The sequence below is a fragment of the Lepisosteus platostomus genome, chromosome 16 (assembly GCF_059453375.1).
Source record: "Lepisosteus platostomus isolate fLepPlt1 chromosome 16, fLepPlt1.hap1, whole genome shotgun sequence".
NCBI lineage: Eukaryota > Metazoa > Chordata > Actinopteri > Semionotiformes > Lepisosteidae > Lepisosteus > Lepisosteus platostomus.
Window position 1 is genome coordinate 1664774 of NC_142626.1, and position 227340 is coordinate 1892113.

Consider the following 227340-nt stretch of genomic DNA (forward strand, 5'->3'; position numbering starts at 1 on the left):
CGGGGTCCCAGTCCAAGATGAGCCCCTACAGCTAAGGAACCCCACTTCAGGGTCCCAGACCAAGATGAGCCCCTACAGCCCAGAGACCCCAGTTCAAGGTCCCAGTCTGGGACGACCCCTGACACCCAGGAGACCCCAGTTCAGGGTCCCAGTCCAGAGATTATTGCTAGTATACGGCAAGACACTATTAATGTCCATCTGCTAGGCTTGTAAAATGCCCACCGTGAAATGGTTTACTTGTGTTTTTTTTTTTTTATCTCCACAGAGTGTCCAGGAGAACAAATCGCCAGGGGGGCAGTACCGGCGAGACCGGACAACAACCACGTCCACAAGGTGAAAGGCAGGCGGGACGGGCACAACACCGAGCTACAAAGAGGAGGAGACACGAACACCACAGAGTTCCGTTTTTCTGCCCGAGCTTGGCGGGGAGAGAGAATAAGGAGGGGGGGGGGGATCTTGTGTGCCTCATACAGGGGAAGAGGGAATTCATTTTTATTTTTTTGGGGGGGAAGTGGGAGTTTTTAGGGCGTGCTCCTACCAGCGCGGCGACGAAAGCAGGAACTAGATATAACTCACGGCCACTCGCCGGTTAAAAATGGCAGCCCGGCGCCCGAGGGGTTAAGACGGCTTGTCCGGGGAGCCGGACGACATTCCAGGCTGGGAGCGCCGAGTAATCCCGTGTAATTTGCCGGGAAGGGGGAGAGGGAGATGGGGGGGTCTGTGCGGGTTGCCGATGACAATTCCCCGCTGCTCCTTTAAGACGTGCCCGACTTTTAATCTTCCCAGCGTTTATTATTTAAGTACTCGAGAGAAAGACCCGCCTCCGGAGGACTGAGGGGAGGGAGGGAGAGGAAAAAAAAAATACCCAACATCTTGGGCTTGAACTGCGATTGACAGCGATAATTGAACAACTTCTTCAGCAGAGGCGAAGGAAGCTCCCTCCCTCCCTCCGCCTGTCCACACTCACTCACTCACTCACTCTCTCTCTCTCTCCAGAAACATGAGCGACAGAAGCCGAAGCGTTTCAAAGAAGGAGGAAAAACACTGAAAAAAAAAACGGAGTTGAGGAGAGCCGGAGACGGAGAGGAAGCAGAAAGTTTTCCAGGCGCGTCGGGGTGGCGGTTCGGCGCTCGTCCGGAGCTCCGGGAAAGGAACGCGGAAAGAAACGCAAAAGCAAAACGGAGGAGAGAGAGAAAGCGGAGCAGCAGGAGCAGCAGCAGCCCCGAACCGGGTCCCCGTCCCTTCCCTGACCCCGACGCGGAGCTGTAGCGGCGGGGAGACCGAGCGGCACCCCCACACCGCCCGCGGCGCGGCGAGATGGCCGGGGCGCGACCGGGAGTTCACGCTCTGCAGCTCAAGCCGGTCTCGGTGCACGAAACTCTGAGGAAAGGGAGCAAGTTCATCAAGTGGGAAGAGGTAAGAAGACCCACCACCACTACCACCACCACCACCACCACCCTGGGCCCTGGCAAAGACGCGCGTCGGTTTATTTCTGGCTGATTATGATTATTGTCTTTGCGAGCGCAGCTCGTGTTTACGTCCAGGTTGGCCGCGCTCAGGCGGTAGACCTGCAGGGCTGGTGTCGGCGGAGGGGTAGGAAAGCGAGAGGAGTCCCCCGCTCCCCGCTTCTCCTAGTGTTTTAATTAATCTGGCGGGGGGGGGGTGTCTGTGGAGAATTTTTTTGTCCCAGGGAGACGAGGGACGCGAGAAATATGGGGTTGGGGTGGGGAGGAGGTCGGTCGGTCGGTCGGTCGGCGCTGCGATTCGAGAAGCGAAAGTGTGCCGTGAGTTTTGGTTGTTAGCCCGTGGGTGGGAAGGAGTGGAAAACAAACAAAAAAAGTCCTAACTGGGCCCTTCGTTCAAGACCAATGTCACCGCGTCGACGAGGGGTTGATGGGCGCTTCGCCCGTGGGGGGGGGGTGTGTATACATGTCCTTAGTGGCAAAGTTGTCAGGTTGTTTCGTGTTGCGTGGTTGCCCGGCTGTCTTCCGCGAACACCCCTCGGCAGAGTGAAAACAAACTCGCCTTGCGAAGGTGTGTCGACATTGTGTGTGTGTGTGGGAGGGGGGGCCCAGCTTTGTCAGGGCTGCTGTAGTGACTGAACCGAGGGGGGTAACGGACGGGGTTTTCGGGGCCTCGCCCGGCTTTGTGATGGTCGGGTTCAGGGGGACGCCGGGAGGGCGCGCAGGGGTTCCCGGGTGGGACACGAACCGCTGGCGGGGCTCGGGACTTCCCTTCCGCTGCTGCTGCCGCCGCCGCCGCCACGGACGTGCTGAAGGTGGCCTGCACGAGCCAGGAGGAGAGAGTCTCCCACTACATGGCGGTCCGGTCCGGTCCACTCCAGGTGTGACAGTGCTGTCAGTCAGACTCCCAGTGCGCAGCAGTCTGATCCGCTCCAGGTGTGACAGTGCTGTCAGACTCCCAGTGCGCAGCAGTCTGATCCGCTCCAGGTGTGACAGTGCTGTCAGTCAGACTCCCAGTGCGCAGCAGTCTGATCCGCTCCAGGTGTGACAGTGCTGTCAGACTCCCAGTGCCCAGCAGTCTGATCCGCTCCAGGTGTGACAGTGCTGTCAGTCAGACTCCCAGTGTGCAGCAGTCTGATCCGCTCCAGGTGTGACAGTGCTGTCAGTCAGACTCCCAGTGTGCAGCAGTCTGATCCGCTCCAGGTGTGACAGTGCTGTCAGTCAGACTCCCAGTGTGCAGCAGTCTGATCCGCTCCAGGTGTGACAGTGCTGTCAGACTCCCAGTGCGCAGCAGTCTGATCCGCTCCAGGTGTGACAGTGCTGTCAGTCAGACTCCCAGTGCGCAGCAGTCTGATCCGCTCCAGGTGTGACAGTGCTGTCAGTCAGACTCCCAGTGTGCAGCAGTCTGATCCTCTCCAGGTGTGACAGTGCTGTCAGTCAGACTCCCGGTGCGCAGCAGTCTGATCCGCTCCAGGTGTGACAGTGCTGTCAGACTCCCAGTGCGCAGCAGTCTGATCCGCTCCAGGTGTGACAGTGCTGTCAGTCAGACTCCCGGTGCGCAGCAGTCTGATCCGCTCCAGGTGTGACAGTGCTGTCAGTCAGACTCCCAGTGCGCAGCAGTCTGATCCGCTCCAGGTGTGACAGTGCTGTCAGACTCCCGGTGCGCAGCAGTCTGATCCGCTCCAGGTGTGACAGTGCTGTCAGACTCCCAGTGCACAGCAGTCTGATCCACTCCAGGTGTGACAGTGCTGTCGGTCAGACTCCCAGTGCGCAGCAGTCTGATCCGCTCCAGGTGTGACAGTGCTGTCAGTCAGACTCCAGGTGCGCAGCAGTCTGATCCGCTCCAGGTGTGACAGTGCAGTCAGTCAGACTCCAGGTGCGCAGCAGTCTGATCTGCTCTAGGTGTGACAGTGCAGTCAGTCAGACTCCCAGTGTGCAGCAGTCTGATCTGCTCCAGGTGTGACAGTGCAGTCAGTCAGACTCCAGGTGCGCAGCAGTCTGAGCTGCTCAGGACTGACAGGGCTGTTGGTTGAAGTCTGACTGCGAGCCAGCAGGGTTTCTCCACTTGTTTTGTCATCCTTCGGACCAGAATGGCCTGGTGGTCCGTACAGTACAGCGCTGGTTTCTTTAGGCTCTTCCCGGTCAGCCGTGTGGACAGAGTGCATCTCCGGCGACGTGCGAACGAGCCTCGTCACCGTCAGTGTGATTTCACTGCCTCTCACCTGGCCTGGTGTGTATCCAGGGAAAACGCGCAGCACATAGTGGCCTGTCCCTTATATGGGTTTTCTTTCTGGTGTGTCTGAATCGTCCCTCTCTGCGTTTGTTTACCCTGTGAGGGACTGGCGTCCTGACTGGGGGTGTGTGTGTGTCTCCTGTGATGGACAGGTGTCCTGACAGGGAGTGTGTGTCCTGTGTCCTGTGATGGACAGGTGTCCTGACAGGGAGTGTGTGTCCTGTGTCCTGACAGGGAGTGTGTGTCCTGTGTCCTGACAGGGAGTGTGTGTCCTGTGTCCTGTGATGGACAGGTGTCCTGACAGGGGTGTGTGTGTGTGTGTGTCCTGTGATGGACAGGTGTCCTGACGGGGGGGGTGGGGTGTGTGTGTGTGTGTGTGTGTGTGTGTGTGTGTGTGTGTGTGTGTGTGTGTGTGTGTGTGTCCTGTGATGGACAGGTGTCCTGACGGGGGGGGTGTGTGTGTGTGTGTGTGTCCTGTGATGGACAGGTGTCCTGACGGGGGTGTGTGTGTGTGTGTGTGTGTGTGTGTGTGTGTGTGTGTGTGTGTGTGTGTGTGTGTGTGTGTGTGTGTCCTGTGATGGACAGGTGTCCTGACAGGGGGGGGTGTGTGTCCTGTGTCCTGTGATGGACAGGTGTCCTGACGGGGAGTGTGTGTCCAGTGTCCTGTGATGGACAGGTGTCCTGAGCAGAGTGTTGTCATACCTGTTGCGTGTGTAGGATGGGCTCCAGGCTGCTGTGTCCAGGGAATGTGCGGGATGCAGGATGGATGAGGGCTTGTCTCTGGAGTTGCTGTATGGGCTGTAGCTCCTCTCTCGGCTGAAGGCCGCACGGCGGACGCGTCTTGTCTGGCGCGGGCTCTGTCCCGGCAGCGGCGGCGATTCCCGCGTCTGTCCCGCCCCTGAATCCTGTGGTTCGCGGACGACGCTGGAAAGAGCGAGCAGGATTCCCGGGAATCCCGCTGGGGGCCGTGGAGATCGGCCCCGGGGGGGGGGAAGGAGCCAGCTCTGTCTGCCCGGCCGTCCTGCGTCTCTCTCCGCTCCTCGGCACGATTCCCGGGAATGGAGCTTCCCGGGGAGCCGGCTGGGAGGCGGGGAGGCAGGGAGTGTGCGGAAACTGCAGGAGCCAGCTTGTTCTGTTGTGTCCGTTGTGGTTTTTTCTCTTTTTTTTTTTTTTTTTTCCCCCCGAGAAGGACAGACGACAGGGAGGGAGAGACTGAGGGGGAGCTTTCGAGAGGGAGCGAACGCGCACGAGAGGGAGGGACGGAGGGGGCGTGCCCGTGCACGAGAGGCAGGGAGTGAGGGAGGGAGGGGGCGTGTCTGTGCACGAGAGGGAGGGAGGGGGCGTGTCTGTGCACGAGAGGGAGGGAGGGGGCGTGTCTGTGCACGAGAGGGAGGGAGGGGGTGTGCCTGTGCACGAGAGGGAGGGAGGGGGCGTGTCTGTGCACGAGAGGGAGGGAGGGGGCGTGTCTGTGCACGAGAGGGAGGGAGGGGGCGTGTCTGTGCACGAGAGGGAGGGAGGGGGGCGTGTCTGTGCACGAGAGGGAGGGAGGGGGCGTGTCTGTGCACGAGAGGGAGGGAGGGGGGCGTGTCTGTGCACGAGAGGCAGGGAGTGAGGGAGGGAGGGGGCGTGTCTGTGCACAAGAGGGAGGGAGGGGGCGTGTCTGTGCACAAGAGGGAGGGAGGGGGCGTGTCTGCACGAGAGGGGGGAAGTGGGCGTGTCTGTGCATGAGAGGCAGGGAGGGGGTGTGTCTGTGGTCTGTGCACGAGAGGCAGGGAGTAAACGAGGGAGGGGGCGTGCCTGTACATGAGAGGAATGGAGGGGGCGTGTCTGTGCACGAGAGGAAGGGAGCCAGGGAGGGGGCATGTCTGTGCACGAGAGGCAGGGAGGGGGCGTGTCTGTGCATGAGAGGACTGGAGGGGGCGTGTCTGTGCACGAGATGGAGGGAGCGAGCGTGCTCGTGCACGAGGGAGAAACACTGAGAACTGAGAACTGCTGTTGCATCAGAGGGCCGAATAAGGAAACATCTAGAAACCTCCACTTGTGCCTTACAAGTTTCCCTGCGGAAATTAAAGAGCACATTCCGCCTCTCCAGGGCAGCGTGGGAGTGCGGTGCTTTCTAAATATTTATGGGGGCTGTTTTGATTAGTTGTTACCGTTGGAGTGTAAGTCTGTTAGTAAAGAGCGTTGCTTTTATTCAGTTTTCGCCACAGGACACAGACTTTCTGTGTTCAGAAAGAGTGAAAATAACACAAAAATGCAGAACTGTGTCTTGGACGCGGATGCCATTGAAGGGCACAGAGAGAACTTGGCAGCACAGGGTCATAGTTACCCCAGGCCAGCTGGCATGGGACCAGTGCAGTCCTGTTAGACCAGGAGGACAGCTTGTCCGGTCTTGTTAGACTGGGAGGACAGCTGGTCTGGTGGTCCGGGTCCGGACCTGTTAGACCGGGAGGACAGCTGGTCTGGTCTTGTTAGACTGGGAGGACAGCTGGTCTGGTGGTCCGGGTCCGGACCTGTCACACCAAGAGGACAGCTGGTCTGGTTGTCCAGGTCCAGTCCTGTTAGACCAGGAGGACAGCTGGTCTGGTCTTGTTAGACTGGGAGGACAGCTGGTCTGGTGGTCCGGGTCCGGACCTGTCACACCAGGAGGACAGCTGGTCTGGTGGTCCGGGTCTGGACCTGTCACACCAGAAGGACAGCTGGTCTGGTTGTCCAGGTCCGGTCTTGTTAGACCAGGAGGACAGCTGGTCCGGTCTTGTTAGACTGGGAGGACAGCTGGTCTGGTTGTCCAGGTCCGGTCTTGTTAGACCAGGAGGACAGCTGGTCCGGTCTTGTTAGACTGGGAGGACAGCTGGTCTGGTGGCCTGGGTCCGGTCCTGTCACACCAAGAGGACAGCTGGTCTGGTTGTCCAGGTCCGGTCTTGTTAGACCAGGAGGACAGCTGGTCCGGTCTTGTTAGACTGGGAGGACAGCTGGTCTGGTGGCCTGGGTCCGGTCCTGTCACACCAAGAGGACAGCTGGTCTGGTTGTCCAGGTCCGGTCTTGTTAGACCAGGAGGACAGCTGGTCCGGTCTTGTTAGACTGGGAGGACAGCTGGTCTGGTGGCCTGGGTCCGGTCCTGTCACACCAAGAGGACAGCTGGTCTGGTTGTCCAGGTCCGGTCTTGTTAGACCAGGAGGACAGCTGGTCCGGTCTTGTCAGACCAGGAGGACAGCTGGTCTGGTGGTCCGGGTCCGGACCTGTCACACCAAGAGGACAGCTGGTCTGTTGGTCCAGGTCCGGTCTTGTTAGACCAGGAGGACAGCTGGTCCGGTCTTGTTAGACTGGGAGGACAGCTGGTCTGGTGGCCTGGGTCCGGTCCTGTCACACCAAGAGGACAGCTGGTCTGGTTGTCCAGGTCCAGTCCTGTTAGACCAGGAGGACAGCTGGTCCGGACCTGTTAGACTGGGAGGACAGCTGGTCTGGTGGTCCAGGTCCGGTCTTGTTAGACCAGGAGGACAGCTGGTCCGGTCTTGTTAGACTGGGAGGACAGCTGGTCTGGTGGCCTGGGTCCGGTCCTGTCACACCAAGAGGACAGCTGGTCTGGTTGTCCAGGTCCGGTCTTGTTAGACCAGGAGGACAGCTGGTCCGGACCTGTTAGACCAGGAGGACAGCTGGTCCGGTGGTCCGGGTCCGGTCTGGTAGTTGAGGGTAAGTGGCTACATGAGGTGGCGGGTGGCTCTCTCTCTCTCTCTCGGTCCCGGGCCGGGCAGGAGACTGGCTCCGTGCGTGTGGGATACTGTGAGAGAGAGAGAGACGGAGCGCTCTGGAATGTGGGCGTGGGAGCCCGGCAACCTGCCCCAGCTTGCCTGCCCCCCGGCTCGAGCTGGGCCAGGCCTCGCGCGGGCGGAGCGGCGCGGCCCCCCCGGGGGGCGTCAGCCCTGTGGCGGGGTGACCCCGATGCGAATGTGGGTAAGTAAGTCTGGGACCGGCGTCCTCAGGGTCTGCTCCGCGCACGGGTGAATTCCTCTCCTCCCTATTTTAGGGCCGTCCCCTCCCGAGACTTAACCCATAATCTCCTGGAAGATTAATTGATTCTTCGTGATGGAAATAAGCCTCCTGTCATCTGCTCCTTGGGGTCTTGTTTTTTTTTTTTCTTCCTGTTTTATCAGTTTCTGCATCACCCAGTCCAGTCTGGGTTGCAGAAAGGAATCCTGGACTGGACCGTGTTGCGGTGCACTGGGAGCCCGTTTGACAGCGGAGTAAAACCCGGAGCGGATCAGACTGCTGCGCACTGGGAGTCTGACTGACAGCACTGTCACACCTGGAGCGGATCAGACTGCTGCACACTGGGAGTCTGACTGACAGCACTGTCACACCTGGAGCGGATCAGACTGCTGCGCACTGGGAGTCAGACTGACTGCACTGTCACACCTGGAGCGGATCAGACTGCTGCGCACTGGGAGTCTGACTGACAGCACTGTCACACCTGGAGCGGATCAGACTGCTGCATACTGGGAGCCCCTTTGACAGCGGAGTGAAACCCGGAGCGGATCAGACTGCTGCGCACTGGGAGTCTGACTGACAGCACTGTCACACCTGGAGCGGATCAGACTGCTGCGCACTGGGAGTCTGACTGACAGCACTGTCACACCTGGAGCGGGTCAGACTGCTGCGCACTGGGAGTCTGACTGACAGCACTGTCACACCTGGAGCGGATCAGACTGCTGCGCACTGGGAGTCTGACAGCACTGTCCCACCTGGAGCGGATCAGACTGCTGCGCACTGGGAGTCTGACTGACAGCACTGTCACACCTGGAGCGGGTCAGACTGCTGCGCACTGGGAGTCTGACTGACAGCACTGTCACACCTGGAGCGGGTCAGACTGCTGCGCACTGGGAGTCTGACAGCACTGTCACACCTGGAGCGGATCAGACTGCTGCACACTGGGAGCCCCTTTGACAGCGGAGTGAAACCCGGAGCGGATCAGACCGCAGTAAATCGCAGTGCTGTGCCTGCCACGTGCCTGTCTGTCAGCGCTCTCTCTCTCGCTCGCGGGTTTGACTTGCCCAGCTGGCCGTCTGGGTGTCAAACATGCGGTCTCAGTTCGCAGGCTGTTGAGAACGAGCTCCAGGCAGCTCGGCGCCGAGGTCGCGCGAACGTGTGAAGAACCAGCACCACCGCCTCCACCTCCTCTCCCCTCCCGCCTCTCGAGCTGTCTGCGCCTGCCAGAGGAGGCTGGGGTTCGAGAGGGGGGTGCCGGGGTCACTCCCTGAGGGGCGCTAGGAGGTCGGCCCCCCCCTTCTGTTGCCAAGTCCGTCTCCCACCTGACCCTTCCCCTCTGGAGCTACCCTGGATCAATTAAGCAATTAGAGCCTTGTGTGGATCAACGTCTTGAGGTGGTGTTGGTGGGGTGCTTGGGGTGCCCTCTGGTGGCGGAAGAGGAAACGCTTGTCTGGGTTCCGGTTCTGACCAAATGGGTCTGGCCAGTGGGGAGAGGCATCGTCAGCGGGCCAAGCAATTTGTTCCTGTCCCGTTCTGGTGGAAGCTCGGCTGCGTCTCTCTCTCTCTCTCTCGGCCTGGTGATTGCGCCACGCCACCCTGCGGGTGGACACATGATCAGGACAGGCCCCCACCCCCACCCCCGCCGCGACATTGCGACAGCGCAGGGCTCCAGGAAGCTCCGCGCAGATAAAGCCCCAGCGCCGCGCCGCGAGAATTAACCCCTTTGTAGGCCGGGACCCGGCTGTTCTGTGGCCGGAGCCAACCGTCTGCTGGTGACGCTCAAGGTGATGAGCGAGAGGCGGCCATCTGGCGCTGAGCCGGGTGGGATTCTGGGATCTCCTGTTGCTTCGACAAAACTGCCGGCTAGCTTGTTCCACGCTCCCACCACTCTCTCTGCGCAGAAGGGCGTCCTGTTCTGACTGGGGGGGGGTCTCATCCAGCGGTGTCACGATTGAAGCTTCAACCACAGGGCTGGGCAGCTTGTTCCCCGCTCCCGCCGCCCTTTGTGTAAAGCAGCCCCTCTGGGGCTCATTTTTAAACGCAGCTCTGTTGTTTTCCATTTGTGTCCTTGGGGGGGGGCTGCTGTTGGTCTCGACGAAACCCAGTGAGGTGCCTTTGTGAAATCGGAAAGGCTGCAAGTGTTGTGGGAGGGGGGGGGGGTTGTGTCCTTTCCTGTTGGCATTCTGAGCTCACCGGCTCCCCCTGCAGGTCGCGAGGGTCACTGCACCGCCGTCCTGAGGTCAACGTGCGCGTGGCCGGCCCGGTCCGAGCCGGGACGCCGACTGGCTCGGCCTCACGGCGCCTCTCCCGCGCGCGGCGAGCGTCTCTTTCCTCACCCCGCCGCTGGCAGAGCCGCGGGATAAATATAGTCCCCCTGTGCCAAGCGCCAAGTGCCTCTCCGATATTTCCTCCGGCACCTCTCCACAGCCACTTGCAGGAACAGACAGGTGTTTATTCAACCCACAAGTGGCATCGGCGCAGTTTAGCAAACAGTCATCCGCTCCAGAGATGGGCGGCCTGCGCTTGTGTCTGTGAGCGCGCGAGACGCTCCGTGAGATTAATCGAGCGAGCACAGATGCTGGGGAGGGCGGGGGGGGACGTCTTTACGCTAAGGGAGGTGGGTGACTGGAACGAGGGGGTCACCCCTGCTGTTGCTGCGCTGTGGGATCTGAAAGGGCTTCATCAGCAGGTGGTTAGTCATGTGAAGCTATCGTCTTCATAATTCTTGTGTCCTTCTGTGTGTCCTCTGCAGCCTGTCTCTCTCCTCTGTGTGTGTGTGTGTGTGTGTGTGTGTGTGTGTGTGTCCTCTACAGCCTGTCTCTCTCCTGTGTGTGTGAGTGAGTGTCCTCTGCAGCCTGTCTCTCTCCTGTGTGTGTGTGTGTGAGTGAGTGAGTGTCCTCTACAGCCTGTCTCTCTCCTGTGTGTGTGTGTGTCCTCTACAGCCTGTCTCTCTCCTGTGTGTGTGTGTGTCCTCTACAGCCTGTCTCTCTCCTGTGTGTGTGTGTGTGTGTGTGTGTGTGTGTCCCCTCTACAGTCTCTCTCTCTCCTGTGTGTGTGTGTGTGTGTCCTCTACAGCCTGTCTCTGACCTGTCTGTCGGTGTGTTTGTCCTCCACAGGAACCTCCCAGCAGAATCCTGATCACCCTGAAGGTTGACCCCGATGGCTTCTTCCTGTACTGGACGGGTCCCAACATGGTGAGTCGGGCCTGCCTGGGCCTGTCTGAACACCCGCCTCCTCCCTGTGCCCCCTCTCCCGCTCCGGCCCTCCCCCGTCTCTCCCGCTGTGTCTATTCCTGGACTGGGAGCTGCAGGGCGCTCATGAGGGCAGCTGTCCGGCCGGCCTTTTTTTTCCCATGTCCTTGGCCTCAGTTTCCGAATCTTTCTCCCTTCTGTGGGGAAGACTCACGGGGCAGTTTTGCTGCTGCTGGGGTGGGATGAAACTGCACACAGTGTAACGTCCTGGACTGATACCCCCCCGGTTCCCCTCTGCGCCCCCACTGGGATTCAGCCATCCCAGTCTCTGCAGGACTGGGACACTGCTGGGCCCCTGGATTGGATCGAGGATATCTGGGATTAATTCAGGGATTTTCTGCTCCTGGGGGGAGCCTCTCTGATCTCCCGGATCTGATCCATGCCTAAGCGCGTCGCCAGAGCTGGGTTTTTACATCGGTGGCGCCGAGGCATCAGGGTTTCGGGGCCGCTGATGTTGGGGTGCTGGGGTCCCGAGATGTAGGGGATCAGCGGCGTTGGTGTCGGACTCAGTGGTGTTGGGGTGTTGAGACTTCAAGTTCAGTGGTGTCAGGGTCAGTGGTATTGGGGTGTAGGGGGTCAGTGGTGGTGAGGTGTTGGGGTGGCAGGGCTGGGTCTCTCTCCAGTATTCCTTCGCCACAGTGGGGACCACCAGGGGGCGCCTGCGGGCTCGCGATGACGTCAGGAGTGAGGCGGCCCAGCTCCTCCAATCGGAGCTCGCCCTCCAGGTCACATGACCCCAGCTCCATCAGGTGGGCGTGTCAGAGGAGGCTGTGAATGGGCAGCCATACCCCCGATAACAATTAGGAATTAAAACAAGTAGAATGTCCTACAAATTACGGCCTGATTCCTTCCATCCATCCATCCATCCATCCAGTACAGGGTCGCGGGGAGTCGGAACCGATCCCAGTCCATCACGGGAGACCCACAGACACGTTCACACCAGGGCCAGTTTTCCCAGAAGCCAGTTCACCCGCTCATGTCTCTGGACTGTGGGAGGAAACCCATGCAAACGCAGGGAGAACGCGCGAGCTCCCCACAGACAGCACCCAGGTCCCCCACACTGCTGACCCCTGCGTCGCAGTGAAAGGACGCCTGGCTGTAGGCAGCGTGGGGGAGTCTCTCGGATGCCCCCGGTGTGATCTCAAACCGTGTAGTACTGTACCAGCGTTGTGCGGCAGGGCAGGGCTGAGCTGGGATTTATTTCCCCCCTTAATAATCTCCGGAAGAGCTCTCAATCTCCGTCCCGGAGGGGAAGCTGTATCGGGACAGTAGGGCGTTCGTCGCCGGAGGCAGGGATATAAAAACGGAATACTCCGCAGCCCTGTGGGAGCTGCTGTCACTAAGCAGGCCAGCTCTCTTGCATCCGCAGAGTCTCTCCTGTGAAAAGAACTGCACTCGGGGACACTTCCGAGAAGGTTTTTTTTTTTGCGTGCTCGTGATTGACGGTCCTGGGGCAGGTCTGGATTTTCTTCCTCCTGTCGGGTCCTGAGGCGTGTGTGACCGGGAGCTTCTCGTGCCAGCAGATCATGGGGGGTACAGCCTCTGCCTGGGGGCTCCCGTCTCTGGGACAAAAGACTCCCGCGTTCTCTCTCTCTCTGCCTTTCTTCCGTCTCTCCTCTCTTTTCCTTTTTTCCTCCTTCCTCTCTTGATTCTCCCACCCCTACTCTCCTTTTTCTCTCCTCCTCCTCTTTCCTCCTCCTTTCCTTCCTCTCTCTCTCCCCTCCCTATACTATCTCCTCTCCCTCTCCTCTCCTCTGTCTCCCTCTGTCTCCTCTCCCCTCCCTATACTGCCTTCTTGCTCTCTCTCCTCTCTTCCCTCTCCTCTTCCCCCTCTCTCTGCATGTCAGACAGTCCCAGCTGGGAATCCTCCAGTGAGCTTGTGTGTAAACAGAGGGAGTGCTTTTCCTCTCGGGGGTCTCGAGAGGCTCTCACTCCCCTGCCTGGTGCAATTAGGGCCGGGGACATTAACTGCGCGACTGTAGCTTCCTAAGAACTGCGCCATCTTTCTCACTGAGGAAAAATGTCTTTTTGATATTGTTGTCACTTTTTTTTTGGTGGGGGGGGGGGTTCTGCTCTCCCCCAGCTGTTCTTCAGTGGGATTGCTGAAGGGTTCTCTGCAGCCAGCCACAGGGGCGGCGCTGTTGCACGGTTTACCCCACCCAGCCAGTGCTGTTAGGTTCACTTATTCTGCTCCACTTGGGGAGTCCCATCGAGGGGGAGCTAGTGAGTTATCCCTAGAATGGACCCAACAAGGTCAGAACAGCAGAGCTCAGTCTGTTTTTTGAGCAGTGCCCGGCCTGGTCTCTACCCTGCCTTTGACGGGGTTAAAGGTACTTGCCCCGGTCTCAAGCCCTGTCTTTAATGAGCAACAGGCCTCAGTGCCCCCGGGCAGTAGAGTTGCACTGTGTTCCCAGCTGACCCCTGTCTCCCCCTGGGCCACAGGGGTCAGGTGAGGCTGGGGATCGGTAGGCCCCGCTTTCCTTTCTCCCCTCTGGGCTCCTCCCTCCTCTCCCCCTCTCTCCTTGTGCTCACACTGCCCCCTCTCTCCTCTCCCCCTGTCTGGTTCCACTTTTCCTGGCCAGAACTGATGGCATCTAATTAATTTACTAACGAGTGGGCAGCCTGCCTGCGGCCTGCCCACAGGGAAAACAAAGCCCTCTGTCTCCTGCTTTCTCAGCGTCTTCTCTCCCTCTCTGAGGTCTGCCTCCGGCTGTCTCTCCACGCCATTTTTCCGTCTCTCTGCCTTCGTCCTCTCTTTCTCCTTGTTCCTCCTCCTCCTCCTCCCTTGCTTTCTCCCTCCTCTCCTCCCTCTCTCTCTCTCCCTGTCTGACAGTGTGGGAAAAGGACACAGGAAGTCAAGCAGACATTCCCCAGTATAGGAGTGCCTGCTGGAGGCCATCGCCGTTTCCCAGAGAATCTGTCCTCAGGGCTGGGGACGGCAGGGACTCCCTCTCCTCCTTCCCGACTCTCCCCGTCTCTCCCTCTGCGTACAGCCAGCACGCGGACATATATACCGTAACCGCTGTGCACCTGCTGGAGATGTGGCGTGTCAACAGAGAGCCTGCTGTCTATACACTCCGCACCTGGTGTTTATGACCCTCCTCCATGCTGGTAGGAGCCCACAGCGCCCAGCGCTCTGATCCGCCCAAGGTCAGGCCCGCGTTGGCAAGCGGACTCCCGCTGCCCGGCGGTCGGATCCGCTCCGGGTTTTCCGCGGCGCCTTCATTCGGACGTGCGCTCACTGCAAAGGCACAGAAAAGGGGGATTTATTTGTCACGGACACACACCCACCCGCCAGAGGGGAAGCAGAGGACTTTTATTCTAGGAAGTCATTGCCTGACCAGCACCAAGAGGGGAGAGCTCGTTAACGCCGCGCTCGTTTTCAAAACCAGTTCCTCTTAATTCTTCCTGAGCAGCGCGAGCGCGAGAGTGAGAGTGAGAGAGAGAGAGAGCAGCAGAACAAAGATTGAGTCTCATGTTCTGAAAGTAAAACTCGAAGAGCGAGGAATATGACTGTAGGCTCTTTCATCTCTTGCCAAGCTCCCTATGCATGGCGCTGTTAAAACCCTTTAGTGACGGCGCCCGTTTCGCATGATGTCTACGTGTGGTTTCAAATGCAAGTGATGACCCGCCGCACACACCTTCAGAACCCCCCACCCTCCCTCTGTCTACATAAGACTGCCGTCACAATTGAGAGTATTATAACGGATAGCACTGCAAAACCCGGAGCGGATCAGACTGCTGTGCAATAGGAGTCTGATTCACAGCACTGCAAAACCCGGAGCGGATCAGACTGCTGTGCAATAGGAGTCCGATTCACAGCACTGCAAAACCCGGAGCGGATCAGACTGCTGTGCAGTAGGAGTCTGATTCACAGCACTGTAGAACCCGGAGCGGATCAGACTGCTGTGCAATAGGAGCTGAAATGACAGCGCTGTAGAACCCAGAGCGGATCAGACTGCTGTGCAATAGGAGTCTGATTCACAGCACTGCAAAACCCGGAGCAGATCAGACTGCTGTGCAATAGGAGTCCGATTCACAGCACTGCAAAACCCGGAGCGGTTCAGACTGCTGTGCAATAGGAGTCTGATTCACAGCACTGTAGAACCTGGAGCGGATCAGACTGCTGTGCAATAGGAGTCTGAAATGACAGCGCTGTAGAACCCAAAACATATCAGACTGCTGTGCAATAGGAGTCTGATTCACAGCACTGTAGAACCCAGAGCGGATCAGACTGCTGTGCAATAGGAGTCTGATTCACAGCACTGTAGAACCCGGAGCGGATCAGACTGCTGTGCAATAGGAGTCTGATTCACAGCACTGTAGAACCCGGAGCGGATCAGACTGAGCTGGTGTGAGGGTGGCGCCCTCTTGAAAAGCAGGCCAGGTGGGCTCCCTCCTGTGTTTGTCCATCATGACTGACGTTCAGTGGGATACAAAGCCCCCACCCCCCCCCCCTTCTCTCCTGCTTGCAGGCAGCCCCCACAGTCACGAGCTGCACGACGCCGTCGGCCATGAATGGTCAATTCATCGTCAAGCCGAAACTAATCTGATCGGTATTCGGGATCCTCAGTTCTCTTCTCCTGAAAAAAGCAGGCATGCAGCAGGAGGAATTTCTTCCTGATGCTCGTTAGATTCCCTCTTGCCGCCTGAGAACTCCGAAAATGTGTGACAGGGTCCCCGTCCCCTGAGTTTCAGGTTGTCGGGGGAGGAAGTGAGCTGTTGGGGTCGATACTGTAACTGTGGCTTCCTGTTTCTGACACAGGCTGTTTCTCCTTTGCGAGAGCCACTGACACAGTTGCGTGTGGTGGGTTTGAATGCAGGGCTCTGCTGTGGAAGTTGAGTGCACAGTCCTATACAGCACTGCACAGTCACTGGGCTGGGTAACAATCTGACCCAGGCTGGACCGGTGGGCTCTGGACTGTAGGGGTACGGTGTGACCCAGACTGGACCTGCGGGCTCTGGACTGTAGGGGCACAGTGTGACCCAGACCGGACCGGCGGGCTCTGGACTGTAGGGGTACAGTGTGACCCAGACCGGACCGGCGGGCTCTGGACTGTAGGACCCAGACCGGACCGGCGGGCTCTGGACTGTAGGGGCACATCGTGACCCAGACTGGACCAGTGATCTCTGGCCTGTAGGGGTACGGCGTGACCCACACTGGACCGGCGGCCTCTGGACTGTAGGGGTACAGTGTGACCTGGACGTGTGAACTGTTTTTCTGTTACTGCGGAAGAACGGGCCGATCTCGACGTTGTGCAGTGTTTGCTCAACGCTGTCCCTCACAATCTCACGTTAATGTTTGCATAACAAAGCAGCAAGGTGATAAGGAAAATGATATGTGTTTTTCTAATCGGTTCTGTTTTCATAATGCCGTTGAGTCTTGACAGAGGTCTGTCTGAAGAGATCACCCCTATATGGCTTTGTTTTACATTAGAGAACAGTGGCTGCTGTCAGGGCTGTTTCGTAGCAGTCAGATCCGCTCCAGGTTTGACAACATCGTCTGCTTCCTAGTGCACAGCAGCGTGGTCCCCTCCAGGTTTTTACAGCGTCATCCGATTCCCAGCACACGGCAGTCTGACCCGCAGGTCCCACAGTGCTGGACTGCGGCTGTGATGAATTACAGCACTCCCTAGACGGGGGAGAAACTGGGAGGTCGCTGGAAGTGACCAAGACAAGGGTGGGGTTTATCCAAAAATCCCCCTCTTTTTATATTGAGACAGCAGAGGCAATTCCTAAAAAACTCTAAACACCCCCGAATCTGTTTGTTTCATCTGCTCATATTGCACGAGAACCTTAGTGCTTTCTGGATCAGCCCGCTGTGCAATGGGATTCATACTGGCGGTACAGGAAAATGTGCAGTGGATCAGCCCGCTGTGCAATGGGATTCAAACTCTGAAGTAGAATCTGGAGTGGGTCAGGTTGACGGTGCAGTAAACTCTGGGGTGGATCGGCCTGCTCTGCAGTGGAATGGGATTCAGGTTGACAGTGCAGTAAACTCTGGGGTGGATCGGCCTGCTCTGCAGTGGAATGGGATTCAGGTTGACGGTGCAGTAAACTCTGGGGTGGATCGGCCTGCTCTGCAGTGGGAGCGTTTCGTGCTGCGAGGTCATGTGGGGCTGGGGGAGTGTGGGGGCAGGCTTGGCGACACTTGATATCCCTGTGAACAGGCAGCTGGCTCTGTGGGCGCGGCCTCGTGTGAACTCCAAGCTCTGGTCCCTCTCTCCAGCTCCACCATTCCTCCCTCCGTCTCTCTCTCGCCCTCTTGACCTCTCTCCCTGTCTGTCACTGTTTCCCTCTCTCATTCCCCCTCTCTCTCGCCGTGTTCCTTCTCCCCCTGTCTGTCTCTCATTCTCTCTGCTTCACGCTGTCTCTCTCTCTCTGTCCCCTCTGTCTTTATTACCACGACGGTGTCGGTTGTTTTGCCCGAGCACTTGAACGGCCGAACGGCAGCAAGGGCTCGCTGACACCAGCGCTCCTCTCCTCCTTCTAAGAACGGAAGACAGGTGACAAAACGAGACGAGGCCTTTCGGCTCAGTCTGGCCCATTTGATCGTTAGCAGTTAATTGCTCCTCTGTGATGCCACAGTATCGGCAGCTCGTTCCCCCCTCCCGCCACCCTCTGTGTGCAGAGGAGCCTCCTGTCCCGACTGGAGGAGCTCACCCAGCCGGAACCCGAAAGAAACCGGGGTCTCGGCTGCGACACCGCAGCTGAGCAGCTTGTCCCACGCCCCCGCCACCCTTTGTGTAAAGAAGTGTCCAAACCCCGGCTCTCTGTTTTAATGCTCTTCCGAGTTGACCGTGTCGGATGCCTCTGGGGCTTTGTAACACTTGTGGGGGGTGTGGGGGTTCCTCGTGCCCTTTCCCGCCACCAGCAACGGGAGCCCCTCTCTGTCCGCGCGGGCGGGAGAGGGAGCGTGGCGGGGTGCGCTCTGAGGAAATCCGCGCCAGGCTCGGCGCAGGCGGTCTCGTCCTGCAGGGGGGGGGTCGGCCGGGGGGGATTAAGATGAGGAAGGGAATGTGTCCGGACAGGGGAAGGCAGGCCAGCCCGAGAAGGGGATTAGGCCAGCGGAGCGTGCGGGAGACGGATCGGCGCCGACAGCCTGTGTCAAACCCGTTTAGCGCGGACCAGACGCGGAGCTCCGGAAAAGCCGCTTCAACGCGACCGTGCTGCGCGAGCCGCGACCGTGCGGAAGATCGAACCCGGAGCCCGGATCAGTGCTGCTCACTGGGAGGCTGACAACACTGTAAAACCTGGAGCGGATCAGACTGCTGCGCACTGGGAGGCTGACAACACTGTAAAACCTGGAGCGGATCAGACTGCTGCGCACTGGGAGGCTGACAACACTGTAAGACCTGGAGTGGATCAGTGCTGTGCACTGGGGTGGCTGACAACACTGTAAAACCCGGAGCGGATCAGTGCTGCGCACTGGGGAGGCTGACAACACTGTAAAACCCGGAGCGGATCAGTGCTGCTCACTGGGGTGGATGACAACACTGTAAAACCCGGAGCAGATCAGTGCTGCGCACTGGGGAGGCTGACAACACTGTAAGACCTGGAGCGGATCAGACTGCTGCGCACTGGGAGGCTGACAACACTGTAAGACCTGGAGTGGATCAGTGCTGTGCACTGGGGTGGCTGACAACACTGTAAAACCTGGAGCGGATCAGACTGCTGCGCACTGGGAGGCTGACAACACTGTAAAACCCGGAGCGGATCAGTGCTGCGCACTGGGGAGGCTGACAACACTGTAAAACCCGGAGCGGATCAGTGCTGCTCACTGGGGTGGATGACAACACTGTAAAACCCGGAGCAGATCAGTGCTGCGCACTGGGGAGGCTGACAACACTGTAAAACCCGGAGCCCGGATCAGACTGCTGTGCACTGGGGTGGCTGACAACACTGTAAAACCTGGAGCGGATCAGTGCTGTGCACTGGGGTGGCTGACAACACTGTAAAACCTGGAGCGGATCAGTGCTGCTCACTGGGGTGGCTGACAACACTGTAAAACCTGGAGCCCGGATCAGACTGCTGCAGAGCCCGGAGTCCACAGGGATCTTGTGTTGTCCTAGTAGCTCTCTTGTCTCCTCCCTCTCCCTGTCCACCACTTACACAGCCCCACTATCAGTCTATAAATATCCTCCCAGTTCCAGCCCCTGGCGCAGACAGGCCCCTGGAATGTGCACTCTTGAGCCAGTAGGAGGTCTGGCGAGACACCAGCCTACAGCAGCTGTTTCCTCCTGCTCAGTCCCAGTGGCCACTGCACCCCAGTTCTCCCCCTGTGGCCCTCCCCCCTTTTCAAAGTTCGTGCGGCCTATCGTAGCTTAGTCTGATGCAGCACGGACCCGGCAAGATCAGGGTACAAGCATGGTAGAAAGTGGTAAAGCTTGGTGAGATCAGGGTAAAATCACAATGAAGCCCAGTGAGATCAGGGTAGAAGCACATCACAGGGCAGTAAAGCCCAGTGAGATCAGGGTAAAGGCACATCACAGGGCAGTAAAGCCCAGTGAGATCAGGGTAAAGGCACATCACAGGGCAGTAAAGCCCAGTGAGATCAGGGTAAAGGCACATCACAGGGCAGTAAAGCCCAGTGAGATCAGGGTAAAAGCACAGTCCGGTGCAGGAAGGCCCAGTGAGATCAGGGTAAAAGCACAGTCCAGTGCAGTAAGGCCCAGCGAGATCAGGGTAAAAGCACAGTCCAGTGCAGTAAAGCCCAGTGAGATCAGGGTAAAAGCACAGTCCGGTGCAGTAAAGCCCAGTGAGATCACAGGAGAGAGCGTTCTTAGTATTTATACAGCAGTTTCCACTGGGGCGGGTGTCAGAATGCCTCTCTCTTTGGACACTCTCTCCTTGAATGTCAACAGTTCCCGTGTCCACTGGGGCTCTGGCACATCCTGAAAACGCCACGTCTCTCTTGCAGGAGGTGGAGGTGCTGGACATCTGCCAGATCAGGGACACCAGGACGGGGAAATACGCGAAAGTCCCCAAGGTAAGGTCAGAGGTCATGGGTCCAGGTCAGGGGTCGGGTAAGCCTCCAGACATCTAACCCTAACAGTCTCCCTGCACTTAACCAGAGACACAGAGCCGTTACCCCCTGTGGGTCCAAAGATCATTTCACCCTCTCCTCCCGTTCTCTTGACCCCCTGCTCCTGTCCCCCTCCTCTCCCTCCCTGTCCCAGGACCCGAAGGTACGAGAGCACCTGGGCTGGAAGACGGAGGACCAGATCGAGAACAAGCTGCTGACTGTCGTGCACGGGACGGACCTGGTCAACATCAGCTTCCTGAACTTCGAGGCCGTGCAGGAGGACACTGCCAAGGTAGCGCCACCTGCTGGTGCCTCCGGGCAGTGCGCCACCGGCAGCGGGTAGCCTCTGTAGCCGTTGGCGCTGTTGCTCTGAAGATCACTGTTGCTGTGTTACGCAGGTGTGGACCGAGGAGCTGTTCAAGCTGGCCACGAACATCTTGGCGCACAATACCTCCCGCAATAAGTTCCTCTACAAAGCGTGAGTCTGTGTGTCTGTCCCTGTATGTGTGTGCAGGCATCTGTGTGTCCGTGTCTCTGTCCCCGTGCGTGTGTGTGCGCGTGTATATCTGTGACTCTCTCCCTGGTCCGTGTGTGTGCGTGTCTCTGTCCCCGGTGCGTGTGTGTGCGTGTATCCATGTCTCTGTCCCCGGTGCGTGTGTGTGTGTTTCCGTCTCTGTCCCGGTACGTGTGTGTGCATGTATCCATGTCTCTGTCCCCTGTGCGTGTGTGTGTGTGTGTATCCATGTCTCTGTCCCCTGTGCGTGTGTGTGTGTGTGTGTATCCATGTCTCTGTCCCCGGTGCGTGTGTGTGTGTGTGTATCCATGTCTCTGTCCCCGGTGCGTGTGTGTGCGTGTATCCATGTCTCTGTCCCCTGTGCGTGTGTGTGTGTGTGTATCCATGTCTCTGTCCCCGGTGCGTGTGTGTGTGTGTGTGTGTGTGTATCCATGTCTCTGTCCCCGGTGCGTGTGTGTGCGTGTATCCATGTCTCTGTCCCCTGTGCGTGTGTGTGCGTGTATCCATGTCTCTGTCCCCGGTGCGTGTGTGTGCGTGTATCCATGTCTCTGTCCCCGGTGCGTGTATCCATGTCTCTGTCCCCTGTGCATGTGTGTGCGTGTATCCATGTCTCTGTCCCCGGTGTGTGTGTGTGTGCGTGTATCCATGTCTCTGTCCCCGGTGTGTATGTGTGTGCGTGTATCCATGTCTCTGTCCCCAGTGCGTGTGTGTTCCCGTCTCTGTCCCCGGTGCGTGTGTGTGAGGAACTCGAGGGCTGTCAGGGCCTGCGGGGTCTCTCTCAGTTCAGTTCAAGGTGCTTTATCATCTTTATCCCAGTCTCTCTCCCTCTCCACACAGGTATGTCAAGTTAAAGCTGCAGGTCAGCCCGGACAGCCGGATCCCAGTGAAGAAGTAAGTGTGCTGTGGCCCTTCGCGCCCGGGCCAGCGACCGTCCAGCGCGGCTGAGCGCCTGTCCCTCTCTCTCCGTCTCTCTGCAGTTTCCTCAAGATGTTCTCCGACAAGAAGCGGGTGGAGACAGCTCTGGAGCTGTGCGGCCTCCTGACCAATCGGGTACGCTGGACTGCACGTCTCTCCCGATCCCCCCCCCCCCCTTTAGGGTGCTCTTATTTCCCTTGAGGGCCTGCATCGGTGTCGGTCTCCGTATCGGATATCCCGGGGATCTGCCGGGAAGGGGGCTGGGGGAGGTCCCGGGATCAGCTGGCAGACCTCGTGGTGTCTGTCCCAGGCTGTCCGCGCTCTCGGTCAGGCGGTCATCGGCCTGTCCCTGCCTGTCTCCCTCCCTCCTTCCTGACCTGGGCAGAGCGGCTTGGTGGCTTTGGGGGGTTTGTCGCCACCTGCTGGACAGTGACCGATCCTGCTGAAGCCTTTGTATTTTTAATTTTTCCAATAATCCTTACGCTCATATGAGCGCTTTTCTGGACACTCCGCGGAAAGCTCTTCACGGGTCATGGGGATCCCCTCCACCCCCACTCCCACCAGTGTGTACCCCCACCTGGAGGAGGTGCCAGTCCGCTCCCCACACCCCAGCTCTCAGTGGGGAGGAGAGCAGAGTGATGGAGCCAGTTCAGAGAGGGGGGTTATTAGGAGGCCATGATGGGTAAAGGCCAGGGGAGAAATTTGGCCAGGACACCGGGGTGACACCCCTACTCTTCTTGAGAAACCCCCTGGGGTTTTTAATGACCACAGAGAGTCAGGACCTCGGTTTTACATCTCATCCGAAGGACGGCGCCTGTTTACAGTCTAGTGTCCCCCGTCACTATACTGGGGCATCAGGACCCACACAGTCCGCAGGGTGAGCGCCCCCTCCTGGCCTCACTAACACCTCTTCCAGCAGCAGCCTCAGTCTCCCCTCCAGGTACTGGCCCGGCTCACGCCTGCGGTCACAAGCTCTGAGGTGTCTCTTTCCCTGGTTTTACAGTAGGGGTACGGGAGGGGGGGGGGTACGGGGGTGCCCCAAGCCCTTCTCCGCCAGCTTGCTTCCTGGCAAACGGGAGGTGTAGGCAATGTGCCTGTGGGAAGTCAGGATCTCCCCTGGGACAAGACCTACGTGCAGGACTGTCCCCTTCCAAGCGGTACCGCGGAGATGAAGAGCACGGGGGGTCTGTCCGAAGTGCCCCAGAGCGATCCGCCTCTCTCTCTGCCCCCCTCTCTCAGGCTGAGGGCATCAAGCCGGACGAGTTCAGCTGGGAGGTGTTCCAGTCCTTCCTGAGCAACATGTGCAAGCAGCCCGAGATCGAGAAGATCTTCGTGGACCTGTGAGTCCCTCTCCGGGCGGAGGGAGGGGTTCGGGGATAGGAGCCTGGAGAGAGAGGAGGAGCGAGGGAGGGGTTCTGGGATAGGAGACAGGAGAGAGGGAGATGGAAAGGGGCTGGGATAGGAGCCAGGAGAGAAAGGAGGAAGGGAGGGGTTCTGGGATGGGAGCCAGGAGAGAGAGGAGGAGCAAGGGAGATGGAAGGGGGCTGGGATTGGAGCTGGGAGAGAGAGGAGCGAGGGACATGGAAGGGGGCTGGGGTAGGAGCCGGGAGAGAGAGGAGGAGCGAGGGAGGGGTTCTGGGATAGGAGACAGGAGAGAGAGGAGGAGCAAGGGAGATGGAAGAGGGCTGGGATAGGAGCCAGGAGAGAAAGGAGGGAGGGTTTCTGGGATGGGAGACAGGAGAGAGAGGAGGGAGGGAGGGGTTCTGGGATGGGAGACGAGTGAAAGGAGGGAGGGGGGGCTGGGATAGGAGACAGGAGTGAAAGGAGAAAAAAGAGGGAGGGAGAGGGTTCTGGGATAGGAGAGGGGAGTGAAAGGAGGAACGAGACTGGGAGGGCCAGAGGGCAAAGGGCGCGGAAGAGGGAGGGAGAGGAGGTGGGACGGGAGTAACTCCGTGGGCTGCGGCGCTCCTCTCGGCAGGGGTTCGAAGGGCAAGCCGTTCCTGTCCCTGGACCAGGTGGTGGAGGTCATCAACAAGAAGCAGCGAGACTCGCGGCTCAACGAGGTGCTGTACCCCCCGCTGAAGAAGGAGCAGGTGCGCCAGATGATGGAGAAGTACGACATCAACACCGGCCAGCTGGAGCGGGGTGCGTGCGTGCGTGCGTGTGTGCGTGTGTGTGCGTGACCGCGGGCCGTGCCCTGCCGGGCCCTGCTGTGCCGTGCCACCCGGACGTGACCTCGCCTGTCTGTCTGCCCCGCCCACAGACCAGGTGTCCCTGACGGCGTTCAGCCACTACCTGGGCGGAGAGGAGAACAGCATCGTGCCCCCGGAGAGGCTGGACATCATCGACGACATGAGCGCGCCCCTGAGCCACTACTTCATCAACTCCTCTCACAACACCTACCTCACAGGTACGCCACACCTGTCTGACACCTGCCCCCGCAGGTACGCCACACCTGTCTGACACCAGTCCCCGCAGGTACGCCACACCTGTCTGACACCAGTCCCCGCAGGTACGCCACACCAGTCCCCGCAGGTACGCCACACCTGTCTGACACCAGTCCCCGCAGGTACGCCACACCTGCCCCCGCAGGTACGCCACACCTGTCTGACACCTGCCCCCGCAGGTACGACACATCTGCCCCCGCAGGTACGACACACCTGTCTGACACCAGTCCCCGCAGGTACGACACACCAGTCCCCGCAGGTACGCCACACCTGTCTGACACCAGTCCCCACAGGTACGCCACACCTGTCTGACACCAGTCCCCGCAGGTACGCCACACCAGTCCCCGCAGGTACACCACACCTGTCTGACACCAGTCCCCGCAGGTACGCCACACCTGTCTGACACCAGTCCCCGCAGGTACGCCACACCTGTCTGACACCAGTCCCCGCAGGTACGCCACACCAGTCCCCGCAGGTACGCCACACCTGTCTGACACCAGTCCCCGCAGGTACGCCACACCTGTCTGACACCAGTCCCCGCAGGTACGCCACACCTGCCCCCGCAGGTACGCCACACCTGTCTGACACCTGCCCCCGCAGGTACGACACATCTGCCCCCGCAGGTACGACACACCTGTCTGACACCAGTCCCCGCAGGTACGACACACCAGTCCCCGCAGGTACGCCACACCTGTCTGACACCAGTCCCCGCAGGTACGCCACACCTGTCTGACACCAGTCCCCGCAGGTACACCACACCTGTCTGACACCAGTCCCCGCAGGTACACCACACCTGTCTGACACCAGTCCCCGCAGGTACGCCACACCTGTCTGACACCAGTCCCCGCAGGTACGCCACACCAGTCCCCGCAGGTACGCCACACCTGTCTGACACCAGTCCCCGCAGGTACGCCACACCTGTCTGACACCAGTCCCCGCAGGTACGCCACACCAGTCCCCGCAGGTACACCACACCTGTCTGACACCAGTCCCCGCAGGTACGCCACACCTGTCTGACACCAGTCCCCGCAGGTACGCCACACCAGTCCCCGCAGGTACACCACACCTGTCTGACACCAGTCCCCGCAGGTACGCCACACCAGTCCCCGCAGGTACACCACACCTGTCTGACACCAGTCCCCGCAGGTACGCCACACCTGTCTGACACCAGTCCCCGCAGGTACGCCAGGTGCGTTAACCCCTCCTCTCCCTTGCCCTGCCCAGCGGGTCAGCTGACCGGCCTGTCCTCGGTGGAGATGTACCGGCAGGTCTTGCTCACCGGGTGTCGCTGCATCGAGCTGGACTGCTGGAAGGGCCGCCTCAACGACGAGGAGCCCTTCATCACCCACGGCTTCACCATGACCACCGAGATCCCCTTCAAGGTAGGGTCCCTCCCCCCCCGCTCCGGAGCCCCGGTTTTCCCGCCTGGGGAACGGCGAGGCGGAAACGTTCTCTCTCTCTCTCCCCCTCCCTCTGCGTGTCGGCAGGAGGTGATCGAGGCCATCGCGGAGAGCGCGTTCAAGACCTCGCCCTACCCCGTCATCCTGTCCTTCGAGAACCACGTGGACTCGTGAGTGCGGCCTGGGCGGGCCGGGGGGGGTGGGGGTGTGTCCCGGGACGTCCCGCGGGCTGACTCCCCGTCTCTCTCGCTCTCTCCCGCAGGTCCAGACAGCAGGCCAAGATGGCGGAGTATTGCCGCACCATTTTCGGGGACGCGCTGCTCATCGACCCGCTGGAGAAGTACCCGGTGAGTTGGGGGGGCCGGGCGGGGGGGGGGTTGCACGCTTGGCGGATGCTGTCCAGACCTCTCCTCGGGCACGCGCAGGGTTTTCTGGCCGCACGAGTTTTTCAATGTCCACTCTGTCGAAACTCGAACACGGGAATCTCTCTCTGAGCCCCCGGGAATCTCTCTCCGAGCCCCCCGGGAATCTCTCTCCGAGCCCCCCGGGAATCTCTCTCCGAGCCCCCGGGAATCTGTCTCCGAGCCCCCGGGAATCTGTCTCCGAGCCCCCGGGAATCTGTCTCCGAGCCCCCGGGAATCTGTCTCCGAGCCCCCGGGAATCTGTCTCCGAGCCCCCGGGAATCTGTCTCCGAGCCCCCGGGAATCTGTCTCCGAGCCGCGGGAATCTCTGTCATCCAGAGTTTCTCTTAACTGCCTAACCGGACCCGGAGCCTTTCGGACCCGGAGCCAGAAACCGCACCCCTCGCCCGGCGCCGCGCCTGACCCCTCTCCTGTCCTCCCTACCCAGCTGGTGCCCGGCCAGCCCCTGCCCAGCCCCCAGGACCTGCTGGGCAAGATCCTCATCAAGAACAAGAAGCACCACCGCCGGCACGCGGCCAGCGCCGAGGGCAGCGTCCGCAGGCGGGCGGGCGAGCCCAGCGACCCGGGCGGCGCCGCCGACCAGCCCTCGCCGCACGCTGGTAGGGAACGCGGGCGTGTGCGTGTCGACGTGGATTCTGAATTTTGCAGGGGGGGGTGGTAAGGAGAGTTTGCATGTTCTCCCTGTCTCCCTGTCTGGGTCTCCTCCCACCTTCCTGTGACCTGCTGGCTGGGTTAGAACATGTTTCTAAATTGTCACTCTGTCCACGCACCTGGGTCAGTCTGGGACAGATTGTTTGGACCGGCACCCCCATTTTGTCTCAACCCCCCCCCATGCAAAGCTGTTATTCTGAACTTCGTCATCAGTGAGAAGTCCTTCCCGGTACAGGACTGCAAAAGGGGTTCGCGCAGGTGAGCTCATGTTGGTCACGTGACTTTCCGCAGGGAGCCCATTGCAGGAGAACATGGAGGCGGGGCATCTGATGTCCAATGGGGAGGAGAAGCTGGCAGAGAGGCTGGTCAAGGAAGGCGGGCCGAGGAAGTCTATTGGTGAGGATGGGATCGGGGGGTTGGGGGGGGCAGGGCCCTACAACACCTGATCAGACCAGGGTCGGGGAAGCAGAAATGCGTCGGCTGATTAATTGAGTCGCCGATGGGTCCCCCCGTTCTGTGTGTTGCAGATCGTGAAATAGAAAGTGAGGAGGAAGAGGAGGAGGAGCAGGTGGACCTCAAGAAACCCACGACAGATGAGGTACCCATCCACCCCAGTCCCGTCTTCATTAGAGGTCCCGTGTCCACTTCCTGACAAAATAACCGAAATGGGAGTCTCATACTTATCAGCTTATCTTCAAGGAGTTTTGTGCCTTCAGGACGAGGGCATGTGGGAAACGGCAGTAATACAGGCCTCTCTCTCTCTGGGCAGTGGACGCGGTAGTGTCCACCGGCGCCCCCTGACCCCGCTGGCTCTCCCCGCAGGGCACGGCGAGCAGCGAGGTCAACGCCACGGAGGAGATGTCCACGCTCGTGAACTACATCGAGCCGGTCAAGTTCAAGAGCTTCAAGGGGGCCAGCAGTGAGTGTCCGTCCGTCCTTGGGGCTGACCGCCCGGTGATGTAAGGGGGTTGCCAGACTGCGGGGGCTGACCAGGAGACTGGAGGAGTGGGGGGGGGGGTACTACGGTAAGAGCCATGCCTGCAGAACAAGCCGAGATTCAGGTGTTGGCTGTGGCCCCCTCACAGAGCTGAGGATACGTGACTCGTCCTGTAGGGGGCGCTACAGATTGTCAATTAAGCCCCAGCCACCTCCCCCCGCCCAGCAATGTTTCTCCACACTGACACAGCCTTGCAGATGTGGAGCAACCCAGGTAAAAGGGCAGTGTCCTCCCATCTTCTCGAACCCGTGACCCCTGTGGTGCTGCGTCCACTGGGGGTCACCTCTCCACGTTCAAGCTGACGCTGACCTTCTCTTGCAGAGAGGAACAGGTACTACGAGATGTCGTCCTTCGTGGAGACCAAGGGCATGGAGACGCTGAAGGGCTCTCCCACGGAGTTCGTGGAGTATCCTTTCAGCCACGGGGGGGGGCGCTGTCATCCCGTTTGGCGTGTGGCGCCGCTGCCTGGATGGCTTTTCTTGAGCAGAGTTTCCCTCGCGAATCTGCGTTTGGGCTGTCGTCTCTTTTCCTGAGCTCCTCCTGCAGGTATAACAAGAAGCAGCTGAGTCGGATTTACCCCAAGGGCACCAGGGTCGACTCCTCGAACTACATGCCCCAAATTTTCTGGAACGTGGGCTGTCAGATGGTGGCGCTCAACTTCCAGACACTGGGTCAGTCGCCCCGAAGCCCCTCCTTTCTCCCTGTATCTGTCCAGCAGCAGCATTTGTGTGGGCTGTCAGGGGGTGTGGCTTTAGGCCATCAAGGGGTAAGACAGGTTGTCAGGGGGTGTGGCTTTAGGCCATCAGGGGGTAAGACAGGCTGTCAGGGGGTGTGGCTTTAGGCTGTCAGGGGGTAAGACAGGCTGTCAGGGGGTGGGGCTTTAGGCCATCAGGGGGTAAGACAGGCTGTCAGGGGGTGTGGCTTTAGGCTTGTCAGGGGGTAAGACAGGCTGTCAGGGGGTGTGCCTTTAGGCTGTCAGGGGGTAAGACAGACTGGCAGGGGGTGTGGCTTTAGGCTTGTCAGGGGGTGAGACAGGCTGTCAGGGGGTGTGGCTTTAGGCTTGTCAGGGGGTAAGACAGGCTGTCAGGGGGTGTGGCTTTAGGCTGTCAGGGGGTAAGACAGGCTGTCAGGGGGTGGGGCTTTAGGCCATCAGGGGGTAAGACAGGCTGTCAGGGGGTGTGGCTTTAGGCTTGTCAGGGGGTAAGACAGGCTGTCAGGGGGTGTGCCTTTAGGCTGTCAGGGGGTAAGACAGACTGGCAGGGGGTGTGGCTTTAGGCTTGTCAGGGGGTGAGACAGGCTGTCAGGGGGTGAGACAGGCTGTCAGGGGGTGTGGCTTTAGGCTGTCAGGGGGTAAGACAGGCTGTCAGGGGGTGTGGCTTTAGGCTGTCAGGGGGTAAGACAGGCTGTCAGGGGGTGTGGCTTTAGGCCATCAAGGGGTAAGACAGGCTGTCAGGGGGTGTGGCTTTAGGCTTGTCAGGGGGTAAGACAGGCTGTCAGGGGGTGTGGCTTTAGGCTTGTCAGGGGGTAAGACAGGCTGTCAGGGGGTGTGGCTTTAGGCCATCAAGGGGTAAGACAGGCTGTCAGGGGGTGTGGCTTTAGGCTTGTCAGGGGGTAAGACAGGCTGTCAGGGGGTGTGGCTTTAGGCTTGTCAGGGGGTAAGACAGGCTGTCAGGGGGTGTGGCTTTAGGCCGTCAGGGGGTAAGACAGGCTGTCAGGGGGTGTGGCTTTAGGCTGTCAGGGTGTAAGACAGGCTGTCAGGGGGTGTGGCTTTAGGCTTGTCAGGGGGTAAGACAGGCTGTCAGGGGGTGTGGCTTTAGGCCGTCAGGGGGTAAGACAGGCTGTCAGGGGGTGTGGCTTTACGTTGTCAGGGGGTAAGACAGGCTGTCAGGGGGTATGGCTTTAGGCTTGTCAGGGGGTAAGACAGGCTGTCAGGGGGTGTGGCTTTAGGCCATCAGGGGGTAAGACAGGCTGTCAGGGGGTGTGGCTTTAGGCTGTCAGGTGGTAAGAGGCTGTCAGGGCGTGTGGCTTTAGGCCATCAGGGGGTAAGACAGGCTGTCAGGGGGTGTGGCTTTAGGCTTGTCAGGGGGTAAGACAGGCTGTCAGGGGGTGTGGCTTTAGGCCGTCAGGGGGTAAGACAGGCTGTCAGGGGGTGTGGCTTTAGGCTTGTCAGGGGGTAAGACAGGCTGTCAGGGGGTGTGGCTTTAGGCTTGTCAGGGGGTAAGACAGGCTGTCAGGGGGTGTGGCTTTAGGCTTGTCAGGGGGTAAGACAGGCTGTCAGGGGGTGTGGCTTTAGGCTTGTCAGGGGGTAAGACAGGCTGTCATTGGGTGTGGCTTTAGGCTTGTCAGGGGGTAAGACAGGCTGTCAGGGGGTGTGGCTTTAGGCCGTCAGGGGGTAAGACAGGCTGTCAGGGGGTGTGGCTTTAGGCCGTCAGGGGGTAAGACAGGCTGTCAGGGGGTGTGGCTTTACGTTGTCAGGGGGTAAGACAGGCTGTCAGGGGGTGTGGCTTTAGGCCGTCAGGGGGTAAGACAGGCTGTCAGGGGGTGTGGCTTTACGTTGTCAGGGGGTAAGACAGGCTGTCAGGGGGTGTGGCTTTAGGCTTGTCAGGGGGTAAGACAGGCTGTCAGGGGGTGTGGCTTTAGGCCATCAGGGGGTAAGACAGGCTGTCAGGGGGTGTGGCTTTAGGCTGTCAGGGGGTAAGAGGCTGTCAGGGCGTGTGGCTTTAGGCCATCAGGGGGTAAGACAGGCTGTCAGGGGGTGTGGCTTTAGGCTTGTCAGGGGGTAAGACAGGCTGTCAGGGGGTGTGGCAAGGTGGTAGTTGATGTGGTAGGGGGTGTCCCAGGATGGTAGAGGGCGTGGCATGTAGGCTGACAGGGGGTGTCACAGTCAGTCAGTCAGAGAGACAGTCTGTCAGCGTGTCTCCCTCAGTCACAAAGTACTGCAGCACTGCACAGCCACATCGATCCAGGCTGTTAACGACACCTCCTCTCCCTAACCCTCCCAACGCCAGACCTCCCCATGCAGCTGAACCTGGGCATATTCGAGTACAACGGCCGCAGCGGCTACCTGCTCAAGCCCGAGTTCATGCGCAGGATGGACAAGCACTTTGACCCCTTCACCGTGGAAATCATGGACGGCGTCGTGGCCAACACCGTCAAGATCAGGGTACGGGACGTCCCACGCTGTCGGGGGGGGGGGAGAGAGAGGGCCCTCTGTGTGTCCAGTTAGATCGGAACGTCAGCCGTCCGTTTCGAACCCCTGTGCGGCGGGAGGCGCTGGAGAGCGCGTATCCACGGACACCCGACGCAGCCTCCTGCATCCTGAACGGGTGACTCTTGAGTTGACGTGGCGCCCTCTGGTGGCCCACTCTTCGAACTGCTTGGGGCTCTGGACGTGTGGAGACGTGCGAATTGAGCGGTCCGGTGGCAGCCTCTGCCCCCCCCCCCCCCCCCAGGGGGCGCTGCGGAGCACGCGTGCTGCCGCCCCTCCCACAAACGTGAGCGGGGGATCCCGTGGGCTCCTCCGCCCGCCCCCGCCTCTGCTGCCCTTCCAGCCTGGGTATTAACGGAGCCCCCCGTCCCGACAGATCATCTCGGGGCAGTTCCTCAGCGACAAGAAGGTGGGGGTGTACGTGGAGGTGGACATGTTCGGCCTGCCGGTGGACACCCGGAGGAAGTACCGCACCAAGACGTCCAACAACAACTCTCTGGACCCGGTCTGGAACGAGGAGACCTGGATGTTCGCCAAGGTGCTACTCAGGCGTTTGGTTGTCAGGGTGGTGTGGCAGGTGGGGTGGGGCAGACAGGGCGGTGGGGGTGTGGCAGGTGGTGGGTGTGGTGGACAGGGCGGTAGTGGGTGTGGCAGGTGGTAGGGGGTGTGGCAGACAGGGTGGTAGGGGGTGGGGCAGACAGGGCGGTAGTGGGTGTGGCAAACAGGGTGATGTGGGTGTGGCAGGTTGCTAGTGGGTGTGGCAGGTTGCTAGTGGGTGTGGCAGACAGTGTGATGTGGGTGTGGCAGGGTGGTAGTGGGTGTGGCAGACAGGGTGATGTGGGTGTGGCAGGGTGGTAGTGGGTGTGGCAGACAGGGTGATGTGGGTGTGGCAGGGTGGTAGTGGGTGTGGCAGACAGGGTGATGTGGGTGTGGCAGGCAGGGTGGTAGTGGGTGTGGCAGACAGGGTGATGTGGGTGTGGCAGACAGGGTGGTAGTGGGTGTGGCAGACAGGGTGATGTGGGTGTGGCAGGCAGGGTGGTAGTGGGTGTGGCAGACAGGGTGATGTGGGTGTGGCAGGCAGGGTGGTAGTGGGTATGACGGACAGGTTGCTAGTGGGTGTGGCAGACAGGGTGATAAGGGGTGTGACAGGCACTCAGACAGTCAGAGAGACTGGGCTTCCTCTTAGGTGCCAGTCACCTTCCTTCCTGTTCCTGTCGGGCTCCCTCGGCTCACGGCCCGTCCGCGCGGTGTTCCCGCAGGTGGTGCTGCCCACGCTGGCGTCTCTCCGGGTGGCGGTGTACGAGGAGAACGGCAAATTCATCGGGCACCGGGTGCTGCCGGTCTGTGCCATCCGGTCAGGTGAGCACCTTCGCGGCTTGTGGAGGCGGCGGCCGCGGCGTTGATCTCGGCTCGGCCCGCCTCCTGTGGTGCTGAGGGTGGTGTCTGTTTCCAGGGTACCACTACATCAACCTGAGGAACGATCTGAACCAGCCTCTCATGCTGTCCTCCCTGCTGGTGTACACCGAGGCCATGGACTACATCCCCCATGGGCACTTTGGTGAGATTCAGTCAACTAAAAGTGTATACCTAGACTATGGACTACATCCCCCATGAGCACCATGGTGAGACTGTCTAATATCGCTGTACACCAAGGCCATGGACTACATCCCCCATGAGCACCATGGTGAGATTGTCTAATATCACTGTACACCGAGACTATGGACTACATCCCCCATGAGCACCATGGTGAGATTGTCTACTATCACTGTACACCGAGACTATGGACTACATCCCCCATGAGCACCATGGTGAGACTGTCTAATATCGCTGTACACCGAGACTATGGACTACATCCCCCATGAGCACCATGGTGAGACTGTCTAATATCGCTGTACACCGAGACTGTGGACTACATCCCCCATGAGCACCATGGTGAGATTGTCTACTATCACTGTACACCGAGACTATGGACTACATCCCCCATGAGCACCATGGTGAGATTGTCTACTATCACTGTACACCGAGACTATGGACTACATCCCCCATGAGCACCACGGTGAGGTTCAGTCTAATAGATAGATACTTTATTGATCCCGTGAGAGAAATTGCAGAACAATTTCCCTCACGGGATAACGCTGTGCTGTTGTCCTGCAGAGTGCGTAGAGGCCCTGACCAACCCCATCAAGCACTTCAGCCTGGACCAGAGGGAGGGGCAGCTCGCCCCGCTCATTGATGACGAGGTCAGCACCGCCGGGCCACGGGTCTCCGCCGGGCCGCGTTCAGCTGCGGCGGGGTTGTGCTGTTGAGCTGCCCGTGCTGCAGAGCCGTGTGGTTGAGTAACTGCAGTCCTGCTGCTGTTCAGAAAGTGGAGTTGTGTTGCAGTGCAGGACAAGGCGCTCAGCGTGTGGTGTGTGGTTCTGTAACCGCAGCGGTAGAGTTGTGTTGCGGTGCGCGGTTGTGTAACTGCAGTTGTGCTGTTCCCAGCGAGTGCAGGTGAATGTGGAGAAGAAACTGGAGCAGGTGGAAGTGGAGACCTGCGCCGTGGACAGCCAGGGCAGCGTCCTGCTCCACCCCTCGCCGCTGCCCCCCACTGTCAGCCTGGGGAACGACACTTCTGTCACCAGCACAGGTACCGATCTGTGGCGATTAATCGTGTCTGGCCGCTCAGGTAGGCGGGAGGAAGACTGCCGAGTCGCTGCAGTCACAGGGCGGGTCAGTTGTCTCATGGACCAGGCGGACCAGCTGTCCTCCCGGTCTCACAGGACTGGACCCGAATCGCCGGACCAGCTGTCCTCCCGGTCTGACAGGACCGGACCCGAATCGCCGGACCAGCTGTCCTCCCGGTCTGACAGGACCGGACCCGAATCGCTGGACCAGCTGTCCTCCCGGTCTCACAGGACCGGACCCGAATCGCTGGACCAGCTGTCCTCCCGGTCTCACAGGACCGGACCAGCCGTCCCCCGTCCCCTCCCTTTCCACCGGTCCCCCGGTGCGTGGCGCGGTGTCGGTGTGTAAATGCTCCGTTGCCGCGGCGACTGAAAGCCCGTTTCCCGTCTCCACACAGGGCAGAAGGAGGGCCTGATCGCCACCGTGCTGACGGGTAAGTGCTCTCCGGGCCCCCCCGCCGCCGCCTGCCCCCCTCCCTTCCCTCTCCGCCCCCCCAGCCCCCGCCTCTGCCCTCTCTCCCCGCGCAGATCTGGGGGCCCAGTCCCTGGAGGAACTGCGGCAGCAGAAGTCCTTCCTGAAGGTGCAGAAGAAGCACTGCAAGGAGCTGAAGGAGCTGCGCAGGAAGCACCTGAAGAAGGTGCTGCAGCTGAGCAAGGAGCAGCGGTCCAAGAACAGCCAGCTGCGCAGCGACAGCCTGCGCAGGCGCAGCGAGATCGAGAAGAGCCTGAAGCGCAGCAAGAAGAGGAGGTGAGGCGCCGGGGGGGGGCAGGAGATCGGGGGGCACGGGAGAGGAGGGGGGCAGAAGAGGTGGTGAGGTGTCGGGGGAGAACAGGAGACGAGGTTGGGCAGAAGAGAAGCAGTGATGGGGTGTCAGGAGCAGTGATGGGGTGTCAGGAACAGTGATGGGGTGTCGGGGTGTCAGGAGCAGTGATGGGGTGTCAGGAGCAGTGATGGGGGGTGTCGGGGTGTCGGGAGCAGTGATGGGGTGTCAGGAGCAGTGATGGGGTGTCGGGGTGTCAGGAGCAGTGATGGGGTGTCGGGGTGTCAGGAGCAGTGTCGGGGTGTCAGGAGCAGTGTCGGGGTGTCAGGAGCAGTGATGGGGGGTGTCGGGGTGTCAGGAGCAGTGATGGGGTGTCGGGGTGTCAGGAGCAGTGATGGGGTGTCGGGGTGTCAGGAGCAGTGATGGGGTGTCAGGAACAGTGATGGGGTGTCGGGGTGTCAGGAGCAGTGATGGGGTGTCAGGAGCAGTGATGGGGGGTGTCGGGGTGTCGGGAGCAGTGATGGGGTGTCAGGAGCAGTGATGGGGTGTCGGGGTGTCAGGAGCAGTGATGGGGTGTCGGGGTGTCAGGAGCAGTGTCGGGGTGTCAGGAGCAGTGTCGGGGTGTCAGGAGCAGTGATGGGGGGTGTCGGGGTGTCAGGAGCAGTGATGGGGTGTCGGGGTGTCAGGAGCAGTGTTGGGGTGTCAGGAGCAGTGTCGGGGTGTCGGGGTGTCAGGAGCACTGTTGGGGTGTCGGGGTGTCAGGAGCAGTGTCGGGGTGTCAGGAGCAGTGATGGGGTGTCGGGGTGTCAGGAGCAGTGTTGGGGTGTCAGGAGCAGTGATGGGGGGTGTCGGGGTGTCAGGAGCAGTGATGGGGTGTCAGGAGCAGTGATGGGGGGTGTCGGGGTGTCAGGAGCAGTGATGGGGTGTCAGGAGCAGTGATGGGGTGTCGGGGTGTCAGGAGCAGTGTTGGGGTGTCAGGAGCAGTGTCGGGGTGTCGGGGTGTCAGGAGCACTGTTGGGGTGTCGGGGTGTCAGGAGCAGTGTCGGGGTGTCAGGAGCAGTGATGGGGTGTCAGGAACAGTGATGGGGTGTCGGGGTGTCAGGAGCAGTGTTGGGGTGTCAGGAGCAGTGATGGGGGGTGTCGGGGTGTCAGGAGCAGTGATGGGGTGTCAGGAGCAGTGATGGGGGGTGTCGGGGTGTCAGGAGCAGTGATGGGGTGTCGGGGTGTCAGGAGCAGTGTTGGGGTGTCAGGGGATGGACAGAGATGGGGCCTGGAGGAGTGTTGACAGTGCGTGTGTGTGTGCGTGTGTGCGCGTGTGTCAGCACCGACTCCCCGGACGCTGTGCAGAAGCTGCGTGCTCTGGACTCGGAGGTGGAGCAGCTCATGAAGCTGCAGGACTGGCAGATGAAGGAGCTGCTGGAGCTGAGGCAGGGGCAGCACTGCCTGGAGAGGGAGAAGAAGAAGGAGCAGCTGAGAGAGGTGAGAGAGGAGAGGACATGGCAGACAGGCCCCTGAGCCTGTGTCCAGTGTGTGTGTCCAGGCTGTGGTCCCTAATCCTGTCGTCTCTGCCTGTGTCCAGGCTGTGGTCCCTGAGCCTGTCCTCTCTGCCTGTGTCCAGACTGTGGTCCCTGAGCCTGTCCTCTCTGCCTGTGTCCAGGCTGTGGTCCCTGAGCCTGTCTTCTCTGTCTGTGTCCAGTGTGTGTGTCCAGGCTGTGGTCCCTGAGCCTGTCCTCTCTGCCTGTGCCCAGGCTGTGGTCCCTGAGCCTGTCCCCTCTGTCTGTGTCCAGTGTGTGTGCCCAGGCTGTGGTCCCTGAGCCTGTCCTCTCTGCCTGTGTCCAGTGTGTGTGTCCAGGCTGTGGTCCCTGAGCCTGTCCTCTCTGCCTGTGCCCAGGCTGTGGTCCCTGAGCCTGTCCCCTCTGTCTGTGTCCAGTGTGTGTGCCCAGGCTGTGGTCCCTGAGCCTGTCCTCTCTGCCTGTGTCCAGTGTGTGTGCCCAGGCTGTGGTCCCTGAGCCTGTCCTCTCTGCCTGTGCCCAGGCTGTGGTCCCTGAGCCTGTCCTCTCTGCCTGTGCCCAGGCTGTGGTCCCTGAGCCTGTCTTCTCTGTCTGTGTCCAGTGTGTGTGTCCAGGCTGTGGTCCCTGAGCCTGTCCTCTCTGCCTGTGTCCAGGCTGTGGTCCCTGAGCCTGTCCTCTCTGTCTGTGTCCAGTGTGATTGCCCAGGCTGTGGTCACTGAACCTCTCCTCTCTGGGCAGCCAGGTCTGCCTGTGTCCAGTGTGTGTGTGTCCAGGCTGTGGTCTCTGACCCTGTCCTCTCTGCCTGTGTCCAGTGTGTGTGTCCAGGCTGTGGTCCCTGAGCCTGTCCTCTCTGCCTGTGTCCAGTGTGTGTGTCCAGGCTGTGGTCCCTGAGCCTGTCCTCTCTGCCTGTGCCCAGGCTGTGGTCCCTGAGCCTGTCTTCTCTGTCTGTGTCCAGTGTGTGTGTCCAGGCTGTGGTCCCTGAGCCTGTCCTCTCTGCCTGTGTCCAGGCTGTGGTCCCTGAGCCTGTCCTCTCTGCCTGTGTCCAGTGTGTGTGCCCAGGCTGTGGTCCCTGAGCCTGTCCTCTCTGTCTGTGTCCAGTGTGTGTGTCCAGGCTGTGGTCCCTGAGCCTGTGCTTTATCGCAGTCTGTGCCTGCTGTCTCTCGTCCGGGTTCCATGCCCGTCTCTGCCTGTGTTCCAGGCCTATCAGAAGCTCAAGGAGACGGCGAGGGACTGTCAGGCCTCCCAGCTGAAGAAGCTGAAGGACGTCTGTGAGAAGTAAGACCAATACTGGGGTGTCCAGCGTGGGGGTGATTGATCCAGAGTGGGCCCTCTTCCCCTACAGACAGTTCCCACATCTAAGTATCTGCGGCAGCCCCTGTGTGATGTACGAGGCCATGCCAGGTCTGAGCCTCCTCAGTAATGTGCTTGGTGTTCTGTCAGGTTTTGCCCTGCCTCCATAGAGTGCTGATATTTGTGAGGGTCACCCCCCTGTGAGTTCAGAGCGTGTGATACCGCACAGTCCCGCCGGCGTCTTGCAGCCCGGCCTGCTACCGTGACGCACAGAAACAGGGTCTCTAAACGCCCGCGGCTTGTTCCTGCCGCCCAGGGAGAAGAAGGAGCTGCAGAAGATCATGGATCGCAAGAGGCTGGACAGCATCACCGAGGCCAAGACCAAGGGCCGCGAGAAGGCCGAAGTGTGAGTGACCGTGCCCGCTCTCCCAGGGGTCTGCTCCGTCGGCGCCGCCGGTCGGATTCCCGTTGAGCAGCGGTCTGATCCGCTCCAGGTTTTACTGTGCTTTAATCGGAACGCAGCCCGAGGGCAGCGTTATTTGAACATGGTTGGCTTCTTGTGCGACTGTACTCGTGTGGGTGCTAGGCTTGACGCACAGAATGACACCCAGGCCAACTGGGAAAACCCGCAGTGGATCAGGCAGCTGTGTGGTGGGGTGCTGAGCCGTTGACTTGTGCATTTCCGTGTCTCCTGGGCAGGGAGCTGAATGAGATCAACCGCAGGCACATCATGGAGACGGTGGCACATATCCGCAAGGTGAGTCGGCAGTCGCCCGGATGAGAGAGGGGGGGAGTCCAGTCCCATCCAGTCCCATCCAGTCCAGGTTTTACCAGCTGCTGTCATGCCTGGGGTTTGTCCCAGAACACGACTGCGGGCTGTTTCGTGCGTGTTGGACCCGAGCGAAGGTCACACGCAGTTGCACACGTGCTGTCACGGTAACATTTCTGTAGGGGTGCGGGAGGTGATAAGACCTGGAGTGGATTAGGCTGCTGTGCAGTAGGAGTATCAAGTCCATCCATCCCTTATTTAACTGCTTTTCCCAGTTCCAGCGGGCAGAAGGCGGGTTACACCCTGGACGAGACACCAGTCCATCACAGGACACACGCTCTCACACACACACACACACACACACACACACACACACACACACACACCCACCCACCCTGGACGGGACACCAGTCCATCACAGGACACACACACACGCTGACACACACCCTGGACGGGACACCAGTCCATCACAGGACACACACACACGCACGCACACTCAGACCAGGCCCAGTTTTCCAAGAAGCCCATTCACCCCCCAGCATGTCTCTGGACTGTGGGAGGAAACTGGAGCACCTGAGGACAACCCACACAAACCCAGGGAGAACATGCAGACTCCGCGCAGATAGGTCTGGAATCGAACCCGGGGCCCCAGCGATGTGCGGCGGCAGTACTCACCACTGTGCCAAGAAAATGAATTGTGCAGGTGGCAACAGTGCAGGATACAAAGACAATGCTGGAAACTCTGGTGAGGGCGATGATGATGATGGTGATGATGGGTCTCTCGGCCTCTGTTCCAGCTGGAAGAAGCCCAGAAGAGGAGGCAGGAGGCTCTGCTCCGACAGCACCAGGAGATCCTGCAGCAGATCGACGAGGAGCTGCCCCAGGTGAGTCCAACCTGCCTGCGATGAGCCCCAACCCGAGCTTGGGCTGCGCAGCTCGGTCCTGCTTCCCGCTGCCCAGAGGGGGGCGCTGCAGTTCAGCAGAGGTTCAGCCTAGTCTTAAAAACAGCTGCAAATTTGGCGGCCCTGGAGGCAGAAAATGAAGACCTGGTATGGATTCGTTTTGCCTCCTCCTGCCCGTCCAAAGAGCTGTTGTGATTCTCTGTCTGTTCCGGCTCTCAAACGCTGCGGTACAATCCGGTACCCAAGCCTTGAGCGGCCCGGGTGAACGTGCCCGGCGGCGTGATCCGCGGTGGTCTGGAAGGCTGTGGTCCTCTCCCGCAGAGGCAGTCGGACCTGGAGCAGGAGCTGGCGCTGGAGCTGCAGGGCCTGCCCGAGGAGATCTGCCGGCACCTGCAGGAGCAGCAGGAGGCCAGGGGCGCCCGCCAGGAGGGCCCCCTCAGCCGGACGTCCAGCGACAGCCCGGGCTCCGGCCCGCCGTCCAATCACAGCACGCCGCCCGTCACGCCCAACCGGAGCTGGGCAGGGGGGCGGAGCCTGGACAATAGCACCGCCTCCTTGGCCTCCTCCTCCTCCGGGACCCCCGTGATGTCGGAGGCGGAGCTGACGGCCTCATAGCCTCTCCCGAACCCCCGCCTGCAGATCCAGATTCTCCCGCAGCCCCCCACCTTCACATAGGAAAGGAACGTTTTTATTCGCCTTTTCCCCCCTCCCCCGAATTGGATCTTTTGGCCTGGAGAGGACTGGCCGGGCAGGTGGAGACGATCGTCCACCTGCAGGCAGTGTTTTTAATAGGCAGAGCTATTTTCCCTTTTTAGTTTTTCGTGCGGTTTAGTGTATTTGAACTCCCCACCCCACCCCCGCGCAGACGGGCTTTTTATTTTTAAACCTCTCTCGTCCTTTTTAGTTTTCGTTTTGTCTCTTTGCGTCTCCTCGATCCGGACAAGCTGCGGCACCTCCTGAAGCTCAACCTGAAACGTCTGCAGGCAGGATGTCCTCGTAAACCTTCATGTAGTACAGGCGCTGGCTGTCCGGTTCGCCCCCCCCCCCCCCCCGCTGACTGGACACTCAGCCCAGGGGAGCAGCGATATCGGGGGTCCCCCCCACACAAACACACAGGACCCTGGGGGGTCCACTGGTACCGCAGTCTTGCTGCTCCTCAGGGCCCGCGACCCCAGATGTGAATCTGTCGCTGGTAGAGACCGCACCCCACGGGCTGAGCCCTCCAACTCCCGTTCGATCTTCTGCGTCAGGCCCTGCGGCGAGTTCATGCGGAAGGCGGGGACAGGGCGGTACGATTTGTGGTGGGGGGGGGGCGCTGCACTCTCTCGGGGGGCTTTTTTCAGGGTGGGACCAGCTGACCAGAACCATCCAGCGTCCTATTTTGGGGGGGGGGCGCAGGAGATCCGGACTAAGTCCTGCTGCACAGGCCTCTCCAGGCTAACCTGGGTGCGAACCGCTGTCGAGTCTCGACGATACTGCGCGCGCGGTGCAGCGGGTTAAGACCCGGAATGGATCACACAGCTGTGCAGTGGGAGTCTGAGCGTGCCGTCCCTGCCTGTGCGCCATCTGGGAAGGTTCCTGCACTGCGGCTGCTAACTGGAGGCAGTAGGAGGGGCTGGGGGTGGGAATCTGTTGCTGAGTGTAGTAACTCCGCTTGGCCACCAGAGGTCGCCCACGTATCTGAAGAAGCACACCTGGCGTGAAAGGAATATCTGCCCTCAGTCAGGCTCTCATCGAGGCTTAAGACAAGCCCCGGACTCGGAGGGCCCGGGTTTTTCGGCTGCCGGGAGGGACGTGGGACCCGGGGCTGGGGGGGTGTGGGGGCCTGCGAGAGGCGCCTGAGTCGAAGTCCGGCTCGAATCCGGGCAGGAGGGATCCATCCGAGGAGCGGCCCGGCTGGGGCCTCTCAGGTAAGGACGGGCTGTTCTGGGCTGCGCCGGGAGATTCCCTCTCGCGGGGAGATTCCCGTCTTCCGGTCCGCCGGAGCGACCCCTCCTTTCTCTCCTTCCTTTTCGAAGGCACGAAGAGGAGACGGAGGTGCACGGGTGTGAGCCCCGGTTTCTCTTCTCTTCCGCCCCCGAAGCTGGGCGCGAAGCAGCCGGGGGGAGAGACCCGGAAATGCAGAGGCGGGAGCAGCGCTGGGGGGACAAATTCTGGATCGGTTCCTCGCGATCCCTGCTCCCGGAAGCCCGGGGTGGATCAGGCTGCAGTTCGCCGGGAGTCCGGCTGGCGACACTGTAAAACCTGGAGTGGATCAGACTGCTGCGCGGCGGGGAATCTGGCCACTTGACCTTGAATGCTGTAAAGGGGAGGGTAAACCGAGGGCGTCGGACCCGGATCCCGGAGGGTCCCGGTCTCTCCTGGGTTTTGATCCAGCCGAGCTCTGGTACGTGGCGGGCCTGGTTAATGAGCTGCTTGATTGCGATGCTTCAGACAAGGCCGGGCTGATGCCTGAGCAACAGTAGTTAATGAAGAGGGGGGTGTGCCCATCAGCTGTAAAAGACCTCGAGGAAGATGCTAGAAGCGTCCAATTAGGACAGTAACGAGCTTAATTGGGTAACCGACGACTCGGCAAAACCCGGAAGGGACCAGGCCGCCGGGGGGGGTGGGGGCGCGGGTCCGAGCGCCCCGCTGTAAACGGTACGGCGCCCCCTGTCTGTGCTCTGCTGTGCGAGCTGGGGTCCCACGGACCGGCCTGAGGGACGCTGGCGGCCCATGAGATGGGGAGGCCCGTGGGATGAGATTCCGGTCCGGTCCGGTCCGGGGGAGCTCCAGCTTCTGGACTGCGTTGTAAATGTTGAACACCTGACATGTTGTATATTTTTTTGATGATGGGATGCTTTCCTTGGGTTTATCGTCCTGATTTGTGTTTTTAAAAAGAAATTCTGCTACTGAGTTGGGGGAGGGGAGGGAGGCTTTGCGGTGGTTGGTGTTCGGACCCGGTACGCTCGGGTTTCGTTTTTACTTTAGGGAAATCGGTGTAATGGTGAGAATGTATTTTAATTTTTTTTTTTTTAAAGTAGACGTAACTCTTTTTTTTAAAAGGAAAAAGAAAACGGACTAAAGGGAAGAGTCTCCTGCTGTACGGAAATAAGTCTCCGTCTGAATCCGGACCCTTTCTGGCCCGCGTCTCCCAGTATATCGGAAGCGGATCTTGTAACTTATTGCACTTTTGACTCCTCGCTCGGTCCCTCCGCCTCTCCTCGTGTCCGTGCCGGGGCACGGCTCCTGACGTTCAGCTCCGGATTTGCAGTGGGATGAGTTTCTGGGCATCTCCTCCTGTAGGGCACTGCTAGGGTGGGTGGGGAGGGTGGGAGGGGATTCCCAGAATCCCAGAATCCTGTCTCTGTGGGCTTCCCACAGTGCGCTTGGCTTTTTATTCTGTGATAGGTACAGACAGGCACAGAAAGCCACTCCAGGTGGCTGCAACCGGTACAGACAGGCACAGAAAGCCACTCCAGGTGGCTGCGACCGGTACAGTCAGGCACAGAAAGCCACTCCAGGTGGCTGCGACCGGTACAGACAGGCACAGAAAGCCACTCCAGTGTTGTGGCAACAGGGCATACTCATGAGCTGAAACCACTAACACCAACCACTAATTGACCCTGTTTATCCAGCAGCTCGTTTGCGTGTTGTCCGGCTCTGACCAAGATGGAGGCTGGAGCTCGTGCTACAGCCCTCCCTTGAGTTTATCTTGGAGCTTCTCTCCCAACTCCTGTTGCGAAGTCCGGAATCAATTAAAACAATTAGGTGTAACGAGGGATAGAGGAGACTGTGATTCCAGAGTAATCCCGGGAAGGGCGTTCCGCTCCCGAGTCACCTCCACGCTGCAGGCCTGGGGTTGAACGCCAGCGAGACTGGGAATCCTCCTTCCGCGATCCGGCGGACGATTCCGTATCCCCGGATGCCAGGGAGCCCCGAGTCGAAAGGGAATTGTTCTGGATGTACCTAATCTTGTTTTTCCCTCTTGTTGAACAATATGACTTTGTAAATGCAATAAAGACGGAGGTTTTCGTTTTGAGACGGTGTGGCTGTGCCGCGTTTTCGATTTCCTGGCGGCTCTGTGGGAATCCCGGAGCAGGGGGGTGGCCCAGCACCGGAGCAGGCGGGAGCAGCTCCCCTGCGCCCCCGGACTGGATAAGGGATGGAGATTGAAAACGTTGTGACACGCAGCCATTTCTTCAGGGCTGCCTGAACTACGCAGCTAAATTTCCCACCCGGCTCCAGGGGCGGTCTGCCTCTTCCTCAGTCTTTCCCGAAATGCGCGTTCCCTCGGTTTTCCAAACAGACACACTGGGAGTTCTCTGTACCCCCCCCACCCCCTTTTCCTAAGCAGGAGCTGGTCTGAGGATTGGGGTTAAAATCCGGCCGCTTGCCTAAACAGTGGGGAGGAGGGGGTTCCCCCAAAGTGTAGGGGATAACCGAGGCGCTTGACCTCAAACCACGCTCCACCTAGTGGATAACACTTCAACATGATTAATAAGCAAATTATGGCAAGCCACTTAAAACATTTAAATCTTGACCTTTTAGTCCTAAATTCATAACTTATCTTGTGGAAGCTCCTGATGTTTTATTTTATTACTGCGAGAGTGAGAGAAAGGGATTAAAGAAGAAAAAGAAGTTAAATATCAGACGTTTAGCATCGGATACGAACAACACGTGCTCAGTTCAGAACGGCCTGTCGAGCCCCGGTTACGCTGTAATAAGGCGTTGATATAGGAGGACAATTTGGCCGCTGTTGATTAAAATGCAGTTAATTGTGCATGAATCTGCTTTGCAGATTATAAAATATTTATCAAAGGGATGTGCAGTTTATAATGCTAGCTGCTGCTGTTCAGCAATACATCAGGAAAAGGGGTATAAATAATGAAGACAATAAACAATTGATTCTATAATTGAGTTCTTTATTGATGATAACATTAAAACAACGTCGGGTACCCAGTAGTACATCACCCTTAGCAATGATGGATATTCCTGAAGGCAGTTATATTTCACTTATTCAGCTTTTATTAATGGTTCCTTTACGGTTAACTGTGTTTGTTGGGCACTTATAAAGTGGGTTTATGACATTTACAGGCCCTGTTCGCTTCAAGTGTATCATCCTTCACCCTGTGTTGCCAGCAGCTACATCACGCTGAAGCTCCCCACTGGCAGCCCACTGGAGCCCAGCAGGTGTGAGCCTGGCCAGTACCTGGAGGGGAGACTCCTGGGAGAGCTGAGGCTGCTGCTGGAAGAGGTGTTAGTGGGGCCAGCAGGGGGCGCTCACCCTGCGGTCTGTGTGGGTCCTGATGCCCCAGTATAGTGACGGGGGACACTAGACTGTAAACAGGCGCCGTCCTTCGGATGAGACGTCAAGCCGAGGTCCTGACTCTCTGTGGTCATTAAAAACCCCAGGGCGTTTCTCGAGAAGAGTAGGGGTGTTACCCCAGTGTCCTGGCCAAATTCCCCCCTGGCCTTCACCCATCATGGCCTCCTAATAACCCCCCTCTCTGAACTGGCTCCATCACTCTGCTCTCCTCCCCACTGAGAGCTGGGGTGTGGGGAGCGGACTGGCGCCTCATCCAGGTGGGGGTACACACTGCTGGGGGTGGAGGGGATCCCCATGACCTGTAAAAAGCTTTCAGTGGTGTGTCCAGAAAGGCTCTATATAAGTGTAAGATTATTATTATTTTATTACTGTTAGTTACTCAACGTCTTATTTCAGCAGGTCAGGTAACGTCAGTTTCCTGTATGTAGAAAGACTTATACAGTATTTTCCCCGCACACGCACACACGTCATGAGATCGAGGACACAATCTCATGTCCTCACTTCGGTCCTGAACCCCCCTCGCGGGCGCGGGCGCCCGGCTGCGGCAGGAAGTGAGCGCACGGCGGCCACCGGAACTCGCGCTCGGTAGGGCGGGGTTTGTATGTTGCCCCGCCCACGTGCGTCAGGCTTGAGCTCAGTATCGACTCTTCCAGAAGGCGCGGCGGTGCTCGAGAGACCCTAACCGGCGGGCTGGTGCGGTAAGTTCACCCCCTGAAACGGGTCTCCCCCTCAACAGACAACACGTCGACTCGGGGGGGGTCTTTCTTGCCGGGAAGGACGCCTGAACGGCGGAAAGGTCTGGAAGAAAGCGGGCTGTTCGTCTGAGAGCCGGGGTCCGACTCTCTGGCCCCTCCCCCCTTTCTCGTGCTGCGTTTTGAAAACGACGCCGCTTCCAGCGCCGCGTGCCGCGCGTTTCCCCACAAGCCTCTGCGCGGACGTTACAGACTTCCGGTCGTCCCAGAAGTGGCGATGAACTGTTAGTATCTGGTGCTCCGAGCCGGGATGCTCTGAAACCCAGTGGATTCTGTTCCACGGGGGGGAATAAAACAAAACATTTTCGTGCCACGGGTGACATTTTCAGTGTTAAGGGTATTAAAACAACTGCACATCGCGTGTGGCGTCGATAGGATAAGGTGAAGTACACCTGGATCACCCGAAAAACGTGTAACGGGAAGCCAAAATAAGTTATGTGTGAGCATTTATGCTACAGCTGTACTAGAAGATCTTGTAACGTGTATCTTCTGAAAGAACTCTCCATACATACCTCATATATATGTTGCAGGAAGACCAGGTTTATATATCTCCGATGTACTTGATGGTGGACCAGCACCAGGAAACCTATATGCCTGAGATCGTGTACACTACCTGGGCCAGAACACAATCTTCCTTTTTAGAGAAGAACCTCCCTCAAAGACGCTTCTCCTTCCAAATCCCATTCATTTGTGGAATCTGGTCTGTCGGACCTCTGCTCCTCCAGTGTTATTACACCTGAGAGCCCGTGGGCTGAGCTGAAGGGGGCCGTCCACAAGGACATCAGGCACAGCGGAAGTGTCCCATGTCCCTCCCTGTGTGCTCTCCAGCCTTACGGCGAAAGGCTTTGTGCTGTTGTCCGTGCCAGGGGAGGTTTCTTGAAACCATAACTTTGGTATATTATTAAGAAAAAATAGTATTATCGATTTAAAAACATTTGTATTGGAATAAAATCCTCTTATTTCCCATTTTGGCGGAGGAGGGGCATAAAATATAGCTCTATATCCGTGCTATTTATTTTATGTCTTTTCTTTTTTTGGTTCATTTATTTCCCAGTGGTGCCAGTATACGTTGTCTTAAATAAGGCACAGAAGTGTTCTGGCACAAGGTATGCAGATTTTCTGGTATATGTCCCAGTTCTGGTGTGAGGTATATATCTTTTCTGGTATAGGTGCAAGTATAGGTTTGGTATATAAACTATATACAGGCGATCTGCTGTAAGGTGCATCATTTTCTGGTATAAGCATATAGTATATGTAGTATAACATAGGATTTCCTATATAAACTATGTAGGTATTCTGGTATAGGTATATAGTTTTTATTATAGTTCAGGCGGGTAGCTGCGTCAGCCTGCGTATTCTGCAAAGGAACAAGTAATAGGTTTGTTCCATGCTGAAAAGGGAAGAGAGAAATCACAACGTTTTTATTATATTATAATACGTTTTATTAGGTATAAAGTGTTTCTGTTTTTCGGTTAAGGTTCAGTTAAGGTATAACTGTATTCTTGAATTGGCATGTAGGTTTTCTCGTACAAGGTGTAGTGGTTATCTGTTGCAGGTGTGAAGGTTTGCTGGAATAAGGTACAGTGTATATTTTTCTGGAATGGGTATATCTGTTTTCACTATATAAGCTGTATCTGTGTTCTGGTATAGCTCTGTGGGTTTCTTTATATAAGGTACATTCTAGTATACGTACTGTATATAGGTTTTCTGAAAGCTATCCAAAGCATATAGGTGCTCTGATAAGGTATGTAGGCGTATAGTTTTTCTTTTATAAGGTATATAGCTGTTCTAGTATATTGGCTCTTGCATAAGGTATTGTACATAGGTGTTTTGGTATAAGGGATGTCTACTGTATGTTCTGATAAATATATAGGTTGTCTTATTTAAGCTAAATTGGTGAATGTCTGGAACTGAAATACAAGTGTTTTTGTGTAGGTCTATAATCTGGGATTGCATATATAAGGGACAGAAGTTTTCTGGTTTAAATATATTGGTTTTGTGGTGCAAGACATATAGGTGTTCCGATATGGTGTATAGGTTTTCTTATATAAGGTACATAGCTGTTCTGGTATAGTTCTACAGATTTTTAAATATACAGTAAGGTATAGTACATAGGTGTTTTAGCAGAACACAGACGTACCTTATACCACATGTATATAGGTTGTCTTATTTAAGCGAAATTGGTGAGTGTCTGGAACAGATATACAAGTGTTCTTGTGCAGGTATATAGTGTGGGATTGCATATATAGGGGAGAGACGTTTTCTGGTGTAAGGCATATAGGTGTTCTGGTATGGTATGTGGGTGTGGAGGTTTTCTGTAGGCATTCTGGTATTGGAACGGTGTATAGGGGTTGTGGGATACGGTCTGTAGGTGTTCGTGAATTCAGTCGGGCTCAGGGGAGCTGTCCTGGTACCACACTGTCTTTCCACCTGGGCTCGGGGCCAGCCAGCAGGCCCCTCTGGCCCTCGCGTCCTGTGCCGAGTCCCCCAAACCCCAGGGGTGCAGCTGTCTCCTTCCTGCTCCTGGAAGCTCACCCCGCCCTCGCCTTGGTCCCACAGGGTCCCGCCTGTGTGGAGCTCTCTGCTCGTGTAGGTTATGTTTTTTGGGGTCTTTTTTTATTTTATTTTTTTTATATATATGTTTTGAAAGATGTTCTTGACTCTCAGACACCTTCGAAAGAGGGATTGTGTCACGCTAGAGTTCAGAGCAGGGACAGGCGGCTCCAGTCCACGAGCACTGCAGTGCCCTTTGGTTTTGGGGCAGTACTGGGATAAAATGTTCAATTCCTAATTAGTCACTAGTTGAAAAGTAGCTCTAAACCTGCAGGAATCTGGCTCTTAAGGACTGGAGCTGCCCATTCCCTACAGAAGCCCATATAAAGAGTAACACCGTACACACACACAGTACTGTAGGCACAGTCTCATACAGGCTTCCACACCTCCATAGTCACTTAGCTGTACACACCCCCACTCACCCACTGACTGCCTGGGAGAAGCAGACAGGAAGAGAAACACTGGGCAGCTCCTGCAGTGACCCCAGGATGAACTGGACTCGGGGATACCTGTCCACCACGCACTTTCTGTTCAGATCACCTCTGCACTGAGATCAGTCGACCCCCAGAATCTGGGCTGCTCCCCTGTTCAACTGGCCAGCCTCCAGCTCTGTCCCACTGGGATTGTCCCCCCCCCTCCCCACTGGGTCCCCCTGATCACAGGAAGGGATTTTCTTTATTGAAGAAATGTGCAGCAAAACTGTCCCTCTGCATTAAAAAAAAAAAAAAAAAATTATTGCTGGGGATTAATTCCAGATTTCGGTACCCAGAACCACCTTGGATTCACGCACAGGGAAGAACGCTCTGCGATTCCTGTTCGCTGTGGATCTTGTCTGGCAGAACTTGTCCTTTATTTTGTCTCCGTAATGCAGATCCTGCATGATCGGCCCAGGAGAATTCCTAGGTCCTTCAGGAGATTTCCTGGTATCCACAATAACCCGGCTAGCAAAAATCCTACGGGGTTTGTTTTGAGTTTGAATTCCCCATGAGGGCGGGTGGAGCAGTGATGCCTGGCAGCGCTGGGGCCCTGGGTTCAATTCCAGACCCCCTGCTGCTGTCTGTGTGGAGTTTGCATGTTCTCCCTGAGTTCATGTGGGTTTCCTCCCTCAATCCAGACAGAGTGGTGGCTTAACTGGCACTAGTGTGAGTGTGTGTCTGTGTGTGCCCTGCAGTGGACTGGTGTCCTGTCCAGGCTGTACCCTGTCCAGAAAGAGTCTGGCTGCCCTGTGACCCTGTCCTGGATAAATCACCTTGAAAGTGGAGGGATGGATGGTGTGGTTCTAGAAGGGAATTCTGTAGGATTTCAGAGAGGGAATTGGGGGCAGGGGTTCAGAAAATTCTTAATACAGAATCTTAAACGTAATCAGTACTCCTTCTCGTACCGAAATCTCCTCGTGAGGAAAATCTGTTGCTGTTTCTTTAGTGTTGAGAGTGATGAAAATCCAGAGCCCTGTCCAGGTGCGCAGCACACTAACGCAGTTATTCACATGACCACACAATACGACTGGAAGAAACCGCAAGAACTTTACTGTGATAGAGATGGAATTTTTCGATGGAAACGGGGAGGGGGACAGTGAGCTGAGACATGATCGGTCCCTTTTTCATTTTATTTTTTTTCGGGGGGGGGGGAGGGTAACGTAGGTGTCGCCTGTGTCACAGTGAGCAGAAAAACTCAGAGAAGATTTTTTTTTTAAAAAAGAATGGAAGAGGGAGAGCTGGAGAGAGTGGGGATGAAGAGAAACAGGAAATAGACAGGAGAGGGGGGGAAGGGGGGAGAGAGAGAGAAGGGAGAGCAGGTGAGGCAAAGAGGTAGAAACAGAGTAACAGGAGGAAGCACATACCAATAAAGACACAAGGTTCCCCAGCATCCAGAGAGATACACAGTTAGGAAGCAGTAACACAGTGAGAGATACACAGAAACAATCAGGCTTACAGGTCTGGTCAACTAGACATCGGTCACATAACACTGTAATGACAACAGCAAGGGCTAACTGCACCTACAGTGTGTACTGTACAACAGGCAACATGCAGAGGAAAGAAAGGTCTTTTATTTCAACATTTATTTTTTTATGCATCATTTCTTTTTTTTTTCTTAAAAGATTTTAAATAAAATTAGTCTTATTCGAGAAAAATAATTAAACATTTTTTTTTCTCCCACCTTTCTGTTTTTTTTTTTTTTGCTCTTACGCAGCAGAATCTGTAAACACGGTACAGGTATTTCAAAACGAAAAAGAAAAAAAAAGTACAAAACCATAAAAACAAAATCCGCCCGAGAGATGAGGTCAGCCGTCCAGCCTTCCCTAAGGCATGTCCATCATTCAGGTGATGATCGGTCAATTATGACGATATTCAGAACAGGATTAGCTGCCCATCACATCATTTGATGCGTTATTGGCTGAGGCGGCACTAAAGGGCTTGTCGTCATGTTATTCAGGCTATGATTGGCTCATCTAAATGTCACTCACACCACTACAGGCTGATTTTGACATAATTCAAGCATCCATTTAGTAGTATTTGTTTAGGTTTAGGGGGACAATATTCTACCTTTTTCTTGAGTCCTAGCTATTAATATTGCTCAGAGGAACTGTAGTGGAAAATCTAAGTTTGGGGGTGATTCTTGGACAGGGCTTTCTGTCTGTCAAACACCTTGGAGTCGACCTCTGCAAACCGCAGCACTGGTGAACCGCACAGTTAAGAGTGCCCCCCCCAGTGCATGTAGCGGCAGCACATACCGCCACAAGCAGGATTCTGCACTGATGCCAGTGAACCTTTCCTTTTGGCAAAGACTGAACAGAGACTTGCAACGGGGGAACGAGCTGTCCAGTCCAGCTGGGGGGGGGGATACAGGCACCTGCCCAGCGCGATTGTGTTAAAAATCAGGAAGACATTTCCACAAGCTCCCCCAGCGCAACACACAAGGGTCACGGGAGAAGAACGGAAGAGGAAGAGTCGGGCAGAAAGGGAAACATTCTGTACAAGCTGCTTGATGGAGCTGGTTTCTTTCTAGAAGTCTCTTCTTGTTAACATTAAAAATATCCAAATATCCAAACTTAAAACACACAGAGACCCAGAGAGCATACTCCTACAACACTGTGGTGGACACTGAGCTCTGGGGTGTAGTGAGACAGGGGGCACCGAGACTGGGGTCCCCCCACACACACACACAGCACCCTGGGGGGGTCACCCACCTACTGGACAGAGACGGAGGACACTGAGCCCTGGGATGCAGTGAGAGTGGAGACACGCCGGGGGGGTAGTAATGCTTCTGGTCTCCACCAGGGGGTGCCCTCGAGTTAGCAGTGACCAGCATAGCCAACAGTGGCACCTTCTGTCCTCCGGCGTGTGGGCTTCGTCTGGCGCGCAGCACAGCGGCCTCGCTCCATACAGGAGCCAAGAGCCCCGGCTGGCTGGCGGCCAGCAAGCCCATCCCGTTAAAACCCCGCTGATCCCGGCAACGGTAACCACCAGCTGCCGGATTTACCCAGCTGCGGGGAGGAGGAGGAGGGGGGGGGGGGTTTAATACCTGTGGGTACTGGAGAAGCATCAGTGGGAAGGCAGAGTGCAGCACAGCACAGCCCCTGGAACGGGACACGCCGGCAAAGCGCGGAAAAACCCCTGGAAGACTCCGGCACAACTGCCATCCTTCCGGGCCCCTGTGTGTGTGCGGGCCGGGATGCTTCGCTGCGGACCAGATGGGCAGGACCAGTCTGAGGGGCAGAGTGACAATGACTCGGAACAGGAGGATTTATTTTAAGCGCCAGCTATTAGGCTGCATATTAGTCACTTATGGGTGACGTGTCTGGGTACAAGCCTTAAAAATAACCGACAAAGCCTTGTATGGTGTCGAGAGCTTGGCAAGAGCTCGTTAAAGTTTCAAATTAATGTCGGATTGTGGCCTTCGAGCTGCCGGGGAAAGAGACTGCTCTATCTTGAAGGGACCCCCCCCCCCGGTGAGGACACACCCCCTACCCCCTCCCTCTTTACCGACACCTCGACAACCAGAACAATGCCTCCCTCCTGGATACCGTCTCCTAGCAACGCGACGCAAGGGCTAAAAATAGAGGCCTGCGCAGTGCACACCAGGGGGCATGTGTGAAGGTATGGGCTATATACAGCAGGGCCAGGTCTGCCCGTCTCTGCGCACTGCAGCCCCCAGGAAGAAATCCGTCTGTCTGGCTACCTCCTGAGCAGAATCAATCTGTCTCTGTAGGTACCAAGAAATCAGGCTAAACCTCAAAACAACGAGACTTACACATAAAGAGCTACACATCTCTGTACCTTATCTAGCCGTCTCCCTAGGAACCAGTATTTCCACCTCTGAAAGGCATGAACACTGAAAGCAGCGCCATTTTGCTGGATTTTTAACGTCTCTCAGTAGAGATGTAGTCGGAAGACATGTACAGACTGGACCTGAACCACCGGACCAGCTGTCCCCCTGGTCTAACAAGACTGGCCCTGAACCACTGGACCAGCTGTCCCCCTGGTCTAACAGGACTGGCCCTGAATCACTGGACCAGCTGTCCTCCTGGTGTAACAGGACTGGACCTGAACCACCGGACCAGCTGTCCCCCTGCTCTAACAAGACCGGACCTGAACCACTGGACCAGCCGTCCTCCTGGTGTAACAAGACTGGCCCTGAACCACTGGACCAGCTGTCCTCCTGGTGTAACAAGACTGGCCCTGAACCACTGGACCAGCTGTCCTCCTGGTGTAACAAGACTGGCCCTGAACCACTGGACCAGCTGTCCTCCTGGTGTAACAAGACTGGCCCTGAACCACTGGACCAGCTGTCCTCCTGGTGTAACAAGACTGGCCCTGAACCACTGGACCAGCTGTCCTCCTGGTGTAACAAGACTGGCCCTGAACCACTGGACCAGCTGTCCTCCTGGTGTAACAAGACTGGCCCTGAACCACTGGACCAGCTGTCCCCCTGGTCTAACAAGACCGGACCTGAACCACTGGACCAGCTGTCCTCCTGGTCTACCAAGCCTGATAACTTGTGGCATCAGTGCAGAATTTTCCCTCAACAAGTGTCGGTTTGTCTCCGCGGGGTCTGCTGACCGTTAGTTTGCCAGGGTATCCCTCTCGATCCGCAGTTTCCGAAACAGACCGAAGAGGGCGGGGGTTCGTCCAGCCTGTCCCCGGGGAGCAGAGCCGCGGTGCTTTCTCACGGGTTGCACTGGGCGAAGTGGAATCCCAACCTACAATCAGTATAACAATAAGAATAATAAAAAAACGAACACAGGAAAGAAATGAAAATGGTGAAACGCAATGTCGTTTCTCCTTCCGCTTGAGTTCCCGTCCTTCTCCGATACAGATAAATTAAGAAACCCGGTTCAGAGAGAGGTGATCGGGTCCCCGGTACGGGTAACTGTTCAGGGGAGCCAAAGAGGAAGGCGAGGAGGAAGAGAGCCTGTCCAGTTCGTTCATGCCTCCTCACAAGAGTCCAGTGCTGCACACAGGCCAGCAGCAGGACAGGGATAGGTAGATATATATATACAGACATACATCTGGAAATGTGTCCTCATTCTCCAGCTTCCCATCGCTGTCGTGTCTCCGAGGGTCTGTTCCGGGCCGGTGAGCTCCAGTATGATCAGGATGAGAGCACGAACACAAATGAAAAACTCTTTTAAAAATGGAACAGACCAATGGAGATCACAGAGGAGGGCAGGGGGGGGGGACTCCTCTCTCCTCGGGCGCCTAGGACACATTCAATTCCATTTATTTTTAATATAGCGCCTTTCCCAACAAGGTGCCCCAAACACGAGACTGTAAACTGTAAGTGGGGCCTATAGCGTGTAATATGCAGCGAGGACACGCCCGGCGCATGCGTGTGGGAGTGATGCCGTGCGTTAAGAGTGTGTGTACGCAGAAGGGTGCCCATGTGTCGGTGCCTTGCTTTCGTTCGTGTACAGGGAACGCGTACGCGACTGCTTGCACTTCCGAGAGGGGTCTGCCCCCCACCTGCCCTTCCTCTGACAACGGACAGCGCCACCCGGTGGTCGGATCATGTAGCTGCGTGTTCTCGTGCTTCCTTGCGCCTACTCCTCCCACCTGGCGCCGATGCTCGCCTCCCCCGGCTCAAGGCGCACTCCCAGGTGCGGGGGGTGGAGGAAAAAGAGAGTGAGAAGGGGAGAGGAGGAAGAGAGGGGGGGGGATGGATGGAGAGGAGGCAGGAGTATAAGGGAAGGAGGGGACAGGGGAGTAGGAGGGAGGGTAAAGTGGGGGGGGGGGGGACACGCAGTATGACTGTGTAGAGGGGGTGTCTGCCAAGCCATGCAGGGGGAAGGGGGGGTCCTTTCCCCCTTTTCTTCTTCCCGTTCATTTTTGATTTGTCCCTTCCCGTCTCTCCGTCCCTCTCTCGCTCTGTCTGTCCCCGCTCAGAAGCCCTGGATGTGGCAGTAGGCCTCCAGCGAGGCCAGCAGGATGTAGAGCAGCCACAGGAAGAGGAAGAGGAGGGTGGTGAGCAGCTTGGCAGTCCGCGGCCCCCCCAGCTCGCCCCCCGCCACGCTCGCCCGCCGCCGGTACATCAGCACGGTGACGTTGACGAAGGCGAAGATGGTGAAGAGCGTGACGGTGAAGGCCAGCGAGCCCGGGTCCACCCGGAAGTCCTTCCCCTGGGCGCGCCAGTAGACGGCGGCGATGGTCCACGCCACGCCGATGCCCAGGAAGACGTTCACCGCGTTGCTGCCCGTGACGTTGCCGATGGAGGCGTCGGCGTACTGGTCCTGGATAGCTGCCACTTTACTGGCAAAGGTGTCTGAGGAGAGAGAGAGAGGAAGAGAGAGTGTTCATACACCAGGGAGAGAGGGGGGGAGGGGGGTTGTTAATACACTGGAGAGAGGGGCTAATAGGGTTAAAACATGGGAGAGAGAGAGGGGTTAATACACTGGAGACAGAAGGGTAAATAGGGGTTAAGAGATGGGAGAGGGGTTAATACACTGGAGACAGAGAGAAGGGTTAATAGGAGTTAAAACATGGGAGAGGGGTTAATACACTGGAGAGAGGGGCTAATAGGGTTAAAACATGGGAGAGAGAGGGATTAATACACTGGAGACAGGGAAGTGCTAATACACTGGAGAGAGACGGAGAGAGGGGTTAATACACTGGAGAGAGGGGTTAATACACTGGAGAGAGATGGAGAGAGGGGTTAATACACTGGAGAGAGATGGAGAGAGGGGTTAATACACTGGAGAGAGGGGTTAATACACTGGAGAGAGGGGTTAATACACTGGAGAGAGATGGAGAGAGGGGTTAATACACTGGAGAGAGATGGAGAGAAGGGTTAATACACTGGAGAGAGACGGAGAGAGGGGTTAATACACTGGAGAGAGACGGAGAGGGGTTAATACACTGGAGAGAGACGGAGAGAGGGGTTAATACACTGGAGAGAGACGGAGAGAGGGGTTAATACACTGGAGAGAGATGGAGAGAGGGGTTAATACACTGGAGAGAGATGGAGAGAAGGGTTAATACACTGGAGAGAGACGGAGAGAGGGGTTAATACACTGGAGAGAGACGGAGAGAGGGGTTAATACACTGGAGAGAGACGGAGAGAGGGGTTAATACACTGGACAGGCAGGTGGACTGACCTGGCACAGAGGTGCCCAGCGCCACGAACACCACGGCCGTGACCGAGTCCTTCAGCCCCACGGTGCAGCCGAAGTGCGAGGCCAAGTCGCCGGTGACGGCCGTCAGCACGCCGATCAGCGAGATGGACACCAGGAAGCAGGCCCAGCCGTTCCAGTACTCCGTGGGCGGCACGAAGGCGAACAGCACCTTCCAGAAGACGGTCAGGAAGTGCATGATGTAGTCGAAGCAGGAGGGCAGGCGCTCCTCCCCGCTCTCCTCCTCGTCGTCGTCCCCTGGGGGCAGGGCGGGCAGACAGGACATCGTGAGCGCAGCCCGGCACCCTAGCCGATTTCGCCAGCCCTCGCGGGAGACGCACCGGGATAAACGATACGCGGACGAGATGAGACAGCCACGGGTCACAGCCACTATACTTGGATTGTCCGACAGATCCAATGCAGCAATAACGTACTGTATACTGTAGTCTGATCAATAGATCCACGATAGTCCCGATATAGAGTCAGGTCCCCAGGTCATAAAGTCACAATATATAAATCTGCTCAATAGATCCACAATAGTCACAATACAGAGTCGGATCTAAAGTTAATAGACACAATACACAGTCAGATCCGTACAAAGTACTGCCACTATACAGTCTGATAGATCCACAGTTAATACAGTCACAACAAACTGATCAATAAATGAACAGTTAAAAGTCACAACAGAGACGGATCCAAATAGCCGTAATAGAGTCAGACCCACGGAAAATGTACTGTCACCATACAGTCGGATAGATCCACAGTTAACAGAGTCACACAGCAGTCTGATCAATAAATCCACAGTTAATCGGCAGAATAAATGGATCCACAGAAAATCACCATACAGTCCAAGAGAAGCAGAGTTAACTGAGAGAACAGGATGGAGAGCAAGCTGGGGTGTGCAAAAAGACAAATTCCTAATGCAAGAAATTGTATATGGCCAATAAAGTGATCTTATCTTGTGAAACAGAAGACGATGAGCAAATGATGTGCTTCTGTGGCTTGGGGGAAAGGGGGGGGGTTGGTTGGGCAGAAGGAGACACTGGTGCCAGGCGCAAGGGCAGAAGGGGCACTCGCACACTCTTCGGGTGGGGGCTCGCTCTGGGCGATGGCGTCTCTCGCAGCTGCGTCCTGCCCGCTGGGCTGACACGGAGATCTCGGAGCCACCTGACACCTGGCAGCGACGCCGGCACGCCCCTTCCTGACTGACTGAGCCGTGTGGCAGCGCACTGCACCCAGACAGGGAGTGTGCGCGAGTGTGTGTGTGTGTTGGGGGGGGGGCTAATAACACACATTTCCTGTCATCTCGCTGCTTTATGCTCCATTCAACACGGGTGAAATGGACAAATGAACCACAGAAGAGAGCAAATGAAATTAATTTGTAGCTGAGTGAAGGGGGGGGCTCACCGGCGCTGACGGTCACCGCGCTAACGAACTGCTCCCTCCAGCTGCTGCTGCCCACAACCAGAGCCAGATTCGTCTTCTTAATCAGCTTATCCACCGTGCTCTGAAGACAAGGACGGAGCTGTTATTACACCGTGCTCATGGCTACTAGACTGTGTGTGTGTGTGTGCAGTGTTGATGTGGTCTACACTGTGTCAGTGCAGTGTTGATGTGGTCTACACTGTGTCAGTGCAGTGTTGATGTGGTCTACACTGTGTCAGTGCAGTGTTGATGTGGTCTACACTGTGTGTGTGCAGTGTTGATGTGGTCTACACTGTGTCAGTGCAGTGTTGATGTGGTCTACAGTGTGTGTGAGCAGTGTTGATGTGGTCTACACTGTGTCAGTGCAGTGTTGATGTGGTCTACACTGTGTCAGTGCAGTGTTGATGTGGTCTACACTGTGTCAGTGCAGTGTGTGTGGTCTACACTGTGTGTGTGCAGTGTTGATGTGGTCTACACTGTGTCAGTGCAGTGTTGATGTGGTCTACAGTGTGTGTGAGCAGTGTTGATGTGGTCTACACTGTGTCAGTGCAGTGTGTGTGTGGTCTACACTGTGTCAGTGCAGTGTGTGTGTGGTCTACACTGTGTCAGTGCAGTGTTGATGTGGTCTACACTGTGTCAGTGCAGTGTGTGTGTGGTCTACACTGTGTCAGTGCAGTGTTGATGTGGTCTACACTGTGTCAGTGCAGTGTTGATGTGGTCTACACTGTGTCAGTGCAGTGTTGATGAGGTCTACACTGTGTGTGTGCAGTGTTGATGTGGTCTACACTGTGTCAGTGCAGTGTTGATGTGGTCTACACTGTGTCAGTGCAGTGTTGATGTGGTCTACACTGTGTCAGTGCAGTGTGTGTGTGGTCTACACTGTGTCAGTGCAGTGTGTGTGTGGTCTACACTGTGTCAGTGCAGTGTTGATGGGGTCTACACTGTGTCAGTGCAGTGTTGATGTGGTCTACACTGTGTCAGTGCAGTGTTGATGTGGTCTACACTGTGTCAGTGCAGTGTGTGTGGTCTACACTGTGTCAGTGCAGTGTGTGTGTGGTCTACACTGTGTCAGTGCAGTGTTGATGTGGTCTACACTGTGTCAGTGCAGTGTGTGTGGTCTACACTGTGTCAGTGCAGTGTGTGTGTGGTCTACACTGTGTCAGTGCAGTGTTGATGTGGTCTACACTGTGTCAGTGCAGTGTGTGTGGTCTACACTGTGTCAGTGCAGTGTGTGTGGTCTACACTGTGTCAGTGCAGTGTTGATGTGGTCTACAGTGTGTGTGAGCAGTGTTGATGTGGTCTACACTGTGTCAGTGCAGTGTTGATGTGGTCTACACTGTGTCAGTGCAGTGTGTGTGTGGTCTACACTGTGTCAGTGCAGTGTGTGTGTGGTCTACACTGTGTCAGTGCAGTGTTGATGTGGTCTACACTGTGTCAGTGCAGTGTGTGTGTGGTCTACACTGTGTCAGTGCAGTGTTGATGTGGTCTACACTGTGTCAGTGCAGTGTTGATGTGGTCTACACTGTGTCAGTGCAGTGTGTGTGGTCTACACTGTGTCAGTGCAGTGTTGATGTGGTCTACACTGTGTCAGTGCAGTGTTGATGTGGTCTACACTGTGTCAGTGCAGTGTTGATGTGGTCTACACTGTGTCAGTGCAGTGTGTGTGGTCTACACTGTGTCAGTGCAGTGTGTGTGTGGTCTACACTGTGTCAGTGCAGTGTGTGTGTGGTCTACACTGTGTCAGTGCAGTGTGTGTGTGCAGTGTTGATGAGGTCTACACTGTGTCAGTGCAGTGTGTGTGTGTGGTCTACACTGTGTCAGTGCAGTGTGTGTGTGTGTGGTCTACACTGTCAGTGCAGTGTGTGTGTGTGCAGTGTTGATGAGGTCTACACTGTCAGTGTGCAGTTTTGATGTTGTACATCAAGCATGTTGGACACTGTTCAGTTCTTTATCTGGGACCAGTGCTGTGAGTAACTGGGCCCAGCAGACTGAGGTACCTTGAATTCGTACGACTCCTCGATGATGACCTCCAGGCGGGTGTGCTCCCCCAAACTGGGGCACCCCATCTTCGCCACCTCCTCCTCCTCGACCCCCACAGCAGGGCGATTCTCGTTCGAGTCGCCTGAAAGGAAGAGGGTGAAGAGAAACAGAAGAGGGAGGGTGGATGAGAAGGAGGAGTGGAAGACAGGCAGAGAGGGAAAGGAAGAGGAGGAGGAGGAGTGAGGGAGAGTGGGAGAGATGGAGGGGAGGAGGGGAACAGGAACACCCTCACTGCTCCTCTCGGTCATTCTCACCATGTTTCTGGCCGATTTCCACCAACACCGGCTCTCCCAGCTCGATGGTGAAGGTCTTGTTCTTCTCGTACTCTTCGTCGTCGATGATCTTCACCTCGATCACCTTCCTGCCCAGAGAGGGGACAAGAACAGGAGACAGGTCACGCACGAGGGGTCCCTTCGGCAGCTTCAGGCCCATTGATCCCCAGATCTCACCCAGCATCTTCCTGAAAGAGACCAGGATGTTCATTTCCACAGCATGGCCGGCCAGTTGCTCCAGACCCCCAACAGCCTTTGTGTAAAGGCGCACTTTCCCATAGTTTCCACTTGTGCCACGGCGTGGCCTGTGTCTCACTGCGGGTTCTGAAGAAGTGAGCAGGGCTGGTTTAGGGGATTCGGAGGGGTCCTGCAGCAGCGCTGGCTGGCTTTGTGATGGTCCAAGAGAGCCCACACCTGAAGGGGTTACTGCCTGCTCTCTGCCACTGCAGCCCTAGGCATGTGGCAGCTGGATCCGTGGTTTGCTGCAGCAGTGACAGGTGCCTATTACCCTCCCCTCTCATTAGCGGCCCTAACAAGCAATTCCAGCAGGCCCCATTATTGATAGCTTTCATAAAAGATTCAGCAATAATTGACTATAAACACAGGTTCTGTCTGTTGCTGATGTCACAGAACACAGAGCCAGACCGCAAGTCTGGCAGGCCTCTTTCCCCCTGCCCTCACCACTAGCATTGACTGTCTCTCCCTCCCCCAGTCTCTCAGCTCTCACCACTAGCATTGACTGTCTCTCTCTCCCAGTGCCTCAGCTCTCACCACTAGCATTGACTGTCTCTCTCTCCCAGTGCCTCAGCTCTCACCACTAGCCCACACTGCCTCCCTCTCTCTCTCAGTGCCTCAGCTCTCACCACTAGCCCACACTGCCTCCCTCCCTCTCTCCCAGTGCCTCAGCTCTCACCACTAGCCCACACTGCCTCCCTCTCTCTCTCAGTGCCTCAGCTCTCACCACTAGCCCACACTGCCTCCCTCTCTCTCCAGTGCCTCAGCTCTCACCACTAGCCCACACTGCCTCCCTCTCTCTCTCCCAGTGCCTCAGCTCTCACCACTAGCCCACACTGCCTCCCTCTCTCTCTCTCTCCCAGTGCCTCAGCTCTCACCACTAGCCCACACTGCCTCCCTCTCTCTCTCTCCCCCAGTGCCTCAGCTCTCACCACTAGCCCACACTGCCTCTCTCTCTCTCTCTCCCAGTGCCTCAGCTCTCACCACTGGCCCACACTGCCTCCCTCTCTCTCTCTCCCAGTGCCTCAGCTCTCACCACTAGCCCACACTGCCTCCCCCTCTCTCAGTCCCTCAGTTGTAATCTGCCTCTCCTCTCCATCCATCCATCCACTATTCCCAATGAGCTCATATTTTGTAGCGAGAACAGCCAAACCTGAAACATTAATCAGCAGAGGTTTGCCGTTGTGTAGTTCCAGCCTGTCGTAAATCAAAGATTTAATCGATCTTCCACTCGCCCCTGCCCCTCTCCAGGGGTGATTAACACCAGATGAGATCTGCCCTTTTATTACACTAACGGATGACCACAACAGAGAGACCACAACCTCTATTCATCTATAATCTATAAACCTCTGTCATTCCCATCAGTCCTAACTGGCTGACAAGTCAGGAATAAGAAGGAGATGGGTTCAGTCTGGATACTGTAACTGGGGGAGAATTGTAGAAGACAGGCCCTTCTGAGCTATTTCACAGTGTTGGTAGTGAGAGAGCTGAGGCTGTCCTCCCCACTAATGCTAGAGCCTGTTTAACTGGTCCCAGCAGTGTCCCAGTTCTGACCCAGGGCCTGGTTAACTGGTCCCTGCAGTGTCCCAGTTCTGACCCAGGGCCTGGTTAACTGGTCCCTGCAGTGTCCCAGTTCTGACCCAGGGTTTCACTAAAAAAAACAGACGAATAGACAAAACAAATCGATAAGAGATACTTTACACCACAAAAACACACCCGTTTCTCCGCAGATCACACGTCTGTAATATCTGGATATTTGTACACTGCGGTGTTCTGTTGAGTCTGGCGGTGCCCTGTTTTAATTTCAAGCACTCCAGATTGTGTGGGTCAAACAGACGCGGGTTTATTACCGGTGTTTCTTAAAGGTCCAACAGGCGATGGACGGCCGGCGTTTCCTCACAAGGGAAAACTGAGTTCCAATTAGAATTGCTTTAGTCTGAAGGCGTGTGCATCATAAAGAACATCCTAACATACTGTACATCGCAAAACAGAATAAAACCAGCTGCTGCCGACACGTAGGTAACTTGTACACAGCTCCACAGCACTGGATAACCCTCCATTACTGCGCCTTTCTAAGACTAAACACCATCCGTCGAAAGAAAATAACAGAACCAGGACTTATCAACCAGAATCACTCACTGAAACCAAGGGCGGACGGGAACATTACAAAAGGAGTCTACAAACACCGAGAGGGGAAACAACTCACGCCCCGAATTCAAGCCACACCGAAGAAGGGCCCCTAGTTGTGAAGGCGTGTGATGACGATCGCTAATGCAGCGCCGCCTAGTGGCGCGCCAGAGTAAGTCCTCCACCCTACGTACAGTAACAGGAATCCGAGAGAGCGCATCGGTACCGCCCGCAAGCCCTGCGGAGTCTGAAAACGAGCCCTGCATAGAAACCCCTGCCCCAGCAGGACAGACGATACAGAAGCTGTCAGGGTGACTGTACTCAGCGCATTAAGCTCTGCCGCTGTGTGCGCCTCGTGGAGGAGAAGGAGAGGAGGGGAGGGCCCAGGCATTATTATTCATGGAGACCCTTAACGGGAGTGTTGACGGCAGGATTCATCTTGACTGCCTGGGGCTCATGAAACATTTACCAGCGCGGTGCTTCCGGCACAAGCCACTTTGGAGGCAAAGCCCGCTCGCGCACACACACTCACACACACACACACACATTCGTGCATGAGCACAACCACACGCGCACGCTCAATCGTGATCACACAGGCCATGGTTATGGGAGTTGATAGTACATGACGCGGTCTTTAGGTGGCGCCACAGCTTTACAAAGGTTAAAGTCACAAGTCAATCCTCTAGAAATACAGCAGGGATGGACTCAAACCTGCAACCCTCTAGGCCTCAGACTAAAGACGGCAGAGAGCCAGTATTGCACCCACTGTGTTCAGTACAGCTGGGGTAGGTGCGTCCACACTCCTAACACTGATCCATTAATTAATTTCCAAATGCATTTGGCACCCCCTTCCCCCTCTTTTAATCTGCTTTATTGCCTCAACGGTGTTTCCTTCTGATTTATGGCATTTTATTTAATTTGCTTTTCAATTACACTTGAGCCCAGTCCAGAAGTGTAATCAGGCTGTGGCTGCAGGTTTGTGTAGCTCCAACCCCTGGCCTGTTCCAGTCTCCTCTTCCTCCTCCTTCGTCCCCCTCCGGCAGGCCCCGAACTCTCCTGTCACCCGTGACTGACGGTCACCTCTTGCTGACCGGACTCTGGGTCACTGCTGCCGACAACGTCCGACACTGGTCACTACACTCGTGCGCACTGTCTCACACACTTACACACGCACTCCTGTCATTCAAACACACTCAAGACACACACACGTCACTCACACACACCCAGACCCACATACTCCTGTCACACACATACACACCCAGACCCACATACTCCTGTCACTCACACGCACCCAGACACACACACACTAATGCGCACACACACACACTGTCGCGCACACTCGCTTACTGAACTGAGCACCAGGCCAAAGAAGCAGCCGCAGCTCTAGGTATCGTGACACATCGAGACCTTATTCTTCATCTGCTTCTGCCCAGCCAGCCAGCGGGGTCTGCTCGCACTCAGAGACCCTGGCGCTGTGTCAGACGGCATGCCTGAAACACCGAGAGTCTGCGCACGCCTGGATTAGGAACCTCAATTCAGAAAGCTTTTCCTTCAAAAAAAACAAAACAATTTTGAGTGAAAAAGCAACCAAACAAATAAAAGACCATTTATTGATCCCATTTCTTTTACGAGCGACAGGGTGTGTTTCTCCCAGCTGCATTAATAACCTGCTGAGCAAAGGGCCTCAGTTCATAACACAACTGCTCAGTGCAGAGCATACGCACACACTTTCCCCATCTCCCCCCTGCATCTCTCTCCCTCTCTGCTCCTTTCTCCCTCTCCATCTCCTGCACTCTCTCTCGTCTTTTCTCCCTCTGCTCCCCTCTCCATCTCCTGCACTCTCTCTCTCCTCCTTTCTCCCTCTCCATCTCCTGCAACCCCTTTCCTCCTTTCTCCCTCTCCATCTCCTGCACTCTCTCTCTCCTCCTTTCTCCTTCTGCTCCCCTCTCCATCTCCTGCACTCTCTCTCTCCTCCTTTCTCCCTCTCCATCTCCTGCAACCCCTTTCCTCCTTTCTCCCTCTCCATCTCCTGCACTCTCTCTCCTCCTTTCTCCCTCTGCTCCCCTCTCCATCTCCTGCACTCTCTCTCTCCTCCTTTCTCCCTCTGCTCCCCTCCCCTCCTTTCTCTCTCCATCTCCTGCACTCTCACCCTCTCTCCTCCTTTCTCCCTCTCCATCTCCTGCACTTTCCTTCTCTGCTTTCTCCCTCTGCTCCCCTCTCTTCCTCCTGCACTCTCCCTCTCTCCTCCTTTCTCCCTCTGCTCCTCTCTCCCTCTGCTCACCCCTCTCTCTCCCACCTCCTTTCCCCCCCATCTCTCTCCCCCCCCTGCTCTTTCTGCATTTCCTCCACTCTCCCCCCTCTCCATCTTTCTCTCTCTTCTCCTCCCCTCCTCCCCATTTCCACTCTGCTCAATCTCCATCTCCTTCGCTCCCCTCTCCCCCCTCCCTCTCTCTTTCCCCAGGGTGTAATAAAAGCCAATTGCCTTTAAATCCACAGCCGATGCTCTGTGCAGCTTTGTTTGGAGGCTTTATGAAACCCAGTTTATCACCCCCTCTGTTGCTCTCTGTGGAGGGGCTGTGCTCACTGAGCCCTCTTCCAGGCCCATAAATACAGCCTGTTGGAAGTGCGTCTGCCGAGCAGCCCCAGAGAGACAGGGGAAGAACAGTATGGAGTCTGGGATAGCGATAGATGGGGGGAGAGGTACAGGAAGGAGCCTTAGAGGGAGACCGAAAAAGAGAGAGAGAGGCTGTCAGGAGAGACCAAGTGAACAGTGCAGCACAGTGTATCACACACCAGCTTGCTCACTACAGTATCACCCCCAGACTGCAGAACAGTGCAGCACAGTGTATCACACACCAGTGTGCTCACTACAGTATCATCCCCAGACTGCAGAACAGTGCAGCACAGCGTATCACACACCAGTGTGCTCACTACAGTATCACCCCCAGACTGCAGAACAGTACATCACAGCGTATCACACACCAGTGTGCTCACTACAGTATCACCCCCAGACTGCAGAACAGTACATCAGTGTATCACACACCAGTGTGCTCACTACAGTATCACCCCCCCAGACTGCAGAACAGTACATCACAGTGTATCACACCCCAGTGTGCTCACTACAGTATCACCCTCAGACTGCAGAACAGTACATCACAGCGTATCACACACCAGTGTGCTCACTACAGTATCACCCCCAGACTGCAGAACAGTACATCAGTGTATCACACACCAGTGTGCTCACTACAGTATCACCCCCCCAGACTGCAGAACAGTACATCACAGTGTATCACACCCCAGTGTGCTCACTACAGTATCACCCTCAGACTGCAGAACAGTACATCACAGCGTATCACACACCAGTGTGCTCACTACAGTATCACCCCCAGACTGCAGAACAGTACATCAGTGTATCACACACCAGTGTGCTCACTACAGTATCACCCCCCCAGACTGCAGAACAGTACATCACAGTGTATCACACACCAGTGTGCTCACTACAGTATCACCCCCAGACTGCAGAACAGTGCAGCACAGCGTATCACACACCAGTGTGCTCACTACAGTATCACCCCCAGACTGCAGAACAGTACAGCACAGCGTATCACACACCAGTGTGCTCACTACAGTATCACCCCCAGACTGCAGAACAGTACAGCACAGTGTATCACACACCAGTGTGCTCACTACAGTATCACCCCCACAGACTGCAGAACAGTGCAGCACAGTGTATCACACACCAGTGTGCTCACTACAGTATCACCCGCAGACTGCAGAACAGTGCAGCACAGTGTATCACACACCAGTGTGCTCACTACAGTATCACCCTCAGACTGCAGAACAGTGCAGCACAGTGTATCACACACCAGTGTGCTCACTACAGTATCACCCTCAGACTGCAGAACAGTGCAGCACAGTGTATCACACACCAGCGTGCTCACTACAGTATCACCCCCAGACTGCAGAACAGTGCAGCACAGTGTATCACACCCCAGCGTGCTCACTACAGTATCACCCCCAGACTGCAGAACAGTGCAGCACAGCATATCACACACCAGTGTGCTCACTACAGTATCATCTCCAGACTGCAGAACAGTGAAGTGTGACACACACCAGTGTGCTCACTACAGTATCACCCCAGACTGCAGAACAGTGCAGCACAGCATATCACACACCAGTGTGCTCACTACAGTATCATCTCCAGACTGCAGAACAGTGCAGTGTGACACACACCAGTGTGCTCACTACAGTATCACCCCCAGACTGCAGAACAGTGCAACACAGTGTATCACACACCAGTGTGCTCACTACAATATCACCCCCAGACTGCAGAACAGTGCAGCACAGTGTATCACACACCAGTGTGCTCACTCCAGTATCACCCCCAGACTGCAGAACAGTGCAGCACAGCGTATCACACACCAGTGTGCTCACTCCAGTATCACCCACAGACTGCAGAACAGTACATCACAGTGTATCACACACCAGTGTGCTCACTACAGTATCACCCTCAGACTGCAGAACAGTACATCACAGTGTATCACACACCAGCGTGCTCACTCCAGTATCACCCCCAGACTGCAGAACAGTACATCACAGTGTATCACACACTCATTCAAACTCAACTATAAATCGACAGAACCCCCAGAGTTTCTCAACATCCAGTAGTCACACTGTCAGAGAGGAATGCAAATATCTCAGCACTAGTTTTGGAAAATCGGGGAAAGCTGGACAGAGAATGGAGATTACAGAGGGAGCAGAAAGAGAGGAGAGAGGAGAGAGGGAGAGAAGGGGAATAAAGAGGGGGGGGGGAACGTAGCAAACAGTGGATATAAATAAACAGCTTTAGGATTAAAGCTCACAAATACATAGACCTAAATGAAATAGAAATCCTCAATCTGTTCGTGTCAGTCAGTGTGTGTGTGTGTGCGCGCGTGCGTGTGTATGTATTCAGAGGAGTCTCTATGCAGTGAGTAGCAATAATGAGGAGTAGTAATCCGGCGTTGGCATGGCAACAGGTAGAGCCAGTGTACGTTCGAGAACAGCAGCCAAGGCCTCCAGCAAGAGAGGGGTAGATCGGGAAGAGAGGAACTGGTTCAAAGAATGTTTAAATATGGAAATATGGAGATAAATATTCTTTATGATACGCTGGGTGAGGCAAGGAAGGGAGAGAAGGAGAGTGAGAGAGAGAGCCAACTGAAATCATGGAAAAAGCATTGTACAGTACAGTAAAGCCCAGTGATGCCAGTGGACTCTGAGTGAGTGTGAGAGGAGAGGGACAGCAGTGTCTCCAGTCCAGTCAGGAGTGTGTCAGTGTGTGAATCCAGGGGCAGTGTGAGAGGAGAGGGACAGCAGTGTCTCCAGTCCAGTCAGGAGTGTGTCAGTGTGTGAATTCAGGGGCAGTGTGAGAGGAGAGGGACAGCAGTGTCTCTAGCAGTGTCTCCAGTCCAGTCAGGAGTGTGTCAGTGTGTGAATTCAGGGGCAGTGTGAGAGGAGAGGGACAGCAGTGTCTCCAGTCCAGTCAGGAGTGTGTCAGTGTGTGAATTCAGGGGCAGTGTGAGAGGAGAGGGACAGCAGTGTCTCCAGTCCAGTCAGGAGTGTGTCAGTGTGTGAATTCAGGGGCAGTGTGAGAGGAGAGGGACAGCAGTCACTCTAACAGCTTCTATAGTACAGTCTGCACAGCAGTGTGTCAGTGTGTGAGTTTGTATCACTATGTGAAACAATGAGGCTGTCAGTAAAGCAGTAACATTTGAGACAGTTAAGGTATCGTAATGCTGCTCACAGTGTCTATTTCAAAGGTCAGTGCTAATGTGAGCCATTACAGTGAAACTGCATTAAACCTCTCAGCACAGTAGCAGTTCAGCAGCGCTCAAACTGATTGGAACATTTAGTGAAAGCACAGAGCTTTATAAAGGATGAAGAAGCTGCACTGTGCTCAGACTCACCACAGAGCCAGCAAACAGTATGGGACCAGAAGCTAGACCTTTTTTAGAAGAGAGAGTTTAAACCTCCTTGGTGTGTTTAAATAAATATACATAAAAATAACGAGAAACTGTATTTTCTTGTAACCCTAGAGTTCAGTGATGCCGGTCCAGTCTGGGAAACACTGTACCCCTACAGTCCAGAGACCGCCGGTCCAGTCTGGGTCACACTGTACCCCTACAGTCCAGAGCCCGCCGGTCCAGTCTGGGTCACACTGTACCACTACAGTTCAGAGCTCGCCGGTCCAGTCTGGGTCACGCTGTACCCCTACAGTCCAGAGATCACTGGTCCAGTCTGGGTCACGCTGTACCCCTACAGTCCAGAGCCCACCGGTCCAGTTTGGGTCACACTGTACCCCTACAGTCCAGAGATCACTGGTCCAGTCTGGGTCACGCTGTAACCCCCAAGTCCAGAGATCGCCGGTCCAGTCTGGGTCACGCTGTACCCCTACAGTCCAGAGATCGCCGGTCCAGTCTGGGTCACGCTGTACCCCTACAGTCCAGAGATCGCCGGTCCAGTCTGGGTCACACTGTACCCCTACAGTCCAGAGATCACTGGTCAAGTCTGGGTCACGCTGTACCCCTATAGTCCAGAGATCACTGGTCCAGTGTGGGTCACGCTGTACCCCTACAGTCCAGAGCCCGCCGGTCCAGTCTGGGTCACACTGTACCCCTACAGTCCAGAGATCACTGGTCCAGTCTGGGTCACGCTGTACCCCTATAGTCCAGAGATCACTGGTCCAGTCTGGGTCACGCTGTACCCCTATAGTCCAGAGATCACTGGTCCAGTGTGGGTCACGCTGTACCCCTACAGTCCAGAGCCCGCCGGTCCAGTCTGGGTCACACTGTACCCCTACAGTCCAGAGCCCGCCGGTCCAGTCTGGGTCACGCTGTGCCTCTACACTCCAGAGATCACAGGTCTGGGAGAGGACTTTTCCTTTGTGTGTGCCAGCCTGTCTGTGGCCTTGGCAGTGATGCCTGCTGTGCAGGGTGAAATCCGCACTGAGGCTGTGGCCTGCCTGCCCTTTCAAGTGCCCACGTGGCTGTCTCCCGCTCTCCCTCTCAGCGGCTGCGTGTGCGTCTGCCCCCGTTGCTGTGCCAAGCTGAGAAGAGGGCGCCCACAGGCCCGCTCACTCACACCGACACAGAAGGCAGAGAGGGACCAGCGCCAGCACCTGGCATTGCTGGCAGCGGGCACCCTGTCGCTGCGCGTCTGCCCGGCTCCCGGTGCCTGCCAACACCACTGCCACACAACGAGAGAGACAGGGATGGGAGAGACGGAAGAGAGGGACAGAGCGGGGAGAGAGGGAGAAGACAGGTAGAAGGAGGGAGAGAAGGATGAGAAGCAGAGATGGAGGGAGAGAGGATAGAGGTAGAAAGAAGGAGGGAGAGGGAAGGCAGAGGGAGGGGAAAAGAGGAGTTGGGGAGATGAAGGGAGAGAGGGATGGAGGAGACAGGTAGAAAGAAGGAGAGAGAGAGGATACAGGAAGAGGGAAGGAGAGAGAGAGGAGGCAGGAAGAGGGAAGGCAGAGGGAGGGGAAAAGAGGAGTTGGGGAGATGAAGGGAGAGAGGGATGGAGGAGACAGGTAGAAAGAAGGAGAGAGAGAGGATACAGAAAGAGGGAAGGAGAGAGAGAGGAGGCAGGAAGAGGGAAGGCAGAGGGAGAGGAAAAGTGGAGTTGGGGAGATGAAGGGAGAGAGGGATGGAGTGAAAGAAGACAGTGAAAGAGAGGACAGGAATTCTGATGCACCCCAAAGCAGCAAAATGATTCTGAAAGGTTCCTGCCGCAGGCAGGGCCTGACACAGATGCTCGGGGACACAGTGTTGGAAAACAGGACAGTACAGCTAGGTTTGGGTCCATTCTGGTTCTGAGACTGCACTGCTCCTAAATTTACACACAAAAAACCCACTTTTTTCCTCAGAGATTCAGAAGAAAATCCCACACAGATTTCAGGAGATGTAACGACTTCCTAACCACAATCAGTTTACCTATCGCACACTTGCACAGCCCAGGACATCTCTAGGAGCTCGGCAATTAAGAGCTTTCTTTCTTTTAAAAAAAAGATTTAATTAAAAAAGCTCCTTCGTTCATTTGTTACAGTTCGGAGTGCAGAAGATCTGTATCTTCCTCGCTCCCCAGCCCCCCTGTCTTAATTATCAAGAGCAGACTCTGCTGAAAGACGAATAGTGTAATTAATTTTAAAACTGCGCTGCCCTGCCAACACCAAGCTCCCCTTTAATAATATACCTCTGCACTCCTCAGCCTCCTGAGATTTATATATAGCTCATACAGTCAGCAGGTCTATTCAAACAGCCACTTCGTGAACACTGAGCTCTGGGGCGCAGGGAGTCTGGGGTGTCCACACACACAGGACCCTGGGGGTCACCTACCACTGGACGGAGAGAGGGGACACTGAGCCCTGGGGTGCAGTGAGATTGGGGCACCCACACACACACAGGACCCTGGGGGTCACCTACCACTGGACGGAGAGAGGGGACACTGAGCCCTGGGGTGCAGTGAGATTGGGGCCCCCACACACACACAGGACCCTGGGGGTCACCTACCACTGGATGGAGAGAGGGGACACTGAGCCCTGGGGTGCAGTGAGATTGGGGCCCCCACACACACACAGGACCCTGGGGGTCACCTACCACTGGACGGAGAGAGGGGACACTGAGCCCTGGGGTGCAGTGAAATTGGGGCCCCCACACACACACAGAACTCAGACAGGGGGCATACATGAGCCTAAGTGAGGAGCATGGCTAATCTAGGGTGAGCCTGCCATAGTGAGGTGACTGTTCTGAAGGTTGAACGGGGAGGAGGAGGAGATGCCAGAGAGATGGGCAGACGAACTGTGCGCAGGACGACAGGAAGTGATCGGGGATTGGCAGAGGGTGGCAGTCACCCTCTGGGGCGATTGGAAAGACTTCAAAATGTGTTTTTCCCTTGGTCCACGGTGCTGGTAATTGGTGGGGCAGGCTGTTGAAACTGAAGAGTGCTCTAGGTGTTACAGGTGCAGAGCGAGGCGGAGGGGCGTGTGCGTGCACACACACACACACACACTCTCTCTCTGCTGCGGCTCGCTCCGCATTTTCCCTGGTGGTGGTTGCTAGGAGACTTTTCTAAAACGCCAGCGAGAGGGGGGAAAAACGAGATCCGCACGAGAGCTGGAGAGTCGACCCACATTCCCCGGCTCCAGCAGGACTCGGATAAATAAATCAAACACACCGCTCACCCCTCCACACGCCCTCACGCGCCGGCAGCGCCAAGGCAGGATCGGAGCTTCAGAAGAGGGGGGTCCCACTGGCCTTCGACGCGGCTTCTCTCCAGATCAAGCCTCACTATCAACTTAACTAGTGCTCGCAACGTTTCCTTCACGGCCTCCTCGAGTTCAGTTTTTTTAAGAAGGCACCCCAGTTTAAGGGGCAGTAGCTAGAAACCCCCGGAGCCCTCCCCCTGCCAGGCCCGAAGAGAGGTGTTGCCCAGGTCCCAGAGGCCGGGACACACGAGGTCCGGCTCCGACCAGGACCTGAAAACCCGGGAGGGAAGGTTCGACCCGGTGTCCCGGACTCCCTGCTGGCGTCCTGGGGCTGGATTTTCGAGGCTGCAGACTGCGCAGGAGCAAGGCCGAGAGGAGTCGGGGAGCGACAGCTTGTCACACTTCTTCCTGCAGTTTCCTCCCAGCGCTGCTCTGAACTCTACGCTGACGAGCGTTGGGGGGGGGGGGGTTCTCGTTACTCCTACAGAAGAGCAGCGGCTATTTTTAGCCCCGTGGTGGAAGTCTGCCTGACAGAGCGGTATTGCGTGTTCTGGGTCAACTCCGCCAAATTCCAGGCAGCCACGGCGATGGCGGCGCTCCACGCCTCCTGCTTATTTTTAACCCGGGATTGGGATTCTAAACGGGGAACCGCCTGCCCAGGATCTGGGCGCGTGTGTCGGTGGGGGCGAGGACAGCCTCTCCCGGCTTATTTAAAGACGGGGCGCCCACGCCCCCCCGCGGACAGTTGCAGACTCCAGGAGGGAGGGGTGTCTCATCACCGCGGATCCCCTGAGCCACTAAGGCACTGAGCGCAGAGCAGTGGGAAAAGGTGGTTCAGCCCTTGAATGAATGAGCACAGGGACAGCAGGCTGGACCCTGTGATCTCTGAGGCTCCGCTGCTAAATACAGAACAGAGTAACAGAGTGTGGTGGGCTGTAATTTAGAACTGACTGCCTGTCCCACCGCCGGGCCCAGTCATCAGCACAGCTGGAGAGACAGCTCCACCCAGCTCTGACCACAGCTCTCACACACACTCTCAGAGTAAACACACTCACAGACACACAGAGAGTACACACACTCACAGACACACAGAGAGTACACACACTGACAGACAGGCACAGAGAGAACACACACTCACAGACACACAGAGAGTACACACACTCACAGACACACAGAGAGTACACACACTCACAGACACACACAGAGAGTACACACACTCACAGACACACAGAGAGAACACACACTCACAGACACACACAGAGAGTACACACATCACAGACACACACAGAGAGAACACACATCACAGACACACACAGAGAGTACACACACTCACAGACAGGTACAGAGAGAACACACACTCACAGACACACAGAGAGAACACACACTCACAGACACACAGAGAGAACACACTCACAGACACGCAGAGTGTACACACACTCACAGACACGCAGAGTGTACACACACTCACAGACACGCAGAGTGTACACACACTCACAGACACGCAGAGTGTACACACTCACAGACAGGCAGAGTGTACACACACTCACAGACACGCAGAGTGTACACACACTCAGAGACACACACAGGTGCCCACAGGGGCGGCGCTGTGGCCGGTTGGTACAAGGGAGTCGCAGTTTGCAAATGACACAGTCCTGGCTGGAATAAACAATGTTGACAATGTGACAACGTCGCACCCTGTGAGGTGCGAGCCATTTGGGAGCTCCAGATTAATACCGCCTTCCGCTTCCATACTAGAAGCACAGTTTCAAAATAAAAAAAAAAACTAGAAACGCCTACAAAAATGCAGAGGACTTCGCAGCTCAGGCAGAAAAACCCGGAACGCATTGCAAACAGCAAGGCAAGGACAGAGAGTCAGATCTAAAGGGTCCACATCAAGGTTTAGACCTGCGGCAATAACAATAATTATGATAACGATCACTAGCTAATTACCACAGGCAACCAGCTCATGAAGAAACACAAGCATCTGCACAGCACATGATCCAGAGGAAATCTCTTACCTCTTGACGGAGGGGAGGGGGAGTGGGGGTGAATGATTTCGTTAAACAGGGCAATGCAAACTTATTAAAGTCTCATTAGAGGCAATGCCTGCATTAACACAAACGCTCTGACACCAGCCTGGACCAGAGCAAAGGTCCTTGAGGTCAGGGTAAGAGAGAGGTCAAAAGGTCACACAGGCATCGCGTTTAAAAAGAAAGCAGACAGATCTATGCCGTTTCATTTTTATACTGCTTAACACTGATCTCACTGGGCTCTACTGCGCTGGACTGTGCTTTTACCCTGATCTTACTGCACTGGACTGTGCTTTTACCCTCATCTCACTGGGCTTTACTGCGCTGGACTGTGCTTTTACCCTGATCTCACTGGGCTTTACTGCGCTGGACTGTGCTTTTACCCTGATCTTGCTGGGCTTTACTGTGCTGTACTGTGCTTTTACCCTGATCTCGCTGGGCTTTACTGCACTGGACTGTCCTTTTACCCTGATCTCTCTGGGCTTTACTGCGCTGGACTGTGCTTTTACCCTGATCTCACTGGGCTTTACTGCACTGGACTGTGCTTTTACCCTGATCTCACTGGGCTTTACTGCACTGTACTGTGCTTTCACCCTGATCTCACTGGGCTTTACTGCACTGGACTGTGCTTTTACCCTGATCTCACTGGGCTCTACTGCGCTGTACTGTGCTTTTACCCTGATCTCACTGGGCTTCACTGCACTGTACTGTGCTTTTACCTGCATAAATCAACCGGATCACCAAACCAAATCAAAGATATATAGATATTTTTCAGTTACAAACACATTTTGCCTTTAGATCACCTAATACTCCAACCACAGCACAGCTCAAACCAACAACAGACCGACCTGCTCCTTGAAGAAACAGACGGACGGGTTTATCAGATCAGTCAGATTCTCAGCCACCAAACGGAGAGAAGCTCTTTTGCTCATTACCTTCCGTTTTTTCTTTTTACACTTGTTCAAACGCTTTGCCGTCTTTGTTTGGCAATTAGCACTCTAGTTAAAGGAAAGTGCAGCAGAGAGTGTGTCACAGCGCCGTGTATATATATATAATTAGAAGTTAACACACGCCTGTGATTCGCTGTTGCCCTGCAGGAAACTGGTAGGTTCGGTGGTTGCTTAATTGTGTGTGTGCGCGCAAGGGCTTGGTGCTTGGTATCTTCCGTGTGTCTCTCTGTGATCCTGGAGACACGCGGACCCGTTTACACCTCGGAGAAACGACTTGCGTCGCCCAAGCCGAGCTCCCAGACATCTGCCCTGATCAGCATGCCCTGGGAGAGACAGATATACGTACACACGAAGGGACAGAGGGACTGCACTCCTCTCACTGACCTGCCAGGTCAGCTCGTTAAAAGCCGTTACAGCTTGGGACGCCACTCTGGAGGCGCCCAGTGCAGGTGGTGTTGTGTGTTCGATTGTGGCACTGCACCTTTTCTGTTGATTGGTGCAGTCAGCAGCAGCTGGTATCAGCAGGTAACCTGGTATCAGGATGTCACAGTGCACTGGTCTGAGACTGTGTGAGACAGACTGCTGTACACTGCTCTATCACTGAGACTGTGTGAGAGTGTGAGACAGACTGCTGTACACTGCTCTAGCACTGAGACTGTGTGAGAGTGTGAGACAGACTGCTGTACACTGCTCTAGCACTGAGACTGTGTGAGAGTGTGAGACAGACTGCTGTACACTGCTCTAGCACTGAGACTGTGTGAGAGTGTGAGACAGACTGCTGTACACTGCTCTAGCACTGAGACTGTGTGAGAGAGGGAGAGAGAGGGGGGGTAGCGTAGCGAGAGACGCAGTGAGTCAAGGCCAGGCAGTACTAATTGGGCCTTAGTAGCACTAAAGTGCCAGGAGAGTAATTCAATCAGCACTGTTAACACAGCTCTGTGCTGGAGCTAATGAGCCAGGCACCCTGACAAAAAAAGCAATCTGTTAGACACCCTGTACACACGCACGCACACACACACACACACACACACACACACCATGTCTCTCTCCTTCACACACACTGCCTACACACCACTGGGGCGCCTGGGAGAAGCAGCCGGTGCACTGGTCCCAGCTTGGGCTGGGACAGAGAGATCCCAAATGCTGAAACGCCTCTAGGGCTGAACGCGGATCCCCACGCCGTGAACGGTCTGGGCGCGCGTCTGAGCGCCCAGCGACTCTGCACGGGACCCGGAAACCCTGCAGAAACTCTCGGATTTGGATGGGTCAATCTTGAGCACATAGGAAACAGGATGTTTTGTGGTCAGGGGGCCACAAACCGCAGCATGATGTCCACTCCTGCACTGCTGACCAGCGGAAAGACGTCAGACATGCACACACAGGGACACAAGCACACACACAGAGAAACACATGCAAATACATACAGTACAAGCACACACACACAGACAATACACACAGCTAGAGACTAGCTTGCCTTGTGAGGGCGATCTGAGTCCCCTGGGCTTCTTGGGAAGAGTAGGGAGAGGGAGGTGTGTGTGGGGTCTGTTTGTAATGATTGAAAGCTCTGAGGGGGGAGAGGAGGGCAGGCCTGCCTCCCCAGCGATAATGACCCAGGCACACCGCTGGCAGCAGCTGTATCACAGCATGTTAAGGGTGTAATTAAAAACTTCAATCAAAGCCACAAGGAATTTTCCTGTACAACTCAATGTGTTCTTGTGCGTGTGTGCGGGAGATCCTCGTTGCTTAGCCTGTATTATTATTCACTTGTCTAGTGAGATCAGGGTAAAAGAGTACAGTCCAGTGCAGTAAAGCCCAGTGAGATTACGGTAAGAGTACAGTACAGCGCAGTAAAGCCCAGTGGAAAGAGGGTAAAAGAACAGTCCAGTGCAGTAAAGCCCAGTGAGATCGGGTTAAAAGCACAGTACAGCGCAGTAAAGCCCAGTGAGATCAGGGCAAAAGCACAGTACAGCGCAGTAAAGCCCAGTGGGAAGAGGGTAAAAGAACAGTCCAGTGCAGTAAAGCTCAGAGGATCAGGGTAAAAGCACAGTACAGTGCAGTAAAGCCCAGTGGGAAGAGGGTAAAAGCACAGTACAGTGCAGTAAAGCCCAGTGAGATCAGGGTAAAAGTACAGTCCAGTGCAGTAAAGCCCAGTGAGATCAGGGTAAAAGCACAGAGATCATTGTAAAAGTCCAGTGCAGTAAAGCCCAGTGAGATCAGTGTTGAGCAATGCTAAACCATGACGTGGATGTGTGGGATTCTATCACCAAGCATCTTCAATATGGGATAAATAAGCATAGGAGAATATGTGATCTGGTTGCCTTTTGGGGTACTTCAAGAACTGAACCAGAAATTGGGGGTGGTAGTCAGACTCCCAATCAACATTCACCTGATCCACTCCACATTTAACAGGGCCCTTGTCTACCATGTGAGCCAGCACCACGTACCGCATGCTTCAGATCTGTGACTTTATTCTGAGTCAACCTGCATGGAGAGGTGGGGAGTTCATACTCAAAGGTGCCAAGTACCTTAATCATCAGCACAATCTGCAGAAGAGCCCGGCAGCTGATTCAACTTGAAAAGGATCTAAATGCAGTCAGAGTGCGACTGGCTCTATAAAGACTGGAGTGGATCAGAGAGTTGTGCAATGGGAGTCCGATAACCCGTGTGAAAACTGTTTTTAGCTAGAATTTCGCTATCGGATATAATCTTTATTGACTGGTATGTACAATCTAAGCTCCTCACAGATGGAGACCAGACAGGCACTTCTTGACAATCTGTAGGAAGGAAATCTCTGAAAGATGGCTCTTGTGTAGATGATGAAGGCTGGCCTTATACCGCTCGAGTTCCCCTGCATGCTGTGTGCGAGAGAGAGAGAGGATGCTGTTCAATCCCAGGCTTTATAGAAAGCAGTAAATTAGAAAGCGCTCGGTCTTGGCTCTCGGCTCCAGCTGTCTGCTCACCCAGCCCTGTGGTTGCGGCACGAGCCAGCTCAGCTTTCCTAGCACAGCTGTCAGGGAAGTGTGTCCGAGCTCAACGGCCCTGCAGCTGGAGAGCCAGGAGGGGGAGGGCTTGGGAACGGAGCCTCTACGCGGGACAGGGGGAAGACAGCGGGCCGAGGAAGGAGAGGGCAGGGCAGGCGAAGTGGTACACTGAACTGCAGGCCTTTCCGAACAGGACAGAGGCAGACGGAGCCTCAGCCTCTGTAAAGCCCAGTGAGATCAGGGTAATAGCACAGTCCAGCGCAGTAAAGCCCAGTGAGATCAGGGTAAAAGCACAGTCCAGTGCAGTAAAGCTCAGTGAGATCAGGGTAAAAGCACAGTCCAGTGCAGTAAAGCCCAGTGAGATCAGGGTAAAAGCACAGTACAGCGCAGTAAAGCTCAGTGAGATCAGGGTAAAAGCACAGTACAGGGCAGTAAAGCAGTACGAGTCAGGTGGAGTTCTGTTTTCTGGGTGCCCTGGCATCGTTCATGTTTCAGGGTGATCTGCCCTGTTTGCTGCAGCCGAACAGGGCTGTCAGGTCAGTGTCTGGGAGGGGGCAGTGTGAGTAATGGAAGACGTATTATGGTTAAATATTTCATTTCTCTCCTCCACCTTCTCCCGGATTCTGCAACGAAAAGCCACGGTACCTGCACACGGGCCTGGCCGGCGGGTCTGTGACTCAGCTGGTGGGTCCAGGGGGTTGCGGTGTGCAGATATTACTCCTCAGCTGTTTTTATTCACTGCTCCAGTTGCTCAGGCAAGTGTGAAATTAGAAATCCTGCCACCCCGACGTTCTAACATAGGGAGACCTGCTGTCTGTTCTGACTCCACAACACTCACACGCATGTACGAGCACACACACACAAGCACGCATGCGCATACACACACTCATAGACACAAGCATGAACACACACACTCACACACACATGCAGAGACACACAAACACCACACACAGACGCATGACCACTCATAAATACACACATATGAGCACACACACACACTCATACACAGATGCATCATGAGCACTCACACGCACACGCATGCATGAACACACGCACTCACACAGACGCGCGAGCTCTCACACAATCGCACGTACGAGCACGCACATACAATCACAAGCACTGACACACACATGCCACCCACTCACACACAGTTACAAGAGCACATGTGCTCAAGCACTAACTCACACACACACACGCACAAGAACTCCCACGCACGCGCGCGCGCACACACACACACCAGCTCACAGGACTGGAAGCCTGAAAATCACACCACACTGGAAACCAGCGAGCGCGGGAAAGACAGAAATGACTTGTCACAGATGTCCAAACGTCAGATGAAGATAAACGCTCCTAGATATGGAGGAATCAGAGCTCCCCACTGTAAATCATTTTTTTCTGGTGCAACGTGTGTGTCTTTTCCCCCTGATCCAGATAAAATTCCCCCGACCACAGCAGCGGCTGGAGCATCCGCCTCCTCCACCCTCAGCGAGGTATTCGCTCAGACAACCTTCACCAATCTCAGAGGCAAACGCTCCCACTGGCTTCCACTGCGGCCCAGCGCGGCACAGGGGGACTCCCCGCCTTGTGAGCGCCCCCTCTTGCAAAAACGACTCAGCAGTGCCACACAGGCGGAAGTTCACGGGGAGCACCTTGGGGACTGAAGGCCGGGGGGAGGGGCAGAAAGAAAAGAAAAAAACCCTGCTCTTTACACAAAGAGTGGCGGGTGCCTCCAACGCGATGCCCCAGTGTGGCTGAGGCTGTCAAGCGCAGTCAGGCCGTGCCGAGTTTAACGTGTCCGCGGGGCGGGAACGCTCCCACCAGCGAGGGGCTTGCTCAGGAGGAAGAAGCTGCGCTGTTCCGCAGCGGAGACGCAGTCAGGGATTAGGGATTACAGCCTGCGTGGGTTTCCGATTTGACAGCGCGGGCAAGGAGATTATTCAGCGTGCCCGCATGCCAGCTCAGCGCACAGCAGGATCGGAGACAGCCGGCACCACGGCGCTGTCGGGCACGCCTCCCACTGTGAGCCCAGAGCTCTCCCTGCCAGGGACAGGTGTGTGGAGGGGGTATATCTCCCCATCTTTATCCGTACAGTCCACACATGTGTGCTGTGCACTGGGAGTCTGACTATCAGCACTGTCACACCTGGAGCGGGTCAGACTGCTGCGCACTGGGAGTCTGACTGACAGCACTGTCACACCTGGAGCGGATCAGACTGCTGCGCACTGGGAGTCTGACTGACAGCACTGTCACACCTGGAGTGGATCAGACTGCTGCGCACTGGGAGTCTGACTGACAGCACTGTCACACCTGGAGTGGATCAGACTGCTGCGCACTGGGAGTCTGACTGACAGCACTGTCACACCTGGAGCGGATCAGACTGCTGCACACTGGGAGTCTGACTGACAGCACTGTCACACCTGGAGCGGATCAGACTGCTGTGCACTGGGAGTCTGACTGACAGCACTGTCACACCTGGAGCGGATCAGACTGCTGCGCACTGGGAGTCTGACTGACAGCACTGTCACACCTGGAGCGGATCAGACTGCTGCGCACTGGGAGTCTGACTGACAGCACTGTCACACCTGGAGTGGATCAGACTGCTGCGCACTGGGAGCCGGAGTGATAACACTGTTAAACAGGGGGTTGGCGAGGGTGTTGACCTTGGTGTTGACCATCGCCCTTACCAGTCAGTGAAAAACCTCCTGCAGCGGCTTTTGCACTTTGAAGTGCCGGACATGTGCAGCAGGGAGGAGGGCCAGACACCCTCTCCAAGGGTCCTGCCTCTCACCCACGGCCCGCAGCCACAATACCGGCCCGGCCGCCTGCCGCCGCCTCCTCCTGCGCGGCTCCGGTCACAAGACCGGACCGCCGACAGGCTGAAACCGTTCACCTGTCCACGGCGCAGGTGCAGCACGGGCAGCGGGGAATCCGTCTGTCCGTCGCGGGGAAGAATACTAATTAGCCTGAGCCATCTGAGGAAACATCCAATTCGGCTCTTTTTTCGCATACAGGGCCAAAGCCAGCAGCCATGAACAGCTGTTTTGCCTTTATTAGCACGATGTTTTTCAGCGCTGTGCAATGACCAGAGCTAATTAATATTCATTCCCACAACCCCTAGCAACCGGAGGCTCTTAACTTAGACACTCTACCCAGAGAAGCGCTCCTGGCAGGACAACTGCCTGTCTGTCCGTATGTAGGCATTAATGTAGAAGGTATAGTGTAATGTACCTATACCTTCAGAATACGAGACTCATTTTAACATGAAAAATGTGCAAAATATGTACTTTTCTGCCTCTTTATCAGCACAACATGTCCAGTGGCCCCGCGGGTCGTAGAATCTGGAAAGGCCCAGGCCGTCGTGTAACAGGAGCCTGCTGGGCACCCCATAAAACCCGGAGTGGATCAGACTGCTATGCTCCGGGATCGTGGTGCACTCCCCCACAGCCACTGGCTCGTGCGGCCCGGGGCTCCAGACTCCGCGCGGGGGACGGGGGGTTCCAAGGCCTGCGAGAAGGCAGAAGGCCGTTCGGGCTGGTGCCGGCGCACGGATCCGGGTTCCCAGATCACGAGCACGCGAGGAACCAACGCGTCTTTGCTGTTTCCATACAGTAAGAGCTGGGGATGACTGAGAGCTGGCCGCGAGGCCGGGCAGGGAACCTGGGTGACGCTAGGGGCTTCGGAGGCCAGCGCTGTGACTGCTGCAGTCTTATCTCCAGCTCTGAGATGGCACGGGAGATTAGCTTGGTAAGAGACTTCTAAAAATAGACAAAGCGATCCTGAGCCCTTTGGAAGGGGGGGCAGGGCGGCGTTAAAGAGCGGCGATCATTCTGCTCAGTAGGGTGTAAGAGACGTGTTCAGTGTGTCAATGGCAGCAACGCACGTCGAATGTAGAGGCAGGAACAGGAGCGAGACAGGCAGTGGAAGAGAGAAGGAAGAGGATGAAATTGTGCAGTAGGACTGTCAGCACTGTAACACCTGGACAACAACAATCTAGGTTTCCATCCATCCATCAGCTTTCTAACCCACTTCATCCCGTGCAGGGTCACCGGGGAGATGGAGCCTATCCTGGCAAGGAACGGGCACAAGGCAGGACACACACAAACGCACACGCTCACACCAGGGCCGGTTTTCCCAGAAGCCCATTAACCCACCAGCGTGTCTCTGGACTGCGGGAGGAGACCCACTCAAACACGGGGCGAACGTACAGACTCCACACGGACAGCACCCCAGGTGATGAAGCTCAGGGCCCCAGCGCTGCAAGGCAGCAACGCCGACCGGTCTCTCTAAATCACGAGCAGGGCCGAGGTCGCAATGAAAGGAGGGCATTTAGGAACGAAACTGGGCGTCTTTACACCCAGAGCTGTGGGAGCGTGGAACTGGCTGCCTAGCCCTACTGCTGAGACTCTTCCAAAAAGCCTCTCTCCCGTTAGTAATCTTTCTGGTCAAAGCGGGGCCAGTTAAAATCTTTCCCTAAGGGCATTGCTTTCTCATGGAACTACAAATACCAGCAAGCAATATTCTCTACCTCCCCCCCACCCCCCAGAATGCTCCACTGCCTGGTCTCTCTCCCCCTGCCCATGACTGAGCCGGCCAGCAGCAGGCAGACACAGCCACTGCTTTCTCACATCTTCCAGAAGAAATGAAATGCAATCAGGATTTGCTCAGGCGTTCACACAGTGCCCCCCTCACGGCCGAGACAGGCAAGGCTAATCGCTCCCCCCGCCTGCCGATGGGATATCGACCGCAAGGACACAGCCTGCTTAAGAATTCCAGCACAGCCATCTCCACTCCTGCGGGGGAATATCGACCGAACCTGCGGAGCAGTTTCTGGAATCTCCTCCTTCCTCCTTTCTCCCTCCTGACGAACCCCCTGACCCCCGTGTTCACGAGCGACCGCCTGCAAGCCCTTTCTCTCTCTCTGCCCCGGCCGCGCCCCCCCGCACCCCTCCCAGCAGTGTGCAGCTTTCACAGGCCCCCAAAACCCTGGGGCACTGCAGCCCATCCTTCAGGCTCCCCTTCCGTAGCAACCCAAGCCGCTTCAGGCTTTAAAGATGCTGCACAGACGACACTGTGAAACCAGGAGCAGACCGTGCTGCGATGCAATGGGATTCCGATTGGACCCCCCCCACCTTAAATCAGTCAAAGGCTATCCCTCCCCGCCCCTGTTCTTCTGAGCTGCTCCAGCCTCTGTCAACCCCCCAGAAAAAGCACCCCGATAACGGGCGCGGCGTCCTCCCAGGACGGGCGTACTCACATGGTCTCGTCGTTGAGGAACTCCAGCTTGCCGGCGGCCTCCTCGTAGTCCTCCCCGCCCTTGGCCGTGCCCTCGACGGTGCGGTACGGCACCACCACGGTGCCGCGGGCGCCCGAGGTGCGCTGGACCTTCACCTGCATGGTGCCCACGCTCTCGCTCACCCGCGTGCCCTCGCTCTCGAAGGTGAAGATGCCGGCGTGGTCGTCGTCGAAGATGGTGACGGTGGCGCTGTGGGCGGCGCCCAGGGCGGCCTTGGGCGGCGGCGGCGGGGCGCCGGGCTCCGGGCCGCCGTCCGGCCACACCACCCGCACGTTGCTGAGGTGGACGTGGAAGTACTCGTCCTCCTCGAAGATGTCGTCGTCGATGATGCCCACCGTCAGCTCCTTGAGCGTCTCGCCGGGCTTGAAGACCAGGGTGCCCTCGGCGAACTCGTAGTCCGAGCCGGCGTTGGCGGTGCCGTCCTCCGTGCGGTAGTCCACCTTCACCGTGCAGCCGTCGTCGCCGCCGCGCCGCGCCACGGCCAGCGTGAGCGAGCCGCAGTTCTCGAAGCACTGGTAGTGCGAGGGCTCGAACTGCACGCGGATGGTCTGCAGGTCGTCCTCGTCGGCGCGCGCCTCGTGGCAGCTCACCACCTTCCGCGCCTGGTCGGCCGCGTGCTTCTTCAGGATGTTGCCGGCGCCGATCATCATCCTGGTGGCCTGGATGCGGTAGAAGGCCCGGCTCTTCTGCTGCTGGACCAGCACCTGGTAGTTGGCCATCTCGATCAGCTGCTCCATGTCCTTCTCCGGGTGCTTCTGCTTCAGCTCCTTCAGGGTGCGCGCCATGTCCCGCCGCGCCTCGTCCTCCTGGTCCCGGCCCCCGCCGCCCTCCTCCGCCGGGCCCAGCATGCCGTCCAGCGCCTCCTTGTGGTGCGAGTTGACCGCCCGCCCGTCCATCTCCAGGTCCATCTTGGTGAAGGGGCCCCCGCCGCCGCCGCCGCCGCCGTCCCCCTCCGTCTCGATGATGATGCCGCGGTGCTTGTCGGCGCGGTAGCGCTTCTGCACGTACTTGTAGAAGAGCAGGCGGCGGTCGGCGATCCAGGCCTGCACCACGCAGAGCGGGAAGAACAGGAAGGTCAGCACGGCCTCCCAGACCTCCACCACGCCCGGCGAGACGACGGCCAGGATGAGGTAGAGCCAGATGTAGGCGAAGATGCTCCAGGCGGCCGTCACGAAGAAGACGCGCAGGTGCTTGATCTTGCGGGTCTCGCCCTCGGGCACCACGTAGACGCAGATGGCGATGATCACGAACATGTTGAAGGCGGCGCTGCCCACGATGGTGCTGGGGCCCAGGTCGCCGGCGTGGAACTTGTGCCCGCACACCTCGATGACGGAGAGCAGGATCTCGGGGGCGGAGGAGCCCAGCGCCATGAGGGTCAGGTTGGAGACGGTCTCGTTCCAGATGCGCACGGTGGTGGTGGTGGTCTCCCCGTTGGGCTTCTTGATGGTGATCTCCTTCTCCTGCGAGGTGATGACCTCGATGGAGGACATGAAGCGGTCGGCGATGATGGACATGCCCAGGAACATGTAGATGAGCGCCACGAAGTACACGATGGCCCGCGCCACCTTGTCGCCCACCGAGGGGTTCTGGGGGTTCCAGATGGGCAGCACCACGCCCTCAGAGCAGACGGAGCTGCCCGAGCAGTTGGCCGTGCCGCTGGCCCCGGCGCTCGGGGGCTCGCTGGCACCACTGAGCTGGGTGAGGGCGAGGAGGAGGAGGGGAAGGAGTGTGGCTGGGGGCAGCACCAGGCGGGGATGGGGGCGGGGACGTGGGGGGGAAGGGCAGGGGCCCGGCATGCTGGCGGAAGAACAGCGCTGGGCGGCCTCTCTCGCTCTCCGGCCCTGCCAGGGAGAGACGCAAGACTCTGGTTAGTGTCTGCCGCGATCCAGCGAATTCACAACACGCCTAACTTGAAATCTGGAAATCCCACAAGGCACACACACACACAGGGAGTCACTGACACACTCTCGCACTGACACACTCGCACACATCACTCGCTCACACACTGACACACAAGCACACAGATGCACGCCAGTCCCTGACCCGCACAGCTCTTCACAGGCCTGCGTTGGGATGACCCCCTTCTGTGTCTGTGCCTCCTCCGTTTTGTGCAACACACGCACAAAAAAAAACATTTCTGGGTGAGAGCTGCTGGCCTCTTCACCTCTGTGCGTGTGGAACCAGAAGCGAGACAAGAGCTGCTCGCCAGCTCTCTGGATGGGGTACGTACAGTTCGAGGGGTGAAGGCGTTCGGCATGAACCGCTGATCCAGCAGGGAGGGGAGACCCGCAGGCAGAAGAGGCATCACTGACAATCAGTGCAAGCTAAGCAACAATATTCATTCTACTTGATAAGCCGGAGAGCTGCTTTCTTGTTTCTGATCCCGGGAGCAGATAGGAACGCGGCAGAAGCACCAAGCAGACAGATCACAGGGAGCCACAGAGATCGGGGCGAAATCGAGCTCCCAGCCCCTCGCCCTCCTCCGCCAGTGCGGGACGGAGCTGCGATGAGACCGGACAGGGAGATTTTAGGTTCAGCCGTCGTGAGGCGGTTTTGGAATGAAGGGCTTCTCGAGTGCGGGCGCCCCGAGGGAGAACGAGAGCAAGGGAGCGATCGGCGAGTGTCTTCAGTAATGGCTCCTGCTCCTGCGCCTGCTCGGTCTGGCAATGCACTGCTGCGTGTCTGTCAGTGTGTGTGCGTGCGTCCATCGGTGTGTACGTGTGTCTGTGTGCGTACAGCATGTTTCTCTGCGTGTGTGTGCGCGCGCACACATGACTGTGTGTCTGTCCGTGTGCATTTCGCCATCAGCGTGTGTGAACCTACAGTACCTGCGTGTCCGTGTATCTGTCAGCGCGTGGGCATCTCTCCATCAGTGTGTGTATCCGTGTGAGGCTGTCTCACAGTGTGCGTGAGCGTGTGCGCTTGTCGGTGTGCACGGCCCGAATGTTCTGGTCCAGAACGCAGTCGGCACATCTCAGGCAACGCCTGCTCAGAGCCGACACCTGGACAGTTGCTGGTATGGCCGGGTTCGGAAGGCAACCTGCCTTGATTAAATTGATTTTCTGTCTTAATTGCAGGAGTGCACACTCCCGATTCCATCTACACAGCAGTTCAATCCCTCCCAAGGTCTCTTGAATAAATTGCACCGATGAAGCAGAAAAGCAAGCTGACAGGGTGCACCCCATATATCTCGTTTATTCAAACTCCACAGGCCTGTCTGTGCACATTTACTCCAAGTGAGTTAACGGCAGTGATGCATCCAGAACCTGGAGTCAGCTTCTATTACACACAGCAGACTCTTGCAGTGGCTAAGACCTAGAATATATCAGATTGCTTTGCAGTGGGAGTCTGACTGCTTCTTCTGCACCCTTTCTCCCAGGAGCAAACTCTGACAATCAGGGGCAGCTACCAGGCTGTGCGAATTTCACTGAGTGTCAGGAACAATGGCGCGGGTCCCTTTGCTTAACCCCACCAATCTGAAAAGATTCACCTGCACTGTTTTGCTCGAAACACTGAGTTGACTCTACTCAAAAACTCTTCAGTCTATGGGTCCTGCCCTATTAATCTAACCTTGCCCAATTAAAAAATGGCACTGCCCTTTTTTGCTAAACTCTTCCTCTTTAATCCCCCAATCTTTTGGCCTCATCCCTGGCCATGCTGAATCGGTAAAACAGGTAAATTACAAGAGGCATTTCACTTACGATATATTTCACTAATAAGTTCACTGAAAGCTGGCCTTTCTGTCAACAGACTGTGGCTTAATCCAATCTCAGAACTCTCAACTCCCACAGAACCAAACTTAATCAGTCCCACCTGCAGCAGGGCTAATCACAAGATCCAATAATTTATTTAACTGGTCTCACGCAGAGGTATAATTAAGAACAATAACACCAACCGAGGATTAAAAATTAACATAAAATATTAAAAAAGTGTTTTGGTAACTAGACTGGCATGCCGAAGAAACGTCTTGGGAAAGGAAGTCTGATTTTAAAGTTTTCTGCTCTAGATCACATTTCATCTCTATTCTCTCACAGCACGCGGATAAGTTTCAAATCTAGCCAAAATAAGTTCTAAGGGAAATAAGGAATTAAATGAAGAGCAGATATTAAAATGTATTCTGACTGTATGGTTCATTCAGAACATTTTTTATTGTAGCTACTGTGCTTATTATCAGTTTTGTTTTCTAATATGATGAAAGGGGACTGCTGGTCATCCTGTATTCGGAACGGCCTCCCCAGCCAATCGGTAATATTGATCAGCTGTTCACCGGGTCTGATTGATGGCAGGATCGGCAGGGTGCGTTGGCAGTGACTGGTCATGAAGTGGCGATATGCATTTCTGTGATGCTGAATTCATGCAAGTATTTCCTGCAGTTTGAGGGCAGGTTTAAACTGCCTGGTGCCACATATGCATGGAATCATGGGGTCACCAGTGAAGGCAATGTGGGACTCCCCTCCGCCACCAGCAGTGGATGATGCGCCAGTGTCGTTAGGGGGCGCCGGGCTCCGGGGGGTTTCACCGTGACGCCAGACGGCGCGAGGCAGGGGCAGAGGACGGAGGCCGCCCCCTCCAGGAGGGCCGGCAGGGATCAGAATTGTCTCCTCCGGGAGACATCAGCTTCACAGGCTCTCGGCGCTGAGCAACGCAGTGGCAGCCCGTGACACAGAGCCCATCTACATGGCTAGGGAAAGAGACTCACGCTGCCGGTGAGGAGGGCGGGTCGGCAGGGAACCAACGGCCCCCTCCGATCGCACCACTCCGAATTTTTTAGCGTGGCCCGAGGTCGTTTTTCTTCTCCGGGATCTTGTTCACAGAGGCGTGACCAGATTCCCGGCTGACTGACTACCTTCAGGGCCCACAAAGAGAAGCCAAGACCTCCGAAAACCCGAAAGGCCCCGTCTCGGGCGTGATGTTGAAGCTGACAGGAGATCTTCAGATCCCTGAGCTGCTGGTTGAGACCAGAGGCCAAGAGGGTTTTTTTGGGGGGGGACTTTCTGTCTGCTTCTGCGTGTCTGCGTGTCGGCTGGAAGATGTCCCACACCATGGCCGACAGCGTTTCCCGACAGGAGCTGAGCTCATCCATACGAAGAGAATTAAAGACTACGGAATGGGACAGGAGTAAACAACACTGTCCCTTCACTTGTGATAAACCGAGAGATAAACAGACTGGCATGGACAGACAAATATTTAGACAGGGAGATTGTATCAGTGTCCAATATCTGTCTAACTGTATCTGCGTACTGACCGACCCCTGTGTTAGAGATAAAGGGGGAGGGTGTAGCCCCCTCCGCTGGCAGTGTCAGTGCACAGCGATCAATGGGCTCTGCTTTGTGCTGACCGGGCATATTGAGAGGCTCTAGTCATGTGTGAAAAAGCTCACAGCAGGAACTACTCCCCCAGGCAGATCTCAACTCTGCAAGAGGAGAGGGACAGGAGGAGAGATGGAGAGGGGAGAGACAGCAGGAGAGATGGAGAGGGGAGAGACAGCAAGAGCGACAGGGCCAGGAGAGGGACAGCAGAAGAGATTGAGAGAGGAGAGACAGCAAGAGCGACAGGGACAAGAGAGGGACAGCAGAAGAGAGGGAGAGGGGAGAGACAGCAGGAGCGACAGGGACAAGAGAGGGACAGCAGGAGAGATGGAGAGGGGAGAGACAGCAGGAGCAACAGGGACAGGAGAGGGATAGCAGGAGAGAGGGAGAGGGGAGAGACAGCAGGAGCGACAGGGACAGGAGAGGGATAGCAGGAGAGACAAGGACAAGAGAGGGACAGCAGGAGAGACAAGGACAAGAGAGGGACAGCAGGAGAGACAAGGACAAGAGAGGGACAGCAGGAGAGATGGAGAGGGGAGAGACAGCAAGAGCGACAGGGACAGGAGAGGGACAGCAGAAGAGATGGAGAGAGGAGAGACAGCAAGAGCGACAGGGACAAGAGAGGGACAGCAGAAGAGAGGGAGAGGGGAGAGACAGCAGGAGCGACAGGGACAGGAGAGGGATAGCAGGAGAGACAAGGACAAGAGAGGGACAGCAGGAGAGATGGAGAGGGGAGAGACAGCAGGAGCGACAGGGACAAGAGAGGGACAGAAGGGGAGACAGGGACAGGAGAGGGACAGCAGGAGAGACAGAGGAAGGACAGGGACAGGAGAGGAAACAAGAGGGAGCAGAGAGAGCGAGAGAGGGATGGAGAGGAATGGAAGAGAAGAGACACAATAGTTCCAGCAAGGTGGAGCAGAAGAGGGCCGTGGACAGGAGAGATATCTAAGGCCCTGGGCCCCGGAGTGTAACACGCACAGCTTTCCCACTGCCCCCCGGAGAACCGCACCCCTGGCAAAACCAGCACACCGCCTCCGAAACCGCTTATCGCAGAGGAGCACGCTGGCCCCAAGGCTCCAGCTAGCATCCCGATCTGACTTGCTCTAAAGCCTCCGACAACAGGACAGGCAGAAACAGCTCCAGACGGACGAGTGCAAACCATTCAAGGGGTCGTCCCTGCTCTTCCAGCGTTCAAGAAACCCTACTGTCACGCCACCTTCGGAGATCTCACAGCCAGAAGCAATATTCTCCACCCCCAGTTTCCCGAAATTCGCTGTCAGGGGTCCCAGTTTCCTAAATGCCAACATGTTGTGCACAATTACTGTAACTCTGTGCCCACAACAGCTGTGGGGCACTGAGGCCAAATACTCCACAGCAGGGCAGCAGCAGAGACTACAATAGAGGGGTACAGTACAGTACAGAGAGTCTCAGAGGGCTACAGTACAGTACAGAGAGCCGTAGAGGGCTACAGTACAGTACAGAGAGCCTCAGAGGGCTACAGTACAGTACAGAGCCGTAGAGGGCTACAGTACAGTACAGAGAGCCTCAGAGGGCTACAGTACAGTACAGAGCCGTAGAGGGCTACAGTACAGTACAGAGAGCCTCAGAGGGCTACAGTACAGTACAGAGCCGTAGAGGGCTACAGTACAGTACAGAGAGCCTCAGAGGGCTACAGTACAGTACAGAGCCGTAGAGGGCTACAGTACAGTACAGAGCCGTAGAGGGCTACAGTACAGTACAGAGAGCTGTGGAGGGCTACAGTACAGTACAGAGCCGTAGAGGGCTACAGTACAGTACAGAGCCGTAGAGGGCTACAGTACAGTACAGAGAGCTGTGGAGGGCTACAGTACAGTACAGAGCCGTAGAGGGCTACAGTACAGTACAGAGAGCCTCAGAGGGCTACAGTACAGTACAGAGAGCCGTAGAGGGCTACAGTACAGTACAGAGAGCTGTGGAGGGCTACAGTACAGTACAGAGCCGTAGAGGGCTACAGTACAGTACAGAGAGCCTCAGAGGGCTACAGTACAGTACAGAGAGCCGTAGAGGGCTACAGTACAGAGCCGTAGAGGGCTACAGTACAGTACAGAGAGCCGTAGAGGGCTACAGTACAGTACAGAGAGCCTCAGAGGGCTACAGTACAGTACAGAGAGCTGTAGAGGGCTACAGTACAGTACAGAGAGCCGTAGAGGGCTACAGTACAGTACAGAGAGCCTCAGAGGGCCCAGCGAGACTTGAATGGACGTGAGTTCTTGCTATAGAGGGCAGGGGGTTGACGAAACAGAGAGACAAGCTGTTAACTCACGAGCAGTGTCCGCGGATCGCTTCCTTCGGCACGCGGAGGGTCTCCTGGCTCACGCGCGAAAACACCCAGCGCTGGGTACAGGGGCAGCAGGCAGAGCTTCTGCAATGCTCAAGAGCCACCCTGTAGGGGGCAATAGAGTCCGTCACGTGGTAAGTCTCACCCGACCCAGCAAAGCTGGTACCCAGTGCTCCAGCTGAGCCGGACATCGTCTGGAAGCAACCTTAATCAAGCAGGCAACCGAGTCAGCAAATGAAACCCCAGATCCTTGCCTCGAAACTTCAGGAACCTCCAGCTGATTAGAACCTGTTAATTGATTTCAGACAGGTACTAGGAGTAGATTTAACCCTGTGGGTCTGTCCAATGTACTCCACGTGTCAATAGCTCTGAGTGGCTATGTGCATCACAGGGAATTGTGACTTAAAACCGAGGTCCTGACTCTCCGTGGTCATTCAAAATCCCAGGGCGTCTCATGAGAAGAGTAGGGGTGTTATCCCGGTATCCTGGCCCAATTTTCCTTGGCCTTTACCCATCACCCCCCTCTCTGAACTGGCTCCATCACTCTGCTCTCCTCCCACTGAGAGCTGGTGTGTGGGGAGCGGACTGGCGCACTCTGGCTGTGCACTGGTGGTGGTGGAGGGGAACTCCCATTACCCACTTCAAAACAGCTTTGAGTGGAGTGTCCAGTAGAGCGCTGTGGAAGTGTTAGAGCCGTGATTCCTGGAAGGACGCCAGGAAGGTGGCGAAGGAGCGGAGCTCCCTGCGTTTAGCCGATCGAGTTCGCGTCAAGCGGCTCGGGAAGCTCCGGGACCTCCCCCAGTTTCTCGGCACCCGGCCGTGTGCCCTCAGATTCCTGGGGATCCCATCTCTCTTGCTAACCCTAACCCCCCCTCCTCCTCCTCCTCCTCCCCCTCCCCCCCCGGGTCTCCGCGAGCTGCCTGTTGCTGGGGATTTATAGCTGCGCACTCGAAACGGCGGATGGGCCCAGATCACATTTACTGAAACGCTCTGCTGGTTTTATTGTGCTACGTGGGTGAGGTTATGTAAAAGCGGGACAATTTATTTATTTTTTAATAGGTCCGCGTTTTTTTTTTTTTTTTTATGGTACGCTTCTGCAGGGTTGGCGGCCGGACTTCCCTGGGCACCGCAGTCTGCTCCACTCCAGGGTCTACAGCGCCGGCAAACTGCCGAAGCAGGGCAGTTTGATCCACTGCGGGTTTTTAGTGTCCCCCACGAGACTCCCACTGCACAGCGGTACGAACCACTCCAGGTTTAACAGTGCTCTCAGTGCGACTCCCAGCCCACTCAGCGTGCTGGCGGTAAACCAGGAGCGGACCAGACCGCTGGGCAGACACAGTCATGCTCCGAGCAGCCGAGATTGTTCAGTATAGAGGAAAAAAAAACAGCGACGACACAACCCCACCACACAGAGCGGTGGCGACAACAGCAGGCCGGCCGGACATCTTCAGCGCTCGATCTGCGGTCTCCTCTCTCGATCGCAGCCGCGCCGTCGTGTGCGCACCGGGTGGAAGGCACCCCACCCGTGGGGGGGGAGCCCGTGGTGCCATCTTTCAGCGCGCCCCAGCCCCTGACCCCCAGCAGCGCGGCAGGAGCACGCGGGCCGCCGCAGGCTGCGGACATGACGCTGTGCTCGCGCGTGTGGGGGGGCCGACGCGTCTAGCACGAAAGGGAGCTAAATCCTGACATGGGTGATGCATGATTTCACAGAGAGAGAGGGAGGGGGGGATGAGGGGGGGAAAGGGGGCAGACAGAGGGGTGGAAGAGAGAGAGAATGGGGAAAGAGAGGGAGAGAAGGGACTGCACAGGGGAGACCGAGACAGGGACAGGGGAGAGAGCCGAGGATGGAGAGAGGAGTGGAGGAGAGAGGAGGAAACAGATGAAGGGGATGCGAAGAGGAGAGAAAGAGGGTCAGGATCAGAATGGAGGCACAGGGACAGAGACAGAGGGATAGAGGGACACAGGGACAGAGAGAGAGAAGGGCAGAGAGACACAGGGACACAGGGGCAGAGAGACAGAGGGATAGAGGGACACAGGGACAGAGAGAGAGAAGGGCAGAGAGACACAGGGACACAGGGGCAGAGAGACAGAGGGACAGAGGGACACAGTTACAGAGAGACACAGGAACGGGGAGACAGAAGGACAGAGAGACACAGGGACAGGGAGAGTGTGTCCCATGAGAACTACAGCGTGGCTGAAACGCGGCTGGAGGCACCGAAATAAAATCACAGGCACGTCTCTCTATTTATCTGTTTTGGGTTTGTTCGCACCCCATACACATCAACACCCACCCACACGCGCGCACACGCACGGATTGAGCAGCTTTTCCCGTGACAGCCTCCCCGCCTGCGAGGAAACGGAGACGCGCCGGCGGATCCCCGTCCCCCCGAGCTCGGGTTTCTTCCCACGGGCGCCGCGGCGGTCCTTCTGACCCAGCACCAACAGGTGCACCCCCACCTCCGCCTCTGCGAGCCCCCCGTACCCCCAGATCACCCCCGGGGGGGGTGGGGGTGGTGGTGGATAGGCTTGTGTTGACATGAACTTCCACAACCGATCTCGACTGATCCGACACGCAGGTCCACCCCGCCCCGAGGGATGGGGGGGGGGGGGTCGTTTCCCTCACCGGGACCGGCTGTGGGTCCCGGTGGCGCCTCGGAGCGGCACCGGGCCGGCCGGACCGAGCCGGCAGCGCCACTGGCACCGCAGACCCAACCCGGCGGGTTTCGGGGGGGGGGGGGACCCGGGACACCGGCTCTGTCTGGTCGGTACCGCCAGGAGTCGAAACCCGCGGGCTGCCGAGAGTCACGGACGCTGGTGGAAGGGGGGTTTAAAAATCCCATTCAAACGCGACGCATCCGCGTAGCGCAGCCTTAAAAAATAAAAAAAATAAAAACCGGGCTTGCGGGACACGGCCGTCGAACCCCCTGGCGGGGTTCAATAATTTGTTTTTCGCTTATTTGCCCCCCCCTCACACACACACACACACACACACCACCCGACGCCGCCGGTTCGGAGATACTCACTCGGTAACGGCAGCCTCAGCCGGCTTCAGGTCCCGGCGCCGTCCCTCGAAAGCGCCGCTCGGCTCGGTGCGGTGGAGCTCCTCTTGCCCGGGGCTGGTGGCGGTGGTGGTGGTCTCTCAGTTCATCCTCCTGGACCGGACAGGACCGGACCGGACCGGACCGGCAGCCCGCTCGTCAAACGCCAGCCCGCGACGCGTCGCGTCCCACCCCCTCTCTGCGCCTCCGGAGCGGCTACACGGCGAGTGAAGCTGCGCTCGAGCCTGCGTGGCTTCGCTCTCGTGGTGGTCGCCGCACGTTACCGGAGTCTCTCTCGCGCCCCCCCCCTCCTCCCTCCGTCCTCACAGCGACACACACACTCGCGCGCTAGCGCACCGCCACTTCCACCTCCACGTCGGATAAAAGTCAACGACTGGGAAGAAAAAAATAAAATGTTCTCTCTTTCTCTCACTCTCTCTCTCTCTCTGTCACTTACTTACTCTCCCCTCCATCCCATCCCACCTGTCGACGCGACCAACCGACCAACCGACACCCCCCTCCCCCCCCGCCTGAAGTGGAACCGGCCGCCGGCATCCCGGGTTTGACAGCTCGCGCATCCTCGCCGGCTGGAGGAGAAACATCCGGGGCGTCGACCTCGCCACGCGCTCACGCGGCCGCGGTTTGAAATTAACGGTCGGGTCCCGCTCGCTCGCTCGAGCACTCTTCGGTTCGGTTCGGGCGGGCGGGTCCGGCCAGGTGGCGGGCGGCTCCTCCTCCTCCTCCTCTTTCTCGGTTCACTTTTACTTTTTCGTTATTATTTTTTTCGGCGGCTTGGGGGGGTCTGTATGGCGACCCTCGTACGACGACGGCATTCATAAAAGGCAGAAACCGAGCGGCGTCCGGTCCGTCCAGCCCGGCCCGGCCCGGCCCAGCCCAGCGCTGCCTGGGACCGGACGGGTGGGAGGGGGAGAGACGGGACCGGCACCTCTGTCAGCTCTAGCCGGGAGCAAGGCGTCTCTAAAACACCCAAGCCGCAGCCTCTGTGTGCTCTGAGCGGGCCGCCGGCCAGAGGGAGGTCGGACCGGGGACCAGAGGAGCTGTTTCTTAATTAAACGACACTCCAGTGATGCCGACCACACACCCTGCACCGGCCGCTTCGATAGGAATAAGCGGCAGCAGAATGGCGCCAGCATTTCTTTCCAGCAGGGGAAGAGAAGCGCACGGGGCTATGACTTATTGATGGCTCCGAAGATGTTAAGTTATTCATTTTTAAAATGGCTGTTATTTGCCGGTGTGTGAAGCCGGGGGTACGGACGGTTCAGGGGCTGGGGGCCCCGGGCAGGGCACAGCATGTGATTGATGGCTCATGCTTCGGGGGCGCGTGTGAGAGGACCCAGGTCCTGTGCGTCCACCTGTCCGTGTGTCCACTCCCCTGCCTGTGTGTCCACTCCCCTGTCTGTCCACCCCCCTGTCTGTGTGCCCACTCCCCTGTCTGTCCACCCACCTGTCTGTGCGTTCTCCTACCTGTCTTGTCCACTCGCCTGTCTGTCTGTCTACTTCTCCGTCTGTCTTATCTATTCACCCCTCTGTCCATTTCTCTCCTCTCCCTCTCCCTGTCTCCGTCCACCCCTGTCTGTGACCGGGTCATCTCCCAGCCAGGCAACAGGTCCTGCTCGACCCCCCGGCGTTCCCATTATCCTGTTAAATGTGATTGGATCTGGGGACTCTGGCAGATTTCAGTATTAAAGTGTGGCAAATCCGCCCCCCCAGAGCACCAGCCATAATCTGGGAGGATTTAAAACGGATTCCCGCACTCGTTCTGTGAAATGGAGATGTGGGTTTGGGTTTTGCGAGATATCATCTCGGATAATTACACGTTCTCTCTCTCTCTCTCCTTCCTCTCCTCCTGTCCCTCCCCGTTTGTCACTCCCCATCGCCACAGCACACAACAGGCTCCAGCTGAGCACTCTCCCGTCTGACTCAAACCTAATTAAAGTCTCATTATTACACTTTCAAAAACCCTGATGGTCCCATTCATCATTTTTCTTCTTCTGTGTTTCAAAGCTCAGGGAGCTGTCTGGCTGCAGTCTTAGAGCTGAGGCAGTGGGCTCTTAAAGGCTTCACTCCCATCGGCTCACTCTGCTGTAATCTCTCAGCGAGAGCTGGGTCTCTCCTCCAGTCGGTGTGACTCTGCTGTGATCTCTCAGTGAGATCTGGGTCTCTCCTCCAGTCAGTGTGACTCTGCTGTGATCTCTCAGTGAGATCTGGGTCTCTCCTCCAGTCCGTGTGACTCTGCTGTGATCTCCCAGCAAGAGCTGGGTCTCTCCTCCAGTCAGTGTGACTCTGCTATGATCTCTCAGTGCTCAGTGAGAGCTGGGTCTCTCCTCCAGTCGGTGTGACTCTACTGTGATCTCTCAGCGAGATCTGGGTCTCTCCTCCAGTCAGTGTGACTCTACTGTGATCTCTCAGTGAGAGCTGTGTCTCTCCTCCAGTAAGTGTGACTCTACTGTGATCTCTCAGCGAGAGCTGGGTCTCTCCTACAGTCAGTGTGACTCTGCTGTGATCTCTCAGTGCTCAGCGAGAGCTGGGTCTCTCTTCCAGTCGGTGTGACTCTGCTGTGATCTCTCAGTGCTCAGTGAGAGCTGGGTCTCTCCTCCAGTCGGTGTGACTCTACTGTGATCTCTCAGCGAGAGCTGGGTCTCTCCTCCAGTCGGTGTGACTCTGCTCTGATCTCTCAGTGCTCAGCGAGAGCTGGATCTCTCCTCCAGTCGGTGTGACTCTGCTGTGATCTCTCAGTGAGATCTGGGTCTCTCCTCCAGTAAGTGTGACTCTGCTGTGATCTCTCAGCGAGATCTGGGTCTCTCCTCCAGTCGGTGTGACTCTGCTCTGATCTCTCAGTGCTCAGTGAGAGCTGGGTCTCTCCTCCAGTCAGTGTGACTCTACTGTGAGGATGAGTATGCAGGAGGGTTAGTTCTGTCCTTGAGTCCAGTGCTCCGTGCTGTAACTGTGCGGTACCGCTGGTCGGAACGCAGAGGGGGGAGAACAGGCTGTATCCGGGCTGCTGGGATCATGAATGATGGACCGGGATTTTTCGGATGGTGTGAATCCCACTGATGAATGGTCAATCCCATCCGATAATCCTCTGTGCGTCTCTGTCATGTGTGGTCAGCGTAGCATCGCGCAGAGAGAGGCCAGAGGCCCTCAGTGGGCCCAGGGTCTAAGACCAGCGCTTTGCTGGTGTAAAGAATTGATGGGCTGCTGTGTGTTCGTCTCTCAGACCCTGTGATTACACACTTCTTCCTCAAACACGCACACACACACACACACACCCGCCTCTGCTTTCATGCCTGGAGTCTCTGACCACAGCCCTGTCCCCCCGCCCGCTGGCCCCACCCCGAGCAGGGTAATTAGAGGCCGGAAAGGCGGCTGCGTCTTCCCAAAATACCCTGGGCCAGCCGGGGGGGGGTGCTGGACTCTCTCACCGCGGTCTGAGAGCGCAGCGCGGCCTGTCTGTGGCTGTGCCGTCCCCACCCGACTACACACTCCCTGAGGGGGGAGGAGGGCGGTCTCTCTCCCTCTCTCTCTTCCTGTCCCACCATCATAGCACTGGGAACCCCCCCTCCAGGCCCCTGCTCCGTCAGGGCTGAGACGGCCTGAGACGAGCCCCAGGCCCCCTCACCCGACCCTCTCCCTCTCGGGGTTATGTCATCTCGATATGTAACGGAGGTGGCCACCAGGTGCTGCTGCGATTCCCCCTGCTGCCCACACACCTGTGCACTTGCGGTGTCCCACGTACGGAGTTAACGGAAAGATTATTTTACGATTATTCTGTTACATCCATTCTGCAGGAGCCATCGGCATCTGCTAAAACGAAGCAACGGGAGTCTGACTAACACCTCTGCAAAACCTGGAGTGGATCGGACTGCTGTACAGGGGGAGTCTGACTAACACCTCTGCAAAACCTGGAGTGGATCGGACTGCTGTACAGTGGGAGTTTGACTAACACCTCTGCAAAACCTGGAGTGGATCGGACTGCTGTACAGTGGGAGTTTGACTAACACCTCTACAAAACCTGGAGTGGATCGGACTGCTGTACAAGAGGAGTTTGACTAACACCTCTGCAAAACCTGGAGTGGATCGGACTGCTGTACAGTGGGAGTTTGACTAACACCTCTGCAAAACCTGGAGTGGATCGGACTGCTGTACAGTGGGAGTTTGACTAACACCTCTACAAAACCTGGAGTGGATCGGACTGCTGTACAAGAGGAGTTTGACTAACACCTCTGCAAAACCTGGAGTGGATCGGACTGCTGTACAGTGGGAGTGTGACTAACACCTCTGCAAAACCTGGAGTGGATCGGACTGCTGTACAGTGGGAGTGTGACTAACACCTCTGCAAAACCTGGAGTGGATCGGACTGCTGTACAGTGGGAGTGTGACTAACACCTCTGCAAAACCTGGAGTGGATCGGACTGCTGTACAGTGGGAGTCTGACTAACACCTCTGCAAAACCTGGAGTGGATCAGACTGCTGTACAATGAGGGCCTGACTTCCATCCCTCCAAACCCCTGTACATTACCACTCGCCCACAAGACTGAGATTCACACAAACTGTGGCGGCGCCGCAGCGCGCACGCACAGGAGAGCCGAGCAGCAGAAGAGGAAGCACAGCGATGTGTACGACAGTAATTAGTCCCGCTCTCTGGGGGGGAGAGAGCACGTCAGAGCTTCTCCGAGAAAAGAGCTGAAGTCGTCAAACAAAGGAATGGGCAGTGCCCCTCTCTCCCCTGGCACCTCTCTGTCCCTCCAGCCATGAACACAAGGCTGGGCTGTCTCTCTCTCTCCCTCTGCTCTCCTCTCTCTCTCCCTTCCCATCTCTCTGCTGTCTCTCTCTCCTCTCTCCCCTGTCTCTCTCCTCTCCCATGTCTCTGCTGTCTTTCTCTCCTCTCTCCCCTGTCTCTCTCCTCTCCCATCTCTCTGCTGTCTCTCTCTCCTCTCCCATGTCTCTGCTGTCTCTCTCTCCTCTCTCCCCTGTCTCTCTCCTCTCCCATGTCTCTGCTGTCTCTCTCTCCTCTCTCCCCTGTCTCTCTCCTCTCCCATCTCTCTGCTGTCTCTCTCTCCTCTCTCCCCTGTCTCTCTCCTCTCCCATGTCTCTGCTGTCTTTCTCTCCTCTCTCCCCTGTCTCTCTCCTCTCCCATCTCTCTGCTGTCTCTCTCTCCTCTCCCATGTCTCTGCTGTCTCTCTCTCCTCTCTCCCCTGTCTCTCTCCTCTCCCATGTCTCTGCTGTCTCTCTCTCCTCTCTCCCCTGTCTCTCTCCTCTCCCATCTCTCTGCTGTCTCTCTCTCCTCTCTCCTGTCTCTCTCCTCTCCCATCTCTCTGCTGTCTCTCTCTCCTCTCTCCTGTCTCTCTCCTCTCCCATCTCTCTGCTGTCAATTCAATTCAATTCAAGGTGCTTTATTAGCATGACCGATGGGTACAATCAGTGTTGCCAAAGCAAATAAAAATAATGAAATTCACATGAAACAAAACAAAAAATAAAAGTAATATAAAATCTACAGACATATTTTTTCTCTCCTCTCTCCCCTGTCTCTCTCCTGTCTCCTGTTTCTCACCCCTGTCCCTCACTCTCTCTCTCCCCTGTCTCTCTCCTCTCCCATCTCCCTGCTGTCTCTTTCTCCTCTCTCCCATGTTTCTCTCCTCTCTCCCCTGTCTGTCTCCTCTGTCTTCTGTCTCTGTCTCTTGTATCTCACTCTCTCTCTCCCCTGTCTCTCTCCCCCGTCTCCTGTCCCTCACTCTCTCTCTCTCCCCTGTCTCTCTCTGCAGTCAAATTCCAAATGCTGAGAGCTGTGTTGGCAGAACCTGTGAATGACTGTTGCCAAAGTAATAACACTTAGCAAAACTCTGTTCCCTCTCCCCTCCTCCCTCCTTCAGCAGCCAGAAACTTCTCTCGCTGTGCCCGAGCCTGCTGGGACCACAGCCCGGCCCAACCCAGCCTGACCCGGTCTGCTAACCTCCAGCCTGGCCTGGTCTCATAACCCACAGCCCAACACGGCCCGGTCCAGCCCGTCCCGGCCCGGTCTGGTAACCTCCAGCCTGGCCTGGTCTCATAACCCACAGCCCAACACGGCCCGGTCCAGCCCGTCCCGGCCCGGTCTGGTAACCTCCAGCCTGGCCTGGTCTCATAACCCACAGTCCAACACGGCCCGGTCCAGCCCGTCCCGGCCCGGTCTGGTAACCTCCAGCCTGGCCTGGTCTCATAACCCACAGCCCAACACGGCCCAACACGGCCCGGTCCAGCCCGTCCCGGCCCGGTCTGGTAACCTCCAGCCCAGCTCAGCACAACCCAGTCTTGTAACCCCTGGCCAGGCCAATCAGAAAGGAGGAAGAGGAGGAGGAGGAGCGACTAAGAGGGAGAGGAGGGAGAGGAGGGAGAGGAGGAGGAAGGACATGAGAACTTCGCCTCCTCCTCCCCCCGAGACGGCTGGCCTGCACAGCGGAGACACAACACAGGGGCTCCAAGGCCGAGCTCTACGATCGCTCCGAAGGACACGGAGCTGTGGGGGAGAGGGGAACCTCCAGCGGGCCCGGACTCAGGCCCGATTCCCCACACGGGTCAGAACCTGCCTCCCCTCGAGGTCCGTTTCGCGACTGACCTGTTCGTGCCCCTGCTCTCGTCTGTAACCCTGCCGAGGCCGGCATGTTGACTTAATAATAATAATAATAATAATAATAATAATTGCCTACACTTATATAGCGCTTTTCTGGACACTCCACTCAAAGCGCTTTACAGGTCAGGGGATCCCCTCCACCCCCAGCAGTGTGTACCCCCACCTGGGTGATGCGACGGCAGCCATAGTGCGCCAGAACGCTCCCCACACCCCAGCTCTCAGTGGGGAGGAGAGCAGAGTGATGGAGCCAGTTCAGAGAGGGGGGTTATTAGGAGGCCATGATGGGTAAAGGCCAGGGGGAATGTGGCCAGGACACTGGGGTAACACCCCTACTGTTCTCGAGAAACACCCTGGGGTTTTTAATGACCACAGAGAGTCAGGACCTCGGTTTTACATCTCATCTGGAGGACGGCGCCTGTTTACAGTCTAGTGTCCCCGTCACTATACTGGGGCATTAGGACCCACACAGACCGCAGGGTGAGCGCCCCCTGCTGGCCCCACTAACACCTCTTCCAGCAGCAACCTTAGTTTTTCCCAGGAGTCTCCCCTCCAGGTACTGACCAGGCTCACACCTGCTGAGCTTCAGTGGGGCTGCCAGTTGTAAGTTGCAGGGTGATTTGGCTGTTAACTTATCTTCATTGAAGCCATAAACCGGGGAGCCGAAGTCTATCCCAGCAAGCAGTGGGCACAAGGCGGGGCACACCCTGGACGGGACGCCCGTCCATCACAGGGCACACACACCGGTTGGTGTATTTTGGAGTAAAAAACAGGAGACGCAACTCCGCAAGAGTCTGTGGGGGGTACGGGGTTCTGGTGCTGACCCGAACAGACCCGGCCGGACGGAGGCAGCTCCTCTGTTCTGGAGCTCTCTGGCCCTGGTCCCGCAGGGCCCGGCTGCAGTCGGCCCCACAGGTCACCACTGTCCAGGGCTGGGGGAAACCTGGGCTCCATCGAGGAGGCCAGGGGGTGAAACAACTTAATTTGACCAATCGCCGGCCTCACCGAGCAGGAAGAGACTAATGCAAGTTTTGGAAAACTGATGACTTAATGATGACATATAGAGCCAGCTGGATCAGGGCCCCTGTTATACAGAAAACCCTGGAGCTGATAAAACCTGGCCTGGAGTAGACTGGAGCTGGAGCCTCTTTTACGTACAGGAGCCCCCTGCAGCTGGTAAAACCCGGAGTGGATCAAACAGGAGCTGGAACTCGTCCAGACAGGAACCCTGCATGTTGTTAAACCTGGTTGGGATCGCACTGGACCTGGAGCCCCTAACATACAGGAACCCTACCGTACAGCTGTAGAGCCCTGTGTTTTCCAGAACAGGTTGTGTTGGTGAGGGACTGTGCGCCTGTCGGAGCAGTGATTAAAGTGTCAGGCACTTGACTGATCTCTTGAGCCAGCGCCAAGAGTCCATAAAGCACATATATCAAATGAAAGATTTAAAACGTGCACCCCTCCGACTTTAAAAACAAACGTGCATTTATGTGATTGAACGTCTCTTTAATGTATTGACAACTTAAGAACTTCTAATGGAAATAAATGCTCTAACTGGGCCAGTGCGCTCATTAAAGAGAGGAGGGCAGCTATTCCTCCGAGCTGTGATTTGGTATCGCAGGCCAGCGCTGCGATCTGCTGAGTATCTGAATCCGGGAGAAAGAGAGATTCCCCCATCTGACAGCGACATCTTGTGGTCATGAGGGGAAATTCAATTAAAAAGAAAAACATTAAATATAGAGCACTAAGTCTCCGTACAAGAGGAGGCCATCAGCTTCGCATAAACAAGCAAATCCTGTTCCCAGGACTGGACACTGGACAGCCTTGCTCTGGACACGCTGACCCCCCAGGACTGGACTCTGGACAGCCCTGCTCTAGACCCACTGACCCTCCAGGACCGGGGCTGGACACCCCTGCTGCAGACACACTGACCCCTCCTGGACCAGGATTGGACAGCCCTGCTCTAGACACACTGACCCTCCAGGACCAGGACTGGACAGCCCTGCTGCAGACACACTGACCCCTCCTGGACCAGGACTGGACACCCCTGCTGCAGACACACTGACCCCTCCTGGACCAGGACTGGACACCCCTGCTGCAGACACACTGACCCCTCCAGGACCAGGACTGGACAGCCCTGTTGCAGACACACTGACCCCTCCTGGACCAGGACTGGACAGCCCTGCTCTAACTGGTCCTGTAGTTGTACCCCATGGTGAAAACAGAGTCGCACTGTTCTGAGGGAATGTCTGAGCTGATCTGACAGAGGCCCCGGATGTCTGTGTTCAGGAACCACAAAGGCTGCCCAGCTGCTGTGGGGTTTGTTAGAAAACATTTCCATATGAGAATAAATTTCCAGGTATAAACACTCATGAAGCCTGTGCACACTGTGCAGAATTACAACACTATTCGCTTTCTGAACACAGGGGAGCTGGACGCTATCCCAGCAAGCAACAGGCACAAGGCAGGGTACACCCCGGACAGGACACCAGTCCATCACAGGACACACACACACTCACACCAGGGCCAGTTTTCCCAGCAGCCAATCCACCCCCTGTCTGTGGACTGTGGGAGGAGACCAGAGCACCTGGAGCCATGTGAACGCGGGGAGAACATGCAGACTCCACCCAGATAGCAGAATTGAACCCAGGGCCCCAGCGCTCACCACTGCACCGCCCTGATTACAACACCCTAATTAGAGCACGTTCAGCAAGAGACTGATCCATCCGCGGTGCGACAGGGGGCGCTACCGGAGGTCATTCTTGCCTTCTGCCATCAGACTGTACAACGCCTCCACTGTGTGTCTGGGCAGAGGCAACATCGACAGTGACCTGTTTCTGGACTGAGCAGCAAACTGATACATCTGTTCTTTTTTCTTTCCCGTTACAACCGATTTTTGTGCAATATATGCCAGGAACCCGTGTAATACATTGATATTTCTATCTATATTTACATCTATATTTATAGTCATATTCTGCAATACGATTTTTCTGTGTACTGTTCTGTTCTGGTTTGTTCCTTGTGTGTTCTGGACTGTGAGTAACTCTCCTTGGTGCACTTCTCACTGTACTGACTGTATTGTGTTATTATTATTGTATCATTCGTTACACTGTGGCTGTGAGGTCTGCGTTAAGCTGCTGTTACACTGCAATTTCCCTCCCGGGATCAATCACGTATCTATCATACAGTATACATCATACAGTATATAGGACGAGAGTCAAATCAAAACAGAGCTCAACCCCATACGCTGCGATGACAGGTTTTCATGACAAGATATTTGGAAACAGGACAATACGAGGGCTGGGAGCGAAGTACAGGCTGGACACTGTCCTAAAGCCCTCCGAGAGCAATCTCTGCAGAGCCACCGGTTTTCTAGATCCACCAGCGGGTAGGAAACTGCGATTGACGCGCACCAAGTGATGCAATATTTGGTCCGCAACAACACCTAGGAGCAGAAATCGTCAGGAGGCGCGCAGCTCGGGCTGCAGACCTTGTGTGTCAAATATCCGAGCACCGGGTGTTGCTCGTGCAAAGGCCGGGGGCCGGGCTGGATTTCGGGGTGCGCGGCGCCACGCGCCACTACGGCCCCTCGGCGCTGGTAAACAAGGCACGCGGCCCCGGCCTCGACCCGCAACAGTGACGTCAGGGCGGCGCGGCGCGGCGATTGGCGGGGGCCGGGGGCGGGCGAGCGGATTGGCTGGGCGAAGCGAAACCTGCGCCTTCGCGGAAGGGCTGGGGAGCAGCCGGACCCGACCTACTTCTGTTGACGCCGGAGAGCCCAAACAACGATCGCCTAGCAAGCAGCCGCAGCCGGTCCGGGTAAGGAGAACAGTTCTGCGTCGTGACTGAATTCGGGAGTGCAGGCGCCCTCCCGCCGCTAGGTGCCCGTGATGAGGATTGCAGGCTTTTTTTTAGTGCTTTTTTTGAAAAAGCAGGTCTAACGAAAGTTCAGCTGCGTGTCTCCAGGTTCCCAGCCAGAAGGTTGCTTTCCAGACCGGGAAGCTATTAGGTAGCAAAGCCAAAGAGAACCGAAGCGGGCGCCTTCTGGGGGTACAAACTCCCCCCCATCACACCCCAGGGGGGTGGCTGGGGTCTGAGGGCGAGACCCTGCAGCGACCGGGCTGGGCTCTGCTCGCTCCGGGGCGCCCGTCTTTCCCAGCTCCTCTCCGGGAAAACTTCCTTTCTACCCGGAAGTCTCGAGGCGGCGGGCCGAACGTCCAGGGCACGAGCGTGTGGGTCTGAGCCCCGTATGTCACCGTTCTCACTGTGCGGTTATACAGCGTGACACCGTGTGCGTGGCAGTGCCTGACTGTCGGTAACCGTGCGTGTGTGTGTCGGTGACTATAGTGCACATCAACACCTGTGTGTGTGTATCAGTGACTATAGTGCACATCAAGATGTGTGTGTATCGGTGACTATAGTGCACATCAAGATGTGTGTGTGTATCGGTGATTATAGGACTATAGTGCACATTAATAGCTGTGTGTGTATCAGTGACTATAGTGCACATCAACACCTGTGTGTGTATCGGTGACTATAGTGCACATCAAGACCTGTGTATCAGTAACTATAGTGCAAAACAAGACCTGTGTATCAGTAACTATAGTGCAAAACAAGATCTGTGTATCAGTAACTATAGTGCACATCAATACCTCTGTGAGTGTATCGGTGACTATAGTGCACATCAACACCTGTGTGTGTGTCAGTGACTATAGTGCACATCGATACCTGTGTGTGTGTATCGGTGACTATAATGCACATTAATACCTGTGTGTGTATCAGTGACTATAGTGCACATCAAGACCTGTGTATCAGTAACTATAGTGCAAAACAAGACCTGTGTATCAGTGACTATAGTGCAAAACAAGACCTGTGTATCAGTGACTATAGTGCAAAACAAGACCTGTGTATCAGTGACTATAGTGCAAAACAAGACCTGTGTATCAGTGACTATAGTGCAAAACAAGACCTGTGTATCAGTAACTATAGTGCAAAACAAGACCTGTGTATCAGTGACTATAGTGCACATCAACACCTGTGACTATAGTCGGGGAACTGACTTAAAACACCATTCAAATATGATCCCAGGGTCCACTTTAATTGAATGACGTAAAATGGCCGTGTTTTTACGCTCCTGTGGTACACTGTAGAAACAGAAAGGCCGAAGAGCCCCCCGCACTCACCTGCGTGCCCTCTCTCGCCTCTGCAGATGTCGCCATGACGCCCGTGTTCAGCCTCTCGGACGATTCGGGCCTCTCGGATGACGTTGCTGAGCCCGCCCAATCGGAGACCGCGGCGGGGAGAGGGCCCCGCCAGGAGGCGGGGCTCGGGCCCGCGCTGGGCCACGCCCACAGCAGCCCGGGGATCCGGCCTCCCGGTGAGTTGCGGACGACCCCCCCGCCGGCTGGCTGCGTGAGAGCAGTGCTCCCCAAATTCCGGGGTCACCGGGGTCACCGCTCTCGCGGTGATGTGACTCTTCAGTGAGACAAGGTGGACAGCGCCGGGAATGAAAATCCTCAAGGGGAACTGCAGCGCTATTTTTGTATTTCGCGGCTAGAAAGAATCAGCACCATTGAGTGCGTTTCAGACCGCGATGACAGTAAAACGCGCACACACGGTAACTTCCAAATGACATCACAAAACACGGGACATTTCCCGGTCTGCTCAGCGCCATGTCCTGGGATTCAGAACGAGGCAGCGAGACTTCCAGCCCTGTGACACTTTGTACGAGCAGGCTTGTGAGTCCAGCTCTTCTCATCCAGTAGAAATTCTGCCCTTGTTAACTCTGCCATCAGATCACGCTGGAGCATTTCTACTGGTGAAAAGTCTGCTGTACAACCTGTACTTACTCCTACATCACAGTACATTAGTCATCACAGGGACTAGTGGGCAGGAAGGGCTGCTTCACATCACAATACATTAGTCATCACAGGGACTAGTAAGCAGAAAGGGCTGGTTCACAGCTCTGTACATTAGTCATCACAGGGACTAGTAAGCAGGAAGGGCAGGCTCACATCTCAGTCCATTGGTCACCACAGTGACTAGTGAGCAGGAAGGGCTGGTTCACAGCTCTGTACATTAGTCATCACAGTGACTAGTGAGCAGGAAGGGCTGGTTCACAGCTCTGTACATTAGTCATCACAGTGACTAGTGAGCAGGAAGGGCTGGTTCACAGCTCTGTACATTAGTCATCACAGTGACTAGTGAGCAGGAAGGGCTGGTTCACATCTCAGTCCATTAGTCATCACAGGGACTAGTAAGCAGAAAGGGCTGGTTCACAGCTCTGTACATTAGTCATCACAGGGACTAGTAAGCAGGAAGGGCAGGCTCACATCTCAGTCCATTGGTCACCACAGTGACTAGTGAGCAGGAAGGGCTGGTTCACAGCTCTGTACATTAGTCATCACAGTGACTAGTGAGCAGGAAGGGCTAGTTCACAGCTCTGTACATTAGTCATCACAGTGACTAGTGAACAGGAAGGGCTGGTTCACAACTCTGTACATCAGTCATCACAGTGACTAGTGAGCAGGAAGGGCCGCTTCACGTCACAATTTGTGGGAACCTGATGCGAATGTGCAACAACATGCTGACTCGCAGTACTTTCGCAAAGTTCCCGATTTTGTGCACAATTCGAAATTTGATTTTTTTTTTGTTTGAAATGGGGACCTCAGCTCCCCTTTAACACCTTCCAGGCCCCAGACTCCAGCGTCCCTTGAATTGCACAAATCACTCGTTTACCTTCAGCGGTTAAATCTCCCAGGGGTTCCCTTTAGGAACAGGCGATTCAGGAGAGGGGTCCCCCCCCCAGCGATTCAGAGGCAGACGGGGAGGAGGGGACCACAGACACGCCTGCCGGTTCTGACTGCAGCCGAGCTGTGGGCTGGACCTGGACCAGGGTTTTCGTTTCCTGCTCCGGGTTTGGAGATGTCAGGCGACTTAGGAAACTGAACGTCTCCAGGGCGATTTTCCAGGATATTTAGCAGCCGAAAACCATCGGAGTCCGACTGAACCCTGCCGTCGGGTCATTTGAGGGGCGAGAAACTGGCAGGTGTGGGGTCCCCGGTTCCAGGATGGGGAACCCCCTGATTTAGGGGGGGACCAAGCAGGCGGGCTGGGCTGGACCGGGACATCTGTGACTGGCGCTAGAGTCCCACTCGCCCCTGGGGAGCCCCCTCTCCCCTTGGGGGTGAATGTGTGCGTCACCGTGGCGACGCGCTCACGCCAGCTCCCTCTCTCTCCCCCCCCCCCCCGCACACAGAGGGCGAGGGCCGCGCGCGCCCCCAGTCGGAGAGCCGCGCCTCGGACTCGGAGCCGGACGAGGACCCCGGCCCCTTCCGCCTGCGGTCCCGCTCCGCGCCCCCCGCGCTCTGGGCGGCCCGCAAGTACGGCAGGGAGCTGCGCCGCATGAGCGACGAGTTCGACACCTGCCTGGACAGGGGGGTGAGAGAGGGCGGGGGGCGCGGGGGGGTGAGGGGGGAGGAGAGGGAGCAGGGGGGTGAGGGGTGAGAGAGGGCGGGGGGGTGAGGGGGGAGGAGAGGGAGCAGGGGGGTGAGGGGTGTGAGAGAGGGAGGGGGGCGCGGGGGGGTGAGGGGGGAGGAGAGGGAGCAGGGGGGTGAGGGGTGAGAGAGAGGGCAGGGGGCGCGGGGGGGTGAGAGAGGGAGGAGAGGGAGCAGGGGGGCGCGGGGGGGTGAGAGAGGGCGGGGGGCGCGGGGGGGTGAGGGGGGAGGAGAGGGAGCAGGGGGGTGAGGGGTGTAGAGGGAGTAGGGGGGTGTGGAGGAGGGGGTGAGGGGTGTAGAGGGAGTAGGGGGGTGTGGAGGAGGGGGTGAGGGGTGTAGAGGGAGTAGGGGGGTGTGGAGGAGGGGGTGAGGGGTGTAGAGGGAGGAGGGGGGTGTGGAGGAGGGGGTGAGGGGTGTAGAGGGAGTAGGGGGGTGTGGAGGAGGGGGTGAGGGGTGTAGAGAGAGTAGGGGGGTGTGGAGGAGGGGGTGAGGGGTGTAGAGGGAGGAGGGGGGTGTGGAGGAGGGGGTGAGGGGTGTAGAGGGAGTAGGGGGGTGTGGAGGAGGGGGTGAGGGGTGTAGAGGGAATAGGGGGGTGTGGAGGAGGGGGTGAGGGGTGTAGAGAGAGTAGGGGGGTGTGGAGGAGGGGGTGAGGGGTGTAGAGAGAGTAGGGGGGTGTGGAGGAGGGGGTGAGGGGTGTAGAGAGAGTAGGGGGGTGTGGAGGAGGGGGTGAGGGGTGTAGAGGGAGTAGGGGGGTGTGGAGGAGGGGGTGAGGGGTGTAGAGGGAGTAGGGGGGTGTGGAGGAGGGGGTGAGGGGTGTAGAGGGAGAGTTGGGGGTGTGGAGGAGGGGGTGAGGGGTGTAGAGGGAGAGTTGGGGGTGTGGAGGAGGGGGTGAGGGGTGTAGAGGGAGAGTTGGGGGTGTGGAGGAGGGGGTGAGGGGTGTAGAGGGAGAGTTGGGGGTGTGGAGGAGGGGGTGAGGGGTGTAGAGGGAGTAGGGGGGTGTGGAGGAGGGGGTGAGGGGTGTAGAGGGAGTAGGGGGGTGTGGAGGAGGGGGTGAGGGGTGTAGAGGGAGTAGGGGGGTGTGGAGGAGGGGGTGAGGGGTGTAGAGGGAGGAGGGGGGTGTGGAGGAGGGGGTGAGGGGTGTAGAGGGAGGAGGGGGGTGTGGAGGAGGGGGTGAGGGGTGTAGAGGGAGTAGGGGGGTGTGGAGGAGGGGGTGAGGGGTGTAGAGGGAGGAGGGGGGTGTGGAGGAGGGGGTGAGGGGTGTAGAGAGAGTAGGGGGGTGTGGAGGAGGAGGGGGTGAGGGGTGTAGAGAGAGTAGGGGGGTGTGGAGGAGGGGGTGAGGGGTGTAGAGGGAGTAGGGGGGTGTGGAGGAGGAGGGGGTGAGGGGTGTAGAGGGAGTAGGGGGGTGTGGAGGAGGAGGGGGTGAGGGGTGTAGAGGGAGAGTTGGGGGTGTGGAGGAGGGGGTGAGGGGTGTAGAGGGAGAGTTGGGGGTGTGGAGGAGGGGGTGAGGGGTGTAGAGAGAGTAGGGGGGTGTGGAGGAGGGGGTGAGGGGTGTAGAGAGAGTAGGGGGGTGTGGAGGAGGGGGTGAGGGGTGTAGAGAGAGTAGGGGGGTGTGGAGGAGGGGGTGAGGGGTGTAGAGAGAGTAGGGGGGTGTGGAGGAGGGGGTGAGGGGTGTAGAGGGAGAGTTGGGGGTGTGGAGGAGGGGGTGAGGGGTGTAGAGGGAGAGTTGGGGGTGTGGAGGAGGGGGTGAGGGGTGTAGAGGGAGGAGGGGGGTGTGGAGGAGGGGGTGAGGGGTGTAGAGGGAGTAGGGGGGTGTGGAGGAGGGGGTGAGGGGTGTAGAGGGAGTAGGGGGGTGTGGAGGAGGGGGTGAGGGGTGTAGAGGGAGAGTTGGGGGTGTGGAGGAGGGGGTGAGGGGTGTAGAGGGAGAGTTGGGGGTGTGGAGGAGGGGGTGAGGGGTGTAGAGGGAGAGTTGGGGGTGTGGAGGAGGGGGTGAGGGGTGTAGAGGGAGTAGGGGGGTGTGGAGGAGGAGGGGGTGAGGGGTGTAGAGAGAGTAGGGGGGTGTGGAGGAGGAGGGGGTGAGGGGTGTAGAGAGAGTAGGGGGGTGTGGAGGAGGGGGTGAGGGGTGTAGAGGGAGTAGGGGGGTGTGGAGGAGGAGGGGGTGAGGGGTGTAGAGGGAGTAGGGGGGTGTGGAGGAGGGGGTGAGGGGTGTAGAGGGAGTAGGGGGGTGTGGAGGAGGGGGTGAGGGGTGTAGAGGGAGTAGGGGGGTGTGGAGGAGGGGGTGAGGGGTGTAGAGGGAGGAGGGGGGTGTGGAGGAGGGGGTGAGGGGTGTAGAGGGAGGAGGGGGGTGTGGAGGAGGGGGTGAGGGGTGTAGAGGGAGCAGGGGGGTGTGGAGGAGGGGGTGAGGGGTGTAGAGGGAGTAGGGGGGTGTGGAGGAGGGGGTGAGGGGTGTAGAGGGAGTAGGGGGGTGTGGAGGAGGGGGTGAGGGGTGTAGAGGGAGTAGGGGGGTGTGGAGGAGGGGGTGAGGGGTGTAGAGGGAGTAGGGGGGTGTGGAGGAGGGGGTGAGGGGTGTAGAGGGAGTAGGGGGGTGTGGAGGAGGGGGTGAGGGGTGTAGAGGGAGTAGGGGGGTGTAGAGGAGGAGGGGGTGAGGGGTGTAGAGGGAGTAGGGGGGTGTAGAGGAGGAGGGGGTGAGGGGTGTAGAGGGAGTAGGGGGGTGTGGAGGAGGGGGTGAGGGGTGTAGAGGGAGTAGGGGGGTGTGGAGGAGGGGGTGAGGGGTGTAGAGGGAGTAGGGGGGTGTGGAGGAGGGGGTGAGGGGTGTAGAGAGAGTAGGGGGGTGTGGAGGAGGAGGGGGTGAGGGGTGTAGAGGGAGTAGGGGGGTGTGGAGGAGGGGGTGAGGGGTGTAGAGGGAGGAGGGGGGTGTGGAGGAGGGGGTGAGGGGTGTAGAGGGAGTAGGGGGGTGTGGAGGAGGAGGGGGTGAGGGGTGTAGAGGGAGTAGGGGGGTGTGGAGGAGGAGGGGGTGAGGGGTGTAGAGGGAGTAGGGGGGTGTGGAGGAGGGGGTGAGGGGTGTAGAGAGAGTAGGGGGGTGTGGAGGAGGGGGTGAGGGGTGTAGAGAGAGTAGGGGGGTGTGGAGGAGGAGGGGGTGAGGGGTGTAGAGAGAGTAGGGGGGTGTGGAGGAGGGGGTGAGGGGTGTAGAGGGAGGAGGGGGGTGTGGAGGAGGGGGTGAGGGGTGTAGAGGGAGTAGGGGGGTGTGGAGGAGGGGGTGAGGGGTGTAGAGGGAGGAGGGGGGTGTGGAGGAGGGGGTGAGGGGTGAGAGAGCCAGGGGAGGCCACAGAGGTTGGGATCGGGGTTACCGAGCTCCCCCCTGCCACTGGGGGGCACCGTCCTGACGCTGCTCTGCTCCCCTCTGCCCCCTGCAGGAGATCAAGCGGGCCGCCAGCGCCGGCGCCACCCGGCCGACGATGAAGACCTCCCCCAGCTGGTGGGCCTTCCTCTGGAACCTGAAGGGGGCGCCGGTGCCCGAGGAGGAGCACCCCAACAGCGTCTTCTCCTCCGGCCGCGGCTGTGGGGCGCAGTGACCCCCCCCCACCTCGTCTGCTGACCGCCCGGCCTCCGGTCAGCAGATAACACGTAGGTCCAGGAGGGGGGGGCCGAGTGAGGGACCCAATGGGGCCAGCCCTTGGCAGAAAGGAACCCCCAAAACTCAGCTGGTTGACACAGGATTAACGCAAGCTGAACCCCGACTGATGAAGAAACGTGCAAACACCCCCAGCGCCTTGGGTCTCAGGACGAGCGTGCCCCCCCCCCCAAGTAAAACGGGGCTCTGGAGCCCCCTGTCCTAATGAAGAGGGGGCTGAGAGGGGGGACCCCTTGAATGGGAGACAGCTTTTCGTCGGGCGCCCCAGGACCCTCCCTGCACTGAAGCTAGGTCAGACCGGAGGAGGAGGAGGAGGAGGGCACGAAGGTTGTGGGTTCGAATCCCTGGTGGCAAGAGCTGGGCCCTTTATCCAGTTTGCTCCCGCCACCCTTGTTGAAAGCCCAGCTGCCACATCGCTGCCCGCTCCGCTCGTGCTCATTTTAAAATGGCTGGGGAGCTGGAGCGGTCTTTTAGAGTCGGGGAGGCGCGCCTGAACCATGTGTGCAAACAGCAGAGGTACCTGCAGCCCCCTGGGACCCCCTGAGCTCCCCTCATTCAGGCATCGCCTGTTTAATTGATCAGTGGGTCCTGATCTTTAATTCACAGGTGATCCGGGGCCACCTAGGAGACTGACTGGACTGGGGCTCCCCAGGACCAGGTCTGGAGACCCCCTGATTCAAGGTGACCCATGAGACTGTCTGGACTGGGGCTCCCCAGGACCAGGGCTGGAGACCCCTGATTCAAGGTGACCCTTAAATGTACAGAAACAGGGTTTAGCACACAGAGTGTTACCACTCTTATCAGACAGTAGAGCAGTCTGCTTTGTACAGTTTGCACCCTGTTAAGAATCTGCTCCGATTTTCTGCGCTCTTAAAATGGAGGTGTCGAACCCTGGCTCCTAGTCCAGCCCCCTCAATTAACTAATTGGTCTAATTGCTTAATTCACCTTGGAAACAGTCCAGTCTTCCCCGTCTACTGTGCCTTGAGTCAGGTGATGCCGTACCGAAGCCTGGCGCCTGGGCAGGGAATCCGAGAGGGGCAACAGTAACAATTAGTTAACGAGCTTAATGTGCAAACGAGCAGCGCGTTTCTCCGACCCCGGAGCCCCGGCCAGACTTTGCTCTTCCCTCCTCCAGAATCGGAGGATCGTGTCCGGGACGCCTTCGGACACAAGCTCGCTCGGGGCCAATTAAGTGTCTTTAACGAGTCCAATCAGGAGCCGCGGAGGAGGAGGAGGAGGAGGGGGACAGGGTTGTAAATAGCACTCTTTTATACATACTTGATATGATCAAATTGTGTAAAAAAAAACTGTGAAACTGTGCATCATCTTTTATTTTTTATTTCCGATTTCCGACTTGAATGCGGTATGAAGAATCCCGTGGGATGTTTTTTTAACGGATTTTGTAAATTTGTCCCCGTCCTGTGCAATAAAGAGATTTGAGCACCGGCTGGACCGAGGGCGGCTCGATTCCTCTTCCTCGCCCCGGAACCGGCGGTCTGCGGGACTGCGGCGACAGGCGGCAGATTTCGGGGGGGTCCCTCTGAAGGGGGACAGGGGGTGAATACGCTTCGAGCACGGGCTATGTTAATAAAAAAGGAACGGGGGGGTGTACCCCACAGGGCGTGGAACTGTTGGCACCCCCAAAAAAAGGCCCCTGAAACAGTCCGCTTGCTGGCCACCCCACTGAGAGTCTCTGCTCCAGCTGACCCTTAATTACTAATTAACCTCACCCGGCCTCGTTAAGCAATTAAGAATCCATGAAGCGCTCCGGAGAGTCGGAGAGTTCAAAGTCCCGCAGTTGCCCCCCCGGATCCGGGTTGTCGTGACACACAGGGGTGCAAGCGCTCCGGTCTCCGGGAGAGGGGGAGCCCCAATAATGTCCGTACCCCAACATGAAGGTCGGGGGGGAAGGATGGGCGCTAAGCGACGGTGTTGGGGTCCCAGCAGTAGCGTGTGCCGGACCCCAGCGCCCCCAGCCTCCGCATGTCCTCGGGGCCGAGCTGGAAGTCGAAGAGGCGGGCGTTCTCGGCGATGCGGGCGGGCTGGCCGGACTTGGGGATGACCCCGGCCCCCCGCTGCAGGCCCCAGCGCAGCAGCACCTGCGCCGGCGCCCGGCCCCGCGCCTCCGCCACCTCCCGCACCACCGGGTGGGCCAGCAGCTGCCCCCCGCCCAGCGAGGAGTAGGCCTGCAGGTGGACGCCGGCCTGGCCGCACAGCGCCAGCAGCTCGGGCTGGGGCAGGGCCGGGTGCAGCTCCACCTGCAGGACAGCAGGGGGCACCGCGCAGCCGGCCAGCAGCTCCCGCAGGTGCGCGGGGGTGTAGTTGGAGACGCCGATGGCGCGCAGCCGGCCGGCGCGGTGCTCCGCCTCCAGGGCCTCCCAGCTCTCCCGGCGGCGCTGGCGGTTCTGCGGGTCGCCGGCGGGCCGGCCCTGGGTGCCGGGCCAGTGCACCAGGTAGAGGTCCAGGTAGCCGGCGCCCAGCCGGGCCACGCTGCGCCGGCAGGCCTCGGCGGCGCCGGCGCCCTGGTCGCGGGGCCCCAGCTTGCTGGTGACGAAGACGTCGGCCCGGCGCAGGCCGTGGCGGGGCAGCAGCTCGGCCAGCGCCCGGCCCAGCTCCTCCTCGTTGCCGTACACGGCCGCCGTGTCGAAGCCGCGGTAGCCGGCCGCCAGCGCCGCGTCCACGCAGCGCCGCAGCTCCTCGGCGCCGCGCAGCCGGAAGGTGCCCAGCCCCAGCAGGGGCATCCTCGCGCCCGTGTTCAGCTCCACCGTGTGGTCGGCCATCGGTCAGTCCCTGGAAGAGCCGACAGCTCACAGCCACCCCCATCGCGACAACAACAACAACAACAACAACAACAACAAATCCTCCTTCTGGCCCTTTCCTGGACACACCATGCTGTGAGCTGGAACGGGGGGTACCCCACAGGGGGTGGATCTGTTGGCACCCCCCCCACCAAAAAGGCTCCTGAAACAGTCCACTCGCTGGCCACCCCACTGAGAGTCTCTGCACCAGCTGACCCTTAATTACTAATTAACCTCACCCGGCCCTCGTTAAGCAATTAAGCCATAAGCGCTCCGGAGAGTTGGAGAGTCCCGCAGCGCTCCCCCCCCTAGTGAAGGGCAGGGGGGGGGGGGGTCATGGGGATCCCCTCCACCCCCAGCAGTGTGCAGCCCCACCTGGATGAGGCGCCAGTCCGCTCCCCACACCCCAGCTCTCAGTGGGGAGGAGAGCAGGGTGATGGAGCCAGTTCAGAGAGGGGGGTTATTAGGAGGCCATGAGGGGTAAAGGCCAGGGGGGAATTGGGCCAGGACACTGGGGTAAAACCTGTACTGTTCTTGAGAAACACCCTGGGATTGTTAATGACCACAGAGAGTCAGGACCTCAGTTTGAGGTCTCATCCGAAGGACGGCGCCTGTTTACAGTACAGTGTTTTACGGTATAGGGTTGTGGGAATTGACATTAAGCTGCCCAGCCGATTGATCCTGGGATCAATTAACAACCAATTCCCAAACAGGTCAGACCTCTCCCCTCGCTTGTGAGTGTTCTTACGTTTCTAAGGCTCTGTGCAGCTGAACGAGAGAGGGTGATTACCCTAAAACCTTGTTTTATTTTTCAATAACACGAAAAATAACGTTTAAAAGAGCTTTTTTTCCCGTTTTCATCCGCCGACGATGTTGCACAACAAAAAGGGTAAACAGTTGCTTGTATACACTTAAGATAGACGGTAGCATTACCACTCTAAAATATCTGGAGTTAAACAAACTCACCCAACACAGCTCTGCAAACTCCCTGGGCTTCTCCGCCGAGACACGCCATGTGCGTCACCTGAGCCCGGTCACGGGACCGGCGCGCCCGCCCGGCTCTCGTCACCATGGCGACACCGAGCAGACCGCCCTGGACTGGCTGCGCTCTCGGCCAATCGGATGCCTGGGTACTGAAAAGAGGCGGTAACCTCGAGGGCGGCAAGGGGGCGGGGCTACTCCCTCCCCGACACTTCCGGGTCGGAGCAGCGCCCGGAAGTGTTAACTCTTTGTGGCCTGGGAAAAATTACACGTTAAAATAACAACAAACCACAAAACTTGATTATTAACAAACGTACATTTATTTTTTTACAAAATATAGATTGCATAGAACGTTGGCCTGGAAGAAGACTTTGATCGAGTTACCTAGAATAGAAATTAAAGACCACAGTGGTCAAAACCCCCAAAAAACTGCTGCGATATAAGGGCCTTCATTATAATTTTCCTACTCCAGACCTTTTCTTTTCGTATAGACGAGCTGATTTTACTGCGCTAATCTTTATTCTTATATTTATGGATCTAACACCACCTTTAGATGAAGTTTTCTGTCGCAGTGCGAACTTCCAAAAAGCACCAACTGTTCCTAAACAGGATTGTAAGGATAAAACTATAAAGTTATAAAATAAAGTTGTTTCTTCACGTAACTCTCACACAAATATATATATAAATGTATAATAATATGGGCAGGTCCCGATAATTATGGGAAATGTAGTGTGCTTAATCAGTAAAATTGTTATGACCGTTTCACAACGGTTAGAAACAGTTCCACCTCGAGACCTCGAATTCTCCTTTATGTATTTTAACCCAGTGCAAACAAACCTCTTTATCTTTATATTGTATTTCGATAATATTATTATGTTGTTTGACCATTTATTGGTAATAAATGCTGCACATAGGTTGTGGTGGAGGGGAGTCCCCATTACCTGTAAAGCGCTTTGAGTGAAGTGTCCAGAAAAGCGCTATATAAGTGTAAGCAATTATTATTATTGTAGGGTGTAGGGTAAACACGTAGATAAGTCCGGGTTACCATGTATACACAATACATACCTGGATCAGAAGTCTTATTAAATACATAGGATGTACAGAATGAACGACTATACCAATTAATTAATTAATTTTCCTGAACGCGCCTGTGTGTTTTTTTTCCATTCGCACGTGTTCGTCGCCCTTCCTCGCGCGACACCTGGCGGTGAGCGGCGGGCTCTCGCGCGGCCCGGCTCTCGCGACTCGAGGCCGTTGATTTTGAAAAAAAAAAATAAAAAAATAAAAATTCTGTCCGGTTTCAGCTTCTCTTAATCTCCCCTCAAAAAACACACGGATAACGGCGCACGACGGCCTGTCGGAAGGCTAAATATTTAAAACCGTGTGTCGTTTACTCACAGGGGTGAGTAAAACGGTCCATCCGTCCCCGATAAAACATAAAACATTTCGTCCGGCAGCTCGGACGTTTCAAAATTGAAGAGCCAACGAACCCGTGAAAGTAAAACCTCGCCCGGTCTTGTTGGTAAAATCAGACTCTTTCGTAAAAAGTAAAGTTAATTAAAATGACATAAGGGGTAAGTGCTGTTATTTTAATCGTGAGCTGTGGAGAGTTCGGTGATGTGGCGGCTGGTTTATTCTAACTGCGTCGGGGAAAGTCTTCAGATCAGCTCGGTGTAATTTGACGGGTTTTTTATTCTTGTTTTTGTTTTTCGCCTTTTGAGTTTCTGGAGCGCATCAGGAGCGAGTGGGCGAAGTTCCCAGAGGTCCCAATTCTCCTAAATATTGACCTCATCCCCCTGAATATCGTAAGCATTGACTACCAGTGCACTTTCCTGACAGGATCCAGTCCCGTTTGCCTTTTACTAACTAATTACATTGAGAATTCATCTTAGGGCCAACGTATCCATTTCATTTCCAGTGCCATCACTCGTGTGGATGTCCCAGTGCATGCCCTCGGCAAAGGGGGCATTTGTTTTAGCTAAAGTTTGTTGACACGCACATATAAAGTTATAAAATTGGTTCGGTGAAGAAATTGCTGTTGCCTATCCCACTGGTGGACGGAGAGCCACCATCAGGAGCAGATCCCACAGCCTGAAACTGTCCACCCGTCTTCTGCTAATGGTTTTTGCAGGTGTCTCACACTGGCCCCAAGCCCTATAAGCCTTTACTTCTGCTTTTCATCCCTTATGATGCCAGCAGCCATATCGCTCTGCAGCCCCACTGGAGCCCAGCAGTGTGAGCCTGGCCAGTACCTGGAGGGGAGACTCCTGGGAGAGCTGAGGCTGCTGCTGGAAGAGGTGTGAGTGGGGCCAGCAGGGGGCGCTCACCCTGTGGTCTGTGTGGGTCCTGATGCTCCAGTATAGTGATGGGGACACTGGACTGTAAAAAGGTGCCATCCTGAAGAGATGTAAAACCGAGGTCCTGACTCTCTGTGGTCATTAAAAACCCCAGGGTGTTTCTCGAGAAGAGTAGGGGTGTTACCCCAGTGTCCTGGCCAAATTCCCCCCTGGCCTTTACCCCTCATGGCCTCCTAATAACCCCCCTCTCTGAACGGGCTCCATCACTCTGCTCTCCTCCCCGCTGAGAGCTGGGGTGTGGGGAGCGGACTGGCGCCTCATCCAGGTGGGGGGACACACTGCTGGGGGTGGAGGGGACCCCCGTGACCCGTACAGAGCTGTCCAGGAAAGCGCTGTAGAAGTGTAAGGGATGATGATGATGGTGGTGATTATTATTATTATTATTATTATTATTATTATTATTATTTCGGACAGTTCCCCCAGAGGACGATGTCCGTGCGGCCCTTCGCCTACCCCCTGCAGGAGACGCGGCTCTTCCAGGCCGGCTGCCGTGTCTACAAGTTCAAAATCAGGCACAGCAGCGGTCAGAGGTACGGCCAGGGCGGCCCTGTGCGTCACGGTCCACCCCCTCCAGCCGCCTTGACCACGGCGGACCCTCCATGGCCAGGGACCCTCCAGGGCTCCACACCCCCGTCATGACCAGTCTTCCAAACGATTCAGTCATTCGGTAGCACCTGAAGAACAGGGAGAGTTTTATGTATTTGGGTCAGTTAAGATGCTAAAGAGCTGCTCTGGGTTATTAAGAGCTGAGCTGCTGTCATACGACGGCCTGCAGGCACTGGACCGGAGCTGGACAGCCCTGTGGTAGCTCAACAATTGCACTGTATGTTTGCCAGTGGCCTCTCTCTCAGTAATTTATTGAACAGGCATCATTAGTAGCCATTCCCCCTTCTCCTAAGGTGGGACAGAGTATAGTGTCAAAGCAGGAGGTCCAACGGGGACATCGGCCTGTTAAGGCCCGACTCATCGAGAACGAGAGGTCGGTTTGGGCGTGATGTCCGTCTCTGCGTTTTTTTATTTTGCAGCAGAGAAGAAATCCCAGCAGACGAGCATGTAACGCAGGAATTGGAGGTACGATGGGACGGAACGGGTTACTAGCACGTCCGAGATTTAAAATCTGTCGCCAGGATGTCCCTTGCCTTTTCTTTTCTTTTCTTCAGGATGCCGTTCGCGTGGTCCTGGCCAATCTGGACTCCCTGCAGCCCTTCGCCACAGAACACTTCAATATTTTTCCTTGTATCCATTTGAAAAAAAGATACTGCAGCTCATCTGTGAAGGAAAGAGTCTGAAATTCTCCATTCAGTGAATAGGAAATGCCCTGCAGCGTCAGGTTTCACAGTTTCTCCCTGGGGGGGGGGGCGTATTTGTTTTTGACTGTTACTCGGGCGGGCTAACGAGTGGCTCGGATAGTTAAGGCACTTGCTCAAAGCCTGTGGGCCTAATGTTACTGGTTTGAGTCTCAGTCAGCCTCAACTGACACATTAGCCAGGTTGGCTGTTGCCTTCGATGGATCAGAGGCGCATGCACCAACAGATGTGCCCTCTGATGAGGGCAGTGACAGCTGACTGCACTCAGGTGAAAAGGCCTGGTTTGCAGCTGCTTTGTCGCCCTGGGGAAATCACAGGGACGTATCCCATGCAGGGAAATCCCCACAACAGGCAGGCAGGCTGGGGCACTCCTATGGAACTTGCAATTGTGTAATATTCCGAGAGGCAGTGATTCAAAACTGCCTAGCAGCCTTGCCGAAGGCCTGTAGCAGACTTCCTTCTTAAACATGCGTGTGCCGGGGGTCCGTGGAGCACGCCCAGGATGAGCATTCCCAGTACTTGCGTAGGCTCAGGTCGGAAGTCAGGCCAGACGCTTCCTTCACGGGGGTGCCGCGAGACAAGAGCCAGTGGGAGAGGGTGTCCAAGCTGACGTTCCTGCAGGGCAGCTCGGTGCTCCACGCCTACCCCTTCGTGTGCACTCTCTACGTGGAGCTCCGCCCCAGCGGCGGGACTCTCGCGCCCGCAGGTAGGCCTCACCACCCCCCCCCCCCCACTGCTCTTCTCTCTCCCTCGCCGAACTGACACTCGACCTCCACGGCCCACAGCCCGTGTGTGAATTCAGTGACCTGGCTTTGTCCATGGGAAGAACGGTAGGATGTGGCCTGCACACTTTGTTTCAGGTCTTTAATCCTTGAATTACCAAAGCGGTTTTCCGTACCTTGCTTTAAGGAAGCAAATCCAGATCAATTAGGGAATGAATCGACTGGAAGTCAAAGTTCTACAATACTGTGAAATGTCCGTGCCAAGGAGCACCAGCTCTGCAATGAAGTGATTTCTGTGCGGTTGTCACCAGTGCTCAGTGGTGGTGTTCATTAATGGGGCCTTTTATCCCTGTCTTTCTGATTTTCAGCCAAGCGGCCGTGCAGCTGCTCACCGGTAAGTCTTCTTCCTGCAGAGTGCAGTGCAGAGCAGCCAGCGGGGCCGCAGCTCCCCTGTGCTGGAAACGGAGGGGGGAGAAACGAACTCTTGCGTGCAGGCTGGCTGGAAAACCTGGCGCGGCATGGAGGAGTTCCCAGGACAGGGGTGGTCTGATCCGGGTCCTGAAGGTCCGCTCTCTCTCTCCGGGGGTTTTTCAGTTCAGCTCCTCTCTGAACCGCCCTCTTGGGTGAAGCGGTCATGTCCGGCTGCATTCCCCTGTTCTCAAGGCCCTGTTGATCTAACACCAGCTGTACAACCTTTGGCGTGGAGTTTGCATGTTCCCATAGGTTTGCGCCCAGTGCTCTGGCTGCCTCCCACTTCTTATAAACATGCAGCTGTGACTCCATTGCTACTTTAAAATGGTCCTTTCCAAGAAGAAGGAGCTGGGCATTGTAGCTCCCCTCTCCACTCTGTAGGAGTGGCACAGGTGCCTTTCTGCACTAGGCTCGGATTCGAGTACAGGTCTGTCTGCTGCCACAGAACCTCCTGCCCTTTAGTTGCTCCAGCATCAGGTCTAGTTGAACACACAGGCGCGCCCCTCCAGTCCCCAAGAGCCACTGTCCAATCCGAGTAGGTGACCAGATAGTGCTGTCCCCAGCAGAGGACCCTGGATCAGACACTCCTGCCAGGAGCCTCTGCTGCCCTGTTTTGTCTTGAAGGCCTGGGATGCTCTGGGCAGCCCACAGAGCCATGAGGTCACCGCCAGGCAGCCGAAGCGCAGAAGGACTGTGCCGCCACCAGAGGGCTCCACAACGCAGTCTCAGGCCAGGCAAGTGGATCGCATGCTGTTAGCCCTTCCAGCGCACTGCAGGCGTGGATCCCCAGCACAGCCAGCCATGTAATCATACACCCCTGGTACTAATAATATAACTGGTTCTGGTTCTGCTCCTTTGCTTTCCTTGTGTACTCAAACCCTCGTGTTTAATTCTGCTGTCTCCTTTCACCATCTTGTTCTCCTCTGTAAAGAGCTTTGAGAAGCCACTTTTAAAAGTGCTGTATCAAATAGAGTTGATAATAATAATAATAATAATAATAATAATTGCCTACACTTATATAGCGCTTTTCTGGACACTCCACTCAAAGCGCTTTACCGGTAATGGGGATCCCCTCCACTGTGCAGCCCCACCTGGATGATGCGACGGCAGCCATAGTGCGCCAGAACGCTCCCCACACACCAGCTCTCAGTGGGGAGGAGAACAGAGTGATGTAGCCAATTCATAGAGATCATCATTATTACTAATTACATAATTAACAATATAACTATTAATAATAATATTCATAGAATATAAAATAATGCAACTAGGAAAGCAGCAGCAAAGTGACCTTATGGGTCAGTCTGGACCTTCGACAGCCACACTCACTTGTTTTCCTAGAAGATGATAAAGCAAGCAGGTCTTCTGAACGCTCTGCTTAAGTGGGAGAAAGTAATGCCTTCTCCGGAAATTATTCTGTCTAAACTGGAGCAAGAAAACATCAAAGGATTTTCTTAACATGTTTTGCGCAGGCAGGAGATTTTATCAAGAGATGTGCCCACTTTACACTGTTCTGTGAAAGCGCTGGCTTCGGTCTAACAGCAGGGGTAATGAAACAGAGCAGGTCTGAGACTCCTCTCAGCGACGCAGCGGAGAGTTAGCAAGAGACGTGAACGCTGGGAGTTCAGTCACGTCGTGGGCGTCTGTGTGCTGTCCTGAGGGCGGTGAAGAATATTCTCACCTGACCCTCCTTTTTTACTGAATAAAAACAGAATCTACAGTACATATCTATGCTCTACACTCTGACTCTGACTCATGGGGCACAGAGGACTAAAATAAGATTTTCTGCTCTCCCCGCAGGAGCGCCGAGGAGCCTGGAGCGCCTCCGAGAGGCGAGGGGGTAAGGAAGCGGACAATGACGGGGATTGTTCTCCGGCCTCCGCAGGACAAGCCCCCCCTCCCTGGGGCGAGGCCGACGGTCTGTGCTGGGAAGATCAGTCTACTGAGCTGTGAAAAGGGGAAAAAAAGAAACATCCGTTCCGGGCTGAATAGATGCACTTGTCTTCACGCAAGAGGAGTCTTGCGTTTCAGGTTCAGATGCTCGGTTACCCGTGTTTCTGAACACACGCACAAGCCCCGTCTGGTCCAGAATGTACACGTCTGTATTTACCCACACCTAGAACAGACGGTTATGAGAATCCCACCTCTTCGCCACCATCGGCTGAATGACTTTATTTTTTTGTTGGAATTAATATTTCCTTGAGACAAATGCCGCCCCCATTCCTAGGCTAGTCTAGAATACTGGACTGGGGGGGAAAAAAAAGCTCTCTAGTTCATCTTTGTGAAAGGATGGAAGGGTTATTTTTGGGATGCCTGTCCTGTTAAAGTGGACTTAAAAAAAAAACAGCCCACACATGACTAAAATGAGATATCTGGAGTCAGGACAGACACGGGTGTGAGCTGCTTTGAGCCTCATGAAGAATACAGCCATTGCCCATATGAAAGCCATAACCATATCTCATCCTAACCCAGACCAGGCACCATTTCTAACCCCAGAATCTGTTCTCCTTTAACACAGGTTACAATACTGAATCATGAACTGAGCAAAACTGATAGAAATTATTCAAGAACGTATGAAACAGATCAGTTTGTGTGGAATTATTAATATGAAAAATAATTTAAAAAAAATACAATTTCAAATGTATTTCAGCACTGAACTAAGTTCTGCATGTTCAGTGTTCATTCCTGGAGGGCCTGGTGCCCTGTGGTATTTATTCCAACCAAAAATCAATTAAACATTTGGCCTCATTACTTATGTTTCTTAAGGTTTTTTTTTGTTTGATTACAAAGATGCTCAAGGAACAGGTGCCTCAGAGACTGTTTAAAAGTATTCCAGTGACATAATCGTAAAAAATTACATATTTGCTGCTATTGGTAAATAAGAAGATCATGTAATAGAGTTCAGCTGAGACAAGGAACAGAAGGATTGGTACCTCCAGGAGTTGAGTTTGAAACCGCTGTTTTAAGGATAAAATGATGATGTATCAAGCTGTTCAGACCCCTGTTAAGGCGTAAATTGGGCCGGGCCTACTAAATCACAGCTACTGTTATTGTACTGACAAATTTGAAATGTGCACTTTGTTTCCGTCACTCTGTTAGCTGTCTGACCTGCTGGCAGAGTTCTAGGAATTAAACTGCAGTGACTGTTCTCGCGCCGCTCTTGGTGTTCTGAAGCCTGCTTCCCGTGAAATGTTTCTCCAGGCTCCAGCTCAGGCAGGACCCTCCATTCTCAGCCGAAGGGAAGAGCTCCAGGCAGTGGGCGGCGCAGGTGGGTACGGATCGTGCTGTCTTTACAGCTGGGGCCTTTCTGATGCCCCCGTCTCCTCGCCAGCCTCTGCTGACATACTCGCTGTATTGTACAAGGGGAGTGCATCCCTGGTCCAGCAGGGGGTGCTGTGTCTCCCGGACAGCAGCTGTCCGAGTGACCCCGTTCATCCACTAACTAGGTGGTTTAGCTCATTATAAGGTGAGAGTTGGAATGCAAACCTGCAGACATACAGGACCGCACACCCCTGATAGACATCCCTGATATAAATTAGGTAGAGCTGTGGTTATAATACAGATCCCTTGGCTTCTCCTCGTATTACATCACCCTTATTGGAGCACATGCCCATTCCCTGTGCTGTTCCTGTGTATTTCCCTGGGTGCTAGTCTGCTATGCTGTGGAGCTGCTGGTGCAGAATGAACACTGTGTGTCTCCCAGGTGGGGCTGCTGGTGCAGAATAAACACTGTGCGTCTCCCAGGTGGGGCTGCTGGTGCAGAATGAACACTGTGCGTCTCCCAGGTGGGGCTGCTGGTGCAGAATGAACACTGTGTGCTGGATGAACCAGATCTCATCCTATGTATGAAGCACTTTAGAATTCCTTGCTCTTTATCCAAAAGGATTCCATAGTCAAACATATGATCACATACTGTACACTAGAAATAAAAAACAGGGAAAACGAGCAGTAACAAATGGGGTTCTGATTTTGGCTTCCTGCTTTCCTTTAGAGGGCTCCACATCTCAGAGCGAAGTACCTGAAGAAAGTCTTGTGAGTGTGGGACAGACTAAAGGACTATTGGATTACCTGGCCAGGTAAGAGTCCTCTGCGGTCACCTCATGCAACACAGCAGAGGCACTGGCTGCCCATCTTCTTCTCCCTGTTGCCTGGACACTCTGCTTTGTAATTGGCCGTATGGGGGGGGTGGTAGTTAGCCCCACTGTCCCACAGCTGTGGGGATCCTGGTTTCCGTTCTGGTCTTGGGGAACGCTCTGCGAGGAGTGTGCACGGTCGCCGTTCATGCGGGCGTTTTGCTTGGCACTTCAGTTCCCTCCCACATTCCCGAGACAAGCTGGCAGGTTCACCTGCCCTCTGGTACGTCTCTCCCTCCGACATCCCATCCAGGCCTTGCATCCTGAGCTTCCTTGACAAATGTTCCGTTCGGACATCGGATCACAACGAGCGTTGGAGATCGTCAAGGAGCCGAGGGGCTCCTCGTGCCGGGAGGAGATTCCTGGCGGAGATGTGGCGCACAGCGACTGACTCCCGCTTTCTCTTCTTCCAGAAAGCTGTGGCCCCTCTCGCTTTTCCTCACCGGCAGAGGGCGTTAGAAGCCGAGAGGCCTCCCTGTGGCTGAAGCAGGAAAGTGCAGCACCACCATGGCAGAGACTGAAGGTCCACCATGGGCTGTTTTCACCCTGTTCATTCCCCAAGCCCACAGCCGTTTGGTACCATGTAGTTTTTTTGTACCCCACTGGGCTGTTTTTACTGCTTGTTCTTACCCTGTGTGCTCCAGCCCTGGTCCTGGGGGAACCCCCATGTCTACCGGTGTGGGGCTCTAGCCCGGCGCCGCCTTTCCTCAATCAAACCCCTTATCAATGAAGCCCAGTATCTGGACTTTTCCATTACTTTCTGGTTTCTAAACTATCAGGAGGCGTAAAGGGACCCAGAACACCTTCCGAGTTATTTGAGATGACCTACGAGACATCAAGCAACGTTGGAGGTGTTCCAGGACAGAGGCGAAGGCCTGCCCCCAGGAGCAGTGTACAGCCGAACGCAGCACAACTGCCAGCTGGCCAACGACCCCAGTTCAAAACATGTTGGGTTTACAATACCTACACAAATAAAGCTGAATAGTGTTAAGTCTGCAGTCCGGTCACTACTAACTCGCAAGCCAGCAGGGTTTCTGGGGCAGTTCAGTGGCAGTGCAAGACCCAGGGAGCAGGGAATTGAGAATTACAGTAGAGTTAAGGACTGACTGGAGCAGCTGAAGCAGTTCGCTGGAGGCAAAGGGCCCTCAGGGATTTACAGAGACCCCTTGAGGGGCCAGAGCTGCACTCCTACACTGTTCTACATTAATGGGCTGAAGACACAGACACACACAACCCCCCCTCCCCCCAACATCGCCCCAGCTCCCCAGGTGGAGGCAGAACAATGAGGTCCTTCTCCTCTGGAAAAACAGTGACGAGAGAGAAAACAGTACATGTACAACACGGAGGGGGGTTATGTTAAGTTATAAGTTAAGCGAGGCAGAAGGAGCCTGCCACTCAGGAGACAATGCTTCTCCTTATTCCTGTCCCGGTGCGCGGAGAACAGGGCAGCCTGGGGCAACAGGAGGAGAGCGAACACATCCAGAGCAGGCTCAGAGCTCAGAGCAGCGCTGCCTCCTGTCCGGCTGTGTGGCTGAAAGGAACAGGAGAGCAGTGCGATACCATGACCCCCCCTCTCCCCTCCAGGCTCGCTGGGGCTGGGGCTGGGCTGCCAGAGAGCAGTGCGATACCCTGACCCCCCTCTCCCCTCCAGGGTCACTGGGGCTGGGGCTGGGCTGCCAGAGAGCAGTGCGATACCCTGACCCCCCCTCTCCACTCTAGGCTCGCTGGGGCTGGGGCTGGGCTGCCAGAGAGCAGTGCGATACCCTGACCCCCCTCTCCCCTCCAGGGTCACTGGGGCTGGGGCTGGGCTCCCAGAGAGCAGTGCGATACCCTGACCCCCCCTCTCCACTCTAGGCTCGCTGGGGCTGGGGCTGGGCTCCCAGAGAGCAGTGCGATACCCTGACCCCCCCTCTCCCCTCCAGGCTCACTGGGGCTGGGGCTGCCAGAGAGCAGTGCGATACCCTGACCCCCCCTCTCCCCTCCAGGCTCGCTGGGGCTGGGGCTGGGCTCCCAGAGAGCAGTGCGATACCCTGACCCCCCCTCTCCCCTCCAGGCTCACTGGGGCTGGGGGTGCCAGAGAGCAGTGCGATACCCTGACCCCCCCTCTCCCCTCCAGGGTCACTGGGGCTGGGGCTGCCAGAGAGCAGTGCGATACCCTGACCCCCCCTCTCCCCTCCAGGCTCGCTGGGGCTGTGCTGCCAGAGAGCCGTGCCGAAACACGGCTGCCTTCCTTCCTCCTGTGGTCTGACAAAGCCCTTCGCCCCTCTGCCCCCCCCTAGCCCGAGCCAGAGACGTGTGCACCCTCGCTAGGGCACAGCAGGGCAGGGCCGCCACCTGCCCCTTTCCCCTCTCCTCTTCCTCCTCCCAGGCGGGAAAACTGGGACTGGAACTCTTCCAGCTAGTCAGGATGAGCGAAACCCCGAAGGAAAGGCAACTGGCATCCCATTTCAATAAATATTTATCAGCTCCCAGTCCGCTGGTCTGTCTTATTCTGCTATTTTTAATAAGGGCTCGCAGCTACCAGGGACAAAGTGTAGCGGGTAGCTGGAGGTGCAATATTTACCACAAAAGATGGTGAAGGAGAGATGATACAATAAGAACCGTCTTGGGCTGTAGTGTTGTAGATCCATTAAGAAAAAAAACAGTGAAACTTAGTGTGTAAAGGCCGTCTTGTCTGTAATAGTTCTTATGTTTTTTTACTCTTGCTGCTTGCATCATCTCCTAAGAAGCATTTTGTCCAGCTATAGAGAACACCGCGCAGTAAGGGACAGCAGTATGCAGCCTGAGAGCTCACGAGCGCTTCGCTTGAGAGCTCCCATTGCTCATAGAGTTTTAATGGGATTTTTCAGAATGGGGTGATCTCATCTCTTCACTGCTGCTGGCACATGCCCTATAAAGTCTATGCTTCATCCCATAATATCTGGAAAGAAAGAAAAGGCCGCAACAACATTTAAAAAGAAAAAAAAAACTTCGGAATTGTTCATCGAAAAATGAGCGCAGTGACTTCTGCGTTCAGGAATCTTGTTTTACCTGATGTCAACTCTGTAGCCTGGAAACCCAGAGCCCAATATTAATACAGCTATTCTAAGGCGCATTACACCATATAGCGTTTCCCGTGATTAGTGTAATTTGATTTGGGCCACCTCAGAGAGTTTGTCAGGAGCTCTCCCACCCCTCTGTCTTGGAAATCTCCTGCCTCCTGACACTTCCCTCTGGTCTGACAGCAGGCAGAACCCAGGATCAGACTGCTGTATGTGTGTGTGTGTACAGTACTCACCTGCTAGTAAAGAAAAGAGATCAAGCAATAGCCAGATGAATTACAGGACCCTATGTGGTGACTTAGAGAGTGAGCCTTTAATAATAAGTTCCTTTATCTCCTTAAGCAGAGGGCTCACAGGCAGACAATCCAATCTGCTACGGGGGTTCAATGAAGCAAAGCACAGAGCTCACACATGTGCGAACACGTACAGTACAATCCTATAGCTTGGGTTAAGGAAACCTACCCAAAGCTAAAAGGAAAAGGGTGTCTGTGCCAGAGGTTTCACTCCGTACCTTAACTGTGTATACGGAATGTACAGCAGTCACACAACAAGAATACGTTGGATAACGCACACGTCAGCCAATATTAGGAAAGCGCATCGATCTAGTGTGAAAATGTTTTAGGCTTGGTCAAATGCCAGTTAACACAACCGCCTGATCCAGGCCAGGTTTTACAGCGTTGTCGTGCGGACTCCCATCACGCAGCTGTCTGATCCAGTCCAGGTTTTACAGTGTTGTCATGCAGACTCCCATCACACACCTGTCTGATCCAGTCCAGGTTTTACAGTGTTGTCATGCAGACTCCCATCACACAGCTCTCTGATCCATTCCAGGTTTTAAATTAACTGTGTCTTGTGTGTAACATACTAGGAAAATACATACAACTAACTTGCAACTGGTCACTTCAGTTTTAACATAACCATGCTGAAAGATTTGCAACGTTAAAGTCACATAATATAAGGTTTCCTGTTTCATTCTATTTCTGTTTATGCAAGAGCTCCGCAGCTGAAATCACAGGCTTGGATCAATCTTCCTAATCGTGGGTATCAGATTGTTTTTTCGGAGGACATAATGTGCTCCAGGGATTCTCTCCCTGTTTACATATCACTTCCCCAAGAGGATTTCTGTTTCACCCAGGAAGACAGGGGCTGCAGAGCTTGTTCAGGAATCTGGCCCTCCAAAGGCTAAGGAATGGGCCAGCGACCAACTGCAAGCAGGCCGATCGCTTTGCTCTCGACACATGGACTGCTCTAAGCTCTGTGGCTGAGGATCTGCACCTGTGGCTGGGAGGTTGCCGGTTCGAATCCTACAGCCGGCAGAGGAATCCTACTCCGCTGGGCCCCTGAGCGAGGCCCTTCACCCCAGCTGCTCCAGGGGCGCTGTACAATGGCTGACCCTGCGCTCTGACCCCCAGCTTCTCTCTCCCTGTCTGTGTGTCTGTGTCTCATGGAGAGCAAGCTGGGGTCTGCGAAAAGATGAATTCCTAATGCAAGAAATTGTATAGGGCCCATAAAGCAATATCATCATTATTCTTATTAAGAAGGCCTCGTGCTGAGCACTGGAGTATGGGGCGCCTGTCTGTGGGGGGCTGGCAGGGCTCCCCGCGAGAGTTCTGAGGTGCCCTCCCCTCACCTCTGGACTCTCCGATGAGACGATAGATTCGGGGGGGGGGGGGGGGCAGAAGTAAGAGCACGCTTAAGAAAAACAAGACCCTGGGCTGAGTGCACGCACAAACATCCTTGCTACAGACCCCAGCCGTGCTTAGCAGGCAGTGTGATTGTGCAGTTAACCTTTTCCTGTGAGTCTTTGGCTCCCCCCTGAAGGCTCTCCTGCGCAAGGACAGCCTGAGACCAGCCTCCCTCTGGGGGGGGGGGGGGGGGCGCAGGGGGGCTCTGACAGAGGAGAGGTGTGAAACCTGAGGAGCCGCACCGGAGGGAGGGAGGGAGGGAGGGGCAGGCCGAGGGGAGCGCCCGGGTGTGGGAGGAAGGACTCACCTGCACTATAAAGAGCGCTGGATCAGCCTGTCAGCTCCCAGAGCACACCGGCCACCTTCGTGCATCCCCGAGATCGACCAGCGCCGCCGCCGCCCCCAGACCGCCACACACAGGTATGACCGGCCGCCCCTCTCCCACACTTCCCAGTCCTGACGAGCTGTCATGGTCTCTACTTCGCCCCGGGCCTGAAGAATTTCATACTGATGGAACCGGGGTGTTATTTTGGGGGGTGGGGGTGGGGGGGCACGTTCATGGCATTATAAGACGGGAAGTGACCCCCAGATGTGTGCGTTTGCCCCATTCAGGACGCCATGTCTGCCGCTCGAACCCAGAGCCCCTTCCTCCTGCCGCTCCTGCTGCTGCTGCTGCTGACCCAGCTGCTCCTCCTGCCCCCCGCCACCTGGAGCTACGAGGCGCTGGGGCCCGGCTGCCACCTGTACCGTAAGTACCCCGGCACGCCGGCAGGGACCCCACCACCGCCCCAACACTGCAAGCTGGAGAACTCGGGCTCTGCACCTTCTCCGCTGTGCAGCGGGAGTCACGCTAAACAGGAACTTTCCCCTGCGGCGCGAGTTCTTAGTGTGTCCTCTCCCTCTCTCTCCCCCCAGCCTTCAACGTGACGATCAGGAGCGACCGGCGGGGCACGTGTCGAGGGACACACGTGGTGCACGCGTGTGTGGGCTACTGCGAGTCCAGCGCCTTCCCCTCGCGCTACTCCGTCCTGCTGGCCAGCAACTTCACCCACAACATCACCTCCGCCTCCCAGTGCTGCACCATCAGCAGGGACTCCCGGGTACGAGCACCGGCACCGGCGCACACTGGTACTGTACTGGCACTGGCACTGGAGCACACTGGTGCTATACTGACACTGGCACTGGTACCACACTGGTGCTATACTGACACTGGTACCACAGTGCCACTATACTGACACTGGCGCTGGAGCACACTGGCACTATACTGACACTGGTACCACACTGGTGCTATACTGACACTGGCACTGGCACCACACTGGTACTGTACTGACACTGGTACCACACTGGTACTATACTGACACGGGTGCTGGAGCACACTGGCACTGGAGCACACTGGTACCAACACTGACACTGGCACCATCACCACACTGATGCCACAACTCACCACCAGCAGCCCGCTGGAGCCCAGCAGTGTGAGCCTGGCCAGTACCTGGAGGGGAGACCCCTGGGAGAGCTGAGGCTGCTGCTGGGACAGGTGTGAGTGGGGCCAGCAGGGGGCGCTCACCCTGCGGTCTGTGTGGGTCCTGATGCCCCAGTATAGTGACGGGGACACTAGACCGTAAAGAGGTGCTGTCCTTCGGATGAGACGTAAAACCGAGGTCCTGACTCTCTGTGGTCATTAAAAACCCCAGGGTGTTTCTCGAGAAGAGTAGGGGTGTTACCCCGGTGTCCTGGCCAAATTCCCCCCTGGCCTTCACCCATCATGGCCTCCTAATAACCCCCCTCTCTGAACTGGCTCCGTCACTCTGCTCTCCTCCCCACTGAGAGCTGGGGTGTGGGGAGCGGACTGGCGCCCCCCAGCCGCTCTCGTTGGGGTGCCCAGACGAGTGTGGGGGTCGTTACCTTCCCTCTCCTCCCCCCCCCCGACAGGTGCGGGTGCGCCTGGACTGCGGCCGCGGCCGCCACCACAGCGACATCGAGATCCTGACGGCGCGGGGCTGCCGCTGCGACACCTGTCACAAGTCCCGCTACTGAGACAGGAGGGCCCCCCCTGCACCCCCAGAGCTACAGCCCAGCCCAGAACTGCTCTGGACAGTAAGGGCGCTGGGCCGCCGGAGAGCCGGAAGGGGACGAATTCGCTTCACCCGCGAGCTCCTGCAGCCCCCCGGCGGCTGAAATAAAAGTTTGCAAACAAGGCGCGTCTTATCTTTGTTTTTGTTTTGTTTTTTTATATCGTTTGTTGCTTCGCTTTGAAATGACGCGTCCACTCCTGCGGCGCTTATAAGTCCGGGCCCTCCGATCGGACAGCTTCTGCCCCCGACCGGTTCTCGAATTGCTTAAATTCAACAGACCACCCACCCCCGCCTGCGGCTCGATGGGTCGTCCACAAAACCCGGCGGCCGGCGGCGCGGCGCGCCAGTGCCGCCCCCTGGTGGGGTGAGTGCGTCACTGCTCCGCCGCGCTGCGCCCTGGGAGACTTGTAGCCACCGGCCGGGACCCGCGCCCATCGAGGAAGCGCAGCGGGTAAGCGTAATAATAATAAAAATAATTGCTTACACTTATATAGCGCTTTTCTGGACACTCCACTCAAAGCGCTTTACAGGTAATGGGGATCCCCTCCACCACCACCAATGTGCAGCCCCAACTGGATGATAGAGCGTCACAAAAACATCCCCGATAACAAAAAATAAAATATTTGTGGAGTGGGGAAAAACAGGAGCGAGAGCTGAAGCGAAGTGAGCAGGCTAATATCGGAAGGAGCAAAACCCTCTCTCCTAGCGCCCTCACACGAATCTCGAGGGCTGGTTTCTGTCACCTGGCACCTCTCAGGAGCTCATTCACTGCAGAGCTGCAGCGCTCCTACCCAGCCGCCCGGGCGTGCGAGGGGGAACACCACACACACACCAGTGTTTGGAGAGGTCACCTGCAAAAGACGTGCAACGCCCCGTTTGTCTAAAGCGAAGTTAAATTGAATTCACAGATCGGCGCTATATCACGATCTGCCTGATCTAATGCCCTGGTCGCTAGTGGGATAAACATCTGCTACAAACGTATTCATCTTCGTTAACCGTTTGTCTCCTTCATACGTCTTGCAAGTCGCTTCGAGAAGGTACATTTAAAGGCGCTATATCACCAGAAAGCAGTGGATGACAGGCAGAGACGACTGTAACCCCCAGTTACCCCAGACAGTTTCAGACATCCTATCGCAAAAGCCTCCAACACACGCCGACGCCAACGTGAGAAAAAGCAGCGGGGCAACATGATCATTTTTGTTGTTGTTTATTAGCCAACAAACACAAGCATTTATAAAAATAAACTTAAATAAAACTTAATATACAGTAAATACCGACATCCATCCGTCCATTCAAGTTATGTACAGTTTCCATTTCGAGATTAAATTTTAAAAAAAAAAAGCTTAAAACCTTCATTTCCGAATATCAACAATCAGAGTCTTGAACAGGAGATCTGCTACTGGGAGAACGTCCGATGCGCAAAGACGCAGCAGGATAGCTGTGGCTGTAGTCCCAGAGGCCTGGCTCTTCTCCAGCCCAAATCCCAGGCCAGCACTCAAGTGCTTCATCCAAGCAGGAAGACAGCCCACAGACCACTGACCTCTGACCCCAGCCTGTGTGTGGACAACAAGGTTATCCCCCAGATCCCAAGGAACGGAGTTAGATTCCAGGTTTTCCAGATCTCATGAGATCGCCACCAGATACTGGGAGAAACCAGCATGTTACCAGACCCAGAGGCGGTTTTGGGAATCCCAGATCTGGGACTGGAGCCGAGGAACAGTCCAGGTCACGAGAGGACTTCCATCCCGAGTGCAAGACGGCCTTTCAGCTCAAGAGGAGCTGGAGCAGGCAAGGCTGAGAAGCCCTTCAGCCACTATTTCACAGGAAAACCGGGCCCTCGGAGGTTATCACTGTCCTGCTGCAGTCTGTGCAAGACCGCCGGTCCCAGAGCGGAGCATCCGAGCTGCTTCGCCCAGATCTCCAGGAGACTGGACCAGCAGGCGCCAAGCACAGGCGCCGTTCAAGACCACCGCAAGCGATCAGAGACCGAGGACCCCCCACCCTGCAGGGCCTGTGGTGTTCCCCAGACAGACTGGACGGCCCGGGTTCCGCGCCAGCCCCCTCGGACCTCACCACCGGCGCCCCCTGCAGGACCAGGGCCGCAGACCCCCTCGCTGCCCCCGCAGCTCAAGACAGACCAACTGCCCCCTTCTTTAAGACGCCATAGCTTTCAAGTGCCAACGAGCTGAGTAAGCAGCTCACCCACCCCCCCCACAGACAGAGACCCCACAGCCCCCCCCCCGGGCCGGGGGCTCTGCTCACTGGACCCAGGAAAGTGCCATCGGACTAAACGAGGCGCCCCAGAGCTCTGTCTCTCAGTCCGGGCTCCGGGGCGCCAGGCGAGGTCCGGCCCGGCCCCAAGAAGCCTGGGCGCTAGAGTGACAGCTTCCCCGGGCTCCGGGCCGCCGGCTCGGGGCTCCCGGCGTCCAGCTGCCCGAGCCCCCAGGCCAGGGGCAGGAGCAGGTCGCCCAGCTGCCGGCTGGCGAAGGTGAAGGCGTTGCTGGCCGGCGGCGGGGGCGGGGGCAGCGGGGGGTCCCCGCGGCGATCCGGGGCGCCCCCCCCCAGCGGCGGCTGCGGGGGCGGCGCGGGGGGGGCGGGGGCGTGGCGGAAGAGGCAGCGCGTGCCGTACAGGCAGAACCCGAAGGCCAGGAAGGTCCGGCACAGGGAGGGGCGCCCCCGCTCGGCGCCCTTCTCCGGGGGCCCCTGGGGCTTCCCGTCCGCATGCAGGAAGTGGCAGCGGGCCCCGTACGGGCACACGCCGAAGGCCAGGTAGGTGCGGCAGGGCGCGGTGGCGGCGGCGGCGCGGGGGCGAGCGCCGGGCACGCGCAGCTCCTCGGGGGCGTGCACGAACAGGCAGCGGGCGCCGTACGGGCACACGCCGGCCGTGTGGAAGGCCCGGCACGGCTCCGTCTTGTACTTGGGGTGGCGGGCGGGTACGCGCAGCTCCCGCAGGCCGTGGGCGAACTGGCAGCGCTCGGCGTAGCGGCAGGCGCCGGCCGCGGCGTAGCGGCTGCACAGCTCCGTCTTGTAGCGCAGGTAGCAGGGCCGGGGGGCCGCCGGCGCCGGGGGGGTCTCCACCAGCGGCAGCAGAGCCTCCGCCAGGGACCCCCCGCCCCACAGCGGCGCCCCGCGCCGGAACAGCACGTCCTCGGCTCCCTCGGGGCTGGGCGGCAGCAGCAGGTCCTCACGGGCCTGTCCGGGGAGGAAGAGGGGGACTGAGGAAACGCCATCCACAACTCTTAGCGTAAAGCAGCGTCTGCTGTCCGTGATTACAGCTGGGATCCTGGATCTTGCAGGGAAACGCAAACGCAGTCAGAAATCCAAACTACGTCACGCTTTCGAGGGACAGAGAGCCCAGGAGACGGGATAGCATTTTTTAAAAGAAAACGACGTCATATATATGATGTGCGTACACACACTCAGCACTGTATTAGCAGTATTACAGTGCGTTTCTCGCTCAAGACGATGCGTCTCAAATACCACGGACACGGGTCCGAGTTTCCAGAGCTTGCTCACGGGTGGATTCCTGTGAACAGGAGCTCTCCCACCCACTCCAAAAGGGATTCAGTCACCGGAGAGGTCCGGTACCCGGCTAACGCTACAACAGCTAGGAAAGATGGCACTGGCATTTAAAAAAAAACAAAACATGGAAGAGGTTCTCAAAACTCTATAGTTCGCGATGCTCTATTCATTTAGGCAATACATATCGACTTCCCAGCAGGAATCACCGAGATATTCCATCGCACGGTCACGGGAAAAGACCAACCTACCCACGACTAGCGAAACTGACGCCAAACCGCACCTCCCTGCCTTCCCGTTTCAGATGAACAGCTCTTTAAAAAGTCATGGCCACACGGCAGCGGTGAATTAAAGTAAAGGAAGAGGCAACCGACCTGTTCGCCAAACAGCATTGTAGCGCCAACGACGAGACCTCTCAAGAGCGCCCCAAGGGTGTTGTGATACGGTATCCTGGTAGTACAGTATCCCTTTCCTCTTTCGCAGCCCAGTCGCCAATATCTCACATCATACTTCAAACATTAAAAAAAAAGAAAGCGCTCTGAAAGAAGACAGGACGATACTGTCTCCACACGTATACCTACTCTCTGCCGCTCCCGCGCTATATTTAAATGTTAACCAGCTGGGCGCTGGCAGACGTCACCCGCCTAATTCGAATGCGCCAATCAGATGACGGCAGCCGGGGAAATGGGGCGGGGCCTCTCCTCCCAGCGGGCCAATCGGTGCCCGGGGAAGGCGTGGCCGGACGCCTGGGCAAACGTGGTTGAATTGTCTCACCCCGCTGATCAGCTGATCCTCTCACACGGTGAATAAGCATTCAGTGTCACATCGGCACTTCGCCTCTGCCCGAGGTGAGGGGTTAGGTAAAATAGACTTAGTACACAAACGCTTGGACGTGTGGCCCGGAAGGACCAACTGTAAAAGCTCACACCAGGCCGTCCATCTCTGGCGCGATTGGTGGAAAGTTGTGTATTGACGTCTGGGGCACCTCTCGGAGTTGAGCCCACCCAACAACGCGATTAAATACGTGTTACACTGCTGTTTACGCGCTTCCACGACCCTGTCGCCTTTTCACTGGCAGGTGAGTTCGGCCATCACAGAAACGCCTCTGCGCGTGTAGGTTGTGTTTCGATGCGACATCAGAGCAATAATAACAAATTCACGTCTAAAGATGCGAGTTCAAAATAACCGTGCGATGCGACAGTCATGGAACGGGATTTATTAGAATAGTACCTGATGGGTTCTGGTAGTAACATATTCGGTCCTTGAGGTCATAGCACTGTGGTGCTAGAGAAGCCCTCTATTGGATATTGAGCCCCGGCTCTCCTACTTGCTTCGCCACAACGCGATTTAACGCGACTACCTCCGACACCACCGCCCGCCGGTCAGGACACCACCTGCCCACGCAGGGAAATGGCCTGTGGACGAGTCGCCGTTAACCCGAGCCACGGGATCCTGCGTGTCGTGAGTCTCTTTACTCACGTTGAGCTCTGCTGCTCAGTCGGTCATCCGCCTCAGACGTCATACCGCGATTCCTAAAGAGATGTTAACACGACTAGAACCCTGTATTCGTTGTGTGTTTGGTGGAAGTACAACGCTTAAGACTTTATATAGCGCCTTTCCTGATCAAATTTAATTGAAATCTCCTTGAAACGAAACAGAAATGCGAAGCCACACATTCAAGCAAAGCCAAATAAGATGAACAATTAAAGCTACAAAGAACAGTTAATTAATGAGTAGAGCTTTTTCAAAACGCGATTTAAAAGCTGGAACTCGGGTCTCGAATTCATCAGAAGATCTTGGAACAAAGCGAAAGGTAGCACCTGGGTCAGCTCTTTGCTACGTGCCAACACAGGGGCCCTGGGTTCAATTCCGGGGCTAGGTTGCTGTCTGTGTGGAGTTTGCATGTCCCCCCCCAGTTAACATACGGTTCCTACAGGTTCTCTGGTTTCCTCCCACAGACGTGCTGGTAGATAAGTTGGTTTCTGTGTCCTGGTGTCAGTGTGTGTGTGCTCTGTGAGGGACCGACGTCCTGCCCGGGGCGTAGCCCGCCTTGCGCCCCTTGTTTGCTGGGGATAGGCTCCCATGTGACCCTGCACTGAATCAACCAGAAGTCTGGGCTTTGCCCCACTCACCCCAAACCTTAAAGACACCCCCGAGAACAAAACACCCCACCAATCAAGAAAAAAGATTTATTTCAATTTCAATTCCAGATACATTAATAGGTTACAGACATCCGAATAAAAAACACTTCAGAAAAAAGTTAAGAACTGTAGCATATTTCTCTTCAACGTACAAAATCCTGCCCCCCTCCCTTCTCCAACTCGGCCCCCCCATCGCAAAAAAATATCCCCTTCCTCCCTTCCCTAACGAAGCACAAATGAACACATGTACAGAAAATAAAACATCTCTCCGCTAAACCAGGAGATATTACAAGCTTCAGTTTTATAAAATATTCTCATTTTTTTTTTATTGAAGAGTCTCAAAAGTCTTCTATTGCTGGGCTTTTAATTTTAAATTAACTTTTTACAGCACACAAAGAAAAAACCGCCGCTGGCTTGCCAACCCCTCAACCTCTCCAAGATCTCCCGCCTAGAAAACTGGGTTTTTAAACACAAAGTCTCGATTCCGGACCACCATCGGGGCCGGGCCGGGCCGGACCCGACGCACCCCTAGAGAAAAAAAAAAGGAAGATGAAAACGCTCCACAAAATCTGAATCAAACTGACTCGAAAACGATGCCGCCCCCCCCCACCAACACCCCAACACCCGCGGCTCCTGCCCGCGACCCCCAGCGACTCGGACGGTCCAAGTTGGACAGGCCGCGAACTCCGCCTAGCGCTCACAGAAACCTGTCGCCGTCACGCCACGACACCAGCCCTCGAGGGGGCAGGATCCCCGAAAGTACCTGCGCCCCCGCTCTGCCATAGGCAGAAACGGGCGCCTCTCGACCCGGCAGGTCACCCCACCCCCCACCGCTGGGAAAGCTCCAGACCCATCGGCTCAAATCCAGAGATCCGGCCCGGGTACCGCAACACCGACAGGTTTGTGTGGGTTTTTAAATGACCTCCCCCCCCCCCAAAAAAAGCTTCTCAATTGTACAAGGGCAGCTTTTCCAGAAAGCGGACCCGACAGCCGGACCCAGCCCGTCCGGGACCAGCCTCGCGCGTCCTCGGGGAGAAAACGATCCGGATTCAACAGTAACTTATGGCTTGGTAGAGTTATCCCAGCTTCCACTCTGTTATTGCCTCCACCGTGGGAACGGGCCCGCGGTCCGCACAGCCTGAACGGGAACGCCGGTGGTGTGGATTCGCCCCTCTTTCTGACGAAGCCGGTTTGTGAGCTCAGAGCCCTTCCGGAGGTCCGCAATTTAAAATCGGGACCAGGCTGGCAAATCGAGAGCCCCTCCCCCCCCCCCAGTCACGGCCGAGCGCTTGGCGAGGGCGACGTCCGGTGCGCGGTCAGCACCCGCAGGGAGGAGCGCTGGGGTCCGAGCCTGGGGTCCGAGCCCAGCCTTCGTCCAGTCCGCCTGCCACAGCACGCCGGGAGCAAAGACGGACCCTCGTCTGCCCCAGAGTTCAACAGCGCTTGACATGACCTCCCCCCCCCCCACCGAAGGAATTTGAAAAGGACAGGTCGCTGCAGCCAGAAGCTGGCGGTCCTGGGGGGGGGGGGGACGGGACGGGACGATGAAGGAGCAATCCCACAATCCCGCAGGACTGGAGCCCTGGCTCTGGTTCCGGTGCTGTCCCAGTCCTGGGCGGGTTGTGGGCGGGACGGTATGGCTTACGGTCTCCCATCCACAAGCCAGGGCAGGGAGACGCTGGCCCTGCTTCACCCCAGCTGTCCCCTCCCCCCCCCCACTTCCCTTCCCATCATTCCAGGCAAGGGTCAAAGGTCACAGGGCGGCCGGACCCCAGCAGGGCCCCCGGAAATTTCCTACAACGCCGGCGACCCTCTGCAGTCTTGACAAAGAGGAGGACTGGGCCCCGTCCACACGCGCTCGGCTCTTCCAGTGTTGTTCCCCCTCCCCGACTTGAACGGTTTCTTTCCTGGGGGGGGGGGGGGGGGGGGAGGGGGTTTCGAACCCCAGAGCCGGACGGGACAGCCGATGACCGAGGCCGGGACGAGAGCGCGTGTGCAGGGGCAGGGACAGGAAAGGGGGAAACGCGCCGGCGTCCTGCCCCGCCTCAGTCCTCCAGCACGATGGGCTCGCTGTTGCTAGGCGGCACGGCGGGGGCGGGCGGGGGCCGGGGGGGCGGCGGCACCTTCACCCGCACGGGCAGGTGGGGCTTCCGGGCTGCCCTCCTCATCTCGGCCTGGGTGAGCGCCTTGCGCAGGGCCCTGGGGAGACAGGCGAGGAGACACCCGCTGAGCAGGGCCGGCCACCAGGCAGAGGGGGCCGCCCACCGTGGGGGGTCGGCGGGGGGGGTTTGTACCTCGTGTCTTTCGTCGCCACGAAGACCACCGGGTTGGGGGCGTCGCCCTGGTTGACCTTCTGGCGCTTGATGACGGACTGGGAGGTGGTCCTCATCCCCGACGAGGTGAACGGCCGGCCGTTGGTGGAGTATGGGAGCGCGCTTCCCACCTGCAGCCAATCAGAACACAGGTCGCCATGACGCCGCGGCCGAGGGGGCCCGCCCCCACCCCCCGGCCCGGAGGCTGAGCGCAGGTCGCCGTGACGCTGACCCCCCCCCCCGACCCTGGACCCCAGCGCCCGGTGGCGACGCTCCAGGCAACAGCGCTACCCCGGTCAGAGTGGGCGCACCAGTGTAAGGGCAGGGGGCACTCACGCTGTCGAAGGGCCTCTTGCCCAGCAGGCTGGGGGCGCTGCGCGGCTGGGCGGCCTGGTTCCGGTTGATGGGCGTGGGCGCCCCCCTCGGGGCCCTCAGCTTGAGCGGGGCCTGGGCGGCTGAAACACAGGGAGACGGCGGTCAGCGCTCGGCCAGCGGGGGGCGGGGGTCCGAGCCTCTCCAGACCCGGTTTCGGGTGGTTTCAGGGGGTCACTCCGTCCCGGGGAAGCACGCAGAGCTGAAGAGAGTTAAATCCGCGCCCAGGCCCGCTGGCACTACCCACTGGCCAAAATATTAGGAACCCCCCCCCCAACACAGGGCACACCGGCCACCGCAGGGCCACAGGTGCAGGGGGAGTTCCCCATATTGTGGCGAAGGTCTGCTGGCAGGCAGACACCCAAAGCCGGGCTATTTCTTTAGCGCAGGGGTTCCCCCCAGTTTCGGCCCCGAGGGGACCCCACTCCTGCGGGTTCTCGTGCCAGCCCGTCTTGGGTTTCTAACCCCCCCCCGCCCTGAGCCGGGCCGAGCCGACAGGCGACCCCTCTCGAGCTCCAGAGCCAAGAGAACCGGGTCCGGTCAGTCGACACCCCGTACTCACTCAGCTCCTTGATGATGGCTCCCAGGCTGGGCCGGGTCGTGGGCCGGACCTTCAGGGGCAGCTTGGACGCCTTGGGCAGCCTGATCATGCCTGGGGGGGACAAGAGGGAAGGTGGGTGAGCAGCTGCTGTGTGTGAAGTCGAGCTTACAAAGCCACAGCGACCCCTACTGGGCGGGGGAGGAAGCGGCGGCGGCGCTTACACTCGGCCTTGACGGTGTTGGCGTTGATGGGGGCGTAGGGGCGGCGGGCGGCGCGCCGCGGCTGCAGGATGTCGTGGCACACGCGGCGGGCGATGCGCGTCAGCTTGGTGGTCTGCAGGATGAAGGTCTGCCGGTTCTTGGCCAGCAGCTTGGCGCGGCCCGCGCTGCTGGCGAAGGGGGACAGGCCCTGCACCTCCTGCCGCGTCAGGTGACCCCGGGGGGCCGCCTCCTGGGTGGGAGGGAAGATGAGGAGGAGGAGGAGGAGGAGGAGGAAGAAAACGGAACAATCAAGCGGCCGTCAAGGCGAGAGTGGAACCCGAGCCCTGCGCCCGGCGGGGGAGGGGGGAGGGGGGGGGGTCTCGTACCGTGCCGGCGCGGGCCGCGCCCTCCAGCTGCGTGGGTGTCTTCAGGCCGCCATACTTCTTCCAGTAGACCCAGCAGGACGCGCAGAGCCTGCACTGCATGTTGGGAGGCCCCCAGGCGTACCACTGCGGGGACTGGGTGGCTGAAAGGCACAGGGGGACACGGGCGCACAGGAGGTCAGGGCCGGCAGGGGTGGCACAGCCCCGGGGGGCCACTGGCTCGATTCCGGCACGGGTGGGTGCCTGTCTGGGTGGAGTCTGCATGTTCCCCCCCTACACACATACACCCCCAAGCGAAAACAAGCAGGCGGGGGCGGCCTGGCTTCCCCCAAACTGCCCCTTTCCCAGGGTCCATCACTGTGTTCCCAGTACAGCCCAGTGCGTTGAGCAGTGGTCATGGGACTGCGGGGAACAGGCCGTTCTGGCACTTTCTGCCCGGCGCCAACGAACCCCTCTGGGCTCAGGGCTCGAACCCGAGACGCCTGGCCAGGGAGCGGGCCGTTACGGGTGGGGGTCCCAAGCGATTTCAGGTCCCTATCGAGCTCCAGGCTTCCCAGGGGACGGGCGGAGGCGAGCTGTATTTCACCGGGTCCCGGGACGTTCCCGGTCTCGGGAATGGGCTCTGTCTCTCTCCGGATACTCACTGTGGCAGCTCTCGCAGGTCAGGCCCTTCTGGAATCCTGCTGCGCCGTTCATCCCCGGCTTCGCCCCGGGGGTCATGATCTGGTTGGGGTTGGGTTTGGTGCTGAGGGAGGGAGAGAGGCAGAACCTCTTTTTGATCTCGCAAATCAGAGTCAACCAAAATCCCAACACAAGCCCAACAACACTACCCACTGGGACACACACACACACAGCACAAACTGGACTGCTACAGAGCCCTCAACAGACAACACACACTCGCTGAATATCTGACCAGGGCAATAATAATAATACAGTGTGTGATCTCCTGTCCCAGCCTGAGGAACAGACAGTGAGCCCGTCTCTCAATAATAATAATACAGTGTGTGATCTCCTGTCCCAGCCTGAGGAACAGACAGTGAGCCTGTCTCTCAATAATAATAATAATAATAATAATAATAATAATAATAATAATAATAATACAGTGTGTGATCTCCTGTCCCAGCCTGAGGAACAGACAGTGAGCCTGTCTCTCAATAATAATAATACAGTGTGTGATTTCAGGATTTTAGGTCTTAATGATCTCCTACTCATTTCACGTAACAACTCCCCTGTTTTGACTGACCACAACGAAACCGTTCCAGATCTTTAACGACACATTGGCGTACGCCTTAGGTTTACGATTACGGTTCTGGGGGTGCGGCAGGGACCCCCGACGAGGGCGGGAGAGGCTCTTACTAGGTGGGGATGTACACCTGCTTCAGTTTGCTGTCCGCCTCAGCTGCCTTCAGCCTTTTCTGGATTGAATCCCGGGGAACAGTTCACAGCAGCCAGACAGAAGAAAGAGAACCTTAGACAGCAGGACATCACAGCACAGCAGCAAGACAGGGGACCCCAGTCATCGTCGGGGTCGAGGGGCCACAAAGTCACCACGTACGGTGGATAATCGAACGTCTTTGTTCCTGGCCATGGCCCTGGCCACCTTCATCGAAATTTCAGCTTTTGTTGATGTCAAGGCAGAAATCAAGACACATCACGCCAGACCTCCCCCCCTCCATCTTTAATAAGATCTTATTCAAGTGAAAATTGATCCTTTTTAGGAAAAGTAATGAAAAATTAACTTTCCTCGCCCGTGTAGACTTCTGAAATCCACCGTATGGAGAGACAACATATGAAGAGGAACTATCCCCCATTAAAAACTGTAAATATGGAGGCTCTGGACTGTAAACTGGGCCCATGGGGCTTAACGAGGGAGGCTTTTCCCAGAAGGCTTACTGGAACTGAGTCATGTGAGCGACTACAGGTTAGACTGAGTGTGTGTTTCGCTTGCAGCTACACAATACAGGACAGAGGGTCCCATTAGAAGTGCAATGAGATAAGAGAAGATCACTGTATCGGCCCTATACAATTTCTTGCATTAGGAATGTGTCTCTTCGTGAGACACACAGACAGGGAGAGAGAAGCTGGGGGTCAGAGCGCAGGGTCGGCCATTTACACGGCCCCCTGGAGCAGCTGGGGTGAAGGGGCCTCGCTCAGGGGCCCAGCGGAGTAGGATTCCTCTGCCGGCCGCGGGATTCGAACCGGCAACCTCCCAGCCACAGGCACAGATCCTGAGCCACAGGCACAGATCCTGAGCCACAGAGCCACCGCTCCACTTATGGAGAAATGACTTCAAAAGGGGAACTGACAATTGATAAGAGAGTCCCATCCTTGCTCGGGCTGGTTCAGCGGTAACCAATCTAGAAGCAGCAGCTCGGCTTCTCGCTACAGTACCTGTTGGATGTAGCGGTCAGTGGTCTTCCACATGTAGTAGAACTGGACAATGCTGGCCAGAGATTTCCAGGGCAGCTGCGGGGGGGAGGGAGAGAGAGAGAGAGAGAGAAGAGGTGACCTATGGCTCTCGCTCGCACCCGAGCCGGCTGTTTCCGGAACACGGCCAGCCTCCGGAGGGACGGAGCAGGCCCGCTTTCGATTCTTCTACGCCTCTGGGGAGGGGGGGCTTGAGACGCAGCCCGGGGACGACGACGACGCAAGCCCCTCCCGGCGCGGTGAAGCGCGCGCGGCCGCTTGGGGAAAACCGGGCTCGTGGCACAGCCCGGATTCGAACCGGCAATCCCTTCGGCCGCCTCGGCCAGAGCGGAGCGTTTGTCATCGGCTCGAGCGGGGGGTCACTCACGAAGTCCTGGCGGATGTCGTTGAAGTCCTTGCCGTACTTCTCCAGCGCCTCCTCGAACAGCATGGCCTCCGAGGCGCTCCACTCCTCCATCTCGTCCCGGCACAGCACCGGGCCGCCCTGCGGCACCAGCGTGGACATGGCCCTGGCCAGGTCGTAGCCGTTCTTCTGCAGGGTGTCCATGGCGTGGAACTGAGGCCGGGGAGGGACAGACAGGCGGGTCAGGCAGAGAGACGGAGCGAGGGGGACAGAGACGCAGAGAGAGAGAGACGGAGCGAGGGGGACAGAGACGCAGAGAGAGAGAGAGAGACACACAGAGAGAGGGACAGAGCGAGGGGGAGAGAGACACACACAGAGAGAGGGACAGAGCGAGGGGGAGAGAGACACACAGATAGAGGGACAGAGCGAGGGGGAGAGAGACACACAGATAGAGGGACAGAGCGAGGGGGAGAGAGACACACAGAGACAGAGCGAGGGGGAGAGAGACACACAGAGACAGAGCGAGGGGGAGAGAGACACACAGAGACAGAGCGAGCGAAGGGGAGAGAGAGACAGAGACAGAGAGACAGAGCAAAGGGGACAGAGACAGAGCAAGAGAGAGAGAGAGAGCGAGGGGGGCAGAGACACAGAGACGGACAGTGGGGGGTTGGAGAGACAGAGATGGACAGAGGGGGAGAGCGAGGGGGGGGGGGGGGGGGGCGCCGGGCTCACCAGCGTGATGTCCCGCGACGCGGCGGCGGCGCTCATGTGCAGGCTGGGCTGGCGGATGGAGCTGCTGCAGTCCAGTGCGCGGGCGAACGTGCCGACAGCCCTGCGGAGACGGGGAGCCGGAGTCAGGGCTTGCAGAGGAGACCCCCACGCTGCTGCGCTGTAACCACGTGTGCGTCCAGGGGGACGGACCAGCAGGGTGCAATACCAACATCGGCCACCAGGTGTCACCCCAACACCAGCCACGCCGCCTGAAGGCTGTTTGTGCGTTTCAGCTGCAGGGAAATCGCTGACCTTCCACCAGCCCTCCAACCAAAAGCCATTAACTGCCCTGGCATTTTCAGAAAAATGCATTCGGAAACAAACACGAAACAAGGCTGTGATAATAAAAACACCCGATATGGCCGGAAAAGGACGCACAGTGACCAGATCGCAGATCTGCTTTGACAGAGGAGAAGAAATTCCCCCCAGCCCCTCCTGAGTAAACCTTATCTCACGCTAGTTTCAAGCTTATTTCCCTGCTGATCAGATCTGCATCATCGCATCACTTTCCATAACCAGGCCTTCCAGGCCAGGGTCACGAGGGAGCTGGAGCCTATCCCAGCAAGCAATGGGCACAAGGCGGGGTACGCCCAGGGAGGGACGCCAGTCCACCACAGGGCACACACAGAGTGGGGCGGCCCGGGGGCTCTGTGGCTGGGAGGTCGCCGGTTCGAATCCCGCGGCCGGCAGAGGAATCCTACTCCGCTGGGCCCCTGAGCCAGGCCCTTCACCCCAGCTGCTCCAGGGGCGCTGTATAAATGGCTGACCCTGCGCTCTGACCCCCAGCTTCTCTCTCCCTGTCTGTGTGTCTCATGGAGAGCAAGCTGGGTGTGCGAAAATTGCATAGGGCTAATAAAGTGGTCTTATCTTATAGACAGACACCCTGGGCAGGACGCCAGTCCATCACAGAACACACACACTCACACACAATAGAGCCAGTTCTCCCAGAAGCTAATTAACCCCCCAGCATGTCTCTGGACTGAGGGAGGAAACCGGAAACCTCAGAGGAAACCCAAGTGAACATGGGGAGAACGTGCAGACTCCCCACAGACAGTACCCCAAGCCTGGAATGGGGACCAGGGCCCAGGCCCCAGCCACGCCAGCCTCTGCGCTACTGTACCGCCCTCCAGGCTGAACCCTGGTTTGTAACCCACTGCGCACGGCAGACTCGAATTGAAACACAAGATGTCTGCTTGACCACCTCCTAATGCACACACGTACCGCGCCACCACCAGGAACTGATCGATCTGGGGGTCCTTCAGCTGGTTGTCGGGGTCCCACACCTTCGTCTCCAGTTTCTCCTGGTTGCGACTGTCTGGCTCCCCTAGGTAGGCAGAGAAACATGGTGGGTGGGTGGGTTGTGGGGGGAGGTGTCAGGGACCAAGGTTCAAAGGTCAGAGCCCCGGCCAAGGGTTCACAGGTTCAAGGGTCAAGGGTCAGAGCCCCGGCCAAGGGTTCACAGGTTCAAGGGTCAGAGCCCCGGCCAAGGGTTCACAGGTTCAAGGTTCAAGGGTCAGAGCCCCGGCCAAGGGTTCACAGGTTCAAGGGTCAGATCCCTGGCCAAGGGTTCACAGGTTCAAGGTTCATGGGTCAGAGCCCCAGCCACCCTTCGCACTTGCCCTCCTTAAAGGACTGTCAAAACATATCGGGATCCTCGCCCGTTTCAAGAAGAAACTTCTCAGATTTCCTTCGCCCGCCTCTCACAAACTTTCGACACTTTTAGCTTTACAGAACGAGCACAGCCCGGGCATCAGGAGGGAGGCTTCCGTGTGCCAGTCCTGGGATGGTGACTGAAATAGGGACAGTTATCCCTGAAGTCCCCAGCGCTCGTGTTCCCACACACACATCATGGACCAGATCGTACAATTTCCCTGGCCCAACTGCTCCGGATCCCCCACCCAGAGAGAAACTCACCCTCCGCCAGCTTGTCCGGGATCTCGGCCTGGTACTTGGAGCCCACCCGGATCTCCCCCTGGTCCGCCAGCAGCGTCTTCTGGACCGGGTCGAACACCAGCGAGTAGAAGAAGCAGTCCTGCAACACGAGAGCCGCGCGGCGGTCACTTCCTGCAGGGCTCTGCGGGACCGGACCGGCCCGGACCGAGCGCTCGACCCCCCCCCCGGAGTAAACCCTCACCTCCTTGTCCAGGTAGGAGGCCAGCACATCCGTCTCGTTCAGCAGTGTCACGTTGCACTTCCCCCTGGGACGACAAAGAGACCCGCGTCACCCCGTGACCCCGTCACCCACGGGGGCCCCCGTCCTCTCCCGTCGCGTGTAGGCCTGAGACCTCACGGTCAGGGTTGCCATGGTGCAGAGGGAGGCCAGGAGACGGTCCCACCTGGGCCCGAGAAGAGCTCGGAACGGTCCCGCTGGGCAGTCCCCTCGTGCGTTTGAGCGTGCTGCTCAACACACCAGCTGGGCCTCCAATTCCTGTCCAAACCCCCCCCAGGAGACAGCAGACAGGAGACAGCAGACAGCAGACAGCAGACAGCAGACAGCAGACAGGAGACAGGAGACAGCAGACAGGAGACAGGAGACAGGAGACAGGAGACAGGAGACAGGAGACAGGAGACAGGAGACAGGAGACAGGAGACAGGAGACAGGAGACAGGCCCGGACCCTCACCGTATGTGCGTGGCCGGCAGGGACTCGAACTGGCGCGAGAGGAAGAGCTCTCGGTGCCGCAGCTGGTGCTTCTGCTGCTCTGACACGGCCGGCTGCTTGGACTCCTCCTCGAAGTCTCCTGGGAGAGGGGGGGGGGGACGGGTCAGCGCCGGCCCACTCGCAGGTCCCTCAAGGGCCCGTCCGTCAGAGGCTGGGCTGGGGAGGCCGAGCCCCTCCGGTCTCCGGCAGGTGAAGGCCTCTGAGCGCGGGGCCCTTGAAGGCTGACAGCGGGGGGGGGGGGGCGCTTTCTTTGCACAGAGAGTGGCAGGAGCGTGGAACACACACACACACACACACGATCCATCCAGCCACAGGGGAAGGAAAGACTAGGTAGCCGCGTTTGGCGGGACCAGCGGACCAGCTCCTTGAGCGTGTCGCAACCTGCTGCCTCCCCACAGCAGTGCGGGGTTGGCCAAGCCCCGGGCATGATGGGAAAACTACTTTCAAAGCAGTGCCAAGACACGCCGGGGAGGGGGGGTGGGGGATGCGGGTCTTGGTTGGGCCGACAAATGAAATAGACCAAGATTTTTTTTTAAATCACCCCACTGGGAGCCCGTCATGCCGGTATCTGTCCGAGCTGGCACTGTAGCGCCTCTGCTCAATACCCTGAGAGAGAGAGAGACGCACACAGACACACGCGCCCCGGGCTCCGCCCCTGCACTCCGGCACAGGAAACCCTGACAGGGCGCCCGAGGCCACGCCCCCTTCCGTTAACCCCCTCCTGCTCCCCCATTGGCCGGCCTGGCCCCTGCCAGACACAGCGGGAAACCCCTGCGCACCGAACCTGAGGAGCCCATCCCCCCCCCCCCCCTCCCTCCTCCCGTCAACACGCACTCACACCGCCACCTCCACCACTGACACACGCGCGGGCACGCAGGCCCGCACACACACACACACACGCAGGCGGGCAGACTCACAAAGACAAAGAGGCCTGAGCGCAGGTTTAACGAGTTTAACCCCTTGCACGCCGCCCTTGTTCCTGTAGGCCGTGCCCCCGGGCCAGACAGAGCCAGCGCGGGGGCCCCCCCAGCCCCGATACGGCAGAGCTGTCAGGCACTTGCTCACCCTCGCCTCCAGACCTCAGCCAGCAAGCAGCTAAACTGGCTCTGAACCCGTCTGGGCTCAGGAGCTGGAATTCAACACACACACACACACACCTCCCCCCACCACAACACGCGGATACCCTTCAAGGAAGATCCGAACGGAACCGGGCCCCTCCGAGCCGGCCGATGGAGGGGTGAAGGCTGGTTACCGGCAGAGGAGGACAATAAATAAAGAATTCCTGACACTTCCAGAGCTCTTTTCTGGACCCCCCCACTCGGGGCTCTGTACGGGTCGTGGGGATCCCTTCCACCCCTAGCGGCGTGTACCCCCAGCTGGGTGAGGCGCCAGTCCGCTCCCCACACCCCAGCTCTCAGCAGGGTGGTGGGGCCAGTTCAGAGGCTCCAGTCTGCTGAGGACACTGCTGGGTGCAGGTCATCACAACTGGGAAAAGCACTGACTCTTCTCTCTGGGTGGGCCCGGAAAGGCTGGGGGGGATCCGAGTTTGGTCCCCGATCGGGCCCGCGGAGCGACGGGCGCGTACTCACGGGCGTTGCTGTCCGCCAGGCTGTTGAGGTTGCCGGAGATGTCCCGTCTCCTGAAGAGACACACCACCTTGGCCTCCACGTTCCCATTGGCGGTCTGGGGGACAGGAGGGACGGGGTCAGACGCGCGCGTGCAGGCATGTGCGCCAGCGCCAGGACACCAGCGGACCCCCGGCCGACGGAGAACCGACTGCGCCCCACAGCTACAGATCCGTCCCCCCACATTTGACCAGCATCGCCATAAACTATTTTATATCAAGCGCTTTGCAGAACGGAAAAAATACACCGTGAGAGAAGACCGCAGATGGGGGTTAGGACAACGTTAGGAAAGCAAGGGGGCTCTGGGGCGCAGCTGGGGAAGACCCTGTCGCCCCCCAGAGTGTAGACGGGCTTGGGGGACAGACAGGAGACCAGAGTCAGAGGAACGGGGGCTGTGAGGTGGGGAGGAGGGAGACAGTAACTGAAGACAGGTACTGAGGTGCCAAGCCAAGTCGACACAAAACCTGACGGGAAGCCAGTGCAGGGACTCCAGGACAGGAGTAACGTGATCACTTGCGCTAGGATTCTGGCGGCCGAATTCTGGAACATACTGCAAGCTTCTTCAACGCAGATTAAGATACCCCAGCGAGCGCTCAGGCGGAGATCCTGCTGCCCGAGCTGCGCCTGGCCAGCCCCGTCCACAGTTCTTTCAGCAGCAAAACAGCAAGACAACTGGACCCTAAACACGCAACAAGTCCTTCCTCAGGATCAGAGCAAGAAGCCAGGGAAGCATATCGGAGAATCAGGAGGAGCATTACCAGGGCCCCGAAACGGGTCAAGGCCCTACACAAAGGGAGGTGGGGGCGTGGAACAAGCCAGGCAGATCTTTCAAGTGTAGACTGGGCGAGAGGGATGTTTTGGGAGGCCCATCCCCTGTTCAAAAGCACTCACCTTATTGAGCTCCTCGATCCGGCGGATGAGGTAAGGGTTACTGGAAGAGTTCTCAAAGTAGACATAATCTGGAGAGAGAAGGAAATCGCTTTAGGTGCAGAAGGCAAACGTGTCCTGTCACAGTGCCTCGCACGTCTGGAAACCCCAGGCTGTCGGGCAAAAACTAAATTAAGAGCTCCAACACAGCCGATTAACACAGCAGCCAAAACAAAAGGCTTCGATCCTTCAAACAAATCTTTTTTTTTTTATATATAGCTACAATTTTCAAAATTTCCCCGACATTACGAGGGCGACTGCATGCCCTCAGTCAGGCTTTTACTGAACAGAACCCGGATCCGATACACTGGGACGTCAACTCCAGCCTGACGAGATCCCAACATAACCCATCCCTTTCCATCCACCCCCTACCAGTTAAGGGTCGCTGGGCAGCCGGAGCCTATCCCAGCAAGCAATGGGTGTAAGAACCGGTGCACCCTGGGACCTACATTCCATCACAGGACACACACACACACACACACACCAGCGCCAGTCCATCACAGGACACACACACACACACACCAGCGCCAGTCCATCACAGGACACACACACTCACACACACACACCAGGGCCAGTCCATCACAGGACACACACACACACACACACTAGGGCCAGTCCATCACAGGACACACACACACACACACACTAGGGCCAGTCCATCACAGGACACACACACACACACTAGGGCCAGTCCATCACAGGACACACACACACACACTAGGGCCAGTCCATCACAGGACACACACACACACACTAGGGCCAGTCCATCACAGGACACACACACACACACACACACTAGGGCCAGTCCATCACAGGACACACACACACACACACACACTAGGGCCAGTCCATCACAGGACACACACACACACACACACTAGGGCCAGTCCATCACAGGACACACACACACACACACACACACACACACCAGCGCCAGTCCATCACAGGACACACACACACACACACACCAGCGCCAGTCCATCACAGGACACACACACTCACACACACCAGCGCCAGTCCATCACAGGACACACACACTCACACACACCAGCGCCAGTCCATCACAGGACACACACACTCACACACACCAGCGCCAGTCCATCACAGGACACACACACTCACACACACCAGCGCCAGTCCATCACAGGACACACACACTCACACACACCAGCGCCAGTCCATCACAGGACACACACACTCACACACACCAGCGCCAGTCCATCACAGGACACACACACTCACACACACCAGCGCCAGTCCATCACAGGACACACACACTCACACACACCAGCGCCAGTCCATCACAGGACACACACACTCACACACACCAGCGCCAGTCCATCACAGGACACACACACTCACACACACCAGCGCCAGTCCATCACAGGACACACACACTCACACACACCAGCGCCAGTCCATCACAGGACACACACACTCACACACACCAGCGCCAGTCCATCACAGGACACACACACTCACACACACCAGCGCCAGTCCATCACAGGACACACACACTCACACACACCAGCGCCAGTCCATCACAGGACACACACACTCACACACACCAGCGCCAGTCCATCACAGGACACACACACTCACACACACCAGCGCCAGTCCATCACAGGACACACACACTCACACACACCAGCGCCAGTCCATCACAGGACACACACACTCACACACACCAGCGCCAGTCCATCACAGGACACACACACTCACACACACCAGCGCCAGTCCATCACAGGACACACACACTCACACACACCAGCGCCAGTCCATCACAGGACACACACACTCACACACACCAGCGCCAGTCCATTACAGGACACACACTCACACACACTCACACTCACACACACTAGGGCCAGTCCATCACAGGACACACACTCACACACACCAGGGCCAGTCCATCACAGGACACACACTCACACACACTAGGGCCAGTCCATCACAGGACACACACTCACACACACTAGGGCCAGTCCATCACAGGACACACACACACAAACCAGGGCCAGTTTTCCCAGAAGCCACTAACACGTAACCCACCAGCCTGTCTTTGGAGTGAGGGAGGAAACTGGAGCACCCAGAGGAAACCCACACGAACACATGGGAGACACGCAGACTCCCCACAGACAGCACCCCAGGTCCAGAAATCAACTCAGGACCCCAGCGTTGTGAGGCACCAACACTCAGCACCACTGAGTGGTGCAGCACCCCTCCAACATCATATTTAACACGCTCACTTTAATGGTCGGGACCCCTAGCCGTCTGAATCCAACCTGATCGTGCTCCCTGGAATGCCTTTCCCGAAGGGCGGTTGGGAATGATTTATGAAGTCCAACACGCGGCAGGGATTTCAGAGACCACACCCCACCTGCTGCTCCTGGATGTTCAGCAAACACCCGTCTCGTAACGAGAGCAGACCCGACTGGATCCGGCCTCAGTGCCAGTTTCCCTTAGGAAGAGCACACCGGAACGGGATTGGTCGTGTACGTGCAGGAGGTCGCAAGGTCACACAACCCGGTGACGCGGTTCGAGCCTTTCGAGAATGGCCGACAACCACACAGCAGCCCATGTTTAACAAGGTCCAGTCCTTTCAGACCAGGAGGACAGCTGGTCCAGTGGTTCAGGTCCAGTCCTGTCACACCAGGAGGACAGCCGGTCCAGTGGTTCAGGTCCAGTCCTGTTAGACCAGGAGGACAGCTGGTCCGGTGGTTCAGGTCCAGTCCTGTCAGACCAGGAGGACAGCTGGTCCGGTGGTTCAGGTCCAGTCCTGTCAGACCAGGAGGACAGCTGGTCCAGTGGTTCACAGGACAACTGAACAATTTTGCCCCTCTAAAGTTCTGCCTTAATTCAGCTAGTGAAGCAGATTCTCTCTTCCCCCCCGATCTGCTGGTGCAGAATGATCACTGTGCGTCTCCCAGGTGGGGCTGCTGGTGCAGAATGATCACTGTGTGTCTCCCAGGTGGGGGCTGCTGGTGCAGAATGAGCACTGTGTGTCTCCCAGCTGGGGGCTGCTGGTGCAGAATGAGCACTGTGCGTCTCCCAGGTGGGGGCTCCATCTCAACGGTTAACAGAGGGGGTCCCTTCATAAATGCAAAAAACTTCCGGATCATCTTTGGGATCAAAAGCGCTATACAAACACAACCTAATATTCCCAAGGTCCTCGACGAGTAAACAATCCAGCAGGATTCCATCCTCACGTGTGTCAGAGAGGGGACAGCCATCTACCCCACCAGCAGGTCTGGGGAGTGTGGGAGGCAACCACAGCACCCTGAAGAAACCCACACAAACAGCTAGAACATGCAAACTCCACACAGACAGACCCTCTGGAGCGGAAGGGCCCCGGTGCGGTCTCACACTGCTGGTATGCCCAATCTCGTGCCCACTGCCTGCTGGGATAGGCTCCGTCTCCCCTGTGGCCTTGAATTGGATGCAGCGGCCAGAACTCCTGCTCTTGCGAAGCAGATCTCGAATGACCACAGGTAGTCAGGACAACGGCAGGAGCAGGGCACAGAGTGACAGATTCTGCTCCACCAAGAAGCTGGCTCTCAGCAGACTGATTATCTGGAGAGATCGCCTGCCCCAGCAATGACCTCTGACCTCTTTGGCGGCCATGATCGGAGATCCAAGTGCTAATGAGATCCTGGACGGGTGTCCAGTCCCGGTCCTGGAAAGCTAGGTGCTGCTGCAGTTTTTTTCCCCATTCCAGGTCAATGCTTAATGACTGCAATTAGCTCATTACTGGCTTCTTGGACCAGTTTGCTGCTGCTTTGAAGAGACCTGGAAACTCTGCAAATATAGCACTGCCTACTGGACAAGGACTGGACACCCCTGCTGCAGGCACACTGACCCCTCCTGGACCAGGACTGGACAGCCCTGCTGCAGACACACTGACCCCCTCCTGGACCAGGACTGGACAGCCCTGCTGCAGACACACTGACCCCCTCCTGGACCAGGACTGGACAGCCCTGCTGCAGACACACTGACCCCTCCTGGACCAGGACTGGACAGCCCTGCTCTACACACACAGACCCCTCCAGGACCAGGACCGGACACCCCTGCCATTATCTAACCCCAAAAACTGGTCTTTACCGCTCAGTGTGGGCAACCACCCCCCTTCACAACGCACACTAGAACGAGAGGGTATAAGGACCTCCAGATCTAGGAGAGGAAAAAGCTCCTGAAAACCACCAAGACGGGCCGATGACCACACAGGGCGCGGAGAGATGGGGGCGCAGCGCTGAGGTCGCTGGAGCAGAGATACGGGGCCACCAGGGCCACAGGGGAGGGCTGTCCTGAGTCGCTGGGGCTCTGGTGTGGCCCGGGGCAAGGAGCAGAGGGTGAGAGTGTGCGCACGAGAGCAAGGGGGCGTGCAAGTAGGTGTGCACAAGAGCACGCACCACCAGGGCAGGGAGCAGAGGGTGAAAGAGTGTGCACGAGGACAAGGAGGCTTGAGCGAGTGTGCACAAGGGCAAGGAGCAGAGGGTGAAAGAGTGTGCACGCACGAGGACAAGGTGGCTTGCACGAGAGCGCACACCAGGGCAAGGAGCAGAGGGTGAGAGTGTGTGCACGAGGACAAGGTGGCTCGAGCGAGTGTGCACAGGGGGCTCGCACGAGAGCGCGCACGAGGGCAAGGAGGGTGCAAGGAGGTGTGCACAAGAGCTCGCACCAGGGCACACGAAGGGAAGGAGGCATGAGAGAGCCTGCAGGGGCATTAGTAGGGTGGGCAGCAGGGAGACAGGCCGAGACCTTTCTGAAGCCCACCGCCACCGCCGCAGGGGGGGGGGGGGGGGCCTGAACCCCAGGCGTCTCGCTCACTCCTGAAAAACTTCCACCTTAAAATCGACTGGGTCGCTTCGAGACCCCCCCCCCGGCAGGCCAGGAGACAGGAGACAAGGCAGGCTCACGTGTGTCTCTACACCGTGATACTTTGCCCCCGGGGGTGGGACGAAAAGGTCGGGGGGGTGGGGGGGGGCAGACAGTTGTTGGCACGTCCAGCAGCGAGCCCCCCGCGCTGTGGCGGGGTGGATGTCTGTCCCACGGGCGCCCTGGCTGTGTGTTATTGGCGTCACAGTCCACGCACGGGGAAAGAGGGGGCGGGAGGGCAGCTCCTCAACAGCAGGGCTTCAAGATATAAAGAATAAAGCCCCCCCACCCCCTCCCCTCAAGGCCTCGTGCCTGCACAGCGGCCCCCCGAAACCCCCTCCTCGCTACCGGCCGCGCGACGGCTTCCGACACGGTGGTTCCGCCTTCGCGATAAAATCCGCCCCCCCCCCCCTCCTCCTCCTCCCGTGCGACAGCCACAGACACGCAGGCCGCGCGGACTCCGCCGGGGCTCCCGTTCAGCTGGTTTCCACGCCAGCTGCGTGGCGTGTGCGCGCCACGCGTGCTCCTTTTGTGTTTGTTTGGTTCTGCGCGACCATACCGGTTACCCTCCACTCGAACCGTGTGTGTGTGTGTGTGAGAGTGTGTGTGTGTGACCTACATGTCGCCTTTTCAGACGCGACCAGAGCAGATCGCCTCTCCGCACCGCCGAGCCCTCGGTAACGTCCACACACACGCTCGCTCGCTCACGAACCCCGTGGCGTGGGCAACCTGCGTCCTGCGTGGAGTTCCGCGAACAAGTCCCCGAAATAGTTTGTATTTATTTATTTTTTTTAAACTGAACAAATTCAAGTCGTCGTCGTCCCCCCTCCCACCTCGCACGGTTCAACCCCCCCCCCCAAAAAAAGACACCGGCGGTTCCGGGACCTTAAACCGGTTGTGTTAGATTTTTTTTTACTTCCCAAAATTCAGCCTCTCCGGACAGGAAGATACGAACCGTCTCGGCGTCGGCCGGGTGTTGTTTTATTTTTTTCCCCTTTCTCTTCGCACAAGAAGAAAGGAAACAGTTTGCGGTTTTAATTTAAAACGACCCCGCCACCCCCCTCACTCACACAAACACAAACTGAATAAAAATCCTTCTCCAAACTTCCTCCGGAGATCACCGGGGGGATAGAGAGAGGGGTGCTCGGGGCCTAGGGCTTCGACGGCAGAACAGAGACCCGGTTCGATGTCACCGGAGCACCGGGATGGATCGGTGCCTCTTCTCCCCGAACCGAGGATGACGATGATGATGATGATTCAATTCTCGCTGGCTGGAGCGACACGCACGGAAATAAAAAAATATGCAACCCCCCCTCCACCATCACCTCCTCTCTGCATCCTAACCCCCCCACCTCGGGACAGGAGCGACCCGAACTCGGAACCCGACTGGCGAACTCACCCCCGACTCTGTACATGTTGGCCGCCATTCTCCGGTCGCCGTCTTGAACAGACACCCGGCCGAGGGAAACCCGTCGGCTGCGGCCGAAACAATTCTCCCTTCTTCTTCTTCTTCTTCTTGAAATAGGAATTTAAAAAATAAAACCACACACACAAAACGAAAGAAGGGAGGCAAAATCCGTCTCCCGGCGCCGATCCGATCCGATCCCGGTTCCCCCTCGGAGGCGGGCCGCCCTTCGCCTAGAAACAAAAGGCGAGGGATCACCCGCGCCGCCACTCGCGAAGTTACAACTTTCCGTTACAGTGTTGTCCAGGTTTAGCCCCCTTCTTTTTTCTCTCTCTCTCTCTTTCTTTTTGGGTGGAAGAAAACCCGTGTCGCCGCCCGCCGCCCCACGGCTGTTCCTGTCCGGCAGGGGAGAGTCCACCAGCGCCCTCTCCTCCGCAGTCACTCGCTCACAGTCCCGACACACAGCCACCCCGTCTCTCTCTCTTCCTCCCACCCTCCGCTCCCAGCCTCATCCTCCTCTTCCTCACCTCTCTTCTCACACACACACGCCACATCCCCTCCTCCCTCTCTCTCTCTCTCCTCCTCGCCGGCTCACGTCATCTTCAGGGGTGGACCATCTCGCCGCCCGGGCCGGACTCGCCTCGGCCGCGCTCGGGTATCTCCGGCGGGTTTCGCCTCGGCTGGGGATCCCGTCTCGTCTCGCCGAACTACCCGCACCAGGGCGACACCGAGCGACAGGCCAAAGCAATGGACAATGAAACGCACCCCCCCCGGGTGTTAACACATACCCCTCCCCCCCCTTTGAATAATCGCAGAAGTTGCTCGCACTGTATTTGTGCATCGATACGTCTGATCTACGCAGCCCCCCCTCGAGGGACGGGAGGGGGCACAGCACGCCCTGGATTCGAACCCGCAACGTCCAGGAACCCTTCCCGAAGATGCCGTGCGAGAAATGCTCCCGTCGCTCTGTAATTATCCTACCGGGGACACCAACGCTTATTGAACTTTTCTGTGTGTGTGAGGAGGAGGGGGGGAGTTTTTTGCGACACGTGTTTACCGCTTTTGACAGCCACAGCCCGGGGTCATGCGAGGCGAGGGCGTCGTGTGTTTTAAGGCTGGCTGCGGTGGTTTGCATCGCCCCCCCTGCAGCAGTCCAAGCCCGGGGGGAGGGGGTCATTAAGAGACAAGGTCGCCGTGCACGCAGCCGGGCGCTGGGACGTCCCGAGGCCGGTCTCTCGGCTCCGCTGCGCCCCACAGCCGGCGGTGGCCACGGACGCGGAAGTCCCGCCCCGCTCGGCGGCTCCAATTCGACCCGTCGTGCGGGACCGGATCTCGCCCCGCCGCCGCCGCGCTCGGCACCGCAAAGGCCGCACGGGCGGAAAAAGTTCCGTTTCAGCGCGTTTTCAACCCACCCGTTGTTATCGGGGGGGCGGTGAGGCGTTCGACACTGAAAGGCTAACCAGGAAGACGCCAGAGGAAACTGAGTGGAAGAGTGGTTCAGACTGAGAGCGGGCGGGAAGGGAGGGAGGGAGAGAGAGAGACACACACACACACTTTACACATAGGGTGGTGGGAGTGTGGAACAAGCTGCCCGGCCGCGGTGCTGAAGCCGATACCCTGGCTTCTTTCAAGGCACAGCTGGCTGAGATCCTACAAGCAGGACAGGAGGCACCGCTCTACGCCAAGGGTGGCGGGAGCGTGGAGCTATTTTCCCCAGCCACGTTGTTGAGGCTGATAACCTCGACGTCACTCAAGACGCAGCTGGGTGAGACGCTCCAGTCTGGGCGCAGGAGGCCCACCTTTACACAGAGGGTGGTGGGGGTGGGGGACAAGCTGCCCAGCCGTGGTGTTGAAGGCGATACCCTGGCTGCTATGTATCGTATCCATCTTCTCTCTCAGCATGCTGTAACAGTGCTGCGCCGACATCTTGCTTGGTCTTCGTCTTTGTCATGTTGGGGGTGCTGTGTAAAACAAACTTCCCCAGTGGGCAATAAAGCTTGAATCGAAACTTTCGAGAAATGGATTGACCCTGGGATCGATTAACTTCTAAGTAAGTGGGTGGGGCTGCACACTGGTGGTGGTGGAGGGGATCCCCAAAACCTGTAAAGTGCTTTGAGTGGAGTGTCCAGAAAAGCGCTATATAAGTGTAAGCAATTATTATTATTATTATTAAGTAAGTTATGACCTTCTGGTTGGGAGACCTCTCTGAAGTTATTCATCCTTTGGAACAGCTGTTTTAGACGCAGGGGGGTCTCAAGACTGGTCTCCCCGAGACCCCCCCGTCTTTTCCGACTCCCGCTCCAGTCTGGGCCGTGATGTGCCAGTGTTGTCTTCCAGCTCGGAAAAGACGAAAGGGAACTGCAAACGGGTATCAGCTCGTTGTGGGGTTGTCTCGCAGAGTTTCACTCCCGGTTGTGTTTGTGCGCCACCCGTGGGCAGTGTTAGTACGTGCCGTGTCTTAAAACCAATAACTAAAACTAAAATAAGGCCGCAAACTCTTAGCTCGTTGGAATCGGAGCCATGCAGCTGAATTGCAGGTCGTTGCTGCCCTCTGCTGGCGACACGTGGTACTGCGCAGGAGGGAACACAATTGACCGAAAGCCTTCAATTAAACCTAGTCTCAGAAAAAATATTCTATTTTCTTTTTTAACTATAAACAGCCACAGTGCCGGAGGAGCCGGAACGTCGCTTGAGTGAAGCCGGCGACGAGCTGTTTCAAGCCTTCGATACACGAGCTAGACGGACACACCGGACCTCCAGTGGGGTCAGAATTCAGCCCCCCCCCCCCGCCCCGATTGAGACACCCAGCTGCAGGGCAGGGGACCCCCATCACGGCCCTCAAGGGCCACAGTCCACAGTCAGGGTAAGTGGGTCTCTTCGAATCTCCCGTTTCTCAGAGACTAGGAAAAAGACCCCACCTGTCTGTTTCAGCCCGTAACGAGTTCAATGAAGTCATGGAGGGGTAGGAGGACAGCCCACACCCTCCTGTCTCCCCATGAGCGACGCTGTGCCCCCCTACTCTAGGATGGGGGGGGATTCTAGGTCTCTTTCTGTGTTCAGCACCTACAGCAGCAGGGATCCTATTTAAATCTGTACTGTACATGTTGTATGCATGTCCCACCTGTGTTCTGTGCTGTACCGAAAGCAAATTCAACCAGCTACAGTTGTGTGGCAAGAAAGAATAATCTAATCTAATCTAGGAGCCCCCTGCTGGTGGTCCCAGTCCAGTCTCACAGCCGGGAGACCCCCCACCAGACCAGCCCGCTGTCGCACCCCAATGACCTCCACCCTGCTTGGTTCCGAGATTTCTTTGTTTATTCCAGGAGGGGGGGGGGAGGAGAAGCCAAGAATCACATTTTCTGGAGTGTAGGTTTTGCAACAAAAACAAAACAAAAAAATCAAAAATCAAAACAGACATAAGACATAAGCATCTCTATAAAACAATCTCTGTACAGAATGAGAAAAACGACGTTTGGTCCGAAATCGTGGGCCTGGCTTTGGTGGTCCCTCTGCAGCCCGAGGCGCAAACCCGAGGAGGAGGAGGAGGAGGAGGAGGAAGAGAGAGGCTGCTGAAAGGAGAGGAAGGTCCCGGTCCGCTGGCTTGTTCTGTTTGGAGCTGCCCTGACTCACAGGATCTCTCATGGGTTTTTCTGGCCTAGAGAATCTGGGTGCAAGGCGGAGTACACTCTGGACGGGACGCCAGTCCATCACAGGACACACACACACTGACACACCAGGGCCAGTCCATCACAGGACACACACACACACACTCACTCACCCTGGACGGGACACCAGTCCATCACAACACACACACACACACACACACACACACACACACACACACACACACACACACTCACTCACCCTGGACAGGATGCCAGTCCATCACAGGACACACACACTGACACACACACTCACTCACCCTGGACGGGACACCAGTCCATCACAACACACACACACACTGACACACACACTCACTCACCCTGGACGGGACCCCAGTCCATCACAGGACACACACACTGACACACACACGAGGGCCAGTTCTCCCACCAGCCCGCGCCTCAGCCGTCAGCGGTCTCTCTCGGGGCCCCTCTGCTCTAGGGACCGGGCTCCTGGGAGCTGACGGAGTTGGAGGACACCGAGGAGCTGCGGTCCAGTGGGGCGCCCCCGGCCCCGCCCCCCGTCACCCTCCACTGCAGGATGCAGGTGTCCTTCCCGCCCATGGAGATGAGGTGGCTGTCGTTGTGGGTGAAGCGCACATTGGTCACATGGCTGCCGTGGCCCTCATACCGGTGGCTGGGGGCCTGTGGGGGGGGGGACAGAAAAGGGGTTAGGGGAGACACCCCCCCAGCAGGCTCTGCAGCGTTCCAAGCGGATCTCAGTGGGACTTGGGGGGGGTTTGGGGACGAGGCTGGCCGAGCGACACAGGGCTTGGCATCGTGGGGACCGCCCCCCGCCCCCCGCCCCCGCTGGGCGCCGGAAAACGAGGCCCCTGATGCGTCGGGGGGGACGGAGCCGCTCGGAGCGGGATTCCCACAGGCCCAGCGCCGGCAGTCCCCCCCGAGGGGCCGGCTCGCTCGCTTGCGCTCTCGGCCAGCAGGGGGCGCTGTGGAGGGTGGGGTCAGGTGACCTCCGCCAGCCCCCCCAGGGTCAGGTGACCTCCGCCAGCCCCCCAGGGTCAGGTGACCTCTGCCAGCCCTCCAGGGTCAGGGGTCGCAGGTCAGGACCCAGGGTCAGGTTACACAGCTACAGCCCGAAAAACTGAGGTTAAGCAATCAGAGGTTGCAGTCTGAGGGGGGTATACCCTCATGTGGCTTTGTGATCTCTAAGGACTTCGCTTGTCCTTCGACAAAATCACGTTTCTGGTGAGGGAGGGACATCTGTTGACCCCGGTGGGTGCTGTACTGAAGACAATGTCAGGGTGTTACAGGCCACCTGTGGGGGTGGGTCCGCACACTGACCTTGGGCTTGGGACAGGGGTACTGGAACAGATGGACCTTGCAGAAGTCATCGGCCACTGCCACTGCCCTCTCGCTGTGAGAGCGGCACAGCGCGTTAATGTCCGTGCCATCTGAGCCCTCCAGCCACACTCCTGAGACAGGAGGGAGAGGAGGGAGAGACAGCAGGGATTAAGACAGGAGAGTGAGAAGGGAAAGACAGACACGTTTAATTAATCCTTTATTCCTTCAGTCATTTTCTCATGTCCAAGGAGCTCACGCCACTGTGGTGCAGAAGGCAGAGCAGTCGATAAAGAGTGAACAGATGAAGGGAGCAGGACAGGACAGTGTTGACAAGTGCAGGAGCAGAAGACACAGTAGCCAAGCACAGACAGGAGCAATCGATAAAGGACAAACAGAGCAGGACAGGACAGTGTTAACAAGTGCAGGTGCAGAAGACACAGCACCCAAGAGCAGACAGGAGCAATCGATAAAGGACAAACGGAGCAGGACAGGACAGTGTTAACAAGTGCAGGTGCAGAAGACACAGCACCCAAGAGCAGACAGGAGCAATCGATAAAGAGCAAACGGAGCAGGGCAGGACAGTGTTAAAAAGTGCAGCAGAAGACACAGCACCCAAGAGCAGACAGGAGCAACCGATAAAGAACAAACAGAGCAGGACAGGACAGTGTTAACAAGTGCAGGTGCAGAAGACACAGCACCAAAGAGCTGACAGGAGCAATCGATAAAGGACAAACGGAGCAGAACAGGACAGTGTTAACAAGTGCAGGTGCAGAAGACACAGCACCCAAGAGCAGACAGGAGCAATCGATGAAGGACAAACGGAGCAGGACAGGACAGTGTTAACAAGTGCAGGTGCAGAAGACACAGCACCCAAGCGCAGACAGGAGCAATCGATAAAGAGCAAACGGAGTAGGACAGGACAGTGTTAACAAGTGCAGGTGCAGAAGACACAGCACCCAAGAGCAGACAGGAGCAACCGATAAAGGACAAACGGAGCAGGACAGGACAGTGTTAACAAGTGCAGGTGCAGAAGACACAGCAGCCAAGAGCAGACAGGAGCAATCGATAAAGAGCAAACGGCGCAGGACTGCGTTAACCAGGGCAGAGAGAGACGGAGAGGAGAGAAAGGGGCTGCACGGTTGTGCGAGTGTGTGGGGCTCCGGGGGGGCGATGCTCACCCATGACGTGGAACCCCAGAACGCAGGTGTAGGTCGCCCACTCCCGATCTTTGCTCTCGAAACGATTCCGGAGCAGCTTGCACCCTCCTGCCACGTCCCCTGGAGCATGCACGACAACACCGGGTCCACACTCACTCTAATTTCTCAAAACACTTCTCCCCTCCCCTCCCCTCCCCCTCCCCCGATCTCTTGCCCGGTACCCCAAATCTTGAGCGAGTCCTGCATACCTGAGGCGCACAGGACTGCAACACGGGGGGGGGCTAGAGCTCGGCGCATCAAATTCAAAGTCAACAAAAAAAAAGCGCTCCCTCTTGTGGACAAAGCTAGACACGACGGCCTGAGGTGTGTGGAGAGAAACTGAACGCCAGCGACCTGGAGATCACTTCCACCTGAGACGTGCAAAAGCGAGCTTTTCAGAGCTGAAGTCAACTTTTCGGGTTCAGATCGTGGCAGGTGAGATTCAAGTATCCCGCAGACCCGTTCAGGTTTTAGGACGCCAGCCCATCACAAGGCAGTTCCAGATTTTTACAGAAGACAAAGTTTTGGCTTAGAAACAAAAAACTTTTCTGCACGTTATGATCCAGGTCCTCACAACTCCCGAGTCTCAGGAATGATTGTGTCTGCGTGGACATGTTCACAGATTCAGTCTTCACAAACCTAGCAGGCACCTGCACACACACACACACACACACACACACACACACACACACACACACGCATACATGAACACACACATACCCACATGCACACACAGACACACACGTGAAGCATGTACACACACGCACACAGACACACCTACACACGCACACAGACTTGTACACACACGCACGCACACAGACACACCTACACGCACACACAGACTTGTACACACACGCACACAGACACACCTACACGCACACACAGACTTGTACACACACGCACAGACACACCTACACGCACACAGACTTGTACACACGCGCACAGACACACCTACACGCACACACAGACTTGTACACACACGCACAGACACACCTACACGCACACACAGACTTGTACACACACACGCACACAGACACACCTACACGCACACACAGACTTGTACACACACGCACAGACACACCTACACGCACACAGACTTGTACACACACGCACGCACACAGACACACCTACACGCACACACAGACTTGTACACACACGCACACAGACACACCTACACGCACACACAGACTTGTACACACACGCACAGACACACCTACACGCACACACAGACTTGTACACACACGCACAGACGCACCTACACGCACACACAGACTTGTACACACACGCACGCACACAGACACACCTACACGCACACACAGACTTGTACACACACGCACAGACACACCTACACGCACACACAGACTTGTACACACACGCACACAGACACACCTACACGCACACACAGACTTGTACACACACGCACACAGACACACCTACACGCACACACAGACTTGTACACACACGCACACAGACACACCTACACGCACACACAGACTTGTACACACACGCACACAGACACACCTACATGCACACACAGACTTGTACACACACGCACACAGACACACCTACACGCACACACAGACTTGTACACACACACACGCACACAGACACACCTACACGCACACACAGACTTGTACACACACACGCAGACACACCTACACGCACACACAGACTTGTACACACACGCACACAGACACACCTACATGCACACACTCACTTGTGCGCACACACACACACACACACACAGACACGCCTACGTGCCCACACACAGGCCCCGACACACGCAGGGGGACTCACAGTAGAGGATCTCGTAGTCCCCAGAGTTGGACATGATGAACTTGCTGTCCTTGGACCAGTCCAGGTGGGTGATGAAGCTGGAGTGGCCCTGCGCGACGACAGGCGTGAAAATCACAACGGCTCAAGAGGGGCAGCGACCCCGTCTCCCCCAGGAAGCCAAGATGGCGGAGCTTGTTCCCTGCACCCGCTACTCTCTGCGCGCTGTTCCCAATCCCTGACCACCCCTCCCCGGCCCTTCCCCCCCCGGCTGGCATCCTGCGGATTACCGTGCACTTCCCGAAACGCGCGTAGCGCCTCCCGCCGTCCGAGACGCCGTAGATGTAGATGAAGTTGTCGTGCGACCCCACGGCCAGGAAGTTCCCGTCTGGAAAGGCAGAGCATGGAGACGCGGTGGTCAGGCCGGATTCCACACCTCTGCTCTGCCCCCCCCCCCCCAAAAAAAGCCTTACAAAACCCCGTGAGCTGGTGTTCTCCCCCCCATCCTCGCCCCCCGCCCCCCCCCCCCAACCCCGTCCGCACCCCGCTGGGGAACCAGCAATCACTGATCGGCCCAGAATCAGCACCGGCACCACCACTGTCACTGTTCTGCGTAAAGCAACATCCATCTGTGACGATCCCTCACCCCCCCGGTTTAATCATTTCCAGTTTCTCCCGTCGGGACGCAGATACCGACCCCCCCCTGCTGCAGAACCAACAGTTCTCATTCCTACCTGCAGCCATGTCGTTACTGAACACTTGACTTCTACGTTAATCTGAACGTAGATTGTTGGTCCTGTTGGTTTTTTTTTTCCTTCTGTCTGCCTGTAAACCAACACTGCCCCCCTGGGGATAATAAACAACTTGCCCCCCTGGGGATAATAAAGACTCTCTCTGCCAAACGAGAGACGTTTTTATTTTCAGCCCTGCGCGCTGGCGCCCCCTTGTGGCCGACTGGGGGGACTGCCCCCACCCCCCCAAGCCGAGAGCACAGCGGGGGGGGGTCACTCACCCGGAGAGTAGCGCATGACGGACAGCTGCTCGTTGCCGTCGGTGTAGTCCGAGACCACCTGCCGGGTCGCCAGGTCCAGAACCACCCACCTGCCGGACCAGAACACACACACACGGGCGGGGGCGCGAGTCAAACGGGCCACACGTGGGTCAGGGAGGTGCTGGGGGCCCGTCAGTCCACGCGCTGGCCGAAGGGCCCGTCGGATCGGAGTCCAGGTGGCGCGGCAGCTAACGAGCCGTACCGCGGTAAGCCTCCCCCAGCGCGGCCTGCCTACTCCGCGCTCACCACGCCCCTCGCCAGGATCTGTCCTCCACCCTGACGGCGGGGTGCCACCTCTGTACCCCCCCCCCGTCCAGCCGGCACGAGAGACAGACGGACAGTAAGACAGAGAAAGAGGCAGACAGAGAGACAGAGAGACAGAGAACGAGACAGATGGAGAGACAGAGAAAGAGACAGACAGAGAGACAGAGAAAGAGACAGACGGAGAGACAGAGAGACAGAGAAAGAGACAGACGGAGAGACAGAGAGACAGAGAAAGAGACAGATGGAGAGACAGAGAGACAGAGAAAGAGACAGACGGAGAAACAGAGAGACAGAGAAAGAGACAGACAGAGAGACAGAGAACGAGACAGATGGAGAGACAGACGGAGAGACAGAGGAAGACAGAGAGACAGAGGAAGAGACATACAGAGACAGAGGAAGACAGAGAGACAGAGGAAAAGACAGAGAGACAGAGGAAAAGACAGAGAGACAGAGGAAGAGACAGACCTTACCTGCCGGTGTTCAGCCCCACCGACACCACGCCCCCCTTGGGGCAGAAATCGGCGCACAGCCCCGACTCCTGGAACACACACAGCGGAGGGCAAGTGAGACTCCCGCCCCCTACCGGCCGGCGGAGCAGTGACGCGGTTGACCCCGGCGGTCCCCCAGCCCCGGCTCGCCCCAGCCCTGCGCCGATCGGGCCACCTGCTGCCGCGATCGATCAGAGACTGTTATTACCTCCAGCGCGGTGCTCCAGTCCAGCGTGTGCTCCTCCCCGTTCCAGAGGCACACCTGCCTGTCGTAGCCGCAGCTCAGGAAGCTGTTGTGGGAGGGGTGGGTGGCCAGGCCCCACAGCTCGTCCACGTGCCCCTGCGGCGAGCGGAGGCAACGTCAAAGCCCTGGAAAGCGGGAAAGCGGCCGCGACCCCGATTTCTGCTCCAGGTTCAGGCCGCTCCTCCTACCGTACAGTCGCCTTTTCCCATTCAGGGTCGTCGCCAGGGAGCCAGGGTCTATCCCAGCAGGCAATGGGAGCAAGGCAGGGTACACCCTGGACAGGACGCCAGTCCATCACAGGACACACACACACACACACACACACACACACACACACACACACACACAAGGGGCACTTTTCCCAGAGGCCAATTCACCCCCCAGCCTGAGTTTGCACTGTGGGAGGAAACCCACATGAAGACCGAGAGAGAACGTGCAAACTCCACCCAGACCGCACTCCAGGTCGGGAACTGAACCCGGGACCCCGGGCGCTGTGCCACCCTGTTCCGGGCCGGCCCTGTTCCAGACGTGGTTGAGCGAGGGACGCGGTGCACCGGGAGCTCGGATAGTGGGCGCCCCCCTTTGCTGCCGGTGTCCCGAGGGGCGCTGGGCCGTACCTGGACGATCGCCACGAACCCGCCGGAGAAGGTGCCCCTCAGGATGGCGTTCCGGGTCGTCCCGACCAGCAGCTCCTCCCCCTCCACCTCGGCGATGGTGCGCACGGCCCCGAACTGCTCCGGGATCTGAAACGGGACGGGAGCCCCCCCCCCAAAACTCAGAAAACGCCCCCATCCTGTCTCTACGGCCGAGCTGTGACTCTCGCGCCAACCCCGGGTGGAAACAATTAAGTCGTTCGTTAACGAGCTACGTGAAGTATCGGCGTCCTCATGGCAGGGACCAGGAACGGGCTCTGTGGCTGTTATAATAATAATAATAATAATAATAATTGCTTACACTTATATAGCGCTTTTCTGGACACTCCACTCAAAGCGCTTTACAGGTAATGGGGATCCCCTCCACCCCCAGCAGTGTGCAGCCCCACCTGGATGATGCGACGGCAGCCATAGTGCGCCAGAACGCTCCCCACACATCAGCTCTCAGTGGGGAGGAGAGCATAGTACTGAAGCCAATTCATAGAGGGGGGTTATTAGGAGGCCATGATTGGTAAGAGCCAATGGGAAATTTGGCCAGGACACCGGGGTTACACCCCTACTCTTTTCGAGAAGCGCCCTGGGATTTTTAATGACCCCAGAGAGTCAGGACCTCGGTTTGTACGTCTCATCCAAAGGACGGAGCCTGTTTACAGTCTAGTGTCCCCGTCACTATACTGGGGCATCAGGACCCACACAGACCGCAGGGTGAGCGCCCCCTGCTGGCCCCACTCACACCTCTTCCAGCAGCAGCCTCAGCTCTCCCAGGAGTCTCCCCTCCAGGTACTGGCCAGGCTCACACCTGCTGGGCTCCAGTGGGGCTGCCAGTGGGGAGTTGCAGGGTGATATGACACGGCACGCCACAGGGGGGCGCTGTTGAGGACAGCTGGGCAAACTCCGTGCCCCCATCTCCAGCGGCATCCCACCCCTTTGGGGCTGGTGGTGGCCACAGCCAGTCTTTGGGGTACAGCCCCCCGACCCCGCCGGCGCCCTCACCTCCGTCTCCCTCTCGGGCGCCAGGTCCACGCTCCAGCGGACCACCCGCCGGTCCTTCCCCCCCCCGCTGAGCAGACCGCCGCCCTGCAGGACGCACAGGGTGAACACGCTGCCCTCGTGGGCCCGCGTCTGCCGCATGATCTGGTAGGTCTCTGCCGGGGGGGGGGGAGGGGAGACAGGAGGTGAGACAGGCAGGAGAGGGGAGAGGAGGGACAGAGAGAGGAGAGAGACAAGAGAGAGAGGAGGGACAGGGAGAGGAGAGAGAGAGAGAGACAGGAGAGAGAGGAGGGACAGGGAGAGGAGAGGAGAGAGACAGGAGAGAGACTAGCTGGGGGACAAGGGGAGAGGAGAGACAGAGAGAGGAAAGAGAGAGATGGGACAGAGAGAGGAGAGGAGAGAGACAGGAGAGAGAGGAAGGACAGGGAGAGGAGAGAGACAGCAGGGGGACGAGGGGAGAGGAGGGACAGAGAGAGAGGAGAGAGAGAGAGACAGGAGAGAGAGGAGAGGAGAGAGAGAGAGACAGGAGAGAGAGGAGAGGAGAGAGACAAGAGAGAGAGGAGAGAGAGCAGGGGGGCGAGGGGAGAGGAGGGACAGAGAGAGGAGAGGAGAGAGACAGGAGAGAGATAGCGGGGGACGAGAGGAGAGGAGGGACAGAGAGAGAGGAGAGGAGAGAGACAGGAGAGAGACTAGCTGGGGGACAAGGGGAGAGGAGAGACAGAGAGAGGAAAGAGAGAGATGGGACAGAGAGAGGAGAGGAGAGAGAGGAGGGACAGGGAGAGGAGAGAGACAGCAGGGGGACGAGGGGAGAGGAGGGACAGAGAGAGAGGAGAGGAGAGAGACAGGAGAGAGACAGCAGGGGGACGAGGGGAGAGGAGGGACAGAGAGAGGAGAGGAGAGGAGAGAGACAGGAGAGAGATTAGCGGGGGGACGAGGGGAGAGGAGAGACAGAGAGAGGAAAGAGAGAGATGGGACAGAGAGAGGAGAGGAGAGAGACAAGAGAGAGAGGAGGGACAGGGAGAGGAGAGAGAGAGAGAGACAGGAGAGAGAGGAGGGACAGGGAGAGGAGAGGAGAGAGACAGGAGAGAGACTAGCTGGGGGACAAGGGGAGAGGAGAGACAGAGAGAGGAAAGAGAGAGATGGGACAGAGAGAGGAGAGGAGAGAGACAGGAGAGAGAGGAAGGACAGGGAGAGGAGAGAGACAGCAGGGGGACGAGGGGAGAGGAGGGACAGAGAGAGAGGAGAGGAGAGAGACAGGAGAGAGAGGAGAGGAGAGAGACAAGAGAGAGAGGAGGGACAGGGAGAGGAGAGAGACAGCAGGGGGACGAGGGGAGAGAAGGGACAGAGAGAGAGGAGAGGAGAGAGACAGGAGAGAGACTAGCTGGGGGACAAGGGGAGAGGAGAGACAGAGAGAGGAAAGAGAGAGATGGGACAGAGAGAGGAGAGGAGAGAGACAGGAGAGAGAGGAGGGACAGGGAGAGGAGAGAGACAGCAGGGGGACGAGGGGAGAGGAGGGACAGAGAGAGAGGAGAGAGAGAGAGACAGGAGAGAGAGGAGAGGAGAGAGAGAGAGACAGGAGAGAGAGGAGAGGAGAGAGACAAGAGAGAGAGGAGAGAGAGCAGGGGGGCGAGGGGAGAGGAGGGACAGAGAGAGGAGAGGAGAGAGACAGGAGAGAGATAGCGGGGGACGAGAGGAGAGGAGGGACAGAGAGAGAGGAGAGGAGAGAGACAGGAGAGAGACTAGCTGGGGGACAAGGGGAGAGGAGAGACAGAGAGAGGAAAGAGAGAGATGGGACAGAGAGAGGAGAGGAGAGAGAGGAGGGACAGGGAGAGGAGAGAGACAGCAGGGGGACGAGGGGAGAGGAGGGACAGAGAGAGAGGAGAGGAGAGAGACAGGAGAGAGACAGCAGGGGGACGAGGGGAGAGGAGGGACAGAGAGAGGAGAGGAGAGGAGAGAGACAGGAGAGAGATTAGCGGGGGGACGAGGGGAGAGGAGAGACAGAGAGAGGAAAGAGAGAGATGGGACAGAGAGAGGAGAGGAGAGAGACAAGAGAGAGAGGAGGGACAGGGAGAGGAGAGAGACAGCAGGGGGACGAGGGGAGAGGAGGGACAGAGAGAGAGGAGAGGAGAGAGACAGGAGAGAGACAGCAGGGGGACGAGGGGAGAGGAGGGACAGAGAGAGGAGAGGAGAGGAGAGAGACAGGAGAGAGATTAGCGGGGGGACGAGGGGAGAGGAGAGACAGAGAGAGGAAAGAGAGAGACAGGACAGAGAGAGGAGAGGAGAGAGGCAGGAGAGAGAGGAGGGACAGAGAGAGGAGAGGAGGGAAAGAGAGAGGAGAGGGAAAGACAGGAGAGAGAGGAGGGAGAGAGGACGAGAAAGATGGAGAAAGGAGAGGGAAAGGAGTGAGAAGAGAGAGAATGGCGAGGACAGAGAGAGGAGAGAGAGCCGGAGGAGACAGGAGAGACAGAAGGGGCAGGGGTGGAATGGAGGGAGACAGACCACTGGCCAGTGTGGAGGAAGACCCGAGATATGCGCGGTGAGATTTCGGAAGAGCCCGGCCTCGGGCACCTTTCCAGGAGACAGACCGAACAGTGCCCTTCCCTGGAAACAGAGCCGGGATCCCCCGAGGAAAATCTCCTGGCTGGAACCCGGCCCCACCCCGGACACCCCGAGCCCCCCCGAACACCCCGTGGCGTCTCTGACCTTTGGCCCCTTTGCCCAGAGTCTTGACATCCGCCGCCGACTTCCCCCACGTCAGGATGTTCCCCTCCGAATCCCCCGTCAGGACGTCTCCCGTCCCGCTGAACACGAAGCACTGGATGAACTTGGGCTTCTTGTATTTCTGAGAGGGTGGGGGGACAGGAGGGCCGTGTTAGTGACCCCTGACCCTCCTCCCATCGGAGCCCCCCGGGACAGCTGCACGGGGGACACCAGGGACACTCACTGACACTGTAGCTCCTGCAAGCTGAGCTGCTGTCTGTAAGCCGGTTTGGGCAGTAGTTACCAGATCGGATCGCTAGAACACCATATTCACCACAGCGCAGGTCCATTTCCTGACTGGGCAGTACAGCACATCCGGGTCGGCCCGGGGCAGTACAGCACATGCGTGTGGAGGCGCAGCCCTGGACGAAGGGCTTTTCCTTTTCCGCCTGTCCCCTTACGTGTCCCTTCCGGGGACGGGTCAAAACCTGACCTGTCAAGGCCTGAGTTTTCATCTTGGGTTGGCCTGCTCTTCCAGAGTGGACCCTGTTGAACTGGGTCAGTCCGGTCCGGTCACCGCTGTGGGAGCGGTTCCGTTTCCCCAGACTGGACCCCGTTGAACTGGGTCAGTCCGGTCCGGTCACTGCTGTGCGAGTGGTTCCGTTTCCCCAGACTGGACCCCGTTGAACCGGGTCAGTCCGGTCCGGTCACCGCTGTGGTAGCGGTTCCGTTTCCCCAGACTGGACCCTGTTGAACTGGGTCAGTCCGGTCCGGTCACCGCTGTGGGAGCGGTTCCGTTTCCCCAGACTGGATCCCGTTGAACCGGGTCAGTCCGGTCCGGTCACCGCTGTGGGAGCGGTTGTTTCCCCAGACTGGATCCCGTTGAACCGGGTCAGTCCGGTCCGGTCACCGCTGTGGGAGCGGTTCCGTTTCCCCAGACTGGATCCCGTTGAACCGGGTCAGTCCGGTCCGGTCACCGCTGTGGGAGCGGTTCTGTTTCCCCAGACTGGACCCTGTTGAACTGGGTCAGTCCAGTCTGGTCACCGCCGTGGGACCGGTTCTGTTTCCCCAGACTGGGTCAGTCCAGTCTGGATGTCGCGGTGCACAACGCGAGTTGTGTTTCCGAGTTCTTTCCGATCCCTGCTGGCCTCACCCCTGTACTCCAGCCCCTCAGGTGGGGGCGCTGACCGATAGCCGGTGCTCGCCGCGGCTCGGCCCCCCCCCCCCCCACGCCGTCACAGCCCCTGTAAGGCGTAGCCCCCTCGTAAGGGTGGGAAACCGCCTCTGGGGGGGGCGCGCGTCTCATTTCTTTTTAAACGTTTTATTTCACGATGAAAGAATTCGCCAACACACCACACATATATACGACCCAAAGTAAAAAAAAAATAATTCCAGCTATCATCTTTCGTTTTGGGATTATATTATTTTTTAAAGACGGATATATACAGAATGAACTATTCGCCTGGTGCCGGCATGAATGGGGGGGGGTTACAACCAGACATATAATCGGCAGAAACGTGACAAATGACCAACAATCTAGACGAGGCGCTTGTCCGATCCGCTTTCACAGAACGGGATCGGGTCCCAGCGGGGCCACCAACCCAGTCCAGACTTGCCTGTATTTGCCAGGCCCATCTGGGGCAGGGTGCCTTTCCAGACGGTGGATTTACATGAATTGACGGTAGTGGGGCGCCGTGTCTGGGGGTCTCTGGCTTGGGGACTGGAAGGTTACGGAGTTCACCCCCCGAGGTGAGCCGGAGCTGTTGCCCTCGGAACGAAAGGGCCCAGCTGGATAAATGGACCCCAATGCGCATTCTGTGCGCTGCTCCGGATGAGGCCTCGTTTTGGAACGGGCTTCTCGGTCTTCTCTGCTAAACTCATCCTGCGGGAGACTCTCTCCCGGAAAGAAAAAACCGGCAAGAGCAGTTTGTCATCGGTGCTTTGAGTGAGCCCTGTACCAGAAAAATTAAAAAAAAAAAACACCGCTGCCCTGGAATCGGTCCAGAGGAATGCAACCCAGACGCAATCCTGGTCTTAAAGGGATACACCCCGCACGCAGAGCGCGGAGGAACTCAGTCTCCTTGGTCTTGGGCAGTGCAACTGGGGGGGAGGCCGGATGAGAGTATTCAAGAGTGCAGTGACCACCTGAAAGGATGATTTCCGTGTCGGCAGAGGACAACAAACACAAGTGGAAACCTGCACTGGAATCGGAGGAGGGGAGACGCTTCTTTACGCAAAGGGTGGTGGGTGCGTGGAACAAACGAGCCGGCTGGCCCATCATTACCATAAGACCCGAACACCAAAGGGGCTAGACGGGGCCGAATGTTTGCAGCGTCCTGATGTCACTTCCTGGTGTAGGAAGAAGGCGAGGTGGGTGGGGGAGGGGGGGTCGGTGTGACAGCCTGATGGGACTCTACACTCCAGCGCCAGCTCTCTCCCAGACTCACCCCGAAAATGCCCTGCTTCTTGGTCAGCGCGCCCCCACTCAGCGTCCAGAAGTAGACGTGGGACTTCCCGCAGGTGATGATGTTGTTGCTGTCGCTGGGGTTGAACTCCACGGCGAACACGGCCTCGTTGGTGCTCTGCAACGCAGACGCGCGCACACACGGGTCAGGGGGATCCCCTCCACACCCAGCAGTGTGTACCCCCCGCCTGGATGAGGCGCCAGTCCGCTCCCCACACACCCCAGCTCTCAGTCCGGCTCTGTCCCGCCGCTACACGAAGTTCACACTGCCCCCCCCCAGCGAGAAAGAGTTAATTAATCCCACCCCCCCACCACCACCACCTTCGCCAGCCACTCTGCAATCTCTCTCGTCTGAGCTCTTTCCTCTCCAGCTGCGCGGCTCTGGAAAAGGCTCTCGTGCCGCACGCCACTCCATCTCTCTCCCCAGGAGAAACATCACCAACAAAAACATTACCTCACCCCCCGAAAAACTACTTTCACTCTTTTGCAAAATATTTACCCAGTTGCCATGGCGCCCGCATGTGCGAATTGCTCTCGGGGTGGGGGGGGGGGGAGATTTTGAAGGCGGCAGATATTTTTCTAAGAGATCTCAAATACCAGGGGCGGCGCTGTGGTCAGCGGCGCTGCCTCACCGCTCTGGGGCCCTGGGTTCGATTCCGGATGTGGGGGAGGGGAGGGCTGGCTGTGTGGAGTTTGCATGTTCCCCCAGTGGGTTGCTGTGGGTCTCCTTCCACAGTCCAAAGACACGCTGGTGGGTACAGGTGGCTCCTGGGAATACTGGTGTGTGTGTGTGTGTGTGTGTGTGTGTGTGTGTGTGCGTGCGTGCGCCTGCCCTGTGATGGACTGGCGTCCCATCCAGGGCGTACCCTGCCTTGTGCCCACTGCTTGCTGGGATACATGCTGGCTTCCAATTGAATATCCAATTGAAGCCTATCCCAGCAAGCAACAGGCACGAAGCAGGGTACACCCTGGAACGCCCCCCAGGGATCAGGGTGACAGGCACCCCCGCTGCGGTCGGTGTCCCGGTAGCTCACCTTAATTTCGGCCACCTTGGAGCCCCTGGCGCAGTCCCACAGCGACAGCATGTGCTCGTTGGAGTCGTCGATCACGCACAGGAACGCCCCCGAGTCCTAGAGGGAGGGCGCAGAGAGACACACGCCGGCTTGAGCTGCCTTCTCTCCCGCCAGTACCAGTGAGCCGGAATCTAACCCCTAATATCCCGCCCCCCCCCTCCCCCCCATGAAGGGGCCGGGTCAGAGTAGTCTGTCTGCTCTCACCAGGTCCACATGTTTTTTTTTGGGGGTGGGGGTGGGGGTGGGGGTGCAAGGACACAGGAGCACTCAAAATGAGGGTGCAGAACGTGCAGACTCCGCACAGACAGGCACCCCAAGCCGGGACTGAACTGAAGCCGCGCTGCTAACTTTTCGGGGGACCCTGTCCGTTTGGGACTGTCTCCCCGTCTTTGTCTCTTCGCCTGCGGGAGCTCCGCTCTGCTCCCCAAAAAAACAAAATCAACCCCGAGGTCTTCCATGAGCTTGCATACTGGCTCACTGCCTGCGCCTACTGCACATCAGGCAGTGTCTATCAGACTGACCGCCTTGCATATTAAGACAGTGAAGGAGCAAATAAAAGGTTTATTCCAGGCTGACCCCCGAAGAAGGCTCCACAGCCGAAACGCTGTGTTTCCTTTCTTCTCTGTTCAGCCTGGAATAAACTTTTTACTTGTTCCTCTGCAGCCTGCGCCTGCTGACGCAGCTCCCGTAGCTACTTGGACTATATTAGACAGTGTCTGACGCTGAGCGAAGTCTTTCAGGCAGCAGCGCGTCTGCGATGGGTTTTGCGCTCCTGTTGCGAGGCTGGGGGCGAGGGCCTCTACAATAACGGCTAATTCAAACCCCAGAACCCCAGAGAACCCCAACAGGTCGCTTTGCTTTTGACCTACCCCGAAGGGACTAGGACCAAGGCTAAAGTGGCTCGGTTCGTTCAGTAATCGACCCCGGTGCTCCCCAGCTTCATTCGAGGCTGGGGGCGAGAGTCTCTACAATAACGGCTAATTCAAACCCCAGAACCCCAGAGAACCCCAACAGGTCTCTTTGCTTTTGACCTACCCCGAAGGGACTAGGACAAAGGCTAAAGTGGCTCGGTTCGTTCAGTAATCGACCCCGGTGCTCCCCAGCTTCATTAGCCGGACAGCGGTCCCAATTAACCAATTAAGGTTAATTGAAAACCAGAAGACCCAGCTGTCCTTCGGCGATCAGGGCGACCCGGCACGGCGCTAGGGCTCCGAGCATGGCTGCGCGTCACGCGTGCGGGTCACACTCACGGCGTGCGAGAAGGCCACGGAGCCCACGCCCCTCTCGAAGCAGCCCGTCCCGATCTGCTGCAGGGTGGCCAGCGTGGACGAGTCCCAGATGTGGACGAAGGGCTGCAGGGGCTGCCGGGGGACAGACACAGACGGACGGGCTTTCAGGGACCCAGCAGCAGCTGGAGACCCTGCGGTTCGATCTGAGGTACTCTTCTCATCCCCCACAGGGGACGCTGAAGCAGCAGGAGGTTCAACATACAACACATGACGGCTAAAACAACATTGCTCAGAAACAAAAATACACACAACAAATAAACACAGCCATCGGACCATGAAAATGATTATGAAAGTGACAGGGGTAACTTGTAGGTAATAAAGCACACACACATCTGCAGAGGGGGCTCTGTCCAATAGACATCATATCGCTCAGACTTCTGACACGGTGGTTTGGAGGCCTGATCTAAATTTCCTTTTTATTTGTCTCGCACTGAGCGCAGACGAAATGTCCTCAAGAGCACCGTACTGAAGCCCTGAACCCGCTGGCTGGGGCTCACCTTGCCATCCTTGTCCACCCCCGCGCTCTGTCCTGAGGCCACGCGGACTCGGTCAGGATGCACGGCCAGGCTGAAGCGGGAAAAAAAACCCCACAGAAACACTCTCTCAGGTTCTGGAAGATCAGCCGACCACACAGACCGCAGGGTGAGCGCCCCCTACTGGTCCTACGTGTGTGAACCTCTTCCAGCAGCAGCCTCGGCTCTCCCAGGAGTCTCCCCTCCAGGTACTGGCCAGGCTCACACTGCTGGGCTCCAGTTCTCTCTTTCAGACTGATCAGTCAGGAATCACTCCCAGCTCTCTCTCTCTCTCAGACTGATCAGTCAGGAATCACTCCCAGCTCTCTCTCTCAGACTGATCAGTCAGGAATCACTCCCAGCTCTCTCTCTCTGACTGATCAGTCAGGAATCACTCCCAGCTCTCTCTCTCTCTGACTGATCAGTCAGGAATCACTCCCAGCTCTCTCTCTCTCTCAGACTGATCAGTCAGGAATCACTCCCAGCTCTCTCTCTCTCTGACTGATCAGTCAGGAATCACTCCCAGCTCTCTCTCTCTCTGACTGATCAGTCAGGAATCACTCCCAGCTCTCTCTCTCTCTCAGACTGATCAGTCAGGAATCACTCCCAGCTCTCTCTCTCTCTCTCAGACTGATCAGTCAGGAATCACTCCCAGCTCTCTCTCTCTCAGACTGATCAGTCAGGAATCACTCCCAGATACTCAGGCGATAAACGAAGGCGGACGCACAGGTAGGTGCTGTTGCCGTGATACTGACCAGCGCACACAGTCGGTGTGTTTGAGGTAGTGGCGCTGTGTCCTGTGGTTGATGTGGTACAGCACCACCACGCAGGCGATGAAATAGACCACCTCCCCCGAGGGCAGCAGGTACAGGTTGGAGCGACAGTCCCGCCCCCTGTAACCATAACTACGGGGCGGAGTCAAGGCAAAAGGAGGCGGGGCAAAAAGCACCCTGAGTTTCAGAGGGGCTCTATAGGAGTTCCACACCTGTGTCGAGATCAGGGTCTTCAAGAGCAAACGACATAACGGGGTGATTTCAAGAAAAAGATCCATCCGTTTTCTAAGTTCTTTACCCCACACAAGGTCGTGGGGGAGCTGGAGTCTATCCCAGCAGAAAGGGGCAGGAGACAGGGTACAGCCTGGACAGGACACCAGTTCATCTCAGGACACACACACACACAGGGCCAGTTTTCACCACCCAGCATGTCTTCGGACTCTGGGAAGAAACCCAAGTGAACACAGGGGGAACACGCAAACTCCACACAGACAGCACCCCAGGCGTTGAACCCAGGGCCCCTGCGCTCTGAGGCAGCATTGCACTGACCCCTGTGTCACCGTGCCACCTCAAAAAAAAAAGTTAGAGATAAAAACAAGGGATTTACAATGGATCCAAAGGCTTCTAGAGAGCGTCTGTCCCCTTATTCTCAGACATACAGAACATCCTATATTGGCTTAATTCTGCAATGCTGTACACTTGGCCAGCACATCAAAGGCCGTCCCACATGTTGGTTTTGCCAGGACAGTGGGAGACCCCAGATGAGAACGCTTTTTCCTCAGCGGGGAGGCGGGACATAAAAAAAAGGATACACCCAATCCAGCTCCAGCTTCTCTGTGGGCGGCTCCATCCTGAGATCCTCGTAGTTCTGGATGTTGGAGGGGATGTACATCGTGATTGGCCGTCCCCGGATGAACATCTTGATTGACTGGCCTGTAGACCAACGAGGGGGGACAGGGAGGGGCGAATAAGGAATTGTCTTGAGAAAAGAAACACATTGGTACACATATCCTACTGTGCTCACTGATGGTGTGCAAACTGTCCACTCATGTCCCCCCAGAAAGAATCTGGCCTTCGGGAACTCTTTCCTGTTTTATTCTATCCCTTATTTGGCTGGCACTCGAGAGAATTCTGGAACGGCACACGTTTCCAAACGGGGAAACACCCGAAACAAAACCTGTTGTGCGACAAGGCTTTCGGAAGAAGGAGCCGAGGGGCACTGGGCGAATGTGGCCTACAACCACGAAGGTGCAGCACGGAAAATAACCCCTCCGGCCGACTTCCTGCGGAGAGTCGCGTCAGGAAACTGTCGACCTGCCGGATGGGGGCCGTGACTAAAACTTCTTCAAGCTCCTCCAAAAGCGTTAAAAGAGTTCCAGACAGGCTCGGTCACTCACCAGACGAAGGTAAACAAACCCCAGGGCCCAGCTCGGCGTATTATTTTAAAAAAACTACAAGTTGGGAGGGCTTAGGACAGGCTTCCAATAAGCATCCGCCGAGACAGAAACCTGGGGTACGGTCACCCCGAAGGGCACAGATGACCCCAGAATGGTGTCAGAATGATCCCCCGGTGCTGGTCGACAGAATGTGGGCGACCTAGCGCCGCGGCTGCAGGTGCACCCCCAAAACTGTGTAAGAAACGCAGGGGGGCATTCGGTTGAACTATCGCAGCTGCAGACAGCGGCTCTGGACAGCTGCAGACACGACCCCCAGGCCTCTGCACTATATGGGCGCTATCTGGGGGTGCAGTGCCGCCCCACGTGTCTCGGGCTGGCGCCTGGCCCACGCCGGCAGGCCACCGTGGCCCTGATTTCCCCAAGTCGGGGTACACAGCGCTCGACACACGCTGTCTTGCTTTGGGCTTGAGCTTCTCAGCAGCAAACGCAGTCTCTGACCTTGGCTGTATGTCCCTCTCCTGGATCCCGTAGACCCTGTTAAAAAACAAACAAAGCAGAGGATAAACAGGAGCGACAGGACGGCAGGAGCAAGCCTGTTTCAGAAGGGGGTGGGGGGGGGGGTGGGGACACTCCTTTACACCAAGAGTGGCGGGGGTCTGGAACGAGGTCCTGTGAGGAATCCCTGGGCGAGGTCTGAAAGCGGGTCAGCGCCGCCGGGGAGAGAGAGAGAGAGCGATGACGCGCGTGTTGTCTTCTCTCCTGAGCTCGAGCGGCGCGGGGCGAGACCGATGATCTCACGGGTTAAGAATGGGGAGACTCGCCAGCGAAAGGGAGGGAGGAGGAAAAAAAAAAGGCTCATTCATCACCAGGGCCACAGCCCTTGGAGACGCCTGTCGGCGCCGCTAACCGCAGAACACAGCGGGAGAGGCCATCAAACGAGACTCTTTCACTACTCCGCCACGCCGGCCTGGTGTGGCGTCGCAGGAGCTGCACCCCCCGGAGGAGGGCGGAGTCGCCCCCTTCCTGCGCCAAAGCGAGAGGCGGCTCTTTACGCCGAGAGTGGCGGGTGCCTGGAAGCTGTTCGCGCCCGCGCGCGCGCGCGGAAGGGGAGCTTTTTAAAAAGAAAAACAAAACACTGAGGTTTGAAAACGAGGCACTGCAAGTGTGCAGAGCCCTAGATCCTGCAGGGTGGGTGGGGGTCGGTTAATCAGTAGGAACAGCCCGACAATCACCCTCTCCCAGCGGGGTGAATGCACACCTCGGACATCGTCAATGCGCAGAGCGATCTTTAAACCACACACGGTGCTTTCTCAGTTTCCCGACTTCGGGAAGAATGAGGGAGCTTTTACGTTACCTGAGCTGGAAACGAGGTCTTTAGCTCGGCTGTGGATACAAGCAGAGAGAGAGAGAGAGGGAAAGAAAAAAAGGAAATTAATTTCGTTCAGAGGTTTTAGATTTCTCTAATCTTGTCCACCTCATTTCTGAAAACTCCCCCCCCCGGTGTTCAGAGAGGGGTCCTGTCCTCCTGCTGTGGCCTGTCGGTCACTTTTCGGGCATCGGTTCAAAAAAGGGGGCGTCGGGTCCTGGTCCCGGAGGGGCTGGTGTCAATCCTAGTCGGCCTTTGAGAACCCACGCCGATCCAGAACCAGTGGCCCGAAAGGCTGGAATGAGGGGCTCGTCCTCGGTGGCTGGTTTTTAAATCGGTCCAGTGTGAGTCATTTTCTAACCCTGCCTTCCAGTTCAGGGCCGGGCGTGGGGTGGGGAGCCGGAGCCTATCCCAGCAAGCAAGGGGGAAACGGCGGGGTACACCCTGGACAGGACACCAGTCCCTCACAGGACACACACCGACATGCACACACACACAGGGAGAACGTGCAAACTCCACACAGACAGTTGGGAACAGAACCCAGGGCCCGCTGCACCACTGTGCTGCCCAGTAGCCTTCATCATGCTCCGTAACAATTACATACAATAAAACCGCACAGCAGATTGGAGGGACCCCCGAACCCGGTTAACAGGACCCCAAGGCCCCCCCCCCCCCCCGCCACCCCTCACCTCTCCAAGCTGGGGGACCGCGAGAGCAGGTTGGTGGAGGAGGCCGCCTTGCGCCCCAGTTTCTGTTTGCTCTTCTCCAGCCCGTCCTTCACCAGCTTGTCGGAGGAGCTGTTTCGGCGGAACCTGGCGAGGAGCCGGGAGGGGGGGAGACAGAGTCAAACACGGGGGTGCCAGAACAGGACACCCCAACAGCCACCCGGCAGAAGAACACGGGTTAGGGGACACAGGGGGCGTTCCGGGATCGTGCAGGACGACACGCGTGGAGATCTTTGGGAAGGGCGGTAGGGGTACCAGGATTTCAATCACCAAGCCAAGCAGGTTAATGTTGATTCGGAGAGAAGAGGCAAGGGGGGGGGGGGGGGGGTTAGATTTCACAGTTAATATCGTTCATTGTCAGAACCAGGCAGAGACGGACGCAGCCCAGAAAAAAATAAGCACAGCGGTTTAAAAACATTCAAGAGCCCAGCGCTTTGTGGATCCCTTAATGGACCCAGCCCGGGCTCAGCCACAGAGGCCCCGACAGACACTGCCATCTCACCGCGGCCACACGGGGGCGCCGTTCGCAAAGCAGGCCGGGAGTTCTCACCAGCGCGCGTCCCTGATGGCCTCATGGCCCAGAGGTACGTTCTTAAAACTCTGGACACAGTGCGCCCCTTGCGTTGCCGGTGTTGGACTAATACCGCGACCGGTTCGCCGGCCCCGTGCGGGTCATCACGCCGTCAGACCTGCGCACCTGGCCCTCAGGTGTTCTTCCACACGTTAGCGATGATTATTCAAGAATCAATCAATCAATCAATCAATCAATCAATCAATCGATGCAGCTCTCAGCAGCGAAGCAGGACGCTGCACTGGGCCTCACAGGGCTCTCCCCCCCGAGGGGAGACGGCCACGTCACGTGGAAATCGGGCAAACGTGCGCAGTGGCGCTCTGCCGACCAGCAGGTGGCGCTGGTGCTCGTCCCGCCCTGCGCCCTGCAGCGTTACGGCTCAAACGGGCGAGTCGGCTCTCAGCGTGACTCGTGAGAAAGAAGAGGAAGGGGTGTCACGTGTGGAAAAAGAAAGAGGAAGGGGGGAGCGCGGAGCGAGCAAAGCTGAATCACGAGGCGAGGGGGGGGGGGGGGGGGAGGAGGACTCCACAAGCCATGCAGGGTGTGAGGGTGGGGGCGGGAGGGGGAGGGGGGGGGACACGGCAGGAGGGACGCACAGAGTCTTCTTCCCGTCTTCCAGCACCGGGGACAGCCGGCCGGCCTTGGGGCTGGAGGAGGAGGAGGAGGAGGAGGTGGGGGCCGCCGCTTCCTTCCTGGGGGGGCAGCCTTCGGTCCTGGCCGGCGTGGGGTCCTGCTGCTGGGGGGCGGCGCTGGGCCCCGGCGGCTCCCCGGCCTCCTCGCGGGTCTCCCCCTGGTCCCCCAGCAGCCCCGGGAAGGAGCTGGGCCGGATGGGCTCCTCCATGGGGCCCCCCGCCCCCGGGTGCCCGCCGGGCTCCTCCTCCTCCTCCTCCTCCTCTTCCTCCTCCGCGCCAGGCTGCTCCAGGGCGTCCTCCAGGCACAGGCTCAGCGCGGCCCGGGTCCGAGCCAGCGGGACCTTCTCCGGGGGGGGGCGGTGAGCCGGCTGGCCCTCCGGCGGGGGGTCGGTCTGGGTGCCCGCGTCCCTCTGCCTCCGGCGGGAGAGACCTCCTTCCTCATCCTCGTCCGGGTTCGCCGCTCGGCTGGAAACGGGCACCACACACACACACACAGACAGACACAGTAGCAGCACGACGCAACACGCGCAACAACACAGCGGCAAGCGAGCGGAGACACGCAAACCGGGGCTGCGAGTGTGCGCGCTCGTGGTGCCCAGGACGGCTCGTTTTCCTGCCACGTGACCGCCAGGCGCAGGACCGCAGGGGGTCGCTGGGTGGGCGAGGGCGAGGGCGGGCTCGAGACTGGCCAGCGTAAGCTGGGTCTACTGCTGTGCACATTGGGCTCCTGGTGAAACAGCGCCCCCTGCAGGCTCAGCGGCCCTGCCTGCTACAAACTTAATGAGCGGCTGAGAACGGGGGGGGATCTCCGGCCCTGGTCGTGGGGAACCCCAGTCCAGTCAGTCACCCTGAATCAGGGGTCTCCAGCCGCGGTGATGGCAGCAGCCTGGGTTCAGAGGATTTGGGGACTGCGGGAGGGGGGTCCAGGCGTCCCAGGGGCCTCCCCCCCAACCCCGTGCCTCCTGAGGAGAGAGATCAAGGCCCCGCACCCCCACCTGTCCCACCCCTCCCTGCCCCACCCCCCAGCTCGTCCCATCCCACCCCTTCCTGTCCCCGCCCCAATCTCACCCGCCCCGCCCACAGCTTCCTGCCACGCCCCCACCTTGTCCTGCCCCGCCTCTTCCCACCCGCCCTGCCCACATCCTGCCCCACCCACACTTTCCTGCCCTGCCTCCTATCTCGCCCTGCCCCGCCCCTTCCTGCCCCACCCAAACCTTCCTGTCCCGCCCCATCTCACCAACCCAGCCCACTTCCTGTCTCGCCCCACCCTGCCCCCTTCCTGACTCACCCCTCCCTGCCCCGCCCCCCATCTCACCTGCCCCGCCCACTTCCTGTCCCACCCACACCTTCCTGTCCCGCCCCATCTCACCCACCCCGCCCACCTCCTGTCTTGCCCCTTCCCGCCCCGCCCCGCCCCGCCCCGCCCCCTCGGGGTACCTTGCAGCAGGGAGGTGCCGAGTGCAGTCCGGGACCGAGCTGGTGGACAGCTTGCGGGCGCCGGAGAAGCCCTCGCTGCAGCAGGCGTGGTTGAAGGCTCTGGCGGCGCCGGGGCTCACTGGACCGGGAGAGAAGCGACAGTCGAGCGCTGGGGGACGCGCTCTGGGGTGTGTGTGTGTGTGTGTGGGGGGGTCCTGCGTCTGGAGACGGGGGGGGGACCCCGCTGAAGGGGCAGGTACCTGCAATGAGCTGCTGCTTGATCAGAGGGATCTGCTGGTCGTAGATCCGGAGCCGCCGCAGCGCGTCCGCCAGCGAGGACTTCAGCAGCGTGATCTCGTCCTCCTGCGCCTGCAGGCGCACCTCCATCAGGGACAGCCGGTCGGGGAAGCCCACGCTGCTGCCCGCCGAGACGTCTTCTACACGCGCAGAGAGAGAGAGGGCAGCCAATCAGAGAGGGGCTGGGAGAGAGGACAGCCAATCAGAGAGAGGGCAGCCCATCAGAATGGGCCTGGGAGAGAGGACAGCCAATCAGAGAGGGGCTGGGAGAGAGGACAGCCAATCGGAGAGAGGGCAGCCCATCAGAGAGGGGCTGGGAGAGAGGGCAGCCCATCAGAGAGAGGGCAGCCCATCAGAGAGGGGCTGGGAGAGAGGACAGCCAATCAGAGAGAGGACAGCCCATCAGAGATGGGCTGGGAGAGAGGACAGCCAATCGGAGAGAGGGCAGCCCATCAGAGATGGGCTGGGAGAGAGGACAGCCAATCGGAGAGAGGCTGGGAGAGAGGACAGCCAATCGGAGAGAGGACAGCCCATCAGAGATGGGCTGGGAGAGAGGACAGCCAATCGGAGAGAGGGCAGCCCATCAGAGAGGGGCTGGGAGAGAGGACAGCCAATCGGAGAGAGGGCAGCCCATCAGAGAGGGGCTGGGAGAGAGGGCAGCCAATCAGAGAGAGGGCAGCCCATCAGAGAGGGGCTGGGAGAGAGGGCAGCCAATCAGAGAGAGGGCAGCCCATCAGAATGGGCCTGGGAGAGAGGACAGCCAATCAGAGAGGGGCTGGGAGAGAGGACAGCCAATCAGAGAGAGGGCAGCCCATCAGAGAGGGGCTGGGAGAGAGGACAGCCAATCAGAGAGGGGGAGCACCCCTCCCATAAGGATCAAGCTCTTCAGGACTATTCAGTTGCAGGCAGCAGGAACAAGGGAACGAGTTTGACCGGATTTCGCCACTCCCCTCATCGCCTTCAGCACCTTCCCCTCCCAGCCCCCCCCCTCTCTCTCCCGTGCTCCTGGCCCCCGGCACAGACAGCCCAGCGGATCCGCTTCCCAGCTCACATTCCCACAGCCTCTGTAACCTCTCACACACTCACTATCACACACACACTCACTGTCACACACTGACTGTCTCACTATCTCACACACACACACTCTGACACACACTGTCACACACACACACTCACTGACACACGCTGACTGTCTCACTATCTCACACACACACACACTCTGACACACACTGTCACACACCCTCATTGTCACACACACACACACTCAGTCACACTATCTCACTATTACACACACACTCACTTGTCACTGTCTCACTATCACACCCTGCCTGTCACACTGTCTCACTATCACACACACACTCACTGTCACACACTCACACTGTCACACACCCTCCCTGTCACACTGTCTCACTATCACACACACACTCACACTCACTGTCACACACACACTCACTGTCACACCCTCCCTGTCACACTGTCTCACTATCACACACACACTCACACTCACTGTCACACACACACTCACTGTCACACTATCGCACATACTCACACTGTCACACACTCACACTGTCACACACCCTCACTGTCACACTCACACCCTCACTGTCACACTCACTATCACACCCTCCCTGTCACACTGTCTCACTATCACACACACACTCACTGTCACACACACACTCACTGTCACACTATCACTCACACCCTCCCTGTCACACTCACACCCTCCCTGTCACACTGTCTCACTATCACACACACACTCACTATCGCACTCACACACTCCCAGTGTCACTCACTCAGTCTATCACACTCACACTCACTATCACACTCACACTCACTATCACACTCACTGTCACACTCTCTCCTACCACGCCGCACTCCGGAACCCAAGTCCCTACAGCCTGGTGCCAGAACGTCCCCGCCAGGCCCTCCTGTGGAAATCTGGGAGAGGAGGGTCCCGAAAGGCTGCTCCAGTAGAAGCAGAAAGAGAAACTGTCCGAAAGGAATTCTGCAGGATGCTCCCAGCAATCCCGAAGGATTTCCGCCTGCCAAAGACTTCCAAATCTAAATCGCATTATTTTGCAGTTGTTTTAAAAAACGTCCCGCTGCCGTTCTGTGCGAATGTTTATTTCGATGAACCGCCAGTCCTTCCTGTGTATTTTCTCCGCATGACGTATACGATTTCTTTGTTGTTAAACGAGGTGAATTTGGTGTTTTCAGGGATTTGAAAAACAGCGTCGTTACATCACATTAACACCATCCCCACCTCGGGCGCGTTTTTTTGGGGGGTTTTTGGTTCTGACCTGCCTCCCTGCTGTCCCCCTGCTGCTCTGCATCCTTCCTGTCCCGTCTCCAGCACACGCAGACACACACTCGGACTCCGAGTGCCGTCAAGGAGGATCTCCGAGCTCTCTGCTGTCCTGCTGTCCTGCAGCTCTGCTGTCCTGCTACTCTGCAGTCCTGCTGCCCTGGTGTCCTGCTGTCCTACAGCTCTGCTGCCCTGCTGCCCTGCTGTCCTGCTGTCCTGCTGTCCTGCTGTCCTGCTACTCTGCAGTCCTGCTGTCCTGCTGTCCTGCTGTCCTGCTACTCTGCAGTCCTGCTGCCCTGGTGTCCTGCTGTCCTGCTGTCCTGAACCTGGTAGTGATCTTGGTAATGCGAGCGCAGGACTCTGGGCAGCGTCTGCGTGCTGAGGCCTTCAGGAGAGCCTGCCTGCCAGATGAATCTCACTTTTCCCACCACCTCTCCCCCCCCCCTCCCGTCTCTTTTCCCCACTCTTCCTTTCCCCACTCTTCCTTTCCCCACTCTTCCTTTCGAGCGCCGCGCCGCCCCGCGAGGTGAATCACTCCGCCCGCTCTCCGGAGAGAGAGAGAGGGGGAACCGAATTCCTACAGCAGCTGCACAGGGAGGCCGAGGAGCGCCTGGCCGCCCTCCGCGTTCCGAGCGGAATTCTTGGAGGCGATCCCTGGGCCCGCTCCTCAAGGAGACCCGGCTCGTTCGGTTTTATTTTTTTTACATTTTTTTTTTGTTTGGCGTTTGTTTGCTGCGTTTACTCGCGGAATGCTCTCCCACGCTGTCCTGCGCACTTGGCAGGGCTCCCTCACCTCCACAGGCCCCCAGAACAAACATCCCATTCCTGGGAATCCACTGTGGTCAGACGCGCATCGAAACTGCGAGATAATTAAAATCCCCAAATCATGCGAGCTACTGCACGGGAGCACCGAGGCCGGGCTGCACTCTGGTTTCCAGGCACTGCTGCATCACGAGTGCGTTTATCTGCGAGGGGGGTGGGACAGTGGCGCAGGGGTCAGCTAGACCAGTGGGTTCAATTCTGGACCCGGGGCGCTGTCTGTGTGGAGTTTGCATGTTCTCCACGGGTTTTGTGTGGGTTTCCTCCCACGCAGTCCAGAGACAGGCTGGTGGGTTAATGGGCTCCTGAGAAAACTGGCCCTGGTGTGTGTGGGTGTGTGGGTGTCATGACAAACTGGTGTGCCCGCTGCTTGACTCTCTGGCCAACCCTGAGCTGGATGAGGCCGTTACGAAAATCCCCAAACTACTGCGTTTGAGCACTGACCAGAAATACGACATTGAATACAACAATGAGCACCCAGAATCCGCACTCTCGTCACGCGGGTGCACACCCAGAATCCCGCACTCTCGTCACACGGGTATGCACCCAGAATCCCGCTCTCTCGTCACACGGATTCGCACCCAGAATCCCGCACTCTCATCACACAGATTCGCACCCAGAATCCCGCACTCTCATCACACAGATTAGCACCCAGAATCCCGCACTCTCGTCACGCGGGTGAGCACCCAGAATCCCGCACTCTCGTCACGCGGGTGAGCACCCAGAATCCCGCACTCTCGTCACACGGATTCGCACCCAGAATCCAGCACTCTCGTCACACGGATTCGCACCCAGAATCCCGCTCTCTCGTCACACGGGTGAGCACCCAGAATCCCGCGCTCTCTCGTCACCGAGATTCCCAACCACCTTGCTAGCCCACATTGCTTGTGCTCTCTTTAATAATATACCCCCCCTCCACACACACACACACACACACGCACACCCACCCACCCACACACACCCTGGACAACATGCAGGAGCTTTCTCCGGTTCTGTTCGTCCAGGGATATTCTCGCGATCCGACCCAGAGCAACGGGCAGGAACACTCAACCCCGGTTCGAACCTTGAGGATCCTGTCTCATCGGCTTCAGCAACAAGGCAAGGGCAGCTTGTGGCAGACACCCACCACCCTCAGCGTACAGAGCCTCCTCCTACTCCCCTTCTTCCTAAAGGGCCGAGCTCGTGCTGTCTGTGTCCCCTGACTCCGACACCGGCAGGAACTCGGAGCGAAACGCCACTGACAGAGTTAACCTCTGTCTCCAGCGAGTGGTCACCTGCCCTTCCTCTGCTCGGGCGGAAGTTTGCTCAGCTGCGGGGAGAGAGAGCGAGGGGGGGGAGGGGTGCTGTGGTTTCGGGGGGGTCCTGGCCAGCGAGGGGGGGAGGGAGCCAGGAAATCACACGTCAGGAGCCCCCCACTCTCTCCCCCACTTCCTGTCACTCACAGCGACAGTTACGGCAGAGCGAGACTGGAGACACCTCCGCCTGCCTTTAGGGGAGAAGTTCCCAGCCTGCGCCCCAGTCTCCCCCAAACCAGATCCCCAACCTGCGCCTCCTTTTCACTTCGACCAGATCCCCAGCCTGCGCCCCCATTTCCCCCAAGCCAGATCTCCAGCCCTGCACCCCCGTTTCTCTCCAACCAGATCCCCAACCTGCGCCCCCATTTCCCCCAAGCCAGATCTCCAGCCCTGCACCCCCGTTTCTCTCCAACCAGATCCCCAGCCTCCGCCCCCATTTCCCCCAAGCCAGATCTCCAGCCCTGCACCCCCGTTTCTCCCCAACCAGATCCCCAGCCTGCGCCCCCATTTCCCCCAAGCCAGATCTCCAGCCCTGCACCCCCGTTTCACTCCAACCAGATCCCCCAACCTGCGCCCCAGTCTCCCCCAAACCAGATCTTTAGCCCTGCGCTAAACGGGGGGGTTCAGCAGATACCCGTCGCCCCCCCCCCCCCCCCCCCGCCAAACGACGCAGACACAGAGGAACTGAGCGAGTCGAGAGACCGGGCCGGTCAGCCTTCGCCGGGGGGGGGGGGAGGTGGGAGTGGTCATCCTGCAGGCCGGGGGGGGCTCCGACAATGGGCCCCATTCTCTCAGCGGCCCACGTCCATCGTTAACGGGCCGCCTGGACTCGAGCTCCTCGGACTGGAATGCGGCGCAGCAGACACAGAGACCGCCGCACAACAAAGGGCTTCAGTGTCCGCAGAGGACTGGCGCTGTACGGTTACGCAACGGCCTCTCAAAACAAAAAAAGAGTTTCAAGAACAAAGGCAGCTCAGCTCAGCTCGGCTCGGCTCGGCTCGGCTGGCCGGCCTGCTCCGACACGAGGAGAATCTCCTCGCCGGGCCCGGCCGGTACCGAGGTGCGGGACCTCTCAGGAAATCCAGCTTGCTGCTGTGAGGAGGGGGGGGGCGCTGGCGGACCAGCAGGGGGCGCTGTCCCCCTCCCCACCCCCCCGGATCAGTGTTTCCTAATGTAGTGCCCCCAGCATGGTGACTAGGGATGCTGACCTTCACTGCGCTGGACTGTGCTTTTACCCTGATCTCACTGGGCTTTACTGCGCTGGACTGTGCTTGTACCCTGATCTCACTGGGCTTTACTGCGCTGGACTGTGCTTTTACCCTGATCTCACTGGGCTTTACTGCGCCGGACTGTGCTTTTACCCTGATCTCACTGGGCTTTACTGCGCCGGACTGTGCTTTTACCCTGATCTCACTGGGCTTTACTGCGCCGGACTGTGCTTTAACCCTGATCTCACTGGGCTTTACTGCGCTGGACTGTGCTTTTACCCTGATCTCACTGGGCTTTACTGCACCGGACTGTGCTTTTACCCTGATCTCACTGGGCTTTACTGCGCTGGACTGTGCTTTTACCCTGATCTCCCTGGGCTTTACTGCGCTGGACTGTGCTTTTACCCTGATCTCACTGGGCTTTACTGCGCTGGACTGTGCTTTTACCCTGATCTCACTGGGCTTTACTGCGCTGTACTGTGCTTTTACCCTGATCTCACTGGGCTTTACTGCGCTGGACTGTGCTTTTACCCTGATCTCACTGGGCTTTACTGCGCTGGACTGTGCTTTTACCCTGATCTCACTGAGCTTTACTGCGCTGGACTGTGCTTTTACCCTGATCTCACTGGGCTTTACTGCGCTGGACTGTGCTTGTACCCTGATCTCACTGGGCTTTACTGCGCTGTACTGTGCTTTTACCCTGATCTCACTGGGCTTTACTGCGCTGGACTGTGCTTTTACCCTGACCTCACTGGGCTTTACTGCGCTGTACTGTGCTTTTACCCTGATCTCACTGCGCTTTACTGCGCTGGACTGTGCTTTTACCCTGATCTCACCACAAGGGACAACACAAGGGAGACTGTCAAGCCCTACAGACAAGCCCACAACAGCCACACTGGGCGTCTAAGTGCCTTCTGCTCTCATCCAATTTTCGATTCTCCCGAAATTATCCCACAACTCCACAGCACGCACTGCGTGTGCACGCAGCCACACCCGACCCCGCCAGATCCCCGAAGGGAGGCGCATTTCGGACCCAGGACCGCGGGCGCCTCTTTACACAAAGAGAGGTGGGAGTCTGCAACAAGCAGCCCCACCGGCCGCTCAAAACCCTCACGAGCTATCGGCCGTGCGTAACCCCCTGCCGAGGCTGGCAGAGAAAGCAAGCAAAAGACACGCGTGGGAGGGAACAGGGCTTCGCGACAGGTGCCTGCTTGGAAATGACGCACTTCCGCTGCTGTCAGGACGCGTCCCCAGGACACGGCCGAGACACCCCCTCGCTTCGACCCCACGTCCCCCCCGCGATCGCGGACCCGTGGCCGACAAGCCGCACTTTCCCCGGTCCGTGGGCGCCCCAGGAGGGACACGGCTGCGGAATCTCCCGTGGCCGTGGGGCTACTGCGCGTGTGGGGGGGGGGGGTAATTAAACGGGCATGAAAACCGACGAGACAGTGGGACGTTCCTGCCCCCCGGTGCCCCCGGGGTAGAAACCGACACGCAGTCCGGACCCGGGCGAGGGGGAGTGGACGTGGGCGCCTGCGGGTTTGTTTTCTTTCCCCTTGCCGGTGGGAGGGGGTTAGGGGGTCGAACGCGTGAGGGGCGTGATTTGGGCCCCGCGAGGAACCTGCCGGGCGAGCCGCAGCCCCGGCGCCGTGGACACGCGTGTACGGAGCAGGTCCGGCGGCGGAGGAAGGAGGAAGGAGGAGGAGAAGGAGAAGGAGGAGGACGGGAACTTCTGCAGAACCGAAGTTGTCTCCTCGCACGGAGCGGAAAAGTGGACCCCCGGACCGGCGCCACTCACCCGAGCTGTTGGCCAGTCCGTCCACGGCCACGGCCGCCGAGCTCGCCTCCATGGCCCCGGAGCCGGAGCGCCTCTGCTGTGGGGGGTTTTCTTTCGGGGCTGTTGTCAAGGTTTAACGAAAAGAAAAAGAAAGTTCTCTCTTTCTCTCTTTCTCTCTCTCCCTCGTCTCTCTCTCTCCCCCCCCACCTGAGGCGCAGGCGCGCAGGCAGGCCGAGCCCGCGGCGCGAGGGGGAGACGGCGGCTCTTTTCAAAAAAAGGCGCCCCGCGCGCGCGCCGACCCGGGGACCTCGAGCCTGGAACCGGGCGCGCGGCGCATGTCTCTCCTCCCCGCTCTCGTTCTCTCGCTGGAAGTCGTGTAGTTTTGTGTTGTTGTTGTTGTTGTTGTTGTTTTTTTGCGCTGCGAGTGACTTGACTCCACACGAGCGGTGCGATGGGACGTTGAGGGGTGTGTGTGTGTGTGTTTGTGGCGGAGAGGGAGGGGGGGGAGGCGGAATAAGAGGAGGGGCAGTTAAAAAAAAAGTTCAGTAATCGCCACCGAAAACCGAGGACACCCAAGTGCAGGCGCGCGCGGAAACACACACGCACTCACTCACTCGCGCGCTCCCTCGCGCTGGTCGCGTGAAGTCAGAGCGGGTCCAGGAAGCGCGTCTCTCTGCTCACGCGTTTCCGAACTGCGCGCGCGGCGCCCCGCAGAGGGAGGGAGGGGGTGGTGGACATCCCAGAACTGCGTTTTCTTTCTTAAAAAACAACAACGAATAAAGTGGAGTGGTTGCGGCTCTGGGGTCGTGTTTCGGAACCGAGCTCTCCGCTTGTGAAAAACCCACCCCCGGGAGGCGCGCCTGCTGTCTCTGTGCGTGGCGCCCAGCTGTACAATTGCCTGAATGTCCTGACGTGACCGTGGCGGCCGTGGGCTGTGTTTTTTCCGAGAAGCGGGATGAAAAGTAACTCCCAGTTCTCGCCCGCGGGAGCAGTGACTATCGAGAGTTCGGGAGTCCACAAACCCGAGACATGGCTCATGTCCCCTATGAATTAAGCCACAGCGAATATCCCAGCTCTTGTCCCGACGGATTGAAGCACGCGTGCTGCTGCCGGTCTCCTGTGGAAAACTGGGTTTGGGGTTTGAGGGCGGTACCGAACCCCTGTTGGGCGGAGCCGCCATCTCTCGGGTCCGACGGATCGCGGTTAACTTGTGGAACAGCTGCAGCAGCTGGACAGTGATCGTGAAACGGGAGATTATTATACATGGAGACGTTTGGAGAGCGGGGATGAAGATCTCACACCCTCTCAACCCTGCAAGGACCAACGTTAATTGCTCAGTCGCATGATTGCTCAACACCTCCCCCCCCCGGCAATGCATTGTCTGTCCCCTTGAAGCAGGGGATCCTGCTTCAAGTGCATCCACCCTGGATGGGACGCCAGTCCATCGCAGGACACACACACACACCAGGGCCAGTTTTCCCAGCGGCCAATGAACCTCCCAGACTGTGGGAGGCGACGCACGGGAAACACGGGGAGAACATGCAGACTCCGCACTGACAGCACCCCCCGGCGCTGATCACGGGTCTCCCTGGAGAAGAACGTGCTCAGGATGGAAACTAGGTGGGAAGGGACGGTCTCAGACGTGCAAGGCGCCCTGAATTGGCTTAAGTACCCCCCCCCACACACACACACACACCGTGGAAGGTGGTGTATTCCGGGCCTGAGGTGACGGGCGGGGTCGCTCAATTCCGTGCCGATCTCACCTGCAGGCCGGGTGCTGGGGAGCGCGCCACCGGCGGTCACCTGCGGGGGAGGCGCGCCGACTCGAACGCGCAGCTCGCCGCCGGCGGGGCGAGCGGGACCGCGGGGGCGCGCCGAGCGACGTGTGCGAGTCGAGAATTCCGGGGCGGCGGCGGGGGGGGTGTTTTTTTTACCGGGAACACAATGCACACGCGAAGGCCGATGAAAGGAAAGAGGGGGGGAGAAGGAGGGATTTCATTCCGAACTGCTTTTCCTTGGCCAAGCCGTTGCTGTCTCTGAAGAGTCTGGGCTCTGACAGGCCTGGCGGCGGAACCGCCGGCGAGAGCTACACATCATCGTGAAATCTGAGCGGCTGTGTTGCACAACCCCCCCACCACACACACACACACCCGTGAAACAGAGCGAATCGCTGGCGGACAGCCTCTGGGCTTTGGCGCGGCGCAGAAAGCGAAAACATATCGGGACGGCAGGGAAAAAAAAACACACTTCACAGCTGACGGTCCGGCTGGAGACAGGGGTTCCCCCCACCTCTGGCCGCTCCTCGTACCCCGAGTGACTTCCCTGTTCCCTTGGCTTACCTACTCATTTCACTGCTGCGCTGGGGGCACTGGGTTCGATACCGGCCCCGGGGGGCGGTCTGTGTGGAGTCTGCATGTTCCCCCCCCCCCGTCCAGTCCAGTCCAGTCCAGTCCAGTCCAGAGACATGGCAGAACCGACCCTGGTGTGAGCCTCATTTCCCACACCACCTTCCTCAGCCTGTTCAGTCCCCCGCTGGGAGAAGCCCGGGAATCTCGTGCGCTTCCCTACGAGGTACACGTCACCTGAGCCCCTTTCAAGTCAAAAAAAGAAAAATCAGAAGTCGTCGATATGTTCCGGGGGGGGGGCATTGCTGCCTCGCAGAGCTGGGGCCCCGGGTTCAGCTCCAGAGACGGGGTGCTGTCTGTGTGGAGCTCGCGTGTTCTCCCTGGGATCACGTGGGTGTTCTCCGGGGGGCTCCGGGTTCCCCCCCACAGTCCAGAGACAGGCCGGTGGGTTAACTGGCCCCTGGGAAAACACTGGCCCCGGTGTGTGGGTGTGTGTGTGTGTCCTGTGATGGACTGGCGTCCTGCCCGGGGCGTATGTCCCCATTGCTTGCTGGGATGGGCCCCAGCTCTCCTCCGACCCCGAGCTGGATGGAGGGGGCAGAGAAGAGGTGGCATGAAACACAGGCCCAGTCAGCATCACTCTGGGGTTCCCCCACCCCCCAAACCGGAGAAGAGGCGGTCATCAGGGGCTCAGCTCGGCCCCGGGGCGGGTCCCGTGCCGGACACGCTGTCCCCCGAGTCCCAGGGGGGAAGACAACCCCTGTGCTCTTCCTTCAGGGTCCTGGCAGAGAGACAGCGTGGACAGAGGCCCAGTCTTCTCCGATTCCGAGAAGGAGGGAGGGAGGAGTTTTCCCAGATGTCACGCGGGCTCGATCAGGCCCCCGGGCTGCGGCCCCTCCACAGTGGGATCTATTCACCCTCCTCTTCCTCCTCTTCCTCCCTGCCGTGTGTCCCGTTTCGGCCTCGACTCCGTCGGTGGGGAGGGTGTCGTGGCGGATCTTTAAAAGCCTGGGGAATGGGCGACGTCGTGTTCCGGGCTCCGTGCGGTATCTCGGGATAACGGATTTATCCCGAGAGAATCGTGGAGCCCAGCCTGGCAGGCACCGGGCATAAGGTGGTACTACACCAGAGGTGGGCGCTGTATCTGCAGCAGGGCTGTCCAGTCCGGTCCTGGTCCAGGAGGGGTCAGTGTGTCTGCAGCAGGGCTGTCCAGTCCCGGTCCAGGAGGGGTCAGTGTGTCTGCAGCAGGGGTGTCCAGTCCTGGTCCAGGAGGGGTCAGTGTGTCTGCGGCAGGGCTGTCCAGTCCTGGTCCAGGAGGGGTCAGTGTGTCTGCAGCAGGGCTGTCCAGTCCTGGTCCAGGAGGGGTCAGTGTGTCTGCAGCAGGGCTGTCCAGTCCTGGACAATTAGATGTGTGGAAACCATGCAGACACAGGTGAAACGCAGAAGAAAAGTTCAGCTTTTTAATAAAAAAGACGCAGGAGACTGAAAGGAGAGAGTCTCCTTTAAAACTCCGCGTCCCGAGCGAGTCAGACAGCCCTGCTGGCTTTCCGACACGCAGAACTGGATCCACAACTCGCACAGCGTCGCAGATAAATGAAGGATTTTGCTGGAAGGTTCGTCCGGGGGCGGCACGTTGGCACTGTGGGGCGCGTTGCTGCCTCGACAGGCTGGGGTTCCGTTCCCGCCCCGGGGTGCTGTCTGTGGGGAGTCTGCGTGTTCCCCCTGCGTTCACGTGGGTCTCCTCCCACAGTCCAGAGACGGGCTGGGGGGTGAATTGGCTACTCGGAAAACTGGCCCTGGTGTGAGTGTGTGTGTGTGTGTGTGTCCTGTGATGGACTGGCGTCCAGTCCAGGGTGAGTGAGTGTATGTGACAGTGTGTGTGTGTCCTGTGATGGACTGGCGTCCAGTCCAGGGTGAGTGAGTGTATGTGTCAGTGTGTGTGTGTCCTGTGATGGACTGGCGTCCTGTCCAGGGTGTACCCTGCCTTGCTCCCGTTGCTTGCTGGGATAGGCTCCAGGCTCCCCTGTGAGTCTAACGTGGTTAGAAAACGGACGGATGTTCTTTATGTCCCGTGCACCTGGACATAAAGAGAGCCTACAGAATTTCTTAATAGCCTACAGCGACCTCTTGTGGTCGCTCTGTGGTATTGCTCGATCTGATCCAGTACATAGCGGGGGTGCCGCAGAGCTCACGCTGTAGACGGAGCACACTAACTTATCGATCGATCAGGCACGTAACGGGCCCAGTTAAAGGAAATCTTGTCCTTGGAGAGTGGAATTTGTTTTCCGAGTGCTCAGAAAAATTTCAGAATTGAGGTTCGCCTGCAGCTGGTCTCCATGAGTTCGCCTTTATCTTTTGTATTAAATGGTGGCCTACAGATCTAAAATATGGTCACACAATGATGAATACCACCCTGCTCTCCTCCCCACTGAGAGCTGGGGTGTGGGGAGCGGACTGAGGCATCAGCCAGGTGGGGGTACACACTGCTGGGGGTGGTGGAGGGGATCCCCATGACCTGTACAGAGCTCCGAGTGGGGGGTCCAGGAGAGAGCTGTAGTAGGGTGAGGAATTATTATCCGTGACAACATGGTGACTCTCTCACAGTTCACAATGTTCTGCTTCATTCAAAACGAGACACGAAATGAAACTTTTCTATACCTGAAATGAATTTATTTTGTCCGAGAAACTGGCACGGCTTTAACTATCATGCAAGGGAAGGCTACTCCAGTCCTTTAATCATACAAACTACATGCTGTAGGACATCACAGCGAGAGCACAGGGCTGGACCTGATTACATGCAGTTCTCTGCCCCGGATCCTCTCGAAAGTCGAGGCCTCACTGCCTGTTTAAGAGCACCGAACCGAAGGCTGTGTTAGAATGACCTAATCTGGAATCCTGGGTACAGAGTTGGTTGGCCGGTTACACAGAAAGAAAAAAAAACATCACTCCAGAGAAGAGAAAACAGATAGCGTACGATCCTGAGCTCACAGGGATCGAGAACTCCGGTGCAAAGTCTCAGTTACACAATTACAGTCAATCGTTCGTCAGTCAATTAAAGACAGAGGTACCAGTTTATCACCTGGGGGTCTGATTGGAAGTACTAAACTTTTACAGCTGATTTTGGAATGATGACCTGGGGACCGGAAGATACCAGGCTCTCCAGCAGCCGATTCCGAGACCCCCCCCTTGCTAAGAGAGCTGGATCTGCTCCTCAAAACCCACAGCCAGGAGCCCTCCCCCATTTCACTGTCGGCAGAGAAACACCAACCATCTCTACACCAAGAGCGGCGGGAGTGGGGAACGAGGGGCCCGGCCACGCCGTTGGAAACCAACAGCAGCCTGGCTCCGGTCGAGAGACGGCTGGATGGGCCACTCGGATCCATTCATAACGAGCTACCCGTTGGGCTCGAAGGGCCAGACTGCCCCCCTGCGTTCGGGACCTGTCTTGCGTGTCTTGTGACGTGAGGTTACAGGCCCGAATTCCACTGCCGCCCCTTCTTGCAGAATTATCCACAGGTGCACTGACGCACACACACACACACACACACACAGACACACACACACACACACACCCCCGGGGTCTCTGGGTTTGTTTGTCCTGCGCTGCAGGAGAAGGAAGGCAGGACGTGTTTGCTCTGAACACTGCAGAGCCGATCACTGACCCCTGGACTTTACTGATATCATCCCCCACTGTGAAGACACACACGGGGGGGGTGGGGAGCCCTGCTGTGGCACCCTCGGGCGAGGCGCTGCACTCTAGATCGCGTCGGGCAAAAAGCAACAGCGCTTCCGGGGAACGGCGCCGGCCAAGATCGCCGGGGTCAGGCGAAGAGGCGTGGACAGTACTGCTTCTCTCTCTCCCCGGGGACGGGGGGAGGGGGAGGGGGGGGGCGAGCTGCCCCAGCCGCGCCGGTGGAGGCCGACACCCTGGCTCCCTCCAGGAAGAAAGCCCGGATGAGATCCTCCCTTCAGGACAGGGGGCCCTCCTTTACGCAGAGGGTGGTGGGAGTCTGGAACGAGCTGCCCCAGCCACGCGGTCGGAGCCGATGCCAATGCCGATGGGCTGGCATGGCCAGCTCTCGCTCCAGGCCGCGGTGCTCGTTTTTGACGGTCGCGTTGATTGCGGGAAATCGTCGCAGACCCGAGCTCGTCTCGTCGTTCTCTCGCTTCCTGCTTCGTCACTGCAGGGGGGCGGGCGGGTCGGAAGGGGGCGGATCCGGATCGGTCCGCAGGCTTGGGCTGCCGATGGCCTGGAGGCGGGCGGATGGGGGAGGAGAGGAGGAAGAGGAGGAGGAGGAGGCGGGGCGTGCGAGGGAGGGTGATGTGATTCGGGTCGTCACAGAACCTCCTTCACCCCGGACCCCATCCGGGCCTCATCCACCGGCTTCACCTGCCGCATGGCCAACATGTTCTTCTGCAGCTCCGGCTCCACCTCCAGGGCAGCGCTCCCTCTGCCACTGCAACACAAGGCACCGGACCTGAGCCCTGAACCCTGGACCCTGAACATTGAACCCTAGACCCTGAACCCTGAACCCTGAACATTGAACATTGAACCATTGAACCCTAGACCCTGAACATTGAACCCTAGACCCTGAACCCTGAACATTGAACCATTGAACCCTAGACCCTGAACATTGAACCTTAGACCCTGAACCCTGAACATTGAACCCTAGACCCTGAACCCTGAACCCTGAACATTGAACCATTGAACCCTAGACCCTGAACATTGAACCCTAGACCCTGAACCCTGAACATTGAATATTGAACCCTAGACCCTGAACCCTGAATATTGAACCAATGAACCAATGAACCATTGAACCATTGAACCACTGAACCCTAGACCCTGAACATTGAACCTTAGACCCTGAACCCTGAACATTGAACCCTAGACCCTGAACCCTGAACCCTGAACATTGAACCATTGAACCCTAGACCCTGAACATTGAACCCTAGACCCTGAACCCTGAACATTGAATATTGAACCCTAGACCCTGAACCCTGAATATTGAACCAATGAACCAATGAACCATTGAACCATTGAACCACTGAACCCTAGACCCTGAACATTGAACCATTGAACCCTAGACCCCGAACATCGAACAATGAACATTAGACCCTAAACATTGAACACTGAACCCTAGACCCTGGAACCTGAACATTGAACCCTAAACAGGCAACCCTAGAGTCTGGACCCTAAATATTGAACATTGAACACTTAACATTGAACCCTGAACCAAGAAATCTGGACCCTGAATATTGAACCCTATTATTATTATGATCATTATTATTATAAGTATTATTACGACTTCCGAGCCGATCCAGTTTAGAGTTTTGATACAGCCACCTCCTTCACTGGAATATTGATCCTGCTGCTTCCCAGTTAAATAATGAAGGCGCTGGTGGTAGGAAAACTCCGGACTGGAGTGGAGCCGGGCCGCCCGTGCGGATCGGATCGGATCGGTAGGTACCCCTTCTGCTCCACGTCCTCGATGGTGTCGGGCAGCGGCGCGTCCAGCGTCTCGGGCAGGAAGAAGGCGAAGACGCCGGCCAGGAGGGCGGCGCCGCCGTACACCAGGCCGGGCAGGGCGGGCAGGTACTCGTCCAGCATCAGCACCGCCGGCGCCGCCATGGAGCCCACCCGCGCCATAGTGGAGCCGAAGCCCAGCCCCGTCTGCCTGGCGGCGGAGAGAGAGAGAGAGATCAGAGGGAGCGCACCTCTCTGGGCCTGGGGGTCACCTCTCCTGCCCCGGCCTGAGGGGACAGGGGTAACATCCCCAGGAATAGCCACAGGGCCGGAAGTAGGAGAATTCAGAATTCTGGGAATGGTCACTCAAACACCCATTCATGGGAATGAGGCAGGGTGACCATGTGGCCGCACCCGGACTATGAGACTGTCTGTAACACTGTTGCAATGCAGGGCACAGTGGGAAGTACACCTTGCGTGTGTCTCCTTCAGTGTTCTCTGGCCCAGGTTGTTTTCGTGACAGTTAAACACATCTCAAACCATCACTGGACTGAGGTGAGTCCCGGCAGCCCTGCACAGACAGATGCCCCTACAGGGCTTGAGGAGGCTGCAGCAGGCCAGCCGAGATTCATCCATCTCTCCACCCATCTGTTGTGGCTCTGAACACAGACGAGCTCTACGGCCCTTAACATTCAGAGCTTATCAACGTCCAGGCCTTCTTTAAGAATAACAGCCCGCCACATCCCTTAGCCTGCTGTGATCTGAGGTCATCCGCGCGTGCGAGTGCGTGTCAGATTGTGGCCGGCCAGGAGGGGGCGCTCTTACCTGATGACGGTGGGGTACAGCTCCCCGGTGTACAGGTAGACGCAGGTGAAGGAGGAAGAGGTGAGGCCCTTCCCCAGGACCGCCAGAGTCGTCCGGACCGCCTGCATGTCTGCGGTCACAGCAACACACGGGCAAGGATTAGACACCCCGAGAGAGGGACTCCCCCCCACACACACACACACCCGAGACAGATTCTGGGGGGCTACCCAGCTCCCCAGCTTGCATCAGGTACACCCAGGATTCCAGAACCGGGGTTGGACACCCCCTGTGGGCCACAGGAGGGTCACCCTTAAAAGACAAGGCGAATTAGAAGCCGGGTCAGTGGTTCGTTGGGGGTAATTAACTGAGCTGGAATGAAAGGCTACCCCAGCGACCTGGGTTGGACCACACAGCCTCCTTGAAGTTCCCCTGAACTAACTGACTGGAGATAAGAGAGAAGATCACTGTATCGGCCCTATATTATTTCTTGCATTAGGAATGTGTCTCTTCGCAGACCCCAGCTTGCTCTCCATGAGACACACAGACAGGGAGAGAGAAGCTGGGGGTCAGAGCGCAGGGTCGGCCGTTTATACGGCGCCCCCTGGGGCAGCTGGGGTGAAGGGCCTGACTCAGGGGCCCAGCGGAGTAGGATTCCTCTGCCGGCCGCGGGATTCGAACCGGCAACCTCCCAGCCACAGGCGCAGATCCTGAGCCACAGAGCCGAGATGCCATCGACGGGTGCCAACCCCCCAGGGCGCCGGAGCTCTCACCGGTGGGCACGAAGATGTTGGCGAAGATGGTGGCAGCGGAGAGGAGCAGGCAGGCCGCCTGGGTGACCCTTCGGCCCAAGTAGCCCATGGACAGGGTGGTGATGAGCTTGGCCGGGAAGTCGATGGCGCCGAAGATCACCTGGATGAGGTAGATGCTGACGCCGAACTTCTGCAGGTCCATGGCCAGGCCGTAGTAGGCGAAGCTGGTGGAGAACCTGGAGCGGGGCGCGACAGGGCGGCGCCGTAGAGCAGACAGAGACAGAGAGCGATCGCAAAAGAACTCATTCCTGAGCAGAGGGGAGCGTCGTGCTGTTGATGCACACGTTGTTACTGTACACGGAGACCTGGTGCAGAGCACTTCCGGATTTCAGGACTGTGAATTCACGGATCAAGTCAACCCAGTGCGAGTGGCTGGGCAGCTCGTTCCAGACCCCCACCACCCTTTGTGCAAAGAAGTGTCTCCAGTCATGAACTGAGGGTCCTGAAAGAAGCCAGGGTATCGGCTTCAGGCATGTGGCTTGAGGCACTGTATAAGCAAATATCCCCAACAGACATGCTCGCGGCCTCTCAGACGATCCCACCTGCTCCACGCGCTTTTAATTTGACTAATTTAATGTTAATTTTAAGCTGTGTTCCGCCCTGCATCAGCTCGGAGAGGGCTACTCAGGCACAGGCTCACCAGCGGCACAAGACAGACCAGACACGATCTTCACTAAAACGACGGCGCGTGGACACCCTACCAGACCGCTGTGAGACAGACGGATATCCGCCGCAGGGACGGCGTGCGCAGTAGGTCCCAGGCAGTGTAGATGGCCTTGCTGGACTGGATCTCCTTGTGCATGTGGGACTCCAGCGTCTGCAGACACAGGACCACAGCGACCGGGAACTATGTCTGTTGCTCGTTTTGTGCAATATCCGTTCACCCGTTTGTCCATCCATTTACTAATCACCACCCAGTTCGGGGTCTCTCCCAGCAAGCAACGGGGGCAAGGCAGGACACACCCTGGAGGGGACGCCTGTCCATCACAGGACACACACACTCACACACTCACGCCAGGGTCGGTTTCTCCAGAGGACACTTAACCCACCAGCCTGTCTCTGGACTGCGGGAGGAGACCGGAGCACCTGGATGACACCTCATTCCATTTGCATGCTTTTCTAAATTCCTACAACCTAAGAATTCCCTAAATTCTTTTTTTGCCATCTACAGCGCTGTGTAAAAGTCTCCCGTGTCTCAGACACGATCAGGCATGACCACGCATGTTAATGAGCACAAGCCGGCATTCTGCCTTTACAGGAGCTGTGGGCGTTATCAATCCAGCTCAGTTTGGGCGGGAAGACGCCGATCCGAGTCCCTGGATCACGGCAGCTCACTGTCAGCCGGACCGATAGCTGATCTATCCCGCTGATCAATCACCTCCAGTTGGCTCCTCTTCATCAGTGTCAGGAGTCCCCCTCCACACAACCACAAAGCCATCAGGCCACTCTCTGTGCTACAACACGCCGAAGCTTCCCGAGGCCCCCCGGCACCCCCTCACCTCCTGAGTCATCTTCCGGGCCTGCTCCGGCTTCCCGTTTATCCGGGCCACCTTCCTCAGGGCCCCCAGCGCCTGCTCCGCCCGGCCGCGCAGGACCAGCCACCTGGCCGACTCCGAGAGCCACCTGGGGGGGGGAGAGAGCGGGACAGGGTGGGAAACGACCGGACCTCCCCGGCGGGATCCCAGAAGCCGCGGTCCCACGCCCGGCGTTCCGGGCCGGGAAAAAGGACAGGGACAACGCCAGGGAAGGCCCTAGGACTGGAAAAAAGCCCAGGCACAGGCTGGAAAAACATCCGGGCTGGACGCAGGGAAAAGACAGAGCAAGGCGCGAAGCCGAGAGAAGACGGGAGCACAGCGGGAAAGTGGGAACGCCGAGACTAGAGGCGGGACTCTGAGACTGGGTGGTGAATTCCGGGAAAGCGGGTCTCCTGTGAACAGGCACTCCTTCACAGCGGGCAGGTGGGACGGATTGTCCGCCCGCCCGCGTCGTCACGGCAGCGGAGCGATTGCCGGGCAGAGGGGACAGAAGCGACAGGGGGGGCAGAGGAGCGCCGGGGACACCCACCAGCTGAAGAGGAAGCAGAGGAAGAAGGGCGCGGACACGGCCACCTGCAGCCGGCGCCAGTCGCGGAGGCTGTAGGCGATGCCCGCCAGGAGCATCTGCCCGAAGGTGAAGAAGAAGGAGGAGATGCTGCCGGCGAGGGTGCGGGACTTGGTGGGGATCCACTCCATCTCTGCAGGGCGACAAGGGTGCAAAGACAACGGCTCGTGGCCCCTCACGACCCCCAGAGGATCCCCCACCCCTTTACATACAGGAGGGGACCCACTCCTCCGCCTGTGAAGTACCCCCCCTCCTTCCTCCTCGAGAGACGCACGGCGCTCATTCTGTACCGGCAGCCCCCACCTGGGAGACGCACAGTGCTCATTCTACACCAGCAGCCCCCACTTGGGAGACGCACAGTGCTCATTCTGCACCAGCAGTCCCCACTTGGGAGACGCACAGTGCTCATTCTGCACCAGCAGCCCCCACCTGGGAGACGCACAGTGCTCATTCTGCACCAGCAGCCCCCACCTGGGAGACGCACAGTGGTCATTCTGCACCAGCAGCCCCCACCTGGGAGACGCACAGTGCTCATTCTGCACCAGCAGCCCCACCTGGGAGACGCACAGTGCTCATTCTGCACCAGCAGTCCCCACTGCACAGCAGACAGCAAGCAATCGCTTTTGTCCAAAGGGAGCAGTGCCCCCTACTGGTCCACAATCCCGACATGCTGCACCTGTATTTGTTAACTTCATTTCAACATTTATTAGGATATCATGAAAAACACTGAAGCTCCACAAACGGCTCCCCACACTCACTCAGGGACACGGCGTTCAGGATGACCCCCGACACGGCCATGCCCGTCAGGAAGCGCAGGGTGCAGAAGACGATGTAGGAGGGCGAGAGGGCGGTGCAGGTGCCCAGTGTCGCCAGCTGGAAGTAGGACCAGATCAGCAGTGCCCGCCGCCCGAACCTGCAACCAGAACAGCTCCACTGTCACTGTGGACAGAGAGAGGAGACGGGGGAGAGGAGACACGGGAGACAGGGGAGAGAGAGAGGAGAGACAGGAGAAAGAGAGGAGAGACAAGAGAGGAGAGAGACAGGAGAGAGGGGGGAGAGAGAGGAGAGAGAGGAGAAAGAGAGGAGAGACAGTAGAGAGAGAGGAGAGATAGGAGAGAGAGAGGGGAGAGACAGGAGAGGGAGAGGAGATGGAGAGGAAACAGTGGAGAGAATCAGGGGGGAGAGAGAGGAGACAGGAGAGAGAGAGGCTGGAGAGAGGAGACAGTAGAGAGAATCAGGAGGGAGAGAGAGGAGACAGGAGAGAGAGAGGCTGGAGAGAGGAGACGGGGGAGAGGGGAGAGCCCGAGAAGAGACGGAGCAGCTGGCAGCCTCCATGTTTGTTAAACACGCCAGCCTGCTCGTGTCCCCCTGGAGCCCTGAGGAGAAGCATTCCCAAAGAAAACAGACTTCTCCGTTCGTTTGTCTGTTTGTGACCGGCTTTGTTCCACTTTTAATAGCGGTTCCAGCCGCAGTCAGCAGATTTCTGACCAATGAGAGAAGAGGGTGACGGCGAACAGCATGAGCTTTAGGAGTCTGTACAGGCTTTGGCATCTCGAGACCGTTAATCCCGCTCCGGCTGGGCTCCGGGAACGCTGGGATCCGCCTGCAGCCTTCCCCAGGGACAGGCGGCAGGCTTTTCTAACTTCTGCTCCCACCTGTGCAGAAGCGAGGCGATCCTGATCCAGGAGAACCTCCGTGTCTCCGGGTTTTCCGTCCAACCGAGCTCGGCGGGGGCTTCGTTAGATCAATCGAGCGACTGAAAGCAGGAGGCTGTCCAGACCGCTGCCCGCGGGGAAACCGAAGGCTGCCTGTGAAAACTGCAGGAAACTGGCTCCCCAGGACCAGGGTGTGCAGATCCCCCTCAGTCTGTAAGGCCAGAGGCCAGCTGACTTTCACTCCAGATCCCTGGAGGGTGACAAGTCCCTACCGGGTTTTAGGGGCAACTCGCAGCCCTCAAAGCCGAGAGAGCAGGGGACAGTGGCTAGAGGGTAGAGACCAGCTAGGTGAACAAGTGATTCAAGCCATTAAGAGTCCTGCCTTGCACTACGGGCTGGAATCAGCTCATTATTTAAACCCCACCTGTTCAATCCTAGTCCTCTGCTCCACCTGTGCACAATAATTTCGCCCCCTTAACAGACCTGCTAACAGGTTCAATCTAAACATTCAGCAGGCTGACTTTTATAACCACTGCGTTTCCTGGCTCAGTTTACTGTTCTCCCACCTCTGAGCAGAGAAGGTACGAGCAGCTCGCTCAGTTCCTAAACAAGGGGGGTCCATTGAGGATTTGTCCAATTAAAGAACTCAGGTGCAATGAAAGGCAGCAGGTGTGTGTGTGTGGGGGGGGTCCCCAGGTCTGGAACGGGGGCACCCCTGTGTTAAAGGATCCCCGGAGAGACAGCTTTAGCAGCATGGTCGGAGCTGCTCGTTCCACTCTCCTACCACTCTTTGTCCACGTCACCCAAATGCCTACCCAGCGCTTGTTATTTTAGGGTGCCTTTTCATTCCAGGGGAGTCCTGAAAATCAGACGGTGACTCCAGCGCTCGCTCGGTTCGGGGGGTGCCCGTACCTATCTTTCGGGGACGAAAGAACGTTGAAAATGGGCTGGAATCCATCTCGCTCCGTTGTCAGGGCGTTTCAGCCTCAGGCACGGGCATGTGCGTGTGGCCTTTGACCCCCCCATGGAGGAGCGAAGGTTCTCCTTACTCACTTGTCCGAGAGACCCCCGAACACGATGGCTCCAGTCAGGACCCCCCCCATATAGATGGTCTGGCTCATCTGCTTGAGCGGACGTAGGGTACACACAAGGTCCCACTGCGGAGATATGTATTCGTTAATAGCAATAATCATTAGCCCTGAGACAGAGAGCTCTTTTTACTGCACTTTATTCATTCTGTATGTCCTAGGAGAGGGCAGACACTCTGGTAGCCTCTGTCTGCCGCAGTTGTGGGTATGTGAAGCTCAGATTCAACGAATAATCGACTACTGAGACATCTATAATCGGGGAGGCCCAGTAGCACAGCGCTGGGGGCCCTGGGGTCAGTTGTGGACCAGGGTTGCTGTCTGTGTGGAGTCTGCATGTTCTCCCTGTGTTCACGCAGGTTTCCTCCCACAGTCCTGAGACAGGCTGGTGGGATAATGGGCTCCTGGGAAAACTGGCCCTGGTGTGTGTGTGTGTGTGTCCTGTGTTAGACTGGCGTCCTCTCCAGGGTGTACCCTGCCTTGTGCCAGTTGCATGCTGGGATAGCCTCCGGCTTCCCCCTGACCCCTGAACTGGGAGCAGCAGCCGGGAAACGGCTGGATGAGGTGGACTCCACACAGACAGAGCCGGGTTCAAACCCGGGTCACCGGGGGGGGGGGGAGATACCCGCTGAAATCCTGTCAGGTTACATAAGCGCCTGCTTTCTAAACAGCTCCCCGCTGTAACCTGCAGGACGATGAACCTGCAGTTACCCGGTGCGCAGTGTGCTAGGGGTCTGTTATCAGTTCATTGCACGGTATGTGTGCGGTGAGACGACACCCCCCCACCCACCCAAGATATAGGTCTATTCTAAGCGGTTAAATTAAGAGGAGATCTGTCCGGCGACGGTCATTTCTCGCGGTGCCATTAATCGTGTTTCTGTCAAAAACTGGAGTAACGTGGTCTAACCGGGTGAATCTCCTGTGTCCCCGACACTTCAGATCGATCAGTTCTGGAAGTCGGCGAGTCCAAGTCTCGCCCTAGTTCTCTAGCAGTCTTAAGCAGAACACCTTTCCGGCACGAGTAAGTGATTTAGGGACTCGAGCGAGTCTCAGGTGATGTGTGGTGCCGGGGATTATTCAGATGGTCTGAGCTGGAAGGTTTTATTGGTTTTTTTTTTAATTGACCGTACCTCGGACACGATGGTGGCCGTGAACTCCGTCCGGTCGTAGGTCCAGCCGTCCGGGCAGGGCTCGGTGGCCGCCTCGGTGCCGTTGGCGTCGCCGAACGGGCGGCTGGCGTTCGCCGCCCACAGGTGCCACTGCGCTTCGGTGTATCTCCGGCACCGGGACAGCTTCGCGCCCTCCAGCGGCAGGAAAGCCCGCAGAGGCGGCTCCGGCGAGAGAGACAGGTTCGGCCCGGCCGCCGGCGAGGTGCGGTTCGGCAGACTGCAGCGGTGCTCGGGGATGCCCGCCGTGAAGTTCTGCAGCAGGTTCTGACTGGCCATCAGCAGGCTGGGCACGGAGAGCAGGGCGACGTGGAGGAACTGGAAGCGGCCGAAGCCGCCGATCTCGTCCAGGAGGTCCGAGAAACCCATTCTCTTCCGGAACCGCGGTGGGGGGGGGGGGGCGAAAAGTGGGTCTCACGGCAACTGGGCCCGGGGGCGCCCCAGGACAGCTCCGTCCGGCGCGTTCAGCTTCAAGGCGCCGCGAAGTTCACAGCCGCTCGGCCGGGGAGGTTCTGCCGGGACCGGCGCTGAAGCCCTGGAGGCATTTCGCTCTCGGCCGGTCAGTCCCCCTGCCCTGCCCTGTCCTGCCCTCAGATCGGGGTTAATTTTCAACCGCAGCCTCGCCCAGACCCTGCGCCGCCCCTCTCACCCGGCGCCGGATAGTTTTGGAGACGGGAGCGCTCGTCCCGAGGAAAAAACCGAGAATCTCCGACGACTGATAAGGAGTTTCGTGGTCGGGGGAGGGGAGGCCGGCCGCGGACCTGCAGGTGAGCTGCAGCCCAGCTGGCGGGGGCAGCCCGTGACCGCGCACACGCGTGGGCAGACGTTCCGCGGGGCGGCGGGCGATGGAATGAAGCGGAAGCCAGGTTGAACGTGGCCTCTCTGGACTGTGTGGGAGGAAACCCACTCAAACCGGGGGGGGGGGGGGGGACATGCAGACTCCACACAGACAGCAGGCCCAGAGATTTACGAGGCCCCAACGCTCACCACCGCACCATCAGGCTGCCCAACCCCTCCACAACACAACACAACACAACACAGTATCCGAAAAATAATCCCAGGATCCACCCAGCCCTGCGACCACGACAGTTCATTCACAACTGCGGAAGGGTCATGTCAGAAAACTCACTCCTCATAATTTCTATCCTTTTATTTCGCTCTGTCGATGCGTGTTCTTGCACATCTGGTGGTTGTTTTGCACACTACCTGTTGTCTCTGTCTTTCTTTTATTAAACAATTGTATTCTAGTTTTTGTTTTGTACTACATATCATCTGAGAGCTACAGTAGCTAAATAGCATTTCGTTCTACCATATACCTGGATATGAGTATAATGACAATAAACTTGAACTAGTTTCAAAGAGAAAAACAACTGGGGCTTGCACTCCTCCTGTAATTCATGTCTCGATTTGATCCCTCCTTTCTGTGTTGAAGGACCAAGCATGGCTGAAGGCAAGTTCAAGAGGAAAGAGAGAGCCTACAGTGGGGTTTTGCTCTGTCTTCTTTCACAGGGCCTCCAGTATAGCAGATGACCCCTCCCACTGCCCCCATAAGCTCTGCGCCCTCCTACCGTCTGGGAAGAGAGATGGCAGCGTGCGGGCCAGCCCACCCCCCCCCAACTCTGGAACAGCTTCTTCCTGCAGGCTGGCGGGCTCCTCCACACCCTGGAATCTACCTGCCCGCACCCCAGTTCCAGAAACAGGGTTTAAATCCCCCCCCAGTGTGTTATGTAGAGTGTATTATGCATTTGCCTTGTAATTTGCACTATCTGCACTTTGCACTTTGGGTAGCCCGTCTACAATGTCCGTGTCCGTGTCCTGTCTGCATCCGTGTCCCGATCTCCCGTTCCGCTGTGTGCTTGTATGCGCCTGGAATGAAAAATGAACGTGAACTCGAGCCGACATGAAATGAAGCTGTTGTAGTGTTAGCAACATCGTGTTCCTCTGTGGTCTTGGTTTTATGGTTTTGTGTGTCATTTTGTGCGTCTGAGCTCAGTGGTTTGTCCCTTTTGGCACGCACGTGGTTAGTGAGCCATAGAGACCTGGGACTGTTCCTTCAGCCCTCAAACTTGCAGGGTTACTGTTCCTCTGAGAGCGGAGCTCCGACTCCAGCCTGCTCTGGAATTATCAGCCAGCATCCGACTGATTGTTTTTTTTTGGCAAATGGACAATCGCTGTCCAAGCGCAAGCTCGCGCATCCGAATTGGAACAGCCGGGGCTTCTTTACACAAAAGGTGGTGGGAGAGTGGAACTAGTTTCCCCAACCATACCCAAGCTTCTCTCGGGAAAGGGCTGGATGAGATCCGGGGGCGTCAATGAGCTACTATCAAGCACGCTAGCTCGGTACAATAGCCTCCTCTCATTTCTGACCCGAGCTCTTGTCCTTTTGAATCCGTACATAAGCTGCATGAGCCTCTTTAATCTGGGTTTAGGTCGATGCACAGAAATAAACGCTCTTTGTTAGGGTTACTCATGATCTGCTGGGAGGGGGGGTTTTAATTCAATTTTACCCCTCCCACAGATCAGCACCAGGGTGGTGGTGCAGCAGCGGTGAGCATTTCTGCCTTGCAGTGCTGGGGGTACTGGGTTCAAAGCCAGGCTTGAGGTGCTGTCTGTGTGGAGTTTGCATGGTGTGCCAGGGTTTGAGTGAGTTGCGTCTCACAGCCCAAAGGCATGCTGGTGGGTATTGGCTTATGGGAAAGCTGGCCCTGGTGTGTGGGTGGGTGTGTGTGTGTGTGTGTCCTGTGATGGACTGGCGTCCTGTCCAGGGTATACCCCGCCTTGTGCCCCGTTGCTTGCTGGGATGGACTCCAGCATCACGCACAGCAGCCGAACACATTACCAAGAACACCCCCTTAAGGTTACGTGCTGTAACCCACTGAAGAGAGATGAGGACCTACGGGAAAACTACTTTTAAAATGGACTTCATACTTTTCAAACGGTTAACAGATTCTTCTGACACCGTGTCCCATCCGTTAAGAGATTAAGTACTCGACTCGCTAAACATTAGCCCGTGGCCAAGCTCACCCCCGCCCTGCAGAACGATTAACCCCCGGTCAGACTCAAATGAAACAAGTGGCGTTTTTTTTTTGCGGCGTATAAAAAGCCAATTCCCACTCCGTCGGGAGTGCACCTGGCCACCCTGCTCCGGGTGTTGGTGAGCTCCTGGCTTCACAGCTCTATCTGTTCAAGGGGAGGGGACTGCGTCGGCAGGCGCAGGCTGCACAGCAACAAGGACAGGTTCGTCCCGGGCTGAAAAGAGAAAAATAATAATAACTGCGTATATACTTATATAGCGCTTTTCTGGACACTCCACTCAAAGCGCTTTACAGGTCATGGGGATCCCCTCCACCACCACCAGTGTGTACCCCCACCTGGATGAGGTGCCAGTCCGCTCCCCACACCCCAGCTCTCAGTGGGGAGGAGAGCAGAGTGATGGAGCCAGTTCAGAGAGGGGGGTTATTAGGAGGCCATGATGGGTAAAGGCCAGGGGGGAAATTTGGCCAGGACACCGGGGTAACACCCCTACTCTTTTCGAGAAGCACCCTGGGGTTTTTAATGACCACAGAGACGGCCTTGGTTTTACGTCTCATCCGAAGGACGGCGCCTGTTTACAGTCTAGTGTCCCCGTCACTATACTGGGGCATCAGGCCCCACACAGACCGCAGGGTGAGCGCCCCCTGCTGGCCCCACTAACACCTCTTCCAGCAGCAGCCTCAGCTCTCCCAGGAGTCTCCCCTCCAGGTACTGGCCAGGCTCACACTGCTGGGCTCCAGTGGGGCTGCCAGTGGTGAGTTGCAGGGGGATATGGCTGCTGGCTAAGACTTGCGAAGGAGCAAGTAAAGACCGTCCGGGCTGTGGAGCCTTCTTCAGCTGCGGAATGTGACACAGTTTGCCTCAGCGCTTCCCTACTTGTGCACTTTTGTTCAACTTCACCCTCTCTCGTTTAAAACTCAACACTCCGACCATAGGTCCGAACGTTGCTGGGTTTTTTTTTTTTAATCGCTTCTGCAGCACCCACTAGATAGAAATAACGCCACAAAAATCCAGAGTTTTCCTCCTGGGAGCCCAGCGATTCCCAGTTTCTTTCGCCAGTTTGTGTCTCTTCTGCCTGCATGCAACACCCGGCACTTGGACCCCCTTAAAAACCCGCAGGACGTGACGTAGTTTGCGATTCACCAGGTAACGTCCCCGCCCCCCACGCCGAAGGATCAGATCAAGTCAAGAAGCAGAAGAAGAAACCAAACCAGGAAAGGCTTTATTGGTCATCGGAGAGCAACCTGAACATTTTCTCCTGCTAATCACAACAACTCCCCAACACGGGGAGGACAGCGCATCCTCAGCCCTTCATTTAAAAAACAAATTAAAAAAAGAGTACAGTAGGTCCTCAGACAAGCCCGCTTTGCCTTTTAAAATCTCCCCCCCCAATCCCCCTCCGAAATATTTACATCATTCATACGCCCGTACGTTTCTCCAACCAAACCCGTCTGGGGTCTAATCTCAAGCCCCTCCCCCCGTGTCCTACACGAACGCACCCCACAAAAAAAGACGTCCGGCACAAAACGAGACACCCCACAGAGGCCCGGAACGGGGGGTCCTGACTCCTGGTCCCGCCCACAAGAGGGGAGTCTTCCGGCCATCATCCCAGCTGGGCTCTCGGAGACCTGCTGGATCCCGCCAGCGACTTCACCCGGCTTCAATTCCGGACTTCGGACACGGACTGGGTTTCAGAAACTCCTCGGAAAGGCCGTTTTGGTCAGATCTCGACGGACAGGTGGACGGTGACTATCTCTCCGCGAGTCTCCCTACAAAACTTCCCGGGCTTTGGAAAGCGACACGCCTGCTGGAGTTGGGAGCATCCTGGCTCCCTCGAAGCCAGAGGAACGGCCCATCCTGGCTTGTAAAAACCAGGCTTCGGTGAGGTGACAAGACGTTATACGGACACCAGGGAGCAGCAGAGAGCCGGGTCGGAAAAGCACCGCGCGATCGTCGCGTTCCCCGTCCTCTCGACCGCAGATTCTTCGGGGGGGGGGGGGCTGAAATTCCCGGCGCTCTCCCTGCAGCAGGATCGAGAAGTTTTCCGCTCACAGATCCGCCTGGAACGGACGGCCCGGAGGGCTGAAAGGCAGTCGGATCCGGTTGAAGGATCCTGGGATCCTGGAGCAAGGGGAGAGGCGCTTGGCCTCCCTGGTGGCAGAGGTCCGGGAATCGGCCGGCTGGGCCGATACCCCCCCGCTGGGAGGTTAGCGGGTTCGAGGCCCTGCCGCAGAGGGGGCGCCGGAGACCCCAGTTGCCCTCGCGTGCCTCACTACAGAAGGGGGTGCCGGTGCTGTGGGACCCTTGAGATGGGACTATAGTTGGGGCTTCCTGTTTCCTGTTTAAAAGTAGCAAAACATCTATTCAGCTGTTTCCACCGAGACCACCGGTCACCCGCCTCCCCGCCAATCTGCCAAGCGGAGCCGCCGGGCGGCGCCGAGCCCCCCCCCCGCCGTCCGCGTGCAGCGTGTGGGTCCCGCGGTTTCACAGTTCGGCCCGCAACCAGGTTCTCTCCGGACCTGGGCTCATTTTCACCATCCCAAACTCCGGAGGGGAGGTGAACGGATCGGCGGCAGTCAACTGCTGGCAAGCGCGGCGAGGAAGTGGGACGGAGACCCCTAAACCTGGCGTTCAGCGTTTCAGCCGAGATGCCCCCCGGGCCGCCAATCCATACCCCCCCGTCCCGGGGCAAAGGAACTCGGGTTCAAATGTTCAAAGTGATTTTTTCGCAGGCGGCTTCTGCCAAGGGTCCAGCCTCTTTGAGCACCAGGATAAAAAAAAAAAAAAAGAGTGGGGGGGTTTGCTTAGTGAACCCCAACCCACACCCCACGCCACTCAAGAGGCAAGGGAAGCTCGAATTCTGGTTCTGGGGCGTTCCCCAGCCCAGCCCACCCCTCACCCCCCCTGAACCCCCCTACCCCGCCATACCGCTGCCAAAACCTCGCTCTCATTATAAAGGACGCGCACCTACAAAATAAAGCTGAACGTTCGCGAGGTTTTTAAATAAATAGTTTTCCGGATATAAAAAAAGGAAGGCTTGGTGTTCCGGAGACACACGTGGAGAAGCCTCGGCAGTATCGGATCACCCCAGCTGCTCGACACCCCTCAGCTTTACTTTTCGAACAGGAGCGGGGGGCCGGGACGTGCCGACGCCTTTATAACCCCCTTCCGACTGTGTTTCATGCGGAGCTCCGGGACGAAGGACAGGTGGACCGTGGGTCAGGCTCAGGGCACGTCCCATCGCCAGCTGTGCCCGGACCCCTCTGGGCTGGGCCCCCCTCAGCTTTCAGCAAAAACAGACGCCCCTTCCTCGGCACCTGCGGGCTCGCAGCCGGATCTGAGAGACTGCGCTGGAGGAGCAGGGCTGCGGGGGTGGGCGTGTCCGAGGAGTGGGGGTGGGCGTGTCGGGGGAACAGAGCTGCAGAGGTGGGCAGGTCTGGGGAGTGGGGTGGGCGTGTCAGGGGAGCAGGCCTGTGGAGGTGGGGAGGTCTGGGGAGTGGGGTGGGCGTGTCAGGGGAACAGACCTGGGCAAGTGGGCGTTTTGGGGGAGCAGGCCTGTGGAGTGGGCGTGTCTGGGGAGTGGAGTGGGCGTGTCTGGGGAGCACAGCGTCAGGAGTGGGCGTGTCTGGGGAGTGGGGTGGGCGTGTCTGGGGAGCACAGCGGCAGGAGTGGGCAGGTCTGAGGAGTGGAGTGGGCGTGTCTGGGGAGTGGGGTGGGCGTGTCTGGGGAGCACCGCGGCAGGAGTGGGCAGGTCTGAGGAGTGGAGTGGGCGTGTCTGGGGAGTGGGTGGGCGTGTCTGGGGAGCACCGCGGCAGGAGTGGGTAGGCCTGAGGACCTGCAGACCCCCTCCTGCTCCTCCCCCGTTTAGCACCAGGAGTATCCCCGTAAGCGTCGGACAACCGGCAACCGAACCGCGGGAGGGAAGGAAACAAACGCGCACAATTCCAACTGAAAGAGCCCGAAGCCCCATCACAGCCCCTGCAAAGCCACGTGCTGAAAAGCCACGCAGCAGCCCAGCGTGGAGCTCAGGCGTCACCTCTGGGGGCCCGTTCCCCCTTGTCCTCGCGCACACGCCATCAAAAGCAGTTTAAAACTACAAGCCCGACCTGCATCACCCACGGCACTCGTCCAGGGTCCGATCCAGCCCTCTGGCCACTGGGTCCGAGCTGGTCACGTCTCTCTCGGTCACTTCTCCCATCGGCCAACTCGAACGGACCTGGGGTTCAGTCACACCCGATCACAGCCGATGACTAAACCAGGCAGAACGGAAAGCACCCCTGCAGAATTAGGGGTTCGTACTGGTACAAGGAAATTAAAAAAAAAACCAGAGAGCGATCGATCATGGATTCGGGCGTGGTCATCCACGTCAGGGGGTCAGGGGTGCGGTGGTGAATTCGGAGGGGGGTGGGTGATTTCGGCCGGCGCCTGTGCGCCTCCGCGCCCCCACCTGGGGGGCGCCACCTCCTGGCTTCCGGTCACGAAGAAAACCGAGCGGATCCCATTTCCGGAGTTTGGAGTTCGGAATCGCATGTTCCCGTGCTCCCGTTGGCGTACGACGGACATGAAAGAAAGGTCGTTATCCGCCTTTTAGCCACGGGATCTTGCCAGGGGATCTTGAAACGGGGGCAGTGTGGGGGGGGGGGTGGGGGGAGGCTCCAGAGAGATGCAGCTCTTGTCCAAACACAGTTTGCAAAGAGGGAGCTATCCATGAGGTAGCCCTGCCTCGTGTACGGACACGGGAGGAGGCCGGCTTGGTGGGACTGCCGCCGGAATTCCGGGCGCCGAGGTCTTGCTCACGGTGACGGGCGCCGGGCTCTGGCCCGGTCCCGGCGCCTCCACTCCCCTGGTCCCACGCGGTCCCGCTGGGCGTCTGGAAGCCCTCCCTCACCTCCGGCGCCTCTTGTCCTCCGCCCCTCGCGGCCTGCCCTGAGGATCTGCGCGGGAGAGACGGCGGAACAGCGGGCGTTTACTTCCGGGTGCGTCCGCCGCGCCGCTGGGGCTCGTGGGAACGGAAGGGATACCCAACGCACTTCTACCGTGTGGTGGAGTACCTGGACAATCTGAGCACAGGCGGACTCGGGACAGGGAAAGTCTGCCAACGAGGACCTGTGGTTCAAGGTCCAGGGTTCAGGGTTGAAAGTTCAGGGTTAAGGGTTAAAGATTCAAGGTTCAAAGGTCCAGGGTTCAGGGTTGAAAGTTCAGGGTTAAGGGTTAAAGATTCAAGGTTCAAAGGTCCAGGGTTCAGGGTTGAAAGTTCAGGGTTAAGGATTCAGAATTCAAACTTCAGGGTTGAAAGTTCAGGGTTCGGGGTTAAGGATTCAGGATTCAAAGTGCAGGGTTCAGGGTTAAGGATTCGGCGTGCAAGGGTTCAAGTCATGTCAAGCAAGAAACTCTTCTTCTGCAAAAAAGTCTTCCTCAGGGTTCCTGCACTACACTGAAGAAGAGGTTTTCTCGTCCCCCTGCTGGTTCTCCTACCTGTGTTTTTGGACTTGTTCTTTGACGCGGCGCGGCGGTCTTTCGAGGCCGGCGCTTCATCGGAGTCCACGAGAACTTCGATCTCGGCCGGGGGGTCCTCTGTCTCATCTGAAACAGATGCCACCATCAGCGACGATTCTCGCCCCCTCGGAAAAAACCTCCGACCCGCCTGGAATTTGGCAGGAATAAGGATGCCACAGTCCTGTCGAATCTATACTCCCGGATTTCTCCCAGAGAGCAGGAACCCAGCAGGAGTTATGTGCTCACTGGCAGAAATACAGGGGATCTGCTGTCGACTACTGGGCAGAGCCTGCTCCCGCAGTGTGACCAGTGTGAACGGGACGGAGAAATGTGTCCCACAGGGTGGCAGAATGGAGCAGAAGCAAGAGGAAAACTATAAGAAGGCAGGGAGACCACGCAAACTCCACGCAGACAGCACCCCAGGTCTGGAACTGAACCCAGGGCCCACAGCGCTGCACGGCATCAGTGCTCACCACTGTGTCGCCATACCACCCCGTCCGCAAACACTCCTTTCACAATCATCACACTGCAAGATTCTGAGCGCCTGAACACTTGTGAAGCGACTGTTTTATCTTCAGCCCTGGTCCTGCACAGCCACAGGGTCTTCCCATTCCACTCCTGCTTAAGCACTTAATAATCTATTCAGGGATCAATGGGGATTCATGGGCAGTTATTGAAACCCCTAAGAGATTACTGACCACGTGCAACCAGGGGGCCGAGGGGTCAGCAGCAAAACAGGCCCGACAAGGTGAGGATATACAGTGAGGGAAGAGGCCACAGGGGAAGTGCACTGAGGCACTTCTTTACACAAAGGGCGGTGGGTGCCTGGAACAAGCAGGGGCGGGTAACTTAAGCTGAGTGAGGCGAAATCAGTTAAGGTAATTAGCTACGGGCAACCCAGCAAGCCTGCTCTCACTGGTAACCTTCCTCATGCGTTTGAGACTGGAGCCTCTGTTACAACTGCACCAGGGCTGTGGCTCTGGACCCTCTGTCCTTTTGGGTGGGGTCTCTTGTGAAAGCGCGCCCCCCCCCCCCCCCCGCCCCGCCCGTGTGCACGATACCTGGCCTGGCCTGGTGCTGCTGCAGCTGGCTGGTGAAGAAGCGCTCCCTCAGGGACACCTGCTCGTCCCAGGCGGCCAGGATGCGGTTCCTGTCCTGGGCGGAGAGGCCCAGGGAGTCCGGGTGGGCCTCCTCGATGTGGCACCGCGCCCCCTCCGCGCTCTGGGAGTGCTGCAGCTCCCCGCACACCATGCACACCAGCAGCTGGTTCAGGGGGTCGTAGTCCATGAGGAACAGGGCCCTCCACTCGGCCTCCGAGTCCGGCACGCCGCTGCCACCCCCCTCGGAGAGGGGCCGCGGAGAGGGCGGCCCCGGGTGGGCCTCTGGGGGTCTGCCTGCTGCGCTTCTGTCTGCAGAAGAGAGGACACTGAGGGAGGCAGGAAGTGACATCACCGGGAGAAGAGCGGGCCATTGGGGGAGGCAGGAAGTGACATCACCGGGAGAAGAGTGGGCCATTGGGGGAGGCAGGAAGTGACATCACCGGGAGAAGAGCGGGCCATTGGGGGAGGCAGGAAGTGACATCACCGGGAGAAGAGCGGGCATTGAGGGAGGCAGGACGTGACATCACTTGCACACATCCCTGAACCCGCGCCTCCCAGCCAAACACCCGCGCACGGGCCCGGCCCGTCCGAGAGGCGCCAGTGTCCACCTCGGCGCCAGTTATCGGTTTGTTTCTGTGGTTTTCAACCCAAGTTTTTTCGAAAGCCGCCCTTTTGACCTCACCGGGGACAGTGTGGTCAGCCATGGTCACAGTGTGACAGGACAGGTTTGGCTGTCCCTTGTCACGCTGGGCTGGGGAGGGTTTCCTGGCCCGCAGGCCCTGTCGCACACAGACCTCACGGAAGGCACCTAGGCTCTGTAGTCCGGACCAGAGAAGATCACACGGACACGGCGTACGGATGGCACTCAGGTGAGGGTTAAAGCCTCCTACATTACCAAAAACTCACAGAATCGGTCTGGTGAAACTTCGGTTCCACCCTGTCGGCCCACTGTACCTTTCGCCCTGAAGGTGGTCCCGCCGTCCGGCCCGATCCGGGGGCTGGTCTCCGGCGACCCGCTGGGGAGCAGAACAGCGCACAGTCAGGGGCGGGCAGGAGAAACCGCCCTGCCCTCCGCCCCGACTCCTGCGCGCCCCCTCCCCCCGCCCCCCCGAGGTCGGCTTGGCGCGAGGCTGGGGAGTCTCCCCCCCCCCCGCGGTTCTCAAGTCTCGGAGTTCCTCACCTGTGCAGGATCTGCGCCTCTCCGTCGCTGCAGTCCAGCCACTGGGGTGAGGGCTCCCCCTTCGAACACACAAGACACAGGCCTGGTCAAGGCTCCGAGAGGCACGCCGCTGCCCGCACGCAACGCCATTGAGCAACGCAACATTCGTGAGAACGCGATCCGTCGCGAGGGACAGCTAAACCCCCCACAGAATCTTTCACCAGTTATCACTGATCATCGTCGCACCGCAAAAAACCCGAACGATATCAACGGGAGTATCATCTATTAGAGGTTCAGGTGGGCAGCTGCGTCAGCAGGCGTAGGCTGCAGAGGAACAAGTAACAGGTTTATTCCATGCCGAAAATACGAAAAGAAAGAGAACACAACGTTTCGGCCGTGGAGCCTTCTTCGGGGCTCTGTTCCGGCTGCAGGGAGTGGAAACGGCGAGGCCGGGCTTCCCGCACGGCAAGCTGGAAAAAATCCACGGGATCAAGGAAGGAGGGGGGCAGCTATCCCAGACCCCCGCCACCAGCCCCGTTTTAACGGGAGCGCAGAGAGAGAGAGAGGCCGGAGGGAGTCGGGGCCTCGTTTTAACGGTGAACAAGCGCAGGTTTATTCCAGGCCGGAAAGAGAAGACAGGAACCGCAACGTTTCGGCTGTGGAGCCTGAAAACAAACCCAGGAATAACGACCGCGACTTGTTCCTTCGCGGCCCGAGTGCGGACCTCCCGCCCGGACGATGACGGATTGACGCCCCCGCGAGCCGCGGCTCTGCCTGAACCCTTCTGCCTGAACGCGGCGGACGGGCGCCTCTCCGGCCGGGTCTGGGAGTACGACGGCAGACGCGCTCGGGAGCGCAGCTCGGGGATTACCGTCTGGCCGCGGGCCCCGGGGGGCGGGGACTCCGCGGGGCCCCAGCCGCCGGCCGGCTCCGCCCCGCCGCGCCGCCTCAGCTCCCGGTCCCGCGCCGCCTTGCGGGCCCTCTGCTCCTGCTTCTTCACCCGCCAGTACGCCCTCTTCCTCTGCCGCAGCTCCTCCGCCAGATCGGGGCGGGCCCGGCCCGGCGCGGGGCCCCCCGGGGGCCCGGGCCCGCAGCAGGACTCGGCCCGCCTGGCGGTGGCGCGGGTCCTCTGGGGCCTCCCCGCCGACGGAGGGAGAGGAGGAGGAGGAGGAGGAGGAGGAGGAGGAAGAGATGGTGCCGGTGGCGGCGAGGGCTCGTCCCCGGAGGGGGACCTCTCCTGCCACCTCTGAACCCCGGGGGACCGGGGGGACGGGGGGTCGGGGTCCGGCTCGGCTGCGTTGGGGGTTAGCGGAGGAGGGGACGGTGGTGCCCCCTGCAGGGGTGGGTCAGCGGTCCCGTTCGGGGTCTCCCGCCCCGGGACGGAGAGGGCAAGGAGCTCCTCCGTCGAGTCCGCCGACTTGAGGCGGCTGACCCCCTGCCGACCCGCAGGAAGCAGTCCCTCGGGGTCCTCCGGGGTCCTCCCTCCGGGATCGCCGGGCCCCCCCGCCAGCCGGGCAGCTGGGAAGGGGCCGGGGGTGTCCAGGAACGGGGGCGCCGGCCGGTCGGTCCCGAACGCGCTCAGGCCCTGCGGGACAGAGGATCCAGACGGACAGGGTCGGTCCCACTGCGGCGCCACCACTGCGTTCGGCTCTCCATTCCCCTCGCGGGCAAAACCCACCCCGTCTCCCGACCGCCTCGTCCGATTCGGGGTCGGGGAGCCCGGCGGCAGGCGCACGGCGGGGTACGCCCCGGGCGGGACGCCAAACAGACTCCGCGACCCCGAACCCCAACAAGCAGCTGGAAAAGGGGTGGCTGGCTGGTATCATCTGGGAGTGACGCTCCTTACCTGGAGGCCCCCGGCGGCGTGGCCCCCGGCGTGCTCCCTCAGCCTCCTCAGCTCCCGGTCCCGCGCCGCCTTGCGGGCCCTCTGCTCCTGCTTCATCACCCGCCAGTACGCCCTCTTCCTCTGCCGCAGCTCCTCCGCCAGATCGGGGCGGGCCCGGCCCGGCGCGGGGCCCCCCGGGGGCCCGGGCCCGCAGCAGGACCGGAGCCGATTCGTGGCGCGGTTCCTCTGGGGCCTCCCCGCCGCTGGAGGGAGAGGAGGAGGAGGAGGAGGAGGAGGAGGAGGGGTCGGTTCCGCTCCATCCCGCAACTGCGCCGGCGGGGCCCGGGGGGCGGGGCTCGGCCCGTCCCGCTGGCTCTCCGGCGTCAGCGCGCGCCCCTCGTCTTTGGGGTGCGGCCCATGGGGTGCGGCGGGGGACATCTCAATCGCGGCCCCCTCCTCCCCAGGGCCCGGCTCCTCGTCCGGCGGCTGCTGCTTGATCTGCGGTTCGGCCGGGCTCGTCTGGACGTGCGCCGACTCCGTGCCGGAGGACCGGTCCCTCTCCCGCTTGACCCTGGCCTGCGGGGGCTTCAACTTCGGCGCCTGCCTGGCGGGCCGGGCGGCGCCGGGGAGGAAGCCCGCGCGGGGCGCGATTCTGCCGGCCCGAGCCGCCGCCGCCGCCGCCGCCGCCACCGCCGCCGGCCCAACCGCGACCCAGGACGCGCAGCGGCCCGGCGGCCTGGCGGGGTCCAGCCTCCACGGCAGGAAGGCCCGGCGGGCCTGGGCGGCGCGCTTCGCCCTCTGCTCGCGCTTCTTGACGCGCCAGTACTCCCGCTTCCTGGCCATCCGCTCCTCGTTGGTGGTCGCCGGCGCGGCAGCGGCGCCGGCTCCTCCCTGGACCCGACAGCTTGCCGGCGCTGGCACGGGCCGCGGGCCGGTGACGCCAAGCCCCGCGGCGCCCGCCGGCGTCTCCTGGGGGGGCCGGAAGTCGGGCAGGGGCCGCCGCGCCGCGGGCGGGAGCCGGTCCGGGCTGCCGCGGAGCGCGGCTCTGGTCTCGCCGGGGGGAGACGCGGCGTGGGGGGGCGCGGAGGGGCGGAAACGGGGCCCGGCGTGACTCCCCTGCCCGTTGAAGACGTCGTGCTTCGCCTCGAAGAGGGCGGGCGGCGGCGCGATGCTGGCCGTCACGGTGCCGTCCTCCTTGATGAACCCCCCGATGAGCTCGCCGTCCCCGGCCGCCAGGCCCTCCAGCGGGCGCCGTCCCCCGGCGGGCTGCAGCCGGCCGCGGCGCATCTCGCCAAGGATGGTCTGGTAGCGCTTGACCCGGCGCAGGTGGGCGTCGCGCTCCTTCATGCGCGCCCGGGCCTCGGCGGACAGCTTGGCCCGCTGCTCGCGCTTCTTGACGCGCCAGTACTCCCGGCGGCGGGCCATCCTCTCCTCCTCCAGCTGCTGCTGCGCCGCCAACGCCAGCGGGCCGCCGCGGGGGTCGGCCCCGAGAGCCGCCGGCTGGCACGCGCCCGCCGCCCTCTTCTGGCGCCACAGGGCGGCCCGCGCGCCGGGCGAGGGGGTCCGGGAGAAGTGGGCCGCCGCGTATCCGACCCCCAGCGCCGCCTCCGCCAGCAGCCCCGCACCCCCGAGACGGAGCGCGTCCCCCGACCTCGCGGACGGGCCGGCCGGCTCCTGTTTGACCGGGACGCTCGCCGGGGGGCGCCGGGGGGCCTTCCCCGAAACCCGCCGCCCTTTCCGGCTCCCCTGCGGGCCGGGCTGACCGGGCTGGGGGCCCGGCTGGGGCGGCGGCGGGGTGTCCGGCCTCCAGCAGCTCTCCCGGGCCCGGGCCAGAACCTTGGCCCTCTGCTCCCGCTTCTTGAGGCGCCAGTACTCCCGGCGCCGGGCCACCCTCTCGTCCTCCGTCTCCGGCGCCGCCCCCCGGGCTCCGGCGTTGACCCTCACCCCGTCGGCCACGTCCGGGGGGATCCGGAGGCGGGGGAGCCCCGCGCCGCAGGGGGGCGCCCCGTTGTCCTGAGCCTGGGGGTGGCCTTTCCCCGGGGGGCAGGCGGCCGCGGCCCCGTTGGGCCTGGGCTCGGGCGGCGGCCTGTCCCGGCCCGGTCCCGCGGCCTGCAGGTCCCAGCAGTCCGCGCCCAGCCGCTGGGGCACGCGGGTGAACTTCAGCCGCAGCGCCGGCTTCCTCTGCTCGTCCGGCGGCCCCAGGCAGGCCCGGGGGAACTGGGGCAGGATCTTATTCAGCTTGAGCCGCTGGAACCAGCGCTCCTTGTGCTGCGGCGCGGCCGGCCTCCTGGCGCGGGCGGGCGCCGGGGGCGCGGGCGGGTCCAGGGGGGGCGGGGGCCCGTCGGGCGGCCCCCCCGCCCAGGCGCCGCCGCCCTGGAGCCCGCCCCCGAGCTGGGGCTCCGCGGCGACCGGCGACGCCGAGAGCCGGGCGCCCCAGGGACCCGGCGCGGGCGCCTCGCCGTCCGGCAGCTCGTCCAGGTCCAGCACGTCGAAGAAGGACGGGCTGACCAGCACGTCGCAGAGCCCGGCGGCGGCGTCGCTCGTGGGCCCCTGGGGGTCCATCTGGCAGGACCACTCGGCGCCCAGCCCCTCGTCCGCGGGCGGCCCGGGAGCGAGGGGCGGGGACGGCGCCGGCGGGGCCGGGAGATCGCCGGTGCCGGGGCGCGCGGGCCCGCTCCGCTCCTTGGCCCTCTGCTCCCTCTTCTTGGTCCTCCAGTACTCCCTCTTCTTGGCCAGCGTGGCCTCGTCGAACTCCGAGGCCGGGCGGTACCGCTGGGCCCGGCCGCCGCCGCCGCCGCCCCACCCCTTACTCAGGGGGCTCTGCATCCTGTCTCCCCTGCCGGAGCGGGTCGGTTCCGGTGCTCCGGGCCGGAGCCGGCGCGCATCCCTCTTCCCGCCCCGGGCAGGACGGAAAGCGCTAGGGAGCGAGGCCTGCTGGGAAGGACGGGCGCCTCATCGCTCTCGGTGGCGGCGGCAGCGTCGTCGTCGTCGTCGGCGTCGTCTCGTCTCGGAGGCTCGAGCGGCGTCCCTCCGATCCTGGCGGGGCAAGACAGCCGGGGAGGATCGCGGTCAAGGGAACGCCCGAACCGGGGGATCACGCCAACACCGGGCGGCCCCGGCGCCGGAGGGGGAGGGGAGCCCTCTGCAGCCCCCCGCTGACGCGCACACACACACACTCTCGGCCGGTCTTCCCAGGTTTCCCCCAGGAACGTTCTAGGAACAGAACCGGAACCGATTCCGAACCCAGCGCACGGAGACGCCCTTCCTGCCCGCTAGTCCCCCACCGTGTACCGAGACGTCCGAGCCCACCGGGGCAGGTCACGGGGGGTACGGCACACGCTTATCCACCCCTGCCTCTTGTCGTTTTGTTGTTCGGCTGGTTCTTTGTGACTTTGCCAAGACTGAACTAGACGCCCGGCCCTATTATCGTGGCGGGGGGGGGGGGGGGGGGAGGGGGCTCAGATTGACCCCAGGACAGTCCAGCTTCACAGGCCCGAGCTGTGGAGCCGAATCTGCGGCAGTCTCCAGCCCACGGAGGAGCCCGTTCAACTCCCCCGCCTCCCCACGGGTGGAAGACGCTCAGCTACCTATCCTAGCGCACCGCTCCCATTCAGGAATATGAAACACGGTGTGGGGGGGGGTTGTGGTAACAATGGAGACTTACACTCGCGGTTGAACCCTGTTTGAGTGGACGAGAAGCACCGGTTCCGCTCGGGCCCGGGACTGTGAATGCGGCGAACGCAACAAAACACACACACACACAAAAAAAAGACGTTACTGTCTCTTTAAAGTCCCGTCCCTGCGCCTAGCACGGGCGAATTCTCCCTCGTAAGCCATTTTCTCTTTGATCGAGCCCCTCGCTTGACGGTGTCCCCCCCCCAGTGGCGGAAATGGCCCACGTTAACTAGCGGCCGTCGGGCTGTGGAGGTGTAGCGGCCGCGGCCCCCGGGCAAGCGACATTTCGGAAGGATTGTGCGCTCCGATGTGTCTCTTCTCTCCCTCTCTCTCCCACAATGGACAGCCTCTTCCTACTCTGTCCACACTCCGCCTGACGACTGCCTGTGCGTGTGTGTGTGTGTGTGTGTGGGGCTGGTCTCTCTTCTTCTTCTTTTTTTTTTTTACAACCAGCACAGGCGGAGCACGGCGGACGACGGAACGGCACACACACACACACAAAAACACAACAACAACGGAGTTGATAAAAGCATGCGGGCGTCGTTACCTGGGGGCGGGGGGGGTGGGGGTAGTTACCATCTAACTTTCCCGGCGCACTTTTGTCACCGCTCGGACAGTGTTTACAAGTCGGGACAGGGTAGCGACGTGCCCCACCAGCCAGCCCTCCCTCCCTCTTCCGCCGCTGCCTTGACAACGGGCGAGAGAAGAACCAGGATGTAGGACCTGGCGGATGCGCAGCGGCGCGTGGACGGGGGACAGGGCTTCTTAAAGGCGCAGGAGCCCCGCAGAGAGCAGGCGTGCGTCTGGGGTTTCTTTTTATTTTATTTTATTTTTTTTTGGGGGGGAGACACAAGGACTCCGGGACATGAACGCTGGAGAAGTGTGGCGGTCGTGTCGCCTCCCGCAGGGAAAATGCATGAGATTACAAAAAAAAAAGTCTGTTGAAAGAGCGACCGGCACGGGGCTCAAAACTCAGCATAAAGCTGATTTGTTTTTCTCTACGTTCTCATACAGGGCTCGTCTTCGTTCTGTTTTCTTTTTCTTAATGTGTCTTCCTCCCTTTATTCATTCGTCGCTTTCTCCGAACCCATAATCGGGCTGTTCTCACTGGTCACAGCTGGACATCGCTCTGGCCAAAAACTCACTATTTTATTCCCAGGCGCAGGGCTTGTGGTGAGGGGAACCGGGGCCCGGCTGTTCCTGTGTTAGGTCCCATAGCTGGTTTGATAAACGGGGTGTCTCTCCCCTCCTCCCCCTGCGTCTTCGAAGACTAAAGAGAGAGCCCGGCGGACTGACGTCACCTCCGTTCTCCCTTCCGTGCGGGACGGAGGGGGGGGCTGAGACCCCTGACGTCATCACACGTCGCCATTGAGGAAGTTGCGTCGCTTTTCCGGGGGTAAGGGGGGGCGGGACTTCTCTTCGTGCCGCAACACACGCTGGAGAGCGGGGACGGCCGCGACCGCAGCTCTGTCTCGATCAGAGCATTTACACTTCCTCGTTTGTTTAAAAGCGGAGGAGATGGGCTGACACTTCTATAGCTCTTTCCTGGAGCCTCCACTCAGAGCTCTGTACAGGTCTTGGGGATCCCCTCCACCCCCACCAGTGTGTACCCCCACCTGGATGAGGCGCCAGTCCGCTCCCCACACCCCAGCTCTCAGTGGGGAGGAGAGCAGAGTGATGGAGCCAGTTCAGAGAGGGGGGTTATTAGGAGTCCATGATGGGTCAAGGCCAGGGGGGAATTTGGCCAGGACACCGGGGTAACACCCCTACTCTTCTCGAGAAACACCCTGGGGTTTTTAATGACCACAGGGAGTCAGCGCCTTTTTTACAGTGTAGCGTCCCCCGTCACTATACTGGGGCATCAGGACCCACACAGACCGCAGGGTGAGCGCCCCCTGCTGGCCCCACTAACACCTCTTCCAGCAGCAGCCTCAGCTCTCCCAGGAGTCTCCCCTCCAGGTACTGGCCAGGCTCACACTGCTAGGCTCCAGCGGTGAGCTGCAGAGCGATATGGTTGCTGCTGGAAGAGGTGTGAGTGGGGCCAGCAGGGGGCGCTCACCCTGCGGTCTGTGTGGGTCTTAATGCCCCAGTATGGTGATGGGGACACTGGACTGTAAACAGGCGCCGTCCTTTGGATGAGACGTAAAACCGAGGTCCTGACTCTCTGTGGTCATTAAAAACCCCAGGGCGTTTCTCGAGAAGAGTAGGGGTGTTACCCCAGTGTCCTGGCCAAATTTCCCATTGGCCCTTACCAATCATGGCCTCCTAATAACCCCCCTCTCTGAACTGGCTCCATCACTCTGCTCTCCTCCCCACTGAGAGCTGGGGTGTGGGGAGCGTTCTGGCGCACTATGGCTGCCGTCGCATCATCCAGGTGGGGCTGCACACTGCTGGGGGTGGGGGGGATCCCCATTACCTGTAAAGCGCTTTGAGTGGAGTGTCCAGAAAAGCGCTATATAAGTGTAAGCAATTATTATTATTATTATTATTATTATATGGCTGCTGGGTCATATATATGAAAACGTGTGCACGCCTCTCCATGTGTCACCGAAGTCGAGGTCGTGGTTATAGCACCCCCTCCTGGGCAGACCGCAGAGCGACGCAGTCTGGCGTCCAGGGTGATCAGGTCAGCCCAGTAGTCCATCGCTGGGGCGCAGCTCCGCTCTGTAGTGGACACTTTTACACCTCGCTGTCTCGGGTGTCAGATTCCTGAGCTCTCAGGCCGAAGGGGGTTTTGTTTTTTCTCTTCTCACGCTGACGTCTCTTATTTTAAGTTGTATGATGTTGCACTTGCTGCAGCTGTTGTGTATTTGTGTTTATTTTGGCGATTCCTAACACTGAATGCCTTCGGATCACCGCGCACCTGCAGAGAAACATTTCCTCCCGTGCCCTTGCGCACAGGACGGGGGAATAAGACATTAACTGATAAGGCGCAGATGGATTCGCCTCCCCTCCACCCGATTGGAGCCGTACGGAAGCCCGCACGGCGGTCGCGCGAACACGCGTGTGCGTGGGTCGAGTCGCCCCATCGCCCTTCTTGCTTCGAGCCCGACACCTTCGACGTTCACGCGTGGGGTGTGTGGGGAGCCTTTCTGTCTTCGGCAGGTACGCGAGCGAGAAAAGACACAGAGCGCCCCCCACGCACACGCGCAACCGCCCACTTTACTTCGAATCAAGCAGCGCGCGGAAATTTTTTTTTTTAGGGGGGGGGGGACGAGGAAAAATGGACGTGACAGACGGACAGACCAGCCCTCGCCGAGCGAACTGGATCGGGCGGCGGCGGCGCGCCCCCTCGCTGCACCGGCGCACGCCGTCCGGAAGGCACCGCGCTGTCTCTTTAAATTTACCCAGGAGCCCCTAAAGGAGCCCCAGGGGCCCCTGGCCAGGCCCCCCCACCCAGCAGAGTCGCGGTGGCTCTCGCACACGCCCGGCCGAGAAGCCGCTGCACCGCTCCGACCGCCCGCCCCGGCCCAGGTCCCGCTCCGAGCGGAACCGGGGGGCCCAACGCGTGTGTCATTTCTTAAAAGTTTAGCCGGCTCCCGTGTTTTGGGAAGGGACGGCCGGACAAGGAGGAGAAGGAGAAGAAGAAGGAAGAGGAGGAGGAGGAGGGGTATGGGAGTAGGGGTACGAGACAGCAGCGCTTTAACAGAGCCGGTTTGATTTGATTTTTCTTGAACAGCTTTGCAAGTAGCTGTCCGGCGAGGGATAGCGACGCAGCCCCGTCTCTCGCCCTCCCTCTCTCTCTCTCTCTGTCCTTTTGAAGGCGCAATGGCAGAGCGCGAAGACGAGGAAGGAGCCTCCGCCGAGCCCCAGGCTGGCTCCCCCTCATTAATAATAAGCAGCGAGGAGGACGGGAGCAGGCGAAGGCGCGGCGAGCCGCAGACGGACTCGGGAGGTAAAGGTGTCGTCCTGCTGTCGCGTCGTTTTCTGTTTCCGCCCGTCCTCTCCCCTCTCCCCCCCCTCCTCCTCCCGTCTCTGTGCGACAGCCCTGCGAGAAGCGTGTCCCCCTTTCCTCTCGCGCTCTGGCCCCACAGACAAAGGCGGAAAAAAAAAAAAATGATCCCATGCTTTCCGGCTGCGGAAAGCGAGCCGCGACCCCCACCTGGCGGCCGAAACCGGTATCGCCCGCAATTGCAGCCTGGTCACACGCGGCGGTGCCGTGAGGGGGGTCACGACAGGGGTCCCCCGTTCTATCTAAAGATTGGGGGCGCCTATGAATGGTCACCCGGTTTCGGGGCCTTCTGAAGGGAACAGATCGGGCTCCGCCTGGGGGAAGTGTTGCCGATCTGTAGAAATGGGCGCTGCTGTAATTGGGGGGGCTCCCCAGTGCCAGGGTTGGGGGACCCCTGGGATAGAAACAGGCCACATGATCTGACATTGTCTCACAGATCTTGTGTCACCCTTCATGCCCTCTGTTGTCGCGTGAGGGAAACCCGCAGGGGGGCTCTGCGCTGTGCCCAGGTACCCCACGAGAATCAACGTGAACCCGGACGTCCGTCGGGGTTCCCCCGAAATGCTTGGTTCTCCCCATTCTTGGTGCATTAATAACCCGCGCGGCCTGTCCAGGCTTCAGCTTTGCAGGCGGTATCGGCGGGGGGGGGGGTACGCGCTGCTGGGGCTGGAGGGGATCCCCCCCTGACCCGTACAGGGCTCTGAGTGGAGGGTCCAGAAAGGCGCTCTAGGGGTGTCCGGAGTATTATTCTAGAAACGGGCAAACAAAAAAGAATCGAGCGCAGAATTTGGGAGCCCAGAACCAAAAAGAAAGGTGTCTTTTCTCTCCGTCTCGGGGTGACGCTCGCCCAGCGACCCCCCCGCGAGTGCGGGGATTGAGGGAGGCGTCGGAAAAGGACCCGATCCCGGGTTCGAGTCCCGGCAGGTCCGAAACGGTCTCACCTGTCCCCCCCCCCCTCGCTCTCCCCGACAGACGAGATCTCGGCCAACGGTGACGAGGGAGATCCGGATGGGGGTGGCGGGCCGGGCCCCCCCTGCTGGAGCCCCCCGGACTCCCCCGCGGCCCGCCAGCAGCCGGCCGACCCGCGCGAGGAGCGGGCCTCCCGGCCGGGCCGGAGCCGGATCCCGGGCCGGGACCACCGGCGCTACTACCACGAGTACTGGCGCAGCGAGTACCTGATGGACTTCGACCCGCCGAGCCACGGGATGATCTGCATGGTGTGCGGCAGCGCGCTGGCCACCCTCAAGCTCAGCACCATCAAGCGCCACATCCGCCAGCGGCACCCCGACTCGCTGCTCTGGAGCCCCGCCGACAAGGAGGTCATCCGCTCCGGCTGGGAGACCCACCTGTCCCTGGAGGGGGGCCGCCGGCCACGCTGCTCCAGCCCCGGGGCGGGGGGGGGCGGGGCGGCCCGGGGCGGGGTGCTGGACTGCGCGCGGAGGTCCGCAGGTGAGCTGGGGCGGGTGGCTCTGGGGGGCTCCCCGTTGGCTTGAGCCTAGGTTGGGGGGGGGGGGGAGGGAGGAGGTTGAAATCTACACGGACGTGCGTTTGAAACCGAGAAAGGGGGATGGGGGGGCCCTTTACGCAAAGGGTGGCGGGAGCGTGGGACTCTGTTGCCCCAGTCACGGGGTTGAAGCCGGTACCCTGGCCCCCGTCGTGGAACACCTGGATGAGATCCTGGAGTTAAGGCCGTGTTACACGCAGGGGGGCGGGGGTGTGGAACAAGCTGCCCTTCTGCTTGCGGTTGAAGCCGGTATCCTGGCTTCTCTCCAGACTCGCGGCCGGGTGAGATAAGAGAAGGTACGAAAACTGCAAATGCGCGAGACGGGCCGCACGGTCTCCTTTTGTCTGGTTGGATGGGTCTTTGCACAAAGGGTGGTGGGAGTGTGGAACAAGCTGCCAGTGGTGTTGATTCCGATACTCCGGCTTCTCTCCCTCTTCTTTGCTCCCGGCGAAACCAAACCTTCTGCGACTTTGGACAGAGATCTGGGGGGGGCGGGGGGAGGGGGGGGGTGTCTGTGTCTGTGCCTCGCTCTCTCCCTGCTCGAACCCCAGCCAAATTTGGTCTGTGGGGAGGCAGGAGGAAAAGCGGAGCTCGGTGTGCAGGGAGAACGTGCAAACTCCACACGCACGGACCCCCGGACCCGAACCCCAGACCCCACCCCCCCCTTCCAAAGCCACTGGGGGGTAGTTCACTCTCGCTCCTAAAACGAGCAGTCAGTTTTCCGGAGCCTCTCCTGCCCACGAGCTCTTACGCTACGTGGCTCGCTCCAACCTTCAACCTTTAACCTTTAACCTTTAACCTTTCACCTTTCACCTCCCCCACCCTCCAGGAAAGCCAGGCTCCGGGACGCCCAGACGGGGGCAGCCCACCGCCGCGGGCAGGGGCGGCGAGCTGAAGACCCCCTCCTCGCCGGCGCCCGCCCCCCTGCCCGGGACCCGCACACTGGAGCGCTACCTGAACGACTCCCTGCACGCCTGGTTCCGGCAGGAGTTCCTCATGGAGTACGAGGCGGAGGCCGGCCAGCTGCTGTGCATGGTGTGTGGCAGCCAGCTGCAGTCCCTGCACCTGGACCACATCAAGAGCCACGTGCTGGACGTGCACCCCAACTCCCTGGTCTACAGCGCCGAGGAGAAGCACAGCATCCTGCAGACCTGGGCCCAGCGCCACGCCCAGGGCGCGGGTACGAGGGCCACATTGCTCACTGTGAACACTAAGAAATCCGACACCGGTGTGTTGGCCTGGATAGCAGTACCACCCTGAAGCTCATTCGCCGAGCCGGGCCGGGTCTGCTCAGTACTGGGTGGCGGAGGGGGGGACCTCTTAAAGAAAACTGGGGCGCTGCAGTAAGATGTGTTGCTGGACCAGTAGGGGGCACTCTTCCACCTACTGGGTGGGGATTTTCAAACCAGTCACCCCCGCGTGTCCTGGCTCAGCTCCACTCTCGGTACGCCCCCGCCCCCCCCGAGAGGTCCCCCGTAATTCAGCTGGTGCAGCAGTTTCTCTCTCCTCCCCCCCCGATCTGGGGTGCAGCGGGCCTGCTGAGGCGGAGAGATCCTTTCCGATACGTCAGGCTCTTTTCATCTCCTCTGGGAAGAATAGCGCAAGAGAAATGCAAGGAATTGTTTTAAATTGACGAAGCCGTTTTATGTAGAAAGGTGTGTAGCCTCTTCAAAGTTATTAAGGCTGTTGTTCGTATGCGTGTGCACTTTAGGCAGACAGATCCTGCTAGGTAGCAATTAAACCATTAAGGTAATGCCTGTAGATTGCTCCAAAGCATCCTCCACTTTACCACTTAACATAGCTGCTCAGCGTGGCTTCAATTCTGTGGTGCTGCCTGTTTCAGATGTGAAGAAAAAGCATTTAGAGGATATTCAGTTCTCTCTCTTTTATCTTTTTTCTCCCCACTTTTCGCCTCAACCGGTACCAGAGGCCGACGAAGGGCTGTTGGAGAACGACGTCTCCGTCAAATCCGAGCCCGAGACCGAGGGGGAGGACGTTCACTGCGACAGCCTGCGGTGCGACGCCAATTCGTCCCCCGGGGAAACGAAGAACGGCGACTCCGGTTCCGCCCAGGAGGGGCGGCGCGGGGCCGGGAAGGGGGGCGCGGCCTGGACAGGGGTCACCCCCGGCCGCCGGGGCCCCGTCCCGGGCAGGGGCCCCCGGCGCCTCTTCCCCGAGCGCTGGCGGCTGGACTACCTGGTGGCGTACAGCCGGCGGCGGCGGGGCTT

General features: G+C 58.0%; 14 protein-coding genes and 1 long non-coding RNA gene across 35 annotated transcripts in view; 6 read left to right on the forward strand and 9 right to left on the reverse strand.

Moving 5' to 3' along the window:
- The first annotated feature begins 618 nt into the window (after positions 1-618).
- On the forward strand, positions 619-42430 carry plcb3 (phospholipase C, beta 3 (phosphatidylinositol-specific)). Of its 3 annotated transcripts, XR_015927741.1 has the most exons (34): positions 10241-10369; positions 10797-10874; positions 19852-19920; positions 20111-20248; positions 20355-20434; positions 21308-21361; positions 21448-21520; positions 22625-22725; positions 23364-23530; positions 23649-23795; positions 25057-25214; positions 25320-25402; positions 25495-25579; positions 26082-26253; positions 26597-26701; positions 26833-26903; positions 27128-27224; positions 27624-27708; positions 27849-27973; positions 30311-30465; positions 30887-31048; positions 31770-31869; positions 31964-32068; positions 32665-32750; positions 32995-33139; positions 33575-33610; positions 33705-33924; positions 35260-35416; positions 36647-36723; positions 37055-37144; positions 37438-37495; positions 38305-38391; positions 38731-40319; positions 40428-42430. XR_015927741.1 is itself a non-coding variant. In XM_088609045.1 (33 exons), the coding sequence occupies exons 1-33, from the start codon at positions 1318-1320 to the stop codon at positions 39022-39024; spliced, it is 3759 nt and encodes a 1252-aa protein (XP_088465171.1). In that variant the 5' UTR covers positions 619-1317; the 3' UTR covers positions 39025-42430. The 3 variants fall into 3 exon arrangements, 2 of the variants coding, with proteins under 2 accessions (XP_088465171.1, XP_088465170.1); XM_088609045.1 differs by lacking the exon at positions 10241-10369 and adding an exon at positions 619-1416 and having other exon boundaries at positions 38731-42430; XM_088609044.1 differs by having other exon boundaries at positions 38731-42430.
- On the reverse strand, positions 35296-36249 carry LOC148646651 (uncharacterized). The gene is made up of 3 exons (XR_015927743.1): positions 36170-36249; positions 35754-35805; positions 35296-35454 (listed from the first exon to the last, which is right to left on the reverse strand). It is a non-coding gene; the product is annotated as an uncharacterized LOC148646651 (long non-coding RNA).
- A 6188-nt stretch (positions 42431-48618) lies between the features above and the next one.
- On the reverse strand, positions 48619-94069 carry LOC148646652 (sodium/calcium exchanger 1-like). 2 transcript variants are annotated; one of them, XM_088609048.1, is made up of 8 exons: positions 93351-94069; positions 91871-93314; positions 81183-83062; positions 58348-58454; positions 58051-58175; positions 56036-56135; positions 54614-54886; positions 48619-53781 (listed from the first exon to the last, which is right to left on the reverse strand). In XM_088609048.1, the coding sequence occupies exons 3-8, from the start codon at positions 83015-83017 to the stop codon at positions 53402-53404; spliced, it is 2820 nt and encodes a 939-aa protein (XP_088465174.1). In that variant the 5' UTR covers positions 83018-83062; positions 91871-93314; positions 93351-94069; the 3' UTR covers positions 48619-53401. The 2 variants fall into 2 exon arrangements, with proteins under 2 accessions (XP_088465174.1, XP_088465173.1); XM_088609047.1 differs by having other exon boundaries at positions 91871-94069.
- Positions 94070-102178: 8109 nt separating this feature from the next.
- Positions 102179-111083, forward strand: badb (BCL2 associated agonist of cell death b). Its single transcript, XM_088608647.1, has 4 exons — positions 102179-102329; positions 103720-103887; positions 105769-105950; positions 109417-111083. Exons 2-4 carry the CDS (start codon positions 103728-103730, stop codon positions 109573-109575), a joined length of 501 nt encoding a protein of 166 aa, XP_088464773.1. The 5' UTR covers positions 102179-102329; positions 103720-103727; the 3' UTR covers positions 109576-111083.
- LOC148646654 (uncharacterized) lies at positions 110958-113539 on the reverse strand. Its single transcript, XM_088608644.1, has 2 exons — positions 113400-113539; positions 110958-112425 (listed from the first exon to the last, which is right to left on the reverse strand). The coding sequence occupies exon 2, from the start codon at positions 112413-112415 to the stop codon at positions 111555-111557; it is 861 nt and encodes a 286-aa protein (XP_088464770.1). The 5' UTR covers positions 112416-112425; positions 113400-113539; the 3' UTR covers positions 110958-111554.
- Positions 113540-114621: 1082 nt separating this feature from the next.
- On the forward strand, positions 114622-124872 carry majin (membrane anchored junction protein). Of its 11 annotated transcripts, XR_015927547.1 has the most exons (14): positions 114622-114816; positions 115136-115219; positions 115546-115711; positions 116186-116301; positions 116797-116842; positions 116932-117007; positions 117656-117784; positions 118169-118194; positions 118896-119074; positions 120069-120108; positions 121470-121536; positions 122260-122344; positions 122815-123077; positions 123181-124872. XR_015927547.1 is itself a non-coding variant. In XM_088608634.1 (13 exons), exons 3-13 carry the CDS (start codon positions 115601-115603, stop codon positions 122858-122860), a joined length of 921 nt encoding a protein of 306 aa, XP_088464760.1. In that variant the 5' UTR covers positions 114622-114816; positions 115136-115219; positions 115546-115600; the 3' UTR covers positions 122861-124872. The 11 variants fall into 11 exon arrangements, 10 of the variants coding, with proteins under 10 accessions (XP_088464760.1, XP_088464762.1, XP_088464763.1 ...); XM_088608634.1 differs by having other exon boundaries at positions 122815-124872; XM_088608636.1 differs by having other exon boundaries at positions 118896-119005; positions 122815-124872.
- Positions 124873-127429: 2557 nt separating this feature from the next.
- Positions 127430-129321, forward strand: gpha2 (glycoprotein hormone subunit alpha 2). 2 transcript variants are annotated; one of them, XM_088608645.1, is made up of 4 exons: positions 127430-127547; positions 127740-127875; positions 128043-128255; positions 129057-129321. In XM_088608645.1, the coding sequence occupies exons 2-4, from the start codon at positions 127746-127748 to the stop codon at positions 129305-129307; spliced, it is 594 nt and encodes a 197-aa protein (XP_088464771.1). In that variant the 5' UTR covers positions 127430-127547; positions 127740-127745; the 3' UTR covers positions 129308-129321. The 2 variants fall into 2 exon arrangements, with proteins under 2 accessions (XP_088464771.1, XP_088464772.1); XM_088608646.1 differs by having other exon boundaries at positions 128043-128227.
- Positions 129322-130390: 1069 nt separating this feature from the next.
- Positions 130391-133311, reverse strand: cth1 (cysteine three histidine 1). The gene is made up of 2 exons (XM_088609018.1): positions 133093-133311; positions 130391-132391 (listed from the first exon to the last, which is right to left on the reverse strand). Exons 1-2 carry the CDS (start codon positions 133108-133110, stop codon positions 131573-131575), a joined length of 837 nt encoding a protein of 278 aa, XP_088465144.1. The 5' UTR covers positions 133111-133311; the 3' UTR covers positions 130391-131572.
- Positions 133312-134893: 1582 nt separating this feature from the next.
- mta2 (metastasis associated 1 family, member 2) lies at positions 134894-154277 on the reverse strand. Of its 2 annotated transcripts, none has more exons than XM_088609034.1 (18): positions 153696-154277; positions 147386-147453; positions 146459-146552; positions 144831-144948; positions 144343-144406; positions 144123-144240; positions 143430-143532; positions 142170-142269; positions 141462-141650; positions 141059-141133; positions 140024-140082; positions 139312-139412; positions 138671-138810; positions 138306-138534; positions 138106-138195; positions 137483-137626; positions 137154-137302; positions 134894-137058 (listed from the first exon to the last, which is right to left on the reverse strand). In XM_088609034.1, the coding sequence occupies exons 1-18, from the start codon at positions 153721-153723 to the stop codon at positions 136936-136938; spliced, it is 1992 nt and encodes a 663-aa protein (XP_088465160.1). In that variant the 5' UTR covers positions 153724-154277; the 3' UTR covers positions 134894-136935. The 2 variants fall into 2 exon arrangements, with proteins under 2 accessions (XP_088465160.1, XP_088465159.1); XM_088609033.1 differs by having other exon boundaries at positions 137508-137626; positions 153696-154275.
- A 2717-nt stretch (positions 154278-156994) lies between these two features.
- On the reverse strand, positions 156995-188512 carry eml3 (EMAP like 3). 2 transcript variants are annotated; one of them, XM_088609030.1, is made up of 24 exons: positions 187962-188512; positions 180500-180676; positions 180261-180378; positions 178788-179288; positions 177585-177707; positions 176884-176912; positions 176028-176063; positions 174945-175065; positions 174115-174264; positions 173345-173414; positions 172809-172919; positions 171520-171615; positions 170469-170603; positions 168025-168163; positions 165325-165476; positions 164296-164421; positions 163643-163774; positions 163417-163484; positions 162644-162732; positions 161922-162019; positions 161656-161743; positions 159841-159939; positions 158663-158793; positions 156995-158005 (listed from the first exon to the last, which is right to left on the reverse strand). In XM_088609030.1, the coding sequence occupies exons 1-24, from the start codon at positions 188011-188013 to the stop codon at positions 157799-157801; spliced, it is 3048 nt and encodes a 1015-aa protein (XP_088465156.1). In that variant the 5' UTR covers positions 188014-188512; the 3' UTR covers positions 156995-157798. The 2 variants fall into 2 exon arrangements, with proteins under 2 accessions (XP_088465156.1, XP_088465157.1); XM_088609031.1 differs by lacking the exon at positions 178788-179288 and having other exon boundaries at positions 187962-188507.
- LOC148646660 (uncharacterized) lies at positions 165842-167861 on the forward strand (the record flags this gene model as incomplete). The annotated part of the gene is made up of 3 exons (XM_088609373.1): positions 165842-166336; positions 167441-167723; positions 167842-167861. Coding segments are annotated over 3 exons (798 nt in total), but the record flags the coding sequence as incomplete, so codon positions are not given.
- A 4421-nt stretch (positions 188513-192933) lies between the features above and the next one.
- Positions 192934-204071, reverse strand: oatx (organic anion transporter X). The gene is made up of 10 exons (XM_088609068.1): positions 203333-204071; positions 202171-202274; positions 200221-200375; positions 199427-199595; positions 198862-198985; positions 198064-198179; positions 197324-197538; positions 196575-196683; positions 195754-195960; positions 192934-194742 (listed from the first exon to the last, which is right to left on the reverse strand). The coding sequence occupies exons 1-10, from the start codon at positions 203735-203737 to the stop codon at positions 194622-194624; spliced, it is 1725 nt and encodes a 574-aa protein (XP_088465194.1). The 5' UTR covers positions 203738-204071; the 3' UTR covers positions 192934-194621.
- A 432-nt stretch (positions 204072-204503) lies between these two features.
- On the reverse strand, positions 204504-221195 carry LOC148646662 (uncharacterized). 5 transcript variants are annotated; one of them, XR_015927740.1, is made up of 8 exons: positions 216003-220182; positions 215028-215741; positions 214178-214236; positions 213952-214013; positions 212959-213306; positions 211877-211984; positions 210508-211335; positions 204504-206617 (listed from the first exon to the last, which is right to left on the reverse strand). XR_015927740.1 is itself a non-coding variant. In XM_088609042.1 (8 exons), the coding sequence occupies exons 2-8, from the start codon at positions 218805-218807 to the stop codon at positions 206553-206555; spliced, it is 4161 nt and encodes a 1386-aa protein (XP_088465168.1). In that variant the 5' UTR covers positions 218808-219017; positions 220802-221195; the 3' UTR covers positions 204504-206552. The 5 variants fall into 5 exon arrangements, 4 of the variants coding, with proteins under 4 accessions (XP_088465168.1, XP_088465166.1, XP_088465167.1 ...); XM_088609042.1 differs by lacking the exon at positions 210508-211335 and adding an exon at positions 220802-221195 and having other exon boundaries at positions 216003-219017; XM_088609040.1 differs by lacking the exon at positions 210508-211335 and adding an exon at positions 220204-220790 and having other exon boundaries at positions 216003-219017.
- Positions 221196-221477: 282 nt separating this feature from the next.
- LOC148646663 (uncharacterized) overlaps positions 221478-227340 on the reverse strand; it is a 139013-nt gene continuing 133150 nt past the window's right edge. The window contains exon 3 of the transcript XR_015927742.1: positions 221478-221633. The gene's annotated coding sequence lies outside the window, so the exon portion shown is untranslated. The remainder of the gene's footprint in view (positions 221634-227340) is intronic.
- zfta (zinc finger translocation associated) overlaps positions 222524-227340 on the forward strand; it is a 7902-nt gene continuing 3085 nt past the window's right edge. Inside the window, exons 1-4 of the mRNA XM_088609082.1 lie at positions 222524-223551; positions 224581-225057; positions 225942-226292; positions 227040-227340. The exon at positions 227040-227340 is cut by the window's right edge and continues 221 nt beyond it. Coding sequence (XP_088465208.1) covers positions 223425-223551; positions 224581-225057; positions 225942-226292; positions 227040-227340 — 1256 coding nt within the window. The 5' untranslated portion in view covers positions 222524-223424. The remainder of the gene's footprint in view (positions 223552-224580; positions 225058-225941; positions 226293-227039) is intronic.

What these genes read in the sequence shown, in the direction of transcription:
- plcb3 (XM_088609044.1), top strand. Translation starts at nt 10,256, where the DNA reads ATGCTGGGGAGGGCGGGGGGGGACGTCTTTACGCTAAGGGAGGTGGGT. An exon ending in ACCCGCTGGAGAAGTACCCG is followed by an intron (nt 25,580 to 26,081) that starts GTGAGTTGGGGG and finishes CTCCCTACCCAG; the next exon opens with CTGGTGCCCGGCCAGCCCCT. An exon ending in AAGCGCAGCAAGAAGAGGAG is followed by an intron (nt 33,925 to 35,259) that starts GTGAGGCGCCGG and finishes CGCGTGTGTCAG; the next exon opens with CACCGACTCCCCGGACGCTG.
- LOC148646652 (XM_088609048.1), bottom strand. Translation starts at nt 83,017, where the DNA reads ATGCCGGGCCCCTGCCCTTCCCCCCCACGTCCCCGCCCCCATCCCCGC. An exon ending in TTCCTCAACGACGAGACCAT is followed by an intron (nt 58,455 to 81,182) that starts GTGAGTACGCCC and finishes CTCTCTGGGCAG; the next exon opens with GAAGGTGATCGAGGTGAAGA. An exon ending in CGCGGTGACCGTCAGCGCCG is followed by an intron (nt 54,887 to 56,035) that starts GTGAGCCCCCCC and finishes CCCTGCCCCCAG; the next exon opens with GGGACGACGACGAGGAGGAG.
- badb (XM_088608647.1), top strand. Translation starts at nt 103,728, where the DNA reads ATGACGCCCGTGTTCAGCCTCTCGGACGATTCGGGCCTCTCGGATGAC. An exon ending in CCCGGGGATCCGGCCTCCCG is followed by an intron (nt 103,888 to 105,768) that starts GTGAGTTGCGGA and finishes CCCCGCACACAG; the next exon opens with AGGGCGAGGGCCGCGCGCGC. An exon ending in ACACCTGCCTGGACAGGGGG is followed by an intron (nt 105,951 to 109,416) that starts GTGAGAGAGGGC and finishes TGCCCCCTGCAG; the next exon opens with GAGATCAAGCGGGCCGCCAG.
- LOC148646654 (XM_088608644.1), bottom strand. Translation starts at nt 112,415, where the DNA reads ATGGCCGACCACACGGTGGAGCTGAACACGGGCGCGAGGATGCCCCTG.
- majin (XM_088608634.1), top strand. Translation starts at nt 115,601, where the DNA reads ATGATGCCAGCAGCCATATCGCTCTGCAGCCCCACTGGAGCCCAGCAG. An exon ending in AGGCACAGCAGCGGTCAGAG is followed by an intron (nt 116,302 to 116,796) that starts GTACGGCCAGGG and finishes TTTATTTTGCAG; the next exon opens with CAGAGAAGAAATCCCAGCAG. An exon ending in TCCCCAGCACAGCCAGCCAT is followed by an intron (nt 119,075 to 120,068) that starts GTAATCATACAC and finishes CTCTCCCCGCAG; the next exon opens with GAGCGCCGAGGAGCCTGGAG.
- gpha2 (XM_088608645.1), top strand. Translation starts at nt 127,746, where the DNA reads ATGTCTGCCGCTCGAACCCAGAGCCCCTTCCTCCTGCCGCTCCTGCTG. An exon ending in GCCCGGCTGCCACCTGTACC is followed by an intron (nt 127,876 to 128,042) that starts GTAAGTACCCCG and finishes CTCTCCCCCCAG; the next exon opens with CCTTCAACGTGACGATCAGG. An exon ending in ACCGGCACCGGCGCACACTG is followed by an intron (nt 128,256 to 129,056) that starts GTACTGTACTGG and finishes CCCCCCCGACAG; the next exon opens with GTGCGGGTGCGCCTGGACTG.
- mta2 (XM_088609033.1), bottom strand. Translation starts at nt 153,723, where the DNA reads ATGGCGGCCAACATGTACAGAGTCGGGG. An exon ending in CAACACCGTCAAGGCCGAGT is followed by an intron (nt 138,196 to 138,305) that starts GTAAGCGCCGCC and finishes TGTCCCCCCCAG; the next exon opens with GCATGATCAGGCTGCCCAAG. An exon ending in GCAAGAGGCCCTTCGACAGC is followed by an intron (nt 137,303 to 137,507) that starts GTGAGTGCCCCC and finishes GATTGGCTGCAG; the next exon opens with GTGGGAAGCGCGCTCCCATA.
- eml3 (XM_088609030.1), bottom strand. Translation starts at nt 188,013, where the DNA reads ATGGAGGCGAGCTCGGCGGCCGTGGCCGTGGACGGACTGGCCAACAGC. An exon ending in GAGAGGGACATACAGCCAAG is followed by an intron (nt 175,066 to 176,027) that starts GTCAGAGACTGC and finishes GTTGGTCTACAG; the next exon opens with GCCAGTCAATCAAGATGTTC. An exon ending in CGCCCGAGAGGGAGACGGAG is followed by an intron (nt 164,422 to 165,324) that starts GTGAGGGCGCCG and finishes GTCCCGTTTCAG; the next exon opens with ATCCCGGAGCAGTTCGGGGC.
- oatx (XM_088609068.1), bottom strand. Translation starts at nt 203,737, where the DNA reads ATGGGTTTCTCGGACCTCCTGGACGAGATCGGCGGCTTCGGCCGCTTC. An exon ending in CTGTACCCCACCGTCATCAG is followed by an intron (nt 195,961 to 196,574) that starts GTAAGAGCGCCC and finishes CTCCGCCGCCAG; the next exon opens with GCAGACGGGGCTGGGCTTCG. An exon ending in GAGGACGTGGAGCAGAAGGG is followed by an intron (nt 194,743 to 195,753) that starts GTACCTACCGAT and finishes CTTGTGTTGCAG; the next exon opens with TGGCAGAGGGAGCGCTGCCC.
- LOC148646662 (XM_088609042.1), bottom strand. Translation starts at nt 218,807, where the DNA reads ATGCAGAGCCCCCTGAGTAAGGGGTGGGGCGGCGGCGGCGGCGGCCGG. An exon ending in GAGGCGCAGATCCTGCACAG is followed by an intron (nt 214,014 to 214,177) that starts GTGAGGAACTCC and finishes TCTGCTCCCCAG; the next exon opens with CGGGTCGCCGGAGACCAGCC. An exon ending in GACCACCTTCAGGGCGAAAG is followed by an intron (nt 213,307 to 213,951) that starts GTACAGTGGGCC and finishes TCTCTTCTGCAG; the next exon opens with ACAGAAGCGCAGCAGGCAGA.